Raw genomic sequence first — 288,358 nt, 5'->3', positions numbered from 1 at the left:
CTATCAGGAAGGTGTATGCCAAAGGCGTCCCTTACTAATAGCGAGTCACACTGGTATGTGTGAATGTTTTGCGAATGGAATGCAGTTGTAAAACATTTGCAGATTACCCCCAACTTCAAGTTGGTGGTAACCATTCGTAAATAGGGAAGGGGTCCCCAAAGGGCCCCTTCCTCTTTGAGAATGGGGATGAAAGCTTTTTTTCAGGGCAGGCAGTGGTCCCATGGAAAACTTTTTTTTTTTTTTTTTAATGCATCCCATTTTCCTCTAAGTAAAAATAGCTGCATTAGAAAAAAACTGCTTTATTTGAAAAGCAGTCACAGACATGGTGGTCTGCTGTCCTCACTCGGCCACCATCCCTGTGAGTGCAGCAATTCCCATTGAGGTCGCAAACTGCGACCTACCTCAAGAATATTGATGAGATAGGTCTCTGCGACCCGATTTGGAATCGTAACAGTGTGCTTCCCAAACGGATCACAAACTGCGAGTCACAAAACAAATATTGTACATCTGGCCCTCAGGCTTTGAAAGTTGTGCTGTGGGTGCTGCCCCTTTTAAAGTATCCACTTCCCTGTCCTGCAGTTTGTCCAGAAAGCAGTCTGTCACAGCTGAAGTGACTCTCATCTTGATAGCCCCACAACACAGGCCATGGGATTGACTAGAGGATCACACCCGGTTGTCAGCCTCACTGATATATGCCTCACCAAAGGGAGAAAGGCCCCTGTCCTGCTCCTTATGATTCCCTGTCTCTGCAGTGCTTCTCTTATCAGCCCCATCATCTCTGTGATAAAGTGCCCAGGCCCCACTGATCAGTGACCTTTCCAGAATCAAAGAGCCCTTTTGAAGGACACAGAAGAGCCTGGCTCCCTCTTCCTCTATTGTGTGTCCTACCGATCCCTCAGGATTCTGGGTAATATACACACCTGTCTGGGATGGCTTTTCCACCTCCATATGCCTTTCCAAGGTGTGCACACACAAACATATAAGCATTTTGCATAGTGCTGCATACTAACATGACATAGGCAAAGTGTAAGTTATGTACTCAGTAGCAGAGCTTTACACAATGGAGCCGGTAGGCTCCATTCCAGTGACAGAGAAAAAAAGGCATGTTCACTGTACTGATCACTATTACAAAAACAGTGTGCTGCCGCCACCACCACACTCCTCTTACTTATTTTTTGGTACGAGCAATAGCCCTTTACCACCAGGAGTGAAGGATGTTGTACAATTCATCCAGGTCAAACAAGATCACAATATGTTAAACAGGCCTAGGACATGAGCTAACATGAATGATCTGTGCTCGTCCATGACTATAAATCTGTTCCAAGCATCCAGATAGCGTTGCAGCTGGGGCACTCTCTGTAGAGGTGGACCTCCATCACTAGGCTGGGGACTTTTCCATTCCTATAGATCACAACTGGCTTGACCTCTTTCAATTGGTTTCAGGACAATGCACTCCACAAACCCCACTCTAACTCATGGACTTTATATCCTCTGCCAAGCACAGTCACCTCTGGTCTATACTTTTTGACTTTTGAGGCATTTGACAATGTCGACCATGCACTGTCTTACCTACCACAAACCACTTCTCCTTTGATTTTATTTGATTTTACCAGTCATCTCTATGCAGAAGACACAGAAAGCTTTCTGCTGTCTCCTACGGTCAGTCCTTACCTCCTGATCCCATTAATCTATATTCTGGCTGTTGGATTCTAGTAAAAAACCCTTACTGCCCTAGAGAAAGCCTCCCCAAACTTATAGGCTTCCATAGTCATCTGTAGAAAAGGACCAACTGACCCGATTGAAAGGCTTTAGCTGCATGGAAGGTGAGAACCGCTAATGGAGCATCCTCCTGGAGGGGCAGATCTATTACACCCAATTAATCATTTGTGAGTTCATGAAGTTGGCTCCCCTTAATAAAGCCCTTCTGAATCCAACCACCCTCTCAAGCCTCTTGGATAGAATATGTGTGTAGAGTTTATAATCTGAATCAATAATGAGATGGGTCTATATGACTCACTCTGTGCATGATCTTTCTTGGGTTTTAAAATCAGGCTAATTGTGGCATCATCCCACAATGTTGGCGTCTCCATACTCTCAAAGAAAACCTGATTAAATAGCTCTAACATTAGAGCCAACTCCAATCATTTGGTTCATTTGGTAGGCTGTCAGGCCCAGGTGCTTTTCCGTTCTTTAGGCTATGTATCACTTCATACACTTCTTCCACCTCTATCTGTACCTCCAGCCCCTTTCGTGATGTTCCATCTAACCCAGGGAGGTGAATATCACTCGTAAAGCCCCTGATATGATCCTCTAGTACCTCTGAGTCCTCTGTGTAGAGGTTTCGAAACAAAGATGTGAAAGCATCCTCTATCTCTGATTCCCCTGTGCAGTGAAACCCTATAACTTCATTTCTAATGGATGCAATTTGGTTCCTTGTCTGGCCTGTTTTGGTTTTCCGTGCTAAAAGCTTACTACATCCTTCCCCATATTTGTAGTGCGCATACCAGCTACTTTCCCATCTTTTCCTATTTTTAATTTCTAAAATGGCCTCTAGGTCTGCTCTGGCCCTCTTCAAATGGGCATCAAAACTGATTGATTGTTGTTTATCCAGAGGCAACTGAGCTTTTTATTGTGATTCTTGCAATGCTCAAGGCTTCTTATCTGTTCCTTTTCTTCTCTGTGTCTATGTGCATCCAGATTATTTAGCATCCCCTTATGTATGTCTTATAAGCATCCCAAACCACCTGTAAAATAGTAGATCCACAGTTTACAGCGAAAAACTCTTTAGTATCATGATTTAGGCTCTCAACAATCAACTCGTCCAGAAACAAGGCCCAATTTAGTGTCCACTTAGGGTTAATAGTCTGTATATCAAAGTCAAGATATAACTTCACTGCTGAGTGGTCAAAAAGACGTTTCAATGCATGCTCCACATAATTAACCTTCCTGCTTCAGCTTCTGCGCACTAAGAAAAAGCCAATCCTGGAGCGATGGCCATATTTCTTATTGTAGAAGGTGAATCTAGAGCCTCCTACACCTTTCTATCACAAGATGTCAACTAGGCCGAGATCTTCCATTGCCTGCTTCACCCAAGATTTTGTTTTAGGTAAATTAATGGTTCATCTGGCGGTGGACTTATCCAGAACTGGATCCAATAGTGCACTGAAATCACCTCCCAGTAGAACTGGGTATTTCAATATTAATAAATGGTTGTAAAAGGCCTGGAAGGGTGGTGGGTCATCTATTTTGGGGCCATAGTACCCTGCTATTGTGAATCAGGACTCATGTAATCTCGCTTCAACAATCAACCATCTCCATTTGAGATCCACAGTCCATTTGCCCACCGTCGCCTTTATAGATTTTTAAAAAAGAATCGCCACACCTTTGACCGCACAGGATTGATTTGTACTTGCACAATAACCAACCCATTTCATATGTTAAAGAATGTCTTCTCACTCCTCCCGCAACAAATGGGTCTCCTAAAGAATAACCACCTCTTCATCTATTGTTTTCAAAAATTCCAAAATCTTCCTCCTTCTCCTCTTAACCCTAAGACTGTTTAGGTTCCAGGATAGAACCTTCAACTGGGCATACTTGTCTCTAGAAATTAGATTTTAAAAAAGAGCCCTGTGAGCCCCTACCTAACCTGATTATAGTGTGGTAACTAATGAAAAGTCTATGAGGACAATTTGTTTTTTATGTTTTCCCTGTATGCTCCTACACCCAGTCAAAAAAAACACTGAATATTTCCAGTCCCCCGACCCCACACAACTCCCTGGGGAACCAGAATCCGAAGAGCTTCTGGCCATGCTTCTTCAGCTGGCCGCCATGTTCCCCCTTCAGTGAGCTTTGTAAAGGAATCCAACAGCAGAATATTGATTAATGGTAATCTGTCACAAAAGCTTAGAATCGGGCGAGGGGCTCGACAGGGCTGTCCGCTTTCCCCTCTTCTTTTTAATTTGTATATTGAGCCCCTGGCCATAATGATTAGAAAGAATAGGAACATTCTGCCCTTTCAAAGTAGAGGATTCATAAAGAAAGTGGCATTATACGCCGATTACTTAATGATATATACCAAAGACATAGGTGGCTCCCTTCCAAGTGTACTACTTTCCCTAGAGGAATTTGGTAGGGTGTCAGGTTACTGTGTAAATCAGGAGAAAACGGAAATTATGTGTTTGAGTGTCACCTACAATAGCCCATTAGTTAAGCAGCAGAGAAATTATTTGAGGATACAACTAACCTGGAGGAGGTTGCTAAGGTCAACTTTAATAAAGCATAGCTGGATACAAGGAAGCTCCTAAAGATATGGGCTAGCCTCCCATTATCTCTAATAGGTAGGTCAAACATTTAAAAAATGATTAGTCTCCCAAAGTTGACTTTTCTGTTGAATACAATCCATTTAGAGTTTAAGTTGGGTTGGTTTAAAAAATTACAGGGGGACCTGACCTCGTTTATATGGGCATCTAAGGGAGCTCGTATTGGATGGAAAAAGCTATGCAAGAAAAAAGAGCATGGGGGGACCATAAAACCAGATTTCTAAAAATATTATCTCACCTTCCAAATAAAAAATGTGAGGGCTCTACTAAATGACTGACTTAGCTACACCCCTCTTTTGAGGGAGATGACCCAATATCTTTCGAAGGCAGAAGACCATTTCCTATATAAATTTGGCCCCCAAAATGTTTTTTAAAACACTGACAGCAGCCTGCAGGATATGATTTCAAGTCCGGGGTTCCTTAGGGATATCATATTATAGCAGCATGGCCCCCATTTGGGATGCACCAGGCACCCCTGAATGTCTTCAAGATAAACTATCAGTTCCCCTACAGATAAATGGGGTTGTAAAGTAGGGACAAATTATAGAGGATTATACTTTGGTCCCTGGTCTACATTTACGGAGCAAATAGGCGGTGTGATCTCCAAATTCAAGTATTAGCAGCTGGCAAGCTGGACTAACACCTTGCGGAAGGAATGGACAGGGAAGAGTATCTGGTAGAAAAAACTACTTCAGAGATCCGTTTATCATAAAGAGGTTGCTTTATGGTATTGGATGCAAATAGAGGCAGGGAAAGAGACCCCATCCCTTCCAGAGAAGAAGAGGGTAAAGGACTTGCCAACTCTGGATGTCATCAATTTCTGGCAAGTATCAATGTTTACACTCTGGTTTACAGTTAAATCTGCTTTCCTGAAGAAAAATCATTTGTTTACATTACATAGGGTATATGGGTCATCTGGAGAAGTTAACAGCTTTGGGAAGGGCTAAAAAAACTCCTCTTGCTGTGACGAAGAGAGGGTGAATCATCTTCACATGTTGCGCAGAGGCCGAAGCTTGAAGATTTCTGGAATACTGTTGATAAGGTGCATTAGGAGGTAATTAGTCCAGAAGTTGAGGTAAGCCTCCCAACGATAATTGTTGGGGTGTTTGATGAGGAAATGCAAAGTAGTTGTTTATGTTAATACTTTTAGCCAGATGAAAAATCTGCTTAACATGGGTTCTCTCATCAGCTCTTACTGTACAGAAATGGCTGACGGCGGTTAATATTCTGTGCTGCCTAGCACGTAAAATAGTTGTCAAGAGATAGATCATTTGGGTAGAGTATGTGCTCTGTCGAGTTTAACAAAAGGACTCCAATGATTAAAACATTTTCCACAAGGATTTATCCTGTCAGGAGGTTGTCTGGCGAGGCAATAGATCTGTGTCAACAGTGTGGGACTCTAGGGTATGGATGAGACACCGCCTTGGTCCTGAGTGGCCGGTGGGCGAGTCGTAGGGAGAAGACCCACTGTGGTTTGGTGTTTCTTCTTGGTGACGTATACCCATGGCCCCCTTAGCCAGGGTGGAAAACTATGAGGACAAAAAAAATCCTTACCTCCTGATCAAAATTTCTAAGTGCGTCACAGGCACTCATCACTGCAAGGCAATTAGCTGACTTTGTTGAAAATAGTCTATTTTCCTGCAGTCTTAGTACCTTTCTTCCTTCTCTCCCCTATCTATATGCCCATGAACATTAAGGCCACAATGTCTTCTGCCAGAAATGTTGGAGGGGGGTACACTTCTAACCTGTGAACAAGAAAATGCTCATACTTCAGTACAAACTGAAGATATAATCAAGCATTTTCTTTCAAAAAGCCCAGCCACCACCCAGTAGCAATCTTGTTTTACATTTTGCCACAAAGACGTTCTACAATCTCCAACTTCAGAGGACTAAACTGACTATCAGCTGAAAAGAGTTTTAAATAAGCTACTAATCAGTCTTTAAAACAATGAACAGCACCTCCCCAAATTACTTCTCAGAAACCGAGAGACAAAGTCCCTAAATTTCAGCTTGCAACCTAAGATCAACCAGCGAATACCTATCTACACCTAAACCAACATGTGTTGGGCATACGAACTAAAGCTTCTAGCTACTGAGGTCAAAGCACTGGAACATACTTACAAATGAAAGGTGCACAATCTTTCTGTTTACTTATTTTCAAAACTGCCCTCGAGAAGCACCTTAATTCCAAACAATTACTTGAAATTACTTACCACCACAATAATCTGTCTCTGTAATTCTGAATATATGTAGATATTATTAATACATGTACTCCTTTGATTATGTTCAAATTTCATATTTTGCATAATCCATTGCCAACTCTATTTATCCATTCAAAATCCCTAATGTAGGAATATGTATGTACTTATACGCATAGTATAATTCTGCTATGTACAGACTTTTTGTAGAATTGCTCTGTTGTGCTATGAATCACTAAAACCAGGAGTTACACAAGGATTACCAAATTATAACTAGTAATACCATCGAACATTTTCTCAAACATTCGTATTCCAGGCTTTATCCAGCCCAACAATTTTCTGCCGAAATGTGAATAACCTTTATTAGCATGCATACCTGGCTAGCCAATAAGAATTCACCCTTTACTGGCTACATGTAATGTTACAGGCTGCAAAGAGGCAAATCTGTGACTGCCCAGCTCCCAACAACCGTGCAGTTTACTGTGGGCAAATAGGAAGCAATGTGGGAGCATGGGTAGAATTCCACTTAAATGCAGGAATAAACAAGCATTTGCAATGCAACGGGTCTCGCGTTTGCTCATGTTAGAGCTGATCGCATTGTAAACTCCTAACCCGACTTTTCATCTATCGGCAAAAGTACTTTTATGTACGTAAAAAAGTGAAATTAACTGTGTAAGCGCTCGACTTATGCCAAGCGAAATCCGCACAGCTGTCTGAGCCTCTCCCATTGCTTTTGGTGAGAGGGAAGCACTATCAGCCAAAGAAGAGGAAAACATATTTAAACTTTCTCAACTTTTCTTTCCTCAGCTTCCCCTAAACCAGTGGTCCTCAAACTCTTTGCTGCTGCGTCCCCCAGTGGGGAAACAAAATCACCAGGGCCCCCCTCCAACTTTTTCACAATTATTCTATTAAATTGGCAATGTTAAAGTATTTAACCATTGTAGTTCCGTTACTGTTTTCAAAATGCAATAAAATACATGATGCCAAACATACTGTTCTGAGCAGGCAAGCAGTACTAACGTGGAAATGTATGCACAGTGTGATTATTAGATGTGGGGATGGGGTTTTAATGATTATTCGGAGTCCCTTCCCTTTTGACACATACTCCTAGCTTGGTTATAAATGACAGCACAGGTTAATGATGACCCATTACAGAGCAGTTTACTGCTGCTTCATTTTTGTTACCTTCGAACAAAGCCCTAGTAGGAGCATGGTGCTTTCTTTGGCCAAAGCCAGGTGCCTCCCTCGGATCACATGAGGGCCCCCTAGGAGGGGCCGCCCCCAGTTTGAAGACCCCTGCTCTAAATCAATGCAGAGGAGTAATCTGAACAGTGCTCTATGAACCACTAGAGGTCGATGGAGAGCTGCAGGTGGGGGGAAGCCATTTTTTCACCCATACATTCAGGTGAGAAGCTGCTTATGCTCCTACTGCACTCACTATTTTGGGTAAGGGGCCGAGGAGGCGCTAATAGCCTTATTCCCCTCACCACCAGGGTAATACGATTATTAATGACCTTCTCTTTTTATGTGGCCTGGCATGCAGCTTGGGCCCATAACTATGCGGAGGGTAAGTAACAGCATTATTAGTAGGTGTGGCCATAAACACATAATAAGTCTAACAAAGTCACATGAAAGTAATGAATTGGTTAAACATGCATTGTACTTGGCATAATGTTTCTAGAATGGAAGGATGAGGGTTCTGAAGGCAGAGGGAGAGTAAATGTAAACAAGTTTGTTTACATAAATGTAGCACCACAATTATTTTACGCATAATTGCATCTGAATTTGCATACTATTCAAATATAACCTATATAATATGTCACTTGCCACAGGAAGCAGAGAACAGCAGATTCAGAACTTAAACCCAATGTCACGTGTTTTTTAATTTATTTTGAATGCATGCTGCGCTGAAAATCATGTAGTGACCGTTTAGCTGAGGAGAGATGTAAAATAGGACCACATTCATAACATTAAATAGAATTTATAAAGGTTACATTAACATATGCATCTTTCCAATGGGACCCTATATTGTTGCTGTTTATGAACACAGTCAGATCCTTGGAACCGGGCCCTCTGTTAGTGTTGTGCCATCTGGGACCACTTGCGCCCATTTTCAGCATTCACTATGCTGTCTAGTTATTCATCTCAAAAACACTAATGGACTGCTCACATTATGTGTGCGATGGAAAGAAACTTGAGTTACATATGACCAAATCATGTTCAAGAAACTGATCTTTAATTGGAAAACATTTGAACTGAATCATGATTTTGTTCTAAAATAATAAGAAACCTGTAGGTAGTCCTGCATTTCCCTTGACCCCCATGGTTTTTATTTTTGTTTAGAGTACAAAGGAAGGAAACATAAAGTAACCAACAGACTCACTCCTTTATGCACATTTAATGTTCTTTCTCAAAATACAGATGATCTTAGCACTTTCAGTTGGAAGATCTGTAACAATTCTTCTTCAGTGTAATATTTATGTGGTATTACTTTTTGTTGTATGGATACATTCTTGTGGTGTACCTTGGAAGCGATTGCACAGGCCACTCTAAATTACCCTTAACTTCTTTTCCTGCCAACTTAGTGCAAACATTTGCAGCTGTTCACCTTATTGCTTCCCTCCATGATTTGTAGCAGGCACTATTGGGTCCTCCTGTCTTTGCAAATGGAAGACTCAGCAGCAGCTCCTCTGTTATCAACTGCAAATCCTTTAACATACGAAGCAATAATAAACGATTTTTATTATTGTTTCTTTTGTTAGAGGGGCGGGGCATTGGGGATGACGAAGATAGGAGGGGAGTGCACTGTGCACTGCCCTCAGTGCGCATGTATGTTTGGCCGGCCGTCTCAGGCCAGCCAAACACGCATGCGCAGTAGGCTCTCTCCAGCCCAGCAACACAGTTGACGGGCTGGAGAGAGCATGCACAGGCTCCAGTCTGCCTGGGAGCAATCTGGCTCGGCGCTCCCAGCCAATCTTGATGCTGCTCTGAGCAGTGTCAGGATTGGGGTAGGGCAGGCTGGGAACCTGTACCTGTGAGAAGATGGTGGAGTGGCACTGCGTGGCGCACAGGTAATTCTTTTTATTTTTTTTTATTGTTTTAAATTAAATTTAACCTCCTCTTAGACCCACCTCCCCCCACTTCAGAGTGCCCCACCCACCCTGTCCCACCTGAAGGCAGCGAGCTGCGACTGGGTAGGCTGTACCTCAGTTGTACCATAAAAAACAAGCTCTGGCAAAGCCAATAGGTCTTGTTTCACAACTAAAACATTGCACATCGGATCATAAACATGTTACATATCAATCCATCATTTAAATTACAGGACATAAATAAAGGATACATAAATTGTGTAAAATGCAGCAAGGAAGAGGCAAAGTATCATAACATAATATAGATATAGCCCACATCTCCTTCTAAATTTGTTGTTTTAAGTCTGGAGAGACTTAGGGCCTGATTACGACCTTGGCAGATGGGATACTCTGTCACTAACGTGATGGATATCTCGTCCGCTGTGTTACAAGTTGCAGTATATCCTATGGAGCTCGTAAAACAGCAGGCGGGATATCCATCAGATTTGTGACAAAGTATCCCATCACCAAGGTCGTAATCAGGCCTCTAATCGGCAGAGCTGATTTTCCCAAATAAAACTGGTTAGCCTACCTTCCTTTTCACAGAAAAAAAAACATCAGCTAGATAACCAGGGACTGAACTGAAAAAACAAAAGAAATGCTAATACAGACACTTTGGTATGAACAATTCAGCCTATTAATAATAAGGGACTATGACTCCAACAAGTTAACATTTCATTTTTCGTATATAGCGAATGAATACAGTCTAAGTTATGTAAAGGATCTACATTTATAAGAAAAATAGATTTTTTAGGATGTGGGTTATACTTTAAATTCAAACCAGACAGGGTATCTTTCTCCAATGTACTGAAAAGTAATACTTCTGTTTTATTTTGATTAACCTTATAACCCCTATATTTCGTTAACTGTTCAATGGTATCACTACTGCTTGAATTATTTGGGTATCTGCTGTTAAATAAAGGGTAATATCATCTCCGCACAGTTTTATAGATAGAATTCGGTTGATTGTAGAAGAAATTTCTGAATTGTGATTTAATTTCGCCCTGGGCTCCATTGGCCACCTTGCACGCCCCTCCCCTTGACACCAATAGTTCACCATATCTGCACCATTTATTATACATTTGCATTATCAACCTCAAGAGCTGTGGATTAATATTTCACACTCTGGGAGCAGAAATCAAAAATGTCAAACTCACGAGGTCAAATACCGTTTAGGAAAGAGAGTTATATTTGGATTCTCTAATGATAAAAAATCAGTTGCTTCAGCCACAAATGTTGCATTACAAGAAAGAAGCACCCCGGTATAAAACATATCTGATGAATCAGGACTGTAGAATAACTACTTTAAAAATCAGCTATAATTTGTCAAAAAGGACAGTAATTTATATTGAGTATATTTACAAATTGATTTTTAACCCCTCTTTGGGATACACAAGCTGATGAAATATAGTATTCCTGAATCCGGGGCTGTGTGAAATTTGCACGATTTTCTTTTGCATCATTATGCAAAATATGCACAATTCTGGATAGTTACGTGCAATGCAAATCCATAATTTAACGCTATATTTCACAGCGATGTGTCCCCTCATATCAATATTTGGCATGAATTCGCATTTAAGAACACCTTGTTCTGTTCGCATGCGTTCACAGTAATTATTTTATCGTGAATGGCACATTCATGGTAAATTTTTGCTACAAATGGCCATTTATTATGCAAAGTGCGCAATTTCAGGAATTTTCCATAACAAGCATAATGCAGATTCCCGAAATTACAGGAACGATACTACCGTAAATACAATTTCCCCAAGCGCTTTTTGGACCTCTTCCCTCCACGAAAAAAGTGCTCTTTCTAATGCTAGTGAGTCTCTTGAAGAAAATGAAAGGAAGAGTCAAAATGATTTAGCCATACCCTCACCAGCTTTTGTTTACTTCGGTTTATAAAGCCATTCACATTGAGACTAACTATTGTCATTTCAGGCAGGTAAAGTATGCTTACAAGGCAAAAATCCCTCTGAAATTTGTCACATAATTCCAAACTTGGGCAATGAATTCTTTCTTCGTGCAGTCCTTATCACCCACTCACTGTCCTACTCTATGTTCCTCTAATTCCCTCAGTTTACCTCCTCCCTTATTTCTGAAAAACCTCTGCACCGATGGGCAGATGTACCCTATCCTTTCATAGTCCTTATCCATGATGCCTTGGAACTGCACTCTTAAAGGCAAAGCTCCCAGTCCACTGAGGGGCAGGAGAAAAAAAGGAAAAAACAGTCCTAACAAAAAGGAGATTCTAGGAAATTGTCAAGCAATTTGTTGCTTGGAGAGAAGCAGAATGCACTATATTTGTGCTTGGATTCAGGCAGGACTGATGCACTCTTCCACATGATGCCACAGCAAATTACCACATTCATAGAAATACGAGGGCCAGGGGAAGAAGTGGGCCAAGTAGAATGTAACGGGAGAGAACACTGAGATATTGGACTCCATCGGTCTCACTGATCATGTCTGCTCATCAGTGATGTTTGCGGGACGTAGTGGATATCTTAAGACAAATAGACATCTTTTGTAATTTGTTGATCCATAACAGCTAGGCCCTGATAGGCCAGGTGCCTCTTCATCTCTGCATAATGGCGCAAGGCCCGGAACACTACTGCCCACCTGCATTGCACTACAGCACCCCAGGACGCCAATCCAAGGTAAGAGACAACAGCAAGGGCTGCAGGAGCCAAACAGAGGCCCCCTAACAATACTGGCTCTTTCATTACTGGTCAATGCAAGGAAACCCCAGAGGCAAGATACCGGATAGCATATATCCCAATTGACTCTGAAGTGCCAGGGGGCTTCAACAGGACACAAGTGTTCGAGCTGTTTATCCCCATAAAAGAGCGACCTGTCATCCTGGATGAAACTGGGCATCTCGCAGTGGGACACCAAAGAATGTACCGGCTACCAATGGGAGCAAACTGTCATCTAGAGGAACATTTGTAGGGTACACTCACTGCCCCATAGCATTCTGACAGCTGCTAGTGCCTCCATATGATCTAGGGACTTTCACTCCCTCACAGGCCCTGCTGATGGTCGGATTACTGCTTGCCTGGTTTTCACCACCAGCAGTGGCCTACTAACTGAGCCACAGACTGAAGATCATCATCTTTTCAGAACACAGAAACCTGCACGAAACACCCTCCACTCAACATAGGGTAAAAATAAACGTGATCAATCAGCAAGAGAAATGCTCACACAATCAAGGCCTGCAGCTACTAAAGACTCTGTCTCTGCCTCTCAGCACATGATGACTGCTAAAACTGAGGAAATTTCTGATCCCTGCCAGGCCCGATGACCCAAGCCTTTCTGGCTTCCCTCTTTGACTCTCTAAAATCAGACATCCATCACCTTAAAAAGGACCTCTCCCAGGACATACGAGAAATGCAACAAGATCTAACTTTGGTGCGGAAAGGGTCTCCATGCTTGAAGACAACGAGGCTGCACGGAGCAAAGAGGTCAAACTGCAGCTCCAGGAAATAATCCACCTTCATGAGAAACATGATGATCTACGTGCCCAGGCAGAGGACCTCAAAAACAGATCTCAACCAAACAACATCGGACTTAGGGGGATTCCTAGTGGTGGAGAAGGCACAGATGTCCATGGATACACTCAGGTGCTATTCCGTTCCGTTCTAGACTTGGACGAAGAAGCTGATCTCTGACAGGGTGCACCAGGTTGGCAGACCTGCATTTCCCAATGCCAAACCACCAGATATTTTATCCTGTGTATGTGACTTTCAAACTAAGGAGGACATTTTGAAGAAATCCAAACAACTAATCCACTTTCCTGGCCACACCATCGGACTCTTCCAGGATAGTTCCTTCCTCACCCTTCAGTGCCAAAAATAATTTAAGGCAATCACTGACTTTCTGCACTCCAAAGAAGTATCCTATGGCTAGGGACACAGCTTTCGACTGGCCTTTGGCTGTTAGGGTCAGTTTTACCAACCTATGTCACTCCAGGATGCCCTCCATGTCCTCAACAAGCCAGATGTTTTTCCTCCTCACTCCACACCCAGCTCCCCTCGCGGCCACCTGCCCTGGGTTTCAGCTTGACAAAAAAGTGGCAGGTGCTCGAAGCACCCCCACCATGGACCTGAGGAGTATACAAAGGAACGCCAAACGGTGCTTGACCATCTGCCCACTGGTACTGGCAGAGTCGCTCCGTGACTTCGGACACTATTTGCCTGTTACATCTCAAAAACCCATGCTGAGCTAGTTCTCCTCAGTATTTTGTAGTCTGAGGTAGTGGGGATCTACCGACTGGGCACACCTCCCGCCTGACTTCCCAACCACTGGCCCACGCTCGTCTTGTCATCCGCCATGGATAATGGACTCCAAAGTTTAATGTTCTTATATTGGTATTTGGGGATTGCTTTTATTGGTTTCTATTCCTCTGTTCCTCGAGGTCTACAATAAGCACCCATTATTCTTTTGTGTGGCTTTTCGCCTTACCAGGACACTCTGGGGGTCATTATGACCTCGGCGGTTGGGGTAAATGTGGCGGTAGTACCGCCAGCAGGCTGGCGGTACATACCCTCTCATTATGACATTGGCGGGTTGGCTGAAGCCAACCCCCCAATGTACCACCCCGAGCGCCATGGTGGTAGCAGCCGCCGGGCTGGAGATAACAATCTCCAGCCCGGTAGCCGCTACTGTCCCCGGCGGCGGCATTATGACCCTGCCTACCGCCATGGTTTTCGTGGTGTTCTTAATACATTCCCTGTCACTGGTAGGAGTGACACTCCCTAGACAACCCCACCCCCATCATCCACGCTCCCCCCTTCCAATGCTCCTCCCACATACACGCACACTCGCAGTCACACACCAAGCATTCACAAACTCACTCACACAGGCACACACACATTCATACTTGCGTGCATCCATTCATTCACGCACCCATCTGTACACACATTCAAACTTACACTCAGACACGCATTCACATTTCCATTCATTCACACATTCTCACACATACACACAAACATGCAAACATCACTACACACTCATTCGCATTCACGCACACACTCATGCACTCACCCCAACACACACACAACACCCCCCCTGTCGTAAACCCGACTTACCTGCATCCAGGGGGTCTTCCAGCAGGGGATAGGATGGGGCGCTGCTACCGCCAGCAGCGCCCACCAGCAGAACACTGCCAGGCCATATTATTTTTCATAATACAGCTGGCGCGGGCTACTGGCGTGGTGCTGCTGGTGGTAGCAGCACCACCTTAACACGGTCCGACAGCATGGCCACAGCCGAATTTCCTCCCTTCTTGTGGCAGAAATCCGGCTGTGGTCATATTATGGCAGACGGATGTTAGCCATGGCGACGGTCTTTTGGTGGCTGTTGTCGCGGCGGTAGGCGGCACTTACCACCAAAGTTATAATGTGGGCCTCAGTCTCCCTCAGTCAATGCCTCAAACCCAGAACAATCCAGCATAAGACTTTACTCTTCTGACACTCTGGAAGTTAAAGTGATGAGCCTCAATGGGGAAGGCCTCAATAACCCTACCAAACAACCAGAAGTCTGTCACTCCTAGAACATACGGGTAGCAACATACACCTCTTCCAGGAGACCCACCTGCTTTCTGGAGATGCACATAGCATGCAGTCCCGAGGGTTCCCATGCCAGCTCTGGTCCTCAACCCCTACAAAATGCGTGGGGGCCTAGTGATTCTTTTGTCTAAGACCTTGAAGGGTGAGTTTCTCTCCAAAGTAGCAGAAATGAAAGGCCGCCTCCTGGCCTCTAGGTTCTAACTGGAGCCTTTCCACTTAACATTGACCAATATTTATGCACCCAAAAGCATCAGAAAGGTTTCATCACAGGTACTGTCACACCTGTCTTCCACTCCCTCGACTATGCAATTTTGATCGGGGGAACTAAATCTTGTTATGGGCAATGATTTAGACCGCTGAAGCCACCGTTTTGTTCAAATTGGGGCCTTCTCAGCCCATGGTCTCTGATGGTTGATTGCTGACTGAAGGATGTCTGATGATTGGCACATTCTACTACACAAGATTACACATTCCACTCTGTGGCACACAAACTTATGCTTGCGTTTGCCATTTCATAGCATCCCCAGCCCTACACACTCTTATTCAGAACATTCACATTGCCCCCAGATCCCTTTCAGGCCATGCTCCATTGACTCTTACAATGTATCTAGACCTCCACCAGATCAGGACATCACGCTGGCACCTCAGAGACAGCCTGCCACTATCCTGCCCCATAGTTGAATCACTGTGCAAAACAATTACTAGCTACAGGCACTCCAATGATGACAGAGAGACTCCTCTCTCCTTTATCTGGGAGTCCCTGAAATTGGTAGTATGAGGGAAACTCATAGCTATATCAGTGGGTGATAACCTTTGCCGGAAGGAGAAGCAACAAAAGCTAGAACAGAAGGTATTAGAACTTGAGGCTATACACAAATGCACAGGGGCTCCAAGAATATGATGGGAACTGGAAAAAAACAACTTCTCAAGTGCTTAGATCTAGTTAGTGTGGAATAGACATTGGCACTCATTAAACATAAATTGCACATAGGGAGTGACCGCTATGGTCGGATGCTGGCACATCGCCTCTGGGCTACAATTCACACTGGCTCTATTCACTCGACATGCACGGGCCCGTCTACCAAAGTTCACTCTGATACACAAATTGCCTCAGCCTTTCAATACTTTTACAACATACTTCACACAGCAGCAGACAACCCAGGTGCCAACTCCACAGCCTAAACACTACACCTCTTACTTACCTCCCGTCGAGTGATATCGACAAACTTGAAGATCCCATCCAGATCAAGGAGATTATCTCTGCCATTGCCTGCCTCAAGCTTAAGAAATATCCCAGACCGGATGGCTTCCCTCCACAGTTCTACAAAGCATTCTTTCACTAGCTAGCTCCTTCGCTCACTCGTCTTTTCAAATCCTTTGTCGACACCGCCCCACCCCACAGACACTATGCTCAAAGCCTCAATATCTGTCATTCCAAAACCAGGCAAAGACCCCACTTTTTGTGGGTCCTACAGACCTATCTCCTTCTTGAACGTTGATGCCAAGTTGATTACTGTCCACACTCACTCCTTCAATTCACTTTATATACAGAGCCCCTTGCATACAGAACAAGATCCAACCCAGGAATTTCTGGGATACTGTTCGGGGGTGACCACCACCTCATCAGCTTATATGCTGATGATGTGCTTCTAGGTATCACTGACCCGGCCTCTTTCCTCCCTGCCCTAGTGGCAGAGCTCCAGGCCTTTGGAGAGGTATCCAGGTCTAAAGTCAATATGCAAAACTCCCAGATTCTCAATCTCTTGTTGATCCCACATCACAAATCTCAGCTTTGCTAGCTGTTACCTTTTGAATGGACTGAAGAATCTCTACCATACCTCGGCATTCAACTAGTCCGCTCTGTTCACAAGATCGTTTCAATTAACTATGCAGTCCTTTCCTCCCAACTACTTGCTGATGTCTCCGGTTGGCACCGGCTCCACCTCTTATGACTGGGCAGAATGTCTGCTCTTAAAATGGCGATTCTGCCACGTATCCGCTATCTCTTCCAGACTCTTGCAGTAACCCCACCGAAATATATCCTAGCTCCCTCCAGTTAGAACTCAATAAATTCATATGGGATGGAACGATACCTTGCCTCCAGAAGCAACTACTCTACTGCCCGCCATAGAAAGGTGGTCTTGTGGTTCCCTCATTAACATACTACTACCAGGCCTCAAAACTCCGGTTCCTTGTTTAGTGGGGCTGGCCATTCTCTAAAAAATGGTGCTTGATGGATCAGGCCTTAGCGGGATCTCACATTTGGAAGGAGCCTTGGCTCCCCTGTAAAAACTGGACATGGGGTTTATACTCCTCTCCAGTGACTAGCTGAGTCTCTAAAATGGGGGATGCAGTATTAATCAAAGCTGTCTTGTCCGCTTTCCTCTCACCCATGACCCCACTACACCTTAGAAGAGGCAGACTATATCCACCTCCAAGTGAGGCACTGGGTGAAGCAGTCCTCAATCAGACCTCATGTAGAGACCCCTCACCCATTCCAAGAAATGGGTATTCCTCAAACACGATGACAAGTGCCTTATCACAGAGCTTTACACTATGTTAAGTGAGGGGACAACACCATTTAAATCCTCAGGGCAGGCTAGATGGGAGGCAGAACTGGGTAGATCGCTCCCCAATACAGGGCTTGGCATTCCATGCACAATATTACTAGCACTGAAACGGCACATAGGATAGTATCCTATTGGTACTTGACCCCATGATGCCTTCAGGAATGGAAACTAACATGTACAAAGGTCTTCTGGAGAGGATGCAGGAGTACATGGACTTTGCTCCATCTCCTCTGGCACTGCCCGAAATTAGGTCACTACTAGGAGTGCATATTAAATGACATCAACTCTGCCTTTAATACAACAATTTCAAGATTTCGCCTACACTATCCTAGTGCTTCTTAATCCTCTAACCTATCTCCTTCTCTCCCTGAAGGGGAAACAAATGGCCTTAGCACTAAGCGCTGCCCACCAAATGATTCTTTCTTTGTGGGGCACTGATAGGATCCCTGCTTATATAACTTGACTCCACAAACTATGGTTTATTTTTGGGAATGGAAAAGCTATCTTTAATCACTGACCAGTAGGACGGTTCCTATGGCGTACTGTGGCTCCATCCTTTCTTCCAAATTCAATGAATTAACTTGCCTGACATATCTCAAGCTCCTTTGTTTACTCCTAATGCTGGCACGGACTGATTGCTTGGTCTCTACCTGATTCCATGGGCCCTCATGCAAGTTGGAATGTCCAGCACCCACCTTAGCATCAATACTGTAGACAGCTACCACTGTGTATCATGGAGGATTTGGGGAGAGGGGGAGGTTGAATTGTGTATTTGTGCTTGTTTTACTTTGAAAATGCTGTAATGATGCTGCGGGCCCCAGGGTTGTAGGCGTATAGCTGTGTTTACCACTCCCTGACAACTTTACCTGATGCTGCCGGCTCCCTGGGTCGTAAGCAATTTTCTGTGTATGTTTCTATATTATTATGGCAATGAATAAATAGATCTCAAATTTTACGGAAATGACAAACTAGTAGAGATTCCTGATCTTTTTATTTAGGGACTCTATACCAACACCCAATACCTTTGAGTGAGTTTTAAATAGGCATTTTAGAATGGTTTGTAGGTTGTTGTCACTGGATAACAAATGACTGCAGGAACACTTAGGGCCTCATAACAACTTTGGGGGTATTTTTGAAAGACCGCCATCATTGTGGGTGCCCCCAGTGTTGGCGGTCCGAAGAGCACCATATTTGGAGTCATTCAAGGATTTCCTCCCATTTAAGGGTGGAAATCCGACACTGTTTTCCTGACCGACAGTGGGTATGAGGTGGTTCCACCGGCAGCATCGCCATGCCAAAAGGACTCTGCCCACCGTATTACGAGACGTAATACCGCACAGTGGTTCCTGCACAGCAGTGTGGCGCTGGCACTGATAACGCCCACACCCATCCCCTCCTGGACGACCACCTTGCCCATACAGGTAAGTAGTGCGAACGAAAGGGTGTGTGTGTGTGTGTGCGTGTGTTGCCTGTGCATGTGTGTGGTGTGTGCGTGTATGTGTTTGAGCACGTGTGTATGTGTGTCGGAATGTTTGTGCATGTGTATGTGCATCTATGAGGAGGGGTTTGTGTGAATCAATGTGTATGCAGATGGGAGTTGTGAATTAATGCGTGCATGGAGGGGGTGAGGGTATAAGTGAATGCTGAGGGGGTGCGTATGTGTAAGTGCAAGTGGGGGTGTGTGTACTTCAGTGTGAGAGTGAGTGGGGGTGTTTGGAGGTGTTAGTATGGATGTGTGCGGTTGGGTGGGTGGGTGGGTGTTTGCAAGTGTGTGGACGGGTGGAGGGGGTATTTAGAAGTGTTCGGACGTTTGGGGGTGCATGTGCCAGTGACAGGAATGGCATTCCTGTTGCCAAGTGCGTTACCACCAGGGTTTTCGTGGCGGGGCGACCAACGCGAAAAGCCTGGCAGTGTGCTGCCTCCTTATATGGCCGGTGGTCTTACGCCTGCCACTGGCCCGGAGGAGCTCACCGCCAGCAGCGGCGATCCGACGGGACCGGCAATACTGGGGGCATTGTGACCGTTTAGCTTCGGCCAAACCATACAACTTGTAATGCGGCAGTCTTTACCACCCGGTCCACCGCTGATAGACCTCCACCGCATGTTTGGCGGTCTCATGACTGTCAAACTCATAATGAGGTTCTTAATCTGTTGGAAATTGAGCCACAACCAAGAAATATAACGTTGATCTGATGTCTAAAGCAGTTCCTATGTTTTTCAAGAAGTTCTGAGACTGAAATCTGCCACAGTTAATTTCTTCCCATTTTTTGATATAGCTGTCTTCTAGATCAGAGGCAAGTACTTACTTTTTAATAACATCAAATATTTGTGCCATTTAATGTATCATATTCTTAAAACTCTTTCTTTCAAAGAGCAAGCTCTTACATAATCTTATATCATATTTTTTGGCAATTTGAGGATTGTTAAAAAGGAGGTAAATTGCTTTGGTCTTCTGCAGTTCTTGTAAAAAATTGAAAATTACCAACAATTTAAAAGCTTGAAAAGTTATTAAATCAAGAAAGAGTACTGACCAAAGCAGCCTGATAATACGGGTGTAGATGTGGTAGGGTCAAATTTCTTAACTCTTTATCAAACTGCCTACATGCTTGATGACCCTTCCCAATAAAATCTGCAATCATTTTGCCGACTTGATGAAACGCTTATTTCAGATTTTGGTAGGGATGCTTGAAAATAAAAATATGAAGAGCGGGAGAATAGTGGGGCATATTTATACTCTGTTTGCGCCGGAATTGCGTTGTTTTTTTTTACGCAAATCCGACGCAAAACTAACTCCATATTTATACTTTGGCGTTAGACCCGTCTAGCGCCAAAGATCTTGGAGTTTGCGTCATTTTTTAGCGTGGACACCTACCTTGCGTTAATGATATGCAAGGTAGGCATTCCCGTCTAAAAAATGACTCCGAGGCATGTGCGCCGTATTTACACTCCCGGGCAAAAATGACACCCGGGAGTGAGCGGGTCAAAAAAAATGATGTCCAGCAGTTTTAGCGTCATTTTTTAACGCCTGGTCAGGGCAGGCGTTAAGGGACCTGTGGGCTCGGAAGGAGCCCAGAGGTGCCCTCCCATGCCCCCAGGGACACCCCCTGCCACCCTTGCCCACCCCAGGAGGACGCCCAAGGATGGAGGGACCCATCCCAGGGAACTTAAGTTAAGTTCAGGTAAGTATTTTTGTAAAAAAAAAATTGTGGCATAGGGGGGCCTGATTTGTGCCCCCCCACATGCCACTATGCCCAATGACCATACCCAGGGGACAGAAGTCCCCTGGGCATGGCCATTGGGCAAGGGGGCATGACTCCTGTCTTTGCTAAGACAGGAGTAATTTCAATGGGGGTTGGGAGTCAAATAAAATGGCGCTAATCGGGTTGAGGCGAAAATTTTGCCTCAGCCTGACTTGCCCCATTTTTTGGCGCCCAAGCTCCATTTTCCCCTACGCCGGCGCTGCCTGGTGTAAGTAATTTTTTTTGACGCACACCAGGCAGTTCCGCCGGCTAACGTCATTCCATAAATACGGCGCCCGCATGGCGCTTTGGAATGGCGTTAGCCGGCGTTAAATTTTATGACGCACAACTGCGTTGGCGCAGTTGTGCGCCAGAAAGTATAAATACGGCCCAGTATTTTTTATTATGCTATGCTTGAAATTTTGAAAGTGGTAGTTGCTTTCATCTATCAATCAGCCATTTGTCAAAGTAGCAGTGTATTCTAGATAGAAAAGATAAATAATTATTGGTAACATACATCCCCAGATATCTTGTAGGGCACATTAGAATGTGTCTAGAGATCATCCACAGATGCACTGAACAACAACATTTCTTATTTACCTTAGTTGATTTGGTACCCCCAATGTTAGTGAATTTTTATATGTTATCTAATGTGTATTTTATAATTGTTATATCAAACTTTAAATAAATAATCATGTAATTGGTGTAAAACTTAAGCTTAGTGATTCTTGGCATAGAGGATGATATATTATAATCAGTGCATCTAGAAATAGCAAGTGGTTCAATGAACAGGGTGAACATTACTGGCTGCATTGGATATCCTGTATTGTCCTTTGAGTGACATTAATTTTGCCTTCTTGTTCTGAATGTATTATAATTGTGCTGTAACATAATATAAATATAATTTTTTAATGTTTGTAAAATTAGGAGTGGGCGATAAATTCTGCTTGGCTGGCAGATTTGGCAGAATTTTGGGCACTTTGTGTTACACTTGTAACGCAGAGTTCCAGCCAGATTCCGTTAACCACTGAGGCTCACCAACAGTAACTTGGCTAGAATTGGCATCATCTACTGTGATTTTCAGGTGCTAGGAGGTCACCCGGAGAGATTTTCTCTCAGCAAACTTTTGAGGGCAATCATGACCGTTTGCAGTAAGAAAGCTTCCAGTCAGAAAATCCACTTGAGCAGTAGCTAAATCAAAAAGCAGCACCATCTGGGGCACTATGTTGTGTCATTCATGCTTATTTTTCAGTGCAGAACGAGCTCCCAGTGCTTAAAAACAACGTGAGCAGCTTGACATGCTGATTTAAGCCTACTCGCACAACTCGAAATGTCTCTGAGTTTTCATGCAACTCAGTGGAATTCGGCAGAGTGAAACTCCATGAGTTCCAACCACCCCTCGTAAAAATTGGGGCAGAAAGGCAAATACATGAGGTATATAAAATAATTCATTCTAATCTACTAGTTTGAACACTTTTTCGGAGTCAACCATAATTATTGTTGTTTTGCAGCTATGTTGAGAAAAATAGTCACTGGCTTCTATGAGATATTTCATTTTTGCTGCTAACTCTTTCAGCTAAGAAGCCATTTCGATCCTCATGTTTTAGTTTCTAAGCTGCTGGTGCATTGTGATTAGATAGACTTTTTGTGAATAATTTGTAATCAGAATTTAATAACTAACTGGTCTACAAGAGGTTGGATCACTTGATTACTTATCTTTTCTCAAGCAGCTTCTTGCCATTGTTTCAAAGATTATTTCTAATATCTGATCACCTGGCATGATTCTTTTAAAAATCCTAATAAGAAGCCCTGCACCTGAAGGAAGAAACTTGTTGTATAATTTTATGGGAATCCCATCTTTACTTGCAACGATTGTGTTACCTAAGCTACCCAATCCATATTTCACTTCAGCAAATGTAATAATTTGTCTTACTTTTGTTCCTTTGTTCAGAGATAATGAGTAACTGTGTTTTTTTAGGGTATCGGGGTATTAGATGAATAGAACTTCATTAACACTGCTAACTACCTGGTAGATGGCTTCATAGTGGTCAAGAAGTACTTGTGTTTTCAGGTTTTTTTGCTTGGTCGACAGCAAAGACACATGGTCAATAATTTCAAGAATTTTACATATGCATTCACTTTCTTCATAGTTTTCTGCGAATCATTCATTCTTTCAGAAATTCTTTAGATTACAAGGCTTTCAATTCTGTTTTGCTTATTTCCAGGCTTGTATACTTTCCTATGTGCCAGTAGTTGACATTATAGCAACTGCCCTTTCTATAGCTGCGTGCATATCACATCTTTTAGACTTTTCTTACTTTAGCTGTAAAGGTTATTACTTGTCCTCTAAGTGCAGTTCTAATGGCGTCCTATTGTTAAAGAGTAGAAATGTATCAAGGTTAGTCTAAAAAAATCCCTTAATATATAAATGCATTGAAGCTGTACATCCCATAGCTATGAAAATGTTTTGAATAAGCAACCACCTTGAAATCGAAGGATGAATTACTTTTATAGCTCTGGTTGAAATTACTCCTCTGTGATCAGAAAAGGTGCTGTCGTTATAGAAGTGTGCTTCTTTATAATTTGGAGAGTTAAGAAAAAGTGTAATCGAGATGAAACATTTTCTACTATTGGTTTTAAAACATGAGGTTGATTTACATTTTTGGCTTCATTCATTTTTTTTCTTTCTTTGAGGTGTCTATTTCAGGGCTTTGAATAAAGTTAACATTGACATTCTTTAATACAAGTTTCACTGAATTTGTTACTAAATTGTAAAGTTCCTTGGAGACACATTGGTATTTTTTGACAGGGCCATAGAAGCTCACAAAATTACATAGTGTTATTCCAAAGGCTGCTATAGCCCCAAACCATCTGCCAGCGTGGTAAAACTTAGGGCCTCATTTTGAGTTTGGCGGATGAGAAAGCCCAACTGGGTGGCACCGCCTACATGTTGACCTCACCTCTGGAATAATTATGAGTGTCCTGCTAGGTCGGTGGGTGTAAACCTGATTTTCCACCCACCAGCCTAGTGAGAAACAGGCTACAGCATTGTCTTCGGCTCGTAATCGAGCCAGTGGCATTGCTGTGGCCCACAGGGTGCACCAGCACCCTCACAATGTTCACTATATGCAAAGCAGACAGTCAACATTGCGATGGTGCTGGGCAGGAGGGACCCTGCACTGCCCGTGACAGGTACATGGGCAGTACAGAGGCCCTCCTGTGGCCCCCTGCACCTGTTCTCCACCAGCCTTTTCATGTCAGTTTTAGTGGCATGAAAAGGTTGGCGGAGAACATGGTTGTTATCTTCTGGTTACCCAGCAGTCTAACCACAAGGGTTGTAATGTAGCAGTCGGACCGCCACATTTGCGGTGGACCATACCACCACAGCAAGTGTGGTGGTCTTAAGACCGCCACACTTGTAGTGACCCCCTCTAGTTTTAATAATCTCAAAAAATCAGCTTAAAGTGAAGATTCAGGCCTTGATTATGAGTTTGGAAGGTGTAAAATGACGCCCCCAAACTCCCATGTTCAGAAGACCTCCAGTGCCGTCTCCTTCCTGTGGCCCCATTACGAGTTTTTTCACTGGATGGCCTAGCGGGAAACAGCCCACAACATTGACGCCGGCTCATAATCGAGCTGGTGGCAATGTTATGGTGCGTTGGGTGCAGCATATGCTGAACCCGTTATGCTGAATTGTGTGACAAGGCTATCCAAGGGTCCCCCGGCACCATGTCTCCGTTAGCTTTTACATGGCAGTATAACCGCCATGTAAAAGCCGGCAGAGAGGGGACTCATAATGAGGGCCCAACTCTCTGTGTGCAGCATTGGAAGAAGCAAAAAAAAAACAAAAAACAACAGATCCAACCTGATATCTAGAGGTTTGGGGCAGATGTATCATACAACCGATTTGCGATTCTCAAATAGCGATTTTTAAGAAATCACTATTTCAGAAATGCAAAAAGATATGTATGATTTTTGCAATTTAGTAATAGCGATTTCTTAAAAATTGCAAATGCTATTACCGAATCGCAAATAGAGAATCTGTCCCCATTCGCACCTATGGGCCTGTTGGCCCATATCTGCAATTTGAAACTGCAATTTTGGAAATGCAAAACCCCAGGCTGCTGGGGGCCTAAGGCCCCCTCTGCTGCACTCCAAACATTTTTTTTGGGGACATGTAAGGTACACACATGCCAAAAGGGCATGTGTGCTTTACATGTACATTTTAAAAATGCATTTTAAATGCATTTTTTAATTTTGCACATGGTTACCACCAGGTTCAACCTGGTGGTAAATAGCGATTCCTAAATGCTCAAATCGCATTTAGGAATGGCTTCATACATGTGCTAAGAAATTGCAAATAAGGAATCCTTATTTGCGATTTCTTATTTAGAGAGTCGCAATTTGCGACTCTTTAAACAGGGTCGCAATTTTAAGGAATCGCTATTTTAGCGATTCCTTAAAATTGCGTTCAGAATGTATTTCATACATTCTGAACTGGCTTTCTGCATTCGCAAATGGGCATTCGCACCGTTTGCGAATGCAAAAAACCTTGATACATCTGGCCCTTAGTTGATTGCTCTTCACATGAGCTTCCCGCAAATAATTTATAGCAGAATTTTATGAACTTATGCTTATTAGTACATCTCAGTATTTTTTTTTTGTTATTCATTTTTCATTATACGGCTGCTTTTGTAAGCACCCCTATTGAAGGGAAAAAAAACCTACATTGGAGGTTTTATAAGCAGCATTGAGTCCTATATCTACTTAGATTTTTCCTTCACATAAATTGGCCCTTCTCGTGTCTCCTCCTTAGAGGACTTACCTCTTTTAGCCTTCCTCCTCTATAAGGCTGCGGTTAAGGGTGATGCCCACATTCACCCTCATGCCTCAAATCTATCCCTCTTTCAGCGGTGCCTTGATTTAGCATCTAGTGCTATGCTTCTTGCACTGAACCCAGTTACTACCCCCTCCAAACTCAAGTATTTCATCTTCGAAAATATTCGAATCTGCAAAATTAACTTTCTTGGAAGAGAACTTAAAGGCAAGACATCTTATCTACCCCACTGTCTGTGCTATTTTAGTATTATTAAAAGTAATCAGGAATGTTATGTTTTGCAAAGAAGAGGAAGGACATTTCCATTTAACTAGTATCAGAAACAACAATAGTCCTAACAGCTTCCATTTTTGCAAATAATCTTGGATTTCTTTCACTTTCCAGCAAACTTATCCCAGTTTTGGTGGTGCCACAATGCAGCCCCTTTTATCCTGTCACCTGCTTAAGATCCAAATATGACTCTGTTAAATAATTTCTAAGGATAAATAGCCTTCCAAACTGTGAAAGGAACGGAAACGGGGCAGTTAGTAAATTCAGTACTGCAACATAGGGCTTAGTAACATGATATCTCAGCAACCAAGCTGCCTTTATTATCTTAATTCCATCTCAAAATCATTGAGGAGCATTGTGCATTTGCAGAGTACAGGCAAAAGCATTCATAGAAAAATCCTAATCTCATGATTATAATGTACAATGTCAGCAACAATAGTGTAGCTAGATTCCCTGTTGAAGATCTTTAAAATAATCTCTGTTCTTTTGTCAGCATTGCACACACCGGGAACCTGCATTTATATATTAATTTAAGCTTAGTCTGTTTGCATAAGCACTGACGACTCTGAATAACTGAATCACGTTTCTAAATTCTCTCCACCTCTGAGCTATGGCAACTGTTATAACACAGTAAACCTAAAACCTTGAAAGTTTTAGAGTGAATAGCTGTAGACAATATCTGTTCTTTGATCCTATAGTCAGCAAAGTTTACAAATATTGTTCATGGACATCTACCACAGAAATTATGTGATTGGTCAGGGATCCAATTGGCTTACATAATAGATAAATCTGATGAGCAATTAGGTAGAACACATTTCTTGAATATATTCTCCATGAATTGAAGAATGCCCATGTTCTTCTCCTTAATTTTGGGCATGTCTAGAGACGAAGGTTAGATCAGGTTCCTCCTGTAAAACAATGTTCTTAAAGCTTAGTTTGCTGATCTTCAAGAGCTAATAAGCATTGCTTTAGTTCCACTACTCTTTCAATGAATTGGTTTTAATTTCTGAACAGATTTGTTAAGATGTTCCCGCAACTGTAGCATGGTTTGCAATGTTTTTGTTTTCATTTCCCTAATCTCAGGCTGGAAATTTTTATTGACCTCTTTTTGAATGGGAGCCAAATTTTGACAATGTTTTTTTTTCAGACAAAATATGTGAAGATTCAAGTAATTGTGCAGGACGCTGTGCAAAGCTGTGCCAATTGGGGGTATTGAATGAAGGACCAGCGAGACCACTAATGCATAAACAAATTTCCAATGTCATGTTGATATTTATCTTGAAGCTGCTCTTTTTCCTAAGCATCAGAGCGCATTGTAAAAGAAGAAGGGCCTGATTACAACTTTGGAGGAGGTTTTAATCTGTCCCAAAAGTGATGGTAAAGTGACGGATATACCACCAGCCGTATTACGAGTCCATTATATCCTATGGAACTCGTAATACGGCTGGTGGTATATCCGTCACTTTACCGTCACTTTTGGGACGGATTAACACTTCCTCCAAAGTTGTAATCAGGCCCGAACTGTTTGCTGCTGCTTGGCGATGTGGTTTGGCTAATTCTGCCACAGGGGTGACGTGTTTCACCAACAAAGTCAGTACTCAGATGTTGCCTTGTTGGATAAGGATGCACCCTAGTTAGAATTCAAATTCTGAGTTAAAGTTCTCAAAAAACAGGGTTTTGATAGTAGCCACCCTGATGTCACAGCCACATACTTTTTTCCCTCATTGCTCTGTGGCACGTTTTGCTTTGGGTGGGAAGTTTTGGAGGCTAGATAGCCTCATTAGCTTTCTTCTCTATGCGCATTCCAGATGCAGTTTTATAAAAATTGATTGTATGTATACTATTTCTCAACATGCCCCACCCAGCTAGCTATACAAATGGGGGAGAGATCCCCAGGAGAGTCTACGTCCTTTCCCCTAATCCTTGAGTAAGAGGAAAGACTCTCCTCAGGACTGAAAACCACCAAAGTCACCCCCGGCCACTTCTGCTACTTTGGCGCTGTACGGCTTCATAACCCCTCCCAGACATGCAAGTGACCGTCATCCTCTTATGGCCATATGTAATCATTACCGTTCCCCCACCTTAAATTGCAAAGGAAGACATTTCTGGAAGATAAACGGCTGCAGTTTATTACAGTACATATTCCATGGTTCATAAAAACATTGCAACTTCTGATCAAACTTAATCACCATGTTCACGTGTTTCACAAATCTGTACTGAAGAACTTTGGGTTGTTCCTCTATCGTTCTGCTTGTTACCAGCCTTCTTGCACAGCCTTTTGGGTATTGACCCCAGCATTCAGCACTTGAAGGCAACACGGCTTCCCTTTCTAGCAAGTCTCTGTGAGGGGCCCTCTGGCTTTGCCCGGGCTGAAAGTGCTGTGTCTGACCATTGCTGCCCCCTTTGCTGGCCACTGCCTGCACCCTGTGCCCATGCTGTTAGGCATCCCAAGGACACTGTCTGAGTGACTCTTCCTAGGCTGTTGTGCTTTTTAGGCTTTCTGTGTGTCCTCTCTGCTCAGCCCCACTGCCTGCACCAGCTACATCCGCTGTTGTGCTGTAGGTGGGTTGGTCAATGTTGCGAGGTCAAAAGTGCAAAAGGGGGGTTCTGAACTCTCCTTTTGACCTTGAGGTCCACCTGGTCACCCTTTCTGGTTGGTGGCTTTGAATCACGTCAACCAATCACGGGCAGCATTTTTCCCGGACTTTCGGGCTTCCACTTCTGCCAGTCCCGCCGTTGAGAGGCATTTGTTGCAGGCCCCGATCTGGTCTGGATTTTCCTCCCTGGCCTGCAATTTAACCCCTCCCAAATATGCGAGTTACTGTCATCCCCTTACGGTCGCATGAAACCATCACCCTTCTCCCATTATAAATCACAAAGGCAGACATGTATGGAAGTTAAAAGGCTGCAGTTTATTACAGCACCTATCACATGGTTCATAAAACCATCTCAGCTTGTGGTCATTCATATACACCAGGTTCATGCATTTTGCAAATCTGTCCTGAAGAACTTTGGTTTCTCCCGCCATCATTATGCTTGTTACCAGCCTTCTTGCACAGCCTTTTGGGTATTGACCCCAGCATTCAGCACTTGAAGGCAACACGGCTTCCCTTTCTAGCAAGTCTCTGTGAGGGGCCCTCTGGCTTTGCCCGGGCTGAAAGTGCTGTGTCTGACCATTGCTGCCCCCTTTGCTGGCCACTGCCTGCACCCTGTGCCCATGCCGTTAGGCATCCCAAGGACACTGTCTGAGTGACTCTTCCTAGGCTGTTGTGCTTTTTAGGCTTTCTGTGTGTCCTCTCTGCTCAGCCCCACTGCCTGCACCAGCGACATCCGCTGTTGTGCTGTAGGTGGGTTGGTCAATGTTGCGAGGTCAAAAGTGCAAAAGGGGGGTTCTGAACTCTCCTTTTGACCTTGAGGTCCATCTGGTCACCCTTTCTGGTTGGTGGCTTTGAATCACGTCAACCAATCACGGGCAGCATTTTTCCCGGACTTTCGGGCTTCCACTTCTGCCAGTCCCGCCGTTGAGAGGCATTTGTTGCAGGCCCCGATCTGGTCTGGATTTTCCTCCCTGGCCTGCAATTTAACCCCTCCCAAATATGCGAGTTACTGTCATCCCCTTACGGTCGCATGAAACCATCACCCTTCTCCCATTATAAATCACAAAGGCAGACATGTATGGAAGTTAAAAGGCTGCAGTTTATTACAGCACCTATCACATGGTTCATAAAACCATCTCAGCTTGTGGTCATTCATATACACCAGGTTCATGCATTTTGCAAATCTGTCCTGAAGAACTTTGGTTTCTCCCTCCATCATTATGCTTGTTACCAGCCTTCTTGCACAGGCTTTTGGGTTTTGACCCCGGCCTTCTGCGCTTAACAGCAACTAGGCTTCCCTTGTCTGTGGGCAGCCCTCTAGCCTTGCCCGGGCTGCAAGTACCATGCACTCCTGCTGCTGCCTCCTTTTGCAGCCACTGCCTGCACCCAATGCCCCTGCCAATAGGCATCCTAAGGACATTGTCTGAGTGAGTCTTCTTCTTAGGCTCTTTTTAGGTTGTCTGTGGGTCCTCTCTGCCACACTGCCTGTGGTTTCCTGACGACAGTCAGCTCCCCCCTAGTGGTCCCCTGCGAGAAACTAAGCTGTTTCAGCACCTCCACTATATTCAGTAAGAACATGTCCATTTCTACCCACAGGGAAAGTGGACATTGTCTGCTGCGTGAAAGCCTGGAGTTTTCAGGTTAATGAACCTGTGCCTCACAAAGCCCCAAGAACTCACCCTGTACACCTTTGCCATGATATATTCAGTTTTCTCCTGGACCTTTTCACCCCCCTAGGGTCCCTTGCCCCTCTACAATCTGCCCTGGCTATAATTTCAGGCCACAGGATGTCTTCTGAGTGCAGTAATTGCACCACTGCTGTAAGCCAAGACGCCATGGTCCCCAACAGGCCTTTTTTCATGAGACTAGGTCATTTCCCCCAGATGGATTACCACAGGGTCAGGTTTCCCCTCCCACTGTATTGCACTCTGAATGGTGGGGAATAGCTGGGCCCATCTCATGTTCCACCGGTCCAACCATGTCACCATTATGTTTGTAACCAAAGCCCTATTTAGTCCTTTTGCACCACCGCCCACTGTTGTTCTCTTCAGATGTGTATGTGGCCTAGGATCCCTGCTTTGCACCTGAACCCATAAGGGCCTATCATAAAAAGAAAACAAGACTTACCGGGCTGTTGCCCATATGTAACCTTTGACTGCGGCAGACACCCAACGTCCTATCTGTTTCATGTGAGTATCGCTCAGCCTGTTTGCTTCCACTGTTGAGACTGCCCTTATGGGGAAGGAGTGGGACCCAAAGGTCTTAGAGTGGAGTCCTGCCCTCACAAAAAGCCATCCTCAGGCCTGCGATGAACTGAAAGCGGCTTAGGTAAGAGCCATCCTTGTGCCTAAAAAGCGGTTGACCCTTTGGGGCTCCTTTTTTCATGCACTCCTGCATTATGCACCAAGGGCACCATTCATCACTTCCTGGGCAGTCTAGGTGTGAGTCTTTCCCTTTTCCCTCTTGGTCTATCTTTGACCTCCACAAGTGTATTAATATGTAATTGTCCCCCATGAGTGCCCCGAAGGCAGGCTGTGCCCGAGTTTGTTCTGGATGGGTGTAGGAGGCTGGCTCTCTATTTAGTGTACAAAAATGATGTACACTATGCAGAGGTCGGGTGCAGAGCAGATAGGTCAGCCAAGGGTCGTGCGTCAAGCAGCCTTTCAAGCCTGGGGCAGGTCAATTTGAGGGTTGATTGCAGGTCAGCAGGGCCGCTCTGGGAAGTGGTTCTTGGGTGTCCTGAAGTCACTCAACTGATGCTTGCTTCTGGTCCTCCGAGAGTGCAGTGTGGACTTTTCATTTGGGTGTCTGACATTGGAGGTCCAGTACCAACGACTATGACATATCTCTATCACAGTGCTGCTAAACTTGGCACACTTGCAGAGTTTGTCCTCCAGGTCTGTGTGGTGAAATTTGGTCAGGCTGCTGTGTCCGGTCATTGGTCAGTTGCCAGTCAGTGAACTGGACTTCACTGATTTCTTGCCTACAGGGTGTAGGGAGTGATGCCTTCAATCAAAGGGATGTTCTTTGGGATTTTTAGAAGGTTGGAGTACCTCTTGGGTTTCTTAAAGTCTGTCCGATGTCCAATTAACCCTTCAGTGGGGTGTAGCAGGCAGGCTTTGGTGCCTTTTTCTCCCAGCAGCAGGGGTTCTGTTCTCAAGCCTTCGGTCTTCTTTATCGCTGACCTTCTTGTGTCTGTTGAATATGATCTATAGGTCTAGGGATGCCCACTAAATCCTGTATTTAGTGGGCAGTAGAGAGAGTTCCTGGTATTGGCCAATGGACACTTAACTTTGAGTGGTTACACCCACTATGTGACCACTTCCTGCAGGAGCAGGTCACATCCCTAACCCTGGTTGGCTATTTTCCTGCCATCCAATATGGAAGAAAATGAAATGGAGTTGTCACCTCATCTGCCACACCTGAGGGGTGGTGCAGGCTGTGGGTGGTCACCCCCTATCCTTTGTGAGTTTTCCCACCGTACCACGTACCTAAAGTGGAGTCTGGGAAGGGGGTGGCCATCAGCTGCTGGCAGGAAATGGCTTGATCAATGCTTCAAAGTCGGCATGGCCTTTGAAGCTTCCTGCCTGAGAAGGGCACATTCCTGGGGGAGGAGGTGTGACACATCCACTGAGGAAGCACGTTGTCTTTTGGTCCCAGAGAGCAGAGGCTCTCACCCCAGGTATCCAGAATCATGTCTGGAGGTGGCAGGGTTGTTTGGGCAAGCACTAGCCAGCAACCGTGCCAGGGTGGTGTAGGTTCTGCAGGGGCACCTCTAAGGTGGCCCCTGGGTACATTTTTATAATAAATCTAATGCTGGTACCAGTGAGGATTTATTACTCTGAGTTTGTTAATACCATACAATCCAGGGTTTAGAGTTGCCATCATGTAGCTGGAAAACCTGTAATGACCTGTGTCCAGCACATGTACTATGGCTCCCCCCTACACTTACTATGCCTTAAGCTTTTGTAAAGACACAGTAGGGGCATATTTGGTCATGCAAACATATGTCCTCACATGCATTATAGTGCACCCTGCCTTAGGGATGTAAGGCCTGCCAGAGGGGTGACTTACCTGTAGTGCATGAAGTGTTAGCGGATACTGCATGCAGTCTTGGTAAGTGCCATTTTGAGTTTGTAACTTCTAAGTACACCAGGTCATGCACTTGCAATGGCAGTCTGCATGAGGCTGGTGTGGGGGTTCTCTCAATCAATCAATCAATCAGTACTTGTAAAGCGCAGCTACTCACCCATGAGGGTCTCAAGGCGCTGGGGGGAGGGGAGGGTCCTCATCAGAAGAGCCACACTTTGAGGTTCTTCCTGAAGATGGTGAGTGAAGGGCTTTGTCTGATGTGCAGGGGGAGGTTGTTCCAGCTCTTCACTACAGTGTAGGTGAAGGATCGGCTTCCGGCGTTGGTTTTGCAGATGCGAGGGATGGTGGCCAGGACCATCTGGGCAGATCGGAGGGATCTGGAGGGGGTGAGGAAGGAGACATGGTGGTTGAGGTAGACTGGTCCTGCGTTATGTATGGCCTTGTACGTGTGGGTGAGAAACTTGAAGGTGATTTGCTTCTTGAACTGTAGCCAGTGGACGGTCCTCAGGTGTTAGGAGATGTGTTCTTGGAGAGGGAGAATGAGTTTGGCGGTGGCCTTCTGGATGAGTTGCAGTTTTTTTATGTTCTTGGTTGAGGTGCATGGTAGAGGTTTGGGTGACTGTCCTGTGTCAGTCTGCTGGGATCCATCTGAAGATCTTCTGTAATTTGCAGAGTGTGTGCCAGCAGAAGAAGCCGACAGAGTTTAGCTGGCGGGTCATGGATAGGGAGGAGTTGAGGATAATTGCTAAGTTGTGGTCGTGCTCATTCGGTGCAGGGGGCCGCTGAGGGATGTGAGCCACCAAGAGTCGTGACAAGCTGAGGTGGCGTGTCCGAAGATGATGAGCTCAGTCTTGTTGGAGTTGAGCTTGACGCAGCTTTCTCTCAGGTGGCAACAGCTTCCATTCCTGAGTGGAAGTTTCTTTTGGCTGTTTTCGGTGAGGGTAATGATGAGTTGTGTGTCATTGGCATATGACACAATGTTCATATTGTGGCTTCTGACGATGGCAGTGAGAGGGGCCATGTATACGTTGAACAGTGTGGGACTCAGTGAGGATCTTTGGTGGACTCCGCAGTTGACTCCTGTGGGTCTGGAAGTGTAGGGCAGGAGTCTGACCATCTATGTCCTCCTAGAAAGGAAGGAGTGGATCCATTCTAGGGCTCTTCGGTGGATTCCTATGTCGTGGAGTCTGGTGTGCAGAGTGCTGTGGGAGACAATGTCGAATGCTGCTGAGAGGTTGAGGAGTATGAGTACTGTGGTGTGGCCACGGTCTAGGTGTAATCTGATGTCGTCGGTGGCTGCCATGAAGGCTGTCTCCATGCTATGGTTGCTGCGGAAGCCAGACTGGGAGATGTCCCAGGAGTTGTTGGCCTCAATGAAATTCCATAGTGATGGCTTGATTGCTTTCTCCACTATTTTAGTGGGGTAAGTTAGCAGTGAGATGGGCCGGAAATTATTTAGTTCTGATGGGTCGGTCGAAGGTTTCTTCGGGACACAGCATATTTCAGCATGTTTCCAGTCCTCAGGGATGGTGTCTGTGATAATTGTGTTCCGGACCTTGGGGAGATGGATGTGCTGTATCTGATGTGCGGGAAGGGGTACGAGGGGGCTCTGGAGTGGGTGCTGCTCATGATGTTGACTGTTTCCTCTGTGGTGAGTGTGGGTTCTGGGGGGTGGGTCGGTTACAGGTTCCAGTGCCAGGATTTTCCAGGAGGAAGCTGTTGTAGATGTCCTGGATCTTGTGGTAGAAAAAGGAATGGAGTTTGTCGTGGAAGTCCTGTGACGGGGATGCTGGTGGCTTGGGCGGGTAAATCTGTAAAGTCTTTGATGACCGAGTAGTTGATGCGCTCCAGGAGCGCGTTCTTGATTTTTCGTTGTTGGGCGGCGGATACGGCTCTCAGTGAGGTGAGGTCTTCATTGGTTTGGCTGTTCCTTTGGAGCTCAGTGGTGAATCAGTTGGCTTTCTTAGGTATGGGTATGGGCGATGTCAGACGGAGAGGGGCTAGAGTTCTGGTGCATTCGTTGATCCATGCGTTGAGATTGCGTGCTGCTGTTTGGGCAGCGGCGGAGGAAGGGTCTGGGGTGGAGATGGACTTGATGGTGATCTGGTTTCTTGAGGTGAAGATGGGGTCCAGTGTGTGTCCTGCGATGTCTGTATGTGGGTGCGGAGACTCGCTGTCTTAGGCCTAGGGTGGTGATGTTGTAGAGTAGAGTGTTGGTGTTTGGGTTGGTGTGGTCCTCGAGGTGGAAATTCAGGTCGCCGAGGAGGAGGTAGAGGACTGACGCTTGGGCCTGGGGGGGTAGCAATGTCTACAACCTCGTCTATGAAAGCTGGGTGGGCATCGGGTGGCCTGTACACCGGGTGTTGCGGATGGAGGAGTTGTGGTTGGAGTGGACCAGGAAGTGAAGGTGTTCCATTGTGGTGCAGTGTTCTTCTGGGACGGCTGTAACACGTGGTGAGGACTTGTGTACGATGATGAGTCCTCCACCCGGGCAAGAGGGCCAGTCCCTCCTTAGGATGCTATGACCGTTGGGAATGGCGATGACGATGTCTGGACCTGAAGTGGGGTTGGTCTGGGTCTCGGTAAGGAAGGCGATGTCCGGTCAGGCGGTATCGAGCAAGTCCCAGAGTTTGGTGGCATGTTTGTGGAGGGAGTGGAAGTTGAAGAGCAGGCAGTTGATGGGGTTGTGGAGGTTGTTGGTATCTTTGTGTGTGGAGAGTACCTTTAGCTTGTGGAGGCTGGTGCTGAAGATGAAGTTCCTGCAGGTGAGAGGTCCATGGGTATCATTGGGGGAGATGATGCAGCAGTTGCTGAGACATCTGGTGTTGAGGCGGAGGAGGGTCTAGGAGTCATAACGGAGGCAGTCCAGGGGGTGGTTTGATGGCGATCCAGGGTTCATGGTGCTGGCCGTGGATGGGCGCAGGCGGGCAGATGGAGGATGGCCTCAAACTGAGATTCAGGAGACTCTCAATCAGTCCCAGCAAATGGGAGAGCCAGCAGCAGCCATAGGAGCTGGGGAGGGCAGCAGGCGTTGACTAGGAGGTCAGTGCAGTTGCTCTCTCACAGCGCGGAAGCCACCATTAAGAAGGCAGGGCTGTGGGAAGTGGTCAGCTGGGAGGTGGAAGGGAGGGAAAGGTGCTTTGAGATGCAGGGGGGCAGAGAAAAGAGGTGAGAAAGGAAAAAGGAATAAGGGAAAAACAAGAGAAAAATAGAAATAGGCAGAAAAGGCAAGAGTGAAAGAGCAACAAAGAGAAAGAGATATTTACTTGTGATGGCCACTAGACCACCAGGGATGAGGCACAGCGATGAGCCTGCGGGTGGAGAAGGACCTCGAACTGATAGTCACGAGACTCTCAGTTCATCCCAGTAAATGGCAGAGGCAGCAGCAGCCAGAGGAGCTGGGGAGGGCAGCAGACGCTGACCAGGAGATCAGTGCAGTTGCCCTCTCATAGGGCTGCAGCCACCATTAAGAAGGGGAGGGGGGCGGGGGAGCGGTCAGCTGGGAGGCAGGAGGGCAACTCCCACCTCACAGCCTCCGAGGAGCTTCAAGGGGGGCAGTGGAAAGAGGGGATAAAGGAAAAAGGAATAAAGGAAAAACAAGAGAAAAAATTGAAATAGGCAGAAAAAGCAAGAGTGAAAGAGTGACAGAGAGAAAGAGATACTTATTTGTGATGGCCACTAGACCACCAGGGATGAGGCATAGGGATGAGCCTGCAGGTGGAGGAGGGACTTGAACTGAGAGTCAGGAGACACTAAGGCGGTCATTCTGACCGCGGCGGTCGGCGGTCGCCGCCCGCCAAGCGGTTCCCGCCGAAAGACCGCTCCGCGGTCAAAAGACCGCGGCGGCCATTCCGGCTTTCCCGCTGGGCCGGCGGGCGACCGCCAGAAGACCACCGGCCGGCCCAGCGGGAAAGCCCCTTCAACAATGAAGCTGGCTCCGAATGGAGCTGGCGGAGTTGCAGGGGTGCGACGGGTGCAGTGGCACCCGTCGCGATTTTCACTGTCTGCAAAGCAGACAGTGAAAATCTTTGTGGGGCCCTGTTAGGGGGCCCCTGCACTGCCCATGCCAGTGGCAGTGGCATGGGCAGTGCAGGGGCCCCCAGGGGCCCCACGGCACCCGTTCCCGGCTTCCTGGTTCTGGCGGTGGACACCGCCAGAAACAGGCTGGCAGGAAGGGGGTCGGAATCCCCATGGCGGTGCTGCAAGCAGTGCCGCCATGGCGGATTCCCTGGGCCAGCGGGAAACCGGCGGGAAACCGCCGGCTCCCCTTTTCTGACCGCGGCTTTACCGCCGCGGTCAGAATCGCCCAGGAAGCACCGCCAGCCTGTTGGCGGTGCTTCCGCTGCCCTCCGCCATGGCGGTCATGGACCGCCAGGGTCAGAATGACCCCCTAAGTTCGTCCCAGCAAAAGGCAGAGGCAGCAGCAGCAAGAGGAGCTGGGGAGAGCAGCAGACGCTAACCGGGAGTCAGAGTGGTACAATTAGAGTGGCAGCTCTGGGGTACCCTCGTCAGTACCCAGGCCCTAGGTACCAGGGGTACCACCTACTACCTCTACATCTGGCCCTGGGAACCTGCTTAGCAGGGGTCCAGGGCACTTGCAGTTTGAAATCACATGATTTTCCAGGCAAAAGGTGGGGGTATTTCTCACAATTGGGCCACAAGCTCCATAACTCTGTAGGCCCCAAAAAAGGCCAGGGTGCATGCTGTTTTAAACAGCAACCCTTCGTGCCCCTGACTGCATATTTCAGAGAGCACCAATAATAATTTCTTCAAATAATTTGCATCACTGTCAATGTGTGTCATTGACTTATGACCGGGCTCTTACTTGCAGAGCTCCATTGTCACCTTTACATTAGTCGTATTTGTCCAGTACAGGCGTATTGCACAAGTGACAAACCCACAGTGCATATAGATTGTAGATTCCAGGGAGGCCATGACATGTGACTCAGCAGCTTGGCTATATGGCAACAATTAGACTAAACATACCTTTGGTTGTTGAACGCTATTTCTGTAGGTTTAGCATGTATGGTCAAAAGTATGCTCTGTGGTATAAATACATACCACAAAAACCCACCCTGAAGTGGTATGAGTCTATATTGGGTAGGCCACATGTCCACACATGCAAAAGGAAGAGACCTGCTGTTCCCGCCATGGGAGCCCTTCCATTGTCACTGAAATCTTTGGGTGAAGTCTGTGCTACGGTAGTTGCTTGTACGGACTGTATGCAGTGATTCAGTGTTGCTGAGTGTACATATGTCTGTCCAGTCCGACCCATGCACTTTATCCTTCTGAAGACATCAATGGAGTTTTGTGTGTCATTTTAGCTCCCATCACAGTACATTTTGATTGAGCCTGGGCTACCTGATGTCAATAGGCTTGCTTAGTCAATGTATGCCACGAGCAGGGTAGTGGGTTTATCTGCAGATGAATTTCAAATATGTGTCTTCATGTCACTGTACTCGTCAGCATGTGTGCTTTAAACTTGTGGAGTGTTGACAAGTTACACATTTTGTGTTTGGTGTTTCTGATATGTGTGACACAACAATTTGGGCAAAAACCTGTGTTTGTAACCTTTTGATTTGTCTCCTGCAAACATACAGGTCAACCCCCATCAGAAGAAGGGGATTTGTAGAGCCATCACCTGGAAGATGCAGACCCTGGTCTAGCTGGGGCTGTCCTCCCAACATGGATGGGGCGCATGTCTGAGCCTGACCTGCCTAATGGCCCACATTCTGGTGGTGGCTTAACCAGTGCTTGATGGAGGTTTGAAGGAAGCACGGCAGCTACAAGGGGGTGAGTCCAGGGCATATTCTTGCCTGTAACATTGCCAAGTGTTGGACCTGGCCCTTTTTACAGGGTCATCCCCAAATGTTTTGCCTTCCTCCTCCTATTTTTCTGACCCTTTTTGTTGACGTTAGGACTCTGGGCACCTTACCACTGCTGATCAGTGCTAAAGTGCATGTACTCTCCCTTGTAAACTTGGTATGATTGGCTTACACCTGATTGACACATTTAATTTACCTGTAAGTCCCTTGTACAGTTGTATCCCTATGCCCAGGGCCTGTAAATTAAATTCTACTAGTGGGCCTGCATAGCTGCTTGCGCCAACCATAGAAGTAACCTTTCAAACCTGTCTCAGGCCTGTAGCGCAAAGCCTGCGTCCACAGTTTACTGCCACAGGGACCTGGCAGCTAAAATTACTTGCCAGCTAGAATTCCCCTTTTACTACATATAAGTCACCCCTAAGGTAGGCCCTAGCTAGCCCTATGGGCAGGGTGCTATGTCTGTAAAAGACAGGACATTTGCCTAGTTGTGTTGGCTGCCCAGGTAGTGACAAACAGCCTATTTGGTTTCTCACTGCTTTGAGAATTGCCTTCTCATAGGAATGCACTGGAAATGCTCTGCCTTATGTCTGGGTGGTATTGTCTGATCTATGAGGGGTAGCATAGTCATGTTTGGTATGGTTGTAATCATAGTGAGAAATGCTGCTTATTGGTGTAGGTGGATTTTTATTACCATTATAGAAATGGCACTTCTAGAAGGTGAGCATTTCTCAGTGCTTATGACTCTGGTGTTTTGCAGCTTGACTCCAATCCAATTCTGGGGCAGAGTGACAGCTGGACTTGCATACCTTTGAAACAGCCTGTAAACAGTGAGGGTGGTGGTGTCATAGAGAGGCATCTACATATTAAATGGTCTTCCTGGGCTGAGAGAGGGAGAGGCTGGGCACACCTGCATTTGGAAAGGCTGTGCCCTGGCCTCGCACAAAGGACTCATTTACCCCCCCACCGATGTCTGGAGCCTGTGCTGGAGGAGAGAGGGGACACTCCTAGAACCAGTTAGGACTGGTTGGATCCCTATCTCCCCCTTTTGTGGAGACTGCGCAAAATGAATATAAGTACAGGAGGCTTTCCCCCACATTTTTAAAGCACTTTTGGACCTGGGACTGAACCTCTGTCAGAAGGACTGCTGGATGGCACCAAATAACTCATCTGGACTGCTCTTCTGTTTGTTGCCCTTCTGCCTGATATCTTCTGGGTGGTACAAATTACTCATCTGGATTGCTTTTCTGCTTGTTGCCCTGCCTGCCAGCTGCTGCATGACTTAGGATACCCTAGACACTGCTAGACTGCCAGGAGGAAGTGCCTGTTCCTGCCTTTAGGGTGCTGGCCTCTTCTGCCTGTGGCCTGCCTGACCCTGTGTGTCCCAGTGTTCCCCCAGGAAACCCAGTACGTGAAGGATACTGGTTTGGCTCCTGGATGTATTATTTTTCAGCATGCAAGAGAAGCGCTTTACTCTTGTTGAAGTTAGAGCAAGGGGAGCGCTTTACTGGGGTTCTCTGCCACAACGCATGAGGACCGCTGTTTCATTTCCTGTGGAGAACAAATGAGGAGTTGGGGGGCCAGTGCTGTCGAGTGTGTGCTCCCTAACGTGCCCCAGGGGCGCAAGCTAGCACAGACTCAGAAGGCCAGCCACCACCACAACCTGGGCTAGAGTGATGGAGGAGCCAGCCTCCCTCATTCCTGTAAGCGCACTCAGTGCCTGCCTGGATGTGGGTGCAAGCCACGCTCTCCTTGCTCTAGAAGTGAGCATGAGCAGAGCTCTCCTCTGCACAGAGTGAGTGGCCTCTGGAGTGGGAGTGCTGTGAGGGGCACTCGCTCCCTGTGTACCATGCCGCAATCATCGAAGGGAGCCGTGGTGAGGTCCCTCCCCCGAGACCGCAGCACTAAGGAGGAGACAGCAGTTACCCATCCCGCTGTCTCTCCCCAAGTACCTGTGGGGCAGGGCATCCTGACATTGGTGTGTGGGTTTGCCTTCCACCCCCTCCCAGTTTGGTGTGACAGTCTGAGGGGGCATCACTAACTCGGCCCGCAGGGTGGAAGTTAAACCCTCGACAGAGGCCCTGTCCTTGCCGAGCCTCTGTAGTTACTGCATTGTCTGTACTAGGTGTGCAGAAGCACCACGTTCCCGATAGTATAAGGGGACCACCTAGGACTTAGGTGTTCCCCCAAGTCACAGGGATGTGATACAAGGTGTGCAATACAGAGGGTTATTGATGATAGAGGTGCTATAGTAATGTTCTTCTGATAGGTGCCTTTGTTTTGGTAATCTTATGATCTATGCCACATGGGAATGTTTCATTTAATGTGCATTTGTTTTTCTTAGTGGTAATGACAACCTGACTACTGCTTGTGTTGCAAGATATCAGTAACCTATATGTTTACCTGACTACTGCTTACTTTTGCAGAGTACTAGTAACCTGTGTAATGTTCTGACAACTGCTTGGGATAACAGGGTATTACTGACGTGTTTGGTCTAATGATGTTGTATACAATACAGTTTCTTTCTATATAGCTTGGTTTTGTGTTTTCTTTGTGGTGTATTTATTGTGTCACATGTGTTGTGTGTGTTGTGCAGTTGCTTTACACATTGCCTTCGGGTTAGGCCTGACTGCTCATGCCAAGCTACCAAGGGAGCGAGGAGGGGTTATCCTGGGTGTGTAAGCCCTTCACCCTGACTATAGTAGGTGGGTTCTGCTTGGCTTAGGTGTATACCCTACCCAAGCAGAAACCTCATTTCTAGCACCAACTCAATGTTGCCATGAGGTTATTCTAGTGAGCTTTTATGGGCACGTTATTTAAGCCATAGACCTACCGCTCGTGCCCTTTAGCCCAATAATAATACATTTTATTAATTTGATCTCTATGCAGAAGGTTCATTCTGCAGCAATGTTGTATTTCTTTTATATCATACACTTTTAGCCTAGGACCTGTTTTCATTATTCTTAGTAGAACATTCTCGTTCTGTGCTCTGTTTAAAGCTGTACCCAATATTATTGTCAGTACAAAGTAGGAACACCACAACCTTTGCCACTTCACAGGAAACATACATATTCTTATGTTAGGACAGTTTTCTCAGAACACCAGCTGCTTTATTCCTCTGGCCCCAATGCATTAGAGGGAGAGGTCCAGCCAGGAAACTGCCACTGCATGCTGTTGCTTCACTACAGATGTCTGCTGAGGCTTGATGTCTTTTCTGCCTACATAAGGGAGGACTCTCAGTAAGACCAACAGCCTTCTTTGCTGTTATCATATCTAGGTATGGGGTATGGTGCCTTCCTAGAGACCCTAAAGGGCAGATATGGGCTAACACTGCTGTTCTTTAGTCGTACCTTAGTGGCATAGGTAGGAATTCCAGCCCATAGCATTCTGATACTATGGTGGGATTTTTCTTATGTTTAACCTTCCTTGTCACCGCATTGCTATTATTATGTTTTATCATCCTAATGATTACAGTACATGCTATTTTGTCTAGAACGTAGTTGATTCCATAAAGTACATTGAACCAATTCATGCTTTGGTTTGTCTTTGCATGTGTGAGAAGAATGTAACTGAGAGAAAAGGCGGAGATCTCTTACACCACCATTTCCCTGAGAAATCAGAATGTCATGCGCGCGACTGCCACAATACACTGCCACTTCCCGGTGTTGGTGAGGTACTGCTAGCTGGCCAGGTTGGAAAGGTCAACAGTTGTCACAGGGTGTGGAGTTGGACTTAACCTGTTCTGTGCCTTGGACGAGATGATCTCGTCCAAGGCTACAGTTCCCCTGTGCCTTGGACGAGATCATCTCGTCCATGGCACAGGGGAAGTTGGGGGAGCGCTAGCGCGCCCCCCGTGCACCCCCTCCCCCCCAAGGCGGGGATGGAAGGGGAAGACCTTCCCCTTCCATCCCCGACCCCCCCACCCCCCCTGTGACGTCAGCGCGCGCGCTGATTAGTCACAGGGGCCTCCCCCATCGCGATTGAAAGAGAAATGCTAAGCACCAGGGATAATTTCTTTTTTTTAACTTTTTTTTTTTTTTTTTTAGGCGGGGAGCGACCCCTTTATCAAGGGTCGCTCCCCTTGGGGGAAAATTATATTTAGGACATTTCTGCCCCCCTTGGGGGCAGATTGGCCTATTTTGATGAGGCCACTCTGCCCCCAAGGGGGGCAGAAACCACTAGACACCAGGGAGTTTTTCCTTTGCGTGAATTTCACGCAAGGGGAGCGACCCCTTAGGCAAGGGTCGCTCCCTGGGGGGGGGCAATTTATTTCAGGCCATTTCTGCCCCCCCTGGGGGCAAATCGGCCTATTATTAGGCCGATCTGCCCCCAGGGGGGGCAGAAACCTCTAGGCGCCAGGGCAATTTTTTTTTTTGTGTTTTTTTTTTTGTTTCTTTCTTTTTTTAGAGATGGGGAGCGACCCATCAGGCAAGGGTCGCTCCCCTGGGGGGCAAATTGTATTTAGACAATTTCTGCCCCCCTGGGGGCAGATTGGCCGATTTTAGGTCAATCTGCCACCAAGGGGGCAGAAACCACTAGGCACCGGGGATTTGTTTTTTGGCGCCAATGTCACGCAGGGGGAGCGACCCCGTAGGCAAGGGTCGCTCCCGGGGGGGTGGGGGGTCAAATTTATTTTAGGCCATTTCTGCTCCCCCGGGGGCAGAAACCTCTAGGCGCCAGGGCAAATATTTTTTTTTGTGTTTTTTTTTTTTTTTTTTTTTTTTTAGAGATGGGTAGCGACCCATCAGGCAAGGGTCGCTGCCCTGGGGGGCAAATTGCATTTAGACCATTTCTGCCCCCCTTGGGGGCAGATTGGGCGATTTTAGGTCAATCTGCCCCCAAGGGGGCAGAAACCACTAGGCACCTGGGATTTGTTTTTTGGCGCCAATGTCACGCAGGGGGAGCGACCCCGTAGGCAATGGTCGTTCCCGGGCAGGGAGGGTTTGGGGGGGGTTCAAATTTATTTTAGGGCATTTCTGCCCCCCCCCGGGGCCGGCTGAGCTAGAGGCCAAACTCCACAGGTAGGCACTTTGCAAAAAACACCTCTGTTTTCAGGTAGGCACTGTTTTCTTTAAAAAATTTGGATGTGTCCACGTTGTGTTTTGGGCCATTTCCTTTTGTGGGCGCTAGGCCTACCCACAGAAGTGAGGTACCATTTTTATCGAGAGACTTAGGGGAACGCTGGGTGGAAGGAAATTTGTGGCTCCTCTCAGATTCCAGAACTTTCTGCCACAGAAATGTGAGGAACATGTGTTTTTTTAGCCAAATTTTGAGGTTTGCAAAGGATTCTGGGAAACAGAACCTGGTCCGAGCCCCACAAGTCACCCCATCTTGGATTCCCCTAGGTCTCTAGTTTTCAAAAATGCACAGGGTTGGTAGGTTTCCCTAGGTGCCGGCTGAGCTACAGGCCAAAATCCACAGGTAGGCACTGTTTTCTTTAAAAAATTTGGATGTGTCCACGTTGCGCTTTGGGGCATTTCCTGTCGCGGGCGCTAGGCCTACCCACACAAGTGAGGTATCATTTTTATCGGGAGACTTGGGGGAACGCTGGGTGGAAGGAAATTTGTGGCTTCTCACAGATTCCAGAACTTTCTGCCACAGAAATGTGAGGAACATGTGTTTTTTTAGCCAAATTTTGAGGTTTGCAAAGGATTCTGGGAAACAGAACCTGGTCCGAGCCCCGCAAGTCAACCCTCCTTGGATTCCCCTAGGTCTCTAGTTTTCAGAAATGCACAGGTTTGGTAGGTTTCCCTAGGTGCCGGCTGAGCTAGAGGCCAAAATCTACAGGTAGGCACTTCGTAAAAAACACCTCTGTTTTCTTTCAAAAATTTGGATGTGTCCACGTTGCGTTTTGGGGCGATTCCTGTCGTGGGCGCTAGGCCTACCCACACAAGTGAGGTATCATTTTTATCGGGAGACTTGGGGGAACATAGATTAGCAAAACAAGTGTTATTGCCCCTTGTCTTTCTCTACATTTTTTCCTTCCAAATATAGGAGAGTGTGTAAAAAAGACATCTATTTGAGAAATGCCCTGTAATTCACATGCTAGTATGGTCACCCCGGAATTCAGAGATGTGCAAATAACCACTGCTCCTCAACACCTTATCTTATGCCCTTTGTGGAAATACAAAGGTTTTCTTGATAGCAATTTTTTACTCTTTATATTTCAGCAAATGAATTGCTGTATACCCGGTATAGAATGAAAACGCACTGCAGGGTGCAGCTCATTTATTGGCTGTGGGTTCCTCGGGTTCTTGATGAACCTACAAGCCCTATATATCCCCGCAACCAGAGGAGTCCAGCAGACGTAACGGTATATTGCTTTCGATAATCTGACATTGCAGGGAAAAGTTACAGAGTAAAACGTAGAGAAAAATTGATGTTTTTTTCACCTCAATTTCAATATTTTTCTTTTTCAGTTATTATTTTCTGTAGGAAACCCTTGTAGGATCTACACAAATGACCCCTTGCTGAATTCAGAATTTTGTCTACTTTTCAGAAATGTTTAGGTTTCTGGGATCCAGCATTGGTTTCATGCCCATTTCTGTGACTGACTGGAAGGAGGCTGAAAGCACAACAAATTGCAAAAATGGGGTATGTCCCAGTAAAATGCCAAAATTGTGTTGAAAAATTGGGTTTTCTGATTCAAGTCTGCCTGTTCCTGAAAGCTGGGAAGCTGCTGAGTTTAGCACCGTGAACCCTTTGTTGATGCCATTTTCAGGGGAAAAACCACAAGCCTTCTTCTGCAGCCACTTTTTCAAATTTTTTTGAAAAAAACAAAATTTTCACTGTATTTTGGCCAATTTCTTGGCCTCCTTCAGGGGAACCCACAAAGTCTGGGTACCTCTAGAATCCCTAGGATGTTGGAAAAAAAGGTCGCAAATTTGGCTTGGTTAGCTTATGTGGACAAAAAGTTATGAGGGCCTAAGCGCGAACTGCCCCAAATAGGCAAAAAAAGGCTTGGCACAGGAGGGGGAAAAGGCCTGGCAGCGAAGGGGTTAATTCCCACAACCTGGTGGTGCTGCTGATTGAATCTAGCAGCTTTATTAGTATATTGAGAGCCAACATGACATGGCCCCACCAACGTTTGGTCAGACACTGAATTACAGATCTCCCTGAGTATCTCTGTCTCACTGCGTGCTAAAGACACCCCAATCCTATATACGGAGATGTCCATGGTATTGGGGATTTCCTCCTCAGCTAGATAGGTAGCACCTATTTTAGACTGAAGCGTGTTCAAGCTTGAACTTTAAAAGGGTTAATCCCCAATTTTCCATCAGTTGATGGGAACACCAACTAAATTTCATCATTATACACATTCTAATGAACCTGCACAATACAGAGCATATGCATACATAGAAATATCGCTATCTTTTCAAGACCACTGGAACTGTCTTGATTGTGCCCTACTACATACAACTTTATATACTAGGTTAGGCCCTCTGACTAATGATGGTCCTACCTGGCCACAATTGGCCACATAGACACCACATCCTGATGCGGGCACCTTGGCAGTAGCTGAGGTTTGCCGCTTATATTGTGAACTTGTAACAATATATTTGGGCATATTTAAGAGCCCCTAGCACCTCCTTGCACCACATTAGCATCATTGTTTTACACTAATGTGGCCCAATGAGGCCAAAATCCCAGCGCCATATTTACAAAGTGGCGCAATGCATGCACTTTTTAACCCAGAATGTATGCAAAGGGGGCATTCCCCCATTAGAGGGGGTGACAAATGGAGCAAAGAAATCTAAAAGGTTCCTCTGTGTCATTGTTTTCAGCACTTTTAAGGTCTGCTCAGAGCTGGCATTAAAAGGAGGTACACCATTGATTACAATGGACTTCAATGAGCTTTGCAGGATTAGCGCCAACATTTTTTATGCTAATCCTGCAATACCCCGGACTAGCATTAAAAATTCTTATGTGGTGGGGGGCTAAGGGGCATAGGAAAAGTGGCGCTGCACTTTGTGCAGCGCCACTTTTCTTAAATATGTCCCATAGAATCTTAGTACAGTTTGTACAAACCCAGCACACAGTCACACAAGGCATTAACCCTGCATTTGATCATAGGTAAAGTACCAGCAAAACGTGAAAAAAATTCGTTTTGGGTAGCTCAGAAAATAAATGCGCTGCAAGCTGTGTTCCCCATACTAGACCCCAAGATAAACAGATAATTTTCACTATGTGCTTGCCATTTGAAGTGGTTCCCACAGTGGATAACTGCAAAACTTGGGGCACAGTATTTGCCAAGTTCTACACTTCAGCACACAGTACACCCACACTTACCAATCTTCCGGAGGTGTTAAAACAAATTCAAGGTGAATGCAGGACTTCCCCGACCCTGGATTTGAGGGTGCAATTAAAGGGCAATTTTGATACAGTGTCCTCAATAATATTAAGTAATACCAAAGGGGAAGCAGTAGCATTAGCAGTGTGCATGCAGCTCCAGGATGCTCCTGTACAGCTGCCACAAATTATTGCTTAAACCTATTAGAATATAGGTTGGGATAGTTTGGGAGCCAGCCCTAGTAAACCACAATTACAAGGTAAGTCCAATAAGTATTCTACCAAGCAAGCAACTGAAGGTTCTAAAAATGCTAGAATAAACAAAAGCAAACTTGAAAAAAGAAAGGGGAAAATCTCCACAATCGGCGACCCTGAAAAACGATATATAGCTTAAGAAATAGGGATAATATAAAAGCTCCTGATGGATGTCAATATACTGATACACGCCAAACTTGTTCCTTTCAGGACTCACCCAGTAAACCTAGTAAGAGAGGTGGGCAATCAGAACTACGAACAGAGTACGCGAAACCGAAAAAAAGATTTGCAATGCTCAGCAGAAGTTTCAGTTAAAAAATAAGAGAAACTTCCACAACAAAACCCAGGAAGAAGGTGGCAGCTATTTCTGAATGAAATGCCATGCAAAATTAGAGTTTTATTGAAGAACAGGAACTGGGCACTGCCTCTTCTAGACAACACAGCAGAAGGCACAATAGTTCTCCGGAATCTTCTAGAGCATCTGGAGGTGAAAGCAACGGATGACTTCATAGAATTCGAGACTGGGGACATGTGCATCGCCCCCCCATAGGGGATATAAAATAAAAATATAAATAGAGGGAGACATTTAGCACACAATCAATATAATATTCTGGAAATGACTGACAGGCATTTATGACATTTTATTGGCCAAAAAAGATTGGCTACCAAAATTTGTCTGTGAAGTCCTGCGGGGGGGAGAGATCATTAAGCCTTTCTTCTCACCCCTGGTTCCTATAGAATTAATAGAGTCATACTCATTAGATTAGACAATGGCACATGCCCCCGCTGTGTATCGCAATTATGTAGAGTGGGATAAGATTCTCCCTGTCATATAATACCAATCAAGTTCCAACCACTGCCTCAACTGAAGCTCAAACTCAAACATAGCACAGCAGTCATCAACAATACAGTGCACAAAAAATACAAAATGACATTGGATATTTCCATCAACTTCTTCTGTCGCAACATAGCTACTGAAAGCAGTAATTTAACAGCATTTAGCACCATAGGCTTGCAGAAAACATTGTAGGCTCCTACAGGTGTAGAAAAACAGTCCTGGGCTGTTTTCAGCATGTGTAACATCCATTTTGCACAATATTGACCCTGAGGCGTTGTCCTATGTTGATGACATCTACCTAACGGATGATGAAATCATTCTCCGCCTGAAGCTGGTGGCCCACATTGTTGTGAGATGTGCCAAATCAGCTACAAATTCAGTTTTAGGAGGACACAGATTTCCTTTCCCAGTGTCCTATTTTGGGATAGAGTTATCAGATGAAGGCAAGAGCATAGCGCCCCACTTTCTGGAAAGGTCCGCACAAGTGCAACCACCAAATACCATAAAGAATCTCCAGTCCTTATTGGGCTTTTTAAACTTTGGCAGAACTTACATTCCTAATTATGCACAACACATTAAACCATTATATGATTTAATACACCCCACCTTTTCAAGCAAATTTTGGACAGTCAAACACACGTGCATTCTCAGAGCAGTACAACGAGACATGGTTGCATCAAAACATTTACACACAAGGGACAACAAAACACATTTGGTCATCAGAGTAATTGCTGGTTGCCATTGGTTTCACCTCTGTAATATTTAGTGAGGGTGATTCTGTCCCTATTGCATACAAATCCCATTCTTACTCCATAGCTGAACAGCATTTTCTCCCACAGAAAAGATTCTGACTGCTGTTCAGATGGCTGTCATTAAAGAGAGATCTCTGGCTCAGGGGAAACGCATCATTGTCGTATCTCTGATTCCAGCTGTCGAGGCTGTCAGAACAGCCAGTGTCCCGAACGCAAAGGCATTGCATCCACATTAGATCCAATAGGCAACGTCTCTGTCAGCCATAGATGTTGACTATATTTTCGGCCCAAAATTACAAACTTAAGAATTCCTTCAATACGAAATGGAATAACCAATACCAGCAAACACTTTGTCAATTGATTAATATCAAACAATCATTTACACTGACGGTTCAGCCCAACCAGCCAAAGCCATTAAACACCAGTCCTCTGCCACTTGGTCAGCTACATGAAAGATGGTGAATTCCATCCACAAAACACTTACACGCAGACCTTAGGGGCTGTATTACACAACTAGCAGAGCCCAAAGCTCTGGTCATGACACTGGAAAATATAGCTCCAGAACAACTTACGCTGATAGTCTGTGATTTACACTACTGTGTCCAGTCATTCAACTAATATGTGCACTACCGGCATCAGAAATACTTCAGAGATTCAAAAGACAACACCATCAAATATAAGTTACTGTGGAGGGAAGTAGCGGATCTGAAGGAAACGCTACTTAATGCCCATGTAGTTCATATACTGGGACATCAACATGTAGGAGTACACATCATAGGCAATACCTTGGCTGATGAAGCATCCAAGTCAGCAGTAGCTACGGCTTCTGTTGCTGCAATAACTCATTCACGGACGAGGTTGAATGATTAAACACTTGCGGCTGTGAAAGCTTTGGCTGACGGCAAGCTGTTACAAAAGGCATACCCTGCTAAATATTCCTTCCGCATAAATAGTCTAAAGTACTGCTCTAGTAACAATACCAGGGGTGGGTGATTATGTGATCCCCAACCAAGATCAAAGATCCGAGTTTATAAATGCAGCACATGAGGGAGTTGCTTCTGCCCATGCAGTGGTGGTGGCTTCTATTTCTTTACTTCAAAAATGCATATTGGTGGCAAGGGATATACAAACAGACAAACCAATATGTCCTCTGTAACCGCCCGCTGGAGACACACCTTCTAATTTCACACAATCCGCTACACTGTGTGTACCTGGATCAATGTGCTCCACTGACACCTGATTATGCACACAAATACATTCTAGTTGCTTTCCACTAATGCTCCAGATTTCTGTGGGTATAGCCACAATGATCAGCTGATGCTCAAAGTGTTATTAAAGATTTGCAAGTCTTTATCGGTAGATATGCAGTTGAGGCTTTCCACTCAGACCAGGGCTCTGCATTCGCCACCATGGCTTCATTAGTAGTCCAACTACATTTCTCGTCCCCATTCCATCCCGAGGGTAATCCTGTAGTGGAGCGGAAAAATCGAGATTTAAAGCAACCCTTAATAGTCAGAGTAGTAGGTGTGGGTTGTAGTTGGCTTGGTCATCTGTATGGAGTACAGAGAGCACTTAATCTGCCCAGAAGGTCCTTGGGTGGGTGCACCCCATATGAGGTGCTGCTTGGGACACAAATGTATGTTCTAGATCTTGATGGCTCTGGCACAGTCAGCAGACACACCTTTTGACATAAATGAACGTGTCTCTTCCTTGCAGGAATTACAACAGTTCTGTGATGAAAATAAGTCTGCCTGTGCCACCTCCTTGGGACTAAAGGATACACCAATAACATCCCTTAGTCTAATAACACAGAATATTAACACAGACTTACAAGACTTTCTGTTAGGCCCCAGTAGGCAATGTAAAAAGTGCTTTTTATGTGCAATTTATAAAGAAATTTGGAAACTTTCACAAGAACCCGCAGCCCAGTTAAGGCAAATAGATCAAGAAAACTTACAAAAAGTATTAGCCATTGTAGCTAATGGGATTAACACTTGTACGACTGAATATACACTCTTAACAACATTATTTCTTCCGAAATTGACATTATACAAACTGACATGTCATCTTGACAACATGGAAAGACTCAACTTAAGTCCATTATGCAGGTTGGACACTACAGACATTTAAAAAAGTATCACGTTCCATGGCATTATGTCATGGTTAAGGACCTATTTACCTCATTTAATTTGACACAAAAGCAACAATAAATAATGGCAAAGAAAAAGCTACTTATATTATGTTGAACATCGAAAAATTTGAAAAGTTGTCTTTCACTGAGGTGAAAATACCATCTGCAGTCTGGCAAATTCATGGGGTTATTAATCTGCCTCTTTCAACACTTCAATTTACATCCAGCTTGAAAGACATTCCTGTAGGCAGATATGAAAGGCTGGGAGATAGTTACATTTATGAGGTGTGGAAGCTACCCTTTTCGTCCAAGTGTTTCAATGTCATGAAGGAGGACTTGCTCAGCGGCAGCAAGTGCAAGATTTCCGTGAGCAATTCAATAGTTTGTAAACAGCTTTCCTTGCACAGAGCTTGTAACACTTCTGCAGTGAATTTGGCCTGTTATCTACAGGAAATTTCTGTCCCCTTGATTCGGCCAGCATTCCAGGTGCTCTCAAATGGAAGTTATGTACTTCTAAACAGCGAGCGCTGCTCTGGAATGTGAGTCGGAATTGCCTACGTAGTTTCAGTCTCCCAAATTATAACTTTTTGCAGTAATGTCCTTTTTCCTCCCATGCAACAGATGAAAGTAGAAGACATCTGGCCTAATATTGCTACTTCTAATAAAAATGTTGACAAGCTGTGCAGACTGAAAGCTCTATTGTTTCAGAAACATGTAGCACTGACATCTGCAAGCGAGACCTACCAGCTCCAAGTAGCAAGGTCATCCACGGACGGTTTCATTTTCCTTGGCACTGATTTGAGTGCACTAACATCTGCTGAAGTGGTATCTTTTTTTTGATTCTATTATCATTGAAATAATTAGCAATTTTCAAAGTGACAATGACTTTTAAATGCAATATTCGGCTTTTGACAAAAAAGTAGTTCTGTTTTAAATTGACCGTTTTTCACTTTGGCCTGCTTTAGTATGCTATGCCTGTCCACTTGGACATTTATATATTTGCTTCAGTTTTAATGTACTACTGATTGGGGTTTCCTCTAAACTTTGAACCGAACCAACAACGGGAGATTGTTGTGAGGTTATTTTAGTGAACTTTTATGGGCACGTTATTTTAGCCAAAGGCTTGTCTCTTGTGTGCTTTATTCTGCTGTGATTCTGCTGTGATGTTTTATTTCTTGTATCTTCTATACTTTTAGCCTAGGAGCTGTTTTCATTCTTCTTAGTAGGACATTCTCGTTCAATGATCTGTTCAATGCTGTACCCAATATTGTTGTCAGTACAAAGTAGGAACACCACAATCTTTGCCCCTCACAGGAATCATACGCATTCTTACATTAGGACAGTTTTCTCAGAACATCAGATGTTTTATTATAAAACCTCCCTCTGCCCCCATACGTTAGAGAGAGAGTTCCAACTAGGAAAGTGCCACTGCATGCTGTCGCTTCACTGCAGCTGTCTGTTGAGACTTGATGTCTTTTCCACCTACATGAGAGCGGACTCTCAGTAAGAGCAACAGCCCTCTTCACTATTACCATATCCAGGTATGGGGATGATGTTTTCCTAGGGATCCTGAAGGCTGAAATAGAGTAACAATGCTGTGCTGTAGTAGTATCTCAGTGGCATTAATAGGAATTTCAGCCCACAGTATTCTGACACTATGGTGGGACTTTTCTTTTGATTCACTTTCCTTGTCACCGCATTACTATTTATTCATCCTAATCATTGCACTACATGCTATTTTGTCTAGAACGCAGTTGATTCAATGAAGCACATTGAAACAATTTCTGCTTCTGTTTGTCTTTGCATGTGTGAGACAACTGTAACTGAGAGAAAAGGCTGAGATCTGTTAACCGACAATTTCCCTGAAAAATCTGAATGTCAGACGCAGGACTGCCACAAATCACCGCTGTTAGAAATGGGGTCTCGGGTTGGTAGTCAGTTTGCACTCTGTCCAAGCAAGAACCCTCACTCTCATTAGGACAATGGAGATACACACCTAGGATAACCCCTGCTTACCCACTTGGAAGCTTGGCACATGCAGTCAGGCTTATCTCAGAGGCAATGTGTAAAGTATTTGTACCAAAACACAGTAATGCAGCAAAAGCACTCCAAAATGAACACCACACCAGTTTTGAAAAATAGGTAATATTTCTCTAAATTAATCAAGACCAAAACTACAAAAATCCAACAGACACAAGTCATGTTATGAATTTTCAAAAGAATAAGAAACAGGGCCAGATGTAGCAAGATATGCTTTTGCGATTCTGAAATTGCAAGACGGTGCGACTCGCAATTCCAGAATCGCAAAAGCATATGCAGAATGGTGTCTCAGACACCTTCTGCGACTCGCTATGGGGTCACAAAGACCCACCTCATCAATATTCATGAGGTGGGTCGCATTTTGCGACCCCATAGCGAGTCCCTGCACTCACAGGGATGGTGGCCTGCTGAAGTCAGCAGACCTCCATGTCTGTGACTGCTTTATAAATAAAGCAGTTTTCTTTTTCATTTTGCAGCCCGTTTTCCTTAAAGGAAAACAAGTTGCAAAATGAAAAAACTTCCGAAACCATTTGGTTTCGTTTTTTCAGTGTAGACAGTGGTCCATTGGACCACTGCCTGCTCTGAAAAAATATTTTTGTCGACATTCACAAAGGGTAAGGGGTCCCATGGGGACCCCTTCCCTTTTGCGAATGAGTTACCACCAGTGTGACACTGGTGGTAACTGCGAGTTGCTTTGCGACCACATTCGCGGTCACAAAGCAAGTCTAAATTGCGATGCGAGTCGCAAATAGGAAGGGAACACCCCTTCCTATTTGCGAGTCGCGTTCACAAATTGTGAGTCGGTACCGACTCGCAATTTGTGAATGTGCATCGCGTTCGGCCGTTTGCATGGCACAAACTGCGATTTTTGCAGTTTGCATCATGCAAACGGCTTGCTATATCTGGCCCTTACTCCATAAAAAACAATGTAAAAGTACATTTTACACAAAGTACCTGGTTTGCGTCAAAAATAAAGGCGCACAGGGGAGTGTGCGTCGGAAAAGTCAGCAATACGTTGATTCCTTACTCGCAAGTGAGGTTGTGCGTTGTTTCTTCTCCAGTTGGGTCAGCAATGCGTCATTTTTCTCCCCTGCAAGAGAGCGATGAATCAATTTCCGGACAGGCACCTCGGATCTGGGCAGGCTTGCATTGATTGTTGACGCCCAGTGATGATGCATGAGAAATCGGCCACACGGTGTTGGAAAACTGCGCTGTGTGAGGTTTCTGTCATTATCAGCAGCCGAAAGCTGGTTTTGTGTCATTTCTCCAGCCGCGATGCAATGATCTCCCAGCCACGATGCATGTGGAGCATTAATTTTTGCTGCAAAGTGGGTGGCGTGTAGTTTTTCAGCCGCGTTGCAGGTGGTGATTTGAAATTTTCCCTGCACAGTGTTCTGTGGATGGATTTCAGTCCTTCTTCTGCCAACATCACCTCTCAAGTGCCCAGGGACTGGATAGGGCACCACTTGGCAGGGCAAGAGTCTCAGCAGAAAGTCCAGATGCTGTCGGAGGAAGTCTTTGTTGGCCCTGAGACTACAAAAGAGAAGGCAAGTTCAATCCAAGCCCTTGGAGATTCTTCACAAGCAGGAATATACCAGTCTTTGTCCACTCTCAGGTAGAAACAGCAACAGCAGGCCAATCCAGCAAAGCACAGTCACAGGGCAGTACTCCTCCTCCAGCTTTTCCTTGGCAGAGGTTCCTCTTGAATACAGAAGTAATCTAAAAATCTGGGGTTTTGGGTCCACTATTTGTACCCCTTTCTGCCTTTGAAATAGGCAAACTTCAAAAGAAAGTCCCTACTGTTCACAAAATATTGCCTTGCCCTGGCCTGGCTCCAGACTCACACCAGGGGGATGGAGGCTGCATTGTGTGAGGGCAGGCATATCCCATTCAAGTGTAAGTGACCACTTCTTCCTCCACCCTAGTTCAGATGGCGCATCAGGATATGCAGGCTACACCCCAGCTCTCTTTGTGTCGCTGTCTAGAGGGGATTCACAAACAGTTCAACTGTCAGTCTGATCCACACATGGAATACACAAGCAGGCAGAGTCACAAAATGGTTTAAGCAAGAAAATGCCCACATTCTAAAAGTGGCATTTTCAAACTGACAATTTAAAGAACAACTTTACCAAAAGATGTATTTTTAAATTGTGAGTTCAGAGACACCAAACTCCATATTTCCATCTGCTTCCAAAGGGAAACTGCACTTAAAAGATATCTAGAGGCAACCCCCACGTTAACCTATGAGAGATATAGGCCTTGCAACAGAGAAAAACGAATTAGATAGTATTTCAGTGTTAGGACATATAAAACACATCAGTATATGTCCCACCTTTAACATACACTGCACCCTGCCCACGGGGCTACCTAAGGCCTACCTTAGGGATGCTTTACATATATAAAAAGGGAAGGTTTAAGCCTGGCAAGTGTGTACACTTGCCAGGTTGAATTGGCAGTTAAAAACTGCACACACAGACACTGCAGTGGCTGGTCTGAGCCATGTTTACAGGGCTACTCATGTGGGTGGCACAATCAGTGCTGCAGGCCCACTAGTAACATTTGATTTACGGGCTCTGGGCACCTTACTAGGCACTTACTAGTAAATCAAATGTGCCAATCATTGAAAAGCCAATTACACATACATTTTACACAGGGAACACTTGCACTTTAGCACTGGTCAGGAGTGGTAAAGTGCCCAGATTGCCAAAAACAGCAAATACAGAGTCCAGCACACAGTCAAAACATGAAAGGCAGAGGCAAAAAAGAAAGGGGAGTCCACGGCAAGGATGCCAGGTCTAATAACTGCCACTTCCCAGTGTTGGTGAGGTACTGCTAGCTGGCTGGAAGGGTAAGGCTGAAAGTTGTCACATGGTGTGGAGTTGGACTTAGTTCCCACAACCTAGTGGTGCTGCTGCCCAAATTCAGCAGTTGTATTAATATAATGAGAGCCAACATGGCAATGTATTAGGTTCTGCCCTCTCCCCCTGAAGATTTGGGATAGGCCATGTGTGGCACACAAGATGAGTGACTGTTTGTGTAGGTATGGAAGTTGGTGCATGCTGATGTGCCTTGCCTGTTGGCCCAATGACCTAGGACACAACAGAGTACAGTCCACAACCAATTCACTCTCCGAGAACAACACATGGCTGAGTAGAGTGATCAATTAGGTTATGTTGTTTGTTTTTGTGGTTGTAATTTGTACAAAACAGTCTACTACTCTTCAGTGTGTCAGCCCACACAACATGAAATAATAGTTCACTGTCCTCAGCCAAGTGTCTGCTCAAGTGAGTATATTGGCATCTGTCCCCCAACAGCCACTTGTCTTCAGAGTGTCACAAGTTCTGGAGCCTCACTACTGTCTGTCATGAGAAGGTGGCCATCATACATGTGACATTGCTCTTTGGATGTGGTTACAGAGCAATACTTTCTCATGGTAAGTGGTGAAAGTCCATTGGCATACATTTCATGACACCACGGTTGCCATCATTCCTTGTGCCTATATGTTGGCATGTGTTCCTTCCATTTTTGGCAAATCATTCTCACTGCTGTATTATGCATGGTCTACCTGCTTTCAAGGGATAATGCATGCAAACACATGTTTGGAATTGGACATATGTGATGGGGCTACAGTTCATGTGGTGCCACAGCCAGGAGTGTGTCACCATTGATTGGTGGCTCACACATACCCTTACACGTCACTGCATGTAATGTGGCAGGTACAACTACAGTAGCAATGAAGGACATGACAGGTAGGACTACAGTTTTTACTCACAAATTGCAAATTGATGCCATTGATCGAGAATCATGTGGAAAAGTGCTTTGGACATACGCAATGTGGAAGGTCAGTTGGCTAACTGTTGGCATGCATCATGTGGTGACTTGCAGGGAATCATATGTGGTTGTGTAGAACCATTCATCCAAGGGAATCTGTTCGCATGACAAAAAGAGACAGTGACTTTGCTTCCCATTAGGCAACATGTTAAGTGCCTTCTACAAGTATGTGAGAATCCCTGGCTCTCTGCAACAGTCAAAGGACTATTAACTTCTGCTAATGCAAATAGAGTATGGTATTGTTATGAGTACCAGTCAAGAGAGGTATTATCCCTGGGTCCAGCTGATTTATTGTTGAGTGGATTTTGTCAACATGTCTCCTTGACATTTTGCCCAACTTGTCTCCAGTGTACATTTCCTTGCAAGATGGGTTACCTATCTGAGCAACATTAGTACAACCATCATGAGTCCATTTAGACAACGTACGCATAGTGAAGTGACCATTGTTGATTTGTTTCAATTGTGACACAGGTGTTTCTATGTCACCTTCTTAAGGCCACTTTACTTCTGTCAGCCACATGGCTGGAAATTTTTTGGGCCACATTTCTTAAAGATATGGCATTGGGTATATGAAGATTAACTGGATGCATGACCCTGTGTGGGATTTGTGTAACTGAACTTTATATGGTTTAACTATTTTATGCAACATGATGCAAACCATTGACGGGGATGAGGTTTCCTACTTGTCTACTAAGTAGTGTGATTGAACAACATTACCCATGTAATTTGAGTTGTTTGTGATTCTGAATTTACTGTGGCCAACGGCTGAAAGTTCATGTAGCATGCATGCATATGGTGTGGCAAATGTTGAAGCCACTTTGCTGTAGCTTGTGGCTGGGGGCTACTGCACATCATGCTAGTTTTTGATAATCACAGGTGTTGTTCAGGAACATGTAGTGATCCTATTTGTCTTTGTAATTTCAGCATCAGGGGCAGAACCAAGTAGGGAAGCAGCTGGCTATGGTACCTCCAGTCATGAGACAACCAACACGAAGAGACAATTTTTATAGAGAGACTTGGGGGAATGCTGGGTTGAAGGACATCTGTGGCTCCTCTCAGATTCCAGAACTTTCTATCACTGAAATGTGAGGAAAAAGTGTTTTTTTGGCCAAATTTTGAGGTTTGCAAAGGATTCTGATGAGATCCCCATATGTCATCCCAACCTGGATTCCCCTTGGTGTCTAATTTAAAAAAATGCACAGGTTTGGTAGGTTTCCCTAGGTGCCGGCTGAGCTAGAGTCCAAAACCCACAGGTAGGCACTTTCCAAAAAACAAGTCAGATTTAAAAATAAAAATATGATGTGTCCACATTGCATTTCCTGTCGCGGGCATTAGGCCTACCCACACAAGTGATGTACCATTTTTATTGGGAGTCTTGGGGAAACACAGAACAAGTGTTATTGCCCCTTGTCTTTCTCTACATTTTTTCCTTCCAAATGTAGGACAGTGTGTAAAAAAGACATCTATTTGAGAAATGCCCTGTAATTCACATGCTAGTATGGGCACCCCGGAATTCAGAGATCTGCAAAGAACCACTGCTTCTCAACACCTTATCTTGTACCCATTTTGGGAATACAAAGGTTTCCTTGATACCTATTTTTCACTCTATATATGTCACCAAATGAATTGCTGTATACCCGGTATACAATGAATACCCATTGAAGAAGCAGCTCCTTTATTGGCTCGGTGTACCTAGGGTTCTTGATGAAACTACAAGCCCTATATTTCCTCGCAACCAGAAGAGTCCAGCAGACGTAACAGTATATTGCTTTCAAAAATCTGCCATAGCTGGAAAAAGTAATAGAAGAAAACGTGGACAGAAATGGCTCTTTTTTTCACCTCAATTTCAATATTTTGTTAATTTAGCTGTTACTTTCTACACAAATGACCCCTTGCTGAATTCAGAATTTTGTCTACGTTTCTGAAATGTTTCGCTGTCTGGGATTCAGCATTGGTTTTACACCCATTTCTGTCACTAACTGGAAGGAGACTTAAAGCACAAAAAATAGTAAAAATGGGGCATGTCCCAGTAAAATGACAACATTGTGTTGAAAAATGTGGTTTTCTGATTCAAGTCTGCCTGCTCCTGAAAGCAGAGAAGATGGTGATTTTAACACCACAAACCCTTTGTTGATGACATTTTCAGGGAAAAAAACCACAAGCTTTCCTCTGCAGCCCTTTTTTCCCATTTGTTTGAAAAAAAAACCATTTTTCAATGTATTTTGGCTAATCTCTTGGTCTCCTCCATGGGAACCCACAAACTCTGGGTACCTCTGGAATCCCTAGGATATTGGGAAAAAAGGACGCAATTTTGGCGTGGGTAGCTTATGTGGACAAAAAGTCATCAAAGCCTACGAGCAGACTGCCCCAAATAGCCAAAAAAAGGCCTGGCACAGGAGGGAGGAATGGCCTGGCAGCGAAGGGGTTAAAAAGAGTAGATGTGAGGTATGATTAATGACCATGTGTCATCAAAGGTGGGCATATAAATTTGGACTTGGCTAGGCTTGAAGCCTTGGCCAGGGACTGAAGCTCACTACTAATAATCATCACCTAGGTAAGTGCGCCAGTTTCCTGGCATTCAGAAAACAACTGAAAACATTGTAGGTCTAGCCCCTTCCTCTAATCACCTAGAAGCAAATCTCTTATGTAAATCAGTCAATCAAAAATGAATTAGATTAGCAGTGTTTGGCAAGCTAAATTAACCCAATTTAAATAGGTTAGGCGATTTTCCATTCCTTTTTAAATCACAGTCTGGAACTCTCCGACTAGAGTTATTGGTGTTTTTAAAAATAAATGAAACAGATGAGAAGATAAACTGGGGTTGAAAAACACTCATTTGTTTGCCATAATGCAGTGATCCTACTTTTCGCATCTGCGGTGATGTCTCAAAAATACTATGAAGGAACAATGCAGTCAAGTATTTTTTTTATAACCAATTTTATTTTGTTTAAGCGTGAGAACACAACAAAAAAGGAAACAAAGACTAATGTATAAGGTAGGGCAATACGTCCCACAGTGGACGACCCTCCCCTTCTCCCCAACAGAACATGATAACATGGTTCACACATGCAGTCCCCTGTGAGCCCGCCACTTCCCCCAGGTTTTCTCATATTAGTGGGGACAGCTCCGCGTTTCGTAGATTTGCTCTTTTAGTTGAGAACATCAGTCTACTCTGGATCGCCACTTCTAGAGTGATGGCACCATCGGGCTTCTCCGGAGTTGTGCAATGTCTCTCTTGGTCACCAGGCAGGCGACCCCTATGAATATTCGGTCAGCTCCCAGCCCCCCCACTCCTCCAGAAGGCCCAGCAGCGCCACCCTGACGTACAATTCAATGGTACACCCAAGGACTGCCGAGATCTCCCGTTCCACCACTGTCCAAAATGGACGCATCTCCAGACACTCCCATGCCACGTGCAACAGGTGAGCCTCCAGTTGACTACATCTCATTCAGGCAGGGAAGATCCCCGCACCAATATGTCGGACTCACCGTGGGGACTTAAATGTTATATGAAAGTAGTTTATCTGGATCATTCTTAACCTGGCGGAAATGGCCAGCTCCCTTGGCGCTAGGTAGGCCTCCATACAATCATCCTTGTCCAATTCCCCCACCCAGGCCACCCACATGTCCCGCAGCCTGGCGAGGCCGTCAGGCGCATTAGTAAGCAAGGATCGGTAGATATGGGTAATGGCTCCTTTCCCCAAGGAAAGGCGAGAACAGCTTTGCGGTCTGTGATCAGGGAGAGAGAGAGAGACTAGTCAACAGGTGGGTCCGCAGGGCGTGGCACATCTGAAGGAAGCAAAAAACTGGGAGTTGGATGGGGCTCATTGCTCCCTCAGCTGCTGAAAGGACATCAGAGTATCACCAGTGCAGAAATCATCCCGGTATGTAATTCCAGTGGGGTCCCATTGCCTAAAACCCTCCAATCGGGACACCTGCTGCAAACATGTTCTATGCCAGAGGGGCGTCAGCTTGGTGAGGCGTCAGTCCCAACCTGTCAACCGCAGTGCTGCCCACCAACCGTGCACCGTCCACCGCGTGCAGTCTGGGGCCCCCTGGGGGACAGGGTCACCATACAACAATCCCAGCAGGCCCTCAAAGCCAAGGTAACCGAGCTCCGTGCCGAGTCTTTCCATACCCCAGTAAACCACTCGTTAATCAGAATCAACTGAGCTGCCAACTAGTAGATGTAGAGGTCCAGCACACCCAATCCACCCACATAGGGAGATTTCTGCGCGGAGCAAAAGGCCACTCGGTCGCACCCTCCCCCCCATATAAAGGAGGTGAGCTTGGAGGTGAGGGATCAAAACCAGGCATGGGGCACCAAGTAGGGGAAGTTTGTCAGGACGTACAAGTAGCGGGGGAGGCAGATCATTTTAAAAAGGGCACTGTGACCCAATGGGTTCAGAGGCAACCAACTACAGTGGGCCAAATCACCCCTCAGAGCGTGTGATAGGGGCTGGAAATTCAACTGCCATGCCAAATCCGGGAGTGGGGAGAGATGAACACCCAAGTATTTGAAGGCGTTGTGCCTTACTGGGATGTCACGGCAACTGCTCACTTCCCCTGCGGCACCCCGCCTCTCCACCAACATTGACTTCCTGGGGTTTAAGCATAGCCCAAGGCTTCAACATACAGCTTCAGAAGCTCAAGGCAAGGAGGGCCTGAGCGCTAGGCCCACCCCAGGAACACCAAGACATTGTCCGCGTATAAGGATATCCTGTCTTCATGGCTAGTTCCCCACCTCCAACCGTTGATCAACGGGTCACCACGGAGGAGGCTGGCCAGAGGCTCGATGGCTAGGGGAAACAGTGAGGGGGCATCCCTGACGTGTCCCCCGTCTGATCGGAAAGGGATCTGAAAGAATGCCATTCCCCCACACCTGTGCTGAAGGGCTGTGATACAATAAATGGACCATGCTCCTGAATTTGGGGCCAAAGCCCATATGCACTAGGACCCCCTCAAAGAAGTTCCAAGCCAGAGTGTTGAAGGCCTTGTGAAAGTCCACCAGGAGGAGTGCCAGTTCGTCTCCTGGCCGATCCGCTTGCGAAAGCGCCACCTGAACCCATCGGAAACAATAGTGCCTGCTTCTTCCTGGCATGAAGCCACACTGGTCGGGACGCACCAGGTAAGGCAGTGCACATACCAGCAGGGCCACCACCACCTTCACGAATATATGTCCACATTGATTAGCAAGATGGGCTGGTAGGACGAACATTGATCCTGGGGCAGGTCGTCCTTAGATAAGACCACGATTGTGGCGCAGTCCTGACCCGGAGCGAAGGAGCTGCAGCAAAGCGCCTCCTCATAAGTGTTGACCAGGGGGATATCAGGTGCGATTTAAATTGCTTCTAGTATTCGACCGGGTATACGTCAGGCCCTGCCGTTTTCCCGGATTGAAGAGCGGAGATGGCTTCCCCATTTCCTCTTCTGATAAAGGTAGGTCCAGTTCTTCCGCTAAGGACAACGGAAGAGAGGGTAGTGGAATGTCACCCAGAATAGGGTTTTCTTGATCTGCCATGGGCTAGGGGACTCGGGCATAAAGGTTCTCATAATAGGAGGCAAAAGTGCGTGCAATTGCCAGGAGGTCCTCCTGTGCTGCGGCCGGCTGATCTCTGATAAGGGTCACCGCTGGGGCCGAGACATCGGAGGTCGCCAGCAAATAAAGCAGTTTTCAGGTCTTGTCACCCAACTCGTAGACTCTTTGGGTCGAGGCCTGCCAATGCTGTCGAGCTCTGCCCACTGAAGCTCCAACTCCGGCCTCAGATCCTCCCCCCAGGGCTGTCCGGCGCGACGCTCCAGCTCCGCCAATATCAACCTCCAGTTTAGTTATCTGCTGTGCCTGCTGGGCCTCCCACCACCCGACATACCCCTTAATAATGCCTTTTCTTGCCGCCTATAGGGTCCCCGCCGAGGCCACTGAGCCCTAGTTCTCTCTAGTAGTGTGCTAATTCTTGGTCAATGAATTCAACACAATTGGGGTATTTCAAATACCAGGGGGGCTGAAGCACCACATGGGTCGCACATTCTGCACCAGGGTGCCCCAACTCAAGAGGACCGGCACGTGGTCCGAGATACCACACGCTAGGATCTGCACTGAGGTCAAGGCAAGGAGATCCTCCACCAGGAGTCATATTAAATCTATCCGGGCCTCTGTGTGATGAGCTGCCTACCAATGGGTAAACGCCGTCATCTGCGGGTGCCAAGCCTGCCATGCATACCCCCGTATGTGGGACAATGGAAGTGTCTCAGAGTGGGTCCGGGAGTGCGTTGAAGTCCCCTCCCAGAATAGTAGTTCCCTGCGGTAGGGAAAGAAGCAGAGCGCTCAAACTTGCCAGGGTGGGCCGAAGAAGCTGCGGAGGAAGATAGCATGAAATGAAGTTGACCTGTCGACCTGCCAGGTGACCCTGCAGTCCTACATACCTCCCCTGATGGTGGGTGTGGACCTTGTCCACCAGCATGGGTAAAGTCTTATGGAGCATGAGGGCCACAACCCTTGGGCCCGGGAGAAACCAGAGTGGTATACCCAGTCGTAACCAAAGCGACCAAGAAACAAACATTGGGTTCCCACCAAGTGGGTTTCCTGTAAGAGAATTAACCCCAAGCGATATCTCCTAATGTAACATAGGACCGTGGCTCTCTTGATGCAATCTAACAGACTATTCACATTCCAGGAGAGTACCGTAGACATATTACAGGTCGAGGTAATGGCATTGAATTTAACTCTGGTCCTTTGGCGGGCCCGAGTTACCAAGCACCAGGGCTGTTGTGGACGATCCGGGGCAACAGGTCAGTCTGTGTGTGACTCACTGTACATGGGTCTAACCTGGAAAATACAAAGTTAGTACAAAGACAACAACACAATACATTTCCCCACAACCCCCCAATACCCACCACCCCATACTTCTACCCCTGAAGCATTTGTCGTCCCTACCCAACACTTTTGCCACCTAGCAAAGTACAACAAATACATTTTGAGAGGTCCTCAAGATTTAGCAGTGCCATGTTCACTGATGTGCAACCTGACTATTACTATGAAGACAAAGTTAGACCATTCTAGTCTGTCAAGCTACTGCCTATCCCCAGCCCGGAAGCCAGCCACTGCCAGGTGTTCCGAGCTAAGTCTCAGTGTCTGGGCCTCTTCCCCTTCAGCCCTGATTACTCAGAGGAAATCGGCATGTCCTCTGCTGATGAAAATAGGGCCGGGGTGGTCGTCAGGGCAGCGTCCAGGCCCATGTCCAATGGCAGCTCGGGCACCAGCGAGGCACCTGGTCCGCTCCTCCCCTCCACTGCTCGCGACTTCTGGGAGTGTTTTCTCCCTATGCGGGCCGGGAGGGGGCTCCACCCAGGGTTTCAGTTCCTTCCTGTGGCTCCCCCCCACGCCAGAGGCATCAGGACGTGTGTCTCAGCAGCACACTCCAAGGCTTGCTCCGGTGAGTCACAGAAAAACGTGTTGGATTGGAAAATAACTTTTAGGCGAGCGGAAAAGAGCAGCATGTAGCACAAGTAGTTTTTGGTTGACTGCCTTGAAGGACCTGCGCTTTTGTTTCACCACCCTGGAGTAGTCTGGAAAACCAGGATTCTAGAGTTCTGATACAGAAGGTTGGTCCGACTCCTGGCTTCCCGCAGAATTGCATTGCAGTCCCCAAAGTTCAGGATCCTCAGGATTATCAGTCAGGGCAACGCGCCTACCAGCAGATGCGGCACCAGCGAGCAGTGCGCCCGTTCTATGATGAAACTGGAGGACAATTTCTCTGCAGGCATCTAGGTGCGAAACCAGGCCTCAAGTGCCGCAGACAGATCCGGAACGTCCAAAGCATCTGGAAGGCCCACCTGTCACATGCTGTTGCGCCGGGCACGGATCTTGGCTTCCTCTGCGCGCTTATGCAGCTCCACCACCGATAAGGTGAGTTTCAAAAGCTGGCTCTTGAGGACAGCCACCTCGTCTTCTGTTGTGAAAATGCTTTTCTCAGCTTCGGAGACTCTACCCGTGACCCCCAGCAGGTCTTGCTGCATTAGGGAAAGGTCAACTCAGTGCTCATTGACCTTGTGCTCTACAGCTTCTCAGGAGTCCTGGATTGCTTTAAGGATGGTGCCAAGGTCTGGTTGCGATGCCCCGGGCAGGGACCAGATACTTCACTCACACCATCTAACACATGAGTGGGGACCGTGTACCGATCCATCATAATCTGGGCCTGGGTGGGCGGTGCTGGCCTATGCCTGCCAATGGCCCGGCTGTCCAGTCCCACGGGTCTACGGGTATAGAGAACCACTGTCCCAGAGGTGGCCCCAGCTGCCTGCTTTCGGAGGCCTCAATCCCACGGGCCCCTGTCAGTCCCCCACTCCACCACGCCACCTCTGCGAGTCTATGTGGGCCTGTCGCTCTCTGTCTGCAGAAGGGGCACCCAGGGATCCAGGACCCACGGGCCTCAACCCGGGGGGGAGGCAGAAGGCGGGCCACTTCTAAAACATGATTGATTCCTGGGGCCTCCCCACCATCCCCGGCCAGCCCCCAACCACATCACCGCCTCCACCGCCGCCCACCGGGCCCAACCATCTCATGTCCAAGGGCCTCAGTCCATGGGGCATGGGAGGTCTCCCACCTCCCATGCGCTCTTACGCTGCTCTGGGGGGGTCTGGCCTCGAAATGCTGGGCCTCCCCCACAATCTTCGCCTTCGCAGCGGCAGTCACAGGGGGTAGGGTGGGCTGCCAACTCCTGCGCATCCCGATCAACCACCCCATCACCTCACCTCCAGGTTATAGCTGCTGCTCCGGCCTTCCCTGGCCCTCCTCGCCGTGGGTATATGCCTTGTCACCTCCCGGGCTTTCTCCATGTGCCTCAGGCCCGGGGCCCAGAATGGATCATACGGCAAACGCCATCACAAGGCCAGGCGGGAACCGCACCACATCACTGCTGTGTTTCTGTGGCAGCCTGGTCTGGTTTCTGCTTCCGGCTGCCGCTAGCTGCCCTGCCGTCCCAGGGTTGGGGGGGAAGGACCGAGACTCCCTGGCTTCCCGCCAGATCACCGTTCAGGGCCACCGAGGCCCAAGAGCGCCCTACATGGCGCCCGCCATCTAAGGGTCAGGCGGGCCCGCAGCAGGAGTGTTCTTCCTGCCTTTCCGTCTACGTTGGCAGGCTCTTCTCCACCCTCCGGTCTCCTTTGCTACGTCCGCAGCCCCCAGGACCCACGGGGGGGCGCTCGGTCAAGTAGGATCTGGTTGGATGGATGGCTGGCTGCAGAGCTCCGCTAGTACGTGGCTGCCATGCTTGCCGGCTTATCCATCCCCCCCAATACAGTCAAGTTTATTAGTAGTACTGACTAGTACCGCGGGTTTACAAGGGGTAGGCATCTATCCTGACAATGCACCCTGGGCACAAATTGCACATCTCAGGGTATTTTTTTTGGTTTGTGGAATTTCTCCAGGTCAACCCTGTGGCAAATAAAAAGAGCAAATATTACGTCCCGCCAGAGTTGTGCACGTCGTAATGGACAAAACATGTGCAGTGTGGTCAAAGTATTATAAATAATGTCAATTGGTATCTACCGGGCTGGTATTTCTAATAAACACCGAGTGGCCTGCACAATTCGAGTCCTTCTGTTTTGGAACATTAGTTTTTATGAACAGCTGCATAGGATGTTTATCAGAAGTGATTACATAAGTGCTCCACGTACTTTTGTTAAATATTTTACATAAATGTTTTGACATTGTGAAAAGCGAAACTTAAAATTACTGGAAACAGTTAATCAGAGGGAAAGTTTCGAGGCCTGAAAAGTGACTCTTTGTGAATTTTGACTGGTAGGCTCATCAGTATTCTGTGTTTGCCACAGAAGGCCTGTGTTAATTTTAAATCACCAATTACAGAGTTGTCAGCTTCAAACCTCGACTGCTCTCGTTTCTATTGCCTAGATTGCACTGCGATCAGTTCCCAGGTGTAATATTTTTATAGTTTCTCATCTATTTGTAATTGCTTCTAGAAAACTAGAAAATTGTGTTTGTGTCCTAGTTTTTCTATCTACATTATTCCTCTGACTGAAGTAATAACCTGTCATGGTTAAATAATTAGTATAACACAGAGGACACATGGGTTTACTACAGTCTTCTGATGTAACACCAAACACGAATTTATTAAATAGAAATACAAATATTGGTAATTTGACTTTTTTTTCGAGTAGAAAGCATGCATTCATTACACTGACCAAATCTAACAATATATCACAGGTTTAAAAGTTGTTAAAAGTAGGAGCAGTTGGTGTTTACTATATTTTTTTAAATAAAAATATTTTATTCGGTTCACATGGCATCCTGCAATCTTCCTGCACTGTACATATTACTTTTATTGATAGTTGGTGGATAACATATATTTTATATGATATATTTAGCGCTAGTACTACCTCTAAAAATGCATATATTCATGTTTGCATTGCCCGCCAGCTATGACGTCATGGATCACCTTTCAATGCGAGAAAAACACCTCTTTCCACTTCGGATTATTTATTATGGCCGACTAGTAGTGCCACAATAAGCCAACAGGCGTGGTGCAAGTCCTTTCCCCTCCTTGCTTCTTTAACAAAATGAAAGTGAGATGACAGATACCCAGCACTGGACATCTGCCATGGTTCCTTTACTTTTGTGTTCTTGAAATTCTAAGAACTGATTAAGCTAGAATTACATTTCCAAAGAAAAAACAGGGAAACAATCTGTCAAATAATTTATTGTCTAATGTGTGGGAATTTCAACTCTAAACTCTTACAGCTTATGTTTGAAGCTTAGCGCAGTGTGCAGAATGGGGTTGGATGCAGTGGGTGTATTTTTTTTATTTTTTTTTATCTGTAGATCCTTTTCGAACTTACACTGGGGAACTACGCTGAGCCCCGCAGTGGATCCATAGATCAGCCTGGAAGAAAGAGAATTTTGTTGTCCATGAGGCTCCCTAAGGGACCCCTATATGTGTCCTATGGGGTCAGGATACCTGTATCTTGACCCCTTATATGTTTTTGCACTGTTATTTTCCCACCCACCCCAGCCAAGGTGACAAGCGAAATGGTAGCTGCAACTTTTCTGCCAGGCTGTGGCCAAGCATTCAGAGCCTTGCATTTCCCCTGAATCCATTTATTATCCGGGAGTGGATCCGCAAATGTTCCACACCTCTGTGTATATACAGATTTCTTTTTCCTTTATTAACTCTGAAACTTCCAAACAGATTTACACAGATCACAAAAAGCACAGTCTGCGGACCAAGGTCTAGCTTCCTGCCAAATTTGGTGTAATTCTGTTCAGGGGTTCCGGCTCTGTATATATATTGGTTCTTTCAGTGGAAATATATATATATATATATATATATATATATATATATATATATATATATATATATATATATATATAAATATATATATATATATATATATATTTTTTTTTTATATACATACATATACATATCCCCGGCATCTCCACCATGGTATCTGATGCTGTAATGAATAAATGGAAATTTTATCGGCAGACCCTGGGAGTGCGACGTCTTTTTCCTGTTTGACATACATATACATATAGATATATATATATATATATATATATATATATATATATATATATATATATATATATATAGTTCAGAAATATAATTTTTTTTAAACATTGAAATTCACTGAAAGAACCAAAGGTTATAGGTACACTATAGTTAGGCTCACATTTTAAACGTACAAAACCTTAGAAATTCACCAGTTATAATTAGAGTTATGTCAACTAACTATAACTCGTGCCCTAAGGTAACTATAACTCGCACCACGTCATGCACTAGCAATTACCCACAAATTATGGCACTTATGACATCTTTGATTACATCATGTACTATTTGCAGTAACATTTTTGACAAAAAAACTGTGCATGGCGATGTAGCAAGTTATAGTTGAGATAACTCTAACTATGACCGGTACATTTCTAAGCTTTTGTAGATGTCTCTTCAGAAATATTAGAACATAGATTGGGGCCAATCACGCTCAGTTAGGCAAGCATTATATATAAAACATTAACAATATGGTGACCCCTCACCTCTCTTCATTGCCACTCGTTTGGAAAAATAAAAACAATTTGGAGGTTCATTGTAAACCCTAATTTCCCAATCCTAGAGGTTACCTAGTAGTGATATTACTTATACTAATTAACATATAAACTGGGGCGAACAATCTTCTCCACAAAAAAGAGGAAAGAAAGAAATAATCAAGTCCAAGTGGGCAAACATTATAAAAAAGTGATAATAGTTCTTTTTTCAAATCCATTGGCCACCCAGACCCAAAAGGCCATTCAGACATCATCCATCTTGCTATTCTGTACTGTAATTACCCTCATGTCATCCCACCTGATAGTTTAAAACAAATAAATATCAACATTGTGTTCTAATCAAGCTAGGAAACAAATAGCAAGAAAATAATTTTAGAAAAAGTAAATATACAAAAATTATCTAAGGGGCATACAAAAGTATATGCTCATACACTCATATTCAGTAAATTCCCATATTGACATATTTCAGCATATTTTAATAAAACTGTGACTCTTTTCATCCAGACACAAGATCAATCAATCGCCTACATGTAACGCCAATTCCTCATCCATATTCAACCCAATTGGAATGTATGGTATTTAAGCTAATAATCATTCATTGGCTCTAGCTTTCCCTATTCCAGGGTTCTATTTCCACCTCTCTCTCTCACTGGAAATCTGTCCACTACCACAAACCTCAACAAGTTGACTTTTTGATCATAAACTTTCTTAAAATGTCTTGCTACAGGGTAGGTCTTATCCTTGTTGACAATGGCCCTCATATGCTCCAAGATGCTTTTCTTTGCTGTATGGATTGTGTTACCTACGTAGACTTTGTTACATGGATAGCAAACAGTGTACACAGTAATCTGAGTTGCAAGACAGGTGTTTCCTAATAACAAATGCTTCAGATATTGTTGGAAATGTAACCGATTTGCAGTACTCACTGAATCTACATGCTTTACACCTTCACATGTAAAGAAACCATATATATTTCGCTGGGTCTGTGCGGCCCCCTCTGCAGTCCCGGGGACCACCACATGCCCGGGGCTATGCAAGTTGGGGGGGGGCTGCATGGCACCCTTCGGAGAGCCATAGATTTCCCTGGGGAATGCCACACCCCAGGGCCAGCTCCTGCGATGTCCCGGGGTACCCACCCCTGGGACATAGCTATTTGTTTTTGCTGTCTGACAGAAGTAGCTGTCCAAGAGCTCCCGCTAGCAGAAAGCAGAGTTTTCATCTGTCCTACCTGCACATGATTATGGGTGTAGGGAAGACAGAAGAAAACATTGCTCCCACAAGCAGGGAGCTGCTATCCAAAGCTCCCTGCTTCTGGAGGCAATGTCGGCTTCCACAGGACGTGGTGAGCCGGCTAGGACCACAGGGGCCTTGAGGCTCCCCAGCGGTCCTGTCACTCTCTCTCTCTCTTCCATCCCATAACGGGATGAATATAGAGAGAGAGAGAGAGAGATTGTCATTGCAATGGTCTCTCCATGCAATGACTTCAAAATGTCATACTGGGAAGATGTTTGGTACGAATGTTATAGTTACATTTGGATGCAGAGTGGAGCAGAGTCACTTCTGGCCTAATGGTCAAGGTCTTGTGCTGCCACTCAGTAGGCTGAAGGTTAAAATCCTAGTATTGCTTGGCAGTGTGTCTGTTTATTTACTAATGTTTAGACTGTTAAACCTTCCTAGTGATGGAACATTCAAGTTTCTTTCCAATCACATGCGTGCGTTGAGTGTCATAGCAATGCCTGGAAGCATCACAGTGAGGAGTCACCTATGGCCTAAAGGTTAAGGTCACAGACCCTTGCACTGAAAGTTGAGGATTCTACTACAGGTGTGTTTGTGGTCATTTTACTTCTTTAATGTCTTATAAACCTCAAATGTTTAATGTTCAAACTGAAAGGTGATCTAACTCTTTTTACTGAAAAATACATTTTTATTTTCAATATGTCCAGAAATATGTCATTCTAGGTATACCATTCACCAAAGCCTAACAAATTCTCTATCTTTCTCCTTCTCCTTCTCTTTCTCTCTCTCTCAATTTCTCTTTTTCAATCTCTTTCTCCCATTCACAAACCCACTCAGACCCTTACGCACCTACTCACAGACCCGTTCAGACACTCATGCACCCACTTACAGACACAGTCAGACTCTCACACACTCAGTCACAGACCAACCAAAACCCTCACGCACCCACTCACAGACTCACACAGACACTGATGCACCTAGACAGACACTCTCACAGCCACTCTCAACCCAGATACACCCTCTCACACTAATCTTCACACCCAGAGAGACAGGTCATGGCCATCTCCCACCATGCACAGCCAAAGGACTGTGCACAGCATGGGGTTGGGTGGTTAAGGGAGTTGACCCCAGGTTCTGGCCACATTGCAGACTTGGTGCTAAAGGGCACCCAGGAGACACAGCCAAGCCCCGGGGGATGGGGTCCCAGGGCCAAAATCGGCCTTGGTTGGTGGGCCACTCAGTCGTACCTGGCATGGGTTGGGTGGTTATGGGGTGTTGGCTGCAGGCCAACACCTGCTGAACACGCCCGCAGTTTTTTTTGTATACCACACCATGCGTAGTTATCTCATCAATAATTTTACTGCAGAAGTTACAGTGACATTATCAATGATGTTATCAAGGACGCCATGAGTGCAGTAATTTGTGGGCAATTAGCAGTGCATGGCGAGGGCACGAGTTATAGTAAACTTAGGGCATGAGTTCTAGTTAGAGTTATCTCAAGTAACTATAACAGCTGAATTTCTATGGTTTTGTATGTTTAAAATGTGAGCTTAACTAAAACGTCCCAGTAACCTTTGTTTTTTTCCAGCAAATTTCTATGTTTTTTTAATGTAAAGTAATTTTAATTACTATACGTTAATTAAACGTCTGCTATGCATGGCCTTTGGCTGTGCTTCACGGGGTTGGCCGCGGGCCCTGCAGCCAACCCCCTGTAACCACCCAACCCCACGCCATCAGTGAGAGATTGAGAGAGACAGAGCGATTTAGAGAAAGAGATTGACAGAGAGGAATTGAGAGAGAGAAAGAGGGCAAGGGAGTGAGAGGAAAAGGCTGTTTAGGCTTTGAAGAATGATGTACTTTGACTGACATATTTTAGGACAGATTGTAAAGAAAAATGTATTTGCCAATCAAAAAGAGTGAGGTCACCTTTCAATATGTACCTTAATCATTTGAAGTTTAAAATAAATTAAAGTAGGAAAATGATCACTGGAACACCCAGACTAGAACCCTTACATTTCAATGTGAGGGTCTGAGACCTTGGCCACCTAGGTCACATATGACTCCTTACATTGCACTGTCCCGATATAACTATGACATTCAACCCATGGATTTGGAAAAGAAAAAGATATGAATGTTCCATCACCAGGAAAGTTTAATAGTCAAAACACTAATAAATAAGCAGACACACAACCATGAGATACCACGTTTAGAACCTTCAACTTACTGAGGGACAGTCCAGGAGCTTTATCACTAGGCCAGAAGTGACTCTATTTTGCTGTGCAGCAAAAGATAACTGTAACATTCAAACCAAACATCTTGCTAGTGTGACACTTTGAAGTTATTGTATGGAGAGACCATTGCAATGACAATCTCTCCCTCTTCCATTCCATAATGGGATGGAAAAGGGAGAGAGAGAAAAGTGGCAGGACCACGGGGAAGCCCTGGTCCCATGCGGGTCCCAACTCCTTCGGGGTCCGGCATTGCTCCCGCAAGCAGGGAGCTGCTTTAAATTTAAATCGCAGCTCTCTGCTTGCAGGAGCAATGTTTTCATCTCTTTCCCTGCACACATATTTGCTTGCAGGGAAGCTGGAGCTGCTTGACAAAGTGGAGTTAAGTTTGCTTTTGCTTGGTGGGAGCTGTCAGATCCCATCAAGCAAAAGTTAACAGCTACCTCCAGAGGGTGAGCACCTCAGGAGGTAGCAGGTACCTACCCTGGGGGTGGTGTCCCCATGGCCATCTATCGGTCTATGAGGGGGGTTGCATAGCCACTTTTTATTGTTTAATTTAGCCCGAAGGAGGTGGTAGTCCCCGGGGTCGGCGTCTGCAATGGACCCCCTACATTAATTTGTTTCGGCTGTGGGGAGACGGCCATCCCCAGGGCTGTGGAGGGGGGCAGCACTGTCCCCCCGTGTTCATTTTAGGTGTTTAGCCTCAGGGAGGTGCTGGTCCCCAGGACTGTGGTGTAACCACTTGGGCCTCCCTGCATTAATTGTACATGTTTTGCCCCAAGGAGGTGGCAGTGCCTGTGGTTGCAGTGAGCCACATGGGCCACTTTATATTAATTTATGATAATTTGCCCTGGGGGAGGTGGCAGTCTATGGGGCTGTGGGGGGGGGGCACAGGCCCCTGCATTAATTGAACATGTTTTGCCCCAAGGTGGTGGCAGTCCCGAGGGCTGCAGGAGTGCCGCACAGGCCTTCTCATATTAATTTCAGATGATTTGCCCTGGTGAGGTGGCGGATCCCAAAGCACCGGTGGGTCCAGTGAGCCTGCCTGCATACACATTTTAAAGTAGCCCGGTGAGGTGGAGGTCCCCGCAGCTGCTGCACGGGCCCCCCACATTAATTTATTAAGATTTGCCCCAGGGAGGTGGCGACGAGGCTTTCATAAGCCCCAACAGAGGTACCCCATATGCCCCCCTCCTATTTCTTTGCTATGCCCCTAGGACCTTGGCCACCCAGGAACAAAATAAAAGGGAGACTGCACAGTTTTTTTGTGTTTTTTTAAAATCATGGCAAAATTCAGATTTGCCATGATTTTGTAGTGATTTAAAAAATATGCTTTTAAGCCTTGGGGGGGGGGGGTCTTTGAGGGACCCCCGCACCAAGGCTAGAGGGGTGGGGTAACAGTACCCTGTCCCCATTTAATTTTTTTTTAGACTTGGTTGCCAACACTTCCTGGTTGAAGTGTTGGCAGACAATCAGAACTCTTCTCAAGATGGGGAATATTCATGAAACCTTTGCACCTCCAAATATATAAATTTGATTTTCTTTTAATCTTTGAAAAACAACTAAATGGATTTACACCAAATTACAAAAAGGCTTCATTGTGGACGAAAAGTTGACTTTCTGCTAAATTTGGTGTAGTTCTGTCGAGTGGCGTGGGCTATAGTTGTGTTCAAAATCTTTAGAAGAATTACAATGGGAAATGCACTTTGATTGACCCCCCATTTTCTCAGCCCCCGCTTGACAGATCACCCCAAGACTTTCCATGTACAACAAGGTTCTCTGGCACACTTTTGTTTGAAAAAGTTTGTGACGATTTGCCAAACAGTGCCATAGATATAGGCCAGACAAAAAATGCTTTTTCAGTGGAAACTAGGTCCTAACTGGAACTGTATACTGGCATCACCAGTAGGTAATATATATATATATATATTTTGACTGTCTTGTATATGTTACTACAGGGGCCCGACTCGCTGACCTTCGTACAAGTGAGGCATTTATCCTGATATTTATGATTCTACGGAGGTGAGAAAGGGTTGGGAGGGAGGCATTTGACCTCTCTTTCAAACAGTTTTGGACTTCCTTGTGTTCGTCATTACTTTAATGGCAGCAGCTTTGACAAAACGGTGCTACAAATATACGAACTACATTATGAAACATGTGGCTTTGTCTCTACACTGCGAATATGGTTATAAGCACTGTAAATATGGATATAAACATCACCTGTGGAGTTTTTTCAACGCTATTTCAGCCTGATTATGACACAACTCTGCAATAAGATAGGAAGAACTTGAACAGTGCATTATGGTAAATGTATGCTGTGATGTGCAAGTCACGTGCTATGTGACTTAAAAGCACCTGATCTGTGAGCATTTTCCAACCACCTACCCATGATTAAGACATTTAGTTGAAACGCGTCAGGATTTGGGTGGTGCTGCCGTTTTAAATAAAATTAAACCCTGGGAGTCAACTGGAACCGAGCCTCAGCATCGTGTTTTTATATATATATATATGCATATATATATATATATATAATCCACAACAGATGGAACGATATCCACCAGACGGCTGCACTGATCCCTTGATCGTCTCCAACTTGGGAGGGCAAAGAAGTATTCAAAAATTGAATTTCAACAATTTTATACCATTTAATTAAGTCACAGTTTCCTGCACAGAATGCCAACGCGTTTCAGCAAATGCCTTCTAGTGGACAAACTTAGCCGAAAAAAATGGCATCTTATATACATAATTAAAAAACATTGTTTCTTTATATTTATATATATATATATGTATATTGCTCCTCCTGCTTTGCATTGCTGGTCAGCACCTGACCGTCGGCAGTGCCTGTGTGAGAACTCAACCACTCACCAGAAAAGCAGGTTGCTTGCAAGGGCGATGACCGTTCCCCCGTCCTCCCAGGACACCTCTCGGCACTGTCAATATTAACACGAGAGTCCCAGCAGGTGTCCCCAAAGGGGGGATTTGGATGACACAGAGAGAGAGAGAGATACTGCCACTGCTGCCTGGTCCAGCTGGGCCCCTACTCTTAGGGGTGCTGGTGGTTGGTGTCACTGCATTGTTGATGAGTCAGGTTCTATATGGGAAAGGAACAGGTATGAGTGACATGCTGCTCACTGAGCAACTAATGCTCATGCACTCACTCAGACCCCCATATAATCACCTGTCACTCATCTCGCTTCCTTGTACTTTCTCTACACTCCATAGGGCTGCAGGAATGCCACTATTGCCTGGGACTTCTTTCTGTCCTATATCATGTTAAGTAATTACTCTTGACATTGTTGCACACACTAAACATGTAACGTAACAAAAACACACAAAACAGGAATATTTTCTTTCCACAAGCAAATATGCATAAACAGTGGTTGAAAAATAAAGCTCAGAAGACTTTCAAACCATGATTGCCCCATGAGTTTGTTATTAACAGGCATCACACAAACATCAATGAGGATTATATTCTTAGAACATGGTTTTAGGTGTGTCACTTTCTTTCACAGGTCACAAGTTAAAGACAACAAGTGATTGTATAATAGAAATAATAAAAATGATCAAGGCTAAACAGTCTTTCAGTCATTCTTGCTAACCACCTTGAATGTCTCTTTCTGAAAAGAAAGACACCAAAGTCTTCTTTAAAAATACACAAAGGATTAGTTCAAAAGCATTCAAAAGCATTTAAACTACTGTGAGTGCCTTTTATTTTGTCACTTAGCTTTACTGGAAGAAGTCCTGGATCCTGGTTGCCAAGCAACAGTGAGAAAGCCTTGGGGAATTCTCTGCTGGGCTGGCTCTCAAACTCAGCTTAGTCCTTTCCCTGGTTTCCAGGCAACAGTGAAGGAGTTGGCTGACCCTCTTGACCTCAGCTCTGCAGAAACAGGAAAGAAAGCCAAGCACTACCTGACCTGTGTGAGGCTATTTATAATCTCTCTTGGAAGAAGTCAAGTGTAGCACATGACAAACAGAAGAGCAGGAGGGTGTTGTATAGCATCAGGACAGCAGCTGTCCAGAAATGTGCAGAGGCTCAGGTGTTTACAAACCGGCCTTGTGGGAACAGAATAAAGCAGAATAAACAAGCCTTGGCAATGGCAACTGTGCACATTAATAGCAACAAGTAACAAGCCTTGATTAAACCCAGCAATGACAATTCAATGCAGTTAACCACATTTATTATTTAATGTAACATGATTGAGCCAGCACCCCTGGGATAGCTGGCTGCACACAACACAAGAACTAGACCACCACCGACATCTCCTCAATATATACATACAATCCTTCTGTGACCTCTGGAAAGAAGTAGGCACTCCGTGTGCGTGCTTGGCATTATCTTTATTAGATGGAAAGCAGGGAAGCAGGTTGAGAAAGGCATGATTGTGCTGAAATGCATTCCTGTTTCCCTGTTTACCATCTATTAAAGATACCGCCTAGCATGCACACAGAGTGCCTGTTTCTTTCCAGAGGTCACTGAAGGATTTTCTATCTATCTATCTATCTATCTATCTATCTATCTATCTATCTATCTATCTATCTATCTATCTATCTATCTATCTATCTATCTATATACATAGCAAAGCAATACTCTTTCAGTTTTAAAGTGACACATAAATTATGCAAAAAATGGAGAGCATTCAGGGTAGTTCCCAAAATTTAGCTTGAGAGCAGCATGTAGTATAGAAAACACTACAACACCAGGTACCCTCTAAATTTGCTCCCCTCCCCACCTAAACGTGGGTATTACCCAGAGTTCTCTCTTCCTTATTTGCATACTGATAGTTATAGTTAAAATCATGATTCAATAGGAAATGCATTTTTTTTGCTAATAATTTTTGCCTGTTTGACAAATCTCCACAAAACCTTCTAATAAAGTGCTACTTTTTGACTTGTCTGCGCTAGTTACTTTAGACACAGCTACAGCCCAAACTGCTGTATGGATTTACACCACATTTGGTAAAGAGATGGAGCTTGGTCCAGACAGAGTCCTGTTTGTGCTTTGATGTGAACCGGTTCAGTAGTTTTAGGCAGATTAAGGTTAAAAACATTTTTATATATCACGCCTCGAAGGATCTGTGAAGCTGACAGATTTCAAACGAAGATCTGATTGACTGGCACTATCTCAACCAGAAAGTGGTGGCAGCCATTTCAGGACTCACAACTCAGCCCGGAGATGTAAACAATTTTTTTTAAACTGACATAATGGGGCAGGGTAGTGACACCCTGACCCCCTAGGTCCAAAAACATTTTTTATTTTAAGTTTTGATGCAAATTTGTAGAGGATCCACAAATCCGCAGCAAAAGATTTTTTTTAAAACTCACCATGGCCTCCTGCGCTTTTTGTTTAACACCCTCCATCCTCCAGGTTGGGCCAGGGCCGAGGGGGATCATTTTTCTTGGGGGGGTGGAAGGGAAGCAAATGCCACCCTCCCCTGAGCTGTTTTCAACCCTCAAGAACCACATCTCTTTCAGAAAGCATTGTTTCAAAATCTTGGAAACAATATATGGTCAAACCATTGTTTAAAAAGCCAAAGTTTTATCTTTTTTGTGGTTTAATTACAGACCAATCACTCTCTTGTTTACTCTGGCCATAGTGTTTGTAAACATGTGATTAGACAGCTCACGTCGTACATTGAACTAAATTGCTTGCTTCACCCTTTGCAATCAGGTTTAGAGCTGACCATAGCACTGAATCAGCCCTTCTCAGTGTTACCAAATATCTGAGGTAGCAGGTGGACAATGGGGTTACTGCTGCGCTGATCCTTTTAAATCTCAGTGCAGCATTTGATATGGTAAATCAACCATCTTCTCCAAAGATTAAGGGAGGTGGGTGTGCAGGGCACCGCCATGTCTTGGTTGGGATCTTTTCAGCACAATCATGTCTTTCAGGTACACATGCACCAACATCATTCAAAGTCTTACTCTTTATGATCTGGTGTGCCTCAAAGCTCTACTCTTACTCTGACCCTTTTCAATGTCTATGTAATGCCATTGGCAGAGATTGTTGAAAAATGCAGTCTTAGGCCCTCATTCTGACCTTGGCGGTCTTTTCGCAAGACCGCCGAGTTAACGCCGCGGTGAAGACCGCCGACCGCGGCGGTATGCCGCTGTGTGCATTCCGACCGCTGGGAGCGTTCCGCCGGAAAACCGCCAGCAGCCACACTGGCGGTCGGCGGGAAAGTGGAGACTGGTCAACCTCCACCGCCACGCCAGCAGAACACCGCCCACAGAATTACGACCCACATTTCTGTGTGGCGGTCTTCTGTTGGCGGTCTTCTGTTGGCGGTCACCTCCCCATGGCTCCTGTCGCCTCCCGGAGGACCAACGCAGAAGGTAAGTTGATCGTCCGTGAGGGGAGGGGGTGGGGGGGTGTTGTGTGATGTGTGCGTGCATGGGGGTGTGCGTGTGAGTGTGTAGAGGGGGTGTGTGAGTGCGTGCATGCGGGCGGGGGGTGCTGCTGTGCCTATGGGCAATGTGTGTAGTTCGGCGGGTGCGCATGTCGGCATGTATGTGTGCGGGTATGTGTCCCCGTTGTGTATGTGTGTGTGTAGGGGGTGTGTATATGTGCATGTTGGGGGTGTGTGCATGTCGGGGTGCGTGTATGTGCATGTCGGGGTGGGGAGGGGGTTCGTACCACCTCTGGGGGGTGGCAGGGGGGTGGAGGGTGTGGGGGGAGGACTCGGGGGGGCAGTGGGGGGTGGGGGAGACCCCTATCAGTGCCAGGGAAGGAATTCCCTGGCCCCGATAGTGCCTACCGCCATGGTTCGCATGGCGGTTCCCGACCGCCAGAAACCGCGGCGGTAAGCAGGGTCATGATACCGTTGGCGGTCTTGGGTCGACCACCGGGCCGGAGTGCGCAGACTCCAGCCCGTCGGTCATGACCGCCGTGGCGGTCGGAGTGGGGAAGTGGCGGTCGATCGCGGCGGTGACCGCCGCGGTCAGAATGCCATTTTTTTGACCGCGGGTCTGTTCGCGGTCCGACCGCCGCCTCTCCGCCGACCGCCAAGGTCAGAATGAGGGCCTTACACTTTTCTCATAAGTGAATGGCACCCAGATTGTGGTATCCCTATCATCTAAGGAGAATCACAATGCTGTGGCTCTAAACACCTGCCTTATGTAAGTTTCATCTTGGTTGGATGCCAACTCCCTTAAGCTAAATAGGGTACGATAAAGGTTCTGCTGGTGTGCAACCCCCCTCATCATTGGGGACTTCATCTTTGGTGTCGTAGGACTCCCATTGTTAGAACAAGACTGCTGAAACAGGGGCAGCAGCATCACCTTGTGTGGGTGACTGAGCCAATCCCACACCATCTTGGCAGCTGTCGACCCAACCCTTTTGGCTTGCTCACAGCACCTCATTAAAACCTGAAAGAGAAGGTCTGACCATGACACTCAGTGACTTCTGAGTGGAAGTCGTGGTCGACAAGTCCCACCCCTTTGTCTTATTAGCAAAAGGTCTCATACACACACATTGCTAAGGAAAGGGATGCAGGATGGTTTTCAATAAATTTATTAAAAGACTGCAATCTACAATAAAATATATGTGCTGCAATTATTCGGGCAATGAGACATAACAATAATAAAATGGTGGTGACAAGGGAGAAGACATAAAACAGTCCCAACGTATTGGGATAACATACATCAATGAATTCTACCTAGCGCCTAACTCCCAAGTGAGGGCACAGCAGTGATATCCAAATCTGTCCATACTTAGTCCATGAGAGGAGCACATCCCCGTTACCTGAAGGAAAAGGGGTCTGCCTGCCATCTCCGGGGTTGACTGTAGAGAGAGTGCTGAGGTCAGCAATGTGGCATGCGACTTGGATAGAATCCTGGCTGGAATTACCTCCCTGTTGTCCCTTGGCCTACAGTGTTTTTATAAGAAAACATATTTTCATTCTGTGAAAAGGCTCGACTTGGGCACATGGCAGACTGATTGCAAAATCCTGTGGTGACAATTGCTATCTGGATTACCATGTACTCGGACTTGTCAACCTTTGGGGTACATGGTGAAATGCCATGCACAGAATAATAATAACAAAGTTTCGCAGAATCACAAAGTTACAGCTGATCAGAAAATAAAAACATCCCAGCTGAAACCAGGCTAACTAAAAATGAATTAAATGGAATAAATGAAATCAGAGCACATAGGCAGGTAAAAGGGCACAGGCTGCAAGTCTAAGGTAAGCTAAAATATGTGTGCCCAAGCAGAGTGTAAAATGAACCTACAACAATGTCCTCCGGTCACAGGCAATATTACTACTTCAACACCTGTGGTTAAGAATCTAGGGGTCTGACTGAATGACAGGCTGACAAAATGACCAAGGTCGCTGCCGCCTGCTTTGGTATTCTAGGATGGCTCATGAAAATTCTTGGATGTCTTCCAGTCTCAGCCCCGAGGACTGTAATCCAGGTGTTGGCAAATCTTTTACTTCATCCCCATAAATTTACTTTCACACAGTAGCCTGCTCCATGACCAACACTGACTGACAATTTAATGCTGAGTGCAATTTAAAGCTCTACGCTATATGCCTAAATGCCTATCTAACTCTGGACCCATATATCTTAGATCCTTGGTGTTTTCGTGCTCACCTAATTGGTCTCTGCGCTAAAGCAATCTCATGCTGGCTGTAATTCCCAGGAGGAAGTCCTAACAAGGAGGCTGCACGTTCTCCTACTTTGGACCTAGGTTCTGGAACTCTCTGCCCCTAGCACTGAGAGCTTGTTGCTCACTTTCAGTTTTCCATAAACTGCTGAAAACTTGGCTGTTTTAAATCCTCTGATAGTGAATAAGTATGACACTTGTTATCGTGATGAAGTTAGCACTGGGAACCACTTTTTGGGTAGCCATGCACTCCCTAAATTGAGTATAATATTAAAAATAATAATCCCCATGGCTCAAAGTATCTTTTAAGGGAAAGGAGGACACAGCCCCCTTCCATTGGGTCGCTTCCGGCCCAAGGACCCCATCCTGCGGGACCGAATCTAATTATTTATGGGAGAGGTCATATGCCACATCCCTGGCCCCCTGGCCATTTTCAGCTCTGGGGACCCCATCCCCTGGAGCCAGAATCATCTTTTAAGGGGAGGGAGGTGTGCTGCCCCTTTCCCAGGCTGAGTTTGGTCCCTGGAACCCCTTCCCAGGCGGCCCAAAGTATATTTTAAGGGAAGATGGCTACACAGCCCCCCTACACAAGCCTTTACAAGGCCCTGGGGACTCATTCCCCCGGGGCTGACTCACTTGCTGTGTACTTGGGAGCCCACCCCTGGGACACAGCAGTTCCCCTGGCCACAGAGGTGCAGGCAGGGAAGCCTGTGTTTGCTCCCACCTGCTGGGAGCATTTTTAAAACTCCTGCCAAACAGGAGCCAACATAAAGTCTTCCCTCAGCATGCGGAGCTTTACAATTCTCCATCCGGGTGCAAGGTCTGTTTCTCTTTCTGCACTGATGTGGGCAGGGAAACAGACCAAGATAGTGCTCATGCCAGAAGGGAACAGCATAAATAGTTGTTGTCTCCAGGCATGAGGAGCAATACTGGCTACCGCACCATGCGGTGAAGAAGCTGGAGCCATAGGTACCCTGGCGCTCCCCCCACAACCACCCAATGTTGTGAATGGTGCATGCTCTGGGTGGACATCAAGGCACCCACTTTTAAATAATACAGGCCCTGAGGGATGGGGTCCCTGGGGCCTAAAGAGCTTGAGTCAGGAAGCTGCACAGCCCCCTCCCCTTCAAAATAGATATGGTTCTGGGGATTGGGTCCCCAGGGCCTTATGAGGATAGAGAGGGGTGGGACCTGGCCCCCTCCCCTTTCAAATAAAAATGACCCTAGAGCATAGGTTACCAAGGGCCCGATAGGGCCAAACAGCCCCCCTCTTCTTAAAAAAAAATACTGCCAGGGGAGCTGGGGTCCCCTGGGCTAATCTAGTCATGGGGAGAGGTGTGCGTGGTCCTCTACCCTTTTAAAAAATATATGGCCCCAGGGATGTGGTTCCTGGGGCCTATAAAGGCTGAGGGAAAAGGCTGTATTCCCCCTTCCTTTATTAATTAGTCAGCCCCTGGGGAAAAGGTCCCTTAGCCTAATAAGGATCAGGGGAGGAGGATAAGTGGACACCTTCCCCTTTAAAATAAAATACAGCCCTGGGGAATACGGTCCCTGGGGCTAATAAGGCATGGGGTCCCTGGGTCCCATTAATGTTTGGGAAGGGTGGTCACATGCCTCCTCCACTGTTTAATTGTATTTGGCCGGGGGGTATGTGGTCACTGGGGTCCAATGACCAATCCTACGCCTTGTGGCAAAGGCTCATCTGCTCCCGTGGACAGCCTAAGCCTGAGTCTATTGTGAAGTTTTCTGTATGTCGGGGGGGTCGGTGGCAGGCCCTGTGGCTAACCCCATGCTGCACATGACTGAAGGCTCTGCACAGCATGGGGTTGGTTGCCTTTGGGGGTAGGCCACAGAGCGCTGCCACAGGCCAGGCTTGTGGCCAATCCCCCACCATGGACAACTGAAGGCCCTGTGCAGAATAGGGGTGGCTACATTTTGGGGGTTCACCACCCCTGTGGCCAACCCCCCCGCCACCCTGGACAAGTGAAGGCCCAGCACAGTGCGTGGGTGGTCATGCAGGGAGTTGGCCACAGGCCCTGCAGCGATCCCCTGCTGCGCACAGTTGAAGGCCATGCATGGTGGGTGCTTGGATTTACTTATGGTAATAAAACATTAATTTACTTTTTAAAACAGTAGAAATGTACTGAAAAAACAAAGGTTAAAGTAACGTGTTCTTAACTATAACTCATGTCCTTTCCCTGCACTCAGTGATGAATGAGTGATTTAAAATGTAATATGTAGGGTAATTAGCAGTTCATGTTGAGGGCGCAAGTTATAGTTAACTTAGGGCATGAGTTACAGTTACTTGAGACAACTTTAACTGGTGTATTTCTGTTGTTTTTATTAGTGGTGGGCAGAACTCACAGAGTTCAGTCCACAGCATTCCTCAGAATTATGTAAAAAACTCTTGGAGATTCCACAGAATTCCACCTGCGGCAGGATGCCACCCGGTCAGCTCACTATGTATGCAGACAACAAATATTTGGGCCATCATTGCGGGCAGACACCCTTTTAAGACAGTAATACAAATGTGCTTGAATGCAAAATGAAAATTGAATCACTGTTTCTGGAAACATCAGAATTGGCTTTCTTACTTATAGTGTCTTGAGTATATATAGGGCTGCATGCGCTTCTGAAACAGGACATGAAATGTCTGGTAGAAGGTACATATGAATAAATTGACAGCAGAAATGGTGTTGCCAGACTGCTTTTATGACGAAGTGAGGTACCCCGGCCAGCATGCCACCCCCAGTCATGAAAGGAACAACGAGGTAGCAGGTGCAGTGGCATAGAAAATATTGAGACACATGTCACCCTCCTCATCTGGGGAGGCCTGTCAGGGCTCATCGAAGATGTCATCTCATACTTGCAGGTGGATTAAGTACAACAGCCAAACACAAAATAATTTAATGTTCAGCTGAGATTTGAAAATGGTTTTGCTGAAGGACTGAGATCTCGAGTAGATGATTCTTTTTTTATCTCAAGATAATGTTTAATTGTACTTGACATCAAATAATAGAAAACTGAATAAATTTTGGGTCTAGGAGAGCGTAGTGGTATAATTTAAAAAAAGCGGTCTCCAGTGGGGAGTAACGAAGTATCACAATTAAAGCACTAAACTAAAGCGAGATCCAGGTAAAAGGAGCTAGTGTACACATTCATTCCTCAGCAATTGCCATAACCTGCTGCGCTATCATGTCGGCCATCACAATGAATGCAGATTAGATCAGCTCCTAGTATGTCCACAAACGTTCTATGTCTCCAGCAATACATTTTTGCACCCGTTCCAAACTTTCAGGATCCTTGATTTATCGACTAATTATTTTTTTCAAACACATAAAACATGCTCATCCTACACAACGCCCCATTTTATTGTGTTCTTTCCAGATGTATGCCAGCGTGTGAGAACAATACCATACCCCAATAATTGTTTCTCAGCTAAAATGCTCTTGTGGTAAAATGATAGAAGATGAAGACATAATGGTGGCTTGGCTTGCCTTATAATTGAAGTTGCAGATCGAATTGGCTGGCACACAGGCCTGGAAGATGCATGAGTTGGCTTGGCATTTAGTACCACCATGCTGATTGGCCTCTCGGTTTTAAGGAGAAACATAAAAGTACATTTCCATAAGCATAATTTCTGTTTTGTGGTGTGCAGTTTGAATACGTTAACAAAACACCCAGTTGCCAAGGCATGCCATTCAGTTGCGACGAAAAGATGTACAACTCAATTACCAGGGTTGATATAACCCAAATCGAAGGTGCTAATAATTTGAATATCCCCATTTGCCTTCACACTCATCAAAAGAGTGCATGGTATGCAATCCCGAGTGCAATGTGGGCTACCGTACCTACTCCACCCCCACAGATGACCATGGCAGTATAGTATTATTCTCCTCCAGTTCACCCTCTTCCTGCGAGACGAAGCAGCACACACCACATCCGATGCTAACACTCCTATTGCAAACTTTGACGTGTACGTTAAGGATGTTAGATGAGATCTAGTTGTCACTGTCTCAGGCAGAGTGCACAGTTAGACCATAATGATGATGCTGAGGTTCCCTCTCTTGGCAAGTGAGGCATGCCATGCCTCATTATGTCATGTGATCATGGGGTGAGCGGCTCACGCTGGCAAACTCCGCTCTGTTGGCGAATGGCAGAGTTTTTTTGTGAACTCTATGCTCCAAGTGGAGCACAGAGTGCCAAAGACTCTGTGAACTCTGCGAGCAGAGTGGAGTTTTCTGCCCAACCCTAGTTTTTATAACTTGCGCCCCAAGGTAACTACAACTTGTACCCTTGCCATGCACAGTTTTCGTATCAATAATTTTATTGCAAATGTTGCAGTGATAATTTCAAAGATGCCATACAAGATCTCATCAATGATACAATATGTGGAGTAATTAGTTGTGCATGGCGAAGGCGCGAGTTATAGTTACCTTAGGGTCAAGTAATAGTTACTTAAAAGAACTCTAACTATAACTGCTGAATTTCTATGATTTTGTCTGAGTAAATACAGAACCTAATTATAATATCCCTGTAACCTTTGTTTTTTTACTGTGAATTTCTATGCTTTTTTTTAACATACAGTAATTTTAATAACTATGCATTATTCCAACCCGCCTCGCAGAACCTTGAACGTCGGTGCAAGGCATGGGCTGTTCACAATGCCTGGCCCTCAACCAGGCCTTGCAGACAAGCCCTTATAACCACCCAACCCTGTGCCATGCACGGCCTTTGGCCACGCACAGTGGATTTGTAAGTGGGCGAGTTAGTGTCTGAGTGGGTCTGAAAGTGGGAGTGGGAGTCTATGAGTGAGTCTGCGTGTGTGTGACATGAGTCTCTGAGTGCATGTACACGTGAATGAATTAGTGTATGAATGATTCTGTGTTTTTTCTTTCAAATTGTTTCACATTTGTGAATAATTTGCAAATAATCCATGAAAAAATCATGAATTGTCACAAATATCGCACATGGTGACTCAAAATTATTTTAGACCTATAATGTGCCCCTAAAACACACCTATATCACGCCCCTGGGGTTAGGGTACTTTCACTCCGACCCCTTATGCCACTTTTAATTAGGATTTTCACCCTTGGGGACCGTGTCCTGTGAAATAAAAAAGGTGTCCGCTTACTGTGTGAGGCAGTAGTTCCTCCCGTAGATGCCCCCGCTCCTCGCTCCGCGACCCCTGCCTCTGCCAGTGGGTGTGTTCCCTTTAGTCAAGCACTGCCTGCTTCTGCGCTGATGCCGTTGCTGGGGAATCCTTTCACAGGCGCTTCCAGTCACTACTCAGCCGCTTTGATGCAGGTGGTTTTCACCTGCACTCTCTTCTTGCCTGCTCTGTCCTGGGACTCCTTCCCGGCGGTGAGGCCAGCATTGAATGAGCAGCCTCCCCAGACGAGGTACTCCACTTATAATTCTTTGCTCCCTCTGCCCTGTGAGTCCCTCCCAGGAGTGAGGCCCATGATAATTGTACAGATGGGTCACTCCTTCCCGAATCCCAGCGGCAATTCCCTCACTCCCTGCGCGAAGTTTGAATCCCGCTGTTTCTTCTGGCAGTGAGCAGCATCCCATATCAGTATTCCTCTTGGTGATGACCGCGCAGCTTCAATTCGCCCCAATTTTTGAGGACAAAGCACAGTGTAGTACTGTGCTGTAACCCACCCTTTAACCCTGCAGCAAAACAAAAGGTCCTTATTCTGACTGGACCCTTTAAACGACACGAATCACTGGCGTTCACAGGCTTGAAGGTCTCCCTCCTCCCGGGGTCCTGCCCTCAGAAGGCATTCAATGCGGGCCTGTCACTGGTCTGGCTGCGCCTCCCCGACCCGCAGCTCTCCTACTGGCTGTTGCCCATTTCTGGGCATAACACACCTATTCAAATGTGATGAATGTTGGGTGTGTCTCTCTGTCAGACTTTGATTCAGAAATCCACACAGAGGTTCATTTTAACTGGATGGAGACAGTCTTATTCACTGTCTTTGATTTTAAGGGTGACTTTAGAAAATCGTGAATGTAATAGGGATGAAAAACAATAATTGGTGATTTGATCATGTTTTAAATTACTCTCATCTTATGGAACCCAAAATAATGTTTTTTTCTCAAATTTACTAAGAAGTGTTGGCATATTTCCCCCTTGCACTCTGCCCTCCATATTCACCTGTACTGTTGCACGGGATACACACATTCTTAAGTCCTTTACTCATCCCAAGTCTCATCCTATTACTATAAACTCACAATTAACACTTCTGGATTCTTCCCTCCTCTATCCTTCTGTTACTCTAGTCAATCCAACTAACAAACTCGCATATCCTCTGCTCAAATTAACTCATAATAATACTAATACTGTACTCATATTTCCCTATACTAATCCACCACTAATTCCACTTGGGTTCCGGAGTAGCGTGCTACTTGCCGAAAAGCTTTTCGATGCCTCGTCAGGGGTAGTAGGTGCTATATAAGTACTATTACAATTACAACTATTACAATTAAGCTTTAAGCATACCAGCGTGTCCACTGAATTCAAGATCTGAAATACACCACAACATGTTTGATTAAAAGGGTGATGGAAAATCGCGAACAAGGTCAGTGAGGTATATTAAGGAAGGTGTAACAAATGTGTAGGGATGGAGGAGATAAGAGGAAGAGAATGAGAGCAGTTGTAGTTTTAGGTCATGCAGTACAAAAACACTGTGCACTGCAACGGGCAAAGGAAAAATAAGATGGAGCCTTCCCCTTACGCTTGTAATGGCATCAAGCATTATTTAACACAAGCATCGTGCTTAGAACATTGTGCATACTGTCTTCAAATGACAATGCTGGGAAACTGCATAAATTATGCAAAGCAGAAAATTATTTTAATGTTATACATTTTTTTGCAAGAGGCAAGAAAAGGAATTACCCAACATATCAGTCCCTGGTTAATTTTATTCAAATGGCATTTTTCCCTGAGGACTGTATTAATGATTAATTTATTCTAAATTAAATGGTGGTGAATTAATAAACGTCTACCCGACTTCTACATGCGGTGCCTTTGCCACAAAATATGGCATTTTCCTCTTGTCTGCATTCACCTTTAGGTATCCCAGGAGACAACAGACTTCAACTTTTCAACTCTCTGCAGTGTAAAAAGCAAGGAGCGTGTGACTTGCAGTAATGTCCAGTATAAACACATTAGTTTGATTCTAATACGCTCTGTAGCAATAATTATGAAGCATTACAAAGTATAAAGGACTAACAGTCACTAAAAATGCTGGCATGGACATTCCTTAGCAGAGTCGATAGCGTGGCGCCATTTTTATGGCGACGCCTGTTAAGATTTAATACACAGTGAGTTTCATTAGAGAGCTGTTGTGCAATTAACATCAAGGAGGTTTCAGCACATGCAGTACGTCTGCTGACTGAAAATTGTCTGCGCTTCGTCTATCAAATAGTTTATTACATTTTCAACACAGCCTAAAACACCTTAATTGTGATGAATATTAGGAGCCCAATTCAACGGCTGAAAACATGTTAGATGGCGTGACGTCGTTTTCCCCGGGTGAGGTAAGTTGATCTGTACGTAGGGGTCTTTGTGAAGTTTTCTATCGGAAAAGAAAATTGGATGATTTAAAACGGACCAACCAGAATTGCGCAAAATGTATATATTTAAACAAGCAATTAAGGAGTCTGATGATGACCTAAGCCTACCTGGGTATCAATGCCCATTTAAAAAATATAGTATTTCGTAAACTAGAAAAGAAAACTAATGCATATCAATTTTGTCTCTGTTTTCTCATTGCTTATATGCATTTATTATTTACATAGATAAAGGGGTATTGTAATAAATTGCTTAGCGCATGGATGAAGCACGTTCCATTCAGGCTAGAACAGGGTTGCCGCTTAGAAAAATATCAGTTATTTGTTTAAGTTTTGCTATTCTTGAACAGCATAGAGCAGTGGCACCCAACGTTTGACTTCTGTGGACCCCCAACTTTGATCACTGGATCATTATTGAAATCCGGGGACTCCTCACTGAGTCATTACTGGAAGCGGGACCCCAGCCTGAACATTGTCCATGATTTGAACCACAAAACAATATAAACAAAAAAAACCAAAAACAAGCGCTCCATCAAACACATACATCAATGATAACACATTTTATTTAATTTGCAAACAAATATAAATAGGAAAAAAAAAAAATATTTATAGGAAGGTTGGAGGTTTCCTAAATTCAATTGAAGCCACACATGGCCCATAGTATATTCTGTTTGATGCATTTGCACTGCAAACTTTGATCAATCTGAGCATACTAATTTAAATTTTAGCCTCAAGTTCGAACTCCTTGACATTTAAAGGATGCTTTTACATTATTAGTTATATATTTAGGCACTTTATTTATAACTTTATTAATCTGTTGATATAATTTCATTTTCTAAGCAGTCACGGACCCACTGAGGAGGCTTCCCGGACTCATAGGGGTCCCAGGACCATAGGTTGGAAACCACTGGCCTAGAGCTGGTAGGTGAAAAATAATTTATGTAACGCTATTCTTTTGTAAAATGGGAACTATCCCTCAGAGTTCTCTAATACTCACTTTGAAAATATTTAGACAGCTGTCACATACTTGTTAATTGATTTCCTTAGGCATTTGCTGTTTTAGGTGTATGCTTCAGAAAAGAAAAAATATTTCACTTCTTTTCCCAATTTTTTTACCCACCTGGACTCAATATACAGGCCTGTAATTAGATGTCAACCTTTGATGGGAGACTCCTGAGTTTTTTACCCCAAAATGATTTTATTTTGACTTTCTTCCTCCTGAAATTGCCCCACTTCAATGTAATTGAATAATGTAAATACATGCTCAAGACTTATCCTCCCCTCTTTCTGGCTTCCAAATGTTCGCATGTTTTCTGGGTGTGCCGACACAATGCAAAGGGAAAAAACAAGTAATTTGCATTTCAAGAATAGTGTATGTATGCTTATATCCTTGTACCAATGTTATGTTAGTGTTTATGTGTTATGTTATGTTAATTGTTTTATTCTCTGCATCATCACCAACGGTTTCTTGGAGATGTGGAGTGAATTGCTGGCAACTGAGAAGAAAGAATTACGATTCGGAATAGGCCACATTTTAGTACTTTTCTAAATAAACTATAATTAGTATGTGACTGTAGAGAGAAAAGGAGAGAATTCTGGCTTGATGGGGTCGTAAAGGGAAAACTGCGGCCACCCATTTCAACTTTCTTGAACCTGGGGACAGCCATCAAAGATGCAGATGAAGAGAGAAGTGCCTGCCCCAGACAGTAGTTGCTTAATCTTCTTCTTACAACTTGAACTCCCGAAAGGAACTAAGGCTTTGAAGGTAAAACAGCAGATCTTGAATTTGATACTATATTCCACGGGCAACCAATGAATTCTCTAAGCATGGGAGAGGTATGTGAATACCTCTGTGTTCCATAAATCAATCTAACTGCTTCATTCTGAAGCAATTGTAGTCTATGAATCAACTTTTTGGGTGGCCTGGTATAGGAAATTTGCATAGTCTTCTAAATAACCATTTTGAATGCTTGGCTTGAGAGAAACAGCATTGTTTTTAACCTTGATCAACATTAGTATGAAGGAAGAGGTTACAGCACTAATAGGGTCAGCTCACCATCCATGATGACTCTAAGGCTGTTTGGTTGGTGCTTGGGAGTGGGATTCAGACCCAACTCAGTAGGCTGTTCTTATTGCATAAAGTCATTATTTTGGATTTATTGGTCATCTGCTCCCAAATATACCACATAGTGATTTGAAAGTTTTCTTGGGAGGCAGTAGGACCCACCAGCCCAAAAAAGATCTGGGAATCATCTGCAGAGTTATATAAAATGTAATTTCTATTCCCAAGTTCTTTGATGAAAGGCCTGGTGGTTATAAAGGAGATCCCTGAATCACCCCACATTCAACTTCAGTTGAAAGATCTTTGGAACAGGACAGCTTTTAGATGATTTATCATTCCTTTAGGCCTCACCAAAGAACAGTCTAACCTTTCCATTAAGTTAATGATGATAAAGACATTGGTAACTCCAATGGGAGGCTAAAGGGAATAAGAAGTGGGCCCCTTGTGGTTGCCTCTGGGTGAAAGGCAAGTGAGTGGATTTGCTGTAGGCCACATAATTATGAAGAGGCCAATAACTCGTTACCGGTCCCAATTTGAATTCCAAAGCACTTGTAATCACCTCCAAAGTAGTTTGATTCTATCCTCGGCTCCAGGTCAGGAGTGTTCTAGAATCTAGGACTCCACCTACCTAATAATCATTTACTGCACTTTTGACCAACATTATGAATTGTGAGATTCACAACATATAAATGCACAATTCCGTTGCATTGGTGATGGTTTTCTAAAATTTTGATAATGAAACAAGTACTTCTAATATAATATTAAGTGGCTTCTTTCTTAGTGTAACAATGGAAAAAACACACTTATATAGATACCCTACATTCTACAGATTATTCCCCAAACTAAGGTGTAAGAAGTCAAAAATGTTTCTGTTCTGCGATCAGAGCCCTGATTGCCCCTACTCCTGGCAATTTTACTCATCTGTTCGGTCAACATGAATCACTGCAGTCATTTTGTTCCAGCAGCTAGGAACTCTGGACAGACAAAAAACCCAGAGCAATTCAATTTGCGGTGCATAGTTGTCCTGTAATAATCTGTACAAAGCTCACGAAATGCTCATGTTCCTGGTGTGTAAGAAAGGCCGGCCCATTTTGAAAATGCTGGTTGGAATGCATACTAGCTGCACCGTACAACTTTTAATGATATATAGAAATTACGAACATACTAAATTATTTCATTTCCATTTGTCCTCTGCCCGTAGTAGAGTGGAGGAGGTGGGCTGCTGAGGACAACAGAAGTCTGTGCCTGTGGGTATGCAACTAAAATAAAACCACATGGCTCAGTACAGCATTCTTGGATAAACAATTTGGAGGAGCATTAGGCTTGAAAGGAGACTTTGAGAACTAATCAATGGTATGGATGAGCATCTAACTGAGCAATCCTGCCCATTTTATGAATGAGGGAGGGAAGAACCTGTGATTTTATGATTGGATGGGAAGGCTTCTTTGAAGAGACTTGAAAGTTATCTAATTAGGTAGTTCCTGTTGGTGGAGACTTATCCAAAGTTTGGGGTCCCACAATTTGGACTGACTTTGCATCTACTACTGAACCTTCTGACAAATTGATCCTTATTAACTCTGAGATCAATTAAAGCATTGCATCATTTTGAGAATATTGAGATCAGCTCCTATAAATCACAGGCTCTATGAAAAGGCTCAGATTTGGAAGAGGTTGACTTAGTTACCAAAGGCATCCACAAAGCATATCTTACTCTTTGATGTAAGAATCTTAAATTCCTGCAGATCTTTGAGGATGAAATTAAAGATGCTGTTTTTCCAGAAATTATACTGTGTAGGAAATTGTGGGTATTATTTGCAAAGGGTCTGAGTCCTTCACAGTTAATACGTTCACAACTTCCTTGTTACTGGGAACTAAGGTCCTCATCACAACATTGGCAGTAAAAACCGCCTACCGCCGTGGCAATGGCCGCCAAAAGACCGTCCCTGCAGCTACCAGCTGTACACCATATTATCACCACAGCCAGATTTCCACCACAAGAAGGGCGGAAATCTGGCTGTGGCCATACTGGCGGATGGTGGTAAGGTAGCACTGCTACCACAAGCAGCGCCACACCAGTAGTCAGTCGCCAGCCGTATTATGAGAAATAATGCAGCCTGGCGGTGTTCTACTGGCTGGCACTGCTGGCGGTAGCAGCGCCCCATCCCGTCTCCTGCCAGAAGACCATCCGGATCAAGGTAAGTCAGGTCTCCGACAGGGAGGGGGGTGGGGGTGTTGTGTGTGAGTGTGGGGGTGTGTGCATGTAAGTGGGTGCCTGATTGCGGGTGTGTGTTGAGTGTTGATTGTTTGCGTGAATGTATAGAAGTGTGAGTGCGTGTATGGTGAGAAATCATAATGCTGTATGTTTGGAAGTGTGTGCGGATGTGTGTGTGAATGGATGTATGCATGCATGTATGTATGTGTGAAGGAGTGTGTGTATGCATGTATGTGTGTGTGTGTGTGTGTGTGTGTGTGAAGGGGGAGCATGGATGTCGGGAGGTGTTATGCCATTAATTGTGTTTGACCAATGACTTTGTGTTTTACCACTGCACATATTAGTTGTTCAATGTTCACCAGTAGCACATTACATGTTGTATTCAGTTTAGCTGCCTGTTGGCTTTAACATGGCATTAGACATTATATTCTGTATTCAGTTTAGCTGCCTATTGGCTTTAACGTGGCATTAGACATTACATTTTGTATTCAGTTTAGCTGCCTATTGGCTTTAATGTGGAGTTCAACATTGCAGTTGAGACATTGCAGATGAGCTGTGTTTTTCCACATGATAGACCAAGCTGTGTTTAACGTGATAAGAGAGCGTATATTTTGCGTTTACCTCTCTATTCCGTCTGGGAACGAGCAAAGTTTGGAGACTTGGCCACTCTCCAGACTCTTGTTCGGTTCCCACACTGAGCCAGCATGTTTCGACTATGCGGCCTGTTAGCAGGCTTTTTAAGGTGGCACTGGGCAGCAGCGAGGTGGAATTTTCCAGGACTTCAGTCAGGAGCAGACGTCTCCTGCCTGACCTCCCGTTTGGGTGGAAAATCTCTTTCTCGCAGTTGAACAGGAGTCATCAACTTGCAGGCATAAGAAAGATGAAGCAGAGTGATAGGCCCTACGGTGATGAAATTTTGACTTTTATTCTTTGCTTTGAAGTTATGCTATAATATAATCACATGTATTTGCTGTGTACATTGCAATTGAGAAGTACTTTGATATATTTTGCTTTCATTGCTGTGACTACTTTTAAATGTGTGCTTCCAGCCTACTAATCTCGTCTCTCAGGAACCTTGTGGTGAAGTAATAATAATAAATGTCTTCTTTAAACTAAGAAGTGCATTCCAGAGAAGTTTTGTCAGCTCAGTCATATGATAAGGAAAGCAAAACAGAAGGTGTGGGGTTTGGAGAGGTAGAGGGTGGGGGCTCTTTGGAGAGGTAGGGAGAGTGGGGGCCCCCTATCAGTGACAAGGAAGGAATTCCCTGTCACTGATATGGCCTACCGCCATAGTTTTCGTGGTGTTATGAACGCCACGAAAACCATGGTGGCAGGCGGGGTCATAATCCTGCTGGCGGCACAATGGCGGCCGCCGGGCTGAAGATGGTTTTCTTTAGCCTGGTGGCAGCTACCGCCATGGCGGTCGGAGGGGTACGAAGTTAACTCGCCAATATCATAATGTGGTGTAAGTACTGCCAGCCTGTTGGCGGTACTACCACCACATTATCGCCGACCGCTGGTGTCAAAATTACCCCCTAAGTATCCCATTGGAGCACTTGACTCTCTTGGGGTAGTAAAGCAAAGCAGTACAAGGCCTACTCAGGAGAGGTAGTGTGGAGTGGTGCCCCCAACTCACTGGTAACCCCCAATAACACTCAATGAATCTGTAAGGAAACAGAGTTTTCGCAGGCGTCCCCCAACATTTGTGTTCATTTGAACTATTAACTGCTGTTGTTTTTATTTTGTAAGTGCACTGCAGCCTGCTGTTCATACCTCAGTGACAGCGTTCAGTCCTTTTGCAAAAGTTATGGTGAATTGAATGTCTCCAATTGGCAAGTACTGACATACATATAAGTCCCCAGAATATGGTCCCCAGGATTTCCAGGGCATTTAAATCAGAGTGTTCCCACAGGGCTGCAATAATGGTTGTGCCACCCCGTGTGTTTGAGAAAGTGAAAACATGGCCACCTGCCTGCTAAGGCAGACTGAAAAGGTAGTGTTACACTGCAAGTTCAATATTACCATTACTGTTAATGGAAAAGCCACCCTATCTCTTAAAAATATATTTAAGTCTCTCCTAATGAAAGCCTTTTGAGCCCTATGGCAGGGAGCTCTATTTTATTAAGTAAGACATATATTTTTTTGATATGTTTTAACAGCAACACTTCCAAGTTGTCATTTTGCTGTGGATAAAGTTAGTAACCCCATTGGCTAACACAGGGTTATTGGTTGGCATCCCAACCCGGCTAACTCCTGAATGTGACTACCTGACTGGGTCATGTAAGGTGTCCAATTAATCATAGCATTAAATGCGATGTGATGGTCAAGTTGACATTTATGTCAAGTTTACCCCCTTCTGTGCCCAGGACGTAATGGTTACGTCCTGAGGCAAAGTGCTCGTGTGCCCAGGACGTAACCATTATGTCCTGGGCACAGAGCCCAGAGGGAGCGCTAGCGCTCTCTCTGTGGGGTTCTCCCCCCACCCTCCCAAAGCAGGGATGGAAGGGGAAGCCCTTCCCCTTACACCCCTCCACCCCCCCTGTGACGTCAGCGCGCGATCACACACTGATTGTCACAGAGGCCTCCTCCCATCGCGCTGGAAGCTCAACCCATTTCAAGGTGCAGCTCATTTATTGGCTCTGGGTACCTAGAGTTCTTGATGAAACTACAAGCCCTATATATCCACGCAACCAGAAGAGTCCAGCTGATGTAACAGTATATTGCTTTTAAAAATCTGGCATCGCAGGAAAAAGTTACAGAGTAAAACGTGGGAAAAAATGGCTGGTTTTTTTAACCTAAATTTCAATATTTTTTTATTTCAGCTGTTATTTTCTATAGGAAACACTTGTGGAATGTACACAAATGACCCCTTGCTGAATTCAGAATTGTGTCTACTTTCCGGAAATGTTTAGCTTTCTGGGATCCAGGATTGGTTTCTCACCCATTTTGGTCACTAACTGGAAGGAGGCTGAAAGCACAAAAAATAGTAAAAATGGGGTATGTCCCAGTAAAATGTCAAAATTGTATTGAAAAATTGGATTTTCCGATTCAAGTGTGCCTGTTCCTGAAAGCTGGGAAGATGGTGATCTTGCCACCGCAAACCTTTTGTTGATGCCATTTTCAGGGAAAACACCATGAGCTGCCTTCTGCAGCCCTTTTTTCCTATTTTTTGAAAAAAACAAAATGTTCACTGTATTTTGGCTAATTTCTTGGTCTCCTTCAGGGGAACCCACAAAGTCTGGGTACCTCTAGTATCCCTATGATGTTGGGAAAAAAGTACGCAAATTTGACATGGCTAACTTATGTGAACAAAAAGTTATGAGGGCCTAAGCGCGAACTGCCCCAAATAGCCCAAAAAAGGCTCTGCACAGGAGGGGGAAAAGGCCTGGCAGCGAAGGGGTTAAAGTTAAGCAACTATTAGAAAGTTGCCACTCTGTGCCTCTGCTAGTCCATTGGGCTTATGAAGGTCCTGGCACACAGACAGCATTCTGACAACCTGGAGAGATGTGTGAATGACTCCCAGACTCAGGAACAAAGACAGTTACCACAGAGTGAGTTGTGAACTCCTCCCCCAGATTGGCCACTCGGGGGTTAGCAAATGGTGATAAACCTCCAAACAGGCTGTCTTTTATTCCTGTAGACAGCTTGCTGTCAGGGACAGAGAGCTCAAACCCAGTGTCAGAATTGGTTTTCCTGTGTGTGTGCGCCCCTTAGGTAGCAAACCTCTGGGGTGGGCTACAATGCCCCTGATGACCAGAGAAAGGTCGTGCCATCTTGGAAGGGGCAAGAATGTTTCACTCTGGGATAGCCAGATGCCACACCAGACAGGGACTCCATCACCAAAGAGCAGGGGGACCACTAGCCCATTGGCTAGTGATCACATTTTCCTCTCAGGGCATTTTCCTAGGATAAATATAGCACCCCGACACCCTAGACTTTAGTACACCATGGATCTGAAAAGAAGATGAAAGGAAGACCATTTTACAGCCATTGGAGGCACACAAAGAGAGAATGCAACATTGGTGTGACTGCACCTGCTGCACTTTGAGCTAGTAGAGTTTGGACCCTGTCTAAATTTCCTGGCTCAGGGAAAAGTTGTTTCCCAACCCCAGATTGAAGCAGTGACTCCAAGGGTCAGTTGGCTGGTCCCCTGAATCAGCCCTATAGACATTAAAGCTGTAAGAACCCACATTGTCAAGTTGATAGCCACCGTGGAATTTTTGCTGCTACCGTATGCCTGGCTCTTCAAGGGACTTACCCAAGATAGCCAAAAGTTGCACCCATATCTGCTGGACATGTGGGTGTTGTCTGTACTCTGATTCGTCACAACCAAAAGATACTAGCCCCCACCAAATGTTTGCAGCTTAACCACTATATTGGAAGAACCAAGGGCCAGGTTTGCATTTCTTAAATATAGAATTTTAAGAAATCGCTATTTAAGAAATGCAAAATGGGATGTATGAAAATTGCGAGTTGGTAATAGCGATTTCTTTAAATTCCCACTCGCTATCACCGAATCGCAATTAGGGAATGGGACTCCATTCAACCCTATGGGCCTGCAGGGCCATAGGTGCGAATGGTTTTGCATTACCTAATTTGCGAATTCCAGTTAGGAATTTGCGAATTAGGTAATGCAATCCCAGGGTGCTGGTGGCCATAGGCCCCCACTGGTGCACCCCAAATTTTATTTTGCAGACTAGGGGCATGTGTGCGCTACATGACATTTTTTTAAAATGCATTTAGAATGCATTCTTAAAAATTGCACATGCTTACCACCAAATTTGATTTGGTGGTAATTGCAGTTCCTAAATGTCCAATTCGAATTTAGGAAATGCTTGATACATGTGCTTTGGAAATCACAAAAAGGTATTCCCTATTTGCGATTTCCTATTTAGAGAATCACAATTTGCGATTCTCTAAATTGAGTCGCACATAAAGGGAATCGCTATTTTAGTGATTCCTTGAAATTGCATTGCGAATGCCTTTCACAAATCCTGAAAGGCATTTTTGCTTTTGCAAACTGTCGAATTTTGCGATTCGCACCGTTTGCAAATGCAAAGTTGTTTGATACATCAGGCCCAAAGGCCTGCCGCAGCAGTACTTCTACCAGTGCAAAGAGAACATCGTGGACCCCAAGATCCATGGTAAAGTCACCCCACCTCACCTGTGGACTGAGGACTCACCCAGAATTGAACCCCATCAACCACAGAGCATCAGGAGCATCCTTTGCGTGCATCCCTCAACGTCAGGACCACCCCGTTGTCGTCTATGACGGTTGTCCTGTAAAGCTCAGATTTTGCTTTAAAGATGCTCTGGTGGTCAGGTAACTGCCCGAAGTATCCTTACTGGCCTCCTAGACCTGTGTCCTGCCAGATCTGGTTGCCCAACTCAGATCATAGTTGCCATACAAAGGGCCATATTTATAATCCCCTAGTGCCACCTTGTGCCACATTAGCGTCATTATTTGTGATGTTAATGTGGCTCAACGAGGCAGAAATTCCAGTGCCATATTTACAGAATGGCGTAATGCATGCATTGTGCCACTCTGTAACCCTTTGCGCTACATTATGCCTGTGCTAGGTATAATGTATGCAAAGGGGACATTCCCCCATTAGGAGGGCCGAACAAATGGCGCAAGGAAGCAGGCATTAAAAGGGGGCTTCCATTATTTAGAATGGGCCCTACCTACTCTGCAGGAGGAGCACCAACATTATGGCGCTACTCCTGCAGAGTACATCAATAGCGTCCCACTGAATTATGCTATTGCCCCCACCCTGCGCCACAGTGTGCCATATTTTAAATACGTCACACACATGGTGACGGTAGGGGGTGCTAAGGGGTGCACTCGGTGCAGCGCCACTTTCTATAAATCTGCCCCTAACTCTTTCAAACTTTTCAAAAGTTTACAAACATTTTGTTGCCCAATGTTTGTTTGCGGTTGATATAAAAATTATTTAATGTTTTAAACAAATCATATCTCCAGAACCCTCCAGTTGATTTTGATGATCAAGGACTCTAAAAATTCACAAAGATATGCTACATTTTTAGAAACTGTTGTTGTGTCATTTTCTTGTTGTGTGACTTCCTTATTTGGATGTTTGGTGCTGTTAAATGCTTTACACATTGTTCCTTTGCTAAGCCTTACTGCTGGCAGCCACAGCTACCCAGGGTTGAGCATAAGGTTGAGTAAATGTACCTGCCTGGACCCAAGATGTTATTTGAAAGTGTTCTGCACAATAAAGCCCCAGAGCCATATCATGTAGTAAACCTAAATCCTCACAGAATTATTGTCTAGCCAATAAAAAGGAAAAGCGCTTTATCTGATATACACACGCTACTAAACACTTTGCATTAATTTACAAATATCTACAAGTAAGTGGATGGAAATAACTTTGATGACACCTGACGAAGGGTTGACATCCCAGAAAGCCATAACCATAAATCATAGAACTCCTAAACATGTGCATAGACACAATATCATAGGGGACAATTACAACAAGCCAGGCCTACCGGTTTTGTCAAGATGTCACCACTATAATAAAAGTAGAAACATTTCATAATCCACCTTTGCAACATCACTGAAATCAATGGTGATAGAACCAACGTTCAATACTATTGAATGGAATATAAAACCTTGCATTATCAATCATCAACACTGTCAATAACGCATTAGATTGAATAACATGTTGCTGAGTTTTACTTCAGCCTTTACACTGATAATGAACAGGGGGCCTCACACCCCAGAGTCTATGTGCAAAAGAAAAATGTTCATGAGTGCTTAGTAAACCAAAGCAAACTATCCTGGGTTCATCCATGTTTGGCCTGGTGAAATTTAAATAACGACAACTTAATTTGTGTAATTTGAGGAATTTCATGTTACTCTTCTTATGCAAATTTCCTCTTTTTACCACTTTACATAATTATGACTCACTCACAATAAAAATGTAATGCTAGTGGTGCATGCGCACCACAGGACCAACAGAACACGAATGGCTATTGGTTAATGCTGCTTTTGTTCAAATTCTTCCTTGTGCTAATAATTGATAAAAGGGCACATTTCAGGCTAAAATATAGCGTCAAATGACAGATTTGCGTTTCACATAATTACACAGAATTTCATGTAGTTTTGCAGATGTTTTGCATAATTACATGAAAGCAAATTTTGCACACCCCCAATCCATATATCCCACTGGGAGACTAAGTGCACGTTTTGGGAAAAACTCTGCTGGGGGCTTCTGCACCTCTTGCAGCCCATCAAACACACTCTTTGGGTCACTGGTGATGCACCTGCCTTTCCTGAGGCACCACAAGGAGCAATAAGCAAACTGATGAGCACTTGAAGGGTCTAATGGAAAGCAACTCACTTGAGACCCAAATATTTAATAAGCAGTTTTCGCTATGGGTGTTTTTCTCGATCTGCAACCTCTAGCTCCTGTGGCACCTGCAGCTTCCCTCACCATCGCACAGCCTCCAGGAAGCACATATGGGAGTCAGCTTGGTTCTCCTCCCCTGCCTGCACGGGAACCAATAACCTGTTCACCTGCCCCTCCCCCCCAAGACATGAGCACAAGGGGGTGGGAGAGGCACCTGGCTCTACTCTCAGAACTCTAGCCTGAACGTAGGAGTCAAAGGGCTGTCTTCTTTATTTCCTGAGGATTGGGCCGCCCAGAGGTCCATGCAAATCTTATGGTGCGTGGTGACACTCTAAGGCCTTGTGTCAACTCAAGAGCATTGGCCTCAGGGGCAGGGATTTCTCAAGGGGGCACACAAACCTCTCTTCATAAAAGAAATTATAGAAGATGTTTTCAACCCTCATACCCTTGAGAACCCTACTGGTATTTTCAACCTCAGCAGCAGAGTGCACCATGCTCTTTTTCACACTCAATCCTCTCAGGGGAACACGCTTTTAACAGTGACTTCTCTGACAGGATAGAGCTGATTCTCATAATTAAGGGCCTGATTACTTGTTTGGTGGTCAGACCGCCAGTCTGCCACAGCGGTGACCCCAAGTACACCACCGAGTTGGCAGTCTTCCGCACACCCGGTTACAATGCATGCAGCTGGAAATGCTGACCGCAGTGATGGAGTGTGGCCCGCTAGTGAAACGGCAGACTGCAATGTTGGCTATATGTACTCCATCATCATCAATGCAGCATGTTCCTGTCAACCAGATTACAAAAACATAGTGGCAGTGGCGGTACCCTTGCGTCTGCCCCTGATGGTTATAGACCTCCGTGGAACGCGCTTTGCATTGCACCAGAACAGTGACCATTGCATGGAGAGAAATACAACACACCTTATGACCAACTCCATAGTGGAAACAACTCAAAATCACACTACAAGCACACTCCATTCCAGACCATGATTCTTTGCCTCTCCAATGCGGCACAGCCATTTCTGACAGTGCATCTTGTACAGAGAAGGCAGGCCTAATGTTCCAAACCCATCCATATTACTGCTTACCACACACCTTGCTAGCACCCTTTTTTATCACCCCTTTTTGTGGATTTTTTACTTTTTTTATTACACTGTCACTCTAGCCTAGGGACATGTCACAGCCCAAAAATCCATGTTTTTCTGAGGCAGAGTTGGCAGTCATGATGGATTAAATCATAACAGTAGAGCCACAATTGCTTCGAGCCAGAGTCCAAATTACAACTTTCAGTCAAAAAAAGGGAAATGTGGTCCAGAACAGTAGACAAGGTGAATGCAGAAAGCACCACCTTGTGCATACAGGAGGAAATTAGGAAGATGTAGTGTAACAGGGAGACAACTGTTACAGACAGTAACAAGTGAGATGGCTTAAGACCGCTAGGACAGTAACCCAGGGGAACTATTGAAAGTGTTACGTCGGTATGCACATCAGAGTATACCAACATCTCATATACGGCATGGGGCATTGAAGGAGGAGGGCTGAGAGAGAGGGACGAGGAAAACAGTAAAAGAAGATGCAGATGAGAGAGACAGAACAATCAAGCCAATCAACCAGGCAGGACACTGGACAAAAAGGACTGAGTGGGACCGATAGTCCAGAATCCTAAGAAAAGCGAAGCAGGGGAGGCAGAAAGGCCAGGAGCAGTCTGGGAAAACCTGCAGGGAAAAGCGGAACAGGTGAAGGGACCCAACACCGTCCCTGGAGTTACGTGGCTCTCCCAGGTATGGGACCGCTTACGGGGTCGGGTTTTCAGCATATCATGAGACGGGAGGGAAGAAGCATCAAGAGGGAAAAGAAGGGAGGGTAAACAGCAGGAAGTAGCAACCACCTCACAGATATTCTGCACAGAGGTGACGGTTTGGGGAGGATGGTCATTTAGCACCTGAAAATAAATAAAAGAAAAGGATTGCACAACTGTGTGTCCCTTCCCCTTTTTCCTTACACACAGAGTCTCTCCCCTCTTTCCCCCTCTTTTTATTTGCATGCACATAACTAGAAATAACACTTACCTGATCTTCGCGTCTAAAGAAAACCAAAGGTACTAAATTAAAAATCAGACCTGTAGGACAAAATATGTAGCAGTAATAAGACACAATAAAAGGAGACATTGAAACCTCGTCCAAAGTGATTGTTGTGAGTGTGTTGAGTAGAAAGAAACCATTTAAGGGAAAAAGAAAAACCCCAGAGAGCACCCCTCCGTGGTCACCCTGTGACAGCGGTTTCAGAAGTGGGATTTGCTGGAAGGGGGCCATGGAGACCAAGCCATCACTGGAGGACATGATAACCCAACTAGTAGAAGAACAACAACACTTACAATTAGCGTTAGAGGAACAGGCGAATGAGGCACAACAGGACGCTACAGAGTGCACTAAAAAGTCAAGCCATGCTCATCACTAATAATAAACTGGTGCACGAGTCTGCCCTACAAAAGCTAACAAATACAATTGCCAGTACAAGGGTTCACCCAAACGTTCCAAGTTCAGTACTACAGAAATATCAGGAGGGAGAAGAGACAATGCCTTTTGTACTAATTTTGGATGAATAGCCACCTCAGCTAATTGACCACAAGACAGATGAGGACAGTATGTGGCACCGCTTTTGAAGGGGACCTTACAAGCTGCTTATCAAGCTGTTAATCCGGGTGGGATCATTCCATATGGGGAAGTCAAGAAGGCTATACTGGAAAGAGTGGGGTTTGATACAGAACATTACCAGGTAAAATTCCGTAGATACAAAAATAGAACACATCAGAGAATCCAAGAGCCCTCTTTTATAGGGTACAAGATGTCAGACTGTGATGGATGAAACCAGCTGAAAATACCAAAGACAACATTATGCAGACCATATTATTAGAACAATACCTTGAGGCCCTTCCTGGAAGCATGAGAAACTGGATCAAACAACATCCTGATGTACCAGTATCTACTGCCATAGAGTTGGCCTGCGCCTTTCATAGAGCACCTGAATTCACAGTGACCCCAACCAAGGTGACAACATATTCTTGGAGGAATAGCCCCCTTCAGAAACCTAAAGTGAAAACTCCTATGGAGAGTAGCCTAGCAGTACAATTACCAACTAAAGAACTCAGCCAAACTCCTCAATGCTATAACTGTGCTAGGTGGGGACACATCGCCCGCAACTGCCCTCAAAAGCTCCCTACCCCAGAATCAATAGAAATAGGGTTGATGTAGGGTACAGTCTTATGGTCCAGTGGGAAAACCCCACAGTATGTAAAAACTATGAAGGTGAACAGGACTACCGCAGGGCTTTAATGGACTCTAGGTGTAGATAGTCAGTGGTTGGTACAAACAGGGTGTCCGTAGACCAGTGGCTAGACGGAGAGACAGTGGTTATAACCTGTATACACGTGGATAGCAAGATCTACCCAGTGGCTTAGATAATGATAGATTGGAAGAAAAGAGAATCAGAGTAGGTGGTATCCCAAAATTGGTAGAAGATATAATAATATGTACAGACTATCCAGATTTTAAGGAGCTGTTGACAAACACCCGTCCTCATAATCCAGAGGCCAGCTGGTTGGCTGCCACCCCTTTTTCCACTAAGTATATTGAAGAGGGTAAGACCAAACAACTATTAAACCAACAACAAAAAGAGAGTAAAGAATAGACAAACCCCTGACCAACTTCCTTCTCTTTCTACAGGAAAAAAAGTCCTATCTACCCCAGGATGATTCAGAGTATGTCAGAGGGAGGACCCCTTTCTGAAACACACATGGGCCTCCGCTGTCCCCCATGTAACAGGGCAGGTGGGTCCCTATTTTCTCATGAATAATGGGTTGTTATATCAAGTCATACAATCAAAGGGAAATCTAAAAACCCAACTTGTCATTTCTACCCCATTCGCCCACAGGTACTACATCTGGCACATAGTCAGTTGGGTGGGGGCCATTACGGTAGGGAAAAAACAGAAGAATACCTTTTATGCCGCTTCTATTGGCCTGTTTTTTTTTCATACATAAGGAACTTCTGTAACAGCTGTCCAAAATGTCAGTTGGTGAATCCATCCACCCACCCCAAGGCACCACTACATCCCTTACCTATTATTGATGTACCTTTTTCAAGAGCGGGTATAGATTTGATGGGCCCCCTTTTGACATCATCGAGGGGGTACCAATATATTAGTGTTAGTAGATTATGCTACTTGGTACCTCAAAGCAATACCCCTCACCAGCATGACCACCAAAGCCATAGCTCACAATATCAGATTCTTTTCTGGGGTGGAGTTCCCTCAAGAACTCCTCACAGATCACGCCACTCCTTTCATGTCACGTCTCATGTCATGGATATGTCAACTCCTAGGTATTAAACAGATACGCATCTCTGTTTATCACCCACAAACAGAAAGGTGTAAAGATATAATAGAACCAAGAAAACCCTCCTCAAAAAACCCATTTCGGAGTCTGGACGTGATTGGGATAAAAAGCTCTCCCTGGTTCTCTATGCAGTTAGAACCTACGTACAATCATCCACAGGACATAGCCCTTTTGAGCTGGTCTTTGGCCTGCAACCGAGGACTCTCTTAGACATGGCAGCCAAGCAATGGGAGGAGAAACAAGATGAGGGACAGGATATACTAGAGTATACCTAACAGTTGGAAGGTAACCTTCACACAGTATGGGAAGAACACACATCGAAGAAGCCTAAGGATGACAGAAAAAACAGGTATGACCAAGGAAAGAAAATTAGAGAATTATCCATCAGTAGTAAAGCTTTAATATTGCTGAACACAAATTAGTAGCTAAATGGGAAGACCTGTATCAAGTAGTGGAAAAGATCACCCCGGTTATAACTAGATTGGAAATCCCTCGCACCTCAAGAAAAGGCCAAATATATCACATTAACATCATTAAAGCATGGGAGGAAAGGGAATCCATGCCGATCAAGGATACATCCGCCCTCATAATTACTAATACAAAACCCTTAGACATCCCCCATTACCCATGAAAGATGATGTATAGGAAACCCTGCCCCTATGGGACCGGATTTGTCAGAAACACAGAGGGCTCAAATAACAGGTCTCATAAAAGAATATCAAGGGGTGTTGTTGAAGATCCTGGGGAGAACATCCTTAGTACAACATAACATCAGAACTGAGTGAGGAAAAATAGTACGCCTAAAACCTTATCAGATCCCTGAGGCCCGAACACAAGTAGTGGAAAAGGAGGTACAGGAGTTGTTACAGGGAGGCATCATAGAACCTTCAACTAGTCCATGGTGTTCCCCTGTGGTCCTGGTACCAAAACCAAATGGGTCTATCCGGTTCCATATTGATTTTCACCAGTTGAACGCCATATTTAGCTTTGACACATATCCAATGCCTCATGGAGACAAGTTGATTGAACAACTAGACCACCCAGCAATTAAAGAAAAGACGGCATTTGCCATACTCGCCAGGCTTTATCATTTCACAGTCTTACCTTTTGGGTTAGATGGGGCCCCAGCAAAGTTTCAATACCTCATGGATACCCTGCTGAAGCCTCATAGGGAATACGCAGCAGCATACCTAGACAACATTGTCATTCACAGCCACACTTGGGAACAACACCTTGAATGGCTTTCAACCATTTTACAGACTCTGAAAGAAGCGATTTGACCTCCAACCCAGAAAAATGCAAGAGTTCCCAAGGCTCTATTAACTATCTGGGGTATGTCATAGAGAAGGGCAATATATGACCACAACTGGAAAAAGTAGAAGCAATCAGAAGGATCCTGCATCCCCAAACAATGTGTGAAATTCAATCCTTCCTGGGATTAATAGGGTACTATAGAAGGTTTATTACTCTACCCACGTGACCCCATTAACCAACCTATTGGCAAAACACAAACCAAACAAGATACCTACCTAAACCGCATCTCAGTACTACTGCTATCACTCAAATAGTTTCTATCTACTAGCTCAGTGTTATAACGACAAGATTTCACTAAGCCTTTCACACTACAAACTGATACCTCAGATCAAGGATTAGGAGCCGTACTTTCTCAGCCGGATGAGGTGGGTGAGCTTCACCCTGTGATATATATCAGTAGAAAACTAATGTCCAGGGAGAAACACTATCCGATCCCTGAGAAGGAATGTCTGGCCATTAAATGGGCTTTAGAAGCCCTACAATATTAACTTTTGGGCCGTTCCTATACGCTTATAAGAGATCACGCCCTTTGACTTGGTTGGTACACCATAAATACACCAACCTGAGAGTTTTGCGGTGGTTCTAATCCCTCCAACCTTTCTCATTTCAGATTCGGCATGCACCAGGTACCAAACAAGTCAATGCGGACTTCCTCTCAAGGCATCCAATAGACTCATGGCCCAGGCAGCCAGTCACAGGGGAAAGCAAATGTACCGGGGAGACAACCGTTACAGACGTAGTAACGAGTGAGACCGCCCCAAGACCGCTAGGACAGTACCCCAGGGGAACTATTGAAAGTGTTACGTCAGCAAGCACATCGGAGTATGCCAGCGTCTCCCATACGGCACAGGACACGGAAGGAGGAGGGCTGAGTGAGAGGGATGAGGAAGACATTAAAGAAGACGCGGAAGAGAGAGACAGAGAAATTAAGCCAATCGACCATGCGGGACACTGGACGACCAGGACCAAGTGGGACCGACAGTTCAGACGCTTGAGAAGACTGAAGCAGGGGAAGCAGAAAGTCCAGGAGCAGTCCAGGAAACCCGGCAGGGAAAAGCCAGAACAGGCAAAGGGACCAGCCACTCCCTTATCCTCCCCTCTTCCTGGCTTCCAAATGTTCGCATGTTTTCTGGGTGTGCCGACACAATGCAAAGGGAAAAAACAAGTAATTTGCATTTCAAGAATAGTGTATGTATGCTTATATCCTTGTACCAATGTTATGTTAGTGTTTATGTGTTATGTTATGTTAATTTTTTTATTCTCTGCATCATCACCAACGGTTTCTTGGAGATGTGGAGTGAATTGCTGGCAATTGAGAAGAAAGAATTACGATTCGGAATAGGCCACATTTTAGTACTTTTCTAAATAAACTATAATTAGTATGTGACTGTAGAGAGAAAAGGAGAGAATTCTGGCTTGATGGGGTCGTAAAGGGAAAACTGCGGCCACCCATTTCAACTTTCTTGAACCTGGGGACAGCCATCAAAGATGCAGATGAAGAGAGAAGTGCCTGCCCCAGACAGTAGTTGCTTAATCTTCTTCTTACAACTTGAACTCCCGAAAGGAACTAAGGCTTTGAAGGTAAAACAGCAGATCTTGAATTTGATACTATATTCCACGGGCAACCAAGGAATTCTCTAAGCATGGGAGAGGTATGTGAATACCTCTGTGTTCCATAAATCAATCTAACTGCTTCATTCTGAAGCAATTGTAGTCTATGAATCAACTTTTTGGGTGGCCTGGTATAGGAAATTTGCATAGTCTTCTAAATAACCATTTTGAATGCTTGGCTTGAGAGAAACAGCATTGTTTTTAACCTTGATCAACATTAGTATGAAGGAAGAGGTTACAGCACTAATAGGGTCAGCTCACCATCCATGATGACTCTAAGGCTGTTTGGTTGGTGCTTGGGAGTGGGATTCAGACCCAACTCAGTAGGCTGTTCTTATTGCATAAAGTCATTATTTTGGATTTATTGGTCATCTGCTCCCAAATATACCACATAGTGATTTGAAAGTTTTCTTGGGAGGCAGTAGGACCCACCAGCCCAAAAAAGATCTGGGAATCATCTGCAGAGTTATATAAAATGTAATTTCTATTCCCAAGTTCTTTGATGAAAGGCCTGGTGGTTATAAAGGAGATCCCTGAATCACCCCACATTCAACTTCAGTTGAAAGATCTTTGGAACAGGACAGCTTTTAGATGATTTATCATTCCTTTAGGCCTCACCAAAGAACAGTCTAACCTTTCCATTAAGTTAATGATGATAAAGACATTGGTAACTCCAATGGGAGGCTAAAGGGAATAAGAAGTGGGCCCCTTGTGGTTGCCTCTGGGTGAAAGGCAAGTGAGTGGATTTGCTGTAGGCCACATAATTATGAAGAGGCCAATAACTCGTTACCGGTCCCAATTTGAATTCCAAAGCACTTGTAATCACCTCCAAAGTAGTTTGATTCTATCCTCGGCTCCAGGTCAGGAGTGTTCTAGAATCTAGGACTCCACCTACCTAATAATCATTTACTGCACTTTTGACCAACATTATGAATTGTGAGATTCACAACATATAAATGCACAATTCCGTTGCATTGGTGATGGTTTTCTAAAATTTTGATAATGAAACAAGTACTTCTAATATAATATTAGGTGGCTTCTTTCTTAGTGTAACAATGGAAAAAACACACTTATATAGATACCCTACATTCTACAGATTATTCCCCAAACTAAGGTGTAAGAAGTCAAAAATGTTTCTGTTCTGCGATCAGAGCCCTGATTGCCCCTACTCCTGGCAATTTTACTCATCTGTTCGGTCAACATGAATCACTGCAGTCATTTTGTTCCAGCAGCTAGGAACTCTAGACAGACAAAAAACCCAGAGCAATTCAATTTGCGGTGCATAGTTGTCCTGTAATAATCTGTACAAAGCTCACAAAATGCTCATGTTCCTGGTGTGTAAGAAAGGCCGGCCCATTTTGAAAATGCTGGTTGGAATGCATACTAGCTGCACCGTACAACTTTTAATGATATATAGAAATTACGAACATACTAAATTATTTCATTTCCATTTGTCCTCTGCCCGTAGTAGAGTGGAGGAGGTGGGCTGCTGAGGACAACAGAAGTCTGTGCCTGTGGGTATGCAACTAAAATAAAACCACATGGCTCAGTACAGCATTCTTGGATAAACAATTTGGAGGAGCATTAGGCTTGAAAGGAGACTTTGAGAACTAATCAATGGTATGGATGAGCATCTAACTGAGCAATCCTGCCCATTTTATGAATGAGGGAGGGAAGAACCTGTGATTTTATGATTGGATGGGAAGGCTTCTTTGAAGAGACTTGAAAGTTATCTAATTAGGTAGTTCCTGTTGGTGGAGACTTATCCAAAGTTTGGGGTCCCACAATTTGGACTGACTTTGCATCTACTACTGAACCTTCTGACAAATTGATCCTTATTAACTCTGAGATCAATTAAAGCATTGCATCATTTTGAGAATATTGAGATCAGCTCCTATAAATCACAGGCTCTATGAAAAGGCTCAGATTTGGAAGAGGTTGACTTAGTTACCAAAGGCATCCACAAAGCATATCTTACTCTTTGATGTAAGAATCTTAAATTCCTGCAGATCTTTGAGGATGAAATTAAAGATGCTGTTTTTCCAGAAATTATACTGTGTAGGAAATTGTGGGTATTATTTGCAAAGGGTCTGAGTCCTTCACAGTTAATACGTTCACAACTTCCTTGTTACTGGGAACTAAGGTCCTCATCACAACATTGGCAGTAAAAACCGCCTACCGCCGTGGCAATGGCCGCCAAAAGACCGTCCCTGCAGCTACCAGCCGTCCACCATATTATCACCACAGCCAGATTTCCACCACAAGAAGGGCGGAAATCTGGCTGTGGCCATACTGGCGGATGGTGGTAAGGTAGCACTGCTACCACAAGCAGCGCCACACCAGTAGTCAGTCGCCAGCCGTATTATGAGAAATAATACAGCCTGGCGGTGTTCTACTGGCTGGCACTGCTGGCGGTAGCAGCGCCCAATCCCGTCTCCTGCCAGAAGACCATCCGGATCAAGGTAAGTCGGGTCTCCGACAGGGAGGGGGGTGGGGGTGTTGTGTGTGAGTGTGGGGGTGTGTGCATGTAAGTGGGTGCCTGATTGCGGGTGTGTGTTGAGTGTTGATTGTGTGCGTGAATGTATAGAAGTGTGAGTGCGTGTATGGTGAGAAATCATAATGCTGTATGTTTGGAAGTGTGTGCGGATGTGTGTGTGAATGGATGTATGCATGCATGTATGTATGTGTGAAGGAGTGTGTGTATGCATGTATGTGTGTGTGTGTGTGTGTGTGTGTGTGAAGGGGGAGCATGGATGTGGGGAGGTGTTATGCCATTAATTGTGTTTGACCAATGACTTTGTGTTTTACCACTGCACATATTAGTTGTTCAATGTTCACCAGTAGCACATTACATGTTGTATTCAGTTTAGCTGCCTGTTGGCTTTAACATGGCATTAGACATTATATTCTGTATTCAGTTTAGCTGCCTATTGGCTTTAACGTGGCATTAGACATTACATTTTGTATTCAGTTTAGCTGCCTATTGGCTTTAATGTGGAGTTCAACATTGCAGTTGAGACATTGCAGATGAGCTGTGTTTTTCCACATGATAGACCAAGCTGTGTTTAACGTGATAAGAGAGCGTATATTTTGCGTTTACCTCTCTATTCCGTCTGGGAACGAGCAAAGTTTGGAGACTTGGCCACTCTCCAGACTCTTGTTCGGTTCCCACACTGAGCCAGCATGTTTCGACTATGCGGCCTGTTAGCAGGCTTTTTAAGGTGGCACTGGGCAGCAGCGAGGTGGAATTTTCCAGGACTTCAGTCAGGAGCAGACGTCTCCTGCCTGACCTCCCGTTTGGGTGGAAAATCTCTTTCTCGCAGTTGAACAGGAGTCATCAACTTGCAGGCATAAGAAAGATGAAGCAGAGTGATAGGCCCTACGGTGATGAAATTTTGACTTTTATTCTTTGCTTTGAAGTTATGCTATAATATAATCACATGTATTTGCTGTGTACATTGCAATTGAGAAGTACTTTGATATGTTTTGCTTTCATTGCTGTGACTACTTTTAAATGTGTGCTTCCAGCCTACTAATCTCGTCTCTCAGGAACCTTGTGGTGAAGTAATAATAATAAATGTCTTCTTTAAACTAAGAAGTGCATTCCAGAGAAGTTTTGTCAGCTCAGTCATATGATAAGGAAAGCAAAACAGAAGGTGTGGGGTTTGGAGAGGTAGAGGGTGGGGGCTCTTTGGAGAGGTAGGGAGAGTGGGGGCCCCCTATCAGTGACAAGGAAGGAATTCCCTGTCACTGATATGGCCTACCGCCATAGTTTTCGTGGTGTTATGAACACCACGAAAACCATGGTGGCAGGCGGGGTCATAATCCTGCTGGCGGCACAATGGCGGCCGCCGGGCTGAAGATGGTTATCTTTAGCCTGGTGGCTGCTACCGTCATGGCGGTCGGAGGGGTACGAAGTTAACTCGCCAATATCATAATGTGGTGTAAGTACTGCCAGCCTGTTGGCGGTACTACCACCACATTATCGCCGACCGCTGGTGTCAAAATTACCCCCTAAGTATCCCATTGGAGCACTTGACTCTCTTGGGGTAGTAAAGCAAAGCAGTACAAGGCCTACTCAGGAGAGGCAGTGTGGAGTGGTGCCCCCAACTCACTGGTAACCCCCAATAACACTCAATGAATCTGTAAGGAAACAGAGTTTTCGCAGGCGTCCCCCAACATTTGTGTTCATTTGAACTATTAACTGCTGTTGTTTTTATTCTGTAAGTGCACTGCAGCCTGCTGTTCATACCTCAGTGACAGCGTTCAGTCCTTTTGCAAAAGTTATGGTGAATTGAATGTCTCCAATTGGCAAGTACTGACATACATATAAGTCCCCAGAATATGGTCCCCAGGATTTCCAGGGCATTTAAATCAGAGTGTTCCCACAGGGCTGCAATAATGGTTGTGCCACCCCGTGTGTTTGAGAAAGTGAAAACATGGCCACCTGCCTGCTAAGGCAGACTGAAAAGGTAGTGTTACACTGCAAGTTCAATATTACCATTACTGTTAATGGAAAAGCCACCCTATCTCTTAAAAATATATTTAAGTCTCTCCTAATGAAAGCCTTTTGAGCCCTATGGCAGGGAGCTCTATTTTATTAAGTAAGACATATATTTTTTTGATATGTTTTAACAGCAACACTTCCAAGTTGTCATTTTGCTGTGGATAAAGTTAGTAACCCCATTGGCTAACACAGGGTTATTGGTTGGCATCCCAACCCGGCTAACTCCTGAATGTGACTACCTGACTGGGTCATGTAAGGTGTCCAATTAATCATAGCATTAAATGCGATGTGATGGTCAAGTTGACATTTATGTCAAGTTTACCCCCTTCTGTGCCCAGGACGTAATGGTTACGTCCTGAGGCAAAGTGCTCGTGTGCCCAGGACGTAACCATTATGTCCTGGGCACAGAGCCCAGAGGGAGCGCTAGCGCTCTCTCTGTGGGGTTCTCCCCCCACCCTCCCAAAGCAGGGATGGAAGGGGAAGCCCTTCCCCTTACACCCCTCCACCCCCCCTGTGACGTCAGCGCGCGATCACACGCTGATTGTCACAGAGGCCTCCTCCCATCGCGCTGGAAGCTCAACCCATTTCAAGGTGCAGCTCATTTATTGGCTCTGGGTACCTAGAGTTCTTGATGAAACTACAAGCCCTATATATCCACGCAACCAGAAGAGTCCAGCTGATGTAACAGTATATTGCTTTTAAAAATCTGGCATCGCAGGAAAAAGTTACAGAGTAAAACGTGGGAAAAAATGGCTGGTTTTTTTAACCTAAATTTCAATATTTTTTTATTTCAGCTGTTATTTTCTATAGGAAACACTTGTGGAATGTACACAAATGACCCCTTGCTGAATTCAGAATTGTGTCTACTTTCCGGAAATGTTTAGCTTTCTGGGATCCAGGATTGGTTTCTCACCCATTTTGGTCACTAACTGGAAGGAGGCTGAAAGCACAAAAAATAGTAAAAATGGGGTATGTCCCAGTAAAATGTCAAAATTGTATTGAAAAATTGGATTTTCCGATTCAAGTGTGCCTGTTCCTGAAAGCTGGGAAGATGGTGATCTTGCCACCGCAAACTTTTTGTTGATGCCATTTTCAGGGAAAAAACCATGAGCTGCCTTCTGCAGCCCTTTTTTCCTATTTTTTGAAAAAAACAAAATGTTCACTGTATTTTGGCTAATTTCTTGGTCTCCTTCAGGGGAACCCACAAAGTCTGGGTACCTCTAGTATCCCTATGATGTTGGAAAAAAAGTACGCAAATTTGACGTGGCTAACTTATGTGAACAAAAAGTTATGAGGGCCTAAGCGCGAACTGCCCCAAATAGCCCAAAAAAGGCTCTGCACAGGAGGGGGAAAAGGCCTGGCAGCGAAGGGGTTAAAGTTAAGCAACTATTAGAAAGTTGCCACTCTGTGCCTCTGCTAGTCCATTGGGCTTATAAAGGTCCTGGCACACAGACAGCATTCTGACAACCTGGAGAGATGTGTGAATGACTCCCAGACTCAGGAACAAAGACAGTTACCACAGAGTGAGTTGTGAACTCCTCCCCCAGATTGGCCACTCGGGGGTTAGCAAATGGTGATAAACCTCCAAACAGGCTGTCTTTTATTCCTGTAGACAGCTTGCTGTCAGGGACAGAGAGCTCAAACCCAGTGTCAGAATTGGTTTTCCTGTGGGTGTGCGCCCCCTAGGTAGCAAACCTCTGGGGTGGGCTACAATGCCCCTGATGACCAGAGAAAGGTCGTGCCATCTTGGAAGGGGCAAGAATGTTTCACTCTGGGATAGCCAGATGCCACACCAGACAGGGACTCCATCACCCAAGAGCAGGGGGACCACTAGCCCATTGGCTAGTGATCACATTTTCCTCTCAGGGCATTTTCCTAGGATAAATATAGCACCCCGACACCCTAGACTTTAGTACACCATGGATCTGAAAAGAAGATGAAAGGAAGACCATTTTACAGCCATTGGAGGCACACAAAGAGAGGCTGCAACATTGGTGTGACTGCACCTGCTGCACTTTGAGCTAGTAGAGTTTGGACCCTGTCTAAATTTCCTGGCTCAGGGAAAAGTTGTTTCCCAACCCCAGATTGAAGCAGTGACTCCAAGGGTCAGTTGGCTGGTCCCCTGAATCAGCCCTATAGACATTAAAGCTGTAAGAACCCACATTGTCAAGTTGATAGCCACCGTGGAATTTTTGCTGCTACCGTATGCCTGGCTCTTCAAGGGACTTACCCAAGATAGCCAAAAGTTGCACCCATATCTGCTGGACATGTGGGTGTTGTCTGTACTCTGATTCGTCACAACCAAAAGATACTAGCCCCCACCAAATGTTTGCAGCTTAACCACTATATTGGAAGAACCAAGGGCCAGGTTTGCATTTCTTAAATATAGAATTTTAAGAAATCGCTATTTAAGAAATGCAAAATGGGATGTATGAAAATTGCGAGTTGGTAATAGCGATTTCTTTAAATTCCCACTCGCTATCACCGAATCGCAATTAGGGAATGGGACTCCATTCAACCCTATGGGCCTGCAGGGCCATAGGTGCGAATGGTTTTGCATTACCTAATTTGCGAATTCCAGTTAGGAATTTGCGAATTAGGTAATGCAATCCCAGGGTGCTGGTGGCCATAGGCCCCCACTGGTGCACCCCAAATTTTATTTTGCAGACTAGGGGCATGTGTGCGCTACATGACATTTTTTTAAAATGCATTTAGAATGCATTCTTAAAAATTGCACATGCTTACCACCAAATTTGATTTGGTGGTAATTGCAGTTCCTAAATGTCCAATTCGAATTTAGGAAATGCTTGATACATGTGCTTTGGAAATCACAAAAAGGTATTCCCTATTTGCGATTTCCTATTTAGAGAATCACAATTTGCGATTCTCTAAATGGAGTCGCAATTAAAGGGAATCGCTATTTTAGTGATTCCTTGAAATTGCATTGCGAATGCCTTTCACAAATCCTGAAAGGCATTTTTGCTTTTGCAAACTGTCGAATTTTGCGATTCGCACCGTTTGCAAATGCAAAGTTGTTTGATACATCAGGCCCAAAGGCCTGCCGCAGCAGTACTTCTACCAGTGCAAAGAGAACATCGTGGACCCCAAGATCCATGGTAAAGTCACCCCACCTCACCTGTGGACTGAGGACTCACCCAGAATTGAACCCCATCAACCACAGAGCATCAGGAGCATCCTTTGCGTGCATCCCTCAACGTCAGGACCACCCCGTTGTCGTCTATGACGGTTGTCCTGTAAAGCTCAAATTTTGCTTTAAAGATGCTCTGGTGGTCAGGTAACTGCCCGAAGTATCCTTACTGGCCTCCTAGACCTGTGTCCTGCCAGATCTGGTTGCCCAACTCAGATCATAGTTGCCATACAAAGGGCCATATTTATAATCCCCTAGTGCCACCTTGTGCCACATTAGCGTCATTATTTGTGATGTTAATGTGGCTCAACGAGGCAGAAATTCCAGTGCCATATTTACAGAATGGCGTAATGCATGCATTGTGCCACTCTGTAACCCTTTGCGCTACATTATGCCTGTGCTAGGTATAATGTATGCAAAGGGGACATTCCCCCATTAGGAGGGCCGAACAAATGGCGCAAGGAAGCAGGCATTAAAAGGGGGCTTCCATTATTTAGAATGGGCCCTACCTACTCTGCAGGAGGAGCACCAACATTATGGCGCTACTCCTGCAGAGTACATCAATAGCGTCCCACTGAATTATGCTATTGCCCCCACCCTGCGCCACGGTGTGCCATATTTTAAATACGTCACACACATGGTGACGGTAGGGGGTGCTAAGGGGTGCACTCGGTGCAGCGCCACTTTCTATAAATCTGCCCCTAACTCTTTCAAACTTTTCAAAAGTTTACAAACATTTTGTTGCCCAATGTTTGTTTGCGGTTGATATAAAAATTATTTAATGTTTTAAACAAATCATATCTCCAGAACCCTCCAGTTGATTTTGATGATCAAGGACTCTAAAAATTCACAAAGATATGCTACATTTTTAGAAACTGTTGTTGTGTAATTTTCTTGTTGTGTGACTTCCTTATTTGGATGTTTGGTGCTGTTAAATGCTTTACACATTGTTCCTTTGCTAAGCCTTACTGCTGGCAGCCACAGCTACCCAGGGTTGAGCATAAGGTTGAGTAAATGTACCTGCCTGGACCCAAGATGTTATTTGAAAGTGTTCTGCACAATAAAGCCCCAGAGCCATATCATGTAGTAAACCTAAATCCTCACAGAATTATTGTCTAGCCAATAAAAAGGAAAAGCGCTTTATCTGATATACACACGCTACTAAACACTTTGCATTAATTTACAAATATCTACAAGTAAGTGGATGGAAATAACTTTGATGACACCTGACGAAGGGTTGACATCCCAGAAAGCCATAACCATAAATCATAGAACTCCTAAACATGTGCATAGACACAATATCATAGGGGACAATTACAACAAGCCAGGCCTACCGGTTTTGTCAAGATGTCACCACTATAATAAAAGTAGAAACATTTCATAATCCACCTTTGCAACATCACTGAAATCAATGGTGATAGAACCAACGTTCAATACTATTGAATGGAATATAAAACCTTGCATTATCAATCATCAACACTGTCAATAACGCATTAGATTGAATAACATGTTGCTGAGTTTTACTTCAGCCTTTACACTGATAATGAACAGGGGGCCTCACACCCCAGAGTCTATGTGCAAAAGAAAAATGTTCATGAGTGCTTAGTAAACCAAAGCAAACTATCCTGGGTTCATCCATGTTTGGCCTGGTGAAATTTAAATAACGACAACTTAATTTGTGTAATTTGAGGAATTTCATGTTACTCTTCTTATGCAAATTTCCTCTTTTTACCACTTTACATAATTATGACTCACTCACAATAAAAATGTAATGCTAGTGGTGCATGCGCACCACAGGACCAACAGAACACGAATGGCTATTGGTTAATGCTGCTTTTGTTCAAATTCTTCCTTGTGCTAATAATTGATAAAAGGGCACATTTCAGGCTAAAATATAGCGTCAAATGACAGATTTGCGTTTCACATAATTACACAGAATTTCATGTAGTTTTGCAGATGTTTTGCATAATTACATGAAAGCAAATTTTGCACACCCCCAATCCATATATCCCACTGGGAGACTAAGTGCACGTTTTGGGAAAAACTCTGCTGGGGGCTTCTGCACCTCTTGCAGCCCATCAAACACACTCTTTGGGTCACTGGTGATGCACCTGCCTTTCCTGAGGCACCACAAGGAGCAATAAGCAAACTGATGAGCACTTGAAGGGTCTAATGGAAAGCAACTCAATTGAGACCCAAATATTTAATAAGCAGTTTTCGCTATGGGTGTTTTTCTCGATCTGCAACCTCTAGCTCCTGTGGCACCTGCAGCTTCCCTCACCATCGCACAGCCTCCAGGAAGCACATATGGGAGTCAGCTTGGTTCTCCTCCCCTGCCTGCACGGGAACCAATAACCTGTTCACCTGCCCCTCCCCCCCAAGACATGAGCACAAGGGGGTGGGAGAGGCACCTGGCTCTACTCTCAGAACTCTAGCCTGAACGTAGGAGTCAAAGGGCTGTCTTCTTTATTTCCTGAGGATTGGGCCGCCCAGAGGTCCATGCAAATCTTATGGTGCGTGGTGACACTCTAAGGCCTTGTGTCAACTCAAGAGCATTGGCCTCAGGGGCAGGGATTTCTCAAGGGGGCACACAAACCTCTCTTCATAAAAGAAATTATAGAAGATGTTTTCAACCCTCATACCCTTGAGAACCCTACTGGTATTTTCAACCTCAGCAGCAGAGTGCACCATGCTCTTTTTCACACTCAATCCTCTCAGGGGAACACGCTTTTAACAGTGACTTCTCTGACAGGATAGAGCTGATTCTCATAATTAAGGGCCTGATTACTTGTTTGGTGGTCAGACCGCCAGTCTGCCACAGCGGTGACCCCAAGTACACCACCGAGTTGGCAGTCTTCCGCACACCCGGTTACAATGCATGCAGCTGGAAATGCTGACCGCAGTGATGGAGTGTGGCCCGCTAGTGAAACGGCAGACTGCAATGTTGGCTATATGTACTCCATCATCATCAATGCAGCATGTTCCTGTCAACCAGATTACAAAAACATAGTGGCAGTGGCGGTACCCTTGCGTCTGCCCCTGATGGTTATAGACCTCCGTGGAACGCGCTTTGCATTGCACCAGAACAGTGACCATTGCATGGAGAGAAATACAACACACCTTATGACCAACTCCATAGTGGAAACAACTCAAAATCACACTACAAGCACACTCCATTCCAGACCATGATTCTTTGCCTCTCCAATGCGGCACAGCCATTTCTGACAGTGCATCTTGTACAGAGAAGGCAGGCCTAATGTTCCAAACCCATCCATATTACTGCTTACCACACACCTTGCTAGCACCCTTTTTTATCACCCCTTTTTGTGGATTTTTTACTTTTTTTATTACACTGTCACTCTAGCCTAGGGACATGTCACAGCCCAAAAATCCATGTTTTTCTGAGGCAGAGTTGGCAGTCATGATGGATTAAATCATAACAGTAGAGCCACAATTGCTTCGAGCCAGAGTCCAAATTACAACTTTCAGTCAAAAAAAGGGAAATGTGGTCCAGAACAGTAGACAAGGTGAATGCAGAAAGCACCACCTTGTGCATACAGGAGGAAATTAGGAAGATGTAGTGTAACAGGGAGACAACTGTTACAGACAGTAACAAGTGAGATGGCTTAAGACCGCTAGGACAGTAACCCAGGGGAACTATTGAAAGTGTTACGTCGGTATGCACATCAGAGTATACCAACATCTCATATACGGCATGGGGCATTGAAGGAGGAGGGCTGAGAGAGAGGGACGAGGAAAACAGTAAAAGAAGATGCAGATGAGAGAGACAGAACAATCAAGCCAATCAACCAGGCAGGACACTGGACAAAAAGGACTGAGTGGGACCGATAGTCCAGAATCCTAAGAAAAGCGAAGCAGGGGAGGCAGAAAGGCCAGGAGCAGTCTGGGAAAACCTGCAGGGAAAAGCGGAACAGGTGAAGGGACCCAACACCGTCCCTGGAGTTACGTGGCTCTCCCAGGTATGGGACCGCTTACGGGGTCGGGTTTTCAGCATATCATGAGACGGGAGGGAAGAAGCATCAAGAGGGAAAAGAAGGGAGGGTAAACAGCAGGAAGTAGCAACCACCTCACAGATATTCTGCACAGAGGTGACGGTTTGGGGAGGATGGTCATTTAGCACCTGAAAATAAATAAAAGAAAAGGATTGCACAACTGTGTGTCCCTTCCCCTTTTTCCTTACACACAGAGTCTCTCCCCTCTTTCCCCCTCTTTTTATTTGCATGCACATAACTAGAAATAACACTTACCTGATCTTCGCGTCTAAAGAAAACCAAAGGTACTAAATTAAAAATCAGACCTGTAGGACAAAATATGTAGCAGTAATAAGACACAATAAAAGGAGACATTGAAACCTCGTCCAAAGTGATTGTTGTGAGTGTGTTGAGTAGAAAGAAACCATTTAAGGGAAAAAGAAAAACCCCAGAGAGCACCCCTCCGTGGTCACCCTGTGACAGCGGTTTCAGAAGTGGGATTTGCTGGAAGGGGGCCATGGAGACCAAGCCATCACTGGAGGACATGATAACCCAACTAGTAGAAGAACAACAACACTTACAATTAGCGTTAGAGGAACAGGCGAATGAGGCACAACAGGACGCTACAGAGTGCACTAAAAAGTCAAGCCATGCTCATCACTAATAATAAACTGGTGCACGAGTCTGCCCTACAAAAGCTAACAAATACAATTGCCAGTACAAGGGTTCACCCAAACGTTCCAAGTTCAGTACTACAGAAATATCAGGAGGGAGAAGAGACAATGCCTTTTGTACTAATTTTGGATGAATAGCCACCTCAGCTAATTGACCACAAGACAGATGAGGACAGTATGTGGCACCGCTTTTGAAGGGGACCTTACAAGCTGCTTATCAAGCTGTTAATCCGGGTGGGATCATTCCATATGGGGAAGTCAAGAAGGCTATACTGGAAAGAGTGGGGTTTGATACAGAACATTACCAGGTAAAATTCCGTAGATACAAAAATAGAACACATCAGAGAATCCAAGAGCCCTCTTTTATAGGGTACAAGATGTCAGACTGTGATGGATGAAACCAGCTGAAAATACCAAAGACAACATTATGCAGACCATATTATTAGAACAATACCTTGAGGCCCTTCCTGGAAGCATGAGAAACTGGATCAAACAACATCCTGATATACCAGTATCTACTGCCATAGAGTTGGCCTGCGCCTTTCATAGAGCACCTGAATTCACAGTGACCCCAACCAAGGTGACAACATATTCTTGGAGGAATAGCCCCCTTCAGAAACCTAAAGTGAAAACTCCTATGGAGAGTAGCCTAGCAGTACAATTACCAACTAAAGAACTCAGCCAAACTCCTCAATGCTATAACTGTGCTAAGTGGGGACACATCGCCCGCAACTGCCCTCAAAAGCTCCCTACCCCAGAATCAATAGAAATAGGGTTGATGTAGGGTACAGTCTTATGGTCCAGTGGGAAAACCCCACAGTATGTAAAAACTATGAAGGTGAACAGGACTACCGCAGGGCTTTAATGGACTCTAGGTGTAGATAGTCAGTGGTTGGTACAAACAGGGTGTCCGTAGACCAGTGGCTAGACGGAGAGACAGTGGTTATAACCTGTATACACGTGGATAGCAAGATCTACCCAGTGGCTTAGATAATGATAGATTGGAAGAAAAGAGAATCAGAGTAGGTGGTATCCCAAAATTGGTAGAAGATATAATAATATGTACAGACTATCCAGATTTTAAGGAGCTGTTGACAAACACCCGTCCTCATAATCCAGAGGCCAGCTGGTTGGCTGCCACCCCTTTTTCCACTAAGTATATTGAAGAGGGTAAGACCAAACAACTATTAAACCAACAACAAAAAGAGAGTAAAGAATAGACAAACCCCTGACCAACTTCCTTCTCTTTCTACAGGAAAAAAAGTCCTATCTACCCCAGGATGATTCAGAGTATGTCAGAGGGAGGACCCCTTTCTGAAACACACATGGGCCTCCGCTGTCCCCCATGTAACAGGGCAGGTGGGTCCCTATTTTCTCATGAATAATGGGTTGTTATATCAAGTCATACAATCAAAGGGAAATCTAAAAACCCAACTTGTCATTTCTACCCCATTCGCCCACAGGTACTACATCTGGCACATAGTCAGTTGGGTGGGGGCCATTACGGTAGGGAAAAAACAGAAGAATACCTTTTATGCCGCTTCTATTGGCCTGTTTTTTTTTCATACATAAGGAACTTCTGTAACAGCTGTCCAAAATGTCAGTTGGTGAATCCATCCACCCACCCCAAGGCACCACTACATCCCTTACCTATTATTGATGTACCTTTTTCAAGAGCGGGTATAGATTTGATGGGCCCCCTTTTGACATCATCGAGGGGGTACCAATATATTAGTGTTAGTAGATTATGCTACTTGGTACCTCAAAGCAATACCCCTCACCAGCATGACCACCAAAGCCATAGCTCACAATATCAGATTCTTTTCTGGGGTGGAGTTCCCTCAAGAACTCCTCACAGATCACGCCACTCCTTTCATGTCACGTCTCATGTCATGGATATGTCAACTCCTAGGTATTAAACAGATACGCATCTCTGTTTATCACCCACAAACAGAAAGGTGGAAAGATATAATAGAACCAAGAAAACCCTCCTCAAAAAACCCATTTCGGAGTCTGGACGTGATTGGGATAAAAAGCTCTCCCTGGTTCTCTATGCAGTTAGAACCTACGTACAATCATCCACAGGACATAGCCCTTTTGAGCTGGTCTTTGGCCTGCAACCGAGGACTCTCTTAGACATGGCAGCCAAGCAATGGGAGGAGAAACAAGATGAGGGACAGGATATACTAGAGTATACCTAACAGTTGGAAGGTAACCTTCACACAGTATGGGAAGAACACACATCGAAGAAGCCTAAGGATGACAGAAAAAACAGGTATGACCAAGGAAAGAAAATTAGAGAATTATCCATCAGTAGTAAAGCTTTAATATTGCTGAACACAAATTAGTAGCTAAATGGGAAGACCTGTATCAAGTAGTGGAAAAGATCACCCCGGTTATAACTAGATTGGAAATCCCTCGCACCTCAAGAAAAGGCCAAATATATCACATTAACATCATTAAAGCATGGGAGGAAAGGGAATCCATGCCGATCAAGGATACATCCGCCCTCATAATTACTAATACAAAACCCTTAGACATCCCCCATTACCCATGAAAGATGATGTATAGGAAACCCTGCCCCTATGGGACCGGATTTGTCAGAAACACAGAGGGCTCAAATAACAGGTCTCATAAAAGAATATCAAGGGGTGTTGTTGAAGATCCTGGGGAGAACATCCTTAGTACAACATAACATCAGAACTGAGTGAGGAAAAATAGTACGCCTAAAACCTTATCAGATCCCTGAGGCCCGAACACAAGTAGTGGAAAAGGAGGTACAGGAGTTGTTACAGGGAGGCATCATAGAACCTTCAACTAGTCCATGGTGTTCCCCTGTGGTCCTGGTACCAAAACCAAATGGGTCTATCCGGTTCCATATTGATTTTCACCAGTTGAACGCCATATTTAGCTTTGACACATATCCAATGCCTCATGGAGACAAGTTGATTGAACAACTAGACCACCCAGCAATTAAAGAAAAGACGGCATTTGCCATACTCGCCAGGCTTTATCATTTCACAGTCTTACCTTTTGGGTTAGATGGGGCCCCAGCAAAGTTTCAATACCTCATGGATACCCTGCTGAAGCCTCATAGGGAATACGCAGCAGCATACCTAGACAGCATTGTCATTCACAGCCACACTTGGGAACAACACCTTGAATGGCTTTCAACCATTTTACAGACTCTGAAAGAAGCGATTTGACCTCCAACCCAGAAAAATGCAAGAGTTCCCAAGGCTCTATTAACTATCTGGGGTATGTCATAGAGAAGGGCAATATATGACCACAACTGGAAAAAGTAGAAGCAATCAGAAGGATCCTGCATCCCCAAACAATGTGTGAAATTCAATCCTTCCTGGGATTAATAGGGTACTATAGAAGGTTTATTACTCTACCCACGTGACCCCATTAACCAACCTATTGGCAAAACACAAACCAAACAAGATACCTACCTAAACCGCATCTCAGTACTACTGCTATCACTCAAATAGTTTCTATCTACTAGCTCAGTGTTATAACGACAAGATTTCACTAAGCCTTTCACACTACAAACTGATACCTCAGATCAAGGATTAGGAGCTGTACTTTCTCAGCCGGATGAGGTGGGTGAGCTTCACCCTGTGATATATATCAGTAGAAAACTAATGTCCAGGGAGAAACACTATCCGATCCCTGAGAAGGAATGTCTGGCCATTAAATGGGCTTTAGAAGCCCTACAATATTAACTTTTGGGCCGTTCCTATACGCTTATAAGAGATCACGCCCTTTGACTTGGTTGGTACACCATAAATACACCAACCTGAGAGTTTTGCGGTGGTTCTAATCCCTCCAACCTTTCTCATTTCAGATTCGGCATGCACCAGGTACCAAACAAGTCAATGCGGACTTCCTCTCAAGGCATCCAATAGACTCATGGCCCAGGCAGCCAGTCACAGGGGAAAGCAAATGTACCGGGGAGACAACCGTTACAGACGTAGTAACGAGTGAGACCGCCCCAAGACCGCTAGGACAGTACCCCAGGGGAACTATTGAAAGTGTTACGTCAGCAAGCACATCGGAGTATGCCAGCGTCTCCCATACGGCACAGGACACGGAAGGAGGAGGGCTGAGTGAGAGGGATGAGGAAGACATTAAAGAAGACGCGGAAGAGAGAGACAGAGAAATTAAGCCAATCGACCATGCGGGACACTGGACGACCAGGACCAAGTGGGACCGACAGTTCAGACGCTTGAGAAGACTGAAGCAGGGGAAGCAGAAAGTCCAGGAGCAGTCCAGGAAACCCGGCAGGGAAAAGCCAGAACAGGCAAAGGGACCAGCCACTCCCTTATCCTCCCCTCTTCCTGGCTTCCAAATGTTCGCATGTTTTCTGGGTGTGCCGACACAATGCAAAGGGAAAAAACAAGTAATTTGCATTTCAAGAATAGTGTATGTATGCTTATATCCTTGTACCAATGTTATGTTAGTGTTTATGTGTTATGTTATGTTAATTTTTTTATTCTCTGCATCATCACCAACGGTTTCTTGGAGATGTGGAGTGAATTGCTGGCAATTGAGAAGAAAGAATTACGATTCGGAATAGGCCACATTTTAGTACTTTTCTAAATAAACTATAATTAGTATGTGACTGTAGAGAGAAAAGGAGAGAATTCTGGCTTGATGGGGTCGTAAAGGGAAAACTGCGGCCACCCATTTCAACTTTCTTGAACCTGGGGACAGCCATCAAAGATGCAGATGAAGAGAGAAGTGCCTGCCCCAGACAGTAGTTGCTTAATCTTCTTCTTACAACTTGAACTCCCGAAAGGAACTAAGGCTTTGAAGGTAAAACAGCAGATCTTGAATTTGATACTATATTCCACGGGCAACCAAGGAATTCTCTAAGCATGGGAGAGGTATGTGAATACCTCTGTGTTCCATAAATCAATCTAACTGCTTCATTCTGAAGCAATTGTAGTCTATGAATCAACTTTTTGGGTGGCCTGGTATAGGAAATTTGCATAGTCTTCTAAATAACCATTTTGAATGCTTGGCTTGAGAGAAACAGCATTGTTTTTAACCTTGATCAACATTAGTATGAAGGAAGAGGTTACAGCACTAATAGGGTCAGCTCACCATCCATGATGACTCTAAGGCTGTTTGGTTGGTGCTTGGGAGTGGGATTCAGACCCAACTCAGTAGGCTGTTCTTATTGCATAAAGTCATTATTTTGGATTTATTGGTCATCTGCTCCCAAATATACCACATAGTGATTTGAAAGTTTTCTTGGGAGGCAGTAGGACCCACCAGCCCAAAAAAGATCTGGGAATCATCTGCAGAGTTATATAAAATGTAATTTCTATTCCCAAGTTCTTTGATGAAAGGCCTGGTGGTTATAAAGGAGATCCCTGAATCACCCCACATTCAACTTCAGTTGAAAGATCTTTGGAACAGGACAGCTTTTAGATGATTTATCATTCCTTTAGGCCTCACCAAAGAACAGTCTAACCTTTCCATTAAGTTAATGATGATAAAGACATTGGTAACTCCAATGGGAGGCTAAAGGGAATAAGAAGTGGGCCCCTTGTGGTTGCCTCTGGGTGAAAGGCAAGTGAGTGGATTTGCTGTAGGCCACATAATTATGAAGAGGCCAATAACTCGTTACCGGTCCCAATTTGAATTCCAAAGCACTTGTAATCACCTCCAAAGTAGTTTGATTCTATCCTCGGCTCCAGGTCAGGAGTGTTCTAGAATCTAGGACTCCACCTACCTAATAATCATTTACTGCACTTTTGACCAACATTATGAATTGTGAGATTCACAACATATAAATGCACAATTCCGTTGCATTGGTGATGGTTTTCTAAAATTTTGATAATGAAACAAGTACTTCTAATATAATATTAGGTGGCTTCTTTCTTAGTGTAACAATGGAAAAAACACACTTATATAGATACCCTACATTCTACAGATTATTCCCCAAACTAAGGTGTAAGAAGTCAAAAATGTTTCTGTTCTGCGATCAGAGCCCTGATTGCCCCTACTCCTGGCAATTTTACTCATCTGTTCGGTCAACATGAATCACTGCAGTCATTTTGTTCCAGCAGCTAGGAACTCTAGACAGACAAAAAACCCAGAGCAATTCAATTTGCGGTGCATAGTTGTCCTGTAATAATCTGTACAAAGCTCACAAAATGCTCATGTTCCTGGTGTGTAAGAAAGGCCGGCCCATTTTGAAAATGCTGGTTGGAATGCATACTAGCTGCACCGTACAACTTTTAATGATATATAGAAATTACGAACATACTAAATTATTTCATTTCCATTTGTCCTCTGCCCGTAGTAGAGTGGAGGAGGTGGGCTGCTGAGGACAACAGAAGTCTGTGCCTGTGGGTATGCAACTAAAATAAAACCACATGGCTCAGTACAGCATTCTTGGATAAACAATTTGGAGGAGCATTAGGCTTGAAAGGAGACTTTGAGAACTAATCAATGGTATGGATGAGCATCTAACTGAGCAATCCTGCCCATTTTATGAATGAGGGAGGGAAGAACCTGTGATTTTATGATTGGATGGGAAGGCTTCTTTGAAGAGACTTGAAAGTTATCTAATTAGGTAGTTCCTGTTGGTGGAGACTTATCCAAAGTTTGGGGTCCCACAATTTGGACTGACTTTGCATCTACTACTGAACCTTCTGACAAATTGATCCTTATTAACTCTGAGATCAATTAAAGCATTGCATCATTTTGAGAATATTGAGATCAGCTCCTATAAATCACAGGCTCTATGAAAAGGCTCAGATTTGGAAGAGGTTGACTTAGTTACCAAAGGCATCCACAAAGCATATCTTACTCTTTGATGTAAGAATCTTAAATTCCTGCAGATCTTTGAGGATGAAATTAAAGATGCTGTTTTTCCAGAAATTATACTGTGTAGGAAATTGTGGGTATTATTTGCAAAGGGTCTGAGTCCTTCACAGTTAATACGTTCACAACTTCCTTGTTACTGGGAACTAAGGTCCTCATCACAACATTGGCAGTAAAAACCGCCTACCGCCGTGGCAATGGCCGCCAAAAGACCGTCCCTGCAGCTACCAGCCGTCCACCATATTATCACCACAGCCAGATTTCCACCACAAGAAGGGCGGAAATCTGGCTGTGGCCATACTGGCGGATGGTGGTAAGGTAGCACTGCTACCACAAGCAGCGCCACACCAGTAGTCAGTCGCCAGCCGTATTATGAGAAATAATACAGCCTGGCGGTGTTCTACTGGCTGGCACTGCTGGCGGTAGCAGCGCCCAATCCCGTCTCCTGCCAGAAGACCATCCGGATCAAGGTAAGTCGGGTCTCCGACAGGGAGGGGGGTGGGGGTGTTGTGTGTGAGTGTGGGGGTGTGTGCATGTAAGTGGGTGCCTGATTGCGGGTGTGTGTTGAGTGTTGATTGTGTGCGTGAATGTATAGAAGTGTGAGTGCGTGTATGGTGAGAAATCATAATGCTGTATGTTTGGAAGTGTGTGCGGATGTGTGTGTGAATGGATGTATGCATGCATGTATGTATGTGTGAAGGAGTGTGTGTATGCATGTATGTGTGTGTGTGTGTGTGTGTGTGTGTGAAGGGGGAGCATGGATGTGGGGAGGTGTTATGCCATTAATTGTGTTTGACCAATGACTTTGTGTTTTACCACTGCACATATTAGTTGTTCAATGTTCACCAGTAGCACATTACATGTTGTATTCAGTTTAGCTGCCTGTTGGCTTTAACATGGCATTAGACATTATATTCTGTATTCAGTTTAGCTGCCTATTGGCTTTAACGTGGCATTAGACATTACATTTTGTATTCAGTTTAGCTGCCTATTGGCTTTAATGTGGAGTTCAACATTGCAGTTGAGACATTGCAGATGAGCTGTGTTTTTCCACATGATAGACCAAGCTGTGTTTAACGTGATAAGAGAGCGTATATTTTGCGTTTACCTCTCTATTCCGTCTGGGAACGAGCAAAGTTTGGAGACTTGGCCACTCTCCAGACTCTTGTTCGGTTCCCACACTGAGCCAGCATGTTTCGACTATGCGGCCTGTTAGCAGGCTTTTTAAGGTGGCACTGGGCAGCAGCGAGGTGGAATTTTCCAGGACTTCAGTCAGGAGCAGACGTCTCCTGCCTGACCTCCCGTTTGGGTGGAAAATCTCTTTCTCGCAGTTGAACAGGAGTCATCAACTTGCAGGCATAAGAAAGATGAAGCAGAGTGATAGGCCCTACGGTGATGAAATTTTGACTTTTATTCTTTGCTTTGAAGTTATGCTATAATATAATCACATGTATTTGCTGTGTACATTGCAATTGAGAAGTACTTTGATATATTTTGCTTTCATTGCTGTGACTACTTTTAAATGTGTGCTTCCAGCCTACTAATCTCGTCGCTCAGGAACCTTGTGGTGAAGTAATAATAATAAATGTCTTCTTTAAACTAAGAAGTGCATTCCAGAGAAGTTTTGTCAGCTCAGTCATATGATAAGGAAAGCAAAACAGAAGGTGTGGGGTTTGGAGAGGTAGAGGGTGGGGGCTCTTTGGAGAGGTAGGGAGAGTGGGGGCCCCCTATCAGTGACAAGGAAGGAATTCCCTGTCACTGATATGGCCTACCGCCATAGTTTTCGTGGTGTTATGAACGCCACGAAAACCATGGTGGCAGGCGGGGTCATAATCCTGCTGGCGGCACAATGGCGGCCGCCGGGCTGAAGATGGTTATCTTTAGCCTGGTGGCTGCTACCGTCATGGCGGTCGGAGGGGTACGAAGTTAACTCGCCAATATCATAATGTGGTGTAAGTACTGCCAGCCTGTTGGCGGTACTACCACCACATTATCGCCGACCGCTGGTGTCAAAATTACCCCCTAAGTATCCCATTGGAGCACTTGACTCTCTTGGGGTAGTAAAGCAAAGCAGTACAAGGCCTACTCAGGAGAGGTAGTGTGGAGTGGTGCCCCCAACTCACTGGTAACCCCCAATAACACTCAATGAATCTGTAAGGAAACAGAGTTTTCGCAGGCGTCCCCCAACATTTGTGTTCATTTGAACTATTAACTGCTGTTGTTTTTATTCTGTAAGTGCACTGCAGCCTGCTGTTCATACCTCAGTGACAGCGTTCAGTCCTTTTGCAAAAGTTATGGTGAATTGAATGTCTCCAATTGGCAAGTACTGACATACATATAAGTCCCCAGAATATGGTCCCCAGGATTTCCAGGGCATTTAAATCAGAGTGTTCCCACAGGGCTGCAATAATGGTTGTGCCACCCCGTGTGTTTGAGAAAGTGAAAACATGGCCACCTGCCTGCTAAGGCAGACTGAAAAGGTAGTGTTACACTGCAAGTTCAATATTACCATTACTGTTAATGGAAAAGCCACCCTATCTCTTAAAAATATATTTAAGTCTCTCCTAATGAAAGCCTTTTGAGCCCTATGGCAGGGAGCTCTATTTTATTAAGTAAGACATATATTTTTTTGATATGTTTTAACAGCAACACTTCCAAGTTGTCATTTTGCTGTGGATAAAGTTAGTAACCCCATTGGCTAACACAGGGTTATTGGTTGGCATCCCAACCCGGCTAACTCCTGAATGTGACTACCTGACTGGGTCATGTAAGGTGTCCAATTAATCATAGCATTAAATGCGATGTGATGGTCAAGTTGACATTTATGTCAAGTTTACCCCCTTCTGTGCCCAGGACGTAATGGTTACGTCCTGAGGCAAAGTGCTCGTGTGCCCAGGACGTAACCATTATGTCCTGGGCACAGAGCCCAGAGGGAGCGCTAGCGCTCTCTCTGTGGGGTTCTCCCCCCACCCTCCCAAAGCAGGGATGGAAGGGGAAGCCCTTCCCCTTACACCCCTCCACCCCCCCTGTGACGTCAGCGCGCGATCACACGCTGATTGTCACAGAGGCCTCCTCCCATCGCGCTGGAAGCTCAACCCATTTCAAGGTGCAGCTCATTTATTGGCTCTGGGTACCTAGAGTTCTTGATGAAACTACAAGCCCTATATATCCACGCAACCAGAAGAGTCCAGCTGATGTAACAGTATATTGCTTTTAAAAATCTGGCATCGCAGGAAAAAGTTACAGAGTAAAACGTGGGAAAAAATGGCTGGTTTTTTTAACCTAAATTTCAATATTTTTTTATTTCAGCTGTTATTTTCTATAGGAAACACTTGTGGAATGTACACAAATGACCCCTTGCTGAATTCAGAATTGTGTCTACTTTCCGGAAATGTTTAGCTTTCTGGGATCCAGGATTGGTTTCTCACCCATTTTGGTCACTAACTGGAAGGAGGCTGAAAGCACAAAAAATAGTAAAAATGGGGTATGTCCCAGTAAAATGTCAAAATTGTATTGAAAAATTGGATTTTCCGATTCAAGTGTGCCTGTTCCTGAAAGCTGGGAAGATGGTGATCTTGCCACCGCAAACTTTTTGTTGATGCCATTTTCAGGGAAAAAACCATGAGCTGCCTTCTGCAGCCCTTTTTTCCTATTTTTTGAAAAAAACAAAATGTTCACTGTATTTTGGCTAATTTCTTGGTCTCCTTCAGGGGAACCCACAAAGTCTGGGTACCTCTAGTATCCCTATGATGTTGGAAAAAAAGTACGCAAATTTGACGTGGCTAACTTATGTGAACAAAACGTTATGAGGGCCTAAGCGCGAACTGCCCCAAATAGCCCAAAAAAGGCTCTGCACAGGAGGGGGAAAAGGCCTGGCAGCGAAGGGGTTAAAGTTAAGCAACTATTAGAAAGTTGCCACTCTGTGCCTCTGCTAGTCCATTGGGCTTATAAAGGTCCTGGCACACAGACAGCATTCTGACAACCTGGAGAGATGTGTGAATGACTCCCAGACTCAGGAACAAAGACAGTTACCACAGAGTGAGTTGTGAACTCCTCCCCCAGATTGGCCACTCGGGGGTTAGCAAATGGTGATAAACCTCCAAACAGGCTGTCTTTTATTCCTGTAGACAGCTTGCTGTCAGGGACAGAGAGCTCAAACCCAGTGTCAGAATTGGTTTTCCTGTGGGTGTGCGCCCCCTAGGTAGCAAACCTCTGGGGTGGGCTACAATGCCCCTGATGACCAGAGAAAGGTCGTGCCATCTTGGAAGGGGCAAGAATGTTTCACTCTGGGATAGCCAGATGCCACACCAGACAGGGACTCCATCACCCAAGAGCAGGGGGACCACTAGCCCATTGGCTAGTGATCACATTTTCCTCTCAGGGCATTTTCCTAGGATAAATATAGCACCCCGACACCCTAGACTTTAGTACACCATGGATCTGAAAAGAAGATGAAAGGAAGACCATTTTACAGCCATTGGAGGCACACAAAGAGAGGCTGCAACATTGGTGTGACTGCACCTGCTGCACTTTGAGCTAGTAGAGTTTGGACCCTGTCTAAATTTCCTGGCTCAGGGAAAAGTTGTTTCCCAACCCCAGATTGAAGCAGTGACTCCAAGGGTCAGTTGGCTGGTCCCCTGAATCAGCCCTATAGACATTAAAGCTGTAAGAACCCACATTGTCAAGTTGATAGCCACCGTGGAATTTTTGCTGCTACCGTATGCCTGGCTCTTCAAGGGACTTACCCAAGATAGCCAAAAGTTGCACCCATATCTGCTGGACATGTGGGTGTTGTCTGTACTCTGATTCGTCACAACCAAAAGATACTAGCCCCCACCAAATGTTTGCAGCTTAACCACTATATTGGAAGAACCAAGGGCCAGGTTTGAATTTCTTAAATATAGAATTTTAAGAAATCGCTATTTAAGAAATGCAAAATGGGATGTATGAAAATTGCGAGTTGGTAATAGCGATTTCTTTAAATTCCCACTCGCTATCACCGAATCGCAATTAGGGAATGGGACTCCATTCAACCCTATGGGCCTGCAGGGCCATAGGTGCGAATGGTTTTGCATTACCTAATTTGCGAATTCCAGTTAGGAATTTGCGAATTAGGTAATGCAATCCCAGGGTGCTGGTGGCCACAGGCCCCCACTGGTGCACCCCAAATTTTCTTTTGCAGACTAGGGGCATGTGTGCGCTACATGACATTTTTTTAAAATGCATTTAGAATGCATTCTTAAAAATTGCACATGCTTACCACCAAATTTGATTTGGTGGTAATTGCAGTTCCTAAATGTCCAATTCGAATTTAGGAAATGCTTGATACATGTGCTTTGGAAATCACAAAAAGGTATTCCCTGTTTGCGATTTCCTATTTAGAGAATCACAATTTGCGATTCTCTAAATGGAGTCGCAATTAAAGGGAATCGCTATTTTAGTGATTCCTTGAAATTGCATTGCGAATGCCTTTCACAAATCCTGAAAGGCATTTTTGCTTTTGCAAACTGTCGAATTTTGCGATTCGCACCGTTTGCAAATGCAGAGTTGTTTGATACATCAGGCCCAAAGGCCTGCCGCAGCAGTACTTCTACCAGTGCAAAGAGAACATCGTGGACCCCAAGATCCATGGTAAAGTCACCCCACCTCACCTGTGGACTGAGGACTCACCCAGAATTGAACCCCATCAACCACAGAGCATCAGGAGCATCCTTTGCGTGCATCCCTCAACGTCAGGACCACCCCGTTGTCGTCTATGACGGTTGTCCTGTAAAGCTCAGATTTTGCTTTAAAGATGCTCTGGTGGTCAGGTAACTGCCCGAAGTATCCTTAATGGCCTCCTAGACCTGTGTCCTGCCAGATCTGGTTGCCCAACTCAGATCATAGTTGCCATACAAAGGGCCATATTTATAATCCCCTAGTGCCACCTTGTGCCACATTACCGTCATTATTTGTGATGTTAATGTGGCTCAACGAGGCAGAAATTCCAGTGCCATATTTACAGAATGGCGTAATGCATGCATTGTGCCACTCTGTAACCCTTTGCGCTACATTATGCCTGTGCTAGGTATAATGTATGCAAAGGGGACATTCCCCCATTAGGAGGGCCGAACAAATGGCGCAAGGAAGCAGGCATTAAAAGGGGGCTTCCATTATTTAGAATGGGTCCTACCTACTCTGCAGGAGGAGCACCAACATTATGGCGCTACTCCTGCAGAGTACATCAATAGCGTCCCACTGAATTATGCTATTGCCCCCACCCTGCGCCACGGTGTGCCATATTTTAAATACGTCACACACATGGTGACGGTAGGGGGTGCTAAGGGGTGCACTCGGTGCAGCGCCACTTTCTATAAATCTGCCCCTAACTCTTTCAAACTTTTCAAAAGTTTACAAACATTTTGTTGCCCAATGTTTGTTTGCGGTTGATATAAAAATTATTTAATGTTTTAAACAAATCATATCTCCAGAACCCTCCAGTTGATTTTGATGATCAAGGACTCTAAAAATTCACAAAGATATGCTACATTTTTAGAAACTGTTGTTGTGTCATTTTCTTGTTGTGTGACTTCCTTATTTGGATGTTTGGTGCTGTTAAATGCTTTACACATTGTTCCTTTGCTAAGCCTTACTGCTGGCAGCCACAGCTACCCAGGGTTGAGCATAAGGTTGAGTAAATGTACCTGCCTGGTCCCAAGATGTTATTTGAAAGTGTTCTGCACAATAAAGCCCCAGAGCCATATCATGTAGTAAACCTAAATCCTCACAGAATTATTGTCTAGCCAATAAAAAGGAAAAGCGCTTTATCTGATATACACACGCTACTAAACACTTTGCATTAATTTACAAATATCTACAAGTAGGTGGATGGAAATAACTTTGATGACACCTGACGAAGGGTTGACATCCCAGAAAGCCATAACCATAAATCATAGAACTCCTAAACATGTGCATAGACACAATATCATAGGGGACAATTACAACAAGCCAGGCCTACCGGTTTTGTCAAGATGTCACCACTATAATAAAAGTAGAAACATTTCATAATCCACCTTTGCAACATCACTGAAATCAATGGTGATAGAACCAACGTTCAATACTATTGAATGGAATATAAAACCTTGCATTATCAATCATCAACACTGTCAATAACGCATTAGATTGAATAACATGTTGCTGAGTTTTACTTCAGCCTTTACACTGATAATGAACAGGGGGCCTCACACCCCAGAGTCTATGTGCAAAAGAAAAATGTTCATGAGTGCTTAGTAAACCAAAGCAAACTATCCTGGGTTCATCCATGTTTGGCCTGGTGAAATTTAAATAACGACAACTTAATTTGTGTAATTTGAGGAATTTCATGTTACTCTTCTTATGCAAATTTCCTCTTTTTACCACTTTACATAATTATGACTCACTCACAATAAAAATGTAATGCTAGTGGTGCATGCGCACCACAGGACCAACAGAACACGAATGGCTATTGGTTAATGCTGCTTTTGTTCAAATTCTTCCTTGTGCTAATAATTGATAAAAGGGCACATTTCAGGCTAAAATATAGCGTCAAATGACAGATTTGCGTTTCACATAATTACACAGAATTTCATGTAGTTTTGCAGATGTTTTGCATAATTACATGAAAGCAAATTTTGCACACCCCCAATCCATATATCCCACTGGGAGACTAAGTGCACGTTTTGGGAAAAACTCTGCTGGGGGCTTCTGCACCTCTTGCAGCCCATCAAACACACTCTTTGGGTCACTGGTGATGCACCTGCCTTTCCTGAGGCACCACAAGGAGCAATAAGCAAACTGATGAGCACTTGAAGGGTCTAATGGAAAGCAACTCACTTGAGACCCAAATATTTAATAAGCAGTTTTCGCTATGGGTGTTTTTCTCGATCTGCAACCTCTAGCTCCTGTGGCACCTGCAGCTTCCCTCACCATCGCACAGCCTCCAGGAAGCACATATGGGAGTCAGCTTGGTTCTCCTCCCCTGCCTGCACGGGAACCAATAACCTGTTCACCTGCCCCTCCCCCCCAAGACATGAGCACAAGGGGGTGGGAGAGGCACCTGGCTCTACTCTCAGAACTCTAGCCTGAACGTAGGAGTCAAAGGGCTGTCTTCTTTATTTCCTGAGGATTGGGCCGCCCAGAGGTCCATGCAAATCTTATGGTGCGTGGTGACACTCTAAGGCCTTGTGTCAACCCAAGAGCATTGGCCTCAGGGGCAGGGATTTCTCAAGGGGGCACACAAACCTCTCTTCATAAAAGAAATTATAGAAGATGTTTTCAACCCTCATACCCTTGAGAACCCTACTGGTATTTTCAACCTCAGCAGCAGAGTGCACCATGCTCTTTTTCACACTCAATCCTCTCAGGGGAACACGCTTTTAACAGTGACTTCTCTGACAGGATAGAGCTGATTCTCATAATTAAGGGCCTGATTACTTGTTTGGTGGTCAGACCGCCAGTCTGCCACAGCGGTGACCCCAAGTACACCACCGAGTTGGCTGTCTTCCGCACACCCGGTTACAATGCATGCAGCTGGAAATGCTGACCGCAGTGATGGAGTGTGGCCCGCTAGTGAAACGGCAGACTGCAATGTTGGCTATATGTACTCCATCATCATCAATGCAGCATGTTCCTGTCAACCAGATTACAAAAACATAGTGGCAGTGGCGGTACCCTTGCGTCTGCCCCTGATGGTTATAGACCTCCGTGGAACGCGCTTTGCATTGCACCAGAACAGTGACCATTGCATGGAGAGAAATACAACACACCTTATGACCAACTCCATAGTGGAAACAACTCAAAATCACACTACAAGCACACTCCATTCCAGACCATGATTCTTTGCCTCTCCAATGCGGCACAGCCATTTCTGACAGTGCATCTTGTACAGAGAAGGCAGGCCTAATGTTCCAAACCCATCCATATTACTGCTTACCACACACCTTGCTAGCACCCTTTTTTATCACCCCTTTTTGTGGATTTTTTACTTTTTTTATTACACTGTCACTCTAGCCTAGGGACATGTCACAGCCCAAAAATCCATGTTTTTCTGAGGCAGAGTTGGCAGTCATGATGGATTAAATCATAACAGTAGAGCCACAATTGCTTCGAGCCAGAGTCCAAATTACAACTTTCAGTCAAAAAAAGGGAAATGTGGTCCAGAACAGTAGACAAGGTGAATGCAGAAAGCACCACCTTGTGCATACAGGAGGAAATTAGGAAGATGTAGTGTAACAGGGAGACAACTGTTACAGACAGTAACAAGTGAGATGGCTTAAGACCGCTAGGACAGTAACCCAGGGGAACTATTGAAAGTGTTACGTCGGTATGCACATCAGAGTATACCAACATCTCATATACGGCATGGGGCATTGAAGGAGGAGGGCTGAGAGAGAGGGACGAGGAAAACAGTAAAAGAAGATGCAGATGAGAGAGACAGAACAATCAAGCCAATCAACCAGGCAGGACACTGGACAAAAAGGACTGAGTGGGACCGATAGTCCAGAATCCTAAGAAAAGCGAAGCAGGGGAGGCAGAAAGGCCAGGAGCAGTCTGGGAAAACCTGCAGGGAAAAGTGGAACAGGTGAAGGGACCCAACACCGTCCCTGGAGTTACGTGGCTCTCCCAGGTATGGGACCGCTTACGGGGTCGGGTTTTCAGCATATCATGAGACGGGAGGGAAGAAGCATCAAGAGGGAAAAGAAGGGAGGGTAAACAGCAGGAAGTAGCAACCACCTCACAGATATTCTGCACAGAGGTGACGGTTTGGGGAGGATGGTCATTTAGCACCTGAAAATAAATAAAAGAAAAGGATTGCACAACTGTGTGTCCCTTCCCCTTTTTCCTTACACACAGAGTCTCTCCCCTCTTTCCCCCCTCTTTTTATTTGCATGCACATAACTAGAAATAACACTTACCTGATCTTCGCGTCTAAAGAAAACCAAAGGTACTAAATTAAAAATCAGACCTGTAGGACAAAATATGTAGCAGTAATAAGACACAATAAAAGGAGACATTGAAACCTCGTCCAAAGTGATTGTTGTGAGTGTGTTGAGTAGAAAGAAACCATTTAAGGGAAAAAGAAAAACCCCAGAGAGCACCCCTCCGTGGTCACCCTGTGACAGCGGTTTCAGAAGTGGGATTTGCTGGAAGGGGGCCATGGAGACCAAGCCATCACTGGAGGACATGATAACCCAACTAGTAGAAGAACAACAACACTTACAATTAGCGTTAGAGGAACAGGCGAATGAGGCACAACAGGACGCTACAGAGTGCACTAAAAAGTCAAGCCATGCTCATCACTAATAATAAACTGATGCACGAGTCTGCCCTACAAAAGCTAACAAATACAATTGCCAGTACAAGGGTTCACCCAAACGTTCCAAGTTCAGTACTAGAGAAATATCAGGAGGGAGAAGAGACAATGCCTTTTGTACTAATTTTGGATGAATAGCCACCTCAGCTAATTGACCACAAGACAGATGAGGACAGTATGTGGCACCGCTTTTGAAGGGGACCTTACAAGCTGCTTATCAAGCTGTTAATCCGGGTGGGATCATTCCATATGGGGAAGTCAAGAAGGCTATACTGGAAAGAGTGGGGTTTGATACAGAACATTACCAGGTAAAATTCCGTAGATACAAAAATAGAACACATCAGAGAATCCAAGAGCCCTCTTTTATAGGGTACAAGATGTCAGACTGTGATGGATGAAACCAGCTGAAAATACCAAAGACAACATTATACAGACCATATTATTAGAACAATACCTTGAGGCCCTTCCTGGAAGCATGAGAAACTGGATCAAACAACATCCTGATGTACCAGTATCTACTGCCATAGAGTTGGCCTGCGCCTTTCATAGAGCACCTGAATTCACAGTGACCCCAACCAAGGTGACAACATATTCTTGGAGGAATAGCCCCCTTCAGAAACCTAAAGTGAAAACTCCTATGGAGAGTAGCCTAGCAGTACAATTACCAACTAAAGAACTCAGCCAAACTCCTCAATGCTATAACTGTGCTAAGTGGGGACACATCGCCCGCAACTGCCCTCAAAAGCTCCCTACCCCAGAATCAATAGAAATAGGGTTGATGTAGGGTACAGTCTTATGGTCCAGTGGGAAAACCCCACAGTATGTAAAAACTATGAAGGTGAACAGGACTACCGCAGGGCTTTAATGGACTCTAGGTGTAGATAGTCAGTGGTTGGTACAAACAGGGTGTCCGTAGACCAGTGGCTAGACGGAGAGACAGTGGTTATAACCTGTATACACGTGGATAGCAAGATCTACCCAGTGGCTTAGATAATGATAGATTGGAAGAAAAGAGAATCAGAGTAGGTGGTATCCCAAAATTGGTAGAAGATATAATAATATGTACAGACTATCCAGATTTTAAGGAGCTGTTGACAAACACCCGTCCTCATAATCCAGAGGCCAGCTGGTTGGCTGCCACCCCTTTTTCCACTAAGTATATTGAAGAGGGTAAGACCAAACAACTATTAAACCAACAACAAAAAGAGAGTAAAGAATAGACAAACCCCTGACCAACTTCCTTCTCTTTCTACAGGAAAAAAAGTCCTATCTACCCCAGGATGATTCAGAGTATGTCAGAGGGAGGACCCCTTTCTGAAACACACATGGGCCTCCGCTGTCCCCCATGTAACAGGGCAGGTGGGTCCCTATTTTCTCATGAATAATGGGTTGTTATATCAAGTCATACAATCAAAGGGAAATCTAAAAACCCAACTTGTCATTTCTACCCCATTCGCCCACAGGTACTACATCTGGCACATAGTCAGTTGGGTGGGGGCCATTACGGTAGGGAAAAAACAGAAGAATACCTTTTATGCCGCTTCTATTGGCCTGTTTTTTTTTCATACATAAGGAACTTCTGTAACAGCTGTCCAAAATGTCAGTTGGTGAATCCATCCACCCACCCCAAGGCACCACTACATCCCTTACCTATTATTGATGTACCTTTTTCAAGAGCGGGTATAGATTTGATGGGCCCCCTTTTGACATCATCGAGGGGGTACCAATATATTAGTGTTAGTAGATTATGCTACTTGGTACCTCAAAGCAATACCCCTCACCAGCATGACCACCAAAGCCATAGCTCACAATATCAGATTCTTTTCTGGGGTGGAGTTCCCTCAAGAACTCCTCACAGATCACGCCACTCCTTTCATGTCACGTCTCATGTCATGGATATGTCAACTCCTAGGTATTAAACAGATACGCATCTCTGTTTATCACCCACAAACAGAAAGGTGGAAAGATATAATAGAACCAAGAAAACCCTCCTCAAAAAACCCATTTCGGAGTCTGGACGTGATTGGGATAAAAAGCTCTCCCTGATTCTCTATGCAGTTAGAACCTACGTACAATCATCCACAGGACATTGCCCTTTTGAGCTGGTCTTTGGCCTGCAACCGAGGACTCTCTTAGACATGGCAGCCAAGCAATGGGAGGAGAAACAAGATGAGGGACAGGATATACTAGAGTATACCTAACAGTTGGAAGGTAACCTTCACACAGTATGGGAAGAACACACATCGAAGAAGCCTAAGGATGACAGAAAAAACAGGTATGACCAAGGAAAGAAAATTAGAGAATTATCCATCAGTAGTAAAGCTTTAATATTGCTGAACACAAATTAGTAGCTAAATGGGAAGACCTGTATCAAGTAGTGGAAAAGATCACCCCGGTTACAACTAGATTGGAAATCCCTCGCACCTCAAGAAAAGGCCAAATATATCACATTAACATCATTAAAGCATGGGAGGAAAGGGAATCCATGCCGATCAAGGATACATCCGCCCTCATAATTACTAATACAAAACCCTTAGACATCCCCCATTACCCATGAAAGATGATGTATAGGAAACCCTGCCCCTATGGGACCGGATTTGTCAGAAACACAGAGGGCTCAAATAACAGGTCTCATAAAAGAATATCAAGGGGTGTTGTTGAAGATCCTGGGGAGAACATCCTTAGTACAACATAACATCAGAACTGAGTGAGGAAAAATAGTACGCCTAAAACCTTATCAGATCCCTGAGGCCCGAACACAAGTAGTGGAAAAGGAGGTACAGGAGTTGTTACAGGGAGGCATCATAGAACCTTCAACTAGTCCATGGTGTTCCCCTGTGGTCCTGGTACCAAAACCAAATGGGTCTATCCGGTTCCATATTGATTTTCACCAGTTGAACGCCATATTTAGCTTTGACACATATCCAATGCCTCATGGAGACAAGTTGATTGAACAACTAGACCACCCAGCAATTAAAGAAAAGACGGCATTTGCCATACTCGCCAGGCTTTATCATTTCACAGTCTTACCTTTTGGGTTAGATGGGGCCCCAGCAAAGTTTCAATACCTCATGGATACCCTGCTGAAGCCTCATAGGGAATACGCAGCAGCATACCTAGACAACATTGTCATTCACAGCCACACTTGGGAACAACACCTTGAATGGCTTTCAACCATTTTACAGACTCTGAAAGAAGCGATTTGACCTCCAACCCAGAAAAATGCAAGAGTTCCCAAGGCTCTATTAACTATCTGGGGTATGTCATAGAGAAGGGCAATATATGACCACAACTGGAAAAAGTAGAAGCAATCAGAAGGATCCTGCATCCCCAAACAATGTGTGAAATTCAATCCTTCCTGGGATTAGTAGGGTACTATAGAAGGTTTATTACTCTACCCACGTGACCCCATTAACCAACCTATTGGCAAAACACAAACCAAACAAGATACCTACCTAAACCGCATCTCAGTACTACTGCTATCACTCAAATAGTTTCTATCTACTAGCTCAGTGTTATAACGACAAGATTTCACTAAGCCTTTCACACTACAAACTGATACCTCAGATCAAGGATTAGGAGCTGTACTTTCTCAGCCGGATGAGGTGGGTGAGCTTCACCCTGTGATATATATCAGTAGAAAACTAATGTCCAGGGAGAAACACTATCCGATCCCTGAGAAGGAATGTCTGGCCATTAAATGGGCTTTAGAAGCCCTACAATATTAACTTTTGGGCCGTTCCTATACGCTTATAAGAGATCACGCCCTTTGACTTGGTTGGTACACCATAAATACACCAACCTGAGAGTTTTGCGGTGGTTCTAATCCCTCCAACCTTTCTCATTTCAGATTCGGCATGCACCAGGTACCAAACAAGTCAATGCGGACTTCCTCTCAAGGCATCCAATAGACTCATGGCCCAGGCAGCCAGTCACAGGGGAAAGCAAATGTACCGGGGAGACAACCGTTACAGACGTAGTAACGAGTGAGACCGCCCCAAGACCGCTAGGACAGTACCCCAGGGGAACTATTGAAAGTGTTACGTCAGCAAGCACATCGGAGTATGCCAGCGTCTCCCATACGGCACAGGACACGGAAGGAGGAGGGCTGAGTGAGAGGGATGAGGAAGACATTAAAGAAGACGCGGAAGAGAGAGACAGAGAAATGAAGCCAATCGACCATGCGGGACACTGGACGACCAGGACCAAGTGGGACCGACAGTTCAGACGCTTGAGAAGACTGAAGCAGGGGAAGCAGAAAGTCCAGGAGCAGTCCAGGAAACCCGGCAGGGAAAAGCCAGAACAGGCAAAGGGACCAGCCACTCCCTTATCCTCCCCTCTTCCTGGCTTCCAAATGTTCGCATGTTTTCTGGGTGTGCCGACACAATGCAAAGGGAAAAAACAAGTAATTTGCATTTCAAGAATAGTGTATGTATGCTTATATCCTTGTACCAATGTTATGTTAGTGTTTATGTGTTATGTTATGTTAATTTTTTTATTCTCTGCATCATCACCAACGGTTTCTTGGAGATGTGGAGTGAATTGCTGGCAATTGAGAAGAAAGAATTACGATTCGGAATAGGCCACATTTTAGTACTTTTCTAAATAAACTATAATTAGTATGTGACTGTAGAGAGAAAAGGAGAGAATTCTGGCTTGATGGGGTCGTAAAGGGAAAACTGCGGCCACCCATTTCAACTTTCTTGAACCTGGGGACAGCCATCAAAGATGCAGATGAAGAGAGAAGTGCCTGCCCCAGACAGTAGTTGCTTAATCTTCTTCTTACAACTTGAACTCCCGAAAGGAACTAAGGCTTTGAAGGTAAAACAGCAGATCTTGAATTTGATACTATATTCCACGGGCAACCAATGAATTCTCTAAGCATGGGAGAGGTATGTGAATACCTCTGTGTTCCATAAATCAATCTAACTGCTTCATTCTGAAGCAATTGTAGTCTATGAATCAACTTTTCGGGTGGCCTGTTATAGGAAATTTGCATAGTCTTCTAAATAACCATTTTGAATGCTTGGCTTGAGAGAAACAGCATTGTTTTTAACCTTGATCAACATTAGTATGAAGGAAGAGGTTACAGCACTAATAGGGTCAGCTCACCATCCATGATGACTCTAAGGCTGTTTGGTTGGTGCTTGGGAGTGGGATTCAGACCCAACTCAGTAGGCTGTTCTTATTGCATAAAGTCATTATTTTGGATTTATTGGTCATCTGCTCCCAAATATACCACATAGTGATTTGAAAGTTTTCTTGGGAGGCAGTAGGACCCACCAGCCCAAAAAAGATCTGGGAATCATCTGCAGAGTTATATAAAATGTAATTTCTATTCCCAAGTTCTTTGATGAAAGGCCTGGTGGTTATAAAGGAGATCCCTGAATCACCCCACATTCAACTTCAGTTGAAAGATCTTTGGAACAGGACAGCTTTTAGATGATTTATCATTCCTTTAGGCCTCACCAAAGAACAGTCTAACCTTTCCATTAAGTTAATGATGATAAAGACATTGGTAACTCCAATGGGAGGCTAAAGGGAATAAGAAGTGGGCCCCTTGTGGTTGCCTCTGGGTGAAAGGCAAGTGAGTGGATTTGCTGTAGGCCACATAATTATGAAGAGGCCAATAACTCGTTACCGGTCCCAATTTGAATTCCAAAGCACTTGTAATCACCTCCAAAGTAGTTTGATTCTATCCTCGGCTCCAGGTCAGGAGTGTTCTAGAATCTAGGACTCCACCTACCTAATAATCATTTACTGCACTTTTGACCAACATTATGAATTGTGAGATTCACAACATATAAATGCACAATTCCGTTGCATTGGTGATGGTTTTCTAAAATTTTGATAATGAAACAAGTACTTCTAATATAATATTAGGTGGCTTCTTTCTTAGTGTAACAATGGAAAAAACACACTTATATAGATACCCTACATTCTACAGATTATTCCCCAAACTAAGGTGTAAGAAGTCAAAAATGTTTCTGTTCTGCGATCAGAGCCCTGATTGCCCCTACTCCTGGCAATTTTACTCATCTGTTCGGTCAACATGAATCACTGCAGTCATTTTGTTCCAGCAGCTAGGAACTCTGGACAGACAAAAAACCCAGAGCAATTCAATTTGCGGTGCATAGTTGTCCTGTAATAATCTGTACAAAGCTCACAAAATGCTCATGTTCCTGGTGTGTAAGAAAGGCCGGCCCATTTTGAAAATGCTGGTTGGAATGCATACTAGCTGCACCGTACAACTTTTAATGATATATAGAAATTACGAACATACTAAATTATTTCATTTCCATTTGTCCTCTGCCCGTAGTAGAGTGGAGGAGGTGGGCTGCTGAGGACAACAGAAGTCTGTGCCTGTGGGTATGCAACTAAAATAAAACCACATGGCTCAGTACAGCATTCTTGGATAAACAATTTGGAGGAGCATTAGGCTTGAAAGGAGACTTTGAGAACTAATCAATGGTATGGATGAGCATCTAACTGAGCAATCCTGCCCATTTTATGAATGAGGGAGGGAAGAACCTGTGATTTTATGATTGGATGGGAAGGCTTCTTTGAAGAGACTTGAAAGTTATCTAATTAGGTAGTTCCTGTTGGTGGAGACTTATCCAAAGTTTGGGGTCCCACAATTTGGACTGACTTTGCATCTACTACTGAACCTTCTGACAAATTGATCCTTATTAACTCTGAGATCAATTAAAGCATTGCATCATTTTGAGAATATTGAGATCAGCTCCTATAAATCACAGGCTCTATGAAAAGGCTCAGATTTGGAAGAGGTTGACTTAGTTACCAAAGGCATCCACAAAGCATATCTTACTCTTTGATGTAAGAATCTTAAATTCCTGCAGATCTTTGAGGATGAAATTAAAGATGCTGTTTTTCCAGAAATTATACTGTGTAGGAAATTGTGGGTATTATTTGCAAAGGGTCTGAGTCCTTCACAGTTAATACGTTCACAACTTCCTTGTTACTGGGAACTAAGGTCCTCATCACAACATTGGCAGTAAAAACCGCCTACCGCCGTGGCAATGGCCGCCAAAAGACCGTCCCTGCAGCTACCAGCCGTCCACCATATTATCACCACAGCCAGATTTCCACCACAAGAAGGGCGGAAATCTGGCTGTGGCCATACTGGCGGATGGTGGTAAGGTAGCACTGCTACCACAAGCAGCGCCACACCAGTAGTCAGTCGCCAGCCGTATTATGAGAAATAATACAGCCTGGCGGTGTTCTACTGGCTGGCACTGCTGGCGGTAGCAGCGCCCAATCCCGTCTCCTGCCAGAAGACCATCCGGATCAAGGTAAGTCGGGTCTCCGACAGGGAGGGGGGTGGGGGTGTTGTGTGTGAGTGTGGGGGTGTGTGCATGTAAGTGGGTGCCTGATTGCGGGTGTGTGTTGAGTGTTGATTGTGTGCGTGAATGTATAGAAGTGTGAGTGCGTGTATGGTGAGAAATCATAATGCTGTATGTTTGGAAGTGTGTGCGGATGTGTGTGTGAATGGATGTATGCATGCATGTATGTATGTGTGAAGGAGTGTGTGTATGCATGTATGTGTGTGTGTGTGTGTGTGTGTGTGTGAAGGGGGAGCATGGATGTGGGGAGGTGTTATGCCATTAATTGTGTTTGACCAATGACTTTGTGTTTTACCACTGCACATATTAGTTGTTCAATGTTCACCAGTAGCACATTACATGTTGTATTCAGATTAGCTGCCTGTTGGCTTTAACATGGCATTAGACATTATATTCTGTATTCAGTTTAGCTGCCTATTGGCTTTAACGTGGCATTAGACATTACATTTTGTATTCAGTATAGCTGCCTATTGGCTTTAATGTGGAGTTCAACATTGCAGTTGAGACATTGCAGATGAGCTGTGTTTTTCCACATGATAGACCAAGCTGTGTTTAACGTGATAAGAGAGCGTATATTTTGCGTTTACCTCTCTATTCCGTCTGGGAACGAGCAAAGTTTGGAGACTTGGCCACTCTCCAGACTCTTGTTCGGTTCCCACACTGAGCCAGCATGTTTCGACTATGCGGCCTGTTAGCAGGCTTTTTAAGGTGGCACTGGGCAGCAGCGAGGTGGAATTTTCCAGGACTTCAGTCAGGAGCAGACGTCTCCTGCCTGACCTCCCGTTTGGGTGGAAAATCTCTTTCTCGCAGTTGAACAGGAGTCATCAACTTGCAGGCATAAGAAAGATGAAGCAGAGTGATAGGCCCTACGGTGATGAAATTTTGACTTTTATTCTTTGCTTTGAAGTTATGCTATAATATAATCACATGTATTTGCTGTGTACATTGCAATTGAGAAGTACTTTGATATATTTTGCTTTCATTGCTGTGACTACTTTTAAATGTGTGCTTCCAGCCTACTAATCTCGTCTCTCAGGAACCTTGTGGTGAAGTAATAATAATAAATGTCTTCTTTAAACTAAGAAGTGCATTCCAGAGAAGTTTTGTCAGCTCAGTCATATGATAATGAAAGCAAAACAGAAGGTGTGGGGTTTGGAGAGGTAGAGGGTGGGGGCTCTTTGGAGAGGTAGGGAGAGTGGGGGCCCCCTATCAGTGACAAGGAAGGAATTCCCTGTCACTGATATGGCCTACCGCCATAGTTTTCGTGGTGTTATGAACGCCACGAAAACCATGGTGGCAGGCGGGGTCATAATCCTGCTGGCGGCACAATGGCGGCCGCCGGGCTGAAGATGGTTATCTTTAGCCTGGTGGCTGCTACCGTCATGGCGGTCGGAGGGGTACGAAGTTAACTCGCCAATATCATAATGTGGTGTAAGTACTGCCAGCCTGTTGGCGGTACTACCACCACATTATCGCCGACCGCTGGTGTTAAAATTACCCCCTAAGTATCCCATTGGAGCACTTGACTCTCTTGGGGTAGTAAAGCAAAGCAGTACAAGGCCTACTCAGGAGAGGTAGTGTGGAGTGGTGCCCCCAACTCACTGGTAACCCCCAATAACACTCAATGAATCTGTAAGGAAACAGAGTTTTCGCAGGCGTCCCCCAACATTTGTGTTCATTTGAACTATTAACTGCTGTTGTTTTTATTCTGTAAGTGCACTGCAGCCTGCTGTTCATACCTCAGTGACAGCGTTCAGTCCTTTTGCAAAAGTTATGGTGAATTGAATGTCTCCAATTGGCAAGTACTGACATACATATAAGTCCCCAGAATATGGTCCCCAGGATTTCCAGGGCATTTAAATCAGAGTGTTCCCACAGGGCTGCAATAATGGTTGTGCCACCCCGTGTGTTTGAGAAAGTGAAAACATGGCCACCTGCCTGCTAAGGCAGACTGAAAAGGTAGTGTTACACTGCAAGTTCAATATTACCATTACTGTTAATGGAAAAGCCACCCTATCTCTTAAAAATATATTTAAGTCTCTCCTAATGAAAGCCTTTTGAGCCCTATGGCAGGGAGCTCTATTTTATTAAGTAAGACATATATTTTTTTGATATGTTTTAACAGCAACACTTCCAAGTTGTCATTTTGCTGTGGATAAAGTTAGTAACCCCATTGGCTAACACAGGGTTATTGGTTGGCATCCCAACCCGGCTAACTCCTGAATGTGACTACCTGACTGGGTCATGTAAGGTGTCCAATTAATCATAGCATTAAATGCGATGTGATGGTCAAGTTGACATTTATGTCAAGTTTACCCCCTTCTGTGCCCAGGACGTAATGGTTACGTCCTGAGGCAAAGTGCTCGTGTGCCCAGGACGTAACCATTATGTCCTGGGCACAGAGCCCAGAGGGAGCGCTAGCGCTCTCTCTGTGGGGTTCTCCCCCCACCCTCCCAAAGCAGGGATGGAAGGGGAAGCCCTTCCCCTTACACCCCTCCACCCCCCCTGTGACGTCAGCGCGCGATCACACGCTGATTGTCACAGAGGCCTCCTCCCATCGCGCTGGAAGCTCAACCCATTTCAAGGTGCAGCTCATTTATTGGCTCTGGGTAACTAGAGTTCTTGATGAAACTACAAGCCCTATATATCCACGCAACCAGAAGAGTCCAGCTGATGTAACAGTATATTGCTTTTAAAAATCTGGCATCGCAGGAAAAAGTTACAGAGTAAAACGTGGGAAAAAATGGCTGGTTTTTTTAACCTAAATTTCAATATTTTTTTATTTCAGCTGTTATTTTCTATAGGAAACACTTGTGGAATGTACACAAATGACCCCTTGCTGAATTCAGAATTGTGTCTACTTTCCGGAAATGTTTAGCTTTCTGGGATCCAGGATTGGTTTCTCACCCATTTTGGTCACTAACTGGAAGGAGGCTGAAAGCACAAAAAATAGTAAAAATGGGGTATGTCCCAGTAAAATGTCAAAATTGTATTGAAAAATTGGATTTTCCGATTCAAGTGTGCCTGTTCCTGAAAGCTGGGAAGATGGTGATCTTGCCACCGCAAACCTTTTGTTGATGCCATTTTCAGGGAAAAAACCATGAGCTGCCTTCTGCAGCCCTTTTTTCCTATTTTTTGAAAAAAACAAAATGTTCACTGTATTTTGGCTAATTTCTTGGTCTCCTTCAGGGGAACCCACAAAGTCTGGGTACCTCTAGTATCCCTATGATGTTGGAAAAAAAGTACGCAAATTTGACGTGGCTAACTTATGTGAACAAAAAGTTATGAGGGCCTAAGCGCGAACTGCCCCAAATAGCCCAAAAAAGGCTCTGCACAGGAGGGGCTAAAATATAGCGTCAAATGACAGATTTGCGTTTCACATAATTACACAGAATTTCATGTAGTTTTGCAGATGTTTTGCATAATTACATGAAAGCAAATTTTGCACACCCCCAATCCATATATCCCACTGGGAGACTAAGTGCACGTTTTGGGAAAAACTCTGCTGGGGGCTTCTGCACCTCTTGCAGTCCATCAAACACACTCTTTGGGTCACTGGTGATGCACCTGCCTTTCCTGAGGCACCACAAGGAGCAATAAGCAAACTGATGAGCACTTGAAGGGTCTAATGGAAAGCAACTCACTTGAGACCCAAATATTTAATAAGCAGTTTTCGCTATGGGTGTTTTTCTCGATCTGCAACCTCTAGCTCCTGTGGCACCTGCAGCTTCCCTCACCATCGCACAGCCTCCAGGAAGCACATATGGGAGTCAGCTTGGTTCTCCTCCCCTGCCTGCACGGGAACCAATAACCTGTTCACCTGCCCCTCCCCCCCAAGACATGAGCACAAGGGGGTGGGAGAGGCACCTGGCTCTACTCTCAGAACTCTAGCCTGAACGTAGGAGTCAAAGGGCTGTCTTCTTTATTTCCTGAGGATTGGGCGCCCCGAGGTCCATGCAAATCTTATGGTGCGTGGTGACACTCTAAGGCCTTGTGTCAACCCAAGAGCATTGGCCTCAGGGGCAGGGATTTCTCAAGGGGGCACACAAACCTCTCTTCATAAAAGAAATTGTAGAAGATGTTTTCAACCCTCATACCCTTGAGAACCCTACTGGTATTTTCAACCTCAGCAGCAGAGTGCACCATGCTCTTTTTCACACTCAATCCTCTCAGGGGAACACGCTTTTAACAGTGACTTCTCTGACAGGATAGAGCTGATTCTCATAATTAAGGGCCTGATTACTTGTTTGGTGGTCAGACCGCCAGTCTGCCACAGCGGTGACCCCAAGTACACCACCGAGTTGGCAGTCTTCCGCACACCCGGTTACAATGCATGCAGCTGGAAATGCTGACCGCAGTGATGGAGTGTGGCCCGCTAGTGAAACGGCAGACTGCAATGTTGGCTATATGTACTCCATCATCATCAATGCAGCATGTTCCTGTCAACCAGATTACAAAAACATAGTGGCAGTGGCGGTACCCTTGCGTCTGCCCCTGATGGTTATAGACCTCCGTGGAACGCGCTTTGCATTGCACCAGAACAGTGACCATTGCATGGAGAGAAATACAACACACCTTATGACCAACTCCATAGTGGAAACAACTCAAAATCACACTACAAGCACACTCCATTCCAGACCATGATTCTTTGCCTCTCCAATGCGGCACAGCCATTTCTGACAGTGCATCTTGTACAGAGAAGGCAGGCCTAATGTTCCAAACCCATCCATATTACTGCTTACCACACACCTTGCTAGCACCCTTTTTTATCACCCCTTTTTGTGGATTTTTTACTTTTTTTATTACACTGTCACTCTAGCCTAGGGACATGTCACAGCCCAAAAATCCATGTTTTTCTGAGGCAGAGTTGGCAGTCATGATGGATTAAATCATAACAGTAGAGCCACAATTGCTTCGAGCCCGAGTCCAAATTACAACTTTCAGTCAAAAAAAGGGAAATGTGGTCCAGAACAGTAGACAAGGTGAATGCAGAAAGCACCACCTTGTGCATACAGGAGGAAATTAGGAAGATGTAGTGTAACAGGGAGACAACTGTTACAGACAGTAACAAGTGAGATGGCTTAAGACCGCTAGGACAGTAACCCAGGGGAACTATTGAAAGTGTTACGTCGGTATGCACATCAGAGTATACCAACATCTCATATACGGCATGGGGCATTGAAGGAGGAGGGCTGAGAGAGAGGGACGAGGAAAACAGTAAAAGAAGATGCAGATGAGAGAGACAGAACAATCAAGCCAATCAACCAGGCAGGACACTGGACAAAAAGGACTGAGTGGGACCGATAGTCCAGAATCCTAAGAAAAGCGAAGCAGGGGAGGCAGAAAGGCCAGGAGCAGTCTGGGAAAACCTGCAGGGAAAAGCGGAACAGGTGAAGGGACCCAACACCGTCCCTGGAGTTACGTGGCTCTCCCAGGTATGGGACCGCTTACGGGGTCGGGTTTTCAGCATATCATGAGACGGGAGGGAAGAAGCATCAAGAGGGAAAAGAAGGGAGGGTAAACAGCAGGAAGTAGCAACCACCTCACAGATATTCTGCACAGAGGTGACGGTTTGGGGAGGATGGTCATTTAGCACCTGAAAATAAATAAAAGAAAAGGATTGCACAACTGTGTGTCCCTTCCCCTTTTTCCTTACACACAGAGTCTCTCCCCTCTTTCCCCCTCTTTTTATTTGCATGCACATAACTAGAAATAACACTTACCTGATCTTCGCGTCTAAAGAAAACCAAAGGTACTAAATTAAAAATCAGACCTGTAGGACAAAATATGTAGCAGTAATAAGACACAATAAAAGGAGACATTGAAACCTCGTCCAAAGTGATTGTTGTGAGTGTGTTGAGTAGAAAGAAACCATTTAAGGGAAAAAGAAAAACCCCAGAGAGCACCCCTCCGTGGTCACCCTGTGACAGCGGTTTCAGAAGTGGGATTTGCTGGAAGGGGGCCATGGAGACCAAGCCATCACTGGAGGACATGATAACCCAACTAGTAGAAGAACAAAAACACTTACAATTAGCGTTAGAGGAACAGGCGAATGAGGCACAACAGGACGCTACAGAGTGCACTAAAAAGTCAAGCCATGCTCATCACTAATAATAAACTGGTGCACGAGTCTGCCCTACAAAAGCTAACAAATACAATTGCCAGTACAAGGGTTCACCCAAACGTTCCAAGTTCAGTACTACAGAAATATCAGGAGGGAGAAGAGAGAATGCCTTTTGTACTAATTTTGGATGAATAGCCACCTCAGCTAATTGACCACAAGACAGATGAGGACAGTATGTGGCACCGCTTTTGAAGGGGACCTTACAAGCTGCTTATCAAGCTGTTAATCCGGGTGGGATCATTCCATATGGGGAAGTCAAGAAGGCTATACTGGAAAGAGTGGGGTTTGATACAGAACATTACCAGGTAAAATTCCGTAGATACAAAAATAGAACACATCAGAGAATCCAAGAGCCCTCTTTTATAGGGTACAAGATGTCAGACTGTGATGGATGAAACCAGCTGAAAATACCAAAGACAACATTATACAGACCATATTATTAGAACAATACCTTGAGGCCCTTCCTGGAAGCATGAGAAACTGGATCAAACAACATCCTGATGTACCAGTATCTACTGCCATAGAGTTGGCCTGCGCCTTTCATAGAGCACCTGAATTCACAGTGACCCCAACCAAGGTGACAACATATTCTTGGAGGAATAGCCCCCTTCAGAAACCTAAAGTGAAAACTCCTATGGAGAGTAGCCTAGCAGTACAATTACCAACTAAAGAACTCAGCCAAACTCCTCAATGCTATAACTGTGCTAAGTGGGGACACATCGCCCGCAACTGCCCTCAAAAGCTCCCTACCCCAGAATCAATAGAAATAGGGTTGATGTAGGGTACAGTCTTATGGTCCAGTGGGAAAACCCCACAGTATGTAAAAACTATGAAGGTGAACAGGACTACCGCAGGGCTTTAATGGACTCTAGGTGTAGATAGTCAGTGGTTGGTACAAACAGGGTGTCCGTAGACCAGTGGCTAGACGGAGAGACAGTGGTTATAACCTGTATACACGTGGATAGCAAGATCTACCCAGTGGCTTAGATAATGATAGATTGGAAGAAAAGAGAATCAGAGTAGGTGGTATCCCAAAATTGGTAGAAGATATAATAATATGTACAGACTATCCAGATTTTAAGGAGCTGTTGACAAACACCCGTCCTCATAATCCAGAGGCCAGCTGGTTGGCTGCCACCCCTTTTTCCACTAAGTATATTGAAGAGGGTAAGACCAAACAACTATTAAACCAACAACAAAAGAGAGTAAAGAATAGACAAACCCCTGACCAACTTCCTTCTCTTTCTACAGGAAAAAAAGTCCTATCTACCCCAGGATGATTCAGAGTATGTCAGAGGGAGGACCCCTTTCTGAAACACACATGGGCCTCCCCTGTCCCCCATGTAACAGGGCAGGTGGGTCCCTATTTTCTCATGAATAATGGGTTGTTATATCAAGTCATACAATCAAAGGGAAATCTAAAAACCCAACTTGTCATTTCTACCCCATTCGCCCACAGGTACTACATCTGGCACATAGTCAGTTGGGTGGGGGCCATTACGGTAGGGAAAAAACAGAAGAATACCTTTTATGCCGCTTCTATTGGCCTGTTTTTTTTTCATACATAAGGAACTTCTGTAACAGCTGTCCAAAATGTCAGTTGGTGAATCCATCCACCCACCCCAAGGCACCACTACATCCCTTACCTATTATTGATGTACCTTTTTCAAGAGCGGGTATAGATTTGATGGGCCCCCTTTTGACATCATCGAGGGGGTACCAATATATTAGTGTTAGTAGATTATGCTACTTGGTACCTCAAAGCAATACCCCTCACCAGCATGACCACCAAAGCCATAGCTCACAATATCAGATTCTTTTCTGGGGTGGAGTTCCCTCAAGAACTCCTCACAGATCACGCCACTCCTTTCATGTCACGTCTCATGTCATGGATATGTCAACTCCTAGGTATTAAACAGATACGCATCTCTGTTTATCACCCACAAACAGAAAGGTGGAAAGATATAATAGAACCAAGAAAACCCTCCTCAAAAAACCCATTTCGGAGTCTGGACGTGATTGGGATAAAAAGCTCTCCCTGGTTCTCTATGCAGTTAGAACCTACGTACAATCATCCACAGGACATAGCCCTTTTGAGCTGGTCTTTGGCCTGCAACCGAGGACTCTCTTAGACATGGCAGCCAAGCAATGGGAGGAGAAACAAGATGAGGGACAGGATATACTAGAGTATACCTAACAGTTGGAAGGTAACCTTCACACAGTATGGGAAGAACACACATCGAAGAAGCCTAAGGATGACAGAAAAAACAGGTATGACCAAGGAAAGAAAATTAGAGAATTATCCATCAGTAGTAAAGCTTTAATATTGCTGAACACAAATTAGTAGCTAAATGGGAAGACCTGTATCAAGTAGTGGAAAAGATCACCCCGGTTATAACTAGATTGGAAATCCCTCGCACCTCAAGAAAAGGCCAAATATATCACATTAACATCATTAAAGCATGGGAGGAAAGGGAATCCATGCCTATCAAGGATACATCCACCCTCATAATTACTAATACAAAACCCTTAGACATCCCCCATTACCCATGAAAGATGATGTATAGGAAACCCTGCCCCTATGGGACCGGATTTGTCAGAAACACAGAGAGCTCAAATAACAGGTCTCATAAAAGAATATCAAGGGGTGTTGTTGAAGATCCTGGGGAGAACATCCTTAGTACAACATAACATCAGAACTGAGTGAGGAAAAATAGTACGCCTAAAACCTTATCAGATCCCTGAGGCCCGAACACAAGTAGTGGAAAAGGAGGTACAGGAGTTGTTACAGGGAGGCATCATAGAACCTTCAACTAGTCCATGGTGTTCCCCTGTGGTCCTGGTACCAAAACCAAATGGGTCTATCCGGTTCCATATTGATTTTCACCAGTTGAACGCCATATTTAGCTTTGACACATATCCAATGCCTCATGGAGACAAGTTGATTGAACAACTAGACCACCCAGCAATTAAAGAAAAGACGGCATTTGCCATACTCGCCAGGCTTTATCATTTCACAGTCTTACCTTTTGGGTTAGATGGGGCCCCAGCAAAGTTTCAATACCTCATGGATACCCTGCTGAAGCCTCATAGGGAATACGCAGCAGCATACCTAGACAACATTGTCATTCACAGCCACACTTGGGAACAACACCTTGAATGGCTTTCAACCATTTTACAGACTCTGAAAGAAGCGATTTGACCTCCAACCCAGAAAAATGCAAGAGTTCCCAAGGCTCTATTAACTATCTGGGGTATGTCATAGAGAAGGGCAATATATGACCACAACTGGAAAAAGTAGAAGCAATCAGAAGGATCCTGCATCCCCAAACAATGTGTGAAATTCAATCCTTCCTGGGATTAGTAGGGTACTATAGAAGGTTTATTACTCTACCCACGTGACCCCATTAACCAACCTATTGGCAAAACACAAACCAAACAAGATACCTACCTAAACCGCATCTCAGTACTACTGCTATCACTCAAATAGTTTCTATCTACTAGCTCAGTGTTATAACGACAAGATTTCACTAAGCCTTTCACACTACAAACTGATACCTCAGATCAAGGATTAGGAGCTGTACTTTCTCAGCCGGATGAGGTGGGTGAGCTTCACCCTGTGATATATATCAGTAGAAAACTAATGTCCAGGGAGAAACACTATCCGATCCCTGAGAAGGAATGTCTGGCCATTAAATGGGCTTTAGAAGCCCTACAATATTAACTTTTGGGCCGTTCCTATACGCTTATAAGAGATCACGCCCTTTGACTTGGTTGGTACACCATAAATACACCAACCTGAGAGTTTTGCGGTGGTTCTAATCCCTCCAACCTTTCTCATTTCAGATTCGGCATGCACCAGGTACCAAACAAGTCAATGCGGACTTCCTCTCAAGGCATCCAATAGACTCATGGCCCAGGCAGCCAGTCACAGGGGAAAGCAAATGTACCGGGGAGACAACCGTTACAGACGTAGTAACGAGTGAGACCGCCCCAAGACCGCTAGGACAGTACCCCAGGGGAACTATTGAAAGTGTTACGTCAGCAAGCACATCGGAGTATGCCAGCGTCTCCCATACGGCACAGGACACGGAAGGAGGAGGGCTGAGTGAGAGGGATGAGGAAGACATTAAAGAAGACGCGGAAGAGAGAGACAGAGAAATGAAGCCAATCGACCATGCGGGACACTGGACGACCAGGACCAAGTGGGACCGACAGTTCAGACGCTTGAGAAGACTGAAGCAGGGGAAGCAGAAAGTCCAGGAGCAGTCCAGGAAACCCGGCAGGGAAAAGCCAGAACAGGCAAAGGGACCAGCCACTCCCTGGAGGGACATGGCTCCCCCAGGTACGGGACTGCTCACGCAGTCGGGTGTTCGGCATATCACGAGACAGGGAAAGGAAGAAGGATCAAGAGGGAAGAGAAGGGAAGTAGCAACCACCTCACAGATATCCTGCATGGAGGTGCCGGTTTGGGGAGCAAGGACATTTAGTACCTGAAGATAAGCAAAAAAAAAAGGATTGCACAAGGGTGTGTCCCTTCCCCTTTTTCCTTACACACAGATTCTCCCCTTCTTTCCTCCCCCTTTTCATTTGCATGCACATAACCAGTAATAACACTTACCTGGGCCTTGCCTCTGTTTCTTCCTCCTCCGAGCACCTGGCAGTGACATTCCTGGAAGGTGGGAGAAATTCCTGGAAAGACAGAGAACAAAGAGGCGTAAAGAAAACCAAAGGGACTAAATCAACAATCAGACCAGTAGGACACAAGTATAAATGTCAAGACCATTCAAACCTGTCATGCCGTAACCACAAAAAGTGCAAAGAAAGCAATCAGGATGCAGGCGAAGAAGTATCCCCAGTGGAGACAGCGTCATCCTAGTAGGAGGAAGATTTGGCAAGTTGTGTTGCACTTTTTACAAGGAAGAGGTATGTAGCAGGAATTCAAGATGGCCGACGCTTAGGCAGTCAGTTAAGTTGCAGTTCTAGTGTTGCATTTAGTTTAGTTGCTAGGATTCGTGCACGCTGCTTGAGTGCATCACACTTCAACTGTGATCTGACAGGAGTCAGGTGTTCTGAAAGAGAGCGAGTCTGCGAGGAAATGTTTTGTGAGGAGATTTCAGCTTCGCAAGATTTTGACGAGAAAACAAGCATCGCGGTGAACCCTAGATTGAGAAAAAGAAAAACGAATTCAGAGACAAACAAATTTCTTAATTTTTTTTTGAGAATATGTGGTAAGAGACATTTGACAGTTCAAGAAATACTAGAGAATACACCAACCACTCAAATAACATAGGTTATAATAAACAACAACAGAAAGTAAAACATCTCTACAGGAGAATACATCCATTAAATACAGCTCAAATTAGTTTATTCAAAGACAGTTAACTAGAAAGTCATTTGCCTTCATATGCAGCCAGTATAAGAAGTAACTATATATATATATATATATATATATATATATATATATATATATATATATATACACACGTATGTATATATATATATATATATATATATATATAAAAATATATATAGCAACCTTTTGAATACAGCAAACAATATGAGTAGAGACAACAAATACTCAAGAATACCATCAAGGTTAAGAAGCAGACTATTAATCTATTTGAGTGTGAGAGTTTAATAGAAGATCAATATTATTACAACTACACAGATAAAGACAACCTAGAGAGGCAAAGTTTCCAGAGAGCTCAGGGTGAGTGTTTATAACATTGGTTGCTAGAAAGAATTAGCCAATGAGAAAGTTTAGTAGCATGTAATAGTGTGTCCCTATTAATTGTGACAATAATCTTTCAGGTGCTGTTCCCCAGTTAACCAGATGTGAGGCGGTAGTCTGAGTTTAGATGTTATATTGTCTCTGAGGCAGTCTCTCTAAATCCCATTCCCCTTTCCCCTTCCAGGGTGCTCAATACGGAGATTTGTTTTGTTGCGAGTAGTCTGGATTAGGACTGAGGATCTATATTTTGCTTCTGAGGAAATCAAATCAAGGAATCTGACAATAAAGCAGCAACAAGACACAATAAAAGGAGACATTGAAACCTTGATCAAAGTGACTGGTGTGAGTGTGTTGAGTAGAAAGAAAACATTTAGGGGAAAAGGAAAAACCCAGACAGCATCCCTCCATGGTTACCCCGTTACAGGTAGAATGACTTGTAGGGGAAGTTGTGTTCCCTGGCCTCCAATCATTCTGAAAGCTTGACAGGAATACCTGGGGGAGTCGACTCTGGTAAGTTACAGCTCACTAGCTGTCACTCCATCTCAATGTCCTGTCTCCCCCAATCCAGCTTCTGCAAATTTGTTAACCACACAGCTCTCCAACAAGCAAACCACAAAGTAGCAGAGAGAGCTTGTCTTATCATTGCCAATGTGTGTTGTTGCAGATGAGATCATGTGTATCAATTATCATCAAACCACTCGTTGCAATGGAGTCCGTTTGTGTAGTCTCACAAAACAAAAAAAAATCACAATTTAGGAGCTATTATATGTGTCAGTTGCTAACTAGAAGGGCCATTCTAAATGCAGTTTGTGAACAAGAATGTTACACTAACCATTTTGTAAGTGATGGCAAGTAGACATTGAAATGACTACAACTACCATGAGGCCTTGTTTTTGCAACTCAAAACATTATAATCACATGTCTAACATATCACAACTGATGTCTTTGTCACATGGAGTGACCAATCGATAGACTATGGGCTTGATTACGACCTTGGCAGAAGGGATTACTCTGTCCCAAATGTGACGGATATCCCACCCGCCATATTACAAGTTTCATTGTATCCTATGAAAGTTGTTATACGGCGGACAGGATATCCGTCACATTTGGGACGGAGTAATCCCCTCCGCCAAGGTTCTAATCTGGCCCAGTGTTCCACTCAGAGATATTTCTGCTTACTCTGCTTCATGTTGTTTTGGTCCCCCCAATTGAAACAATTGATAGAATGACTGACATATTAGCAAGTGTGTGGACCATAGTTGAGCTAGGCATGAAGTCAACTCAGTTCTCCACTAATACCAGGTAAACCATTGTCACATCACCAGCCACATGATGCATAATGTGAAATATGCAAACAAGTTGTGCTCTTGCCTGTATAGTTGATGAAAGAACTGACATCATATCAAGTGCGTGGGCCAGAGTTTAGCTAGGCATGAAGTCAACTCAGTTCTCTACTAATTACAGGTGAACCATTGTCACAGTACTGGCCACATGATCGGTAATGTGAAATATGCAAACAGATTGTGCGCTTATGTGTATGGTACACAGCCAGGCCTTTGAAATGGTCAGATAGAAACGTTAAGTCTCCACTGTGTTGGCTACAGTGTTGAGGAGATATCATGTGCATCAATACAAAATGGAAACACCTTAGGACATTCAAAAAGCAGCATGAATGAAGTACATAAATCTTAAGTCCACAAATGTCTTCACAACATATTTAATACCAGTGAAATATATTACAATAATAATCTCTACCTTTTTTCCTCTCCTAGGTTTGTACACACTGTGTCACAAAAGACCAGGATGTAGCCAACACACTAACAACAATAACATTGTTCTCTATGTCACAACAGGCCTATCGGGCAGAACACCTCTCCTGCCCATGCAGACAGAGAAGACACCTTACCACCCCCGGACCAAGCCTTCAGAGATGACAACACTCCTGGTGATTGGGATTAGTAGGATGGTCCTGGCTCATCTAGGCAGCCTAGAGAGGCCTCAACTGTGAGAGTCACTGGGCCCACAACAACACCTCTCATACCAGCTACAACAACTCAGCTAGCATCATCCACCACAACATGTGTACCTAGCACAGTGACCACCATTGTGTACCCCCAGACTGGACCCCGGTATGAAAATCTCCACCCCAGTCACAGAGGAGCCAGGAACCAGTGGAAGTGGGCTTCCTGGTCCAAGGGGACAGGCTTATGGTGGGAAGAGTCATGGGAGGGTAACTGTGGGCCAGCACAGTGAGGCCACTTGGGATACTCACACCCAGGACACCATCAGCCAAGTCTTGGGAGTCTATCAGGAGTCTCAAGGCATGATGGTCAGGGTTCTCTTAGAACTCAGGGAGATGAAGCAGCTCCAGAGGGACATAGACCACCTGTTGGAGGCCCACAACTCTAACATGGGCACCCTTATAAGGGGGATGGTTGACTTCCATACACACCTGTGCAGGGCTTTCCCAGCTCCATCAGCCTCTTCCTGTGGTCCAACTCCATCAGGACCATGTAGAGCTGCAGGAGCCCCAGGAAGACACAGTGCCTGAGGAGGACACACCATTAGACACCCTGGTCCCTGCAGCTGTGAATCCCCCAACACGGGCAAGCAGGGTCGTCCCAGAAAATTACCAGAAGGTGAGGATGTCAATGCCACTACCACAAAGAAACCTCATACCTAATTTCTTCCAGTGTGAGATACACATATACCATGTGGACTATTTCTGGACACATATACCTTTCTGACAGCAGCAGTATTTTCGACTTTGGACTCTTAAGGTTGCGGCGACTAAAACAATGGTTTCATCCACCATGACTGACTTCTTCACTTTTATTTTTTGTTATACACAATGTTTCAGTTATCCTGTTCACTAAAATAAAAATTGTATTACACTAATTCCCTGATGTTGTATTTCACACATCTAGCATTGTATGCATCTACTGCCACATGAACTTGACAATGATATAAATATGTCCTTGTGTAAGTGTGGATATGTTGAACATATACAAGGTTTAACTCAGGAGCACAACCATGTCTCACCCAAATACACATAAATGTGAATACCCATATACCTGCTTAAGTACACTGCAGCAACAATAGTCAGGCTCCATGTGAGACAGATAACAAATCAAGCAAGACACCAATGTTCTGCACACCAGTGGCCATGATTTACTGTGCAGACATCCTATACATGGTATGAGGGGACATATCTGACCATTTCATTGTGAATAGGTAAGCTTTCGGTCATTTCTGTCACCAGCAGGAGCCATGTCAACTGGTCCACAGAAGAAATACCTCCTCAATGACCCCAATAAACACACACATGGCAGTACCATATTGTCTGATCACAGGATCATTCCAATCAACAATCCCATTATCTTGGGGAATGTCAACAACAAATCTCTATGTGGTGCTAAAATCACATTGTCCCACACTGATGAAACACATCAATAGCTACAAACACATCCCACACAATGAAGATTTAGCCTATCGTGAGGGAGAATAGCATGTTTGGGCTCCAACAAGGCATTTAGTTGTAGCACATGTTGGCACACACATTACAGTACAACCACCACATGACAAGGAACAAGTCCAATGGTTTATGCCTTACCTCTTAAATATCATTGTGCAAGCTGTCCTGCATTAAGATTCACACATCCAATGTCTGTCTCTGTCATACCACAGAACTACCATTGTCCACATTGTACATCAAAACAGCACCAATAACCCACAAATGTCATAACTCTGAAATGTCCAAACAATGATGCCATGGTGAAGTGACCTGAAACAGAATAGAAAGAACGGTAGTTGACAGCCTATACAGGTAAGACACTTAAGAGAGACAAATCCTTGATTGCATGGTCCATTCCAATTTGAGTGTGCAAAACAAACAAATGCAAAACTATTTACTGTTTGTCATTCCTTGCTCAACAAACGCCTTCAACACAGATTAACATGAGTTTGCTCTCCATGATATTTCCCCTCAACATACTCCTTCCATCATGACTAAAACTATAGTTGACGCAGTCCAAGTCATGACATGTTGACACAATACTTATGCTCATGAGAAGTTGCTGATTAGATCTTGATGCAAGCTAGCTCCTTCTTCCTCACCACTATCATCATCATTTGGCATTCCATGATCCTCACCGGATGGCACTTCAGGCTCTATGTCCTCTGCGATATAAGGGATGTTTTGTTGCAGGGTTAGGTTGTGGAGCATACAGCAGACGACAGTGATCTGACAGACCTTCCCGGTTGAGTAGAGGAGTGCTCCTCAAGTTTTGTCCAGAGAACGGAATCTGGCCTTCAGAAGCCCAAATGCCCGCTCCTCTGGCTACCTTGTCCTTCTATGGGCCTCATGAAGTGGACTTCTCCTGGCGTTGTAGGATTCATTAACCATGGCCAGTTGGGATAGGATGAGTCTCCAAGATGGAAGGCAGTGAGAAGTGTAACAATAAGTTACACAGTTCCTGTTTATAGTACCTCCCATCACCCACACAAGATTAGCTCACATCATACTTACCAACAAGCCAGACCCTCTCTGGTTGGAGTAGTGACATCAGCTGTGATATGGTTTTGTTCCACATGACAAAGGTATCAGGGGCAGATCCAGGGAAGCAGGTACAGCCATAAAAAATGTACATGCCAACCAAGCAGACATCTTGGATGCTGATAGAATTAAGTTATTTCTGTTACAGTAAACTTGTTCCCTGTTATGTCTTGATACTAAGGCAATATGGGTGCCATCAATGGCTCTCACAACATGTGGCATCCTTATGGCTCCATAGAATCCTGCCTTCTCATTAGCTAAATCCTCACACCTGGGGGACCGATGTAGCTCTCCAGGTGTTGCATCATTGCTGAAAACACATCTCTTAGCACACAACAGAACATTGATTGTGAAATACCACCACAGATTGCCACGGTGTATTGGAAGGAAACTGTTGCTAGGAAATGCAATACTGCCATCATTTTAACTATTGGCATTACACATGTGGGATTGGTGTTTTGAGGCAAGAGATCAGGCTCCAACTGATGGCATAGGTACAGTATGGTTTGCCTATTCAATTGTAACTTTCAGATGATGTTCCTTTCTTCCATTGTGTGAATGTCTGAGAATGGGTGGTACACAGGAGGCTGTTGTTTTCTCCCTATCACAAGGTACCTACGTGTGAATTGGAAACAGTATATGAAGGTTGGTCACAATATCCACAGTCGCGTATGTTAATAGTAAGTTAAAAATCATGTGACTGTACATAACACTTTTAGATTTTCAAGAAGACATTTATGTCTAATTTGTATATTGTGCTATACCCATTAACAATCCCCATTGTTGCCCTGAGATGTTGTTTGCCAAGTGATGTCAAAAATGCACAACACTGCTGTTTATTTAAAAAAATCATATGTTTCATATAATTGGGAATAGGGAGGATACTGTCCAGTGCACCACACTCATGAAGCCAACAAGCACCAGACACATGAAAGGTTAAATAAAAATCCTTGTCAAAAGTAATTTACAAGATTACAGATATAACCTCTCATTTGTAGTGGTGGTGACGCAGATTACATTACAGCATCATAATTAACTAACATGGCGGCTTCCTGACCTTACATATTGGACATTGTGCGTGAGACTCCCCCAGTGGAAGTCAACTGTGCAGTATGCAGATGAGTGCACGACAGACACAGCCATAGGCTAACTGTTGATTGTGGTGTAAGCGGGCCAATAACTGTGTCTGCATACTCTGATGGCCACCTATGTTGCGTACATGTTACAGCGGTTTTGAAAAAAGCACACTTGCCTCCTGACACTGCTGCTATTAAATATTTTAGCTGCTGTCTGAGACCTCTAAGAGCAATCATGTCCTCCCAAGCAGGTGAGATGGCCCATGCCTTCTCAGAAGAGGAGCTAGAAATGCAGGCAACTGAGGTCCTCTTCCTGTATGGCCAGCTCTATGGCTCACCAGAGGAACAAGTAACTCCCTCACATGCATATATCACTCAGTTTTAATCCCTAATGTTTCTTCCCAGAGGTAACATTGTGCCTCCGTGGCCAAATGTGCACTCAGATTACTGAGCTACAGGATTATGGCCCTTGCACAGGCTAATGATGTCTGGGATTGGCAGCACTATGCATTGTGTACTAAACATCATCATTGGGATGTGTGAAGTATGGAAAGATCCATATTCCATTGGTGGTGTATGTACCCACGTATGCATGTATAGCTTTCCTCGGAGTAATGTGGCATTCAGAGCATGCTAACTCTGCATGATACTGCAAGAGCTGTTAATGTATCCTAGAATAACCTCTTGAGAATGAGATTAGGTAGGTACAAGTTGCCACCTATCACTCAGTGTAGTTCATGGCTCCAAAAAGATGTTGTATGTGAACTAGAAATAGCTCACAGACACCTTCAGAGTGCCACACAACCTTGAGCACACATTTGGAATTACCTAAAGTTGCAAAATGTCATTTTGAAATGTATGAGTTATGAGGTTCCCTTTGGACTAGTATACTCTGTCAGCAATTAGCAAGGCATGCAATTGAGTTCTGCCCAATCATTAACATAGGCCAGACTGGGGCAGGGGTTGTATGGCACTTTAAGTGAGGCCAAGAGTATTGTCCCTGTAGATCTCTGAATCCTGGATGAACAATGAAAGAATCTGAACACACATTATTGGATTTGGGTTTTCAGGGAATACATTTGGAATGGTCACTGAGGTAACCCCTTTGACCTGATGCTTAATTCCATTGAGCCACATCGGCAATGTTTCACATTTCATGTTGACACGCCCCTTAGACCTAGAGGTGTGGATTCCAATTACCAGAAGTAATGATTTACCAAAACAGGCCTAGTGCACTTGTTGCACAGTTTCAATGCATGTAGTTTTTGTTTCACAAGTGGTTTGGAGCATGTATCAACAATTTGTTAACATTCATCCACACCAAAAACAAATATGGAATGTAGATATTGCTACATATACTCCAACAGACGTAGTATGACATTACCTTAACTTATCCAAATTTCCACACATCAGCATTGAGGACGTTATCACTGGTAATGATGGAGGAGCCAAAATGGCGGCCGGGACGGTTGCTTGATCTGAGCGGTCCGCTCCCGGCTCGTTAGAAACATCCTGAAAGGCGCCCCGCGGCCTGATTGCGACGGCCGAGACGGCGGCTCGACCGTGGGAGACCGGGGCGCCCAATTTGAGCCGCAAGCGCCCCTCGGTGCGCGGACGAATCGGGGCTGGGACTTGCGGGCTCGCGCCGAGTGCGGCGCCGAGAGGAAGGACCTGCATTAGCGGCCCCGATCGCGCCCTTACCTGGTGCGGTCGCCTCCCGCTTCCGGGCTTGCTCGTGGCTGGAGGGGCCGAAGAGCCGTGGCCAAAGCGGACCATGCAGCAGATTTTGCTGGGCGCCCCGGGGCGTGTGAAGCTGGTGCCGGCTTGAGGGGCTGGGGCACCATTTTGAATCTTGCCGTGGCAGAAGCCGCATGTACATGCTGCAAAGGAACGGAGAAGGGGCGCTCCGGCCCGGCAGCGAAGACGCACAGCGGCGGCGGCCCAGCGGGCTGCGGGGGATACCTGAGCAGAGTCTAAGGAACGAGGTGAGGAGTGCACCTGAGAAGGGGGGGAACACCAAAACTAAGCTGTGGGGGAAAACTCTTGGTACGCCGGACACCCCCCACTCCACCTCTTCATTAACATAAGAGGGCAAGATTGATGTGGACTGTGTGCTCCTGTGAGCTCGGACTAATCATCCAGCACGGAATGGACGGCTGGGGCAGACCGCGGGCGCGTGGCCTGCTCTGGATCCCCCTGCAGTGGGCCCCTGCCGCGGCTGTCCCTAGCTGCACGAAGCCCATCCGTGGCGCCCGGCGTTGGTCCTGAGCTGCGGTCTCTCCCGTGCGGCGCCGCCTCTCCTGGCCCTCAAGCACTCTCCCCCTCTATCTGAGGGAGCCTCTGGCACCAAGCTCTGCCATCACACAGGAGGAAGTGAGTGTTCCCACCAAGCTTTCACACCCTCCGCACCCTCCGGCGGGCCCTGAGGACAGCCCCACAAGAACTCAACGCCGGAATATTGAATCAATTAATGACTGCAGCATTTGTTATTGAATACCCAGGCTACGATAGGCCTGAATAAGGCTAAACTGTCCCTTGGCTCGGCTGGCCAACCTCACTCTTTTAACGGCAAATGTGTACTCCATGCCCAGGCTACTCGGTAAAAGTTTAAAACAACGAAGCAGGAAGATTAAAAGTGCGAAATCACTGCAGACTGGGAGGTAACCTCAGAACAGCCAAAATGGCCGGCAGAGCCAAATCAACCAAGAACCCAGACCGTACCACTCAAGTGACAACGCCTATCGACCAACAATCTAGCCCATCCCTACAGTCACTGGAAAGCACACTTCTTGCGCACTCTGCTCAGTTCGAGAAAGTATTGCAGGCAATACTGGACACTAAGGTGGTCATTCTGACCCTGGCGGTCTTTGACCGCCAGGGCGGAGGACCGCGGGAGCACCGCCGACAGGCCGGCGGTGCTCCAATGGGGATTCCGACCGCGGCGGTAAAGCCGCGGTCGGACCGGCACCACTGGCGGGGTCCCGCCAGTGTACCGCCGCCCCATTGAATCCTCCGCGGCGGCGCAGCTTGCTGCACCGCCGCGGGGATTCCGACCCCCCCTACCAGATCCGGATGGCGGTAGGGGGGGTCGCGGGGCCCCTGGGGGCCCCTGCAGTGCCCATGCCACTGGCATGGGCATTGCAGGGGCCCCCGTAAGAGGGCCCCTACATGTATTTCACTGTCTGCTGCGCAGACAGTGAAATACGCGACGGGTGCAACTGCACCCGTCGCACAGCTTCCACTCCGCCGGCTCGATTCCGAGCCGGCTTCATCGTGGAAGCCTCTTTCCCGCTGGGCTGGCGGGCGGTCTGAAGGCGACCGCCCGCCAGCCCAGCGGGAAAGTCAGAATTACCGCCGCGGTCTTTCGACCGCGGAACGGTAATCTGACGGCGGGACTTTGGCGGGCGGCCTCCGCCGCCCGCCAAGGTCAGAATGAGGGCCTAAGTCATCTTTGGAAAGCAGAATCGATGCAGTTGCGCAAGACTTGAACCTATTACGAGTGGATCATCGAAGCCTAGCTGAAAAAGTGAGAACAACTGAAGCTGAAATAGCCGACCTAACTCCAATAGCGCAAGGGAACCAAAAACAGATTCAGCGCATGGATGAGGAGCTGAAGATACTTTGGAGAAGATCGGAGGAAATGGAGAGCAGGGCGCGCCGCAACAACGTGGCTAATCAAGGAGGTGTTAAATGGGGCTCCATCCAAGTTTTTTTCAGTCGAAAGGGCTTACAGAATCCCGGGTAGACCTCCGGCCCCCGGCCAATCCCCCAGGCCATTGATTGCCAGGTTCTTGAACTACAGAGATCGAGATGCAATATTGCAACAATTCCGCAGTAAGGGCCCATTTAAGTATGAAGACTCGAACATTAACGCTTACCCAGACTTTACGCAAGGGGTGCAGAACCAACGCAATTCTTTTGTCAAAATTAAGCAACGCCTACGGGAACATAACATAAAATATGCCTTGCTCTTCCCAGCCAAGCTAAGGGTAGTAATGGAGGACCGCACCCATATATTCACTAACCCCGAAGATGCCTGGACAGGGCTACACGCCAAGGGCCTTGCACACCCCCGGGAGGACGATGAGGGGGACGAGAAATGGCAAAAACCCGCTGCAAGGAAGCGATCCAAAAGGTGCACCAGAGGCCAGCCCAACGACTGGCAAGCAGCAGAAGAAAGAGCAAAAGTGCAAAAAGAGACGCCGTCACACATGCAAAGTCACAGTACAACTGCTAGAGGCCTCCCAGAGCTGGGATCGGACTCAGACACGGCCAGCTCCGCATCCACGATAACAGGAGAACTAGACGGGCCAAAGGTCACCCCAAGAACCGCTGACGAACTTTAAACTATTCGAACATGCCCAGAGAGACTGCCAGTGATGATGCTCGTAACTTGAAAATCTGCAGAGACTTTGCGGCACCGCCGAGACGTGGGAACAAATTGCCTCCAACAATCTGCATCTTTGATATAAACACCAAGCTAAGTGATTGGGGGCATAAGAAGGTGGTACAAGATGGATGGGCGGGGCCAGAGGGAACAGACTTATGCCAAGGGGGGGCACCTGAAGATATTGGCAGACTAAGGTGGTCATTCCGACCTAGGCGGGCGGCGGTTGCCGCCCGCCCGTCGGAATCCGCCTGAATACCGCCCCGCGGTCAATTGACCGCGAGGGGTATTCTGACTTTCCCGCTGGGCCAGCGGGCGATCTGATTCAGATCGCCCGCCGGCCCAGCGGGAAAGCGCCTTCCACAAGGAAGCCGGCTCGGAATCGAGCCGGCGGAGTGGAAGGCGTGCGACGGGTGCAGCAGCACCCGTCGCGCTTTTCAGTGTCTGCATCGCAGACACTGAAAAGCCTAGTTGGGCCCTGTTAGGGGGCCCCTGCCGTGCCCATGCCATCGGCATGGGCACGGCAGGGGCCCCCAGGGGCCCCGCGACCCCCCCTACCGCCATCCTGTTCATGGCGGCTTTCCCGCCATGAACAGGATGGCGGTAGGGGGGGTCAGAATCCCCTCGGCGGCGCAGCGAGCTGCGCCGCCTTGGAGGATTCTAAGGGTCAGTGGAAAACCGGCGGGAGACCGCCGGTTTTCCCGTTCTGACCGCGGCCAAAGCGCCGCGGTCAGAATGACCAAGGGAGCACCGCCGGCCTGTCGGCGGTGCTCCCGCCCCCGTTGGCCCTGGCGGTAGAGAACCGCCAGGGTCAGAATGAGGGCCTAAGTCTGCGGCACGATGTGAGCCCCCTAAAAGAGCCACATCTGTACGATATGAGAACCCCACTATGCAAATCCAACTGGATAAGAGTTATTTCTCACACTTTTAAGTTTTGTAGTTTCACTGTAGTTGTAAGTAGTATAGGGGGTTTAATTAGGGGGGTGGGGATTAACAGTTTAGTAGAAATGCAAGGACCGGAATTACTTAATACACGAAATATATGCCTGCACCCGCTATATTCAAATATCAGCTACAGAAAGGCAGCGACCAGACGGGCCAACTCTAAAGCCCAGATCCTCAACACAGAAACACATCCCCAGAACCCTATATGATGTCTTCCCGAAATAATACTAAAAATCAGTATATTATATTAACATGGAATGTCAGGGGTCTTGGGGCGCCGAGCAAACGGGCTAGAGTGTACGCTCAACTTAAACGACTAGGAGTGCATATCGCTATCTTGCAACAGACACACATGTTAGAGGGGGACCTACGCGATCTGCGCACAAAGTGGGGAGGCCAGTTGATAGGCACAACATACTCGGCCTTCGCAAGGGGGGTGTTGATCTGGATAGCGGCAGGAGTTCCATTCCTCTTATCATCACACAAGATAGACCAGGGAGGGAGGTACGTAGTGGTGGAGGACAGACTAGATGGCAGACAAATGGCGGTGGTCGGGGTATACGCTCCAAACAGTGGCATCACGGGCTTTCTCACCACTCTCACTCCAACGTTGCTGCCCAACCCCATACCCCTAGCCATCTGGGGCGGTGATTTTAATAGTACCCCATCAGCAGAATTGGACAGAACCAGTGCATATGCGAGCGCACCAACTAATAGGAAGCCCATAGGTCCCCTGCAAGAATGGGCAAACGTTATGGGACTTCATGACGTATGGCGACTAGGCCATCCAGAGCAAAAAGAATATTCATTCTACTCGGTACCACATAACACCCACACTAGAATAGACATAGTATGGGGTACTCGCGAAATAGGGGCACTGGTCACGGAATCTGAATACTTAGCAAAGACGATCTCGGATCATGCGCCTCTGAGAGTAACACTGAATTGGGGTAGGACACGTCAGGCAATCCCCACTTGGAGATTCCAGGCGGAGGCCCTACAAGATCAAGCATTCGCCGCAGCACTGGGGAAATCTATAGGCCAATATTGGGAAATTAACGCTATGTCTGCAACAACTCGGGCGATAGAATGGGATGCCCATAAGGTAGTAGCACGCGGAGTATGCATGTCCACTACGTGGGGAGTGAGACGCTCTTTACAGGTGGAAATTAGGAAACTAAGGATTGCGGAAAAGGCGGTAGCACTAGGGGAAATCTCTAGCACTGTCCTCAAAGAAAAGCGCTCAAAATATAATGATGCAGATAGCAGGCTCTGCTGCCACGACTACAACTATTACTTAACTAGGTTGCAAACAGAAGGAGATAGATCAAGTAGAATGCTAGCATGGCTACTCCGTGACGATAAACAGCAAGCTCCGATAGGTGCCATCCGGGTGGGCGCGCATGAGATGGCCACTACACAAGTAGAAATAAACGAGACGTTTAGGAATTATTACTCAAACTTATACACTAAACGCACCTCATGCACAGCTACACAACTTGAGGCTTTTCTGGCGGACTCCCTCCTACCCCAACTATCACAAACAGACAGAGATGCAATCGAAACTCCCATAACAACCGAAGAAATAGAACTAGCCCTTGCACAGCTGCCCAGGAACAAAGCGCCCGGTGCAGACGGCCTCCCCTCGGAGTATTATAAAGCCTATCTACCCAGCCTGAAATCCCTTCTGCTAGGAGTGTTCCAAGAGGCGTGGACTAAAGAAAGCTTACCTATATCCCAAAGGGAAGCTATGATAGTGGTACTCCCTAAACAGGGCCGAGACCATACGGATGTTAAATCTTATAGACCATTATCGCTGTTAAATACTGCAAAATATTAGGCAAAATATTAGCTAATAGATTAGCCCCCCTCATGCACTCATTGATTCACACAGATCAAAATGGCTTCATCCCAAAGCGTAACACTTTCCTAAATATTCGCAGATTGCTGAGTATAATAGGAGACACCCCCAAGGTTGCACAAGAGGAAATGGTCCTCTCACTAGACATAGAAAAGGCCTTTGATACGCTGGAATGGGACTTCCTGATGGCCACGATGGCCCGCATGGGAATAGGCCCTAATTATATCCGTTGGGTCCGGACATTGTATTCTAATCCAAGTGCGAGGGTGAAGTCGGGCGGGGTGATTTCTGATGGGTTCCCGATCTCCAGGGGGACACGGCAGGGATGTCCCCTATCCCCGCTATTGTTTGCCATAGCAATGGAACTGTTAGCGGCAAGAATACGCCTCATGGAACACGAATGGGGAATTATTAGGAATGGGTTATATCACACGGTCTCATTATATGCAGATGATGCTTTAATATATATCAGACACGGTTGTGCAGATATCCCACCTGTAATATCTTTATTGGCTGAATTTGGAGGCCTGTCTGGCCTTGTGGTAAATTGGGAGAAGTCCTGTGTGTTCCCCCTGGCAAAAAGGGCCCACAATAATCAGGACCCCTCTGAGGTAGGGAACCTAAAGTGGTGCCCGACAACATTTAAATATCTTGGGATAAACATATATCATGTCACAGAAGACTTAAGAGACGGGAACCTGGGGAGGGCGCTAATCTCCATAAAAGGCTCCCTACAATTCTGGAACAAGCTCCCGCTCTCGCCACCCGGCAAGGTGGCGATTGCCAATATGTTGATTCTACCTAGGCTCCTATATTATTTTGCGGCCCTGCCGATTACTATTCCCAAAAGTTTCTTCGGCAATTTAAATACAGCTCTACTGCAGCTCATTTGGGGTGGTGACAGAGCACGGGTAGCGCTAACCACATTGCAATGCCCGCTGGATAGCGGTGGCCTGGGAACTCCTAATTTTGAAAGATACTATGCAGCCGCACAACTTCAGTGGGTCCAATACTGGATCCACAAACCAGAGCAAGCAGAACCCATGAGCTTAGAGCCTCGGCGGAACGGGACCCCCCTTATAAATTGGCTGACGTCTAAGCCCCCCAGAGTGGCACTGATCAACCCTTTGCTTGCAGTAGCGCACTCGTGTTGGGCTAAATATGTGCAAAAAGGAGCGGATAAGCTTCCTTACTCCCCACACATACCGCTAAATTATCTATTGGCGGGGACTGCAGCTGGAATGCAAGCTGCAAAGTTGTGGAGTGAAGCAGGAATACAGACAATAGGAGACTGCTTCGAAGACGGCAAATTAATGACGTTCGAGGCTCTCAAGGCCCTTACGGAGATAAATCCAGGTCAGTTCCTGACATACAACGCCGTATGTCACGAAATTAGAAAAATATGGGGGGTAGGCACTTCGGAACCAGAGATCTCCCCAGTGCTCCACCAGCTTCTACAACACAGTGATCAAACAAAAATAATATCCAATCTATATAGAATCCTTAACAAGACTCCCGATCCACAGGCAGAGAAAGCATGGGGTAGATGGAATGCAGTGCTCCCCACCCCGATCCCACAGGCAGACTGGCCAAAGGCCTTGTCCCACATCTGAGGCGTGTCAAGGAATCCCAGATTTAGATATACCCAATTCAACTTCACGCATCAAACATATCTTTCCCCAGCCAGACTAAAGCGCATGTTCCCCGACTCAGTGTCAGTATGCCCAAGATGCAAAACACCGTCAGCACCCTTCTACCACATGGTATGGGATTGCCCTAATATACAAACGGCCTGGGCGGAGGTGGTAAGGGAGGTATCTGAGTTAACGGGACTTGCACTGATAGCAGACCCTGGGTCCTGCTTGCTGGGATTGAGAAAAATACCAAAAAAACAAAGACACCTGCACAAATTTATAGACTTGGCCTTTTTAATGTACAAAAGATTAATAGCAATACACTGGAAAGCCCCCAAGGCTCCCAATTTGAAATCCTGGCACTTTCTAATAATACGTTGGACTCGCACTGAATACCAGGTACTAAAAAGAATGGTGCGCGAAGGGCGACAACACACAGGGTGCTCCACTTGGGAGGATCTGGTAACAAAATTGGAGGCCAAAAACGATGAGATGCCTCCTTGAATTGGGGTACATATACTCGCAATAACCACAACATAAATCCCCCTGCATCCCCCGCTATGGAAACAAGCTCATAGGGCACTCAGGCAACACAGCACATGCACATCACCTCTTTCCCTCTCTCTAGTAATAATAATCCATCAAATCTTTGTCACCACAGCACCAGTGACACATGAGGAGCAGAAAACCAGGGTTGCTATCTGCATATACTAATCCGGATGGCGCCCTAGTTAGGCAGCCAGGGAACCCACGAATGCAAAACAAGGCCCACACTGGTCACGAGCGAATGCCTAGATAAAATAAATAATAAAGGATAAGCCCATGGAGGGTGCAGCCAGAAATGATACTGTAAAACTAGAAGTGTTCCGTGATGTGCTCATTGGGGGGGTTTGTGTTTGTTAAATGACCTAGATATTAGTTATTGTAATGGTTTATCCTGTGGTTGCAAATTGAGCAATTTGTATTACATTTTGAAACATAAAATCAATAACAAATATTTTAAAAAATAAAATAAATCACTGGTAATGATGGGAGGGCTGTCATGAGTGTCCAAGACTTAGGATGTAGTCTATACTATGCTTCCAAGCTGTATGGACCGCATGCATCAAGTCAATTGACCTGGCTGTAAACTTGTCTGTACAATGAAGCACAAATAATGTGCAGTTATTAAACTCAGAATGGTGTGCCATTTTTCTTTGTGGCCAGCAGCACAGTATATTTATGTGGCTCTGGGCAACATGATGGTACTGTGTTGGCTTAATCAGTACAGTACATGGCCAAGAATGAGTTTGTGCAGCAGATGAAACCAAAAGTATATCAACATGTCTTGTTAATGCTAAGCAAACTTGTTAATGTTCAGTGTTGATTTTGGCCTGTGCTAGTTGTACACAAATTAACTTACAAACAATAACAAGAGCCAAACAATTGAACTGACATACATTTTTTTTCATCCCTTGTGTCCAATCAGGTCAATGCCCATCAGAAGCGGACAATATGGAAATCTATCACCCGGAAGGTATGGACCGTAGGGGTCTATCGTCGGTGCAGTGTCCACTGTGGGTAGCGGTGGAATGACCTGAGGTGCTGGACCCAGAAGAGCACAGAGGTTTGCATTCTGGAGGTGGCCTATCCAAAGCGGAATCGGCAGTTGAGGGCCCAACAGCAGCTTCAAGGGGTGAGTACTGGTCACAGTTGTCCATGATACCTTGCAAACTGGTTCCTTTATCAGGTAGCCATTTGCCAAAAAAACATTGTGGGTGTGCCATGCCCAATGCACAGGAAGAGTCCAGTCCACTGCTGATTGTCTGATTTGAGAAGGCATATGGCTGAGTATAACCATGATCACCTCATGATGTTTGATGTTCTGGGAGAAGGTTGTCTCAGACAGCCCACTTGTCTTTATTGTGTGAGGGTGGATGCTCCCTCAGTAATGTGTTTCATGTTCTGAGGCCCACATTACATGTGCCACAGCATGCAGTGCACTTTACCTGCTGTAACTGACCTGTACTTCCCATTGGCAAGTTTAGAGTTTCCAGTGTCATGAGTGAAAAGATGTCACAGCTCCCTTTTCCTTTTCTTCTGTCTTTATTAATTAAAATACACAACATCCAGTGCATGCATCCAACCCTGGCAGAGCTGCCCACCAACTGCCAGGACTGTCCCTTCAAAAATCCACATTCCAAGGTTCCAAAATTCTATTATGCAATACAACAATTCTCCCTTCGTTACAAAACATGAGACTAATCTAACAAAATCAAAACATATGTACATGGAATAGTAAATATAATACTATTTAGAAAATAAACATATAAACACACGTTTTTTTTTTCCTTTAAGAACAAAATATTGTACTCAATCAATGTAATATTCTTTTAAATAACCTGACTTCCTTCTCAGCCTCTTCTCTGCCTGTATGTTCTCATCAGTATTCTCTTCACTACCATCCACACCATCATCACATTTATGCAATTCTCTTTTATTACCCTTCACCGCATCTTCTGTGCTCCACCTCTTTCCATCCTCCAAAATCACACTATATCTCCTTACTTCAATCACCTGTTTTGGAAGTGACCACTTTTATAAACCATTCCTGCTACCATCATATAATCTAGTTTGCACCCAATCTCCTTCTACGAACCGGTCTTTCTTTACCTCACCCCTTACATTACCATCATACTTCTCTTGCTCTTTTTTCACACGTTCTGACAACTTCTTCTCATCAATCTTCCCTTTACCAGCTCTTCTCATCCATCCTGGAACAACAATAGTACAGGGTTTCCTTCCTTTCAATAACATGAAAGGAGTTTCCATCGTAAGAGAATGTGGGGTGGTACGATAACTCCATAGCAGATTTTTTATCTCCTTTCTCCAATCCAAACCACTTTGAAGTGACAGCTGTACATTCTCATTTAACACTCTATTAAACCTTTCCACCAGACCATTTTCCCTAGGATGGGCTACAGCTGTCTTAATAGGTCTGACACCACAACTTTCTAAATAATTACTAAACTCTTTTGACGTGAATTGAGGGCCATTATCTGTGATTAAAACCTCAGGATACCCTTCCCTTCTCCATACCTCTTCACAAAACTCAATGGCAGCTCCAGATTTAACATATTTAAACACACCTACCTCTGGCCACTTGTGATAATCCATCATCACTAAAGCATAATATTTTCCACTGCCGCCAAATTCAAATGGATCACATATATCCATTCCTACCTTTTTCCACGGTTCACTTGGAAATGGTACCGGAGTAACCGGAACTTTCTCACACCTCTGTGTTTTGTCACTGCAAGCACAACTAATACAGTTTCTCACAAATCGCTCAACATTTCTGTCCATGCCTGGCCACCAAAAATCTTCTCTCACCTTCCTCTTCATGGCTGACATGCCACCATGTCCCTCATGCAAAATTTCAAACACCTGCTTCCTTAAACAGCTAGGTACAATCAGTCTGTCTCCTCTTCTCACCACTCCTTCTTGTTCAGATAACTCTGACCAAACATTCTTGTAGTTCATCAACCTATTCACACTTTCATCCAACTCGTGCCATGGTTTATCTAAATTTCCCTTCAACACTTGCATGTCTACGTCTTCCGCAACAGCAGCCTTCCACATGTCCTCTGATATTGCTTTAATTTTCATATCACGAATATCTACCACCAACCAATCTTCATCATCCTCAACACTGGTATTCTCTAATGGTAATCTCGGTAAACAATCCGAATTCACATTCCTCGCCCCTGGAACATATTTAACTGTGAATGTATACTCTTGCAAGCAATATAACCACTTTGCAATTCTGGACGACGCCCGACTGGCCCCTTTGGTTGTGAACATTCAACAAGCGGTTTGTGATCCGTACGCAATTCGAATCTCCTTCCCCATACATAGTTTCTGAAAATTGGACACCCCACCAACATGCAAGCGCTTCCTTTTCTATTGCAGAATATGTACTTTCGGCACCCTTCAATGCCCTTGATGCAAACGCCACCACATGCTCCCTTCCTTTATCTACCTGCAACAATACAGCACCCAACCCATGCATACTAGCATCTGTCGCTATAATAGTGATCCTTTGTGCTGTAAAGGGTTTCAACTCCACCACACCCACCACACACATTTTAAGTTCCTAAAACGCCCGCTGACACTCCTCCGACCAGATATACTTTTGATTCTTTTTCATCAATTCACGCGACGGTTGCGCCACATCAGCAAAATTCTTCACAAACTTTGCGTAATATTCTGCCAAACCAAGAAACGATCTTAATTGATCCTTATTCACGGGGTTTGGTGCATTCTCAATTGCCTCCAGCAACTTGATCTTTGGTTTTATCCCACTACCTGAAATTGTATGTCCCATGCACTCTACACTGGAACATCCGAACTTGCACTTGCTCAACTTCTTTATCAGTTCCAACAAACTTTGCATGAATCTTTGAAACACTGCAGGTGCAGACGCAAGACCAAATGGCATGCGTTTAAATCTGAATGCACCCTCCGGTGTAATAAATGATGTGAGATGTTTCGAATCCAGGTGCAACTTTATATGATGGTAAGCGCCTGACAAATCCAACGTCGAGAACACCCTACCTCCTTGAACTCCAGCCAAAAGTTCATTAACGTTTGGCAAAGGATGCCTATCAATCCAAATGTTGTCGTTCAAATCCCTTAAGTCCACACACATTTGGATGTTACCATTAGGTTTCTGAGACAACACAACCGGACTCAACCACTCCGATGATTCAATCTCCTCTATTATATCCAATGTCAACAATCTTTCTAATTCAACTTTCAATGTCTCTTTCAATACCACAGGCACACTTCTCACTTTGTGCACTTTTGGTGTTGCACCTTTTTTTAAAACAATTTTCTGTTGAAATTTCTTCAAACAACCTAAACCTTCTTCAAACAAATTAGGAAACTCTACTTTCCACTTCACGGCGTTTTGATCATTAGATACAGACAAAACCTGAGATGACAAAACATGTTCTATCGAGTTAGGGTCCAACAACATTTTCAATTCTCTCTGCTCATTCCACCCTAATAGACATCGACCCCTTTCCACTACATACACCCAACATGCAATTTCTCTGTGTCTGAACACCAATGTACCATGAAAACACTCCAATATAGGTATTTGATTTCCACCATCACCCACCAACTTGACATCAGTTTTGGATAGACTACTTTGGCCCAAATTGTGCCACGTTTCCTTGTCGATCAACGTGTACGGAGAACATGAGTCCGCCCACATATTAACAAACATCCTATTAATTTGTACAATGCATTTTGGTGGTCTATAGTGAACATCTCTTAAGGTGAAATCTTTTTTTTCAGTTACATTGACTGCAATATCATTCAACATGAATACCTCTACTTGGCCACTCTCTTCCTCATCACTCAGCTCTAACCCCTTGTCCTCCAGGTGAATTAAATTTAAACTTTTCTTTTTTCTTTGTGTTTCTTTCTGATTGCATACTCTAGAAAAATGTCCTCTCCTATTACATTTATAACATTTGGCTTCCATGGCCGGACAATTTGTAGAGGACGCTAGATGCTTTGTACTCCCACATCTACAACATTTCTTCAAAGGTATGCCTTTTGTAAACTCCCTGTTGCTCCTCTCATCAATCACCAGCACAGACGCACTTCCTACGTCCTTCTTTCCCAATTCTTCAACGTAGCGGAAAGTGTCTTCAACACGCTTTGCAACTGTAACTGTTTCGTCCAACGAGGGATCCTTCAGACTCAACAGCTTTTCCTGAATTGTCAAATTTTTTGTACGATTTATCAATTGATCCCTTATGATCACTTCATGCAACTCTCTAAATTTACATGTGTTTGCTAAAGTACGCAATGCACATACAAACTGATCAATTGACTCATTAGGAGCTTGCACTCTCAAAAATAACCTATGACGTTCTACCACAATACTAGTTCTTTTACAATAATGAGATTCCAACCCCCCATTGCCCTTGTATACACATCATCACCATCGTTCTCTTCATCTGAAGCACCCTCTCCTTCTCCTAAGCTATTCACTTGTGGTAAAGTTTTCGAAACCTTCCTTACCTCCACCCCCAGATTATGTTTCAAAAGAGCTAATTTCCTTTTTGCTGTAAAAATAGCTCCCCCCAATGCTTCCAGATACGTCTCAAAAGCATCAAGCCAATCCTCCCATGTCATGCTTGGTTCCCCAGGTATTGCCCAAAAAATCGGTGGAGGTACTATTGCCTGCATGTTATACCCACACACAATTCCTTCTTCTTTCCTTTCTTTTTTTTCCTTTTACGAGACAACTACACTGTATAAGTCAATGAAAATAACAAACTAAAATACAAAAAGTAGTCACTGCTGTCATACGCCAATCCAAGTGCAGATCCAGAAATGCTGTTGTACATTACTAATACCCGTACACCAGCAATAAAATGTCGAAAATTCTGTAAAGCTGATGTAGACTACTTATCCATGGTGAACATAGAAAAATAAATACAAGAATGACCTAAAAAAAAATATCTTTTTTTTCTTTTTATTTTTTTAGTAACTGTTTAAAACATACACAAACTGTTCAATAATAACATCACCCAGCTTCTGTAGACAATTTCTTATGTTTTCCTTCAACAGCTTCACGTCATTTTAAAAAACAAGGTTCCTGTAGGCAACTCTTAATGTCTTTCTCCAGCCACTCCACATCGTTTTGGAAGAAAAATAATGTCAGCCCGTTCCTCAGTGACGCGCAATCAAAGATTAATGCATTTCAGGAAGTAAGGAACTTCCAATTATAACGTCACTACGGCACAGTGTTATTGCGCAGCAATTCCTGGTGTCTTTCAGCCGCTCCACATCGTTTCAGAAACCAGCGTCAGCCACAGCAAGGCACATTCCGGATGACGCGCAAGCAAAGACCCATGCGTTTCAGGAAATGTTGCTAAGCAACGTTCCAAACAGTAATAGTGCACACCACCACAGCACAGCGCCAGTGCTTGCGCACATGAAGACCGCAATGAAGTAAATGTCAGCTCGCGAATGCAAAGGCTCTTGCAGTTGAAAGAAAAATAACATACGAGCGCGCGACAACGAATCAGCACAAAAATAATGGAGGTAAATATCTACTAATCAAAAGTTACCTTCCATTTGCCATTTGTTCGTAACGAAGTACATGTATTTGTCCTTGTTCCTGAAACACTGGGTTTCCGTGAAATGAACTCATCTGTTCTTCTTGAAACTTCGACCTTCAAATATCGCCAGGGTTGGAACTGTATCCCATCCTCGTCGCCACTGAAAAGATGCCACAGCTCCCTTTTCCTTTTCTTCTGTCTTTATCAATTAAAGTACACAACATCCAGTGCATGCATCCAACCCTGGCATAGCTGCCCACCAACTGCCAGGATTGTCCCTTCAAAAATCCACATTCCAAGGTTCCAAAATTCCATTATGCAATACAACAATGAGTATGCAAACATCACTGGTGGCATCATCAGTAGTGGCTACATGATTCCCAGTGTACCTTTCCCTAGAGTTGTTTCATCTGTAATACTGTTTGAAGATACATTCATTGACTGGTGACATGCATCTGGGAGTGATATGTGCCAATGTTAGTTTCATGTGTTTTTACAGGGCTGTTGGTGTTTCATTTCCCAAATGGTGCAGTGTTGTGCCATCCCATCTAAATTGAAGTATGTCCACCTGGTCATTCACTGACATACAACAAACATCAAAGGTCTATGGGCTTCTAGGAATGCAAGCAGAGAATGGTATTGTCACCTGTTCCCAGCCTGACTGGTGATGTTACTGTTGCCATATGGACTATTATGATGTGTGCATTGTAGCAATGTCTAGGCCATGATTCTCTCTAGCCCACTCTTCTATGCTACATGTGATAGGTAGTTGAGCTACCTCAGTACAGCTTTCATGGTACTATCTTGAAACAGGCCATATGGAGAAGTACCACCAGAAACATGTAATGAGTATAAACTGCATTTGCATGTGACATGATCTCTGCAACAGCACTTATTACATCTACCTTACTGAATGACGTGCCCATCATCACATCATGATATTTTCCAGTGAAAATTAGCATTAGCGGGAATCTAGGGCTTGAGCGGACACTGTAGGGATGTCCTGTTGCTAGGCATCATGTCTAGTGCCATGGGTTCAGGAGCATATGCTACAAGGAAGAAAGTATACAAGGTGGGCAACTGTCTAATTACATGGATGATGAGGGAGTGTTCATGGCAAAAATCTGGTCTAGATTTGAGGGGGGTTTGTGACATTACTGTGACCAACTATTTTCAGCTAATTCAGCATGCATGCACATGCTCTTGCTAATGTTGGGTGACATGTAGTGAGCCAAGCAGAGGCAGTAGACTGTGCCCTCCTGTAATATTTTGTGCTTGAACCTGATGGACAGATGTGTCTACGTAGATGCAATCAGCCCTTCTTAATGTATCATTTCAGGTACATCCAGGGCAAGTGAAGGAAACAGTTTCAACGTTATTTAGGAAGCTTCTGTACACAATGGTTCTGGCTATGAGTTACAGGACAGCTAGGGACCCAGTGGCTGTGAGGGTGCGGGGAGTGTCACAGAGGATGGCAGCTCAAGTTCGTAATCTGCTGAGTCGACCTCCAATGGACACGCCCGGGTGGTGGCAGACCCCACAGGATCTGTACCATCTTTATATCTGTCTGCCACCACCAGTTCCATCAGCACCCTCCTTGTAGCTCCTGACCCAGTTGACGGGCCCCCTCTCCTAAGAGAGCACCTGTCTCCTTTGCTCCAGGCACCTTAGCCCACCCCTGTCTCACCCACTGCACAGAGTAAGGAGGCTTTTGACCTCCTGAGGTCCATCTTGGTATGTCAGACTGCCATTCTGAATGCCATCCAGGGGCAAGACAGTCATCTTCAGCAGATAGTGGCCTGCCTGGAAGGCATTCATAGTGTTATGTCTGGTCCACAGAGATTCTTTCAGGCTCTCACCTCCTCCCTCTGTGCAGCCTCCCATCTCCCTAGCTAGTGTCCCTCCCTCGTCCCTTCTCCATACCAATACCCTATTCCCTGCCTGCCCAAAGCACACATATACATACACAGTTCCACTCACACACCCATAAAGACCCAAGCAGCATATCTATACAACACAAGTTGAAAAAACACAAGAAAAAAACAGGCACACATCCAAACACACTGACACTACACAAACCACCACCAACACAGACTCCATCACATGCATTACATAAAAACCCACCGCAGACAACACGATCTCCACTTACACACACCACTCCCCATCCACACACAGCACATCAGATACTACATACACATGCACACAGCATACAACAACCCCCACATTCAGTACTGACAGGACCACATGCACCCCCTCAGTCACATCCATTCACATACAACCACACCTGCAATCTCCACCACATCAACATCCACCACACCCACTCACACCACTTCCACATCAGCAAGCACAACTGACACCGTATTCACCTCATACACACCCAGAAAACACAAGTACCCATCACACCCCATCTTTAGTTGACACACCCATACTTGCAGCAAATTCACCAGAGACTCCTGCACCAACAACACCCCCATGCACATCAGACTCTCCCTCCAAAACCCCACCCCTCCCCAAATCCACTCCTAAATTCCTTGCAGAGGACCCATCCTTTTAACTGGCCCTGAACCCTCCCAAATCTCCAACCCCAACTACAAAAAAAGATTCCCACCCCTCCCTCATTAAAGACCATCTCTCCCACCTCCCACCTCACCTCTAGTGTCCCTGCATCCACTTCTTCCAGGTCTCCAGCTAACCCTTCCAGGAGACTTTGATTTTTGTTTGGACACTCTTTGCTCTTTACGATATATAAAGAGTTTTCTTCATCTTGAACATCTTGGTTCTTGTTTTTCTTTTCCCTAGCTACTTCTGTGAACATCCAAATGTTTAAAAATTGTTAAAGTGACACAATGTCATTGGGTCTACACATTATGGCAGGTTATGCTCCTCATGTGCTTATGGTGTACTTTGTTATGTACATGCACAAATTGTGATGGAATGTGTTGGGTATGTACTTTTCGTGGCAGGCATTCATCATGGCGGAGAACACTTGCCTTACCTAATTACTGTGCTGTGTAACATTGGGGTGTGGTACTGCAGGTGTGTTATTTCCCCCTTAATGGTGATCCAAATGACTGGGTTTGAATTTTGACCACTTCCGGACTTACATAGGTTAAGGGGCACTGTTGCATGGAAGCATATGTGTCATGTATCCAAATTGGGCCTGACATTGTTTTGTGTGGTATTTCAAATGGTAAGGTGTTCAGCTACCCTTGTACATTGTCACCCTCATTTGGCTTGCACTTATCCATCTGATGTGTGTTGGATATGTGTTGACTGTGTGCAAGTTAGTCCTTTATTTCTCTACACCTATAGGGTGATTGGTTGTCACAGCTTTTTGTCTTCTTTTTGTGACATGTGTGCATTGTTTTGTTTGTAGTTTACACCTACTTTAGTTGTAGGTGAGGAATGCCGTTACTGCTATATTTTGAGCCTAGGGGCATGGGCAAAGTGAACTGTGGCCCGGAACCCAGACTATCAGGGTGCCTCCTAATTATAATGAGCCTGTTCTGCAGGAGGTATTTCCATGATGGGCTTGCATTAGTTCTTATGTGTATTGTTTAGGATAGCATTTTTCAAATGTGATTGTTTGTTGTGCCTGATGTGTAGGGGTCTAGGGCCAGATGTAGCAAAAATCGATTTATTTCTGATTCGCAAAATCTTATGCAGAATGGTGTCTCAGACACCTTCTGCGAATCTCAAGGTGGTCGCAAAGACCCACCTCATTAATATTAATGAGGTGGGTCTCATTTTGCGACCCCATTGAGATTCCCTGCACTCACAGGGATGGTGGCCTGCTGAAGACACTCCTCCAATATCAAAATGTGTGCCTCAATAAGCAACAAGGATAGAGATGTGTGTCAATGATACCCTAACACAACAGCAAGTCCACACTAACTTCACAGCAAATAATCACTGTTACACCCTCAAACTTCACAGGGGTGTTCCTTTCCTATTTGCGACTCGCACCGTGATGCAGAATTGCACAATCGCAGTTCCCACCAATTTCAAATTGGTGGTAACGCATTCGCAAAGAGGAAGGGGTCCCAAAGGGACCCCTTCCCCTTTGTGAATGCATGCAAAAACATTTTTTAAGAGCAGGCAGTGGTCCCAAGGACCACTGCCTACTCTTACAAAATTAAAAGAAAATGTTTAATTTTTCATTTTCAAACGCATCCCCCATTTTCCTTTAAGGAAAATGGGCTGCATAAAAAAAAAATGCTTTATTGAAAAGCAATCACAGACATGGTGGTCTGCTGAGCCCAGCAGGTCACCATCCCTGTGATTGTAGCCGTTCACAATTGCTCGCAAGTTGCGACCTACCTTATGAATATTAAGGAGGTAGATCCATTTGCGAGCCCTTGCGAATCGCAGTATGAAAGTCCTGGAGTTTCATACATTCCAATAGCGATTACTTAATTGTAATTCGTTAAAAATCGCAATTAGGCAATCGCTATTGTGAAGAATGATACATCTGGCCCTAAATGAGGTAGGGGATTTGGTGTAGAAGGTGCCCTCAATTTAAGGCATAGCTCCCACTCTATTAAAGCTTAAATGACCTCCTAAATACCTCAGTCTGAGAAATGCTGGAAAACCTTTACATCCTGATATTGGTTTACTCTACTGACATAGGTACCAAAGCCAAAAGGTGCTCCCTTGAAATGGTGAGCTACTTGATCCACAGAAATTCACAACGTAAAAAAGCAATGAATCAAGAAAGCCTATTCTTCCTAGTTAGTCCAGGAGGCCCCAAACATACAAAAATAACTTTTTTGCAATATTATCCTGATGTTTTGAGGAAACGTGTAGAACTACACTAGTTAAGTGAGTTAAGTGTACTAATGCAAACGTGTACCCAGAAATTAGGAGCCACAGAAAACCAACAGGCTGAAATGAGTTTTCTCGTCATATTCAGATAAAAGCATAATGCTCATTCAGAACATGTCTACATCAATACAAGATTAAAGCCTAAACTGAACAATTCTCTCCATCTAATCCAGATATAGGCTTTCAAACTTTTTTTGTCTTGTTAAACTTCTGGTTCACCCAGAGATACACTTTCTCCAGCCTTATAACAGCAAGGACAGTACGAGTATTTCTTGTGGTTGAGAGAGGCAGGAAAGGTGTTAGGACAATATAATTTACAAAAACATTGTGATTTATGAATATTAATATGACATGTTTTTACATTTAAATATAATATTTTTTATTATATGATAAATTTATTTTATGTTGTGAGTTTAAAAAAATATTTTACATTTATTGTGATAATTTGTAATCAAATTTAGTATGTAAAAATTATTTTCCTGAAAATATTTTATAACAAAATATAACAAAATTAAATTATGATTATTTTTGGAAACATTTTAAATATTTAATTAATATCATTTTACAAAATTGTAATTTTTTAAAACTACTGATTAATTTATTTTATTTATCCATTTGTGGTATACGTTTTTAAGTTACATATGCATTCAGAATTTATTGAATTTCAATGAATACTTTTTTCTTTTTACTTGTTTATTAAATATTTGTTTATGAAATAATATACAATTTAGGTGTATAAATATTTTTAATGTCACTCCATAATTTATATGATTAAAATGTGTTATTGCTTTAATAATACTATTTGTTATCAATTATATTTTCAATATATTTACTTGATTCATTTTGTATTTAAGTGTGTTCTAGAAAAATACATGTATACTAAAATTTGCAAACAATAATCTGTAATATAATCTGTTTTTATGTATAGCTATTTTTATGAGAAACCCAATTCTTTAATTTTCTAGAAATTATTTGTTTGTACAATGTTTATATATTTATTTTGTTTTTCAGTTTACACTTTCTACATATGTGTGATGAAAAATAATTACATATTATAGATGTATATAATTTGTGAAATAATTATATGTAATTTTATAAATCATTTTATGTCTGTTGTTTGGTTTTTAAAAACGATTATTTATTTAGTTGAATTTATGTAAAATACATATTCTATTTATGATTTTTCCTTAATTTAATAATTAATTTATCATACAAATATAACATTTTAAAACCTTGATTTATATATTATGTTATTTTACTGTTTAAAAGTTATATTAGATTGCAGTGGAAATTGCAAATGTTACCTCTTTAGTGCCCACCACCTTCCCCTAAACAGCTTTGATTTGAGTGGGAATAATAAATATCACCCCTTTAGTCTTGAAAATCATCCCTTCGATGGTTTAGATTGGAGTGGGAAATAGTAAACATAACCCCTTTGTGTTCCCGAAATAGCTTACTTTGTAGTGGGGATAGTAAATGTCACTCCTATGTGTCCTACTCATACCATTAAATGCCTTACAATAAAGTGAGAATAGCACAATTATGTCCCTTTAATGTTCATCACCTTCTCCTTAATGTCTCAGGGCCTGATTTAGATATTGAAATCCTATTATATTCTATGGGATTTATGTTTCGGCGGACAGGATATCCATCACCATTGTGATGGAGTAACCTGTCTGCCAATATCTAAATCAAGTCCTTAAATTGTAGGTGAAAAATGAAATATTACCCCTTTAGTGTCCAACACCTTCCCCAAAATGGCTTAGATTGGAGTGGGATAGTAAGTGTCACCTCTTCAGTCTCCAACACCTTCCACAAAACAAATAAGATTGGAGTGGAATAGTAACTGTTGTCCCTTTGATGTTCAACACCTTTCCCTAAATGGCTTAGGTTAGAGGGAAATATTAAATGTCATGCCTTTAGTGTCCAACACATTTGATTGTATTTGAGTGGGAATATTAATTACCCCTGTAGTGTATAACACCTTCCCCCGAACAACTTTGAGTGGAGTGGGAATACTAAATGTTATTCCTATAGTTTCCAACACCTTTCCCGAAATGTCTTCGATTGGTGTGGGAATAGTAGTTTTGGTGTTTTCAGTGCATAGCGTAATGACTAAAATTGTTTCAATCGAAGTGGGGGTCCATTTTGTAACATATTTGTTTAAACTGTCAATATTAGAAATAAAGAGGCATTTCATTTTTCACATGCATTCTATATATTAACATTTTTTACAAAGAAAAGTACATGACACAATTTATTACTTTATTTTTATTTTTACATTTTATTGTATCTATACATTTTACATTTTGTTAAACACATAGGCCCTGATTACAAGTTTGATGTACGGGAACACCCATCCGCCAAACTTCCAACAGGGTGGCCACCACTGTAGTGGCACCCTCCCTGCCGGCCCCATTATGACTTTCTTGCTGAGGTGACAGATGGAAACCAAACAGCTGGAAAGTGGCAGCAGCATTGTTGCACCAGCAACATAGCAAACAGTGAGCATTACGAGGGTGCTGAGCAGGTGGACCCCTCCACTGCCCATATCACATGCATAGGCAGTGCAGGGCCCCCCCTGTGGCCCCTGCACCTGTTCGCTGCCAGTCTTTTGATGGCGGTAAAACCACATCAAAAAGGCTGGAGGAGAACCAGATTGTAATCAGCAGGGTGGCGGTGAGTGCAGCGCCGCCCTGGCTGATTGCAACCTGCACCTGCCGTCAGCCTGTCAGGATCACTGATCGCAGGGAGACGGCAGTCCCCACAGCGGTGGCGTTGTGACCCCCACCGCGGGTCTCGCGGTCCTAGGCCTGCTAGGCTCATGAATATGCCCCTATTTTTTACATTTATAAAAATATTCTTTTAAAACAACATGTTCCATACATTTTCAAATTGCAAAATATATTATTTACATTTTTTCAACATTATTTCATATTTTTCATTTTTACACCATTTTTGCAGAAATAGAACAATTTTCTTTCAAATATACATTTGTTCAAAATACATTTTTCCTCTAATCGATTTTATATACTGTTTTAAGCATGGTATAATTAATATTATGTTACTAAATATGTTTTTTTATGGAATTTTTTATTGTATACTTTACATAACGTGTTACATTTTCATTAAACATTTATTTACATTTTTATTATTTTTAAAACCTTTATAAATGCTTTAATAATAATATTTAACAATTTTCCTTTGAAGTCTCATTATTTTCTTCTGGGATATAGGGCCCAAATAGGAGTTTGGTTGTCTGACTGGCGGACCGCCAATACGGCGGTGGGGAGGATGCCACCAAGCCAGTGGCCTTCCCACCGGGCTAGCCAGCAGAAACAGTTTGACGGCATTGGCTCTCCAGGACATCTGAGGCCAATGCCACTGCACTGTCAGTGCCACCAGCACACTCAGAATGTGAACTGTCTGCCATGGCAGACAGTGCGCATTCCAAGTGAGCTGACAGTGGGGCCTCTGCACTTCCCACAGCATGCACAAGGGTAGTGCAAAGGCCCCCGTCCGGCCTCGTCTCTGCCTTTCCACCAGCCTTTTCATGGAAGGGTCCCCACCATGGAAAGGCCGGCAGAAAGACAAGCTGTGATCAGCATGGTGGTGCTGACATCGCACCGCAGTGCTTGACCACAACTTGCACCACTGCCAACCCTTTTGGGATCATTGATCCTGGTGGGGGAGGTGGCCTTGTAGAGGTCCAACCACCAGAATCCTAATCTGGCTGTTGGACCACCCCCACTGGTGGTCCGTGAACCGCCGTGCTCGTAATCAGGGCTATAGGCCCTCATTATGACATTGTGTCAGAGTTACCAGATCCTCGGGGTCTGTGCACGTTCCCAACACGTCCACCACTGAACAGCTCCAAGACTCTGATAGATAAATCACAGAGACTGAGAGAGTTCAAGAGGGGAAGAGGGGATTAGGAAGGGAACACCTGGGAAGGAGACCTGTAGTAAGACAAAGGTTAGAACACACAGTATGAATTTATATCTCCTGAAATCAATACTAGACTATGATTCTAAGCCTAGTCACTCTGAAAACATGAACAATCTAAGAGTTAAGTTTAAAATGACTAAGTTTCAAGATGGCCGGATACCTGTAGGGGAATCAAGATGAATTAAATGAAAACTTTCTTATTCAAGTACTTTCCTTTACATGAGAATCAGAAAAAACATTCTGACTAAATTTTAAAACAGTCATATAAATCCTGTTTTGAGAATGTATACTAGGACCATACAATATTGCATCTAGAAACTCTGGCCTTCTGTGTACTCTTAAAATGTTTCAACACAAATTGCGCATATTGCAGATATATATATATATATATATATATATATATATATGGTAAACACCATAAAAGGATTGTGCACCATGAATATGGATTCAGGAAACAAATCACATAACTTGTCAACTCGAATATTACATAATAAATATCTTAGAATAGTAGAGAATCGTGCGTCTTGCCAATTCGAGTGTTACCATGTAAAATACCAAGAAATGGTAGCACATAATGAATATCAAAGTCAAATCATCATTAATCAAATCGAGCATCTTGCCGATTCGTAAAACACGATGTAAATGTCAAGGAATAACAGCTCACAATAAATAACAAGATCAAAGTACAATGAAACAAATCACGCTTCTTTTGCCATTCATAAGCCACCATGTAAAATGTCAAGAAATGGTAGCACGCAATGAACAACAAAGTTAAATGCTCATGAAACAAGTTATGCATCTTGCCAATTCGTAAAACATCATGTAAATGTCAAGAAATAGTAGCGCGCAATGGACAACAATGTTTAAACACCATAAAACGAATTGCGCGTCTTGCCGATTCTTAAGCCACCATGTGAATGTCAAGAAATGGTAGCACGCAATGAATAACAAAGTCAAACCTTTATGAAATAAATTGCGCGTCTTGCCTATTTGTAAATTACCATATAAATGTCAAGAAATGGTAGCGCACAAGTAATCTGTTACTCCTTTAAGAATTTAAACCAAGAATATGAAAATTCTAAATAACGGTGTCGGGACAGTCCAACCACAGTCTTACCGCCTGGAACAATGATCACCAATGAAGGATTAGGGCAGAAGACTGGAAGATCCAAATAGGCCGCCGGGTTCAGGAGCTCAGGAAGAAACTGCTGCTCTGCACCGGGACCTCTGAATAGTGAGCACTGGGAGTTGGGCTGGCTCTCTTTTATAGAGTCTTGGCCCAGCCCAGAACCACGCCCAGGCATGTTGCAGGGAAAGTCTCTGGAAGGCTCTGGAAAGGGGCCACACCCTAACACACTCTGAATACCTGCAGCAACACATTGCAAAGGAACAGTATTTGTAAGCATATTAAAAATAGTTTTTCAGGATTGAACTCTGCAATGCAAAAGGTTAAACCACAACATATCAGCACAATGCATAAATTACTTTGTTTTGAGAGTGCTGGGTTTTTGCATTTTTGTTGCCAATAGAGCGCGTACGGCTCTGGTGTTGACACATTGGCGGTAAGTGCCACTTACCGCCATGCTGACTGCTGCCAACATACCGCGACCGCGGTGGTATACCGCTACGCGTATTATGACCCACACATAGAAATCCGCCACTATACAGACACACACACAAGTCCGCCAGCCCAAAGGTCAGTGGTAAAATGGCGGTATCCAAACCCACACAGTTACACCAACAGAACTACACCCACAGCATTATGACCCATGAATCACCGCAGTGGACATTCATCTGCGGTAAACCATTGGCCGTACAGACCGCTGCGCTCAAAATACAAACACACTAACAAAACAACACCACATTGAACAATTCAAACTACACACACCTGACACACATACACACACCACACCCACACACCCACACCAATATAAGACACACACACACACTACCCACAACCCTTTACGCCAAAATAAATTGACAACTGAGAGGGAGACAAGCCAGGAGTGCCCACTGAATCAGAGCCACAAAACACCATCACTCATACACCATCCACGCACCTCACAGCACACACCCCAACACATCACCCCACATACCCTCACACACACCACTAACACTACACACATGGCACCACAAAGACACTGAAGGTTCTCAGAGGAGGAGCTAAGGGTCATGGTGGAGGAAATCATCCGGGTAGAGCCACAGCTATTCGGATCACAGGTGCAGCAGACGTCCATTGCAAGGAAGATCGAGCTATGGTGGAGAGTCGTGGACAGGGTCAATGCCGTGGGACAGCACCCCAGAACAAGGGATGACATCAGGAAGAGGTGGAATGACCTACGGGGGAAGGTGCATTCTGTGGTAGCAAGACACTAGATAGCTGTACAGAGGACTGGTGGTAGACCTCCACCTCCTCCCCCAAAACTAACAACATGGGAGGAGCAAGTCTTGGCGATCATGCATCCTTGGCGATCATGTTACCTGTGTGGGGGATGTGGGCTGTGGGTGGTCCTAGGCCAGGGCGAACATGGCAGGTTAGGTTCCACGATGTGCAAGCTCAGATGCACTCCAACCCCAATTATGTTAGTGGGCATCTACTACTGGGCAGGGTCATGTGGGTTTCAGGTGTGCAGCTAATGGCATTAGGAATTGGACCCAATAGCCTGGTGACTAGCATTGTAACTGGTAGTGCATGGCCTAGTGCATAGGGCTGTTCCCTGTGAGTTGTGTACACCAATGGTAGTGTTGTTGCTGGCATTGACCAAGTGTATCCTCTGTCTCTTCCCCACCCTTTTTGTTTTGTCACCCGTCCTTGTGTGCAACAGCATAATCTGGCGGAGGAGCAGAGGCACTGGTGACGGAGGAAGCTGCATCCCACATGGGCCTGGAGGCTGAATCCACCAAGGGCACCAGTGGGATGGAGGGCGAGGGGAGCACCACAAAGGAGACAGGAGGGGACAGTACTGACAGCAACTCCTCCTCCTCCAATGGAAGCTCCCTGGCTGTGGCGGACACTTCTGTGCCCGGCCCAACAACAGATACAACCGCCAACCCCTTACCAGCACTGCCCTCCCATCAGCCCCTCAGCGTGTTTCCCGTGCCCGCTCACCCAGGAGGGGGGGATCTCCTTCCCCCAGGCACCTCAGGCCCTGTCCCAGTCAGCCCTGCTGCCCTCAGTGAGGAGGCTATCGACCTCCTGAGATCCCTCTCTGTTGGGCAGTCAACCATATTGAATGCTATCCAGGGTCTAGCAGGGCATTTGCAACAAACAAATGCATACCTAGTGGGCATTCACTCTGGTGTGGCGGCCCAACAGAGAGCATTCCAGGCTCTGGCCAACGCCTTGATGGCAGCCATTGTCCCTGTCTCCAGCCTACCCCTCCAACTTCCTCTACCCAGTCCCAAACCCCTCAACCCCAGCCTATCCCAAGCACACCTTCAGGCCTGCATGCACACACAGAAGTGGCTCAGGCAAACACAAGCACCACACTTCATCCCACAGGCACTCACACAAGCACCATCCAAATGCAGACACACCAACATCCACTGCCTCCACTGTGTCCCCGTCCTCCTCATTGTCCACCTCCCTCCCAGTAGCATCTCCAATCACACCTGCATGCACTACATACTCATCCACTACCTCCATCACCAGCACCACACCTATCATAACATGACCCTCACTGGCAGTCACCACCCCCACATCCATGCACACGTCCCCTGTGTCCTCTCCCACTGTGTCTGTGACCCCTCTTCCCAAGGTACACAAATGCAAACACTCAGACACCCAACAGCCATCCATCTCACAACAGCATGCACCCCATGCACCTAGACCCAAACACAGCAGACAGACACCTCCTACAACCACTCCCTCTTCCCCACTCCCAAACCTTCACCCTCTTCCCGCCCCAGTGTCCCTAAGAAGCTTTCCTCGCCACCATTGACTTATTCCCTGCCCCCCCATCCTTCACTTTGGGCCAGGGTGGCCAGAACCTAGCCCAGCACCTCAGCCACCCAGTCCACAGCCACTGTAGTTTCTGCAGCTACTGCAGGTGTGAGAGGCTCCAAGGAGGCACCTGTCAGCACAGCCAGTGTGCCAGCACCACCTGCCAAGGGCAGGAAGGGGCCACCACCTAGCAAGGGCAAGAAGGGGACACCAGCCAGCAAGGGGAAGGCGGCACTGCCAGCAAGGGGAAGGAGGCACCACCAGCCAGCAAAGGCAGGAAGGGAATACCAGCTGGCAGAATCAAGGAGGCACAACCATCTGCCAAGGGCAGGAAGGGGCACACAACACCAGCCATGGCACTTAAGCCATCCGAGGTTGCAGGGGACAGGCTGGAGCCTCCCCCCACCACTGACAGCACCGCCACCTGCACCGCGGCCAGCACCGCCACCTGCACCACGGCCAGCACCGCCGCCAGCACCATTGGCAGCAGCCCCAGTGGGCAGCTGTCCGAGGCTGCAGGGGAAGGGCTGGAGCCTCCCCCACCACTGACAGCACCGCCACCTGCATCGCATCTGGCATCCACTGAGTAGCCGTCACCGCCTGCGAGCAGTGTGTAGTCATGACTACATTGGCTACAGTGCGTCCTGGCCCCTGCAACACCTGTAGGTGTGACACCTAGGTGAGAGACTGTGACCTTGCACCATCCAGGATGAAGCACACTGGGCACAAACCCCCCTCCCCAGAACAAGTGGAAGAAGGCATACACTGACCCAATCCTTGCCAGGATGAAGCACACTGGGCACAAAGCCCCCTCCAGAACCAGTGGAAGAAGGCATCCACTCACCCTCTCCTTGCCAGGATGAAGCACACTTGGCACAAGGCCCCCTCCAGAACCAGTGGGCAACCCACCCACTAGAGACACTCTGGCTTTGTACTCCCCAGGTCCAAGCAGTGTGCAAACCACCCACTAGGGAGACTGTGGATTTGCACTCCCCAGGACCAAGCAGTGGGCAAACCACCCACTAGGGAGACTGTAGCTTTGCACTCCCCAGGACCAAGCAGTGGGCAAACCACCCACTAGAGAGACTGTGGCTTTGCACTCCCCAGGACCAAGCAGTGGGCAAACCACACACTAGAAAGACTGTTGGTTTGCACTCCTCAGGACCAAGCAGTAGGCAAACCACCCACTAGGGAGACTGTGGCTTTGCACTCCCCAGGACCAAGCAGTGGGCAAACCACCCACTAGAGAGACTGTGGCTTTACACTTTCAAGGACCAAGCAGTGGGCATGTAGCCCCCTCCAGGAGCAGTGGCGTTGTTTCATCTTCCAGCTGAGGTGCCCCCCCATACCCTGTCCCCCTGAGATGCCTGTGTGTTTTTGGCCTGATGCCCCTGCAGTGTTCTCTCCAAATTGAGGCAGGAGTCAAGTGTGGCCTTGGCCTATGTGTTATGGCCCGTGGGCCACAGACATTTTGGAGTGGGCATTGGCCCTCCATTTGTATATATTGTACATGCTGTTTATTGCTTTAAGGACGTATTTATCTAAAATTGTGCTATTACACTAATTTTAATCAATTTCTTTTGTCCTTGCATTCTTCCTGAGGGTTATGGGGTGTATATGTAATGTTTTTGCATCTGTTTGTGTGTATGGCGTTGGGGGTGGGGGTGTTGCATGTTGTGTGTTGCGTGTGTGTATAACTCTCTTTCCCTTTCCCCTCCCCGTGGTCGTCTTCGCCACCGTTCGTGCTCCTGGTGTATGAGGAGGTAAACCAGCATTGGAAAAATGTGCAGCTCGGGCTTCATGGCGTCGTGGTTCTTCCTTGAGTGTCGAGAGGTGAGTCGTTTCCCTTCTGTGTACTGTTTCCACTGTGCTTTTGATGGCGTTGGTACTGCCCCGGAAAAGCTAGTGGATTGGTGTGTCATAATAGAATGGGTGGTACATTGTCTTCCGCCTGGCTGTTGGCGGTTACCGACGTGGCGGTCGGAGTGTTAAAGTGGCTGTCTGTGTTGGCGGTTTCCGCCATGGTCATAATTCCATTTGTTTTACCGCTGGCTTTATCACGGACGGCCAGGGTTGTAATGAGGGCCATAGTCTTTTAGTGTGTTCATTTAGCAGCCATTTTTTACCACTAAGGCCCTCATTACAACCTTGCCGGGCGATGGAGGCCGCCCGCCACGGTTGGACTGCCGACCGGCCGCCTATGTGGCCGCAATCCCACCAGCCGCATTACAACATCCCCGCTGGGCCGGCGGACGGAAACAGAGTTTCCGCCCGCTGGCCCATCGGGGATGTAGCTGTAACATTGCAGCTGCACCCGTCGAGCTTTTCACTGTCTGCTTTGCGACTCCCCTTCCCGCCAGCCTTTCCATGGCGGTCCCCTTCACGCCAGCCTTTCCATGGCGGAAGGGGAGTCATAATCCTCAGAGCAGCGCTGCCCTGGTGGATTATAACCGCCAGGACAACGATGGCGGGAAACCGCCGATCCTGGCGGTGCGACCGCGGCACTACCGCCGCGGTCATAATACGGCAAATTGTACCGCCAGCCTGTTGGCGATACAATCGCCAAAACAACCCTGGCAGTCTTTGACCGCCAGGGTTGTAATGAGGCCCTAAGTGTACATTGTACTCTGTTCCTATCATTTTTAGTCAGTTTTCCTGGGAGCGAGTCATTGCTACCTGCTGCAGACTGTCAGATAAGGTAAGACTTTATAAAGTGTTTTGTAGGGATTTGGGGGAAGGAGGGATGTAGATGGAACTATTTAACAGTATTTTTATTGCTCGTTTTTTGTTTTAGGATTTTTTTTTTGTATGAGTTTGTGTTATTTGTGTAGCAGTGGTCTGTGTTATGCCTAGTTTGAGTTTTGAGTTAATTTAGAAAATATTATGGTGGGGAAAAAGATGACGGTGAGCTGACCCTGCCAGGAGTATGTGCCACTCTCGCCCCGATTCCCCAGCTCCCCAGTGCTATCTGTAAACTGCTGTTTGGAATTTACTACCGCAGCAACATGAAGTGAAGAGTCTGCTCTATTTAATGAACTGCTTTTTTTATCGTTCTGATGCCAGAGTTTTAGGAAATGTGGTAAAAGTAAGCTGGGGAGCTTTAAACCAGGCACCAAGTATCCGCTGACTGTGCTCATCATCCCTGCCCTAGATGTGGATCTGTTCTTTACAGGATGCCCATGGTCCCTTCTTCTGTTGCTGGACAATCTGTAATCCCTGCGCTGCTTTCTGGGCAGCCTTGGCGTCCACCAAGGCTGGTGGTATCCACAGGGGTAAAGGTACTTGTTTGTGAGAAAACTCGGCCAATGCAGGTGGCTGAAGCCCAGCTCAGCAGCAAACAACTGGGAAAAGCTCTGGGATTGGGCACCCTGTGGTGAAGCTATTGGCTTCAGGCACTGCAGCTTCCTTGCTGTCACCAGAGGCCTCTGGGGGAGAGAGCCTTCCTCCCTCTCTGCTGCGGCTTCTCCCATGAGCCTGATGGAAGCACTTGCCACGGCAGCTCCCAAAGAAGACACACTGTCATCCACACTGTCTGCTTTATCACTGGGTTCCAACCTTCCTTCCCCCTCAGGGGGGAACATTTGACAGAGACAAGGAAGCTGCAACAATGTAACTATAACAGGGGAATTTGTTACGGAGATGCCAGCCTCAGGTAACAATATTGTTTCACAGATTTACCTTTGCTTAGCGTCTCTCTCCTCTGGTGTTGGTGCCAGGGCTGGTAAAAACTGACCAGCTAAAGTTGTGGAAATTAGGGGAAGTCATCATAACACACCAGTGGCTTGATCTTTACCTGTTGCTGGCGCTGCTTGCCCTTCAGTGATTTTGAGTACTTACATGGTTCAATGTATGGACGGTGGGTGGCAGGAGTCACTTAATACCAGTAACCATATAGCTCACCACTGTTCTATTGTAGTGTTGAAGCACTCCCCTTAGTACCTGGTTTTGTTTCCCTGAAGGATTCTAATGTTCCAGTATCAACTGTAGCTAAGATGGGGGCAAAGGAAAAGAGAAACAAACCCAGACATACACCATCTCACATTAGAACTTGCCCCGTACAGCACTGAGTGATGACAAAGCCAGGTACAAAGACCACTACTAACGTCGGTACCAGTGAGCATTCTGTGGACAGGTCTCAGTCTTTGAAGGAAGGCGTCAGCATACAACAAAGCAAGATGCCACATTCCAGTGGTAATCATGTTATGGGTTGTAATACATCTGGTATCTTATCTGATAACAATGTGATCAGTAGCTGTGTAGCACCAGCAAGCCTGGTGCACCATTATCTACCCATCTCTCTGTCAAGTAAGCGCTATAAATTCAGGACACAAACTCACCTGGAGGAAATGGGGGAGGGCGTCAGAACCACCAACAGATGTAAGTGATGGCATCAACTCCGCAGCCTCTGAACCCTGTTTATCTGCAATTATTTAGCTCATGCAGGCCCAGCAAGCAGAGGCACTGCAACACTATTCTCAGGTGAGGAGCAACAATTTACAGCTTCAACAGCCCGTTGATGAAATTACAGGAGAATTCTCCTGTGACAGGCTAGACGGTATAAATCAGACTGGAAACGGCATAAGGTGGTGAGTAAAAATAAATTTATTGTTCTAGTGTCTTTTCTTATTTCTTATTTCTTTTCTATTTGCTTTCCACAGTATGGTTTAACGTTCTTCTTTTCCTTAATCTTGTCGTTCTTCTTCTTCTCGTTTTTCAGGTCACTGTTCTCTGGTAAATACGAGCGGCTCCCGGGAGAAGACCGGCAAGAAAACATGAGAAACCTAAGGTAAGTAAATTGGCTATTTCTGGGGTTTTATCTTTCAGGTAGGAATAGGGGAGGGCCAAGTGGGGTATAGAGGAAGAGTGCAGAGACACCCGGGCACTATTTTAAAACGTGGTGATGTATTGTGTTTTAGACACACGGTGCTCCCAGACCAGAGGGGACAGTCGGGCTCCTTTTTTAGTTAGGGAGTCTACCCTTCCTTCCCCCTTCCTCCTCCTCCCTCTCGCTCCTCCCAGTTCCCTTCCCCTGTATGTTTTTCCCTTTTCCGGTCTGTTCTCCCTAGTAAGGACCGTACCTTTGTAAGCCACGACCCTCCGGGGTCGTGGCTGGCTTTTGGGCTCCTCGTCTCCGGCGTTCCGTGATATGATCTCTCCTTCTCCTCTCCGTTATCGTCTCCCGTCTTCCTCGCGATCTTCTCCTTGGCGCTTTTTACTTGTCTCCGTCACTCCTTCCTCCCGCTCGTCTCCTGGAACGTTCAGTTCCTCTTTATCGCGGCCGGCAGCCCGGAAGGCATTGAGCCGTTCTCTAGAAACAGGGAAACGCCCCCAGGACTCTGAGGCCGTTCCCATGGGAACGGTTGAACGCGGATCTGACGTGTCGGGGTTCTCCGACACGTCGTAGGTTGCTTCGCCTTGTGGCGTGATCGTGGCCGCCCGATCACACACCCCATCCCAAGAGCAATCCTGCTCGAGGATCGTGGAAGAGTTGGGAAACCTCGATAAGTAATCCGCAGGGCCTTGTTGAGACCCCGGAATGTGGCGGACCTGGAAGGAAAAAGGCTGTAGTTCAAGGAACCAGCGTAGGATCCTGGAATTTGAGTCCTTGTGAGATGCTAGCCAAGTAAGAGGAGCGTGATCTGTATATAGAATAAAAGGTCTACCTAAAAGGTAATACTGCAGGTTCTCTACCGGCCATTTAATGGCCAAACACTCTTTCTCGATGATAGGGTAATGACACTCCCGGGGTAGCAGTTTCCGACTAATAAAAACAATCGGGTGATCCCTACCCTCAGAATCAGGTTGGGCAAGCACCCCCCCAAGGCCCACATTAGAAGCATCCGTATATAGATGGAAGGGCTTAGAGAAATCAGGGGACTGTAAAACAGGTTCTGATGTAAGAATGGACCGTAGATGGTCAAAACTAGCCCTCTGAGCCCCGGTAAAAGGCACCAACTTGTTAGGATGACGTTTAGATAACAAATCTGTAAGAGGGGCTGCAATAGTGGAGTATGCTGGTATGAATCTACGGTAGTAGCCCACTAAACCAAGGAAGGAACGCAGATCTTTTTTAGTTTTTGGGGTGGGGGCGTTACTGATGGCTTCAACCTTTGTAGTTTGGGGTTGTAGCGTACCATTGCCTATCGTATAGCCTAAGTACGATATGTTCGTTTTCCCTAATATACACTTCTTAGAATTAGCAGTCAATTTTGCCTCTGCCAGAGTGGCCAAGATTTGGTGTAGATGGTGTAGATGGTCTACCCAGGTGTCGCTAAAAATGACGACATCGTCTAGATAAGCAGCGGAGAAGGTATGAAAGGGTTTAAGCAAGCGGTCCATTAATCTCTGAAATGTGGCCGGGGCTCCATGGAGACCAAAGGGTAGCACCGTAAATTGGTAAAGGCCAGATTGAGTAGAGAAGGCTGTTTTCTCTTTGTCTTCGGGAAACAGGGGAATCTGCCAATAACCTTTAGTGAGGTCTAGAGTAGACATATATTTAGCTTTCCCTATCTTCTCCAAGACATCATCCACCCGGTGAATAGGGTAAGTGTCAAACAAGGATATTGAGTTGAGTTTTCGGAAGTCAATACAGAACCGAACTGATCCGTCGGGTTTCGGAACCAGGACTACTGGAGAGCACCAGGGACTAATAGAAGGTTCAATTACCCCTAAGTTTAACATTTTGCTTATTTCCTCCTCTATGAGGTGTTTCCTTGCCTCGGGGACGCGATACGGTCGTAGTCGGATAGTTTGTCCTGGTGTTCTGATTTGGTGATAAATCAAGGATGTTCTTCCAGGAATGTCGGAGAAGACTTGGGGATATTGGTTTAACAGGGCGTACAACTGCTGCTTCTCTGACGTTGTCAGAGAAGCGTTGATACAGGGCCTTGTCTCCTGTTGTGGTGTTTCAACGGGACATAGTTCGATGTCTAATTCTTTGCAGGGGGATATAAACCGACCTATCTTGACGGGGTCATGACCCTCATCTACGGGTTCCCATTTTTTTAGGAGATTCACATGATAAATTTGGGTTTTCCTAGGGTTGACACTGAGTTCTATGAGATAGGTGACAGGGGAGACTGCCCAAATCACCTTATAGGGCCCTTGCCATCTGGCCAATAATTTCTGTTCAGACGTAGGCCGCATGATCAGGACTTGATCGTTCGGGAGAAATGTACGCAATTTACTTCCTTTATCATAATAATGTTTTTGAGTCTCTTGTGCTTTTTCCAGATGTTGTCGTACATCTTCCCATAGTTCCTGTAAGTGTGCTTTCAGTTTTTGGACATATTCTAACAGTGGTCGGTCCTCTTCTTCCTCCTCTTCTTCCCAGGTTTCAACGGCCATATCTAACAGAGAACGGGGTTGTCTGCCAAACACCAGTTTGAATGGGCTGTGGCCCGTTGAAGCCTGTTCGTGGGTTCTAATGGCGTAAAGTACTAAGGGCAATTTCAGGTCCCAATCTCTCCCTGTCTCATCGACAATTTTTTTCAACAGTGATTTAATTGTCCTGTTATAGCGCTCTACTAGCCCGTCTGTTTGGGGATGATAAACTGCAGTTTTGATTTGTGTAATTCCTAATACCTTACATATTTGTTTCATGAGGTTGGACATGAATGGCGTACCCTGGTCAGTGAGTATCTCGCGGGGAAACCCGGTCCGAGTGAATACCGTTATCATGGCCTGTGCTACTGTTTAAGTGGTTATGCTTGAAAGGGGAAGGGCCTCGGGGTATCGGGTAGCATAGTCTACGATAACTAATATATAGGTGTGGCCTTTAGAGGAGGGAAGTAGGGGTCCGATCAAATCCATCCCTACCCTGCTAAATGGAATGTCAATGATGGGAAGGGGTAGGAGGGGTGCTTTCCGGGGTCGACCTGGTTCGATGAGCTGACATCTGGGACATTGCAAGCAATATTTTCTAATATGGGCAAAAACCCCTGGCCAGTAGAACTTCCTGAGGAGATATTCCTCCGTTTTTTCCCTGCCGAAATGACCCCCTCCTGGCTGATTATGCGCTAGGAAAAGTACTTGGTTCCTATGGGATTCTGGGACTACTAATTGATGCTTGCGTTCTCCTGCCCGTGTAGTGCTTACTCTATAGAGAAGGTTTCTTTGTACCATAAAATAGGGACCCACCTCATCGGTTTCTACAGTTTTTGCGTCTCTCCAGGCATGAGTGAGAGTAGGGTCTTCTCTCTGACGTTGACGAAAACTGATAGGAGCGCTATAAGTCTCTGCTATAACTCTTATGGGGAGATTATTGTCCTTGCCTGCCCAAAACTTGAGTCTCTCGTCTCTTTTCTCCCGACGGGAAAGTTTCCTGCAGTATGGGGGACACTCAATGATACTATCACAAAAGGGAGCCTCGTTCAACCATTCGGGTTTCTCCCTTTGGGCCTGGACCCCATTTAGGAGTTGTTGAAAATGTTTGTAGTCAGTACCTATAATACATTCCTCGATCAGTTGGTCCATTATTCCCATGGGGAGCAAGTCTCAGTGCGTATCCCACTCTATCTCTACGGTGCTAAGAGGGTATTGTTCCTTGTCGCCGTGTATACAGCAGATGGTAACCCATCTGTTGGCGTTCTTGTCCACCAGCTCTACCAGATCTTGTCGAATAATGGACTGACTACAGCCTGAATCTATAAGGGCAGAGAGAGGGCGCCCATTGATTTTTATGGTCTGTTTAAATTTGGTGTCTCCCTCTCCTGTACACAAGACTCTGCGTCGGGTTACCCCTATCTCCATAGGCTCAACCCCCTCCGTTTTCCTGGGGCATGTCTGAGCTATATGACCCCACTCTCCACAGTGAAAGCATTGAGGTCCTTGCATAGGAGGGGCCTCCCCATGTCTACGTTGGAAGGATTCTTCTACAGGAAATCTTGGGTTGGGTTTTGATGGAGTAGTGAGTGTTTTTACGTTGGGTCGAGGTTGTAGTACTCCCACATCGGTGGACCTGTGATAGGCACACGCCAAGTCTATGGCTAGGTCTGTATCTACATTAGGATGCTGCCTTATCCAGTTTTTAGTACTGGAAGGAAGGGACTCCAGGTATTGCTCGAGGATGATCGTCTTTATTATATCCTCTCTGTTAGATCCTATCGGGCCCAACCACTTTAGTGCCAGATCCTGGACCCTAAAGTAGAAGGTGCGGGGGTCTTCATTGTGTCCCTCCCTCTCCTCTTTGGCTTCACGTTGGTGAGCTTCCCACACCAACTGTAAATGGCGTTGGCCTTTGGCCAGCTGTTTAATCATGTCCTCCAAAGTAGGGGCTTCACTCATCGTCTATACCGTTTCTTAGCCTTCTAGGGGCAATATCCCGCTTCTGACACCACTGTGACAGGCTAGACGGTATAAACCAGACTGGAAACGGCGTAAGGTGGTGAGTAAATAGAAATTTATTGTTCTAGTGTCTTTTCTTATTTCTTATTTCTTTTCTATTTGCTTTCCACAGTGGGTAAGTATCCGTAAAGTCTATGGTTTAACGTTCTTCTTTTCCTTAATCTTGTCGTTCTTCTTCTTCTCGTTTTTCAGGTCACTGTTCTCTGGTAAATACGAGTGGCTCCCGGGAGAAGACCGGCAAGAAAACATGAGAAACCTAAGGTAAGTAAATTGGCTATTTCCGGGGTTTTATCTTTCAGGTAGGAATAGAGGAGGGCCAAGTGGGGTATAGAGGAAGAGTGCAGAGACACCCGTGCACTATTTTAAAACGTGGTGATGTATTGTGTTTTAGACACACAGTGCTCCCAGACCAGAGGGGACAGTCGGGCTCCTTTTTTAGTTAGGGAGTCTACCCTTCCTTCCCCCTCCCTCCTCCTCCCTCTCGCTCCTCCCAGTTCCCTTCCCCTATATGTTTTTCCCTTTTCCGGTCTGTTCTCCCTAGTAAGGACCGTACCTTTGTAAGCCACGACCCTCTGGGGTCGTGGCTGGCTTTTGGGCTCCTCGTCTCCGGCGTTCCGTGATATGATCTCTCCTTCTCCTCTCCGTTATCGTCTCCCGTCTTCCTTGCGATCTTCTCCTTGGCGCTTTCACTTGTCTCCGTCACTCCTTCCTCCCGCTCGTCTCCCGGAACGTTCAGTTCCTCTTTATCGCGGCCGGCGGCCTGGAAGGCATTGAGCCGTTCCCTAGAAACAGGGAAACGCCCCCAGGACTCCGAGGCCATTCCCATGGGAACGGTTGAACGCGGATCTGACGTGTCGGGGTTCTCCGACACGTCGTAGGTTGCTTCGCCTTGTGGCGTGATCGTGGCCGCCCGATCACATCTCCATTCTCACAACACAGGTTTTGAATGCTTCAACAGCTAGTGGTAGACACAGAAGAGGATATGACTGCCTCAGCTAAATCAATCCGAGATCATGAGGGTCACCTCTCTCAGCTACAAGTCAAGATTGAAGATTTGGGGACTCTCCAGTGGCGGAACAATCTAACAGTGATCAGTATCCCTGAGGGGAAGTAGGAGATGATCCCTGACAGTTTATTACTCAACTATTCATCAAGGCTTTTCCGCAGCTGTCGAACTGGGATATGGATTGTCAAATTCAATGGCCCCATCACCGTCCAGCTCAGCTGGGTTTCACTAAGCCAGATAAAGCACACACTTGCTCTTTTTTTATATATATTGGTGATTATTTACTTCAACAGGTGATCTTTTTGAAGGGTCAACCTGCAGCTCCTATTACTGTTGATGCAGTATAATTTTATGTTTGTGTGGACTACTGTAAATCCAAAATGGATAAGTACTGGTGGCTCTGGCAGGTGATTGATCCACTTAAGGCAGTGGGATCACAGGATTTCCTTCAGGAACCTGCTCAGTTGAAGGTCCTCAGGAATTGTCAATCTCATTATTGTTATACACAAGCTAATGCCTCAAAAATACTCAAGAAGTGGCAGGGGCTAGAACTAATTGTCTATCTTTTGTTTGCTTGCTTGTTTTCCTACCTTTTCTTATTTGACATTTAGTGATGGTTTATATTGGTTGTCTTTGTTTATTGTTTGTTTTGTCAACTGCTGAGATGCATATATCTTTGTTTACTGTTTAGAATTTCTCCTTAAATAACATATGGCACTGGAGCATGGGGTAGGGGTGGGTGGGTGAGTTGGCACACTGGTGGCTGTCTGAGGGCTCTGACAGCACAAGGGTGGGATGATTTTTACCTTTGGTTTGGGTGGGTTTGTATCTTGTATAATTTTGAAGTTCTGGGTTTTTGGGCTGGACGATTAGGTGGTTGGTTGGACTGGGGGTGGGGTAGGAGAGTATTAAAATTAGCTACTGCAATCATGAGCACCTTAGAATAACACACATGCATCAAACAGGTGCATTTTGGGCAGCTGGTTTATTCTTCACTAAGCTATTAGATAAGAGTTATGTGTTGGAGTGTAGCAGGCCTCAACGGCTCTTTTAAGCCGCAACTGGTCAGGAAAGAGATTTAAAAGCCACAAATTGTCTAACCGAGATTCATCTGGTGTATAAAGATAGGTTGCTTTGTGAGCAGCTAGGGATGGATCTCGTTATATGTACTAGCTAATCTACTTCTAAACTAGGGTTGGTGATTCTTTGCCACAGGAACCTTGATTACTCAATACAAAATATGGCTTCTGATCCTGGAGACAGATGGACTGTTGTTCAGATTGATATTTAATGCAGACAGTTTACTTGTGCTGAAATCTACAGGCCAAACCTTGATGATCCTGCCCTGTTTCATTTGTTGTACTCAGAACTATTGGAATGGCTATGGGAGACAATCAGTAGGGATTTTAACTGCATCATGAGCTACACTGAGGATACTTCTAACTCGGTGGCTCATTCTCGGATTGTTAAAACTAGGGCTGCTGTTCAAGGTTTCGCTCGAGTTCATGGTCTAGTTGATCTCTGGTGTTCTCTGTATCCCAAGATTCCTGGCTATACTTTTTTCTCTGCACCACACAGACACTATTCACGGATATGTATGTTTTTTATAACTAGGCAGTTGGTTTGGTTTGCAAGTATGAAAGTTTGTCCCAAGATCACCTCAAATCAAAATCCAGTTTTATTGGATTTACATCTCCCAGTCTTTAGCAAGAAAAGTTGGGCTTTCACATTTTCTAGGTCTCTGTTAACCACCACGTAGTCTGGGATGCAATTAAGGCTTTTGTTCATGGCATTATGTTTAGTATATTCGGCAGACTGATCACTCACAGAAGGCGGAGGCCATAAGTTGGTGTACCTTTTTGAGGTCTAATACCAACACTCCCAAAGGACAGAGCTTCGAATGAGTCCTCTATATACTCCACCTTAGTGGACCTTCATTCTAAACTGGATCGACAGCTGTAGGAGGCTGGCCCTCTATGTAGTGTGCAAAACCATGTACACTGTGTAGAGGGTCCAGGCAACCACATGTTGATTTACAGAGGTAAAAACTAGACCACCTAATGCTCTAATTTTTATGTTAGCTTGGTCAAGTAGTTAGTCTAATCTTGGAGAAGTGCAAAGCATTTGTTGTACTCACAGTATCAATAAAGCAAGAAACACACTCAAAAGAATACCTTGAGACTAATTTACAAAAATACTTCAGTTTTGTATTACATTTTAAGACCAGGATCATTAAAATTGGGTTAGTACTTTTTAAGTTATGCATTTTTGAAGTTTCATCAAAAATAGCCATTTTGTGTGTAATTGTGCACCATAGGAATCAATAGAGGAATGCTTTAAAAATGGATATAAAATCAGGCAATGTGTTTACCAACGTCTCCTTTTGCAGGTATGTTGAGGTAATTGGTGGGAACTATGGACCAGCTGGAGAAGTTTGGGTGGCTCCCTGGTTTTGGCGGGATCAGCAACAGAATGTAATTGGAGCTGGTGCCAGGCCACTGAGGGGGACCTTTAGGCCGCAGCTGGATCTTCGGTGCAGGGTGCAGGGCACAGGGCGGCAGGGTGCAGAGCGAATTGGTGAGCCAGAGGATGTGTGCAAAGGTGCTCTTGAAGCAGGAGGTAGGTCACTTTCAAGATCGCTTGCAGGTCAGCAGGGGCACTCCTGCTGGTTTCCGAAGTCTCTCAACTGGGGCTTCCACCTGGTCTTTTTACAGTCCAGAATGGACTATCCTTCTAGTTGTCCAACATAAGTGACCATTTCCTGGGGCTATTGCACAGTTTGGCCACTGCAGGGTGCAGTGCTACCAAACTTGGCATACTTACAGGTTTTGTCCTCATGATTTGTTGGGTGGAGATTGGTCTGGCTGTGGTGTCCGATTCCTTGGTCAGCAGCCGGTCAGTGAAGTAGCCTTCACTGGGTCTTTGGTCTTTGTTTGCAAGAGAGTGATGCCTTCATTCTGGAAGGAGACCTTCAGTGATTTTCTAAGTGTGTAGGTCATTTGGGGGTTTGTAGAGTCTGGTGCAGCAGGACTTCAGTTCTCAAGCCTTGGGGCTTCTTTGTTGCTGGTCTTCTTTTGTCTTTGGAATCTAATTATCTGGTCTAGGGATGCCCACCAAATACTGTATTTAGTGGGCATTTAGGGGAGTACCTGGTAGTGACCAATGGGTTATCTACCTTAGGATGGCTACTTCCACTAAGTGACCACTTTCTGTGCACAGACATCACTTCCCTGCACACGATTGGCTATTTTATATCCATGCAAGGTGGTGGAAAATGAAATGGAGGGGTCACCTCGCATGTAACACCTTATGGGTGGTGCAAGCTGGGGCTAACCACTCTTCCTGTCCTTTGTGTTTTTTCCTGTTATTGCTCTAGCCAAAACAGGGAGTTTGTAATGGGGGCAGCCATCTGCTGCTAGCAGCAGGCTTGGGGGTTTTGTTTCCAGGGTCATAAGGCAGTTGAAGCTCGCTAGCAGGGCAGTGCAGATTCCTGAGGGAGGGTGTATTTGCACCTCCACCCAGGAAGGGTTCTGTTCTGGGACCCAGAGTTCAGGATCTCTCACCCCAGGGTTCCAGAATCTTGTCTGGTGGTGACAGGCTGGTTGTGACCCACCAGCAACCATGCCAGGGTAGTTAGCTTTTGCAGGGAGAGCCTCTAAGGTGACCGCTGGGTACATTCTGTAATACATCCAATGCTGATACCAAACAACCCAGGGATCAGAGTGGCAATCATGTAGCTGTGAAACTCATGCTGACCAGTGTCCAGCACATACATGTAAAATGGCTACTGTCTTCATTTACTATGTCCAATGTTTAGCAAGGACACAGTAGGGACATATTGCTCAGGCATCTATGCCCACACAGACAGGATTGTGCACTCTGCCTTAGGGCTGGAAGACCTATCAGAGGGGTGACTTACCTATATTGCATACAGTTTGTAGTGGACAGGGGACACAGGCTGTGTGCCATGTCAGGTTTGCTTTTTAGGATTGCATCAGAATGCTTGGCCTGCAATGGTAGTGCTGGGTGCTTCTGGATACAATGGCCCTAGAGGGTGGTGCAATCTGTGCTGCTGCTCTCAGGGGCCTACCCTTAGTACTACATGACCTGGGTACTTATGTACCATTTACTAGGGACTTTTAGTGGCAGCTAAAGGTGTTGCCAGTTGTGTCAATGCATCACAGCAGTTTTGAGAAAGAGCACTGGCCCAGGGAACCCTTTAGCTGGTGCCCTGGGCACTAACAATTTTTATAACTACATCAAATACCGGGCAAAAAGTGGGGACTAACTATTACAAAAGAGGTATTTTCTCACACTACCGTTCCCCAAACAAAAAGGGATTAGACTACCCTTTGAGTCTTCATCATCTAAATGGAAGAATCTGGAAAGGCCATCTACATTGTCATGGGAAATCCCAGGTCTGTGTTCCACTTTAAAGTCCATTCCCTGTAGGAAGATGGGCCACCTAAGCATTTTGGGGTTTTCACCCTTCATATGTTGTAGCCATCTGAGAGGCCTATGCTGAGTCTGAACTATGAAGTGAGAGCCAAACAGGTATGGCCTCAGCTTCGTCAGGGGCCAAACCACAGCAAAGGCTTCCCTCTGTATGGTACTCCATTTAAGTTCCCTGGGGAGTAGTCTGTTGCTCATAAATGCAACAGGCTGGTCATGCCCATTATCATTTTTCTAGGATAGAACAGATCTTACCCCCAGTTCTGAGGCATCTGGTTGGATAATAAACTTCCCGAAGTAGTCTGGAGCTTGTAGGACTGGAGCACAGCACATAGCATTTTTCAGAGAGTCAAAGGCACTTTGACAACTCACTGTCCAGTTAACCTTGTTTGGGCATTATCTTGAAGGTTAACTCTGTGAGGGGGTGAGCCTATGGTGCCATAATCCTTCACAAATATCCTATAATAACCAGTTAAGCCAGGGAATGCCATGACCAGTTTCTGGGTTTTTGGAGCTTCCCAAGCCACAATGGTCTGAATCTTGGGTTGAAGGGGTTGCACCAACCAGGTGGCCCAAGTAAACAACTTTCCCCTGCCCTATCTGGCACTTACTGACCCTGATAGTGAGGCTTGTCTTCTGCAGAGCCTCAAGAACCTTCCCTAGGTGGATCAGGTGATCCTGCCAGGTAGAGCTATAGACAGCTATGTCATCTAGGTAAGCTGCACTAAAAGATTCCAGCCCAGCAAGGACTTGGTTCACCAACCTTTAGAAGATGACAGGAGCATTATTTAATCCAAATGGCATAACAGTAAACTGATAATGCCCACTGGGAGTGGAGAATGCTGATCTGATCTCTCTTTTGCTGTTGGGGTCAGGCCAATCTGCTAGTACCCTGATGTAAGTCAAAAGTACTCAGATATGTTGCTGTCCCTGATCTGTCAATGAGCTCATCAGCTCTCTGGATTGAGTGTGCATCAGTTTTCATGACAGAAGTTGGGCCCCTGCAATCCACACAAAACCTCATATTCTTTTTCTCTCATTTAGAGTGAGGTTTGGGGACTAAAACTACTGGGCTAGCCCAGGGACTCTCTGAGGGTTTCATGATACCCAAATCCAACATCATTTTACTTCTGCTTGTATGCTTTACTTGACATGGTCTGACTGTCTGTAAATTTTGTTTTTGACAGGCACGCTTTCAACAGTGTCCACCCCATGTGTACACCAATCAGTCTTCCCCGGGGTCAGTGCAAATAACTCAGCATACTGGTTGAGGACTTGCCTGCAATCAGTCTGCTGTTGTTCTGAGAGGGTGTCTGATAAGACCACTCCATCCGCAGAACCATCTTGTGGGCTGCTGGAGAGAAGATCAGGGAGGGGTTCACTCTCTTCTTCCTGTCCCTTATCTGTCCTCATTAGCATGGTCATGTCAGCTCTGTCATAATAGGGTTTTAGGTGGTTGACGTGTATGCTTCTTTTGGGATTGTTGCAACTACCTAAGTCCACCAAATAGGTGACTTCCCCTTTCTTTTCAAGAATGGGATAAACCAGACCATTTGTCCTGGTGAGCCCTTGGAGCAGCAGGCTCCAATACCCAAACTCTCTACCTTGGTTTGAACTCTACCATAGCAGCTTTCTGGTGATACCTTGATTTTGCCGCTCCTGGTTGGCCTGAAGATTTTGGCTTGCTTTCTCCATTTACTCTGTCATCCTTGAACGTAGGCCAAGTACATAGTCAACAATGTCTTGCTTGGGCTCTTTGAGAGGTTTCTCCCAGCCTTCCCTTACAAGGCTCAGTGGTCCTCTAATAGGATGCCCAAACAAAGGTTCAAATGGATGGAATCCTACTCCCTTTTGTGTAATAGATCCTTAGATGGAAAAACACCCATGGGGATTTGGATTAAAAAATGTTGGATGGTACCTGCAAGGTGAGTCGTGAGGTAAGGCTTTGGATGCCAGGCAGTATATGTGAGTAAGACGAACTAGCCGCGGTGTTATCTTGCCATGTCTGCTTCATCAGATGTCCAAGAAAAAAGTTTAGAAGGCTTGCTGATAATTGTTTTAAGAAAGGGAAATCAATATTAGTGTCCCATGCTACTTGTACATTTAAATTGGTCAAAGCTTGCCTGAGTTCTGATAACCAACATGATCTATCGTCAGGTTGCAGCCCCATTTCATCCAACATAGGCAGTCAGCGTATCCACAGGAGCAGCTCTTAATTTTCAGCACATTTTTATTATTGCCTCCCAACAAAACAGAGCTTGATGGAACAACCCAAATTCCAGCCTCACCTGAGCTTGAGATAAATACTTTGGTAGATTGAAAATTAACTTAAACAGAGCTGACTGAAGCCAGTTAAGCAGAGGGGAATCGCACCCTTTAAGTAACTCCAAACTATAGGTTAGTGATGGAAGAACTTTTGCTCTGATAACCTGCAAAAGGTAACTCTGTGATGTACTGCCTAACATTTTTTGAAGCTGTAAGAAGGCAAAGCGTAGTTTTTGAGCCACCCCTTGCATTTGCAATAAATGCTCTTTATAAGTTAATCTTGCGTCCAGCGTTACTCCAAGATATTTATAGTATTTAACCTGCGCTATCAATTTACCAGCAGCCACCCATTCAAACTTAATATGAGTGGCCTTTTGTTTGCCTAAGAAACAGATCACTTTGTTTTTATTGTGGTTAAGCTCGAGACCCTACGAGGTCGTGTACATCAGTTTCGTGCTGGAGACCCAACTGCATCTGGCTGAAAAGCACGATGTCATCTGCATATTGTAGAACACGCACCGGTTCATTCGCAACTTTCGGGGCTCACATGCCACTTCCGTTAGGCTTGAGTCAAGGTCTGTAATGTAAATGTTAAATACAGTCAGAACAAGCACACATCCTTGTTTTAAACCATTACACATAAGAATCTTCTGGGTGATTCTGTCACCATTTCCAATTTTAACCTGGACCCAGGAGTTGGTGTGAAGATTTCTAACAACATCTAGTAATTTCAGTGGAATACCCTAGCTGGCAATTTTTGCCCATAATTTCTGGTGCGGTACCTTGTCACAGGCAGCTTTTAAATTGACAAAGCAGACAAATGGCAAGTGTTTTCTCAAAGGTTTTTCAGAAAGAAGTGAGACCGCTAGAAGATTGATCAAGGTATTTATTCCTGCCCTAAAACTCATCTGTATTTTAGGAATTATGTTAGATGCAGACGTCTATGCTTCCAAGTACAATAATAGATTAGAGGTGAAAATCTTGGCTTCCATGTCTATCAAGGCAAAAAAACAATAATTTGTTGGGTCAGAACTTGAACCAGCTGTATATCTGTAATGCAAAATGCTACCTCTCCATGACAATGGTATAACATTGGTAGTAAAGGCCTGATTAAGAACTGGAGTAAGGATTGATGCCCAGAAGGGTTGAGCTTGCTCAAATAAATGATTGGGGAGACTGTTCGGGCCAGGATCCCCATGAGATCTCAACTTCTTAAGCGTTAACTGCAATTGTGAGTTGGACAGCCATTGGGCTTTCAAAGGGGGTTAAGTTTGGAGAGCTGAAGAAGAACGTTCCACTCTGGGCAGAGCGAACAGCATATTCCCTGCTTCCTGATTCCCCTGAAAATGCTGCCATTATCAAGTTGACCACTCCGCTTCTGAAATTCCTGAAATATGGTGGCCGGTCTTCCCGTTTGCAAGGGAGTTAATTTCAGCCCAAAAGCAATAACTGTTCTCAATTTTGCATGCATGTAGAAGCTTCAACCAAACCTGGGTCTGATAAGACCGCTTGGCAGAGCACATGTTCTTATCTTGTTGCCTAAAGGCTACGATTTGTTGTCTAGAGCCGTGGCTGGCCATTGGGTCCTGTTGCTAAAGCATTCTAATGGCCCTGTTTAATTTTCTTTTTTCCAACCAAAGTACTCTGGTGAACCATGTGGCCCCTTCCCTGTTGGTTATATTATTTTTTGAGCCAATTGCTGCAAAACAACCCAAGGGCGTCATAGTCAGGGACTCACAGAAGTGCATCAGATGTATACGTTGTATGGGGTTGTATTGTCGTGCAAAGTTAAGTATGAAAAGAATTATGGACTCCCTTCCATATTAAAAGCCTAAGATTGTAAGCACTTGGTGTAATCATCAGATCATTTGCATGAAGCGCTCTGGGAGGGTTTAGAAGCAATTCAACCTGCTGGCCAAAATGGTCACTCTCAACTCTGTCAAGAATACTGTAATGCGTGAGCACTGGGAGTAGCTCCATGTCAACAAATGTATAATCCAGGATGGAGGAGGACTTGTTTGTGACTCTGGTAAAAGCTGCTGTTTGATCTTGATGTACAATGCTGTTCAATGAGAAGAGACTCCTGCATTCCAAGGCCAGGACGCATTCTTTCCCGAGACGGTCATTTTTGTGGTAAGATGTTATTACAGGGGGAATTTAATTATTTGCACATGTCAGAGGAGATTGCTTATGGTCAATGTTGCTTCCTAATAGGTGCATTTTAAAAAACCCCGATAAGGCCAGACATGTGTGGGGAAATGTGTATTATGAGGATTTAACCAGTTCATATAAGACTTCAAGTTACTCTGCTTTGCCTTTTTTATTCAGGTGGATATAGTTGTTTCACACTAAGAGGCAGGACTTGCAAACTTAATGTCAGGTAGCTGAAACTGAACGTTCAACACACTGAGTCCATAAGAGGGCCAAGTCAGTCGGAGCATGTTGCCACAGCAGATGTGATCCAACCTATGTTGATATTACCCCTGTTGCTCTGTCTGCCTTTGCTAATTTCAAGGGTGCTAGATGATACTCCTTACCATGTTCCCTGTAACAGCACGCTATTGTGGCCCATCATAATCTTGAACCTTGTTACTAGCTAACCAACCATCCAGCATTTTTACTGAATAGTCCACAAACTCTACCCAAATTTGGCCCTGGGTTTTTCAAGCCTCCCTGAACTTTATGTGGTAGTCTTCAGTTGCAAATCCAAAGCCCTCAATCTGAGTACCCATCATAAGGTCATAGGATTTAGAATCGGTCTCATTCAGTGTCAGGAGCCTATCCCTGCACCTTCCTGAGAATAACTCACATAGCAGTGTGCCCCAGTGCTTTTTCTCAATTTCCCACCCAAAGCAGGCTCTTTCAAAGGCAGGAAACCATTTTAGTATACCATCCCCTTCTGTAAAGGGATGGACAACTTCTTTTGGGAGTTAAAGATTGAAAGGACTCTCTATCAGTACTTGGATGCTGCCACCAGAGATGGGTCCTATGGGTGCAGTAGTGCTGTGGTTAGAGGCGCTACCCTCATCACCATTTCCCACAGGGTCTTCTTCTCCCCCAGATACCTCATCATCTATTTCATCTGTGGGGTGATCATTTTCATGCTGGGTCACCAGAAGCCTAAGCTTAGCTGCATGGGGGCTTTTTCCAGTACAAGTTTGATACAGCCCGCTTGGCTACTCTGATTCACTATTTAGTCTTGCTGCAATAAAATGGTATTTTTCCCAGCTAGGATACTACCTGTCACACTAACATGGATGTGGCTATTTTTGGCCAGAAACACTTGTAGTTTGCTCAGTATGATTCTGTTAGAAGCGGAAAAGGCCTCTAACAGACTGTTGTGGCCTTTTTTTTGGTCCGTCCTATCGGCATATGGGGTGGGTAGTCGATTTATCACCCTGGCTGGGTCCCTTTATCAGAGGCCAAGGGCTTGGCTTGTTTTAGATGTATGTACCTCTTCCCCATTCAGTATCCATCATGGCACTCATCAAGGGTGCCCACTCTCTCCTTTATTATTTGCACTCCATATTGGACCATATATACAACACCTTAGCAGAAAACCCTCCCATAATTTACAATAGTGTTGAGCAGAAAATTAGTGCGTACAATAATATTGCAATCTATTCAACTGATCACCTGGCAGCTATGGGACAGATTGCAACAGAGGCAGAAAGGCTTGAGGCAGTCTCCGGTTACAAGCTTAATCTATCTAAAAAGCAAGTTATTTCTAATTTTTAATCTGATTTACGGGTCGCAGTTCACTACTTTACACACACTTTATGATCTTCCCCAGCAGCCCTTTTTTAAATACGTACAAATTTGAGATTTTTTTCTACACAATCCGGTCTCTATGGCTAAGGGACAAGCATCGGGATATTCTGACTTATCTTTTAACCTAGGCTGTAAACCTTCAATTAAGACTCGAACATATCTTGACACTTGATAGGGCAGTTGATAGGTCTAATCTTTCTGCTCAGTGGAGTGCTAAGCTTGGTCAGGATATTTTGGTAGACAAAATCTCAGCTGCTCTTGATGTCATAAATTGGTCTGTTTGCTCAGCCTAAAACTGCAGCCATTACAAACACTGTGTACGCTTTACTACACCCTAGACAGAATATGTAAATGGTCCAGGAACAGCTTGTACTATGAGACTCACTGTCCTAAATGTGATCAACAGGCTGCTAATATTATTAATATGTTTGTGGAATGCCCTGCACTTAGAACATTTTGGTAGTGTTTCATTCAGCTGTTATCTTGTCATTAACAATATTGTGTGAAATTGTCTGTCAAGGATATTATGTTGGTTTACAAACCTGACATTAAACCTGGCTAACATCGGTCATATCAATTTAGGTCACTGTAGCCCATTTATATATTGCTAGAGGATGAGTGCAACCTATGCCTGTGAATGGTGGTTTCCATTTTTATATAACTACAAACTTGGGCCTCCTATTATCATTATATTCCGTCCGCTGTATTATGATTCCACTATATCCTATGGACATCGTAATATGGAGGACAGGATATCCGTAACTTTTGTGATAGAGTAACCCATCTGATAATCTCTAAATCAGGCCCTCAGTTTGGCTTCTAGCAAACCAATATTTTTAATTTTTTTAGTTCCTTTGATTTATTTTGTTTCCTGGAACATTTCTTATTTTTAACATTTCTTCAGGATGTTGTATTGCTTCATTGGATTTAACTTAGACCTACTTAATTTTTTAACTTTTTGGCATATTTTTTACATACTTTTTCTGTAAGTTTAATTTAGTTATTTATTCGTGGGTGGGAAATGTTATATTTTATTATGTATGTTTATGTGCTGTAATTGCATTGTTTTGTTTTTATATTTTTATGTGTTGCATTTACTTGGTTCAATTTTGGGGAATTTCTAATGTTGTGCTTTGTGGTTAGTGATGTGTTGATTTTTAATTCATTAGTAAATATATTGGGGGTCATTCTGACCCTGGCGGTCTTGGACCGCCAGGGCAAGAATGACGGAAGCACCGCCAACAGGCTGGCGGTGCTTCATTTCCCATTCTGACCGCGGCGGTAAAGCCGCGGTCGCACCACCGGGGACGGCGGTGTCCCGCCGATTTTCCCCCGGTGCAAGCAGCGCTGCCCTGGGGATTATGACCCCCTTACCGCCAGGAAGAGGCTGGCGGTAAGGGGTGTCCATGGGCAGTGCAGGGGCCCCCTAACAGGGCCCGGCCTGCTTTTCACTGTCTGCATGGCAGACAGTGAAAAGCACGACGGGTGCAACTGCACCCGTTGCACCGCCGCAACACCGCCGGCTCCATTAGGAGCCGGCTCCTGTGTTGCGGCCTCATTCCCGCCAGCCCAGCGGGAATGTTGGAATGGGGGCTGCATTATTGCGGCCGCATGGCGGCCGCTTGGCGGTTCCCGTCTGGTGGACGGAGGTCGCCGCCCGCCAATGTTAGAATGACCCCAATTATTTTTATGTCTCAATCTTTTTTCTATTTTTGACATTTCAAGATAATTGTTTATTGTACAAGTAACAAATATTTTATTTATGGTGGTATGTACTTTTGTTTAGGTTTGTTGGTTTCTGTGGTGGGATTTTGGTATTTTATGATGGAGATTTGCTATTCTTTTCAAGTATTGTACTCCTTTTATGTTTATAAATAGTCTAAGTGCACATTGTAGCATGTTGCAAATTCTAAGGTTTTGTTTGTTAATTTTAGTTTAATTTGGCGTACTAATTGCTTGAGTCTTAGTTATTAGTACCTTTCATTTTTTGTACTACTTCCATAAATTTGTAAAGAGTTGGTTGGGTTCTTCCAAGTGTGGCTTGGAAGTAGGGGTCGTCAGTAAACTCTGCTCCGCTCATGGAGTTTGCTGAGTTTTTCCCCACTCTGCGCTGTGCTTAGAGCACGAAGTTCTGAAAAACTCCTCATAGTGGAGCGGAGCAGAGTTTATTTCTTGCGAGCAAGGAAAATCTTACTCGAGATTTCTCAACGTGGGCCATCACAGATGGTGGCTATCGCTGAGGTTGAGAAACCTTCCGTTCACATTGAGGAACCTGCCGCTCAAGTAGATTTTCTACTTTGCATAACTACGCATAGCAGAACTCCTCAAATCCGCCCAGGCCTACTTGGAATGCATTATGCCATCATTCTATTGCATTGTTGGTTTTGGCTTCTTGAGCCATGGTGCTGTTGTAAACATTTTACCATTGCATTTCGAATTTGGGTTGGGGTCTATGTCTTGAACGGTGCAGTCTGCGAACCCAATCTGCTAACCCATGTGTTTTCAAAGTAGTCCACTAGAATCTTAGGGTCTCGTTATGATTGGGGCATTCACATTGACAGTCGACCGCCGCACTCCGGGTGGTTGGACCACCCAATTACAATTCTGGCGCCAGGGGACTGCCATCCCGGTCAGGAACATGGTTCCCGACAGCATGACAGTGGTCGGAGTTGTACTCAACTTCCCTCAATGCCAGCCTTTCCTTGCCAGTTTCACCGACATGGAAAGGCTGGTAGTGAGGGTGTGCTGGGGGCCACAGAAGGCCCCTGAACTGCTCATGCCCATGGCACTGGGCAGTGCAAGGGCCCCCCTTCCCAGCCCCATTGGAATGCGCCTGTCTGCTTTGCAGACAGTACGCATTCTGAGGGTGCTGATCAGCCCCTTCTGTGCTATGAGATAGCACTTGGCCCCTTTAAGGGAGCCGAGTGCTATCTCGTTGCACTGTTCCCACCGGTCTGACTGGCAGGAATGCTCTATTGCAATGTTCCTGCCGGTCAGACTGGTGGGAACATTGTAATAGGGGATGGGGCGATGCCACGCCATGGTGGTGGCGTCCTTCCCGTTGTTTTTGTGGTCCTGTGGTGGGACCGCCAAAGTCAAAATGATACCCTTTGCTAGTAGAATGGACTTTCTATAGTGAGGTTGTAGTAGTTAGCTAACTCTGTTGAAGGGGCATAGGCTAGTGCAAACAGTGCTTTCAAAGGATCTGTATTCTGCTCTTAGTGCAGAATGTTGGAGATGTATCCAAATGCTTTGGTTAAAATGGTAGTAACAGCCGTGTATGGCTGTGTGTGGGTATAGTTTAAGTATCATTTGAATCATGGTTTGCTCAAAGTTGATTATTATTTTATGTAGGGAGTAGTTTGTTTAAATTTTTATCTGATTTAGTAGTTCATGGTAAGTGCCACTTCGTTTATTATGCAGCAAGGCGTATATGAAGGATATATTTGTGTTTTGATATTCACCTTGTATTGTATGTATCTGAGTGAATCATTTAGGGTACATTTTAATTGTTCCAGCCATCATCCATGTTTAACATTGGTTTAGTGTTAGTAAGTTAAATCTGCTGTAGCATATAATAATGCATGTTTATGTATGAAGGTTGTCATGTAGGAGGAAAGATTTGTCATTTATGTGGTGGGTAAGTGTTCAGGCATTTTAATATCTTTATATCTTTTAAAGGCAGGAAGAGTATAACTGTTGGCTTTTTTTAGTTTATGCTATTAACTGTTTCAAGGTGGGGATAGCTGGTAGTTGACCTTTGATGTGTTCAGGGACTTAAGGGAGAATATCTTACTAAAATGTTAGTAGTGGACTCTTGGGAACTAGTGTCTGATGTTTTTACATTTGATAGAACATGCTTTACTTCGGTTTTGGTAACATTTGAAGGCAGATTCTGTTCTTTCACATTAATAACAACATAATTTCTTGTAGTATACCTTCCAACACAAGCATCAGAGTAATATTTTGCACATTTCCAATTGAAATGTTTGGAACTTGTACCTTCTTAGCTGTTAAGTGTAGGAGAGTAACTTTCTGTGATGTGATGTCTCTGGCTATTTCTGTCATTATACCTTAAAATATTTTAATAATATAGTTACATATATTGTTATAGTTTTAATATACATTTGACATGTACATAAAGCATTATGAGCATTGCTTTACATGTTATACTTACATATGTTTTCTTGACGGAAATTGCAGTTTTTTCTGTTTTCCATTAAAAATATTTCAATTTGAATCAGGTGGCTTCTTTTCTATTTGGGGACAAAGTTGTTTTAGTGTTATGATAAATGTTTGTAGTTTGTGGGGGTCTAGGGCTCTCAGTTGTATTTTTTATGGTTACGGTTAAGTTGCCATTGAGAGCTGCTTTACATATACTTACTTTTAATGTGCCTGTCTCCAGGTAGTCAATGGGTGAAATGTATTGGTGGTTCTGGAGTTTGTTGATTGTGCTGTAATTTTTCTGCTGTTTCTAAAGTCTGGCATATTAATAAACATAACATAGGGAGTTTTGTTAGTTACTTGTATATTTACATTTTTTAAAGTAAGTTATTAATAAGTATGTTTAAATAAATGTTTTACTTACTTCTGAAAGCACTTGTATGGTTTCTTCCAATTTTCTTTCTGGGTTTCTGTTGCTAATCCAGCAGATTCTTGTCATTTAATTTTTCAGGTTTAGTCATTATGGTTTGGTAAGTGTTGAAATGTTATGCTCCTTTTCTATTGTATTTTAATTAGTTATATGTTTTTATTGGTTAGTTTGCTTTAAGTTGTTTGTATTGGTTAGTATTCATTTAGTTTAAATTAGTTTTTCAGTTATTGTCTTTTAAAGTGTTGGCTAATTAGTGATTTTATTTTAATATTAAATACATGTCTATAATTTTTACTTTTTTATTGGGTGTCTGATTTATGTTTATAATGTACTTTATTATTGTTTAATTTTACATTACATTATTTGTATTAATGATCTTTTGAAGTGTTTATTTTTATAGCATATTTTTTAATTCTTTAACGTTCATGTTGGTGTTATACAATTATTATAATATGGTTAAATTAGTTATTAATGATGTTGCAGTTTAAATGTAGTTTTTATTTAAATAAAATTGAGTTTATAGATTGTTGTGTAATATTTGGCTTCATGTTTTGCTACATGAATGTACTTGATGGTATATGTTTCAATACTTTTTACATTTTATGCATTTATTTACAGCTAATAATATTTTTGTCTTTGATATTTATGTTCTCAATAAAGAGAGAAAAAAATATTTTTAACAATTATATTTTTGTTTTTGTTAGTTAAGTATGGGAAGGATACATTTTTGTAAATAACATTTAATTTCAGATATTTGTGTGAATCAATATTGTTTTCATGTGATACCTAATATATTTTCATATTACTGTTAGCAACCAATTGTACTGAATGTAAATGTAAAGTTTTGTTTCAAAACAGAAAGTAAGAAATAAGGAGTATCAACAGATATGTCAGATATATAATCAAACATTAATTATAGTACTAATGTTCTTCTCTTGACCTTGGATATCAGCATTCCTTAAGTATAATAATACTCAGCTGTACAACCAGGCAGTGTCATGATAGCCATTCTCTCTGTTTTCTCTATTGTCCCATTTCCCTTTACCCGGATCCACATTTAACATGCAAGTTGCTGGTGTAAATTTGGTTGTAGGTTCATAGAAGTTTAGAAGCAATTGTAGTTATCATTGTATCTGGATTGCATGATTAGTGCCTCTTGAGAGATTACCAAGCTCATGTTATAATTTCAACACAAGCGATAGGCTCTGAATTCATACATTCTCAAAATTTAAAAGTAGTAATTATGGGCCCGATTTAGAGTTTGGTGGAGAGTGAACCCCTTGGCATAGGTGAGGGAGTACTCTCACTGCCAAATTGAAGCTTCATCCCCCTCATTTAGAGTCAGGTGGACCTTCAATATGCCGTCAGTGGAGACTACTCTGTCTCTGCCACCGACATACACCTCTGAAGGCCTGACATAGTAAGGATAGTCAGAGGTTTTGCTATTTGTCCCCCACCCTATTTAGACTGGACAAACAAATGTCAAGTTTTCACTGCCCATCACTGTCAGGTAAACCCTGGCTGTAAGGGGCAGTGAAAAATTGAAAATAACTCCAAAGCCATAGGAAAAAAACTCCCTAGGGTGTCATTGTTTTCTTATTTTCAAAAACAAAATTGCACTTCAGAATTTTGTTTATAAACATTAAAAAGTTGAAAGTTTGATATACACCTCTGTCATGCTGATGGCGCCGTCTGTCAAACTTACAGTGCAGTCACAGGAACAGCCATGATGGTGATTCATGGAAAAGAGATGCCTGCTGGGTCAGGGGACATTTCTGAAAGGAGTAAAAAAAACTCCACCATGGTGATGGTACATACTCAGTCCTCTTCATTCTAAATCAGGCCCTATGCCACACTAGGAGATCAGTTCATAAAGGTCTAAAAATAATATTCTGCCAAAGGAAAACCTAATTCCCTGACATAATATAACTGAGCCTAAGATGTATGTAATATTTCCTAAAATGAAAGTGTCTGTAAATTCTGAAGTTCTACATCCCATGCTATGACATAATTGTTGTGAATATCCTTCCCTACAGGGTCACCCCAAACTTTTGAATTCAGAGAGGCGTCTGCATTAGAGGGCTATTGTCCATGTTCTAATGCCTCAGTAGTAAAGTCTGTCAAGTTATTGATTAGCCTACACTGGCTTTAGGCTGGAGGGGTATTGTGTTGGAAGTGGGCTTCTCTACAGGGTCACGCCCAAACATTTTGTCTTCCTCCTCCTACTTTTTGCTGGATTTTTCCTTGTTGGCCTTAAGACTCTGTGCACTTTACCACTGCTAACCAGTGCCAAAGTGCTTGCGCTCTCCCTCTAAAACCTGATATCTGATAGGCGTATTTAATTTTCATGTAAGCCCCTATAGAGTGGTATACCATATACCTAGGGCCTGTAAATTAAATACTACCAGTGGTACCAGTGGGCCTACAGCACTTATTGTGTCACCCACTTAAGTAGTACTTTAATTATATCCCAGGCCTGCCATTCCAGCCTGAAAGCAGTGTCCCACTGCCATGTCAACTTTGCATTTAAAACCCATTGCTGAACATTAAACTCCCATTTCATTACATATCCACCACCCCTAAGTTAAATCCTAGATAGCCCATAGGGCAGGATGCTCTGTCATTAAAAGGTAGGACATGTACTTTTAGGTGTTGTATGTCCTAGTAGTGAAAACTATCAAATTAGTTTATCACTACTGTGAGGCCTACCCCTCCCATAGGATAGCACTGGGGATTCTTTATTATATTTGATATGCTGTAATCCCTAAACTAGAGCTGGTAGATATGTCATGTTTGGTATATATGAATTTGTAATAATAAACCCTCCTTAACGGTAAAGTCAGATTTTTTTCATTAAAAGTTTGAAAATGCCACTTTTAAAAAGTTGTCATTTTCCAACCTCCTATCCCTCTTTGCCTATAGCCCGCTTTAGGTCACATGACTGGGTGCAACTAACAGTTGCTCCTTTGTGAATTCACCCCAGACAGTCACACAATAGTGAGATTAGCATAGCCTGAATCTGGAATTAACTAATTTGATGGGGGCAGAGCTAAGCACAGCCCCACTTGCACCTGAATAGGCTCGGTTCTGCCACCACACAATAGGCTTAAATACCCTGTATTGTCAGTGCAGCCAGCTAGGAACCAAGGGAGGGGAGGTAGGAAACTCCTGGAACTTCAAAGAACCCTTCTGGAAACTTCTCCCAACTTTAAGGAGCAGGGCTCCAGGGTATAATATAGGGCTCTCAGATCTACTCATCAGTTCACTACTGGACCTGAGAAGGACTCTCAGAGGAAAGCCTGCTGCTGTGACCTGCTGTGCCCTTTGCAAGGCTGCTACTGTACCCGGAAGGACTGTTTTGCAGCCTGGAGCCTGCTTTGAACCTTCAGAGGCTAGCCCCGCTGTGGAGCCCTGCATCTTCACTGGCCCCCAGGACTTCAGAAGTGACTCCAAGGGCTAGTTTAGCCACTTTGTGTAGAGAGCCACAGGGAGGTAAGAGGCTCCTACCATCTTGAACCTGCACCTGGACCCAGCCTGAGTGAGTCTTGAACCCCCAAGAGGTCTTCCTCCACTTCTGGACCCATGGTTGTGGTGCTAAAGGTACTAACATGACCAAAATCCAAAACTGAGGACATGCTATTTTGAATCTTAAAATTTAAAAATTCATTTTGATAGTTTTGGTGTCAAATAATTTGTTAGAATTTACTCTATGGGATTGTTTTGTGTTGTGTTTTCACTTTATTACTGAATTTGTGCTGCGTAAATATTTTGCACATTGTCTCAAAGTTTAGCCTGATTGTTTTTTGTGTGTGCCAGGCTAAAGGTTATATTAGCAACTTATTGCAGTTCACCCTGCAAAGAATTGTGGCTGTTGCTTGACCAGGACTCACACCCCAGTCAATCAACAACCCAATGTCTCACAGTAATGTTAATTGTCCTTTTTCTAAGAAAAAAAGGAAAGAAGACATTAACAATTTGTGTATGTTGTGGTAAATCTGGACAATCTGTAAACTACTGTAAAAGAAAGAATCAAACAAGTGGTAACCTCACAATTAGGGGAGAGAACTGCCTTGTTGAGAGCACAAACCAAGTCAGCTCTGCCATGGGTATTGAATTCAATGAAATCTTCAATTACTCTCATAATGTTTCCTATGAATTGATTTTGCAGGAAAAGCTTTTTTTCAGGACTCCTACAAAAGGGACGGCAGGGAAATATATGGACGTTAAATTTGCTCATTCTTTACAGACTAAAGAGGTCAAGAAAAAGGTTCTTGAATAAGTCAAGGCAGCAGACCATTCACTGTTAAATTCAGGGCATATTTGGTATCATACTCATATGGTTCCCTTAGTGTGTTAGGATTTTAGAGAATTGGTGTGGACAATGTTAATGATGAATATAATTTGGTTGTCTCTCAATTGTTGAATTATAAAATTGTGATTTATTTTGCACTGCTCAAAAAGATTTCCTTATTAGGTTTTGCAAGCCGTCAGCAAAAGATTAGTTTTGATTTAATTGGTGCACCTCAATGTTGAGTGATTTGGGATATGCATGTTTGACTCTGCATAATCCCAACATTGATTGTGTAGCAAGGTTACGTACAACTGAAATCTGATTATTGTACTAAATACTGTTACATAGCCAGATAGCAACTATAGTTCCTCAATAAACAGGCAATGATTGCTAGATTGATTTACAAATTAGAGCTTCTATTTCCTATGTTCGAGTGCACTCACTCACAGAATCTAAGACAGAACATCTTCAATATAGTCAGAGCCTGAGATGGCGATTCTTGGAAGAATACTTTCCATGTCAACTTCAGGTTATTTAAATATCAAGTCATGCTTTTTGCTACTGTCGTGCTCGAGGGGCATTTCAGTATTTTATTTATGAAGACAAGAGGGTTTTCAGATGTATTTTGCATGGTTTACATCTTTATGGCAACTCTGTTTCTTTGGAGACCTATGTACAACAGAAAAACAGTGTTGCAATGTTAAGAGAAAATTTGCGTTTTGCTACAACATGCAACATTCATTCAGTGTTTCATTCATACAACATATTTACAATTTCCAGGGTATATAATTAGATCTCAAGGTATTCACATGGATGTGAAAATTGTTTTGGCAATAACTTTGTAGCCTACACCAACAGTAAAATCAATGCAAAGGAGTTACTTCTTTATGAAACACATTTCTAGTGCACCACAAAAATTAAATGTACAACTTCTCTTTAAAAAACAGATGTGTCACATCATGCTAAGGAAGGTGTGTTTTCTTTTAGAATTCCTGCAACTGGGCAGGGGTATCTACTGGCCTAGTTTTAAAATAACCTTTCCCCGACATAATTACATTACACCAAACAAACAAATAACATTTGTAAAGAAAGAGATCTTTAGAATAGTGGCAACATTATTTATTAGGAATTAAACACAAATGAAGTCTACATAGGTCACAGGAAATTTACAGTTTGTAAAGTCAGCTCGAGTGTTAACGTCTAGAAAACTCAGGTGGACTCTGTTCTTCCCTGATCATGACTTTGTTGTAAACAATACACCTAGCCCAAATAATGGGAAGTAGAGTGTCTTGACTAGGTAAATGTAAAAGATTGTGTGGATTTCCTTTGCTATTACAAAGTAGAACACAAAATGTTCACTCCATAGCATTAATTAATGTCAATACCTTCTCTGCAGCTCTTCACTCTATTGATAAGGGAGCCTGGCTTGAAGAAAAAAAAAAATTGAAGAAAAGGAAGACAGAATTGAAAAAGATGAATTACTGTATCATGAGGAGATTCTGTACTTCCCCTACAAGCAAATAAGAAATCAGGCTATGAACTGCACCATAATTCTAAGACTGCAGCTCAGCCCAGAACTGCAGAAACCCTGGACACTTTCGTTTACAGATGTTAAGCAGTATGCTGAGATGGTTTTATTTCCACTCAGATTAAGGGTTTACATACTGGGCATGTGGGGCTTTCAGGAACATTGCCTGTTCAACCTAAATCTTGCCATACAGTATCCATGCGCTTTATTGTTAAGTTACCCAAAAGTGTACTGTAATCCTAGTAGTCCTTGTTCATTTGACAAAGATGGGACATTTAATCACATTAATGGTGATTCTCTATTTTAAGTAGTAGGTACATATTTTTTGTACATCCTAATATTCGTTTGTATGGAATTTTGAAGGTTTTAATAACTGACAGAGGTTCTCAAATTACTTCGAAATTCTGGTTTTCATTCTATAAAGAACTAGATAAGATGTCCACATGTCGACTAGTTATCTCCCCCAGACAGACAGACAGATATTTAAAGCCATGTGCTCAACAGTATTTGTGGTATCATGGTATATTGCAAGAATTCTGAGCATTCGGCTACAAAATGCCACCTTCCTTTGGTATGTGTAGTCTTCAGCTACAATAGGACCATTTAATTTTCATTGTTCTATAGCAATGCCTACTATTCAAGAACATTTACACGTGGATCTCATAAGATTTTCTTACCCACAATTTCATAGCAAACCAAAATCTTTTACTAAAATCACAGATTTTCCTCCCATTTCTTTGAGAGAACGTTCTGGAAGCTAATGGGATTCACAAATATTCTACCACCATGCATTTACACACTTGTCTTGAATAGGTGGGCCCAGTGACTGCTACAGGAAAGGCTCTAAAACGCAACATAGAAAGATTATAGTTTTCACTCAAAACAACCCTCTTTTTGCAATCTGGATAGCTGTGGACTTTTGGCCTAGGCTCGGTTGCCACCTAGGGACGCCTACCAAACTCAGGCATTTTAAAAAAAACAGATACCCAAGGGAATCCAGGGGGGTCTGGCTTTCATGTATCCACCTACCTTTTCTTATCCACAAACCACTTCAAACCTAAAACAGACAAAACATGTATTTCCATCAGATGTTTGAGAGAAAAAAGTTCTGGAATCTGATGTATCCACAAATTTCGTACCACTCAGTGTTCCCTACTTGTCCCAATAAAAACAGTAGCCCGTGTGATTGCATTGGCCCTGTGCCTAAAGAGGTACCAAAATGCAACACAGACAGACCACATTTTTCCTCTCAAAACTGACCCTTTTTTGGCAATGTGGATAGCCATGGATTTAAAGCCTGAGCTTGGCCCCCTTCCAGGAAAACCTACCAACCCAGACATTTCTAAAACTAAAACTAGACACAACTGTCCTAATGTGGGAATTTGCCTCTAATCTGCTCCCAGGAGTGTTGGGATTAGGGGTTGCTTTTGCATCATTTTATAAAGTTTTTAAACAATCCCATGAAATTATGTATAATTACTTGAAATGCAAATCCAGCATTTAGCTCTATATTTTAGTGAATAATGCTTCCTCACATCCATTTTGGACACTGGGTGCAGTTTGTGCTAAAGATAGATGGAAAACGACAAATGCCTTGAACAACAGCCACTCATGTTATACGATTTTGTCATAAACACAGTATAATTACAGAACATTATGTAATTCCTGAATTTCATGTAATAAGTGCATTTCAAAATTCCCAAAATTATTCAAATGATGCCAACTTAATAGAAATTTCCCCAGGCCTATTTGGGAACCTTTCTGTGGGAACAGGCCTCCACTAAAGCACGCCTGTGTTAGTGGCTGAAAATTGGGTATAGGAAAATAGTGTAGGACCTGTACAAGACCAGTTTATCGACCTCATTCTAAAAATGGTTGTAACAACATTTTCTCCTTAGGTGTCATTTCCCTCAATGATTCTCAGCTGAAGGAAATGCCGCAGCTTAAGATTGTTCATTCTAGTGGAGAAAGATATTGTGGAAATTATACTTGTGAATGAACTTCCATTGCTACTACTTTTTGGAGGTTTATAGTCCACCACCCCCTATCAAGCACATTGAGTAGCTAAGCACATCAAATGTGGTGTAAGCCCTTATACCACATAAATATTACTTTCATGTTTTAGAGTTGCTGCCTTTCTATTCACTGGCTAATAATTCCACAATAGCAACATCACAAAATAAAATGATGGGTGGAGTGTTGAAACTTTTCAACACTTTCATCCCCAGTCACAGATCTGGGTGTTATCCATCGTTATTGTGCTCGCCACGTCACCCCAGTTTGGACCCAGCTATAGGCCAATCATTCTTAACCCTGCTTCGTAAGGAAACAGTCCAGTCTGAACTGCTGAACCAGGTCCTCCCTGAACCGGAAACAAGCACCCTGGGACCAATTTTGGGTTCTCACCCCTCATCAGCCAGGCTAGCTTGAATCCAGTGGCGCAACGAGCAAGGGACCCATGTCTGGGCATACCCTAGCCACTTAGGGTGCACATCACAAAATAAAATGAAGGATGGAGTGTTGAAACTTTTCAAGCACTCACCCCCAGTCAGAGATCTGGGTTTAATCCACCATTCTTTTGCTCACCATGCCACCCTAGTTTGCACCAAGCTATATGCAAATCAGTCTTGTCCCTTGATAATTGTGCAATACCATCTTCTACAAAGAACATATCTTTTTGAAGTAGATGGTAATATAAATCCGTGGTCTACATGTACGCAGGTGGCATATGTTATCAACTTGTAAGACAGATATGATGTAGCTTGCTTACAAGTCCAATGAAGACAGCACACACTAATTAGGTTACTAGCGATTTAACGTGGCAAAATGGTGGAGTTCTATACCGAAATATTTGAAAAGAAGACGAATGTGTACAAACTCCATTCAACAAAGACACACAATATATCTATAGTTTGAGCTGATATAAACACGGTATTGCATCAGATTACTGATCCATGTCCTAGTGAAAATTTTAGATGTGAGTTTTTTTTAAATATAAAACTCATGTACACCTTTTGATGAAATGAACGAATACCAATGTGTGTGCACTCTATATATCAGTGTAAAACCTAGTATACTTTATCAGGCAATACGTTGAAATGGTCCTAAAATAATGTCAGAAAAAAATACATTCACTACTAAATAAAACATGGGCTTATCCAAATTGCTCTGATTCAATGCCATTTATTTGGAAGTTGGACGCTTTAGGCAACGCCACACAGAAGTGACTGCTGATTTGGATAATTAGTAGCACACTGGAAGGAGCACTGACTTTTAACAAGGAGTCTCAGAATGACATGCAATTAAAAGACCTATTAGAGTAATATCTTGTAGACAGAATGGAATCAACTGATTGGGTCAAGTACTACAAGAACATAACCTACAGTAACACCGCACTAGAGTGATTAGACTCAGTCCGTACAGTCGTTGTATCCAAGAAGTGCAGCACAGCACATGCCACGCATGCTAATCACTAAAATTACATGAATTCCCACATTAAGTCTTATCTGCTTTACTCCTGCTGCCATCTATTACAGTGGTGTTGTCTCAGCTGGAAATTGTCAAATCTTTTTGGGCTAGATTGTGAAAAGAAACACCTCTAAGGCCCTCCTAACAAGTTTCTGGACGGGATTGCATTAATTAACACACCTGATAAAATCCGACACCACATGATTCGGTATTTATTGGGTGCAATAATTATTGTCTACTACAGGTTTTGCCATTAAAGTAAAGTAGAACATGCCGAGTATGCTGCTTACTGCCCTTAAATCCGCATGTCCCAGTAATTACCAGGCATTTTTCCCCATACATTCAGTTAGGTTTAGCCTGCCTTAATTAATTTATCTGGGAGATGAGTTTTATCACAACTCGTAATTATTGGGGGTGATAAATTCTGCATAACTTATATTTCAAACCCATGTTTAAACAAAATTTCCCTGGCGTCTTCTGTTAAGAGCTCAAATGTGAACTATACTGTAAAAGGGACACCTATACACAGTTTCCAGACCCTGAGTGACAAAAACAGTCGCTACAGCATTTTACAGATGGAAATGGCAGTTACGACTGCAGAATTTCAACAAGGTGTGGAAAAACTCTGCAATCATAAAGTAAGCATAGTAGGTGTTTGTGTGAGACAAGTGAGTGGCCTATGCAAATATCCCCTCCTACCTCCAATCAAACTATGTTCTCCAACTGCCATTCAATTAAATACTTTAACCGCTTTGACTGGGACTCGCTCCGTTCATTCTGGTAAACATACTTATAATAGTCCAGACCACACCAGTCGGATAGATTATATTTTACTATAAGGAGATGATTGATAAGACCAAAACATGGTTGCTATGTTCGCTATCATGATACCCTGACCTTGACAATGAAAGATATCCTACTGCTTAAAGACACTAACTAATCTGAAAGGAAAAGGTGTGTCTTAAAAACAGACAAACTGTTAAATTGGGCTTTTACTCTGTCACTAGAGTCTCTAGGGTGTATAAGGAGGTGGCAGAAGGTCTAGAAAAATTGGCTGAGAACTTGGCAAACACTGCAGTCATGATATGGTTGTCAAGGTCGACGAAACTTCTTTTAAACAGAAATGAGGCAATTGCTGTAATGTTCAATACATCCTCATGGTAAATTAAGAAATGCAGAACCGCAGCTGCAAAGGGTGATCTGATTGTGGCAGTTCCATGTAAGTACCGTAATTGCATTAAAAGTACTAGGCAACTATGTAAATATACTCTGATGGAAGCAAAAGGGGAATGAGATAATATTAAGAGGAATGATCTGCCGAAGGCGGCCATGGAAAAAGATCCGAGTCTGTTCTGGCATATAGTGGCTGATTGTGGCCGAAATAACCAAATTGTTGATAGCCGCATCAGTACGCAGGCCTGGGATGACAATTTCGGTAGTTTGTATTGCTCGAATGGGTGATACACTTCTCAAATGTGAGATCTTTCTGGCATCCAGCCGTTGCACTCAAGGGTTGTTCTGCTTTTCACTCTTACATTTTCATCAGTGTTCATTTCAGCTCCTAATGTTTAGTGTTAACAGAAGAATGTATGTGCCAGACTGCAGCATTTGTTTCTGTTTTTATACCCTCATCTCCTCTGAAGAGTACGTTTCTGCTCCTTTGCTGTGGACTGGGCCTTCTTGCAGCCCTACATCTGAAGTGGGTTCTCACATTTCCATAGACCACAACTCTCCCTCAAATGTTCTTTCCAATTAAATATTGCCTCCCTGGCAACCTTCCACCTCATTCATTTGCACTCTTTAAATTATCTGCTGGGGAATTAATGATGATACTATGGATTGACTGATGGTGGGAAGAACCACCAGTGATATATTTGGCAGCTTTAAAAGCATAAAACAGCTATGTTTTGTTTAGGGTTTTGATGTCTTAGGCTGACAGTAAGGTACCATTTGCAATAATTTTAAATGTATCCTCCACTGCCACAACTGTTGAAATCTATCAGTAACGCCTGCTGTTGTTTTGATCGTGTCACCACATTCAGTCCTTGGAATGCAAACGATCCGACTTATTGGACAAACTTAATAAAATATTCATGCAGCTTAAAGGATTTGTATAGCTTCTTGTCATCACTTTCTGAGCTTTATGTTAACACAATTTGGAAAGAAGCCCATTTAAAAAGATATTAGATAAGTACAGTGATTTGTGTAGATATATGGTGAGCACCAAATCTACTACTGAAAAGCCTGCAGTCTAAAGAAGTTGTGCTTCACTCGATTTTAAGCTATGTCTTCTTAGTATCTCTGCCCCTGAAGGCAGGCTCCCTAGCTCCAGTTTTGAGGTTTCTAAAAGTAGCAGCAGTAACTACAACTCTTTGTACCATTACTAAGGACTGGAAGGGGAGACCTGAGCTAGAGAAAACGGTGGAGGAGCCTACACCTTCTTGGAATGCCATTGTTCTATTTCAATGAGGAGTGAAACATTCATAAACTGACGTACAACTACTAAATCTCCTTCATTTTAATTTTACTTTCACAAGAGGAGCAATATGTGTGATGAAGAAGATACAAAATGAACATTGATATAATCAAGACTGCTAAAGTAGAGCCAGCCCCAATAAATATGAATGTAGGAGTCCATGGGGCTCCAGAGATGAAGGACAAAGGATAGTTTACCAACTATTCACTGCACTGCAACCCACTTGTTAATTTAATTCTTCTTCCACTAAATGGAAAGCTTATTCCTCCTGAGGTCAGTTACTGTGTTAGTGAGTGAGTGACCATGTGAATGAGAGAAAACAGTGGTAAAATGCACAGTTGAGTACCTGTCTTACGGCACAGATGTGTGTGGCCCTGTAGATGTTTTCTGTAAAACATCTACAGGGCCTCTATAGCTCATCACTGGTGCAATGCCATTTCTCCTACTGTTTCCATTGTGTGGAGGACAAACCCATGAAAGAAGCTGCAGGGTAGATAAGGAACTTTGGAAGCTGTTCCAAATACCTGCACAGAGTTACATGCTTGAGTATTTCCCCTGCCCAACAAGATGCCAAAGAGTAGCAGTGAGATCCAGCATGGTGAAAGTGGGATCCTAGAGAAGGTAAAAACAGCAGCTTCACCCTCCCCTCTGAGTGGTCCTAGTATTTCCAAAAGCAGTGGATATGTGTGAAACCACAAACTCAAGACTCTGACCACAAACAGCATATCAACAGAGTGGGAACCTATCTATCCTTTATAGTCACACTCTGCCAGGTATGTAAAGTTCTCCTTCTATTCAAGGATTAGACAAGTTGATTGAGAACTGCTTGTGGAGTGCTAGGAGCCATTTGCATCATTTCTTTATTTCCTTTAATCTTCCCCTGTGAAATACTTTTTATTTGAACTGTGGTCAGGTGACTACTACTATCTTCTGCAGACCATTGCACTTGCATACTTATTTGTAAGCATAGAGTTGAAGCATAACTTTATCAAATAGAAAGTGGCTATTAAGACAAAGAGGTTCACAGCCAAGAATGCTTAAAATTAAACATAGATTATGCTCCAGGATGTAGCATTCAGACAGCACTGGACCCTGACTGTTACTTCTGCCACACCATTAATTAAACACATTCACCAGAGCAGAGGAAGCCTAGACCATCAAGAAACAGATCTGTGACTATCATGGAATGGTATGGGGTGTTGAAAAGGGATGAGACAGAGCCCTGCATAATTCCAGCTGCCAATCCATCTGAAGGTCAATTAAAAAGGTATTTTTCAGTCTCAGGACTACACAGGGTTCTGACTCCCTGTCATCTAAGTATAATCCCCAGCTAAAGTCTAATGCCTTATTATTCTCATGAGTCTAATACTTTGCACCCTTCCGTGTATCAACTAAGTGTGACAGTTACATCAATTTTCCCCTTTCACACTACGAATTGTGATCAGCCAATTTCCCCTTGACAGTCCTTTCTGGAGTTGGAAAGCTTGCCACGTGTTGATCCCACTATAAACATGATTTTCATTGCTTCACCTCTTCTCTACATTCAGCCATCTGTTTCCTGCTCCACTATTTTAAATGTGCAAATTGGCCTCAATACTAGGGAAGACTTACTCAATACCATGCATCACTTATTTTGATTAATTTGAGCAGAGCCTATTTCCCAGTGGAAAAAGAGAAGATCATTTAGGGCTCCTAGAACTGCAGGGTTCAAAACACTCCTGCCTTCTTGAACTAATCTTGCTGACTTTTTGACCAACTCCTTGCATTATGTTAACCTCTGTTTTCAGAGCATAACATTTATTACTAACGCTATCACAGTATTTGGTAGTAGATGAACTCCAGAACCTACTTTTATCACCTCAGTACCCTGACTGAAGGTGTATACAAGTCTCCACTAATAGTCAATACAAGCAGTAGATCCCTACCCCAGCCTCTTTTAGACTGTGAACGCAGAAATAAAATGCACACCAGTGGACCAGGGTCTAAATAAGGCCTGTAAGCCTTATTTGCTGCATGGCTCTCCTCACTGTATTGAAAGTTGGCTGAGCATGTACTCAATGTACCTGCTCTGCAAACATTTTTGTTGAAAGAAAACAAACTCCTAAAGCAAGAGTTTATTTTCTCTGAACAAAAAGTAAATGATCCGACATTCTGGGAGGTATTCTCCCTGAGCAAGGGGGAGATTTAACATTTTCAGTGCTGGTATTCCTGCTTAGCAGATAAGAGTAGGAAAAATCAGTAATGGTGGACCCATACTCAATAGAGCAGGATGAACCACCACCGTGACCAAGTGGTACTGTGGTAGATAGAAAGATGAATCGGGGATCACCATTTGTGAAGTCAGTGGAAGCTCTGACCAACAGCATACCCAGCAGTTCTGCCAGGTCTATAAAAAAAATGGGACCGGCAGAACAGGAAGGCTGCCACCAAACCCATAATGAGACCCGTAGTTTCTTAACTTCCCTGTGGTTACCCTCATTGTTTAGTCTTCTCCAGCTCCAAACTTCGTGCGAAACCTCAACAAATTCTGTCTGGGGCACATATTCTCCTTATTTTTGATGCTTTATTCAGGACCATCTCCTTCATTTCAAGAATCATAATGCTTTATCTTCCATTTTCATTCTGCTTTTAGTACCCTGTCCCCTACAAAACCTTGCTATATATTGCCTACCTCCATGGCTAACTATCATTCCCTTATAATATTTAGGCCTAAATCAGTCCTTTGCAAGAGTTCCCTTCCTACTTTGGTCTTGTTGCTCACTCTCCTGTTCTGGCCTTGAATCCTACAGATAATTTATAATTCATTTGCATGTCCTGCCCTTTTTTGTAATGTATTTATTTTCCATACATTGCCAGGTTGTGTAATAAATGCTCCTTTTCTGTTTATGCAGGCAAATGCACAGAGACCTGAACAATTACCTTACTTGATTTCCATAGTAAAGTCATCAGATTGAACAGACTGTGAGAGCCAATCCATACCCCCAAATTTAGACACCCCAAATATTGAACACCTCAAAAATGTATCTCATACGGTTTTCTTGCAGATTAAATTGCATTTCAAGACTTTGCCCCAAACATCAATGAGAAGATATAACAGTATTATTAAGTAATGTGGCCCACACAATAACTAGGTTCTAAATTAACAAAATGTAAAAATCTTTACAAAAATCAAAAATAAGCATTACTAAGTCAATTGCCATGAAAGCTTTTGGATGCAAAGATATACAGAGTATGTAAAATTTGAAAAAAAAACAGGCAACCCTTCCACCCCCAAATCAAGGGGTTCTTATACACAATTCTAGCATAACAAATTAGAGAAACTGAAAATTCTTCATGGTGAGAAAAAGTATATTTTCTTTAGCAAAAAGGAACACATGAATAAAACACATCATTACCTTAACACATAAGCACCTTCCTAGCTTTTAGAAACATTATTCAACACCCTCTATGCTAATGTCATCTGGAGAAGTTCTAACTAAACGGCACATTGAACAATAGACACTTTCAAAGAATGAATAGATTAGTAATCACAAATACAAAAACAATACGGTGATGGATAGAATGCTTGAATTAATCTCAGCCACTGGTGATCGCTCTGGTCACATCGCAATCCATCATTTTTTGCCCACCATGCCACCTCAATTTGAACCCAGCTATATGCCAGTCTTGACCCTGCTCCTCATAGGAACAGTCCAGCCCAAAATATCAGGCCAGGTAATCCTAGAAATGGAACAGAAGCAACCTAGGATCAGTTTGGGCTCTTAAGCAGGTTTAGCAGGGGCACAGTGAGTCTGGGACCCGTGTTTGGGCATACCCGGTGCACTTAGGGTGGCAAATGCAGAAACAACAAGGAGATGGATGGAATGCTTTAATTAATCTTAGTCACTGGCAATCGCTCAAAGAAGCTTCAGTATGTCCAGTTGACCCTTACCCATCAGGGCCCCAGCTCTACACACAATCTACAGCCCAGCGGCTCCCCTGCAAGTGCAAAGATCACTGGCAACTTAGTGGCATCTCCTGTATGCCCAAACACCACACATCGACACCAGGTCTCCCATCCGCACTGTTGCCACAGGGTCAGACTACAATAGGCAAAGCCTTACAATGAAAGTGGGTCCAAAGCACATTCCCCACAAGAGTGCCTATGTATACGACCAGCATGTTAGAGTCCGGGATTGTTAGACTTCTCAGTCTTAGGGTGGTCTTTCCCCAGAGTGTTTGCCTTCGCCCCTTGTTTTTTTGCTGAATTTGTTTTTGTTGGCCTTAGGACTCTCTGCCCTTGCCCATTGCTGACCAGTGCTAAACTGCTTGTGCTCTCTCCTTTAAGCATGATAAACTTGCCTTGCACCTGATTGGCACATTTAATGTACTTATAAGTTCCTTGTAGAGTGGAATACCAGATACACAGGGCCTATATATTAAATGCCACTATCGGGCCTGCAGCACATATTGTGCTATTCACTTTAGTAGCCCATTAAAACATGTCACAAAGCCTGCCATTGTGCCTTGAATGAAGTTTTAAACTGCCAATTCGACTTGGCAATATGTCCCCCTTGCCAAGCCTAAACTTGCTTTTTATTGCTTATAAGGCCCTCCTAAGGTAAGACCTAAGTAGCACCTAGAGCAAGATGCATTGTAATTTAATGGTTGGACATGTGCTTTTACGTTTTTCAGTCCTCTTAGTGAAACCCCCCTAACTTTTTTTTTCACTACTATGAGGCGTACCTCTCACATAGGATAACATTGGGTTTCCTTATCATATTTAAAGTGCTAACTTTTGATTGGGAACAAATAAAAAAATTATATTTGGTGTCTGAGAAATTTCAATAAAAATTCCTCTGCCATGATAAAGTCAGTTAATTTTAGAAAGTTGGCATTTTCCTTCTCCAAACTATGTGGTGTCTGCAGCCTCCTCTGGGTTACATAACTGGATGTAGTTGGCAGTTGGACGTTGTTTATTCCTTCCAGACAGCTACACAATAGAAGGACTAGGTATTCCTGAATGGGCTATGCTGGCAGGGTGGGGAAGGTGGAGCTGGGAACAGGCCCACGTGCAACTGAACAGACTGTGCTCTGCCTGCACACAAAGGACTTGCCTTCCCTGCATTGTTCATACAGCCAGCCTGGACCCGGGGGAGGGGAGCCAGGAAGCATCAAACACTTTAGAGGGAATTCTCTAAAAACTTCTCCTACCTCAAAAAAGTTACCATGTATAAAAAGGGGACCCCCAGACCCACTCTTCAGTTCACTTTATGGACCTGTGGAAGGACTCTCAGAATACTTCCTGCTGCTGTGGCCTGCTTTTGTTCTCCAGAAGAGTGCTTTGCTGCATCTGGAAGGGCTTATTTGCTGCTTGGAGTTTCCTGAACCCTCAGATGCCTGCCCTGTTGCTTGAGCTTTGCTTCTTCACTTGAACCAAAGACTAGGAGAGTGACTTCAAAGGCTATCAATCAATCAATAGTTTATTCGGTCCAAATTTGGACCATTTGAAAAGTAAAAAGTAATATATATAAAAAGGACATTGACAATTAATACAGGAAAAAAAGGTTCATAAAATTACATAAAAGGTTTCAAAAATAGTTAAGACAAGACTCACAAAATAGTCTCTGGATCCTACCCTATGCAAGACGCTAAATACTAAAATGATACTGATCAGTTGTTAAAAGCATAAAAAGCATTTTAAAACGGGTTTATACAATAAAAATAAGACCTAAAAACTACATACAATAGCTCCTGTTAGCAAAAGTTAAAAAATCAACCAGTGGAAAATGATGCCCTAAGTTAATCAGTTCTATTGAATGAGTTGATCAAGTAGATTGCATCTTACCATTTGTAAACAGGGTGCTAGTTCGCTAACTTCTAGACTGTACTTCAACCGGTGGATTAAGATCTGTAGTGATCCTACTGCGGATTTTCCATGCTGCTGCCAAGTATTTAGAAACAGAACTCACTATCAGCATGGAAGTATCATATTTACATATTCTATATGCACTGTTACAATTTTGTATTGACAGTGTTTTACACAGAGGGGTAATCCACTTCCCTCGGGGGCATTTGTACAAAGGACAGAAAAATAGGACATGCTCAGAAGTTTCCTTGCATAGATGGCAGTTTGTGCATTTGTCAGATAAGGAACTATTGGTCGACCAGCAGGCCGTGAAGCTGTTGACTGCCAATGTTCCATATCTGAACTGAAGTAATAGAGAACGAGCACAGGCTGGTATAGGGAGATCCAGGAAGCTTTCAGGCAGAGGTTCGTGCTTAACCAGCAGGAACTCTGCTGTCAGCCGACCTAACCCATTTGAGCCGAGAGATTCCTCATGGATCTTTTCCCAATAACGGTCTTTGATCAAGCGTTTAGCCTTACCAGGAATCATCTCGGGATTCTCCCAATAATGGGATAGATTCAGTTTAACCCAAGCTGCTTTCATCTCCCTTAGCCATCGTTCTTTTTCCCATCCATAGCAAGGTGGCAATAATTCTTTAACTGCTAACCTGAAAGGTTCGAGTTCATCCGTTTTCCATAGTCTGACCCAGTACAGAAGTGGTCTTAAGTATGCTGTGTCTTTAATACTATTTAGACCCAGGTCCAGTCTTAGGGGGAGCATCGGCGTACCCTTCCCTAGTCTAGATATGTGTCTAAGGAAATTATTTTCTTTAACTTGAAGAGTATCCATTTGTCTGTGAGATCCCCAAAAATCCGCTCCATATAGGGCCGCGGCGCGGATTTGGACTTTGTATATTTCAGAGATGAGGGTCAGAGGGGGACTTGTTGCAGTGCTAGCTTTGCGTCCTATCACTCCACATCTTTGGCTGATTGTTAGTGCCCCTTTCCTTATAGCTGCATCAGCTGCCCTTATCGGATAGTCTGATGCCCAAATAATCGTATTCAATTACCCTCTCCAGAGGAATTGAATTTATCTTTATATTTGCTCTGAGCTTCTTGTTCGGGGGACTATATATCATGAGTTTAGTTTTCTTGAGATTTATGTCTAACCCGTAATCTCTGCAGAATACACCGAACTGATTAACCAGATTCTGGATTCCCATGGATGATTTGGACAGGAGGATAGTGTCATCTGCATAAAGTAAGCATGGGACTTTGGTCCCGGCCAGCTTTGGGGAATCATTAGTGCAATTTGCTAAATACTTAATACAATTATTAATATATAGAAGGAAAAGAGTTGGGGCCAAAACGCACCCCTGTCTGACTCCCCTCTCAATAGCGACTGGTTCTGTTAGGTCACCATTCTTGCCGCTCCTAATTTGAGCATAAGTATTCTCATGTAGTCGGATGATGAGTTTCAAGAGGCCATGTGGGACACCCATATTGGCTAGTGTCAGCCATAGCTGGTTTCTTGGGACCAAGTCAAACGCAGCTCTAAGATCAATAAAAACTACAAAAAGATTGCCACCTCCTACTTCCACAGTCTTCCATTTTATTGTTAGGAATCTTAGCACCTGATCTATGGTACTAACTGCTGGCCTAAACCCTGCTTGCAAATCAGAAATAGCATTGGTTTCCAGAATCCATTCTTCTAGACGGGACAAAATTTGCTTTGCAAAAAGTTTTTGGAAGTTGTCGATTAAGGAGATTGGGCGGTAGTTAACAGGGTTAGAGGGGTTACCTTTCTTAAAGATGGGAACTATCTCTGCACCCATCCAGGAGCTCGGGACAGGTGCTCCTGCATTTACCGCATTGGAAATAAGGTTCAGATATGGGGCCCATATATCTGGGTTTGTCTTGTATAAGTCACCAGGTATTTTATCAAGGCCGGGGGCCTTCCCCCATTTCAATGAAGCAATCGCAGCTTTAGTTTCTGCCAACGTAAATTCTATTTTGGGGGTCTCAGTAATCATGATATGGGTCAATTCCCTAGGAGTAACACCAGTGATCCCAGAATATAATCGGGAAAAATGATCTGTCCACTCTGCAGGGAGTATTGAGGTACCAGGCGAACTATTAGGTTCTTTGTTGGCATCAGCCACCAGTTTCCAAAATTTCGAGGTGTCATTTGTTTTAGCAGACTCCAGGAGGGAAACCCATCTAGATTCATCCCATGTCCTGCGGGCTCTGCCTTGTTCCTGTTTATAATCTTTCCTGGCTTCCCTTATATGATCTGACTGGCCTCCTCTTAAAGCTCTCAGCAGTTTGTGCTGTGCTTTCCTGCATGCGGCGTTAAACCACCTTGCATTGCACTTCTCTTTAACTTCTTTTACAGACTCTTTGGTAAAAAGGTTTTTTAGAGAATTAAAGAAACGTGTGTGGGCTGCTATAAGCCCACCACTATCTTCTAGAGGCTGAGATATACAATCCATGTGATCAGTCAACTGCCTGTACGCAGATGCCAAGGTGGCTATATCGGTGTTCAGGGATTCCCATCTAACATTTTGTCTATTATTAGTCAGTGCGAGCTGTTGTTCGTGGGTCTTGGAACAGGAAACTTCAAGTAGGGGTAATAGGTTCCTAAGAGATAAAATCAATGGTTCATGGTCACTTTCCTCATGTTCTACAATATTCATGTCAGCCATATAGCCCCACAGGCGGACATCAAGCAAAATATAGTCTATCTGGCTCTTCTGTGCCCCGCGTCTAAATGTGTGGTGAAGATTAGGGTCCGAGCGGGAGCGACCATTGCAAGCCCGCAGTCCATGTGCCAATGTAATGTCCACAACCTGGTGTGTTAATCTATTTATTTTTGGTCTTTTGCTTGATACCAATTGAGGTATACCCCAGTAAGCATCTTCATCTTTGTATAATTCCTGGGCCAGCAAGTAGGGTTCAAAAGTGGTATTGAAATCTCCAGCAATAAGAATAAAGTGGGAAGGTGATTTACAAGAAAGAAAGCTGTCCAAAATAGTCAGTGTGTCGGACTCGTATTTGCTACCCAGGCTCCTATTATAAATATTGATTATTAAGAGTGGTTTCTCGCTAAGGGATGGTATTGATAAGCCCATTAAATCAGGGCAGCCCAAGTCAATTGTTTCAATCCGACATTTAAAGGAGCAGCTGAGCCATATAAGCAGGCCACCTGAGGGTCTCCCTGAATTCACCTTAGTTGCTGGGACCCAATAACTTTTATAACCAATTCTGTATTTGGGCTCCAATGCCCATGTTTCTTGGAAAAGACATATTTTGTGTTCGTCTATGAATTTGCCCCATTCAGGGTTGTTCATTTTTTTCTCCAACCCTGCAATATTCCAACTAAGGATGGTATCTAGGCCATCTATTTTGTCATGGGGAGCTTCGGCCACAGGGTTCTCTCTTGCCAATGGGGTACCTTGGAGAAGTTTTATACCCTTTTCAATCGTAACTATGCCAGTCAGGTTTGGGTTTCCCACTACTGTATTGCCCAATGTATTTCTTGCCCCGTCTAAATCGGCTAGTTTGCTTGCCTCCTGATCTAAATTGCAGGGAAAGAAAATGCTTCCAGCACCTTGAAACTGCACCTGAACCCAGTGAGTTCTAACACCCCTAAGTGGTGCCCCCCCAGTCCTGGACCCTTAATGGTAGTGCTAAATCTGCCCAGATATTCACAATCTGAATCTTGAGACTCAGATTAAATATTTTGGCTACAAACTGCTTTAAGAACTGAGGGAAGAGCAGGACCAACCTGCTTTTCTATCCACCCAAGGTGCATCCCCTGCCAGCCAGATTCCACTATGTTATTCTTAGCAGCAGCAGCAGATCCTGTACAGCGCTCCCCAGCAAAGGAGCATTCAGTCTTATGGAACTCTCATCTGCTATAGTCTCCAGCTTCATTTCGCTGAAGAGTTTTGACTTCCTAAAAAGAGTCTAAGGGCCTGATTTAAATCTTTGTAGTGTTACCGCCAAGCTGCTTCAGCAGTGGGCCAAAGAAGGTCATCAACAAGGTAGTGTTCTACCCACCCTATTTATATCTCACAGTCTCACAGGTGGTGTACTGGTAACAGTGGGAGACGGGTGTGGGACTCAATGAACTTCATACAAAGGCAGCGTCTATGGAAGGGAGGTAAGTAACATTCACACACTGTCCCTTAGCCATAGGTGCACAATTGCACTACACACTGCACAACACAATGCATACACACGTTTACCCATTGGGGGTCCAAAACAACATAACTTGTCTATGACAAAAACACACATTGACACAAATCCATGTCACACATAGACACACCATTAACACTGCATTCACACACCACACAACCACAACAAACAACAGAACTACACATTCAGCTACACACACACACGTTCCTCACCCTGCCATTCGCATCACATACACACATACACATATTGACTCACTCACACAACTCACAGCACATCGTGACAGGTACAGGTCCCCAGGCAATGTGCACACATGGACACAGTTGACACGTGTGAATCTACCATCATTGTGGTGCCAGCCCAATCCACTCTTTGCATCCTACCAGCGCTCTGTTGTGGTCAGCCACATTTTTTAACTTTGAACTAATCTCATGTGACTAGATGTCCAAAATTGGCACTTTGTTCTAATAGGGACAAATATTGACAGTGGGGAACCAGAGGCTACAGGTCCTGAAGGGCGAGCTGGCCTCCAATCAGAAGCTGTTATATACACAAAAGAGCCACTGAGTGATTTTGTTAAAAATGTTTTCTAACTGGATCACATTTTGTAATTTCTGTGTTTCCAGCTTGCTCCTAGGCACACACAAAGGTCCATATTTACAAGAAAGTTGCTCATCGGTCCTGATGTGCCACTTTTCTTGCGTGCCCCTACCGCCACCTATCAACACCATGGTAGTGCCATATTTACAATACGGCGCACCATGGCGGTCATTAGACCAATAGCGTCATAAATTTTGGTGCTATTGTGATGCTTTGCAGGATTAGAACCAGAAATTACGGCGTTAATCTTCCAAAGTAAAGGTAGGCCCATTGAAAACAATGGGAGCATCATTTTTAACACGTGCCTTAGGCATACATTAAAAATGATGCTAAAAATGGTGCAGTGAAAGCTTGTAAATTTCACTGCGCCATTTTTATTGGCCTCCTAATTTGAGAAATGCCCCCCTTGCATACATTATGCCTGGTGCAGGCATAATGTGGTGCAAGGGGTTACAAAGTGTTGCAATGCATGCATTGCGCCACTTTGTAAATATGGCACAACAAATAGGCCCCCTTAACGCCATATTAGCGTAAAATAAATGACACTAATGTGATTTAAGATGGCGCAAGGGGCTTGTAAATATGCCCCAAAGTGTGATATGATGTTCTCATGTACCACCAGGAGTCATGATTCATCAGAGGACATCCCCAAGCTCTACAAAAACCTGGTTTGGGCCTACACACTGGAATCAGGAAGGCACTTTACTATTAACTAAGGATCCATGAAAAAGACTATTTAAAACCAATGTGGTTTTTATATTATGTAGGGTGCCACTTGTCATTAAAAACTCAATGTGGGGAGTAGAGGAGCTAGTACTCCTGCTTCACTATAACGTCAACATGTTTGTGCTTAGTGGCTCAACATATTCAATAGCATTCATCAGGTTGGACAGCGTACCCTCTGGTGTCATTTACTCAATGTATATGTCACTATGTCGGTGGTCTAACCCTTGTTGTTACCCTATGCTTCTAGGCCCCTTACGTAATTGCAGGACATTAATGACAAATGGGTGTTACCACCAGAACTTTACAGGCTGATAATTCAAGACCAGGCATCCCTCATATACATTTAGATATCGATTGCACGTGGTGTACGTGTGGCACTGCATTCATATACTACACACACATCCAAGTGACCTGCTGTGAGGTCAGTTCACTTGCTTTTACCCTAATTTGGAGTCAACTGGGCCCCATGAAAGAAGGGCTCAAGAACCACTGTAGTCACACTTTAAAAGGGAGAGTAGGGGATTGTCAACCCTGTTCTATCGGAATGATTAAAACCTACTATGAAGAAACTTTCTACTTCCCACCACTACCCACTTACTAGACCAAAGTACATGCCTTTCAGGCAACCTGCTTGTACTGACACTTTTCTCCTAATGATTGCGGGTATCACTGTGAGCCACTTTAATACTCCATTCATCCCCCAAGCGATTGACTGAATGTAACCCTCTGTCCATACAATCAGGCTCACAGGTGTACACAATCATATTCAGCTGTGTCGTCAGGTGGGCTCTGTTGGGGAATATGCCGTCCTTGAATTCCACTTAGACTGTTAATGTTTACTCAATGCAATCCAAATATAATGCACATGCTAAATTTATTACTACCAAACAATATGGGATTATACATGTAATACATTCTTTTGTGTAGTAGATCATACATTTCATTTCACAATGCAAGTCTGTGCCCCACATATTTATAGGACTTGAATGACACAAAATAAACTGATGTGTTTTTCCTTTTGTCCTATTTAAATTGGAATACCTACTGCAACTTGATTACCAATGTGTTTATTACTGATCCTCACAATTTGGACTTCTCTTCCAGAGAGGGTTAGGTTTGAGACTTCCACAGAATAAACTTTAGGGCAGGTTGCTCCTTCATTGATTAAAAATGAAATGGGGTGGCTATTGAGTTCATCACCAATGCATGGGCCACTCTGGTCTATCTCTAGGACTGCTCCAAATAAGCAATCCTCCTCCCATCTCAGGCATAGTCATTGTGGATTATTTCCTGAACAAAACTGAGATGAATCATTACTAAGAATTAGTGGATTATGTTGATATCCCGGACTATATGGTATTTTAGCCTTCATGTTTTTCTGCATCACTGCAAGTGAAAGTGTTGTAATATTGTTGTATTAATGATATAAACCTATGTACCATAGAATGTTGTCCAATTTATATAAGCACTACTTTTATAAGTTACATAACCCAAATATCACATGACTATTTCCTTACAATTATATATGTTTTGTTCTTACTAGTAAAGTGGTGCACTCCTAGTCTCTCCTTTGGAATGTTGGCCAATCATACAACCGGGAGTGCACCTTAGAATGTTGATGAAGAGAGTGGACAGTAGGATAGAAGCTGTAAGCAGTGGAGGTGTTATGCAAGGAGTCTATTCAATAAACTGGTCGTTATTTCTACTGGTTTCTACTGGTCGCAAGTTATTACAGAAGAATTTTTGACGACGAGGATGGGATACTGCGCAGGGGCGGTGAAGACTCCTTGCCCCTGATCTATTCAGCACCTCGGCGTGATGTTATCTGCTGCTCGTGTATAACCAAGAAGGTATGGTCAAGTTTGCGCCTTCATTGACTGTTGCGGTGTGGCAAGCTTAGAAGGTTCATCAGTACGGACCTTTATATGCGTACAGGCGTATATTTGGAAATCGGAACATAGCAGCAGAGAACATTTGTCTATATTTATATTGAGATTCTCAGCGGTGAGAACGAAATCGGAGCATGGCAGCAGAGAACATTTGTCTACTTTTATATTGAGATTCTCAGCGTGAGTGCAGGCAGGCACTTCAAGGATAGAAACAATTGGTGGTGTACGCTGTACCTCATACTGTAAAGGAACTGTGTGCGAAAGAACTCAGGGAAACCCCTTCCCACAGCATTTTATCAAGGGGTGTGCCCCGTGAAGATTATGGAGTGCTGGCCCGCTCGCGCTGTTCAAGTCGGAACAACTCTGTGTGAGCAATTCAGTCAGCGCGGCGTGTGAGAGTTCCCGTGTGTTGCGGTAGACGCGAGAAGCACTGAGGGAAATTTTTCCTCAGAGCGTCCCGAAGAACTCAGGGAAACCCCTTCCACAGCATTTTATCAAGGGGTGTGCCGCGTGAAGATTATGGTGTGCTGGCCCGCTCGTGCTGTTCAAGTCGGAACAACTCTGTGCGAGCAATTCAGTCAGCGCGGCGCGTGAGAGTTCCCGTGCATTGTGGTAGACGCGAGAAGCGCTGAGAGAAACGTTTCCTCAGAGCGTCCCTGGCTGCACAACCCCCGGGAGGGATCTGCGCAGCCAATATCATTGAGCGCCTGGAGCCTACCTTTGAAGAGTTTTAGGATCCAGTGGCACGGGAGAGCAGCGTGTGCTCATCGCAGAAGACACGAACAGTGTGGAGGAGCTGTGATTCCCCACAGCTAAAGCAAACGTAAGGCTGCAGACGGACGTTCTTCAAAATAAGAGCCAACTGTTTAAACCAAGATCGTCTTCAAAATAAGAGTTCAAAAGTTTACCATTGATCGCTATTCCTGAAATGACTGCACTAAGGGGGAGTTACAGCATTACTCATGTGTGTAAACAATCTTGTGTGTAAATTATTCTGAGCTTGATGATATCATATGATTGACAAGATCTGGAGCATGTTGGGTGTAATTTAGTTCTAGCATATTTTGTAATGTGTCATATGAAATTGCGTTATTAATATAACACTGTACATACATAGGTGAAATATTTTACCAAGGTTGCTCATCAAGAAGGGGTTGGGGAAAGGTGCAGAACACATTCAATTAAGTTACTATATTTTATGTGAGACTATCTACAAACGAAATGGCTGCAGCAGGAATGTCCCAACCTCCCCCGTTCCTGAACGAAATAGGTGAACCGTTGTTACCCTGGAAAGAGTGGTCTAAATTATTTGAATCTTATTTAATTGCTATTGGAGCATTAAGGAAACAACATATACTATTACATAATCTTGGAATACAGGGAAGAAAGGTATATGAGAGCCTGACTGTTGCTGAAGATGAAGGAGAGGATGGTGGAGAAAATTTGGATGTTTTCCAACAAACGCTTTACAAGTTGGAGAGTCATTTTGGTCACAAAGTTAATATTGTCTTAGAAAGACATAGATTTTTTAGTAGAGTACAGGCCAAGGACGAAAAGGTAGCCACTTATATAGCTTCTTTGCGTGGGCTGGCCCAAACATGTGAATTTGAGGATTTGGAGGATTCATTGATCCGTGACCAGTTAGTGAGGTGTACAAATAGCCCACGGGTGCAGGAGAAGCTCCTTCCACATAACCCCTCTCTTAAAGAAGGTGTGGACATAGCAAAGGGTATCGAGCATACAGTTGAATGTATTAGAGAGATCAAAAACACACCGGAGGCAGAAGGAGTGAGAGAGATAAAAAGTTGTAGTGCACAGGGTGATGGGGTGGATAATAAGGAAGAGGATTCTGTATTGTTAGCCACTACAGTAAGGAAAAATCAGACGGATGATATAACAAAAGGGAAATGTTTCAGATGCGGGAACCCCAAACACCAAGCCAATAGTCCCTTTTGTCCTGCGAGTAGCTGCTTGTGTAGGAAGTGTGGGGCAAAAGGGCACTATGCGCGTGTATGTAAAAATGATAAGAACACTAAGAAAAAGGTAAATAGAGTGGAAAAAATCACTGATTTAGGTAGTAAGTTTATTCTGCAAGTTAAGGGTAGTCATGGGACGGAAACCCCAGTAACACTTATCCTTTGTGCGACATCAAACTTGACAATATTGGGGTGAAGGTTTATGCCGATTCTTGCTCACCTTATACTTTCTTGAATTATCGAACCTTTGTTGACAAGTTCCAAATGCGGGATTACAAATTGAACCCTGCCAATATAAAACCTGGAGGGTACAACAATGATCCTATACCTCTGAAGGGAATGCTAGAACTAGGCATTACATTCAAGGATAGACATACCAAAGGAATGGTGTACATCACTGAGAAAGGATCTAACTTACTGGTATGGGGACACCAGAGGGATCTTGGAATTAAACTGGATCTCAATAGCAAGGAACAAGTATTATTAGTGGATTTGCGGAAATTTTGTGAAAGCGTATTGGAGGAATTCCCAAAGCTGTTTGAGGATAGACCGGGGTTGTTGAAAAGCTATCAACACAAAATTAAACTCAAGGAGGGAGCAACACCAGTGGTACACAAAGTCAGAACTGTACCGTATCTAATGAGGGAACCTCTGAAGGAAGAGTTAGACAAATTAGCTAAATCTGGAGTCATAGAACCGATTGAAAGTTCCTTATGGCTAGCACCTATAGTGGTCACCAAGAAACCTAACGGTAGGGGCATTTGTCTATGTGTGGATTTGAGGGACTTAAATGCTAATATATGGGTAGACAGGTTCCCCTTACCCAAGATAAACAAAATGATGAGCATGTTAGGGTCCGCTAAATATTTTTGCGTAATCGACCTATCATCTGCATACCACCAAGTGGAATTGCACCCTATGTCATGCTCGCTCACGTCCTTTATCACTCCATTTGGGGCGTTTAGATATCGCAGGATGCCATTTGGTCTTGCATCGGTTGCTGCAGTATTTCAAAGAATTATGCAGAAAATATTGCAGGGAATCAAGCAGATTATGTGCTTCCAGGATGATATATTAGTTGATGGAAGTACGGAATGTGAGCACAATTCTATCTTAAGAGAAGTGTTCAAAGCCCTTGATGATGCTGGCATGACCATTAGGAAAGAAAAGTGTCAACTGGGAGTCGAGTCAGTGGAGTACCTGGGGCATAAAATAAGTAAGGATGGTGTAGAACCCAAGTGTGATCTGGTAGCGGCCGTGAAGGAAGCCCCAGCCCCTACTAATAAAGAGGAATTAAGGTCGTTTTTGGGTTTAGCTGAGTTTATGTCAAAATTTGTTCGTAACTTCGCTGTAGTCACTGCTCCCATGAGAGCATTATTGAAGAAAGATGTACCTGTTGAGTGGGATGAGGAGTGTCAGATTGCATTTGAGGAAGTCAAAGATGCCATTGTCCATTGCCCCACATTAGGAAATTTTGACACCACCAGGAAAACATGGCTGACTACGGATGCTAGTGGAAGAGGTTTAGGTGCCACTTTGTCCCAGTGCGTAGATGGGCAGGAGAGGATTGTGGCGTTTGCGTCCAAGTCATTAAGGGAGGCCGAACTCAATTATTCTACAATAGAGAGAGAGGCTTTAGCCTGTTTTCGGGCCATCAATCACTTCAAATTCTTCCTGTGGGGTTTGCCATTCATTGTCAGAATGGACCACAAACCCCTTATTTCCTTATTCACTGTTAAGGGTAAAGACCACGCTACTCCACGTATCGCTAAATGGATCATGGGGCTGGAAGGCTTCAATTTTGACATGCAAAATGTTCCAGGTAAAAGAAACATAGTAGCAGACTGTCTTTCAAGACTACCCAGGAAGGGGGGGAAAGATGAAGCCGATGAGACCCTCGAACCTGTGCTCCATGTTGAGTTGTCGGGCATCACTAAGGAAGAATGGGTCACAGCTACATTGATGGATCAGACTATACAGACTTTGAAAGATAGGATTAGGAATGGTTGGCCTGAAAGACTTCAACAGTCCGAAGAAGACTTAAGGGGGTATTGGGAGGTACGTTCTGAGTTGCATATAGCCAAGGACCTAGTAATGAGAGGGGAGAGAATAGTTCCCCCAAAAGTGCTGTGGGAAAAACTTATAGGTTTGGCACACGAAGGACACCTAGGAAGGACTTTGACTAAAAATAGACTTCGAGCTTCTTACTGGTTTCCCACTATGGACAGGTTAGTAGAGAATACCGTGCGTGAGTGTGTCCATTGCGCGTTGAGTGACAAAACTAAAATTACGCACAAGTCTCCTTTATCTCCTGTCGAGGTTCCCACAAAACCATGGGACAAGCTAGGGTTGGACCTCCTAGGACCTCTTACATGCTTATGATCGAGAGCAAAGAACATTCTTGTTTTCGTTGATCCCCACACACACTGGGTGATGTGTGTAAAAGCTGTGCACAATGTAACAACACAAGATGTAATAGAATTCCTTAAAGAAGCCTTTACCAGAGAAGGTATTCCAAGCACTATTTTGACAGACAATGGGGTGCAGTTCACTTCAGGAGCCATGGTGGAGTTCTTGAGCAACAGTGGGATCCAACATTTCCGGACAGCGTTGTACACCCCAAGGGCCAATGGTCTTGTAGAGAGGGTTAACAGGATGGTCAAGGAATGTTTACAGTTAGCTAGCATATCTCTAGAGCCTGGAGAATGTGCGATTGAGCGAATGTTATGGTCATATCACACCTAACTTGGTTACAGGAGTATCTCCCTTCGAACCAAATTGAACCCTAATTGGTTAAAAGGGGGGGAACCCTTTTTGGTTCAACGTGAAGAAGTAGCGACGAGAGTATGGAAGAACCAGAGAAAGTACCAGGACTGGTATAATAACAATTATGGTACTAGGAGTAAACAATGGATGGTTGGACAATGGGTCAGAGTAAAACTTCCAGAACCTACTCGAAAGGAAGGAAGTAGGTTCTCGGAACCTTTACGAATTACAAAAGTACATAAAAATGTGGTAACCTTGGAGGATGGTCGAGTATGGAGTATGGACTGCTTATCTGCCAGCCAGGGCAACCAGTCAGACAAGGAACAGGAGAATGGTGAAGAACGGAGCAATACCGTTTCCAGGAGAGACCAGACTGATTGTCCCAGGAGGAAGACTCCTCCGACATGGCACAAAGACTACGTTCTACGGTAATAAACAATGTGCGAGATCCATTCTCCCTTATGTATTGGTGGGGAAGGGGAAGTGTTGTAATATTGTTGTATTAATGATATAAACCTATGTACCATAGTATGTTGTCCAATCTATATAAGCACTACTTTTATAAGTTACATAACCCAAATATCACATGACTATTTCCTTACAATTATATATGTTTTGTTCTTACTAGTAAAGTGGTGCACTCCTATTCTCTCCTTTGGAATGTCGGCCAATGGTACAACCAGGAGTGCACCTTAGAATGTTGATGAAGAGAGTAAGCAGTGGAGGTGTTATGCAAGGAGTCTATTCAATAAACTGATCGTTATTTCTACTGGTTTCTACTGGTCGCAAGTTATTACAGAAAGCATTATAATGCAGTGCAGTTTCTGATCATGCATACTCTGAACAGAAGTCAATAAGGTAGAACCAAGGACAAAGTATTTTTTTGCAGCTGATGAACAAATTCTTTTTGGATTTTATCTCAATTTTGTCTGCATTGCCGCTGTTAGAACCCAATTTTATGACAGAATGACAAGTAATGTTCCTATTCAATATTTCAACTTTTGCATTAATTCCAGGTTTACTCATCCTCCTTTTTCATCCCCTTGAATTTACATTTGCCCATTTCCCATTCTTATGCCTTGCGTCTGAGTCCTTCTATTCACTCCATCACCTCCAGATTGAACATATCCCATGTCTGAACCCATCAGCTGATTTAAGGCATTTGTCTGCAATTGCTTTGTTTGAGCAACTATCAGCTTCTCTTTGATCCTCTTCTGCTTCGCATCAAACCAATCACTACTATATTCAGCCAGTTTCAAGATCTCACAAATACTGTTTGTCTGCCAACACATTTCACTTGGTTTTAAATGACTACTTAATATTAGACGCAAACCATAACAAAAGCAGAAACGAAATCACTGACACCATCTTTCTCAAGATCATCAACTTTACTGTGTCTTTTAAAAATCTTCATGAGTCTCTTAAAATAAGCATGCACTGACTATTTTGGCTCCTGCAAGGTTCTCAATATACTTTTCAAATGTTCAATCACCTTTCTGTATTTATTAGCTTTCTTCTCAGAAGGAGCATTGTTGGGAGTAACTGTAGTTGGTTCTTCAGTCGGCAAACAACAGCAATTTTGCATAAGAAGCGTGAATCATTAGGCATTACGATCTCACATAATGAATTTAAATCAGTCCACAGCATCTGTGAAATTGTTGCCAATATATGAACCTCCTTATACAACCTCTCTGCCTCCATTCTCATCTTCGGGAAATTCATAGTAAACGCATAAACAATGGCTCTCATCCATGGCGTATTTACCAGATTCCCCCATGTACTCTTAATGAAAACACTAGAATCGCTCCTGATCCAATTTATTCACTGATCCCCTCACCTTCTTTTCTTATTCTTTGACCTTCTTTTTACTTCTCACTCCCTTCTTCCATATTGCTCTGTATTTCTTTGAATTACTCTATTCCCATGGCTTTTCAATTAAATTTTTAGTATGAGCTCTCAAAGTCATCAAACCCAATTCTTTTATTCCATCATGTGTGAAATCCATTCTATAATTTTTCCTCACATTGTTCATTTCACTAATGTCAACCTCATACTTAGTTAATTCCTCTTATTTATGCTTGCTCATCTTGCTACTTCTGTGAGAAAATGCCTCATTTCATCAACTTTACATAGCAATAGTTAGTTTAAATATTTGGCTTTTGCAGCATTTGTCCAAATTCAATTTTCCAATGGCCAACATTAATAGTTCTCAATTTGGGAGTCTCTTGTACCACAACTGTAATAACAAGTGAATCACTTTGAGTTTGAGAAATAGCGGGTGATTCGCTGCTAGCACTCAATACTACTGTCACTGCGATCTCAGGTGGGGCATTCACTACTGAACTAGCAACCACATTTGTAGAAACCCTCCATATCTGTACCACTGCTGAACTATCCCCTGCTATACCCATATCTCATACAACACAGCAGCAGCACCAGTCCCATGTATCCTTTTGGTAGATGGAGGAGTTTCAGATTTCAAAAGATCGTTAATAAAATTTTCCTCCTCATCTGTATCATGGTTCAGTCATTTTCTTTCTTTATATTATTTTTGTTGTAAGTTTCTTTAATAATTGCTGGAAAAATCCTTACACCCCATCATATCCTCCCTCCAGCATTTCTCATGATGATCCCACTTATTCTCCAACTACTTTTTTAAAACATTTCACTTGCTTTGGCATTTTCTTTCTTTCCTTTCTTGTGGCCATTCAATCCCATTTGTTTAATGCTTCAAACTATGTAGGTCTGTGCAACAGCTTTCTCTCGTTCATTTTTGGTCTTAAGGAGTCTAGCTTTCTAATGCTAATGGTACTTCCTAAAGGAAAATGTAAATCTTTATCAGAAGCGGTATATTCATGCCATTTAGAAATCCAGGTACACGTATAAAACCCAGTGTCCATTATCATTTCGTATGTAGACATTGCCTCAATAGAAGGTACAGCAGAAATCTTAGGCTTTCTCAATACATCACCCATTATTTTAATTCAAAACAATATAAAGAAATCAAACAAAACAAATTAGTGAGCAACAACTAACCCCAGCATGGCTCACTCAAGGGTCAACCTATCCCAATGTGACGCTGTCAGCAATCAAGCAATGACAGTGCAGCTTTGTGGTGACACCTCACTAACCCTAGCATGGCTCCCAGGCTGATGAAAAAATCACAGCACTACTTTTCCGTTAGTGAGGAAATCAATTGCAGAACCCTTTTCACTTAGTTTTTACTCAAAATAAATCTTGTCTGTTCAACCTAAAGAGGAGGAAAATCCACAAATTAAGGTAAAACAAAACAAATATCCCAATTATTAGAGGCAAAAACAAAGAACAGCACCCTTCATGGCACAGGCTTATACTAGGGAGACTCCCATCAAACAGTAATCTATTCTGGCAAATGTACCTACTCGTGTGTACTTAAAAGCAAGATACAACAACCCAAATTAAACACACAACCCTGGAAAGGAAAATCTGTTAATTCACAAATCCCTACCCATGTTCATGCAGTGCCCCCAGTACACACTAACGTATGCTGACAAGTAAAGGCACAATGGCCCTCATTACAACCCTGGTGGTCAGTGTAGAAATGGCGGTAATACTGCCAACAGGCCGGCGGGAAAAAAATTGAATTACAAGCATGGCGGTTACCGCCATGCCAAACTGCCACTTCTACAGTCCGACCGCCAGGGTGGTAACGACCGCTGGGCTAGAGACTTCGGTCTCCAGCCCGGCAGCCGTCACTAGACCGCCGGCGGTATCAGGACCCCGCATACCGCCATGGATTTTGTGGGGTTTTGTACTGCCACAAAATCCATGGCGCTAGGCACTATCAGTGCCGGGGAATACGTTCCCTGGCACTGATTGAGGTCTCCCCCCTCCCCTGAGTCCTCCCCCAACACCCATGACCCCCCACCATCCCCCAAAGGTGGTAGCACCCCTCCCCACTAGATACACACACACACACACACCCCACACCCCCTACACGCACACTCACACCACTCATACACATACACACACACATACACGCACACATACATGCACACATGCACACAGACATTCGTCACATTTCCCATTCACACAGTACACCCACTGCATGCATACATGCACTCACACAACCTCTCTACACACTCACACGCACACCCCCATGCACGCACACAACACACAACACCCCCCTCCCCTAACGGACGATCACCTTACCTGTTCTGGTGATCCTCCGGGAGGGAACGGGATCCATGGGGGCTGCTCTGCCGCCAGCACCCCGTCACCAGAACATCGCAATGCCGAATCCTGTGTTGTAATTCGGTGGGTGATGTTCTGATGACGTGGCGGTGGAGGTGAAGCAGCGTCCGCTTCACCGCCGACCGCCAGGATGGCTTCCGGCGGCTCTCCGTCCAAAAAAGGGCGGAGGGCTGCTTGCAGTCATAATATGCTTGGCGGGAGATCGCCTGCACTGGCGGTCTTCTGCCCGGCGGAACCTCGGCGGTCTTGAAAAAAGACCGCCAAGGTCCAAATGAGGGCCAATATCTCTTGATCTTGGATTTTGACAAATCTGATAAGCAATCCAACTGATAGTAAACAAATTCTTTGAAAAACAAATTCACTGAAAAAACAGACGTTACATGGACATTGTAGTTAGGAAATAGAATTTTAAAAAACATACAAATTCCTTTAAAAAAAACAAAGGTTACAGGGACTTTGTGATTAGGATCTGAATGTACTCGCACCAACCAGAGAAATTCAGCAGTTCTAGTTAGATTTATTTCAAGTAACTAAAATTCCTACAGCCTAAGGTAAATACAACTCATGCCCTCGTCATGCACTGCTAATTACCCTAGGTATTACAGCACTCATCACAACTTTTATAATTTCAATCAAAATTTCCGTGAAACATTAGAAGTCAAATTATTAAAGAAAAAAATGTGCATGGCGGGGATGAGAGTTATAGTAACCTTGGGTCATGAGTTATAATTACTTGAAATAACTCTAACTATAACTGCTGAATGTCTCTGGTTTTGTCCACGTAATTTCAAAACCTAACTATAACGTCCCTCTAACCTTTATTTTTTAAGTGACCTTCTAAGGTCTTTTTAATTCTATTTCCTAGGTATAATGTCCCTGTGACCTTTATTTTTTCAGTGAATATAAATATAAATATATATATATGTGTGTGTGTGTGTGTATATATATATATATATATATATATATATTTATTCAAATGTAAAAAGAAAATATTAGTCAGCATTATTAGTGCACAAAATAAAAAACCAGAACAAAAATCTAACACGTTTGTTACTACATTCCTAAATATTGAACCATTAATCAGTGCAAGCATTAAAATCACAATTTAAATGTAATGACACGATTATTAATGAACTACACACATATACAGTGTAAAGGACCATATAACATTTTAGGGGCCTTGTAATTTGTTACAGTCCTCATTAGAAAGTGTTCATCGTTCCCAATGCGCTGGTAACTTGGTTACCTGCACATTAGGAATTATCAGGAATGTCAATTTATGTGCAACTCTCATGTTTTCTGTGTAATTTCAACTCCAGCGGAGTATGGGGGGGAGGAATTACCTCGGAATCAGACCAGAAGCTACCAATTCCCTTGCAAATCTTACTTTCTCAGTTGATTCTGAGTATTCAACGGAATGCCCACATCTTCCGCCCCTGCAATGGCCAATCGTAAAGAGGTCTTGTGTTGTCTATGTAGTATTATTGAAAGTCCTTACTTTCCGTGTTTCCTTGTCATTCTTAATGCCAAGCTTACTGGGTGGGGGGCAAGGGTGGGTTACACAAAGTTTACATATCAATTAATTGAAATGTTCTTCCAAACCCTTTACTCTCATATGTTTGTGTATAATTGTCTTCAGAATGCAGCACTGAAATGACCTAATGTTTGTTTTGTATTTTAATCTCGAAGACAGAAACGGGTCTAGCAACAACTTATGACAACCAATAAGTAAATGAATGTGGTTCCAGAAAAAAATCACATTACGTGACACAGCTGCAAACACTCTCAAGTCATCGATCTCGCTACTGTTCTCATGCAGTATTCTAAACCCAGTCAATGTTTTAGATATTTTCCTTATAATGGAATCACAACAATTAACCTGCTATTCTGGTGATTCATACACAAGTTTAAATGATTTATATTTTTAAAAAAGTGTTTCAAATTAGAGGGGTCCTTTTTCAGGACAGATTTTCTGTCAATATTTAAAATATTTGTGTCTCTGGACTGTTTCCATTGCTCACTCTCTAAGGTGAAAATGGATGTAAAATGACAATTAAAATGCAACCAGACATAAATTTACTCTTTGGGTGAGGCCATTCTATATTCCAATTCTGTTTATGGGGATTGCAAAGATTCAAAACTTGACCCCGATGTGCGTTACCAATTGATCCAAATAAAAATAAAAAAAATGCATCAATTTAAAGGCATAGATTGAGGTCAAATATTGAGTTAAGTGTAGAATAGATAGCTCCAGCCCGGAAGGTTAATAGGGTGAAGAATACACACTATTCAGGCATCAATTTGTGCTGATTCCATTGGCAGCTCTTCATTAAGATGATAAGACATCAGGTGCCTATTGTTTCAGCTATGCATTTATGAGAAGGCTGGCTAGAATGACTCCATGCACCAAGTTTCAAGCTTTTATGCATCTGATCAGAAGCAACCATGATGTTTTAGCAAATGCATGACTTACACAGATTCGAAAAGTCAAACCATCTAGTTTCCGTATATCCATAAATTGTATATGTTTGCCACCAAGGGCTGTGCTAATTTCTTTCATTGATTTGGTTTTATGCTAATAAACTATGAAACAAAAACATGATGCTTGAAGTCGTGAATAATTTCGTGCCAAGTGACATTTTGCCCCCAAAGAGTGGCAATAGCAAGCACAACAGATAAAGGAGGACTTATGTAAATACGAAGTTTTTAATACAAATGAACTTTTGCTCCGAAAATGAGGCACGAAAAGTGACCAAAATATAAACATCCCAAGGGAGACAATCACACCAAATCCATGAAGTCTGCTCTAGCCACGCATTCACACTGTATTTCCTTCCCTTTTTTAAGGTCAGAACACGCTATATGTAGTGGGGAAAGGCTGTCCAGCTAATAAATTAGTCTTTTTGGCCCCACTAAAGGAAACGTCCTGAATCCTGAATACATATTTAACTGCAAAACTTCTACCATATCTAATGCAAAGAACTACATTGACAACTGGACTGAGGGTCTTATTTAGAGTTTGGCAGAGGGGTTACTCCAGCACAACAATGGTGGATATCCCTGCCACAGAAATATAAATCCTGCAGGATATAATAGGACTTATATTTCGGCGAGCGGGATATCTGTCACCGTTGTGATGGAGTAACCCCTCAGCCAAACTCCAAATCAGCACCATATGTCTATCTCCATTTAGCCATCTAAGCTTCAGACCCGTCTATGAGTCGACCTCCATACACCTGTGTGGCAGTGCTTATTTGAGCTGGTGGTTTCTGGCACAGGACACTGGCGCTTATTTTTGAAGCCGGAACATATTTTTCTTCCTCAAGCATTTACTGCAAGCAAAAGACACAAATGGGAAAGACGGAGGAAGATAAAAACAAAAAAGCATCATAAAGGGAGAAAGCAGAAAGCTGCAAGAGTGAGCTGTAGGGGCTGGGAGTGGCTGTAAATGGATTAAAGAGGCCAGCGATGGCTTCAGGATTACGCTGCCTCAGTATTCCATGCTCGCACATTTAATTGCAGCAGCCACATGTTTCAGAGGAGAGCTTTGGGCACCAGCACATTGTTATTTACAAATTAAGCACTGCTGTGTGGCATGTGCTGTGTGGCATGTGACATACTCAAGATCTTGGGAAAAGGCCAGCTTGCTTCCCCATTGTTTCAGCAATTGTACATAAGCTTAGACACGTTTATCAGACACTGTGTGGTAAACCTAGACTTACACCTGGAAGACACCCAGCCTAATTCCTGCTGTCTAATAGATTTGATGTTGTTATTTGTAGTTTAAATGAAGTTGAGGTTTGGATTAAAAACCCAGTGTTTAAAAATTGAAATGTATTTATCCTCTTTCAACCCGCACACATTGTGCCATCAAGTAAAAATGCAAATTTGTAACCCAGAATCAACATCTTTAACACACGGCTCATATTTCAAAGCACACATCCCCTGCATCTGCTACATTTAAACCTGTCATTTAAAACACAAATAAATAATTCAGCCATTTTGCTTTAATTCCATTCCCCTTTTTTAGGTCTGGAGAAGTCAACTTCCTGTGATCAGAAAACAGACAGGGGCCTTAAGTCAAATTCTTGAGATCATTACATAGAGAGGGGGCTTTGGACCAGCCCCCTTCAAATAATTTTCTTTATTTAGTGTAATTCTGTCAGAACTTCGCTGTATACATCAATCTCATTTTGGGTCTATCCAGAGCAGTATTTACCTCTCAACGTCAAACTACTGACTGTGTGCAAGTATTTCTGCATAAAAGAATATTTTACACCGGAAAGGTCAAATTAATCAGGTCACTTTTGTCACATTACATTTTTAGCCCATACGAGCATCCTACAAAAGCAAAAACAATCCCTTGTATCATTTTTACTGAAGCAAACATTGCTTCACCTCACAGCAAAAACAAAAACAAATGCATTGCTAAGGACACCAAATGACCAGTCCTTTGGCATTCCTAACAATCACATTCAGACCCCGACTGCTGATAAGATTCAGTATTCGAAACAGCTTCCTTGGTAATGTTTTTGCTTTCAGGCCACTGCTGAAAGCAAATTGAGTATACTCAGCAACTTTGGATTATGGTTAAAGCCAAACTTTAAAGATTGCTTCTCTACACATCTGGCATTTTGACCTCTGAAGTGGCTGGGGCCCACTTAACAGGCCTTACCACGGGCACTCTGTTTAAAGTGTACCATTCCCAGGTATCTTGTACCCCCACCTACTGAAAAATGCCCAGATTTTTCTCATTAAGCTCAAATGTGAAACCCCAAATGTGTTTTCTTCCCCCATACTCCTGGTGTTATGCTTCATCATCGGGTCTCTTCATGGTTCCATAAACCATAATTAGGTAGAGGAATGGTAGTTCTTGGTTATTAATCGTCAAGGTAAACTTTAAGTAGACATTTTGTGCATTTAGCCAGTCTAAGAAAATCCGCGGTTCTTCTTCTGAGCCATGTCATATGATAAAAACATCATCATAAATATTGCGACGCCGTCATTCTTTATGATCATCGTATGGGTTGTTGAACCAAATGTATTCCTGTTCAAACTTGTGTACATACAGACACTTCAGACTCGGCAACGGTACTGCCCATCAAAGCCCTGTGCTGTTGTTCATAAGATTTGGGATCATCCTCAAAGTAGTTTTTCTTGAGTTCAAGTGTTCTAATTTTCATGGTATATTTTATTAGATTCTTCCATTACCATGGTCTTTGTTGCAATAGTTCTTCTCTGATTTTTAATCCCTCATCTAGTGGAATACATGTACATAGGGCTTTCACATCTAGCCCTATCACGTAATGTGTTTCAGGGTTTAACCCAACCCCCTGTAGGGGATTAAGCATGTGTTTTGTATCCTTCACATATGAAGGTAATTCTGTTACAAAGGGGCTCAGGAACAATCAACGAATGTTTAAAAAAAGGTCCGGCGATCGTACCTATTCCTTATACAAAGGGGTAACCTGGGACAGAGTGTACAGATATAAAGGCACTTGTGGATTTTCAGTTACCAAGAAATCTGCCTCTCTTTTAGTGATCCATTCTAGCTCCTGTGCTCTAGTGACTGCTTTTCATATTTTAATCTCTAATTTCTTTGTTGGGTCTGACGTTAAGATATTATAGATTCTTTGGTTGTTCAAGAGGCTCAGACAGGTAAATAGTAATCCTCTCTGTTCTGTATCGCTGTTGCTCTATCTTTATGAGCTAGTTTTAAAACTATGTCTATCTATAGATTCTTAAGTGTGTTCCCTTTAAGTGAGGTGATGATAGTCTATATTTTTCTTGTTGAGAGCTTCAATGTCTCTTGTCCCGCTTGTTCAAATGCTATATCCTCAGGAGGCATAGTGGTTGTAGACAGGTTAAAGGATGACTTTCTCTTCAGGTCTGTGCATGTATCATCACTAAGAGCTGGAAGGGTGTGCCTAAAAAACATTTTTATTTAGACTTTCTGGGTAGCTTCCAGTTCCACAGTCTCACAGCGTAACTTGAATTTGTCTGTCTGTTTTGTAGGGACAAAATCTAAGCCTTTGTTCAGGACATCTATTTCTTCTTTTGATACATTAAGGGGCATATTTATACTCTGTCTGCGCCGAATGTGTGTCAAAAAGTTTGACGTACATTCGGCGCAAACCTTGCACCATATTTATACTATGAGCCCGACCCGCGAATGTCAAAATTCCTCTGTGTGCGTCATTTTCTGGATGCGGGAAACCGCCTTGCGTTAATGACATGCAAGGTAGGCGTTCCCGTCCAAAAACTGAGTTAAACACCCATGCGCCATATTTATGCTACCGCGCAAAAATCCTGCACGACTGGGAGGCAGAGTCGGAATATGACGCATAGCCCGATTTGTGTAAAAAAATAACGCCTGGGTCAGGGCAGGCGTTAAAATTGGGCAAACACACCAGTACTTAAGGAAAACGCACAGAAGCAACCGCAGAGCTCCAAAAGGAAGACATGGAGGTGCTATTCATCCAGCATGCACGAAGACGCAGAGCACAGGACCCACACCAGCAGCTTCCACAACACCAGCAAGGAGCCCAAAGGCAACGCAGAAGGTAGGAGGGGATATTCCGACCAGGACACCCCTTCAGGGACTCCGGCAACAAGACATCCTCCAGAGGTACAGACTCAACTGGCAAACCATTCAGCAGCTGCTGCGCAACATTGAGCCACAGTTGGCACCCAGCTTGCAGACACCCCACATCCTTCCACCAGAGACCAAGCTGCTAGCTGTCCTCCACATGTTGGCAAGTGGCTCGTTTCAAACCACTGGTGCCCTGGTTGCCGGGATCTCACAGCCCTCATTCTCTGCCTTCCTACCCAAGGTATTGGATGCCATCGTCTCCCTCACACCCCGCGACATCAGATTCCCCAACACACAGCTGAAGCAGCAGGAGACTAAACAGGGCTTCTACCAAATCAACGGCTTCCCACATGTGCTTGGTGCCATTGACTGCACACATGTACGCATTGTGCCACCTGCTTCAACGGAGGATCTATACTGCAATAGGAAGCACACACACTCCATCAATGTGCAGGCCATTGTGGATCACCGGGGATTGATCACCAACATCGTGGCAAAGTATCCTGGGAGTGTACATGATTCATTCATCTTCCGCCACTGCACCATCAATCAACACTTCCAGGATGGACGGTATGGAAATGGCCTACTTGTTGGTAAGTACAGAAACCTACTTATATACACACAGCACAGCAACCCTGTAGGACACACAACACATACACCACTATATTGACACGTGGCCAGGAAGACACTGAGGTTATGATGCTGCTAGGCATGTTTGATATCCTCACCCAATGGGATACACACCTATGAACAAATGACAGATGCCACTCCACAGACACAAGGGACCAATTTAAAACAACACAATGACAATGACATGGCCTTAACTGGCAGTACAATTTGGAAGATGAATCATTCAATACCACATCAATAACACTCAATCACACACCCTTCCAAGCAATAAGTACTGTGTAAGGGGTGTGTAATGTGTTTCGCTGCAGGTCAAACACCATGAGACACATAGCATGATGATGATGACTCTAATGAAGGTGAAATGGAATCGTTGAGGCTGTACCAATATCTCACATCACTCCTGCTCTGACATTGCCCATTACCAATAGCAAGTGAACTGTGCTAAGAATACATATTGATGTGACAATATTGAAAGTGCACATTCCTACACAAATGGTTTGAGACAATTACACATATACACAACAGATGTACAGGCATAAGGACCTTCTGACACTGAAACCGTCAACCTCACAACCAAGTTAGCCAGCTGAACTGGACCAGGTTCAGTAGTATAGGTACAAGTTTGAACATGACTCAACTAGGTAAGGGCAGATAAATAGGTCTGCAGAGAACTTGTCACACATGGGATATCTGTGCATTGTCAATTGTCAACATGTCAGTTCTGCAAACTTATGGAGATCTGTTGTACAATGTCACCTAGCCAAATCAAAGGGCCTCACCGATGTTTAACTAATTCTATTGCATATGTTAAATTGGATTGGGTGTCCAGGCCATATAGATGGAACCGTGTTACCAACACTGTGGAATTGATTCTGAGTATGGAAGTATCATGTCACCCCAGTTAAGACACATGGACACCACTTTCACATGACATAATGCATGGGAGTACACAATGTACTGCAAGTCTACAAAAATACCGCTGACATCTGGTCAATCAGCCAAACACCAGTTCAGATAATGAAACATCCCAATGCCGATGGTACATCCTAGAAGGCCAGGATTCCACACAATAACACAAACACAGATGAGTCACAGACAACACAAGAGAACAACTGCCATGCAAAGTGATAATCATGGTGCAAGCAACATCAACATTTTCTCTTTCAGCTAATCAGGGGTATGGGATCCAGCCATGGATCATGACCCCATTTGTAAACCCAAGCACAGCATCAGAGCATGCCAATAATGAGGCACATCGGAGGGCACGCACCATAGTCGAGAGGACCTTTGGCATCCTGAAGTCAAGATTCAGGTGCCTCGACATCACCGGAGGCAGCCTCCTATACTCACCAGAAATGGTCTGCAAGATCATTTTGACCTGTGCCATCCTGCACAACATTTGTGTAAGGAGGACCTTTCCCCTCTATGGACCAGACCCACAAATGCCTGAAGAGGAGGATGTTGTCCATCAACATGAGGGGGACCATCCAAACACTGCATCAAGATTGCGTCGGAGACAACACATTGTCCAAAACTTCTTTTAACTATAGTCACCATCACCACTGTCTTACCATATGTCATTAAACACCTATTCTAATCACTATATCATGATCTGGGTAATCATTTATGCATCACATTATCCCTAAGATTCATAATCAGAGTGTAGTCTCATGGAGCATCGCAGAAATACAGATTAGGATCCTGAAAAATCCACATCACATTTGATGGGTATGACTGTACACCCAACTTCACACACACTGTAAATGACATATATCCTGTCCATTTCACATGTGAAGGGTAATATCAGAGGACCACAGCTATTTCACACATACATGTTGGCAACATGGTTCATTGCAGCATATGGCACACAACAAAGACACCATCATTCAATAAGGAAAAAAAATGCCTCATACATGAGGCAGTGGATGTGCTATTACATTGGTAACAGGAATGTATGACCAGACCGTTGACAGCAGTAAGTATGACATCAGCTATCTTTGCAAGGAGTATGTGTGACAAGAAGTCCATGTAAGCTGCAAATGGATAGCACAAGTGCCCCAGGTATGACTAGCATTGCTCACCAGACATCCCCTGCACATGCCATCCCAGTTCATAAGTCCTGCCACTGCCATGTTTTCAGTCTGTCCCCACCCTTCTTTAGGGGGCCCCGGAAATGGACTATTTGTACCCAGATAATACTTCATCTACACACACCCAGACTCACATTCTGACTCCAGTGTGCTTTCCTCTTTAGTATGGCATGCCATAGTCATAGTTCATCTGTTTGCATGGACTTCTGGTCAGATAATGCACTGCCTGGTAGTCTGTAGGACCTGTAATCACCTGTCCATTGCTTCCCATGTGAAAGGCACTGTTGGCCCTTTGAACTTGATTCTCACCTACATGACTTGTGAGAGACTGAAGCTGCACACACCTGTGAGCACTTCCATGCAGACCAGCCTTTTGAACCTGCACTGCCCTTACTGCTGCCTGGAACGGCATAGAAGCTGCCATTATATGTATATCACTGTTACTCATTGCCGTATAAATCACTTGTGTAACACAGGCGTTGGGTTATTGTGTAACGTGAAGCACACAGGACAAATCCAGTTTTCATTTTCCAAAGTGTTGTTCCAGCTTTTCCCAGTCTCAGTCTGCTCACTGTGTATTTGCCTTGTTCATGTTAGTTCCTGACTGACCCTACATCTTGTTAGCCTGACTGCTTCCTGTCTTTGCATTACCATACAGGTTCCCTGTAGCTACATTTGTCTCATAGTTGCTTTCCATGCCCTCACTTTCCTCCTAGGGTATTGTGTCAGGGAGGTCTACAATGAATACTCAAATACATTGTATAGCGTAATCAGTTTACTTATCGTATCATGGGGTGGGACATGTCTTCAAATAGCCTGATAACGGCCCATCCCTTGTCTGGGTTTCATGTATGCATGAGTGACAAATAGTGACAGTGTACCATGGCTGTATGCATGGACTAGGTATGGTGCCTCCAGTACAACAAACAGCGTTTGATTATGTGCATGAAATATCAACACATGTTTGTACCCTGACGGTCCACACACTGATTCACAACCTATTGATGGGGCTTGCGTGATGAATAGCTGTGAGATTAATCAGCACAGAGGCACTGATGTTCCCAGCTGCAGTGGGAATTTTAGAGGCCACCCTGTGTACAAATGTTGTGAGGAAACCTGCTGGTTTTAAATTACTGATCCATTAACTTTGTGAGCACACAAAGGTTGCCCTGTTGTTAGTCTAATAAAACTTCTGCAGTGCCATAGCTGGACTATCCCCATGTGTGTTCTCAATTCCTCTTTGGCTTTCGTTCAATTCAGCTGTGAAGGATACTTTGTTAATGCAGGGAATGGCTCCACAGACTCATGACCAGACCTGCACGTAACTGTGACAACATGGACCCCAATAATGACACAGGCTACACATGGCCCCACACACTTGAACTGGACACCTTTGTGCAATTAACCACTGGAAATATGTGAACACGTGCTGCTTGGTCTGCTGGTCCTCCACTGCCACAAGAGAAACATAGGTCATTTATATGCCTCAAACTGTGGAGTGACATTACATTTGTGGATTGGTTTTGGGACTCTGTATCACAAACACCATGCCCACTTAGCATTTTCACATGCCTGACTCATGGGTAGTATCGAAACAAGTGACCAGGAAGTGGTATCTAACATTCCAGGACATGTGATGGCTTAGTCTTGGAACATTGCCATGATCAACCGTCCTCTATCTATCCTGTGCACGGTTTGTCATAGGAGATGCTTTTACCCCAAAATTCTGGGAAGTTCACACAGCATTTCTTGTTACGTGTATGACAAACACATTTCCTTACTCATTTCCACACTGAATAGCATCTGATGGTTATCCACATTGACGACACATGCATACAAGCACATTTATGAAAACACGTCTTGTGATGTTCACACAGTGGGACAACTAAAATTGAAATAGCCAATTCACACACATTGACACACAGGCAATGAGTTACTGTATTAAGTTGTGTAGCCTTGCTATCCTCTATTGACGCACAACCTGCTCAAACTGGGTAATACCAATTTGTATTCCAAAAGTTTGGGGATCTATTGCATCAGTGAAGAGTGCAAATACGGTACAACAACTAGAGGATCATGGTCCGCAGTAGTGTGATCTGCCACATGTGCACATACACTGGAATGCACAATGTAGGTGCAAACAGCCTATCTCTGTATAGTTACAGCTGTCATGTACTATAAAATTGTGAGAAATGACCCAAACCCAGTAAAAGACATAGGGGGTCATTCCGACCCTGGCGGTCCATGACCGCCAGGGCCGGGGACCGCGGAAGCACCGCCAACAGGCTGGCGGTGCTTCCAGGGCCATTCTGACCGCGGCGGTAAAGCCGCAGTCAGAAAAGGGCAACCGGCGGTTTCCTGCCGGTTTACCCCTGGCCCAGGGAATCCGCCATGGTGGCGCTGCTTGCAGCACCGCCATGGGGATTCCGACCCCCTTCCCGCCATCCTGGTCCTGGCGGTAAATACCGCCAGGAACAGGATGGCGGGAACGGGTGTCGTGGGGCCCCTGCACTGCCCATGCCACTGGCATGGGCAGTGCATGGGCCCCCTCACAGGGCCCCATAATGATTTTCAATGTCTGCAAAGCAGACACTGAAAATCGCGATGGGTGCCACTGCACCCGTCGCACACCAGCAACTCCGCCGGCTCCATTCGGAGCCGGCTTCATCGTTGCTTGGGCATTCCCGCTGGGCCGGCGGGTGGCCTTTTGGCGGTCGCCCGCCAGCCCAGCGGGAAAGCCAGAATGGCCGCCGCGGTCTTTTGACCGCGTTGCGGTCATTCGGGGGTAACCGCATGGCGGGCGGCGGTTGGAATGACCGCCATAGATTTTGATGCATACACGTCAAAAGAGACGCACATGCGTCAAAAAACGCTGCATATGCATAGAAAAATGACGCTCACTGCCATGGTACATCCATTGGCCCCGAGCGGTAATTCCCACACTGTACCCCATGAAATTGGTTAACAATTAAACTTTTTGGGAAATATGGATGCAGGGTAATTTCTAAGCATGTGTGTCAAAAGAATGACACACAGACTGTAAGCGTTATAATATTTTGACGCATCATAATAAAAACGCACCGCATTTGAGGCAGGAAGTGATGTTTACAGAATTGGTACAGTGGGTGTACTTTCACTTTCACTTTGCAGTCTGTGATTTTCCTTGACTGTGTGGCTGTGTTTGGACTTGTCTCTTTCTGAATATTGTGAATTTGTGTCCTGTGTTCTCTTTATATTGTCTTTTGTTTTTTTCTAAGTGTCTGTGGTATCCTTTGTAAGTGTATTTTTGTCATTTCTGGTGTCTAATTTTGTCTTTGTACTGTTGGGAGTCTGCTGTGGGTAGTGTTAGTTTGGGGATAGTTGGTCTGTTTTAGGTTTATTTACTTTTCATTTCCCTCTCCTCCTTTCCCTTCATTATCATCTGTACCCCTTAATTCCTTTGTTATTTCAGCCATGTTGGGTAGGCCACATCTCGGTAGAATGGGTGAGGAGGAGCTGGGGGATTAATTTGGCTGGTGTGCCACTTCCTCCCATTGATGATCGAAGCAGGTGGCAGGGTGATACAGGTGTATCACACAGAGGCAAGGAGGCTCCGGTGGTCAAAGATCCAGTACCATCTGCAACGTGTCTACAACACACCGCGCAACAACCATCAACTAAAGCACCACTGGACTGACCTTGTTGCCAGGGAGCAAGACCTGCTGGACCACCAGGGGATTGTGATTGGTGGCCCTGTTGGTAAGTACAATTCAGAGTAATGTGCACATTTAAATGCTCTGTAGTGACAGTAGAAGATTTATTCATATGCTGCAGGCAATGTATTTGGACATGTGAAATGCAAGTTAAACATATAGTGGTCCTGAGTTATACAATAATTGCTACACATCACCGTCATTTGTTGACGCAACAGCTGCATTGAGTTACAAAACACAACTGGAGCCTCTAAATTAGTGCTGCCTTCACGTCAATAGATGATGCAAATGTGGCTATAACATATGTTTTAGGCATGGTCTGTGAGTGTACCAGGAAAGACATGTTTTTCACCAGATAGTTTCAAGAATTAATGTGTCCCACAAATATTTCTTATACATGTCTGAACTGTATTCTGGCCCATACGTACCAAGTTCTTTCTAACCTCAGGTAATATCTTAGGCTGATAGTTTGACTTGGTTGTGCCGCAAGTAAATTAGGGATGGATGCCAAAGTAATGCACACGGGTTCATATCTAAATGTTTGGTGCTACTTTCCATAGCTGTAGCACATAAAATGAAGCAAATGATACAAGTTGAGGGATAACAACTATCCATGACCCTCTGGTCATTGTACCTGTGTGTTTTACATTTGTCTTCGGCACAATAGCTGGAACAGAGCTAATGCATTTGCCATCTGTGTTACTCTTAGCCATGAACTTCTCATACGTTATGGGATCATCATGGAATGCCTGACGTTGGGGAATGCATGGTCACAATGTATTATGTGCATGATGTCGTGCAAGGGACCCCTGACCAATTCCATCATACATATAAAGTTTCCTAATACTTTGCTAGTTTTGTTTGGTACACCCCTGCTGATCTAGTGCAGCATATGTTTAATAACTAACTTCCCAGTATGGAGGCTATCACAGACATGGGTGTATGCTAAGATCAGAAGACCAGCATTCCTGTGACTGCTGCCATTCCGAAGGTACATACAAATTGAAACCTACATTATCATTATTGATACGGTGGTACATTTTCTAAACCATGTGTTAATAATATGACAGTGTCAGTTTGTTGTATAGCCGCTGATCTACCAACTTGGCAAATGTAAGATGATGAATGTGGCTCACTGTGATTTCCAAAACCCATAATGGGTACACAGGGCAATGAGTGACACATTTCAGGTGCAATGACTACACCTGTGCCCATGCAGTCTGTTATGGAGGACTACAATATACACTGTCAGCATATATCTCCTTGTTGTATCAAAATATTAAAACTGGTAAATCCATGGCTAGCCTCAAACTGTCACCAATTAATGCACAGGATCCCTGCCATTATGGTGTCATAGGGTGCATATGTGGCTCAGGGTACCCTGTTCATGTAGCATGTGTAACCTACACACAACACAGGCCCTACAGTAAATGATTGTCCCTTGATGCCCAAGCCACAATACCTGAGTGACTGGTATTGCAGTGCTCCAGGAAAGTGGCTTTGCATGTCTCTCATTACTACAAATGATGAGAGGAGTACACTCCATAAATAAGTCTGCAAACAATTGATGGAGCATGTTTGTCACCACATGATAGTTAGGGCCACTGCATGTGTGCAGATAAGTGTGTATCACTCACTGGAGTGACCAGGTCTGTACATGTTTGCAGTGGTATGTCTGTTGGAGTATCGTCATGCCTGAGAGGCTGGACTTTCAGATTTAATGTTACACACAGTAATTTTACTTGAAAGTGTTGTACAGTGCACAGACATTGAGCACATTTCTTCCTTACATGCTTTACAGGAGGACCGGCCCCCTACACAATTGGAGAAGTGGCTCGATTTGTGGACCCAGACATATCCAGTAATTGTTGTTATTTCAGTCTGTGTTGTGTTTGCAGCTGTTGTGTGATTGACTCCTGTTTGTTGGACACAGCAAGGTATGTTGTGCTGGTAAATGATTGGATATGTAACTTGAGTGGAGTTTCACTTTTTTCCATCTTTGAGTTGGGCAATCAGTAGCGTATAGTCATATTTTGGAATTGTAGTGCAGCCCTGAAAAATTAGGAGAGGCCCATATTCATGATTTAGTTAGCAAGTCAGACCCTGCATCTCACAGAACAGGGATGCCAAAGTCTTACCCACAGACTTGAGCCTCCCTGTTCACTAATGGACATGCTCGACTGCATGTTTGACTTCCTAGCAGCATCTAGCTCCACATGTTGTGCTACGTGTATGTGGCACTTGAGTACAATGCCATAGGTGTGCATGCAGCTCATGGCCAGATGTGTGCTTGCATCTATCTGCTTGCTGTAAGACAGGTATTAGTGGTATTAAATGATGTTGACAATTGTCTGCATTGACAAACATAAATGTGGATGGGATTGTCCAAGGTTTGGGTCTATCCTAGTTGGAAATCCTCCTTACCTGTGGTGGACTGCCCAAACCCATGTACAGCTGTCCAAAGCTTCCTGGGTGTCCTTGATGTTTGAAAGTATGTATTGCTTGTCCATCCCCCCCCCGAGGCACAGGCTTAGGGTTATGAAATGTGTACCTAGGTGTGATGATCCAAGTTTAGTACACAGACATGTAAATCTGTAAATCACTTGTCCAAACCTAGGGTACCCACTCATGATTAGCAACTGCATTCCATCCTGGCAATTCCATTTACAAATCACAGATCTTGTGGCCCTTGATTGTCATCCAGAAGATAGTCATAAGTTGGCCTGTCACATGTGGAGGACTATCATGTTTTACGTGACTAATGGTTGAACAATGATGCATAGGTCATTTAAGTTGGTACACATCTTTTAGAGCATTGCTCTGCTGTTGGATAGGACATGTGTAGGCTGCGTTGGCACGTGCTTCCTCAGGGAGCGTCTGTGATCTGTATGGTAATATGGCCTGTTTCAGCTACATTAGTTGTATTGTCTGATTCTCATCAGTAGCTATATCACACAATGAAGTACCTAATGTTTGGCTTAATCTTTTTTAACAGCAGCCAATATGGATGCCATCTAGATACGTGAGGTTCAGCGTTTACCGCCACATTCTGGATGTGGAGTCTGGGTTCCACCACATGGCACGGTGTTATCGCCATGAACGAGCCTCAGGAGTGTGGAGGGCATTTGCCCATGGGGGCCCTTCGGTGTCCACAACAGCTGCCACCACCAGCACCACCACTACCAACAAGGTGGCACCAAGGATATCAGGCACCACTGCAGGACCATCGACTTCCACTGCTCCAGGACCACTGACAGCAGCACCTACACCTCCCCCTACAAGCATGGCACCACCAACTGGACACACATCTAAAACTGGCACTCAGACCACCCCTGCTGCAGTCATTGACCCTGCAGATTTCAGAGTGATGCAACGTGACATGCAATGTATGTTGCTGAGACTAAACAGGCTGCAGCAGGAGGTGTCACAGATTAATAAGAGGGTGTGTGCCATCAAGAAGACCCTGCAGAGGGCGAACTTGTGACAAGTATACCCTCTGCCATGATTCCCTCCCTCCCCTCCCTCCTCTTTCATGGTTCTTTTAATTAGTGGGTTTAGGGGGCTTAGGGCCAGATGTAGCAAAGGTTTTTACCCATTCTGTGTCTATGGGAAAAAGTGTTCGTACATATGGCCCTAAGGGTTAGGTTAGGCTGTTAGTTTAGTAGTTAGTAGTAGTGGGTTGGGGGTGGGGGCATGATATTTTGAAATGTTATTTTATTATGTGTGTGGGTGGGTGGGTGGTGATGATGTTGGGGTTTTGGTGTTAAAAAATATATATATATATATATATATATATGAAAATAAAAAAATAAAAAAATATATATTTGTTTAGTATAAGATAGTATGTGTTTAGGTTAGTATATGTTGTCCTCCACGTGTCCCGTCTTATAAGGAGGGTGGGGGGTTGATGTTTAGAGTGTTTAGTTAAACGTGATAAGTAAGTTTAGATTAGGTTAGTTAGGGCCAGTTGTGGGTAATGTGTAGTTAGGATAGGTTAGATTAGTTTAGGTCTTTCCCCTGGTTTTATTATCCTTTTTTACTGTTAAATAAATATTTAGGTACTCCTTTTCAGTATGTGTCATATGCTTGGGGATCAGGGCCTTGGCATGTTTGAACAGTGTCTCTTTAGTATTTGCATTTGTGTCCCATCCTACAACCAAATCCCAATTGAGCTGTCACATTGGCAGCTACACCAGAGCTACTTTGCTAAGAATCTGCCATCCATTGCACCCACCACTCAAGGTTACTATGGATCCCAATGTGTTGTTAATTTTTGATGTATGTTTTCAATCTCACATACTTTGGGACCAGATTTGGTATTGAGGACACTGTGTTACATCTGCCCGCAGCCCGATGTTCAAGTGAAGCCTTATAAGGTGAGTGATGGTATATTCTCCACTAGTATAGTATACATGACTCACACCTCTCATTTGTTACATTGTACAGCCAGGTTACTTTTTTGTATGTACACTCATACACATCCATTTCTGCTGTATGGTGTGTGTTAAGAAAATTGTGACAAATGTCACATACGTAAAGAATGTCTACTACAATAATTTGAAGGCAATATTTTTCGGCTTAGACATTCCTTGAGGAAGACTTATTCTGTCCAACACAGCATTTTACTGTATAGTTTTGAGTTACCTCAGAATTGACCTTCATGAAGGGTAGATGATGGTATAATCCAGACCACAGTGCATAGTTATCAGCCCACATTCTTTCAGGGCTGTTGTATTGACATTCTATGGTCATTGACATGAGGCAAACATCACTAATCTCCCTCACGGTTGATGTGTCACATTACCCAGAGACAAAGTGGTTGTGTAAGTGCTATTTATTTTAAAGTGCTGTTGTGCTATATTTACATTGTCCATGATTGTTAGTCCATTAGTGTGACACCTTCCATTGTGATCTTACACAAGTGCAAAAGGACATGTCATTTTACATGCTGGGGTGAAGTGTCATACAGTGCAGAGGGACATGAATTGCCAATGAGGTAGTGAGAGAGAATCATAGGGCACTGTGACAAGGTAAACAGTGGGCTGGAGAACAGTGCTTGAGAGCAGCTGTTGCAAGACTGGCATGTTACAAAGCACAGGACCTTGGTTATAAGAGGCCAGGTGGCAGAGACTAGTGCTACCGGGTACTCTTACGGGTGAAGATCATCTGTTCCACGTCTTCATCTTCTGATGTGTGTGTTGTCTCCTCTGCCCTTGGTGGTGGGTGTGAAGGGGCAACACACACCTCAGTATTTGAAGACGTGGATTCAGAAATACCAGTAGCTGCCAACTGTGGGGTTATTAAGGGCAGTACTGCAGCAAGAAGGAGCTGCTGGTTCTTAAGAATAGCAGCCACATCATTGTGGTAGGCAGACAGGTCGACCCTGAGGGGGTCAATAATACATTTGTGTCAACTCTCTTACAGCTGTGCTGATTTCCTTCACACTTTTTTCAAGTTCTTGTAAGATTGATGTTCACCCTTGCACGGCTGCTGCCTGTTCTGCAGTTGACATCATGCATGAAAACACCCTCCCTAGGCTGGCTGCCATATTTTCCATCCCCACCCACACCTCCTTGGCTAGCTCCCGCTGTACTCCAACTACAGTTCTCTCAAAGCTGGTTCCAGTGTCGTCAGAGTCCTCAGCTGTGTTGGAGCTGGCGGGTCGTACAATTGGGGGGGTGGGTGGGTCCTCTGTGATGGCTGCTGTATCTGTGCTCCTCCTTGCAACTGAAGGTGGGGTCTGGAGGGTTCCAAGGACATCTTGGAGGGTCTGCTGGCGGATGTTTGTCAGCTCGTCATCCATGTCATCAGGGAAGTCCAGGACACGCATATCCCCAGGAAGGCCATCACCCTCTGCAATGAGATATTGTACAATTAGTGTCTCTGTGTTGTGGCATTTGTAATGTGACATGCCTGCCTTCCTATTTGTTGCACATTGTGATATAGGTTCCTGTTCATTGTTACTGTCTATAATATTAGCATTCTCCCAGGCCTATGCCCCACCGGCATGTCACATGTAGTGTGGCCAGTTTGGGGACACTTGTCAGCATCACATCCTCTAGGTGTAGGTTCTGCCAAAATTGTTTGTTGCCACCTTCTTGCCCTACTCAACCCTCTGTCTGCTTCCATTCTCCTGGTGAGGCCTTGCACTGGCTGTGGGTGTTCTGATGGTACTTGCACCACACTTAACAATCTGGAACTGACCCAGTCTCAGATATTTCACATCCGGCTATATGTTGCTGAGGCATAGCATATACTATGTATAACATTGGCATGGCACACTACATATGTCAGCATTGGTAGTGTGTAATGTTGATGTTGGGGAATGGATTGCACTGATGGTCCTAGCAGTGTTCCATTTCCTCTTCTGACTGTGAGGGTGTATTTCACTAGCCGGTGACATATGTCCTCCCCCCTCAATGCTGTTGTCTGAGCAGTACAACATTTGGGATGTTGCAGGGTGTCATTGGAGCTATTGTGACCCAGGCACAGGGTGGAACCTGACATATGCAGCATGGGTATGACATTAGTGCTGTGTACCTCATAATGTTTATGAAAATGGCTGATGTTTGTAGCAACTATGGACATTCACATTTGACAGCATTAGAACATTTGTATTGATTTCAGGGGATTGATAACGTTGTCATCCTGAACCCTCTAATTTGGGTGTGTTTGATCCATGGGCACGTAACTGCCATTAGCTACTTGACCTGCACACACAGCAGAGGTGGTAGTGGCAACTGTTGTCAATATTACATTCCACTTGCGGATATGGCCTGAGACTGTTAATTGAGCCCTAGTTCATGTAGGGGGAATACCAGCTGTCGTGTGACTGCAGGCCCGTTTTACATTGTACCCTACCCTCCTTGACTGGCTTTACCTTTCCAACATCCTTGGCATGGCAGCATAACCCCATGCAAAGGTTGTTGGTGTAGTGTAGTACTGTGCCCAGGTTTCCTCTGAACAGCCCATGCCCCCGTGCTGTGCCCCTTTATCCATGCCACTCCCTGAATATCATGACTTACATGCATTGTGTAGTAGGTATGTCCACCCCCCCTGCTTACAGTTAACATTTGTGCATTTTAATTCCCCATGCCACTTACCCTGCATCTGTGTTGTTTCCTGGTAGTCTGAGCTGCCCTGTACTTGAAACCCTGTGACGATCTCCTCAGGGATGACGGCTGCCACCATCTCCTCCATGTGGTCCAAGGCCTCCTGCGGTGCTGGACTCCCACCTCCAGTCTGCAGTGCTGCCTTCCTGTTCCTGGCCATCTTTTCCTTGGTCCTTCTGTAGGAAGGTAGCCTCTTTCTAGCCTTGTTACCCCCACTTTTGGCCTGTTTGTGAGTATATGTCAGGGTGTTTTTACTGTCTCACTGGGATCCTGCTAGCCAGGGCCCAGTGCTCATAGTGAAAACCCTATGTTGTCAGTGTGTTTGATATGTGTCACTGGGATCCTGCTAGCCAGGACCCAGTGCTTATAAGTTTGTGGCCTATATGTGTTCCCTGGGTGGTACCTATCTGTATCACTGAGGCTCTGCTAACCAGAACCTCAGTGTTTATGCTCTCTCTGCCTCTAAAATTGTCACTGCAGGCTAGTAACTAATTTTACCAATTCTGATTGGCACACTGGAACACCCTTATAATTCCCTAGTGTATGGTACCTGATAGGTGCTTACCTTTCTCAGTAGCCAATCCTCCTCTGTGGGCTATTTAGGGTCTCTCCTGTGGGCATCTCACCAGATAACGAATGCAGAACTCACCAGAGTTCCTCTGCACTTCCCTCTTCGACTTCTGCCAAGGATCGACCGCTGACTGCTCCAGGACGCCTGCATAACCACAACAAAGTAGCAAGAAGACTACCAGCAACATTGTAGCGCCTCATCCTGCCGGCTTTCTTGACTGTTTCCTGGTGGAATCTTCCCCCTGCCAACGCAGGCACCAAACTTCTGCATCACTGGTCCTCTGGGTCCCCTCTCATCCTGATGAGTGTGGTGCCTGGAACACAGGAGCTGGGTCCAAGTGTCTTCGACAGTCCAGTGGCCCTTCTGTCCAAATTTGGTGGAGGTAAGTCCTTGCCTCCCCACACCAGACAGTAATCCTGTGTACTACGTGATCTGCAGCTGCTCGGGCTTCTGTGCACTTTTGCAAGACTTCCTTCGTGCACAGCCTAGCCCAGGTCCCCAGCACTCCGTCCTGCATTGCCCAACTTGCTGAGTTGGACTCCGACGTCGTGGGACCCTCCTTTGTGGCTCTGAGTCGACCGCTGTCCTCAGATCTTCTAAGTGCCTGTTCAGGTACTTCTGCGGGTGCTGCCTGCTTCTGCGGGGGCTGAGTGCCCCCTCTGTCTCCTCCTCCAAGTGGAGACCTCCTTGTCCTTCCTGGGCCCCAGCAGCACCCAAAATCCTCTACTGCGACTCTTGCAGCTAGCAAGGCTTGTTTGCGGTCTTTCAGTGTGGAAACAACTCTGCATCCTCCAGCACACCATGGGACATATGACCGAAGGAGAAGTTCCTGGCACCTTCCGTTGTTGCAGAATATTTGGCTTCTTCCACCCAGAGGCAGCCCTTTTGCACCGTCATCCGGGGTTTAGTGGGCTCCTGCCCCCCCCTGGACACTTGCGTGACTCTTGGACTTGGTCCCCTTCCTCTACAGGCCTTCAGTGTTTTGCAGTCCTTTGTTGTCCTTGCAGAATCCCCCATCTCCATTTTACTGTCTTTCTGGGGTAGTAGGGTAACTTTACTCCTACTTTTCACGGTCTTTGGGTGGGGTATCTGGGACACCCTTAGTGTTTTCTTACACTCCCAGTGACCCTCTACACACTACACTAGGCCTGGGGTCCATTCGTGGTTCGCATTCCACTTTTGGAGTATATGGTTTGTGTTGCCCCATGGCCTATTTCTCCCTATTGCATTCTATTGTGATTCTACATTGTTTACACTACGTTTCTAACTGTTACTTACCTGCTTTTGGTTTGTGTGCATATAATTTGTGTATATTACTTACCTCCTAGTGGAGCGTATCCTATGAGATACTTTTGGCATATTGTCACTAAAATAAAGTACCTTTATTTTTAGTAACTCTGAGTATTGTGTTTTCTTATGATATAGTGCTATATGATATAAGTGGTACAGTAGGAGCTTTGCATGTCTCCTAGTGCAGCCTAAGCTTCTCTGCTAAAGCTACCTATATCAGCATAAGCTGCTAGAACACCTCTATTCTACTAATAAGGGATAACTGGATCTAGCACAAGGTGTAAGTACCACAAGGTACCCAATATGAGCCAGGCCAGCCTCCTACACCTGCGCTTGGAGTCATGCCAGCGTTTCTTGCACTCGATGACTGTTCTCCGTACTTCTGCCACACTGTTTATCTTGTCAACAATTTGTTGCCATATTGCCTCTCTCCTACTAATTGGCAATTTGGAGGTGACAAAAAGTTGGTGCTGGTGTTCCTTCACCTCTTTCACCAGAATTTCCTGCTCCTCTGCACTGAAACAAAACTTTCTTTTCTTCTTCTCCCTCTCCTGGGTCTTGTGTGGGTCCTCCTGGCTGGTTCCTGGTCTGTTGTCATCTTCCTGGGGTCTGTCCAAGCATCTGGGATCCATTTTGGCTCTCCTTAGCACATTTTGCAGTGTTTGCGCTGCTTTTTGACGCTACTACATCAAAAAAAAAAGCGTATCCGGTTTGTGATGTCGTAAACCGGCTCACAGTCATTTTCGCCGCGTTAACGTTGTTTTTCTTTATGACGTGACACATTGGTTTGAGTAAAAAAAAATGACTCACACCTGTGGTTTGTGCCGCCGTGCGTCAAAGTATAAATTTGGCACCCGAGCGGCGCAAAGAAATGGCGTTAGCCGGCGGTAAATTTATTGGCACAAAACTGCATTGGCGCAGTTTCGCGTGAAAAAGTATAAATATGGCCCTAAATGAGGTAAGGTTAAGTAGTGGGTTTGTCCCTGGTTGGCGCAGCTGGTCCTTTGACCTGCTGCAAGTTGCAAGTTATTAGTTCCTTTGATGCTTCCTATTGGATTTTTTTTGTCTGGTTTTCTTTCCTATCCTCTCCCCCAAGGCACATCATCCCAAAAAAAGGGTGGTTTCCCTGGAACAACACTGATTGCTCCCTTGAGGCTGGGGAAGTGGCATATGAATTTGGTCAGAAGTACATTGGGAGTGGGGAATGATGGCAATAGCTGTTGTTGCATTTTTTACCTCTTCTCTGAGATTTTTGTTTGTTTTTAGAACTCTTGCTAGACTCATCATTACTCCTGCCATCAGAGTCAGAGTTTGATGGCCAATCACCTTTACGGTAGCCACCTTTGTGCTAGGGTTATTCTTTTGTGTTAGCAGTGCAAATGTCTTGTGAATATGGGGAAACTTTGAAATGCGAACATTTCTTATTGTCCTTTTGTAATTTATTTATTTTACTTTGAGTCAAGAAATCTTTGAATTCTGATATTTCATTATTGGTTTCTGTAGGTTTCTTCTAGAACACACTAAGCTGAATTTGGCTCGTAGGGTTCCTCTCTCTTTGATTTTTACCAGCATGGCATCAGAGAGTCGTTTAGCTGTACTGATTATCAGGGTCAACCAACTCTTCTATAACATGGTGCTGTGAGTCGCCAATCCTTTATAAATTGTTTATCATCAAGAAACACTCCTGGTTCATTATTGATGAAGAGCTCTGCGGGTGCAGCATTAACCCTCAGGTGCATCATCATAATTACCCCATGGAGAAGTGTCTTGACCTGATCTTTCTTTAAGTTCGTTAAGGAGTCCCATTCTTCAACCTAGGTCAAGGCTTGTATTATGTTACCGTCACTGATCAGCGGTGGATCTGGGAGTATTATGAAGGGTGCCAAGATAAGGATGGTACCTGGACCTTTCTGGACTGAAAGACCACACCAGACCAGTCTCAGTTACTCTGCCTGTAGATGGTCATCTTCATAACACTTGATCACTATATTTTCGTTTTTCACTAACAGTAGACATTTTCTTTTTGGCTGTCTTTCTGTTCTTCACTCACAATGCTTGCATCCATACAACTGCTGACCCCCCAGAATATTGACTCTGTATGTGCACACCCATATCCCATGTGATAATAAAGTTTACTGTGACACTCAATCTAACAATCCTCCGCATTCTGAATACATGCTGTGTTTGCAATAAATCATCTGCCCATATTGATGTTTTCTTTACATGTAATCACCCTTTCATCTATCTCATAAAAAACATAGATTATTCAATATAAAACATCTACATCTGCCTCCCACTCTAATTCTTGGTCTGTCAGATATCATTCATATGGCTGGCACAGCACTGACGATGGCACTGGTCTCCTGTACCATCAAAACATTTTCTTTACTTTGCTCCTCTCCCCATTTTGCTTGCTTGGGATTTACCTTGTCTCATGTTTTCACCTTCTGTCTATTTAATTCATGATCATTTATTGTTTTAGGGGTTCTTTTGATTCCTTTTATGATAATATTGGGACACCCTGTTTGTTAGCATTCAGCTTCCATTGTTTTATCATTTCAGCTAGAATGCTACCACCTTACTTAACTTGATGCTCTCTTTTCTGATAGATTAGGTTCCTACCTTGACATTATTTTTTGCTCATTCATCTTGTCATCTGGGTCTTCTATATACTCTAGTCACACCCAAGGCACAAGCTACCATCTTCTATCCTCCTCGTTTACCACTACTGTCCCCTGCATACTGCCCTCTCTCTATCGCTTCCATTTTTACAACAATGACCTACATTCTAATACCAATGCCTTGCTTCTTCTTTCTTACATTTCTTCCATCTCCAGACTCTCATTCATCTAAACACCCATATCATGTATCATGTATCTTCTCATTTTTCAGTGGTATGTCTTTCACTGTAATGACTTCTTCCCCTAGTACTCGGTTTACTGAGTCTTACAAATCTTCCCAGCCCTGGCTGGCACATAGGGCCTCATTATGACCCTGGCGGGCGGCGTAATCGAGCCGGCGGAGTGGGAAGGTGCGACGGGTGCTACTGCACCCGTCGCGTATTTCACTGTCTGCAAGGCAGACAGTGAAATACATTTTGGGGCCCTCTTACGGGGGCCCCTGCCGTGCCCATGCCATTGGCATGGGCACGGAAGGGGCCCCCAGGGGCCCCGCGACCCCCCCCTACCGCCATCCTGTTCATGGCGGCTTTCCCGCCATGAACTGGATGGCGGTAGGGGGGGTCAGAATCCTCATGGCTGCGGAGCGCGCTCCGCAGCCATGGAGGATTCCAATGAGCAGCGGAAAGTCAGCGGGAGACCGCTGACTTTCCGCTTCTGACCGCGGCTGAACCGCCGCGGTCAGAATGCTCATTGGAGCACCGCCAGCCTGTTGGCGGTGCTCCCATGGTCGGTGGCCCTGGCGGCCACCGGCCGCCAGGGTCAGAATGACCCTCATAGTCTTCTCTTCACTTATAACAATTTAACACAGTTCCCAAGAATGAAGGCAAGTGGAATAAATCCTGCTAGCCTGTGACCTTAATTTCTAGCTCTTTTTCATGTCTACGACAGATCAAGTTCCGGAGGTCCCAGAAGTTAGTGGAATCCAATTTTGTCATCTGGGGTCTTTTACTATTGGTCTCCTGAAGGTGCCATACTGCAGACCCTCAGACTCTGGACCAAGAATCCCTTTGAATGTTTGATTCTCAGGGTAGTGATGAAGAACACTCCAAGCCTCACCATGGAAGGTGCAATGGGCCAATATCTCAGAACCCAGCAACTCATAAAATAGCACTCAGTAAAGCATTGTCCAGTCAGTGCATTTTCTTTAAAATAGGAAAAGGACTTAACCAATACTATGTTACAATTTACAAATATTTACAAAATGATAAGTGGAAACAACAATGGTAATCTTTCTTACAACTGCTTCATAGAGTATGTTGGATAAAAAACTTTTCTTAGAAAAACAATGACAGTGGGCAATTAACCTCACAAAATCTGTACCAGACATCTTAGTTCTGAGGTACCTTAAACTATTCAGGTGGCAGCAGGCCATGACCCCTAAAACTACATCACCCATATAAGTGCTTAGTGCTAACAACACAAAGTTATGCAGTCATTAAAAGATCAGGCAGTAGTACAATCATTGGCCTAGTGGTACAGCAATTAGATATTGGTCAACCACTATTAAAACTCCAGATCTATGGACAGAAACAGCATTTCAACACTAAGGAAACAATTAGCATTTAAACGCAAATGTGCATTTGTTCTTTTACTCAACAAGCAACCACACAAGACTCACAGCATACAGGACCCAACACTCAGAGCAAAACAAAATATCAGCCCTTATCAACACATATGGTCAACCCTGCAAGTGACTTAACATAAGACCCACCTTTTCCAGTTGTCACTAATTCTCTCTCATGTGAAAATTGACTTGTTAGGGATCCCAACTACTCTTGAATGGCCTCCAGCACTTTGGCAACAATAGAAGTGTTCACTGTCCCTCAGAGGTGCATTACAAGTAGATTTACAAAGTTGGATGCACATGGTCTTATGGGGTGCTTCCTCACCCCAAGATAGTTTCTGACTGCTATTTCATGTGGCCCCTACCACTTCAGGGAAATCTCCCTGTCTCTTGTATTTTTCAACTTTTGATGCAGCCGCTGGACCTTTTCCTGTGGGGTCAGCAGTAATTCCACCATCCACTGGCACTGGGAAGGGTGCTAGTTCAACTAGCTTTGCAGAAAATCCATTCAAGTACAGAGTACAAGCCATGGGCCTTCCTTTGTGCAGGAGTGAATCAGCACAGACTGGTTCTTCTTTCTTTCCAGTCCTCTTTGCAACCCTCTGACACTGTGCAAGGGTTTAAAAAGTGAGGTGGCATTTATTTTGCTATGAGGGGCACCAACTCAACCAACTAGAGTCACCTTATTGCTTCCCTCCGGTATGTCACTCCAATAAAAACAAAAGATGGCAATTCCCTCTGAAATCTTAGTACATTTCTCCATTCATCCAAGCTCCTCACACCCAGGCCTAGGTTTGCCCCTTTCACATCTCAAGGAAAATTCATGTGGTGACTGGAGCCAAAGGTCTCATTTCCTCCCATGTGAAAACACTGTCTAAGCAACTATGCTTGGAGGTGGTGCTAATAACTAAGGCGATTCTTCCTCTGCCAATCTCCATAGGCTTGACCTATCATAGTCAGGAGACTCTGATCTTTCAGCAGAGGTGGCAATGCAGTTAACTCCCAGCATTGCAGATTAAAGTATGAATATCATTAAGACTGGCTCACAGAAATATATAGGCCTGAGCAGAAATGTTAATTCTTCTTGAAGAATTGGACAAATTTGGTGACTCTGCATTACTTTTGAAACATGGAGTTAGGGCCAAATTCTCACAATGGGCATGTGGCATAATGTTTTACCTGTTTGAGCAAAGCAATAACAGTGGAAACAAATGTGTGGCTCCAAAATGCAAATTGGCACACCCAAGCGAGAATTGGCATCCCCTAGCACAATTTTCAGGTGCTATGAGGACTTTAAGCGAAATTTTCTAACACGTGTGGTCATGGGATTGGTCATAGTCAGATGGCTGCTTCTTGAGTAGATTTTCTACTCCAGTGGCAGCAAAATCAAACTGAAGGGCCACCCACTCTTACACACTACATGATGCTATTTGCGTTGATATTTCAGTGTGGACTGCACTACCAGAGCTGAATTGTAGTGCGATGAGCATTTCTACCCCCTCCCCCACTGGCAGAACCCCATGTAATCTCGCAGAGTTGTTATGTAACTCCACTTCATGTGGTGTGGAGTGAAATTCTGCAAGTTCTACCCAACCCTAGAAATATACCAAATTATTTAATATGTGAAGGAACACAGATATGTGCAAAACAATCTCATATTTGTGTTCTGGGTGTGATAATCTATTGCCAAGGCAGCTACTTTGACTTTTGTAGTTCACTCCAATCTGGGATTACAATAAAACACAAATGCAAACACATTATACAATATCAAAAATGAAATGGTGCATTCCCTGTTGATTTTCAATCAACCCCATTAATTTTAGTCTATGCCTCGTCTGGGATATTTCTAACTGTGAGCAGACATCAGGCTAAGTCAGATAATAGTCTTCCTTACTTTTCCAGCACATGTGAGAAAATGCATTTGTTTATGTTGAAAATGTGCAGAGCTGCCTACTCTGGCTGAACAGAATTTGACCTTATTTTAACAAGGGGAGCACTGGTGGTTAATGTTCAAGACCATTTACTCTAGATGCTACAGTGGGAAAGACTCCAACCCACAGAAGAGGTCTAAATATTATGATCAAATGGTGAAAAACTGGAAGCTTTACATGAGCTAGAAACTCTTTCCTAACAATGCTTCCATTGACTATGATCTCTCTAAAACTAAATCGATTTCCATTCACTTCCTTTTCCACATATCACCACAAATTGTTGTTTCTTCTTCTCTCACCCTCGTCTAATGACCTTGCTTCTTACGCAATCTATCTCAAACCCGGTGTTTGTTTCATAACCCCTATATCAACAATCTTAGACCCTCTGTTCGCGCATCTTCCCCAAAACCATTGCTGTTCTCCTGTATGTTATTATTTTTCTGTTTTCTAATTTACCTCACTGTCTTTGCCCAGCTAACTTCTCTCTCTTACTTACTTCCATCATTGCTTATCCCTGGGTTCTGTTCTGTTCATATCTGCTAAATATTCTGCTCTCCTTCCTGAATCTATTTTATCTGCCATCTTCCATCACTATTTTGAACACACTTTTCTCACTTAACTAAAAAAGATCTTTCTTGACCCATCCTCAAACTATTATCCTGCCTCACTTCTTTCCTTTCGTTTCATAAAGTCATTGATGGGATAATTTTCCACTTCTTGTAATCTTAACCATCTCTTTTCCCTGCTCCAACACCCTAACTTATCATAATAAACTGTCATCTCTTCCTAACTTTCTCTTTGTGAAGATTCTGGTACTTTTGACCACTCTTTTCAAATCTCTTCTCCCTTTTATCTGTGTATTTCTGTTAGACTCTGACATGTTTTTCATTATTTTCTTAATTGCTACTACGCCATGCCTCGGGCAGCGTAAAATCCTGCTCCTTTCCACTTCTGTATGTTGTTTTAAAGGGTACTGCACTGGGCCTCTCCCTTTACTCTATTTACACATGCCCTTACTTTATTGCACCTCATCCTCTGCTTTTCTCATAGGTTGTATTGAGATGACTCTTAAAATTTAACTTACTTTGTCTTTCTCCACTTCTTTCTTAGCGAGGCAATTTCTAGGTGCTTGTTTTCTTGGATATACTACAAGTCCTTCCACCAGATCTCTACCAAAATGGAAACCCATTTTTATTCACCTTCCCTCATTCTATCCTCTCCAATTCTCCAATATTCTTTCCTCTTAACTCTTTTCCTCCATTTTCAACTGCTAGTAATCTTGCAGTTGTGTTTGACACATCACTGTCTTTTCCTAAGCTCATCTCGGCAAATTTTCTTACCAGTATCAACACTAAAACCTTCAAACAAATCATAGGCTGCTTACTTTTAAAGTCTGTATACTTGGATTCTCTCTTGCCTCAGGTAGTTCTCTTTCTTTTACAATCATTGTCATACTTACAGATGTGCCTCCTTTTTGTGGGTTTTCAGTTCTGCTACTTGTGTTCTTTGTGTTTTTACTTCTGCCTTCACCACATCCTCCCTTGATTCTGTTGCATTGGCACCCCATTTTACTCTTTTCTTTTTTCACATGCTGTGCATCACTTTCAAATGCCTACATAGCATCGATCTAATATCTGTTCTACTATTTATTTATTTACGTACTTGCAGGTTTTTGTAGAGTGTTAATAACAAAAAGTGTTGTATCAGAGCAACAGCGGTGTCATGAAAAACATAGAAAGGAGAAACATTCAATATCTTACAGAGAAAATATGATGGATAACGGCACAAAAATATCCAGTAGTGAAGCAACCTTGATGGAAAGATTTATAATTTCATCCTGTTTTAGGCGTCTGGTTGGTGTAGGAGGTTAAGGAACAAAAGGAGAACTCAAACGGGTAGCTGGTTAAAGCCTTCAGAGATCGAGCCACAGAAGGTGTGTCTTTAGCCCTTCTCTGAACTTTAAGAAGTCTTTTTCTGTGGTTTACAGCTCAGGGAGAGAATTCCTAAAAGAGGAGCCCTGAGGTGACCCGTCAGATGTTTTCAGTTTAGGTGGATGGGTAGCTAGCAGGTAAGCAGAAGAGGGTCTCAGGCACGGGGTAGATCATATCACTGTAAGTGTTTTAGCACATAACCTGGTGCACTGCCGTGAACGCACTTGTGTTGTACCTGACCTGACTTTGATAGGAAGCTGATTTAGTGATGAGTGGCGGCAGAAGTAGGGGTGCGAGAGTTGTTGTAGCACCCAGTGAATGCTTTCAAATGCAGACAACCTCTACTGATCAACTGCTGACAATTCCTTTAACGTGTTCGCTTTTGCTTTTTGTACAAGAGCCTGAAAGGGAAAGGCTGCAGTAATATTGTGGTCTTATATACAGCATTTCGTATTGAAAAGTTCTTGCTGCAAACAAATATAAAACACCTGCCTATCAAACTATCTTAAAATATATTTGCATTAGGAAAATTACTAAGGAAGTACACTGTTTATTAACCCCGAAAAGTCATTGTGACAAACATTTCAGTGTGATCACATTAAGCAAAGATCCTTTAGTGTCCTCCTTTAACTACCCTTTAGATAGATAAAAGGTTAACATTGCTAATGTCTAGAATCTATCTCCGTGTCCTACTTCTAATTAAAGCAGAAATAGTTACAGGAGCAACCTAACGCACTCTGTCACTTGTGAAACTGTGGCATTGTGCTGCGGAGTTTTTTGGGCACTTCACAGAAATCCACATAGCGCAACTCGGTGAACTTAGCCCGGGCCTAATTTGAATCCCATTGTGAAAGACAAGAGAGCAGGGTGGCATGAACTTCGCGTCAGAGCCTATGACTAGAAAATAAATGATTAAGCACTGTAATGTATTGATCAAATTGACAAGACTGGGAGTTGGGTAAGGCTAACAGAGGCTTTTGTTTTCAGGATTACTAGTGATCATAATTACATACCTTAATTCTGGATAACCATTGCCGATTTGTGTGATTCATACTATATGCAACCCAAAAAGACAACAAGTGAGTGCACTAATCACTGTCCCTAATGCATGACACCATCCTACGACGAGACGTAGCTGAGATTTGGTGATTGGCCTCAGCTAGTTTATTCGTAGTATCTCGGGGTCTGCTGTAATTAATGCCTTCTCTGTAAACCTTACAGTCATGGTCTTTTTGTATCAAATACCAGAAAAACAGCATAAAAATCTGGCTATATTGTCAAGGTCCTCCCTCTATATTTTACATTTTTTAAACAGAAAATAGGTGTATTGCTAATTCTTTAAATTTACAAATGAATACTTACTTTCCAATTCCTAATCAAATACAAAAAAACTTTAACTATCTCAAAGTCAGTTACACGAGAAACGACGACACATGCAATCTAATCTTATGTACAGTTCTGGCCAAAAAGGATAACCTGACATGAACCCTTTTAGAATAGAATACCCTTATAAACATTTCAAGTTTTTTTAGCCATTGTATGTCAGCATATTAGTTGAACTAAATATTGACAACCAAAGTATTGTAAAGGTAAGTATATTCTGGCAAGTGTAAATTTTACTATTCTTAACTCCACATCTGCATACCTCAAAGATATATATCACCAAGCTGCATATACTTTACGCATAATCAATTTACCTTTCGCTATGCATCCTTCGCAGGTTACTTTTTTGTTTGTTCATATTTTGTAGCACAATATTTACAAATCAATATTCTGGTAGAATGGCTCTGTGGTAGTGCATATGGGTGCGTGTATAGGTGCGCATGTTAATGTGTCAGAGAGTGTGTGAGTCTGCTTGGTTCAGGCTTAGTGAATTAACAAATCGCTGTCCACTGCTCTGCACACTAGACAATAAATGCACTTATCTCCGAATTTTTTTTTTCGTGCCCCCGAATTGATGATGTAGGCAGCACTCAGAGTCCCCTTGCATTATCACCCACCCTGATGCATTAGTGCAAACAGCACAGCACGGCATTAGTACAAACAGCACTGTACTGCCTTCGCGCTGAGAGTGCCCTTAAAGTAACCCACAATTGCGACAGAGAAGTTGTATGTGCTCAAACCCCCATATTCGCTTTGAATCATATGTTAATAGATAATACAAACTGCATTTATGAAAATGAATAGATAAATGCATGTTTGACTGCTGCGCCAATCTTACCTCGTTATCCAACATCTCTTTGCATGTTGTGATTGCTGCACGATTTCTACTGCAAAACTACAAGTCCCAGAATGCAACATCCTGTTATCTAAACCGCTGAGCCAACTGAAAGTGTCACACATTACATGGTTCTGAGCCACAAAGAAAAGGTTACAGTGTGAAATAAAGCATATGGTACCCATTCCTGTAAACGATATTCAAATTGTGCATATTTCTTAATAAATATGTCTCCGGTGACCTCCATAAGACACTTACCCTTCAGCATCATTGCTTCTGATGTCCCTAAACTCTCTGTCATTTGAAGAATAATTAGGTGGGCTCTTTGGATGGATTACTAGACTGGAAACTCAACATAGCACCAGCAGCCAACAAATGCTAAAAAAAAAAAGATGAGAGGCAGAGTATGAGGTAAGTGTTTCACAGCCAATAATGTCAGCCCTGCGTACATCACACAATCTGCAAACTGAGAGCTTTTCCAGGGTAATGTGACAGTTCCATTTGGAATGACATGAGCTACTTACGCCTATAATTAGTGCGAGATGCAAAGTGCTTTTATTGCAGATTTGAAAATGTTGTCAGACTTGGTTAGTCCCTGCTGGGCTCCCCAGATGCTTTGATGTATGTAAATCCTATTTGGTAAAACGTGTGCTAACTGAGTGGCTCATTTAGATAATGAAGGGCGTCCAAAGGAAAGATTTAAAAGACTGCTTCATTTACCTTTCTGTTTCTCTTTTTAAACGAACCTCTGTGATTTAATAAGCCTATCTCCTGGCCTGCGCTGCAAACGCCGAGGCCAATGGAAGCGACTGCACCAAGCCGGGCCATATAACTTACACTGCACTAGTGCTGAGCACTTTTGCACTGGTGCTTGGTAATTCATAACCTGCGTCAGGCAGTTGTTCATTTTACTGATACAGACCCTGATATGGTTGTTGACATAGCACAGTGAAAATGAAACAAAGGTTCTAATTATCGCACCTAATGAAATTAAATTGCATTTATTTAGCGCTTACTATCATTGACGGGCGTTGAGACCATAAGGACGAAGGCCCATATTTGTTGTTTTTTGCCCCGCATTTTCTCGTCATTTTTTGACGCAAAAGCGGCGCAAACGTACACAATATAATAGTATTTTGTAATTTTACGCCACTTTTGCGTAAAATAAATGACGCAAATGTGGCGCTGAAAAAGTATAAATATGGGCAATAATTGTGTTTTGTAAGTTTGCGCCGCTTATGCGTCAAAAATGACGCAAATGCAGCGCAAAAATAAAGTATAAATATGGGCCTAAATTAGCTCCGTTATTTATCAGGTGAGATGAATAGCCATTAGTATGACTTTTCCTAAATAAAAAATGCTATTCTATACACACCTTGGTATTTACCACATACAAATTCGCATGTCCTCGTATTTTGGCCTGAAAAAGCAAATGAGAGGTACGTACAATATGTACTTGATGCCAAAATGCAAAAGATAACCCACACAAGAAATTCTTCTGATATGTGCACTACCAGGAATTACCGCACATGTTGAAAATTGTAAGACATCTCGTAATGTATTTTGCATAAAGGCAACATCATGCTTTCAAATTGTACCATTTATATAGGATCTGGTTGTAGCCACCTAATTGTACACTGTGAACGATATTACCTCCTACGGTACACATATATTTTAATTAAGCAAATGTTCAAAGGCTTCTTGACGTGATATTTTTTTCTTATTCTTAACAGCTTCTTAAAGGAGGGAGTATGTTTCATTGATGTCGCTTTCCAGTTAAATATAGCCTGTTTGCACTGCAATTTGTAGCTGCCTGTAATCATGCATTCGCATTTTACCCCACTACAAGCTAAGTTCAAGAGAGGTTCAGCCAGCTCCACTTGCTGTGATTTCTCAGGACAGTTATGAGGGGACGTGTATGCATCCTTGTTTGTTTAACTCAACGTTTACCCTTTGATCTCATGTTAACATACCTCACTGGCAGGTAATGATTGATAACGGAGGATTGTAAAGTTCAGGTAATAAACAGCGCTCTGCTCATAATAATGCAGCGTAATGTACTTTTTACGACCCACTTTGATGGACAATTTCCACGTCAGCTCTGCCTAATTGTCCAAACAAAGCCACCCATCGCTTCAAGAGTACATGTTTAACAGGGACACATTATTTAGGGTCACGATTGAACTACAGACTAGGGAATATATAGATGCGAGTGAATTATCTACAAATACAATCTCTGGACTCAAGCAGCATAGTTACAGAAATGTTTAATGGGAACCTCTGATGTTTACACTACCCCTTTGCAGCTAACTGGCTTATATTTGACTCTGTCTGTGGTGGCTTTTGTGGTGGAACAATGTTATTTTCCCACTCAAAACGCATAAACATGATTTAAGTTGGATGTAACACACATGGCTAAAGAAGAGCAATTTGGAAATTATTTAGTATTTAATGCCGAGGGATGAATCCATCAAATAAACTTCAAATGTGTTCGCAAAGTAGATTTATTTAAGAAAAAACGCTTTGTTTTTATAGTGCTTACACAGTTTTAAGATGCAAAATCGGTGTCTTTTTGTGCATCTGATATTCAAGAGCACAATAATGAGCTTAAGCGATTTTCAAAAAACGTTGAAACATAGAGCAGACTGAAGGAGAAAGTATTACAGAAATCACACGCTGTTGAGGGCCATGCTAGGTGTGGAGGTCTCATTTGAGACAGCCTCAGTAATCTAATTAGATTTTAAATGATGGGATTGGCATTGATGATTATACAAGGGCGTCGATTCACCAAAATGCCAGTGGTAGCGGAAGCTACATCATGCACCCTTTGACCTTAATGATGTCAAAGGAGATGTCACATGACCTTCACCCTCATAACATCACAATAATTGCACTCACTTTTACACTAACTCACCCGTTCTCACTCTCTTGCTCACTCTTACTCTGACCCATCTATACATTCTCACTCATTCACCTTCACACACATGGTAACATACATGCTCACTTGTACACACTCTCACCCAAACTCTCTCTCACCCACATGCACGCATATAATATATACTGAAAAATATTTTAATTCACTTACCTAAAATGCCAGTGAAGGTTCCATTCCAGGTCCTGCTGTTCCACTTTTGTATTACATTGTTAGTGAATGACAGATCATTAATCACAATTAATGTAATAAAAAAGGGCAGAAAAGGAGACTGATGCTGGTAATGCGAGCTACCACTGTGTTCTTAGCACTAATTCTGACACTTCTGAGGCTAGGGGTCGAAAAGACAGTGCCAGGAGTCACAAAGGGAAAGCCAGTGGTTGCAGTTGTGACCTGGCGACCCCTAAATGATGTCCATGTGTAGATACCAACACTATACTCACAAAGAATTGGATCAGAAGAGAACCTACGTCATCAAAAATTAACATCCACTTAATGCCTGCTACTTCTTTCACATTGTTTCTAATACACATAGGACCAGATGTATCAAAGGGTTTTACCCATTCTGTGTTCATGGGAACATGTGTTCGTACATATGGCCCATAAATCTTATTCTGTTGGCATTTTCAAACTAATTGCTTAAATGTTCAGATTCATGATATCAACATCTTAGATAAGATTGCACACATTTGGTCTCTTTTACGATTCTACAGTAAGTGGCACCACACAGTCTTGTACAATGATGAAAGGGCATGCTACATTTAAGTAATATTGAAAATACGCGACTGGATTGTGTTAATAAATCAGTAATTGATAAGGAATCGAAACATCTATTAAAATGAGCTCTTATTAAAATCATGTTTTTTAAAAAGTGAGCGGTCAGATGCCACAGAATTTGTGTTTTAATATACATTTTCATGGTTTTTAGAAGGCACTGCAATTATTTAAACGAATAAATAACCTTTGGAAATAAATAAGTTTGTTCTTTGCATTCTCGTTGGAAAGACTGTTCCCGCAGAACAGCAGTAAAATGCAGAGTAAAGGGTCTGTTCCCTTCCTTTTTAATAAAGTTTAGACTTGATCAATATGTGCTCATTTTAAAGATGCATATACCCTAAAGAAGGGTATATCCTTCTAAACCTGAAGGGCAAATGGGGTTCCATTTATTTTGAACAGTAATTTCAACCCCTATACTTCTAAAATGTATCTTAGATTATTTTATGATATAATGTAATGCAAGGTAGTTGTTTGGCATGGGAAGTCAGATATGCAGTGACAAAGAAAATATGGTGGCCTCATCATGAGGTGCAATAACTATTGCATATGATAAAAATCCAATCTATCAGACACAATAATTATCGCCTGTGACTACATTTTGAGGAATAGCATGCATATTTTGGTGCACTAAACACCAAAATCTGAATGATCTGGTAAATACAAAGCCTTTCCCCTTGTTAAACTCCAGTAGGTTCAACTATCAAGATTCTATGACTGGTGCAATCTTTATTACACCTCCTACGTACCATGTGTGAAAGACATAGCACCACTTGTAGCTGCGATCTCTCCACAAACAGGTATTTAGCTATTTGTATATGTTTGTTCAATGTCTGATTGATGGTGGCCAATTGGTGACATGAAGTACAAGGTAGATTGGAAATAATATTTTGAAGACAACTGAAGTTTTTTGCAAGTTCTCAGATCTTAAATTACTTTACACATCTAAACCTAAGGGCCAAAAACACTGATAGGTGGATTTCAAAAGGCGTCAATGAGGGCAAAAATAGTTTTGAAAAACTGGAAAAGAAAGAAAACTCAAAAATATTGTCTGAACAATATGACTTCTTAGCTGTCTTAGAGAAAATTTCTTTCAAGCTTCAGGAAAAATGAGAGATCTTCACTAAAGAACTTTCTTAAAGAATGTCTTACTTTTTATTTAGAGGGCATTGAACAAATTGTTTTTCTTGCTACTCAGACAGTTCATCGTCCTGCTCCTTTCTCCCCTTATGGTACTGCAAAACATTGTTTTTAATCTTTGGGGCCCGATTTAGACTTTGGCAGACAGGGGACTTTGTCACAAAGTATGTGCCCTGCTCACCGAGCCCTTGGTCCACCTGCCTCATTTAGAGACAGGCAGAGTGGAAGTATTTTGTCAACGGAACCCTTGTTTGCTGGCCTGAAGGAATAGGGGTCACTTTGAAAATTTGTTTTTGAAAAGCAAAAACCTTTGGAAAAGTTCAATGGCTGGTCATCGTGACAGACACAATCCTTCAAACTTTTTCTGCATTGACAGGAGCTGCGAGGATAGTGGTTCCTATCAATATAGAGAGATGTCGAGAGATGTCTGCAAGGCCCAAGAACATCTCTAACTTTGGTGGACATCCTTCAGCGTGACTGAGTAAAGTAACATCTGCAACACTCTAAGAGGGTCATTATGACCCCGGCGGTCGGTGCTAATGTGACGGTAGCACCGCCAACAGGCTGGTGGTACATACCATCACATTATGACATTGGCGGGTTGGCTTCAGCCAAACCGCCAATATACCACACCAACCACCATGGCGTTTGCAGCTGTCGGGCCGTAGATAACAATCTCCAGCCCGGCAGCCGCTAATGTACTGCCGGCGGCATTTTGATCCTGCCTACCACCATGGTTTTCGTGGCGTTAGTAACGTCACGAAAACCATGGCGGTAGGCCCTACCAGTGACTGGTAGGAGGCCAACTCACCCCCCTCAATACTCCACAGACACCCCACACCCCCCTACCATCATCACTCCCCCCTTCCAATCCCCATACACGCACAGTCGCAGACACGCACCATGCATTCACACACTCACTCACACAGGCATACACACATTCATACAAGCATGCATCCATTCATTCTCGCACACATCCGTACCACATTCACACTGACACGCAGATACGCATTCACATTTCCATTCATACATGCATTCTCACACATACACGCGCAAACAACACTACACACACATTCACATTCATGCACACACACATTCATGCACACCCCCCCACACACTCACACAATAACCCCACCCCCTCCCCTGTCGAAAACCCAACTTACCTGCATCCAGGGGGTCTTCCAGCAGGGGACAGGGCACTGCTACCACCAGCAGCACCTGCCAGCAGAACACCGCTAGGCAGTATTATTTGTCATAATATGGCTGGCGGCGGTCTACTGGTGTGGCGCTGCTGGTGGTAGCAGCACCACCCTAACACCATCCGCCAGTACGGCCACAGACAA

General features: G+C 44.2%; 1 long non-coding RNA gene across 1 annotated transcript; it reads right to left on the bottom strand.

The window, feature by feature from the left end:
- Positions 1 to 87,803: 87,803 nt before the first annotated feature.
- On the bottom strand, positions 87,804 to 282,536 carry LOC138283398 (uncharacterized). The gene is made up of 4 exons (XR_011201236.1): positions 282,428 to 282,536; positions 155,219 to 155,588; positions 155,048 to 155,118; positions 87,804 to 88,482 (listed from the first exon to the last, which is right to left on the bottom strand). It is a non-coding gene; the product is annotated as an uncharacterized lncRNA (long non-coding RNA).
- Positions 282,537 to 288,358: the final 5,822 nt, after the last annotated feature.

The sequence above is a fragment of the Pleurodeles waltl genome, chromosome 3_1 (genome assembly GCF_031143425.1).
Source record: "Pleurodeles waltl isolate 20211129_DDA chromosome 3_1, aPleWal1.hap1.20221129, whole genome shotgun sequence".
NCBI lineage: Eukaryota > Metazoa > Chordata > Amphibia > Caudata > Salamandridae > Pleurodeles > Pleurodeles waltl.
The sequence above is the reverse complement of the archived record's forward strand: the minus strand, read 5'-3'. Positions and strand labels throughout refer to the sequence as shown.